Source organism: Pelophylax lessonae, assembly GCF_965119305.1.
Source record: "Pelophylax lessonae genome assembly, chromosome: 11".
Classification (NCBI taxonomy): Eukaryota; Metazoa; Chordata; class Amphibia; order Anura; family Ranidae; genus Pelophylax; species Pelophylax lessonae.
This window is the reverse complement of record NC_138778.1, coordinates 159,242,082-159,501,782: the sequence shown is the minus strand read 5'-3', so window position 1 is coordinate 159,501,782 and position 259,701 is coordinate 159,242,082. Positions and strand designations below refer to the sequence as shown.

The following is a 259,701-nucleotide window of genomic DNA, read 5'->3' as shown; positions in this document are numbered from 1 at the left end:
TGCTCTCTCTAGCAGCTGACTTGATGCAACTACTTTATCTTCAGGGCACTCTCTAGCATACCCCTGACTGACAACCGTCCACTGACTCTTCAACTCGAATGGATGGACCTCACAGGACAGACCCCATGACACAGATCTGTACTCACAGCAGTGGCGGCTGGTGCTCAAATTTTTTTTTTGGGGGGGCGCAAACAGAAAAATGTAATAGGCATTGCTTTGCGGCAAAAAACGCTGTAAAAAATTGCGTGACTTTGAGGTTGCAAAAGTGTGAAAGGGGCCTTCAGTAATTAAGGTATAGTGTGCCCCCTTTCAATGCAGAGAGACCAGCGTTCCCCCTTTCAATGCAGAGAGACCAGCGTGCCCCCTTTCAATGCAGAGTGACCAGCATGCCCCCTTTCAATGCACAGTGAACAGCGTGCCCCCCTATTAATGCACAGTGACCAGCGTGCCCCCTTTCAATGCACAGTGACCAGCGTGCCCCCTTTCAATGCACAGTGACCAGCGTGCCCCCTTTCAATGCAGTGACCAGCGTACATGCCCCCTTCAATGCAGTGACCAGTGTACATGCCCCCTTCAATGCAGAGATCAGCGTACATGCCCCCTTCAATGCAGTGACCAGCATACCATTCCCCCAATGCAGAGATCAGCGTACATGCCCCCAATGCAGTGACCAGCATACATGCCCCCAATGCAGTGACCAGCATACATGCCCCCAATGTAGTGACCAGCATACATGCCCCCAATGCGGCTTCTTCTTAGTCCCGGTGACCGGCGGCCGGCGCATCTCCACGAGTCCTTCCAGCAGCAGCAGCGGCGGGCGGCTTCTTCTGAGTCCCGGTGACCGGCGGCGCGTCTCCGCGAGTCCTTCCGCTCCCGCCTCCTCCTCGGCCAATGGCAAGGGGTTTGCCTTGCGGCCAATCAGGAAGCGCGTATCGGACGTGCTTCCTGATTGGCCAGGAGGAGGATCGGTGTGACAATAGCGAAATAAAGTTTAAAAAAAGCAAACCATGTGTAGCACTGCCCCCTAGGGAGCTGCTAAGTGCGGATTCCCCTGGGTTACCCATAGCAACAGTCCATAAAACCTATCACTTTAAGACTTGGCTCAGACAATGAACAGTCCAGGGGATTTGGTTTTTGTGTTTTATTTTGGAACTTGGATGGGAGAAGGGCTGAGTGGGATACTCCAACTTGAACTATGCACAAATGCTGAGGACAATAACTCTAGAGTGCCGCAAGGCCTGCTTCACCTTGATACTGCAGTGAAGATAGTAAATGTGATCCTGTTGTGTTGAACCTTCAGGGTCCTACCTTGGCACCCCCTTTCTCTACTTGTGGTGTGTGCTAGCCCCTGTCCACTGACTCTCCACTGGAGTGGTTCCCTTCCTGGGCAGACCCCTGGCAAGCTTCCCGGGACTCACGGACACTGTTTTTCCCTGGGTCACTCTGCCTTCAGCTCCACTGTCAGTATCCTGGACCCCCTGGCTCAGCACCACACTCCTGTTCACTAGGCCGACTGCCTGTGACCTCCTTCCTTTCTGACTGGAAGAGAGACAATGTCACCCGCCTCCTGGGACCTGGCTTCCTGCCCAAAGACACCCTGTCACATGTGCCTGTGACAGAAGTGTAGGTGGGACAGAACGCACACGGAGAGCAGGAGTGCCAACAAAGCCTTTTATTGAACGGTAGCGGGTAGGCTCACAAAGTAAGGGGCCAAACAAAGGTACCCAGGGTCAGACCCAACGTGGGTAGGACAGAGTTCCAGATAACAGGGGTAGTCTGTAACAGGGGCTCCCGATAGAACGGGTAAAGTGGTCCGGTGAGGGATTGGGCCAAACACGGATCAGGGCAAACAACGAGGTGACGAAGTCCAGGCAGAGTTCTAGTAGGCCCAGGGTTACTCCACTCACCAGCAGGCAGGTCCAGGGTTAATCCACACTCCAGATTGTAGGAAAGGACAATGTAATTCCAAACTCTAGGTTGGCTGTAGGATTGAAGAGGCCCACAGGAACCAATAGGGGATTCTGTGTTCTCTGGCCGCAGCTCAGGGACACACAGTCTTCCAAACAGCAAAGATGAACAACACAGGAGGGACTCTCGCTCTGCTAAATATCTTAGGACTTGTGTCCCAGCAGGTGGCCAGGCAACTCCCAGCCTGGCGTCCAGTTGCCCCAGCAACCAGCCCCGCCCCCCTCTACTCGAGCCCACACAAGGAATGTGTTCATTGTCCACAGTGAGCATGAAGGCCGAGAAGCAGACTTCCAGGCACCTGGCTGGGGAGGGGAGAAGGACAGCACGGGGGGGGCAGGCAATGGAGTGAGTGGTCAGGGGGGAGGAAAATCCCATGCTGGGGAAATGGCAAAGTCCTGGGGGTGCAGGGAAGACAAAAGAAAGAGTAGGGTCTGTGACAACCCCTCCCCCTTTTATTTTACAAGTGCCGACAAGGGGACCTCAGCAGGTCTCCTTGGAGGCACTTGTGGCAAGGAGTTCACCTATTGAGAGTCCTGCTGCCGGGATAGCCCATCAGCGTTCTGGTGTTGGCTCCCACGCTGATATTGGATGGTAAAGTTGTATGGTTGGAGCTCTAGGCTCCACCTCAGGAGGCGCCCGTTGTCTCCAGATACTCTATTTAGCCATGTGAGGGGGTTGTGATCTGTGAGGATGGTGAATTCTCGGCCATACAGATAAGGTCAAAGCTTTTTCAAGGCCCAGACAATGGCCAGACACTCTTTTTCAATGGTGGAGTAGGCTGCCTCCCTGTCCAGAAGTTTTCGGCTGATGAAGGCAATGGGGTGTTCCTCTCCTGCCTCATTCACTTGACTCAGGACAGCCCCCACGCCATAGGTAGAAGCATCGGTTTGCACTATAAAACGTCTGTTGTAGTCCGGAGCAGTCAGAACAGGGTTGTTTGCCAGGGCGGATTTGAGCTGATTGAAGGCAGAGTCGCAGGCCGGGGTCCAGTGTACCATCCTAGGGCTGTTCTTCCGGGTGAGGTCAGTCAGAGGTTTTGCCACAGTGCTGAAATTGGGGACAAATTTGCGATTGTAACTTGCAGTTCCAAGAAAATACATTGTTTGTTTTTTTGTCTGAGGGGTAGGCCAGTCATGGATAGCTTGAACTTTTGCATGTTCCGGTTTCACTTTCCCTCCCCCTACTCGGTGACCCAGGTATTGCACCTCAGCCATTCCCAGTTGACATTTGTCTGATCTTATGGTCAGTCCTGTCTCCACATGCAGCAGGTGCTCCTCCCATGTGTTGCTAAAGATGGCTATGTCATCTAAGTAGGCACATGCAAATCCTTGGCATCCCTCCAACAAATGGTCTACAACTCGCTGGAAGGTGGCAGGTGCATTTTTCATCCCAAAGGGCATGACCAGGAATTCAAACAGCCCGAAAGGTGTGATGAAAGCGGATCGTTCTATGCCATCCTTGGTAAGGGCAATTTGCCAGTAGCCCTTACTGAGGTCCAGGGTTGTAACGTATTGGGCCCCAGCCAGCCCATCTAACAGCTCGTCTATGCGTGGCATGGGGTACGCATCGCTAACTGTGTAGTCATTAAGTCGTCTGTAGTCTACACAAAACCGAGTGCTCCCATCCTTCTTTGGCACTAATACCACTGGGGAAGCCCAGGGACTGTGAGAGGGACGGATAATGCCCATCTGGAGCATCTCGGTGAGTTCTGTTCGTATAGCTGCTTTTACTGACTCGGGGACTCGGTAGGGGGCCTGTTGGATGGGTTTTTGTCCCTGTGTTACTACATGGTGAAAGGCCAAATCGGTACATCCCGGGACAGCTGAAAAGGCAATGACCCTGCTCCCTATCAAGTCCCGCATTTGACCCTTTTGCTGGCAACTTAGCTGGGCCCCAGTGGGGATTTGATCCAGGGAGTGGGTGGCCTTGGTGGCTTGTAGGAGGTCAGGTAGGGACCCTTCGTCAGCTTCGTCTGTGGGGGTAAGGCATATGGCCAGGATGGGCAAGGTCCGGTCATGGTACTCTTTGAGCATGTTTATGTGGACTTTGCGCTGTCGTCTGTCATGATCGTCTAGGCTGAGTACATAACTAGTCTCCTCAAGTTTGCGGAGGATTTTATAGGGCCCTTCCCAGACGTGCTGGAGCTTGTTCTGGGGGTGTGGGACGATTAGGAGGACTTGCTGGCCCTCAGTGAACTCCCTCCCACGGGCCCTTCGGTCATACCATGTCTTCTGCCGCGTTTGAGACGCTTGGAGGTGGCTGTGGGCCATGCCAGCCAGCTGGGATAGCCGATCCCGCAGTTCCAGCACGTATGGTACAACCGGAATTCCTGTATCTTCCACCTCCCCTTCCCAATTTTCCCGTAATAAAGTTAAAGGGCCTCGGACCTTCCGTCCGTATAGGAGCTCAAAGGGTGAAAAACCAGTGGATTCTTGCGGCATTTCTCGGTATGCAAACAGAAGATGGGGAAGGAGATTTTCCCAGTCTGCCTCACTGTCCACAAAGGCTTTCAGCATGCCTTTAAGAGTCCCGTTAAAGCGTTCACAGAGGCCGTTGGTCTGGGGGTGGTAGGGGGTGGTCCGGATGGCCCGTACCCCGCAAGCGCCACAGAGATTGAATTACATCTGACATGAACTGGGTGCCCTGATCAGTCAAAATCTCACTGGGGAACCCCACACGGGAAAAGACGGTGACAAGCGCTTCCGCTACCTTGAGGGCTGAAATGCTGGACAGGGTTACCGCCTCCGGGTAGCGGGTGGCATAGTCCACTATGGTCAGAATATATCTTTTTCCTGACTTACTGGGCCGGGCCAGAGGGCCAATGATGTCCACCGTCACCCTCTGAAAGGGTTCCTCGATGATGGGCATAGGGCGGAGTGGGGCCCTGGGATGGTCCCCAGGCCGCCTCTGCCTTTGACAGATGTCACAGGTCAGACAGAAGTTAGCAACAGACTGAGAGATGCCAGGCCAGTAGAATGCTTGGGTTAGTCTTTGTTCTGTTTTTCTCTTCCCCAGGTGTCCAGCTAAGGGAATGTCATGGGCGATTTGGAGCAGCAGGAACCTAAATGGCTGGGGGACAATCAGCTGTTTGGTTGCAGTCCAGGGCTGGTCTTGGCGGATAGCGTCTGTAACGCGGTATAGTAGTCCTCGTTCCCAGAGGGTTCGTTCCCCACCCTCCCCGAATGGTCCAGCATCCGCTTGGGCCCGGAATTTGCTCAATGTGGGGTCAGAGTCTAGTTCCTGTTTAAATTTCTCACGGTCCCAGGTCAGGGTGGTATCCTGGTCAGGGTTGGTAACACTCACCGGATCCAGGGCAGAAGGGGAGTCCCGTTGGGCTTTCTCGGTGGGCAGGCCGTGGCTGGCTTGGCTTCTGGTCACAGCTCCGACGTATTGGCACTGTAGCTCTCCTAAATCATTTCCAAGCAGAATGTCCGCAGGTAGTCCAGCCATGATTCCAATTTGGCAGCGCTTTTCCCCAAACCCATAGTCAAGGCGAACCGAAACCTTGGAAATGTGTTTCGTGGCACCACCTGCCAGTTCAATAAAGAACCCGGGGCCCGGCTTGATGGCTTTGGGTTTTACCACGCGGGGATCAGCAATGGTGAGGAAGGCCCCAGTGTCCCGAAATCCTATAGTTCTCTCCCCATCAATCAGGACCTCCTGCAGGTGGCGCTGCCTCTGCTCTGGGTAGGATGGGACAAGGGGATGAACACCGTAGACTCCCCGAGGAGGATTGGCCACAGTGGGGGTCAGCCAGTCACTGGGAGGTGGGGGTAGTGGTTCTTCCTCTGGGGTCAACTCTAGGTAGTTGACTGGGTGACTGTGGCTGGCGGACGTGGTGCGACGGTTCTAAGGGCAGCTGGCCTGAAGATGCCCGGGCTGGTTGCACCCATAGTACCGGCGGTCCAGAAACGGCCCAGAAGTACGAGGTCGGTAGGAAGGGACTGTGGATGGTGTTGGGGCGACAGGGCGCCGGAGGAGTGGCAGGGGGTTGCTGGGAAGTGGTCTGTCTGTGTTCTGGGCTTTGGGCGGCTCGACTACCAGTCTCTTCCAATGGGGTTTAATGGCAAGGGCCTCGTCTGCCAGTGCAGCAGCCCGCTCAAGGGTGCCAGGGTTCCTCTCCTTCACCCACTCCCGCACCTCTGCTGGGCATTTGGCAAAGAATTGTTCCTTCAGAAAGGCCTGGACAACTTGTTCAATAGTAAAGGCCTTCTCCCCCTCCAGCCAGCGTCTGCAGGCCCGCGAGATTTTGTGCGCATACATCTTGAAGGAAGGCTCAGAATGAAAGGAGAGGTCCCGGAATTGGATCCGGTGGGTTTCTGGAGTTACTGCGCAGTGTTCTAGTACAGTCTGTTTGATCCTACTGTAATCTCGATTCCACTGTGCATCCATTGTCCGGTAAGCAGCAGCCGCACCCCCTTCCAGCAGGCCCACTAGGTGGCGTACCCAGTCTCTACAGGGCACCTCCAGCAGCTGATAAGTTTTCGAAATCCTGGAAGAACCCTTCCACATCCCCTGTAGCTTCACAAAATGGCTTGAAATCTTTACAAGTCACTCTTAGTAGATCAGGCCCACTTACTCGTGGGCTGGGAAGAGGGTCTGATCCTCTGAGGCCTCCCATTGTTTCTCGATCATGGGCCCTTCGGATAGCCTCCCTCTTGTCATCCAAGGTGTCCCCGGGCCCCAGGATAGCCATCTCCTCTTCGTACCATGTGATCCAAGGGCTCTTGGGACTTGATACAGCGGACGCAAGCTGTTCATTTTCTGGTGTCGAGGCATTCAAACTTTCAGTTCTCTGAAGGCTGGCTTCCTCAATAGCGGTGACCAGCTCTTCTTTGGACAGGCCCCTGTAGGTAAGGCTTAACTCCTGAGCCTTTTCTTGCAAACTTGCCACAGTCCAATTCCTGTACTCCCCAACCGGCATTAGGTCCAGTTAGAGGGGGCTGCTCTCCATCCTCTTCAGCGTTCTGATCCCGCCGCTGCCAACCAGTTTGTGACAGAAGTGTAGGTGGGACAGAACGCACACGGAGAGCAGGAGTGCCAACAAAGCCTTTTATGGAACAGTAGCGGGTAGGCTCACAAAGTAAGGGGCCAAACGAAGGTACCCAGGGTCAGACCCAATGTGGGTAGGACAGAGTTCCAGATAACAGGGGTAGTCTGTAACAGGGGCTCCCGATAGAATGGGCAAAGTGGTCCGGTGAGGGATTGGGCCAAACACGGATCAAGGCAAACAACGAGGTGACGAAGTCAAGGCAGAGTTCTGGTAGGCCCAGGGTTACTCCACTCACCAGCAGGCAGGTCCAGGGTTAATCCACACTCCAGATTGTAGGAAAGGACAATGTAATTCCAAACTCCAGGTTGGCTGTAGGATTGAAGAGGCCCACAGGAACCAATAGAGGTTTCTGTGTTCTCTGGCCACAGCTCAGGGACACACAGTCTTCCAAACAGCAAAGATGAACAACACAGGAGGGACTCTCGCTCTGCTAAATATCTTAGGACTTGTGTCCCAGCAGGTGGCCAGGCAACTCACAGCCTGGCGTCCAGTTGCCCCAGCAACCAGCCCCACCCCCCTCTACTCGAACCCACACAAGGAATGTGTTCATTGTCCACAGTGAGCAGAAGCAGACTTCCAGGCACCTGGCTGGGGAGGGGAGAAGGACAGCACAAGGAAGGGGGGGGGGGGGCAGGCAATGGAGTGAGTGGTCAGGGGGGAGGAAAATCCCATGCTGGGGAAATGGCAAAGTCCTGGGGGTGCAGGGAAGACAAAAGAAAAAGTAGGGTCCGTGACAGTGCCCTTGGCTTTAATGGTCAATGCCAGGATGCACCACTGTTGTGCCCTCCCACTGGGACTGCCACAAAAGCCTGTGTGTCACTGGCTGGATTTCCCCCACTGTCCAACAGGCTCCCCTATTGGATACAATGGGGACACTCCCTCAGACCTAGTGAATCACACATGGACACATGTAACAGACAAAACTACTGATCAGGTTCCCCTGATAAGCAGATGGAGCAAAACAATGCCTTTTCTTAGCACCTACCTAGGAGGGTGCTACATCTGCACTTTGCTGAAACATCACACTGACCTCTCAAGACTAACAGCTGCCCATACACTAACATCGATCATTTAGCATGCGGGAATTGTGAACGAACCCTCGCCCTCATCAGCACTTTCCTTAAAGTATAATTAAACACAAAACTTTTTTTTTAGTTTTGGATAGAGTGGAGAGGGATTAGAACAACTGTCAGTTTTAATTGCTATCCGTGCCCCGTTCGGGAGATATATCCTCTTTATTTGCCCTGTTTACCATTATCATTTAAAGTGAAAGTAAAAGAAAATGCAAAATTTTGGGCTGTCCCCAGAAAAGTAAAGAGGGGAAATCTTCCAATGTGGATACTAGTTCTGGTGACAATGGGGTCCCCATGGAATTCCCTAATTTGAAGGGATTTCCCCTCATTTCCTGTTTGGCTATAGTACAGGAAGCGAAGGGAAATCTCTGCAATGGGACACAGATGCAGTAATAAAAAATGTGGCAGGGGTCCTTTACTCTAATTTTAATCTAAAATGAAACAAAACATGGATTTTTTACTACAGATAACCTGTAAAATCAATTTCTTGGAGTACAACACGGGACATAGAGCCATATTCATTACCATATTCATTACCATATAGGTTGTATGCCACCTTCAGGTGAATGGACACTGGCAATAAGACAGAAAGTCCCCCTATAAAACCCCCCCCCCTACACAGGAAGTACTTCAGTTTTGTAGAAAGCAATAAAAAGGGCCCATACAAGAGGGGAGGGACCTCTGTGTCTCATGATGTACTCCAAGAAATAGATTTTACAGATAATCTGTAGTAAAAAATCCATATTTCTTTTTAGTACATCACAGGACACATAGTCATATGGTAGGTCCCATGGTAGGTCCCATAGCAATGCATCTGAGGGGAGGGGGCTTTGCAAATCTGAGCCATAGAAGCTTGATGCGACCTGCCCAAGAGGCACCTACTCTTCTGGTAGAGTGTGCTGTTACAGGAAAAGGTGGAACCTTCCCTTTCAAACCATACGCCTGGATAACGTGGCAAATTGAATGAGAAATCGTAGACTTAGATGCAGCCTGCCCTTTCCTGGGACCTTCTGGCACCATGAAGAAGAAAAAAAAAATCGGTCTTAGGAATCTGAGACAATCTTCCCAAGTAAATCTTAAGTGTATGTACTACATCAAGAGAATGTAATAACTTTTCCTCCTCTGTTTGAGGATCTGGAAAAAAGGAAGGCTGTATAATGTCCTTATTCAAAAGAAAGGCGGATACCACCTTGGGCAGAAAACCTGGGTAAAATCACCCTATCTTGATGTAAAATCAAGAATGGCTCTTTACAAGAAAGAGCTGCTAGTTCCGATACTCTTCTGGCTGAAAAAAGACCAGTTTTCTGGTAAAAAGTACCAGGGGAATATGCCCCAAAGGCTCAAAAAGCTGTTTTTGTAAAACTGCCAGCACAAAATTTAGATCCCAAGGACACAATGGTGGCTACACTGGTGGAAGCATACGTAACATCTCGTGGACGTAGGTTTGAACCAAGCAATACCAAGCAATCGGTTTCTGGAAATAACCGACAAGGCTGAAATTTTGACCCTTAATAGTGCTCAGGACTAATTTCATATTCACCCCTACTTGCAGGAATGCTAGAATTCTCCCAATAATATATATGCAGGGATGCCATTTCCTGTCCTCACACCAGGCAATGTAAGATTTCCAGACTATAATAAATGCCTCTAGAGACTGGATTTCTAGCATTTATCAGGGTAAAAACTGCAGGGCCAGATATACCCTGCTCTTTCAAAATTAAGGCTTCAATAGCCAAGCCGTCAAATTTAGACACTGTAAAGCAGGGTGGAATATCGGACCTTGAGAGAGCAGGCCGGAACACAGTGGAAGATCCCAAGGCCTTGCCAATTTAAAAATTTGTGCATATCAAAACCTCCTCGGCTACGCTGGAACTACCAGGATTACTGGTTTCCCCTCTAGCTGGATTCTGCATAATAGATGTGGTAGCAGCTGAACCAGAGGAAAAGCATAGATCAGGGAAAACTCCTCTCAAGGAGTCACCAAAGCATCCACTCAAACTGCGAGTGGATCCCTGGTCCTGGGCACAAATCTCTTCAGCTTGTTGTTGTGTTGTTGAACCTTTATGCCAAACAGATCTAAATCTAGGACCCCCCATTGTGTGCCGATCCATGCAAAGATCTTGTGGTGTAAGGACCATACCCCCGGAAACATCTGTTAACGACTCAGAAAGTCTGCCTGCCAGTTTTTTATTCCTGGAATAAAAACTGCTGATAGGCATGGCAAAAAAAAATTTCTGCCCAGGATATCATGATATTCACCTCTTTCTGGGCTAACTGACTTTTAGTGCCTCCTTGATGGTTTATATAAGCCACAGCTTTGGTGTTGTGGGATGGTACCCTGACAGGGTAACCCCGAAGTCTAAGGCGTCCAGAATTTTAAAGCCCGACAAACTGCTCAGATTTCCAAGACATTGATGGGGAGACTTTTCTCTACCCAAGACCACTTCCCTTGGACAGTGGCTTTCTCCAGAACCGCTCCCCGACCAGAGAGATTGGCATCTGTAGTCACTACATTCCAGACTACTGGAAGAAAGGATTTTCCTTTTTTCAAATTTCTGGTTAACAACCATCAACTTAGACTCTGACGTACTCTTGGGACAAGAGACATGCACCAGTCTAGGGACTGGACCTTTCTGGTCAATGCTGACAAAATATTGTTCTAAAAGGGGCTTGACATGGAATTGAGCATAGGGAATTACTCAGAATATGGACTCTTCCCTAATAGCTTCATGCAAAGACATACAGAAGGATACTTTTGCCTTCTTACGGATCGAACCAGATCCTTTAGGTCTGTGACCTTTCTTGATGGCAATATTATCTTTGCCTGTATTGTGTCCACAAGGAAACCCAGATATTCCAGACGCTGGACCGGCTAAAATGCTGACTTTGCCAAGGTCAGAATCCAACCCAGACGTTCTAAGAACTGTACTGTTTGCAGAACATTTCGGCTTAGAGCGGAAGCCAATTGATCCTATTAGTAATAGATCATCTAGATATCCTATCACTGATATCCCTTGAGACCTTAGAGCAGCCAATACTGGAGTTAGGATCTTTGTGAACACTCTTGGAGCTGTGGCTAATCTGAAGGGCAGGGCCACAAACTGAAAATGACTGTTTTCTACTGCAAAGAGTAAAAACCTTTGATGGACCTGAATATAGGCACGTGAGGATATGCATCCTTGATGTTTATGGATGCTGGAAATCCCTGTAGGGAGGCCATGACTGAACGAATTGACTCCATACGGAGTACAAATGTTCAGAAACTGGTTCCGATCTTTGAGATCCAGAATAGGTATCACATCTCCGTTTGGCTTGGGGACTATGAAAAGGTTTTAGTAAAAACCCCTGAACCTTTCATCCTCCGGAAACCTCTGTAATCACACTATGGGACCTTAACTGGTCCAGAGCCAAAAAGAGAGATCTTTTTAGAGGATCCGCAGATATGTTCGACTTTACAAACCGAGGATGCAGGAACACACGAAGTTCCAGTTTGAATCCCTGTGAGATGGTGAAAATAGTTGTCTTGGATTATATTTACCCAGACATTTGAGAACCATAGCAGCCTTGCCCCCATCCGAATGAGTGGGGGTGCCCCTTCACAAGGTAGGTTTGGAGGTACACCTGGTAGGTCTCTGGGACCAGGGTTTCTTCTGCCCTTGCCCTAAAGGCTTGGTTCTAAATCCAGACAGCTGGGGCTGTCGCAACTGCCTGGGATTAGAAGCACTGGGAGTCTGAGTGCTGGGAATCTTAAAAGAAGGACGTTTGCTTTTCCTCTTAACAGATAGCAATGCACTCTTCCCCCCAAAAATCTTTTGGATATACTTATCCAGATCATAACCAAATAGGCTTTTTACATTAAGGGAAAGCCAGCCAGCAACTTTTTTACAAGGTAATTCCGCAGACCAGCTTTTTAGCCATAGGATTCTGCACATATGCACTGTCAAAAGCGCAAACCGTAACATTTACTGTATGGAGTCTTTAAAAGCATCCACTGCAAAACATAAAGTGCGAGGTAGATCTGTCAAATCTTCCACAGACTCTCCCTGAGAAGGAACCATCCTGGAAACTTGCTTAATACAGTCTTTTAAAGACTGACAAATTCCTATAGCTGCTACTGCTGGTTGTATTGCAGACCCTGCAACAGCAAAAGAGGCTTTTAGTAAAGATTCCAACTTTTTATCAGCTGGAACTTTAAAAACCTGGGCATTAGCCACAGGTCAAGTTAAACTTTAGTTCACAGAAGAAATGGCAGCATCCACATTAGGTATTGTGACAGGAAGTCAGGTAAATCTGTGGATGTTGTCACAGACAGGAGATACATGTCTGCTTGGTTTAGACAATTCACCAATTACTATAGGATGTCGGCTGCAGAGGTAGCCAGCAGGAAGTTGAAAACCATTCAGCTATTCAGAATGAGGAAATTAAGGCCTCTATAATTTGTCCAGAGGAAGTCTATTGATTGCTGCCTCCTGACGCTGTGTGACTAGAGGAGGACAGTCAGATGTGTGCCTCCCGACGCTGTGTGAGCATGGGAGAAGGAATGCCCCCTGAAGCTGTGTGAGCATGGGAGGGGAAGACCTCCTGAAGCGATGTGCGCTGAGGAGGGTAAAAAGTGTGAAGACTACTCAAGGTGAGGTCTGGGATTGTTTCTATGTGGAAAGAAATAAATGAACTGTTTGCTATGTGAAGAGACAAGCAAAGGAATGTTTGCTATGTGAAAAGAAACCAATGGACATTTCCTGGGTGAAGAGAAAAGGGACATGTTCAATGGACACTTGTTGTGTGAAGAGAAAAAACATGGACTATTGAGTGCCTGCTGTAGGATCAGCAAAGTCTGCCCAACAGTAGGTTGGGGACAGACTCCTTAGGTAGGTTCCTGTATGTGAGAAGGTAGCCGCCCACCGTGGCAAGGATTTATTTTATCTATGTTTATTTTGAATTATGCTGTTTTTTACGCTTGCACTTGTGTGAAGAAAATTGCATGAATAAACCAAACTGTTGTTTGCAACCACTTCTCGGCTATCTCCCTGTGTAACGAACCCCCCCCAAAGGGGTCATCCATACCCGCCACCGAGCTAAATCCCCACAGTATACTCCATTTTCTTTTTGTGAACTTTTCCTCCATAGGATACAATAGTGAAAATCTTTTAGGAGGAACAAAAATCCTATCAGGATGATCCCATTTAACATATATTACCTGCTCCAAGAGCGGATGTAAGAGAAAAGCCTGAAGACTATGAGGAGGGCGCAATGAGCCTAGAGAGGAAAAGAGACTTCAGACATCTCTGGAGGAGGTAATTTGTATCCAAATCAGACCATTTCAATGAGAGACTGAATCAACAATCTCTGGGATTGACTCCTCAGATCCTGAGTCCCCAGAAGTGGAAACCTCAGCTTGACCTTCTATAAGGTCATTTACAGCTACTTCTTCCACATCCTATGCCAAATCCTGAACTGACTCAGGGGGTGGCTCAGGTGAGGGGGAACTATCATGTTTCCTCCTTGCGATGCTGCAAATATGCCAGCAATCTTACCCTCAAGGCTGGCTAATGCTGATGCCAAATCATCCTTAGTGACGTAGGTTGCGACAGAAGCACTAGGAGTAGCTACTATGCCTGACAACCGTAATGGCTCAATCGCCTCTGGCTCTTCAGGGGAAGTAGACACAGAGGAAACACAGCTAGGACCTTCAAGGCCTGAGGGTGGCACCACAGTGCCCCTTTCAGCTGTACTCCCACCAGCCCTTTTTCGGGCAGACATTGCTCTTAAGCAAAATAAACTTGAGGTACTAACTTTAGTATACTCAAGGCTTGTGCAAAGCTATACAGCTTATCACACACAACACTGATTATCCCAAAGATACCTGTCAGTGCCAGTAAACATACACCCACAGTGACTCACGCAACCCAGCTGCTGCTTCTGCTCTGTGTTCCCTCCAGCCTCTGATAGAGGCTTGCGCGTTGAAAACACTTGTTTAAGAATCACGCTGTTTGAGGTTGTACTGCGCATGCGCAGCATGCTACGTGGCATCCACGTGAACGCCAATCGCACCCAGACACGCCCCTCTTGCTCCAAGCATACACTTGTGTTTAAATGGTGAAGATTCACGCACGTGCGCGGATAATATTTCATCACAGACACGCCACTGAAGGCGCTGCTTGACCAGAACTTTGCAAGGAGACGGATGCGTGGGTGCTTTCGCGCCAAGGCGAAAACTACATGCCAACAACATGGGTTGAGAGCAGCTTAAGCAAACAGGTGCTTTGCCACAGCTGATACCTTTCAGGTAATCAGCACAGAGTGAAAACAGTGTGTTTAAACAAGCAATCTGACTGTTAAAATAACTGCTGTGTTGCACAGGCAAAGAGAAATGTTTAAACAAACACGGTGTGCTTTAACATAGCTGATGGACCTACTGTTTTGCACATGGAGAGCAAAAAACATTTAAACAAACGGTGTGCTCTGACACAGCTGATACACTTACTGCTTTGCACACGGAGAGCAAAAATGTTTCAACAAACGGTGTACTCTGACACAGCTGATACACTTACTGCTTTGCACACGGAGAGCAAAAATGTTTCAACAAACAAGGTGTGTTTTAACATAGCTAAAACACCTATTGTCAGGGGCGTAACTACAGGGGTTGCAGGGGTTGCAACCGGGCCCCATGCTCCAGGGGGCCTGCGGGGCTCCCCTGTACACCTGGATAGGAAGAGTGGCAGGGGAAGCACGTAGAGAAATCACTGTCCTCCTTTTTCCTCCTGCAGCTGCAGGTGGAAAATGGAGGAGATTAGTTCCTCTGTATGCTGCCCCCACCACTCCTCCTATCCAGTTCACTTGTGTTCTGCTGTCTCTGGGCCCCTGTGTGTACTCCCGGTCCCCTCTCCACTATGCTGCCCAGCAGCCCCCCCACTGTGCTCCCTTCCCTTTCCTGCCGGCTGCTGCAGGGGATGTGTCACAATAGAGAACCAGGAAGGGGTCGGTAAATATGTAATTTACCGGCTCCATCTTTTTCTGAATGGACAGAGTCATAGTCAGTGACATTGTAAAAAAATAAAATAAAATGATAAAAAATAATGCAATTAAAGTACCAAAAAATAAAAACTACTGACACTAGTGGGTGAACTTCCAGGATCGCAAAGGTCACACTTGCAACCCGGCCCTGGCATTCCACCACTGTGGGGAGGCCCCAAGATGGCAGGAAGGGGGCCCACTGCAGAACTTGTGAAAGTTCCCACTGCAGGACCGTAATAAAGGGCCACGCAACGAGAGTAAAGGGCCCCAGGATCAGTGGGAAAAGCCCCAGGCTTGATGAGAAGGGCCCCGGTCAGTGGTCCGGGGGGGGCCTTCATGGTTTCTTGCACCGGGCCCTGAAGGTTCTAGTCACGCCTCTGCCAATTGTCTCTTGTAGAGACCAACATGGCACACAGTATCTGTTATCTTTAAAGGGAACAGTGTATAAAAATATTTTTACAAATATTTTTAAAGTGGACTTGCCAGTCCTGCTGCAGGATTCTGTGTTGTAACAAGAATCCAATCTTCACCCATCATGGTGAGTTTTGTCACTTGCTGACCTTCAAGGACTGGGTCCCCTTGTTTTTGAGGAGCCACTCCCTTGTAGACCTGTACTGACCTGTAGAGCACCCTACCTGAGTGCCTTTGAGATTGGTTTTACCAAGGGTCCGGATCCCAGGGCCCCGTGCCTAAAAAGGACAACATTATAGGCAAAATCTTGTATCTACTTTTCCCTAGGCTCAGGTACCATCTTTTTAGTCTGACTTTTTTGGATGGATCTAATTGCTAACCCCTTAGATTCAGAGATCTTTGATCAAGGTATGTAGCATAATCTTCTTACTTCTTCTTTGAGAAAACATAAAAAAGTGTGGAGAGTCTCTCCATCGTTACCATCACCTTTTTGACACTGGCGAAAAAAAGGAGGTAATTCCTGTGTAGGAGGGGTTATATAGGGGAACTTTCTGTCTGATTGGTTGCCAATGTCCATTCACCTGAAGGTGGTGTATAACCCATATGGTAATGAATATGGCTGTGTCCCGTGATGTAGGAAAAAGAAAAAAGTTTTGCCTATAGTTCTACTTTAACTTTCTATAATACAGTCAGATATTTATTTCATAGAATTAAGCCCCGTACACACGTGCAGATTGTCGGCCGAAAAGATTCGGCCGACGACCGATCGGCCGATTTTCGGCTTGTTAGTATGATGCTTCCGACAGCCGACAGCGCACTTTTGGCCGAACAGAATCTGTCGTGCAAGCATTAAAATTTTTGTATGCCGACACCAGAACGGCCGATTGTTCGCCAGTCAGTACAGATTTCGGCCGACAGACAGCAGATTTGCAAGACTGGGCATGCTCAGAAAAGAAAAAAGACAAGGAAAGTTAACCATCACATGACATCACTTCTGCAGTCGGCTGTTGTTGGCCGACAAAATTTGTGTGCAGTCTTTTGCAGTTTTCAACAGACACGACAGCCCTGGACAAAAGACGGCCGATCGTTCGGCCGACGATCGGTATGTGTGTACGGGGCTTTACTTTATGTTTTCTTTTGGGAGACCTGGCTTTGCACTTTTGGCTTTCTCACCTAGGCAAGAATAACGTCAGGAAGCTGCCCCCAAGCTGCAGCTTGTGCGCCATTAGGAGGCTGGTTTCAAGATCCAGGAAAAGACAGCCCATCCCCTGATGACATTAGAGAAAAGGATTAGAGAAAAGGATGATGACACGGGACTAGGTGACTAGCAGTAAAACATGAGGGGGGGGGGGGGGACTGCAGAGTAAAGCTGGATACACACTATACAACTTCTGTTGTTAGATTTACCTTCAACTATGTAGTGCAATGACCTGCCTAATTGCATACAAGTTGAAAGTGTTTAGATTTGACCTCATATTATATGGTTTTGGTAAATCTAAAGGAAAAAATCTAAAGACAATTGTAAAGTGTGTATCCAGCTTGATACTGGATTCGCTGGGCTGGTCAGTATGCTAATAAAGGAAAATGGGGTTTGGAAAAAACTAGAAAAGAAAGTAAAGTTCCCTAAGGGCTCTTTCAGACAGGTGGTATTTTTTACCACCATATGAAAAGCGATCTATGATGGATCGCTTTTCAGAGGGCAATATAGCAATGGCTGGGAGGTGCTACTGCTGCCTCCCAATGCCTGTTTTTGTTGTTCTTTTCTATCCTTTTTCCTAATTGCTCAACAGCAATTTTAGATTGTGGGACTGTGACACAACTACAAGCCAAGTGTTTGGTTAGCAGTTGCGATGTGGCCCTATTGATCTCAATGGGCGAGTTTGAGGCTTGTGTACAGCTCTGTCAGGCTGAAATGTTAGAATTCTGGGAGGCTGTAAAAATGCATCTCAGCCGCCTGTTTTTACTGCCCCTGAAAGAACCAGTGCGACCTTAGAGCAGCCTGAGGAGGAATGTTAGGACCCAAGTTGTAAACATGTAATCAGTCTGTCGCCCAATCTCTCTCACTTTGCCCATTTAGCATTGCCTGCTGTGCGACCGAATTGCTAAACTCTTGCTTTATGCTGAATTCACACTGAAATGCCACAGTGCTTTACCCTCTGGCAGCTGTCCATTCCAACTGTGGTAGGGAGCATTCTGGTGCGTAATTCAGTCCCTTTACTTTTTTTGTTTGTTGAAACTTTATTTGAAGTGCATAAAAGTGACACATAATTCTCGTCTCTGTACAGCAGCACGGTGAGCTTTGATAAAATGCAGCAGGTCTGGGTTTACGGCGGGTTCATGCTAGCTCTGGCCATGGCTCGCAGCAGGGGTCTGGTGCATCCCTGTTCCCTGTTTCAGGTCCAAATTTTTGCCTGAATTCGGACCTGAAACTGAGCCAAAGACGCACAGGACCCTTTTCCAGTGCGAACCATGGCCGCCCCCGAGCTGTGTGAACTGGCTCCATTGACAGCCAGTTACAGTCTCCTGTCCTGCGAATTGGATACGGAAAAAGCCACATCCGATTCGCATTAAGTGTGAACCCAGCCTTAGCATTGCAGTGTAAATAGGACACACACACACACAAAATTTGTTTTCTGTGTGTCCTGGCGTTGACTGGCGTTTGACAGTGCAGTAAAAAGCTGGTGACCACACATAGTGTGAATTAGCCCCTAGCGTTATATTGTGTCCCTCTCAGAAACTTGTGAGGTGTGCAGTGAACAAGTGAAGTTCTGTATGAACAGTTTTTTCTTTACCACAGACTAGTGTCCTGTGAGGTTCGGTTCACATTGGGGCAGCTTCAAAGTCGCCCCGACAATTTCAGCGCAGCTTGCAAGCAACTTCTTTAATAGAAGTTAATGCAAGCTGCTCTGAAGTCGCCCCCAATTAGAGCAGGAACCTTTTTCTAAGTCTCTCTGATTGGAATGGTTCCATAAGTCGACTGACAAGTCGCTCCAGTGTAAACCGAGCCTTTAGACTGGCCAAACGTTATACAATTTTCTTGAAATTTACCTTCAACTATGTAGTACAAAGGCCTGCCTAATTGGACACACGTGAAAGTGTTGTTTAGCTTTGACCTCATATTAAGTGGTTTATGGTAAATCTAACAGAAAGTTGTACAAGAAAATTGAACATGTATGGCCAGCCTTAGGCCTCACACACACAGGCCTGTTCTTTTCCCAGGCCCCTGAATAAAACTTGCACTTCATTATCTACTCATTAACCAGCAGCTGTGGCATTGCTATGGCAGAAGTAAGCAGCTGATTGGTTGATATGTTACCTGACTGTTGCTGTGGCCAGCACTGTACATTGTCCTAGGAGGGACAAAAAAACTCTTCACCTGTTTCTGAGGTAAATGTCCATGGTGTAGCACAGGTGAGAGCTTGCTATTCTTCCTTCTATGTGGCTTCTGTGTGTATTATCTTTTTTTAAAATAAGTAATATACAGTATATGTTTAAATGACAAAGTTTCAATACTAATAGAGTAACATAAACATAAACAGTCTTTCTTGTTTCATACAGCACACCACATGCACTGTGCTGCATTAGGATACATGCACATGAATAGTTTGGCCTGTTAGGCTAGGTTCACATTAGTGTGTTGCAGGAATGCATACAAAATTGCGTCATGTTCCTGCAAAACACAAAAATGCACAGCTGTTTTTTCAGATGCGTGGTCCTAACAGCACCCCACCACACACTTTGCTAACACATGTGGTAACAAACAAAGGCGTAGTTTGAAGTTTGTGTGCCTCCGATGCAAAAGTTGACCTGGGGCGAGCCCACTACCTCCCGCCGTTTCCACCACACGCCAATATACTCCCACCATGCGCCAAGAGCCTAAAGAGTTATTTCAGATCCTAATTTGCATATTTAGAGGGTAATTCAAAAGATTTTGGAGAAACTGTCCACATTCTGACACACCTCTCCTATTCTTTTGAACACCCTGGAGAATGAGTAGGCAACCTTTGAGAGGTGGAGATTCACCTGAACAACATTGAAGAGATCATAGATTACCAGGATGCGGCACCCCTTTTTTAACCACTTCCTGCCTACGCTTTAGCTGGAAGACGGCTACAGCGTGGGCTTAGTTTGCCATATGGGCATTCATGGACGTCCTCCCGTTATCGCACTGCTCGCGTGCTCCCTTGCGGCGTGCTCTGTGATCACACACCGTCCTTCACATCGGTCCATTACCACGTGATTAGCTGTGTCCAATGACCGCTGAAGTAAACAAAAGCCAGTTATCAGTTTTTCTTTCTTAACACTGGCAGCGGCTTTTGGTAAAGGGACATCAGCACTGATTATAAGTGCAGTCCCAACACTGCCCACCAGTGCTGCCAATTGGGGCCCACCAGTGCTGCCAATCAGTTTACAGCAGCGCCTCCTCAAAAGTGCCACCTATCAGTCCCCTTCAGTGATGCCCATGAGTGCCACCTATCAGTGCCCTTTAGTGGTGCCCATCAGGGCCACCTATCAGTGCCGCCTCATCAATGCACATCAGTGAAGGAGAAAAATCACCTGTTTGCAAAATGATATTACAAACTATGAAAACTATTTTTTTTGTTTGTTTAGCAAAAAATACAAAACCCAGCAGGGATTAAATACCAGCAAGGGAAAGCTCTATTTGTGTGAAAAAAAATAATAAAAATGTAATTTGGGCACAGTGTTGCATGACCATGATATTGTCATTCAAAGTGTGACAGCGCTGAAAGTTGGAAATTGGTCTGTTGACGGAAGGGAGAAAAAGTGCCCAGTAAGCATCAAGCGGTTAAATAAATTTAGGCATAACTAAATAGTAAGGAAAACTTAGAAAATTATAATAAAACAAAATAAAATATAATAAAACAAATGTCTCTGTAAAAATATAAATTTAGCCTACCTTAAAAGTGGACAGTGTAAGTCAGTAGGGCAGTGGATGGTGTCAGTAGGGGGAGGCATATAGAGGAACCAATGCCCTCCAATATGACAGGGGAGCCGCACGGGCCCCCTTGAGCTAGGGGCAGGGTCGCAAATGCGACCCCTGATGCTACTCCCAAGGTAACAAAGTACTGTGTGTCTTGAATAGGTATAGGTGTGAACAGAGCCTTAGGTCTCCTTTACTCCAGGCAGTTACATGCGCACTTCATGTGGGCCCATGGTTTTTTTTTCCAACAGCTTTATTGGATTAAGTAGAGAAATTGTACATCCAAAAATAACGATACAGCCAGATAATACGAGCTTGGGTGGGCCCATGTTTTTTCGGCACCGGGATGCACAGGTGTTGCGTGCATCTCCATGCTGGCAGTCCCATTGTTGTTTCTTCCGACTGTCGGTCACCAGCTCTCTGCTGTGCCCCTCTAGTGGTCACTGGAGCGCTAGGCTGTGCAGAGGGAAAAACGGCTGGCTCAGGCCGCCCACTGAGAGCCGGAGGCAACTGCCGCTCAGGCATCTGGATGGATCCCGACATTCAAGTCCAGAACTAAGAGCCAGATTATACCATGCTCAAGCAGAAATCGCACAGGCTTTCACTGTACATTTCAGTGCGATTCACACCGCATTCAAATTGCAGTCCATTTGCAATCTGCAGCGTGTGTCCAGTAATAAGTTAACGACACCCCAAATGTGGGACACAAACACAATGCGTTTGCCTGCACCGAATCACATGGTACAAAAATACCATGTGATCCAGGTGCAGTGCATTTTTAAATGTAGTGCATGCACTACTTTTCATGCTGTGCAATTTTAGCACATTCAAAATGAATAGGCTAAAATCCCACCGCACAGAACTGCATGTGAATCGCACAGGAACCCACAGTGCATTGATGTGCGATTCCTGCATGGTGTGAACTAGCCCTAAGTGTTCTCCTGTGATCCCCAGAAGGAGTATGGCCAAAAAAACTTTCTCTTTTAACCACTTAAGGACCAAGCCTATTTCTGACGCTTGTTGCTTATAAGATAAAATCAGTATTTTTTGCTAGAAAATTTCTTGGAACCCAAAACATTTTATAAATATATATTTTTTAGCAAAGACTCAGAAGAATAAAATGCTAGTCGTTGCAATATTTTATGTCACATGGTATTTGCGCAGCAATTTTTTGGGGGGAAAAAATACACTTAAACAGTAAAGTTAGCCCAATGTTTTGTATATTGTGAAAGATGATGTCGCGCTGAGGAAATAGATAACTAACATGTTACTGTTCAAAATTGCGCACACGCGTGGTATAGCGACAAACTGCGGTACTTAAAAATCTCCATAGGCGACGCTTTTAAAAATTATTAACGGTCACCAGTTTAGAGTTACAGAGGAGGTCTTTTGCTAGAATTATTGCTCTCACTCTGATAATCGCGGCGATACCTCGTGTGATTTGAACACCATTTACATTTGCGGGCGTGACTTACGTATGCGGTTTCTTTAGTGTGTGATCACGCCGGGACGGGGGAGCTTTAAAACATTTTTTTTTCCTATTTATTTATTTATTTTTTACTTTCCCTTTTAAATCGGATCACTTTTATTGCTGTTATTGCGGATTGATGTAAACATCCCTTGCGACAGTATTAAGCAGTGACAAGTACTCTTTATGGAGGGATCTGGAGTCTAAAAGACCCCTAACCCCCTCCTTTGCACTAAAAAGTATTCAAAACGCCAAAATCTGCATTTTTGAATACTGTAATTTTAAAAATCTGCGCTATTGGAAGTAACGTTGTGACATTGCTTCCGGGTTACTACATCGGAGACCCGATCGAAGCCGAATCCGGCTTTGTTAGGGACTCAAGTCCCACCGGGAGACCCGGGCGGAGCGGCGGGAGGGGGGTCCCCCCCCTGTTCCCTGTGAGAATGGCTGAGTGGCTGCTGATCCACATCAGTTATTATCACTAGAAACCCCAGCACCGGCTCTAAAATCGGTACCGGGGTGATGCTGCAGGCATCACCTCGGTGCAACCCCTTCCTCAAGCCGACGTACAGGTACATCGGTTTGCAAGAAGTGGTTAAATTGTTACTAAACCTAGGACCCTGCATTCACTATATCTGGTCTCCCACAGCACACAAAACATGGAAATGCAATTATTTTAGTAAATATAAACTGATAAATACCTTTCCCCATCAGCGGTTATTTAGCAGCTTCAGTTCCTAGTAAAGCTTGTAGGAGTTTCTATTCTCCCCTGACCCTCTGTCTAGACAGTGCTGATTGGCCCTGTGCTGATCACATGCACTCTCCCAAGTGCAGCCTGTCCCTTGGCTCTGTAAATACCAGGTTCTTTTTTGGAGACAGTGGAAGAAGGAGGGGATCATAGAGACGTGATCAAACAGCCTTTATAGACAATGCAAAGGATTAACCCCTTAGGTTCCACAGTAAGTATAACAAGCATGCTTTACTGCATACAGTTGTGCTCATAAGTTTACATGCCCTGGCAGAATTTATGATTTCTTGGCCATTTTTTAAAGAATATTAATGATAACACAAAAACTTTTCTTTCACTCATGGTTAATGTTGGCTGAAGCCATTTTTTTAACAAATCAACTGTGTTTACTCTTTTTAAATCATAATGACAACAGAAACTACCCAAATGACCCTGATCAAAAGTTTACATACCCTGGTGATTTTTGCCTGATAACATGCACACAAGTTGACACAACTTGTCTATTAAAGGTAACCATTCTCATCTGTGATCTGTTTGCTTGTAATTAGTGTGTGTGTGTGTGTGTGTGTGTGTGTGTGTGTGTGTGTGTGTATATAAAAAGGTCAGTGAGTTTCTGGACTCCTTACAGACCCTTGCATCTTTCATCCAGTGCTGCACTGAAATTTCTGGATTCTGAGTCATGGGAAAAGCAAAAGAATTGTCAAAGGGTCTGCAGAAAAAGATAGTTGAACTGTATAAAACAGGAAAGGGATAAAAAAGATATCCAAGGAATTGGGAATGCCAATCAGCAGTGTTCAAACTCTAATCAAGAAGTGGAACATGAGGGGTTCTGTTGAAACCAAACCAGGGTCAGGTAGACCAACTAAAATTTCAGCCACAACTGCCAGGAAAATTGTTCGGGATGCAAAGAAAGTGTAAATACAGGACTGAAAATGTGGTGTGGCTGTTTCAAGATGCACAATAAGTGGGCACTTGAAGAAAGATGGGCTGCATGGTCGAGTCGCCAGAGGAAAGTCATTACTATGCAAATTAGGGATAGATCGATATGGTTTTTCCAGGGCCGATACCGATATTTTGGTCACAAAATATCGGTATTGGCCGATGTGGGCTGATATTCACATTCATTCACACATCCAATGCAGAGTGACCAGTGCCCCCATCCAATGCAGAGTGACCAGTGCCCCCCATCCAATGCAGAGTGACCAGTGCCCCCCATCCAATGCAGAGTGACCAGTGCCCCCCATCCAATGCAGAGTGACCAGTGCCCCCCATCCAATGCAGAGTGACCAGTGCCCCCCATCCAATGCAGAGTGACCAGTACCCCCCATCCAATGCAGAGTGACCAGTGCCCCCCATCCAATGCAGAGTGACCAGTGCCCCCATCCAATGCAGAGTGACCAGTGCCCCCCATCCAATGCAGAGTGACCAGTGCCCCCCATCCAATACCGGGTGACCAGTGCCCCCCATCAATGCAGAGTGACCAGTGCCCCCCATCAATGCAGAGTGACCAGTGCCCCCATCAATGCGGAATGACCAGTGCCCCCCATCAATGTGGAATGACCAGTGCCCCCCATCAATGCAGAGTGACCAGTGCCCCCCATCAATGCAGGGTGTCCAGTGCCCCCCAACAATGCAGAGTGACCAGTGCCCCCATCCAATGCAGAGTTACCAGTGCATGGGGATTAGAGCGCCGTCTGATTACACAGAGCAGGGTTCTTCTGTTACCGGGGGCTGCTATGATAGACGTCACCAGTGTGCTGTCTATCATAGGTAGGAGCCGGTCCAGGAGGCGGGATTTGGTATGAGAGCGATCGCGCTGGGTAAGCAGAAGAACCCTGCTCTCTGTGTAATTAGGCGGTGCTCTAATCCCCATCCCCCTTCCCCTCCAGAGGCAGCCCTACCCTAAGTAAATATTGGTCATATCGGCCAAGTTTGTGGCCGATACCGATACTTTCAAAAAAGTGAATATCGACCGCTGATTATCAGGCAAAAATAATAATCGGTCGATCCCTAACGCAAATGTCACAAAGTATCCCGCTTACAATACGCCAGACAGCACAGAGACAAGCCTCAAACCTTCTGGCACAAAGTCATTTGGAGTGATGAGACCAAAATTTAACTTTTTGGCAACAACCATAAACGCTACATTTGGAGAGGAGTCAACAAGGCCTATGATGAAAGGTACAACATTCCTACCATGAAACACGGAGGTGGATCGTTGATGTTTTGGGGATGTGTGAGCTACAAAGGCACAGGAAATCTGGTCAGAATTGATGGCGAGATGAATGCAGTAAAATACTGGAGGAAAATTTGCATTCATCAGCTTGGAAGCTGCGCATGGAACGTACTTGGACATTCCAACATGACAATGATCCTAAACACAAGGCCAAGTCGCCCTGTCATTGGCTACAGCAGAATAAGTTGAAGGTTCTGGAGTGGCCATCTCAGTCTCCTGACCTCAATATCATTGAGTCACTCTGGGGAGATCTCAAACGTGCAGTTCATGCAAGACAGCCCAAGAATTTACAGGAACTGGAGGCTTTTTGCCAGGAAGAATGGGCAGCTTTACCGTCTGAGTAGATAAAGAGCCTCATCCACAAATACCACAAAAGACTTCAAGCTGTCATTGATGTTAAAGGGGGGAATACACGGTATTAAGAACTGGGGTATGAAAACTTTTGATCAGGGTCATTTGGGCAGTTTCTGTTGTCATTATGATTTAAAAAGAGTAAACAGTTGATTGATAATAAATGGCTTCAGCCAAACACTAACCATGAGTGAAAGAAAAGTTTTTGTGTTGTCATTCATATCCTCTGAAAAATGGCCAAGAAATCATAAATTCTGCCAGGGTATGTAAACTTATGAGCACAACTGTATACAGACTGATTTTACTGTTGTGGGTTTAGTAACACTTTAAGGCTTACAGGGTATGTTCTATTTTGTGTTCTAAATTATTTATAGAAAGTCTTTATTTTACAAATAAACATTTAATGTTTGGTGCTTCAATGACAATCTGTTATGTAATTCAGTGTATTCAAGAATTAGAATGACTTGATGTACAATGGCTTCGCTATCATTATCTAATTAGTTATCTGTAAAATCACTTGTTTTATGCTGACACCACCTTCTGGCCATGAGGAGTATTGAACTGTCTACTGCATATCAGTTCCTCTTTTATTGGCAATGGCAAGTACTTTAAAAATCTATTTCTTTCAAAAATGTGTGAGTTTTTGATAGAGAGGGAAAGAGTGATAAATGATGTCATGTTTTTGTTGGTACAAAACAAAAGAACAAGTGAAGAACACTGGTTGGTGCAGGTAAAACTATTTGACAGTCAATTCCTGTTCACACTGGTGCCGTGCGCGAAACCCTGCGATTCAGTCCTGGTTTCCCACATCGCATCAGAATTGTGCAGTGGTTCACACTGATATCTGCGATATCTCACTAGTGACTCAAGTGGAGGGTATGTGGTTTTGTCTTTGGGGGTGCACACAGCAGAGAGTGAAGAGGGTGCAGATAGAGAGGATGAGGAGGTTGCAGAAGAGGAAGGCTGAGTGAGCCACTCAACCAAGTCTGGTGTGTCCTTTGACGTAATCGAACGCACCTTCTGAAACTTCACACTTTGGCTCCGGCCTACTGCTCCTGCCCTACCCCTACCACCCCTGCGTAAGTGTCTGCCTCTTCCTCTGCCTGTCTTGTTTTTAAATTACCCTGTGACAAAAGACTCTAGAGAATCGCAGTATATCTGGAAAAAGGTATATAACACCCCGCTTCAATCTGTGGTATTGGGGGGCCACAGGTTTATCACACCAGTTCTACAAATAATTGGCCAGTAACTGTTGTCGCCGTGTGTAGCACAGTTAACACAGCCAAAGAGCCCACATTTTTGCAGGACTAAAATACAATCTTCGAAAAGTATACTGTTAAATAACACCCCACTTCAATATGTGGTATTGGGGGCCACAGTTTTATCACACCAGTTCTACAAATAATTGGCCAGTAACTGTTGTCACTGTGTGTAGCGCAGTTATCACAGCAAAAGAGACCAAATTTTGCAGGACTAAAACACATTCATAGAAAAGTATACTGTTAAATAACACCCCACTTCAATATGTGGTATTGGGGGCCACTGGTTTATCACACCAGTTGTTCAAAAAATTGGGCAGTGAGTTTGGCACTGTGTGTATCAGAGTTAACGCAGCAAAAGAGGCAATATTGTTGCAGGACACAAATACACTTAGGAAAGTATACTCAGATAACACCCCACTTCAATATGTGGTATTGGGGGGCCACTGGTCTATCACACCAGTTGTTCCAAAAATTGGCCAGGGAGTTTGGCACTGTGTGTAGCACAGTTAACACAGCAAAAGAGGCCAAATTTTTGCAGGACTAAAATACACTCTTAGAAAAGTGTACTGTTAAATAACACCCCACTTCAATATGTGGTATTGGGGGCAACTGGTCTATCACACCAGTTCAAAAAAATTGGCCAGTGAGTTTGGCACTGTGTGTAGCAGAGTTAACACAGCAAAAGAGGCAATATTGTTGCAGGACACAAATACACTTGTAAAAGTATATATAGATAACACCCCACTTCAATATGTGGTATTGGGGGGCCACTGGTCTATCCCACCAGTTGTTCAAAAAATTAAATTGGCCAGTGAGTTTGGCACTGTGTGTATCAGAATTAACGCAGCAAAAGAGGCAATATTGTTGCAGGACACAAATACACTTAGGAAAGTATACTCAGATAACACCCCACTTCAATCTGTGGTATTGGGGGGCCACAGGTTTATTACACCAGTTCTACAAATAATTGGCCAGTAACTGTTGTCACTGTGTGTAGCACAGTTAACACAGCAAAAGAGGCCAAATTTTTGCAGGACTAAAATACACTCTTAGAAAAGTGTACTACTAAATAACACCCCACTTCAATATGTGGTATTGGGGGGGCACTGGTCTATCACACCAGTTGTTCAAAAAAATTGGCCAGTGAGTTTGGCACTATGTGTAGCAGAGTTTACACAGCAAAAGAGGCAATATTGTTGCATGACACAAATACACTTGTAAAAGTATACTCAGATAACACCCCACTTCAATATGTGGTATTGGGGGGTCACTGGTCTATCACACCAGTTATAATACATTAAAAGTGCTTTTGTCACTGTTTGTAGTATTGCTGCAGCAACGCTCAGTCACCACACCTGTCACAATGCTGCACGGTGCACAATACAAATCCACTATAATATGCTTTCTATATTACAAAGTATATTATACCGTGGATCACACCCCTATATAGTGCACTGCACACCTATACCAAATAAATTGCAGCCCTTTAAATGACTTTTGTGGACATTAACAGAGCGATTTGTGTCACTGCTGATCTTTCCCTAGAGCACACTGGATACTCACTGCTGATCTTTCCCTAGAGCACACTGGATACCTGTCCCTAAACTGAACATAAACTGCACACCTATACAAAATAAATTGCAGCCCTTTAAATGACTTTTGTGGACATTAACAGAGTGATTTCTGTCATTGCCGATCTCTATCTGTCCCTGGAGCACAGACTAGATACCTGTCCCTAAACTGAAAAGAGACTGTAGTAGACCTATACCGAAATACCAGCCCTGAAAAGGACTTTTGTGGATCTTAACAGAGCTATTTGTGTCTGGCAATCTCTCCCTGATGAACACAGCAGACCTTTTCCTACGCTGACAAAAAGCAGAATGTGAAATGGCCGCCTGCTCTGGTCTATTTATAAGGTAAGGGGCATGTCCATGTGCTGAAATGTTTCAATTGGCTGTCCCATTCCACCTGACGGCTGTGTCATGGGTCAAAGTTCTCCCCAATGTAAACTAATATGGCCGCCGCGAACAACGCCATGTGTTTGCAAAATTGGCGGGTAGCGAACAAGCAAAATTCGCCGCAAACCGACTGCCGGGTGAACCGCAAGGCCATCCCTACTGATCAGCGTCATTACTAGTAAAAAAAATTCCATAAATATATCCTATAGTTTGTAGACGCTTATAGCTTTTGATATATATAGGCTTATTGGGATTTGTTTTTTACCAAAAATATGTAGCAGTATACATATTAGCCTAAATTGATGAAGAAATTTGATTTTTTTACATTTTTGTTTTTTATTATTGGATATGTTTTTATAGCAGAAAATTTTAAATATTGTTTTGTTTTTTTTTCAAAATTGACGGTCTGTTTTTGTTTATAGCGCAAAAAATAAAAACTGCAGAGCTGATCAAATACCACCAAAAGAAAACTGTATTTGTGGGGGAAAAGGACATCAATTTTATTTGGGGACAGCATCTCACGCAATTGTCAGTTAAAATAACGCAGTGCTGTATCGCAAAAAATGGCCTGGTTTGGAAGGGGGTAAACCTTCCGGAGGTGAAGTGGTTAAAGTGTATTTTTTCCAAAAATATTGCCTTTGAAAAACTGCTGTGCAAATATCGTGTAAAAACAATTGCCGCCATTTTAGTCTCTAGGGCTTCAATTGAAAAAAAAAAAAATCTATATATAAATGTTTTGGGGGTTCCAAGTAATTTTCTAACAAAAAAATACAGATTTTTTTTATTGTAAAGAAAAAGTGTCAGAATAGGTCTGCTTCAGTTAATTTACAAAGAACACACACATTCCTTATTTATCACTGTATTAGCAATGTACAAAATAGCAATGAGAGGAAGTCTGCACTGGACAGTAAGTTAAAAATATACAATGTATCAGTATGAAAATGTTCTACCCTGAGCTCAGGAATGAAAATAAATTGTTACCCTAAGGTAGATGTTTTCTGTGAATGAAAACACACTAGAATGTTTTTACAGTTTCATAATATCTCTGTGTAAATTTATTTACAGAACTATCTTCCTTTGACGCACTGTTAGCATGTTAAAAAAAAAAACACACCAAAAATGGCGCTAAATATTGCAAAACATAAATATTTAACACATTCCGTAAATAACGGATGTTTTTATAGTGAATTGACTACTTTTGAGATAAATATGGAATGAGTTATTTTAACTCACAAATGTGCGGTATAAGTGATTTGACCTCATTGTCTTTTTTTTTCTTCATTTTGGATTGACTTGTGTAGAGCATGAAGGAAGTACCAACCAAACATAGCTACCTCCTCTCTACCCTGCTGAACCCAAAGTCTGAGATAAAATCAGACATGATTCTGTAAGAAACTGAGCATTGTTGTGTTCAAAAATAGATCTTTATTGTGTATGACCCTAAAGTCTGAAGTTTCCTGGTTTTCATTGCTTACCACGCTGGAGGTGACCACGTCTGTCTCATTAGGGTTGATGCCATCACATGGTGGGTGGTGGGGGGATGTGGCTATATATGTTTGCATAGTCTGTATAGTTGTTGCATTTACAAAGATGGGCTGAGCCCCTTCAAAACTTCAGACACCATAAATAATTCTTTTTAAAAACATTCTTTTTTGTTTTGAGACCTGCAAGTGCCTCAAACTTTCACTTGTTGACCTATTGATGCTCTTGACTGCTGTGCACCCATGTAGACTTCATTGAATGTGTGCAGGAACTATAACTGGAAAATATGGAAGGCTTTTTACCTCACTTGACACATCACCTTGCTGTATGTTATGTTGCATTTAGTGAATATTTGTTTTTCCTCATACTGCTTTCTATTAATAATGTTAATGGATATAAGCGGGCAACTCTGTGCACTAAAACATTGAAAATCTTTATTGGCTACACAAGTAAATCCAGAAAACAATGCTAACGAGTTCCGCTGCTGTGTCTTTATTCATAGAATAGAATATAGATTATATTGAGTCAGTGACGGAAGAATTTGCTACTACCAACAGATTCACCAACCTCATCAAAGAAGTTTCCTTTTTTGATTTACAGAAAGCTTTTTGGTCAGGTCTAGCTCAATCCTCTAGGGCAGGGGTCTCCAAACTTTCTAAGCAAAGGGCCAGTTTACTGTCCTTCAGGCTTTAGGGGGGCCAGACTGTGGCCAGTAGGAGGAGATAATGCCATGGCATCAGTGGGCATGAACCATGCCCCGACATTGGTTTTAATGGGAAGAAAAGTGCACCATTGTTGTTATCATTGGGAAGAATAGTGCCATTAATTGTGTCAGTGGGAGGAATGGTATCCCATAATTGATGTCAGCTGGTCATTGTGGAGTAGTGCCCCAAGGGCCAGATAAAGACAAGCAAAGGGCCACATCTGGCCCCTGGGCTATAGTTTGAAGACCACTGCTCTAGAACACAGGTGTCAAACTGACAGCCCTCCAGCTGCTGTGGAACTACAAGTCCCATGAGGCGATGCAAGGCTGACCATTACAAGCATGACTCCCATAGGCAGAGGCATAATGGGACTTGTAGTTCTGCAACAGCTGGAGGGCTGCCAGTTTGACACCCCCTGCTCTAGGGCTTTCAGACCTGAAGAATATGGTCAAGCATACTTTCCTTATTTCTGATGAAACTCACTCTAAATTTTTTTTTGGCAAAGTTATTGTGCAACAAGTCCAGTCTTGCAACACATCAAAGGTCTAACTTCCATTGTTTTTTTGGTTTTCTCATTTTGTTCATCATGAAGTTACTTTTTCCAGTGTTTTTGTGGATCAAATTGGAGAAGGTTTGTGTAGCAGAAAACAAAGCAGGTTAAATGTCCACCCCCAATAACAGAACAGTAGACACTGGCTCTTTAGCTACAATCTGACCTCTACCTGGCTTCTTGCCTGGATCTCTGACCTGTACTTTGCAACCTGCTTGTATCCATTTCTGATCCTCCCATACAAAGCTGATTTCACAAGGGAGCATTGATGTTAAATTGCCTCCATTTACACTCCACTTCCACCATCCAGTCACAGTCCCAACCACTGCCCAAAAGATCATCTACAAGCACAAATATAAAATCAAACCTTCCAGCCAGATTCCCATCTTTTCCTAGATAGACTTTTGCTTCGAATGTATCATTCATTGTTTCTTTGTCTCGGGGAGCAGTGACTTGATACCTGTTAGGACATGTTCTTTGGTGGAACCTCACATTCGTTTTACACTACATCTGTGGAATATGTGCTGCACCCCCGCCCCCCCCCCCTCCCCCTGCCTTTTATGTGGTGTACTTTTGGCTATTGGCCTAGAATTTACAAAACTGCCTGTGTAAGAACTTGATCCCACCAAAAAGTGTGGGTGTAAGCTTGGATATCTGGTCCTTTTAAAAGACTATTGCATTTTTCAGTTAAATAGCTGCCTGTGGATGGTATGGGACTTGGCACAGACAGTAAACTCCAGAATCTTTGGCCCGCTGTTGTACTGTTGCTCTGGTAAAATGTGAGCAGTTATCACTTTGGAACAGTCTAGAAGAGTTGTAAGCAGCAGTGGACTTCTGGAGCATTTTGAACATCATAGCTTGATCCGTATGTTTTCAGGGATAAAAAAAGTCTTGAATAAGAGTCCACTGCATTACAACAATTCCTCAGTCCATTGTTTTCCTAGGGCAGGGCCCAGAAACTGATGAAGTAGATCTGCCATATTTCTGCAGGCCCCTCGCTGCCCTTGATTGCACTTCCCCATACACTGCACAGTTTCCGCTTACAGTTCTTATCATGACCATGATTATCATGGGCAATCCCCTTAGATGTGCTCATTCATACGTTGCTTTCCTCTTCAAATGTCCTGATTGCTTGTGAGCCCAATTGGCCAAGTTAACCTGGAAAGGATTAACTGGCACAACTGCAGCCACGAAAGTGTAGGAAAAGTTGAGAACCGCACTTCATCTTAAATTCTTCATATTGTTTTATTCAATGAAATCCAAAGTTAATGCATACATTCTGTCTCCACCTGAAATACCACACTTCCAGACACGCTTCACCCCTAAGGGCATGCTCACAGGGATTAGAATAGGTACCTACTGGAAGATTTGGGTATGTGAAAACTACAGCGATCTTTGTGATCTCATCTGTCACTCTTTTGTACTATATAATGTGCTATCTATCCTCTGCTTCTAAATAAAGAAAATGATTGTGCAGGTAGAAAATTAAAAATGAAATAAAACAATGACTATAATGTTGCTGGCAACAACACAACAGGACAGTTGGTGACCAAAACAAATATAACATAAGTTGCCCTGCTAAACATTTAAAATATTAAAAATAGTAAAAACCGTGTACATATACAGTATAAAAACTTCTCATATTAGTCTCCAAACACAAAAAATAATGTAAGTGAACACAGTCTCTTTTAAGTGAATATCTAATGTAAGTGAGTAAATAATTTGTAGAATTTTCACCCAGGTGCACCTCCACCTTGAATCATGTGAAATGTTTGCTTACCAGAAATCTAGACTCCAAATTATATGTATCTAGACAAGCAAGAGTGATACACAGAAGATCTACCCATTTGGATTCTAGATCTCTGGTAAGCAATTTTACACAATTCAAGGTGGTGAAAATTCCACAAATTATTTGTTCATTCACATTGGATATTCAATTCAAGAGACTGTGTTCACTTACATTGTTTTTTTGTGTTTGGAGACTAATAGGAGATGTTTGTATATATGGACACCATTTTCACGATTTTTATTATTTTGATTGTTTAGTGCGGCAATTTATGTTCTATTTATCCTCTCCTTTTGACTAGTGCAATTCTGATCCGAGCAGTCTAATTCGATGTTCTAGGAGTCAGGTTTTTACCTTTATTGTTTAGTTGTATTTTTACTCTCCATTTACTGTTTTAGGTTACAAAAAAAATAAATCAAGGGGCTCAGTACAAGTTCACTAAGAGTATATTAGCTGTCCCAGCACTATCTGCATCCATTGGTCATATCATATGTAAATCACCCAGTACACCAATTCCTGCATAAGAATACATTTTTTAAATGAAAGGATGAAAGTGCAAAAGGTGATATCCAATGCGTTTTAGGGGTTACACACCAATTCTACAATAGAGCTACAATAAGAGTAGTTTTAATTCCACAAATGTATCAACTTTGCATTCTGTAAATGTTATCAAAATACATTGAGGACAAGGACATGATTCCAACCAGCTCAATTCACAGAAGAACATCAAGCATAAAATTGTAAATTAATTCTAAAGATTGTTTTAAATTACATGTATAGATATTGGTTTTTTTTTAAGGTTTAGATATAGTAGGAAAAAGTTAAATCCCTACTCAGATTATTTTTTGAGGGTTTTCTGCCGTTGGAGAAATATCCCTTTTACTTTTTGTCTCTGAAACACAACAGAAAGTAAGTGGAAATCTTTCAATGTAAGTGGGAATCCTCCATTTACCCCAAATTGTGAATTTTCCCATACTTTCTCTTTTTCGGTGACAATGATCACCAGTACTAACACAGTAGTGAATCTCTCCAAATGAGGGGCACAAACCACACTAAAAAACTTTACATTGGGTCTAGCCCTTCCCCAATATATATCAAAACTAAAAAAAAAGTAATTTAGATTCATAGAATTACATGTTTAACTGCTTCCCACCCAGCCTATAGTCAAATGATGGCCGAGTGGGAGCTTTCCTATCCTGAGTGGACGTCATATGATGTCCTCTCAGTCATGCGCCTCACGTGCACCCTAGAGACTGTGCTGCAGAACGATCTGTCACCTGCTGTGTCCACTGGACACAGTGGATGACTGATCACTGTACCCAGCCGGCACCAGTACCATGTGATCATTGTGACCAATCAGAGCAATCACATGACAATTGTACACAAAATAATGGCTTTTATTCATAGTCATTCATTGTGTACTTTTGTGTTGACTTCTGTGATTAGTCACAGCGATCACATGTCACAGACCGAGTCAATTGCAGTGCATCTGTACCATGTGATAGCTGTGTGCCAGAATGGATGCCATTCAAAACAATGATTGCTTATAATAGTGATCATCACTATAATAAGCAATCATAGTATAAAAATAAAAAAAAGTCCTGATCACTTCAGTGACAAAAAAATTACTACTTCAAAAAACTCGACATGCCTCTTACTAAATATATGTTTATAGGTGAAGGCGCCTGATTCTTTTATCTTGCACTCTAAATAATACCTGCTGCCACTTTAATTGTGTAAAACACAAGTAACTTAGGTAGGGAAGGTGAAGTTGGCGCTGGTACGTATAAGTGGATATTGGGTGTAAAATATTCCTTAAAGGAATGGTGCTATGGGGTCAGTGTGTGTTTTTAACACAATATATGTGAGTGATTACCTAGTGAGAAAATAGGTTTCAAATATGAATAATAAAGTTAGGTCCAAGTCCTCAAAAGAGGATGTGGGACAAAAAAATGTAATAAATATATTATTCAGTGGATATAATACATAGAGGGTGCATATATCTTATTTCCACAATTTCTGTGCCCCAATTTAAACATATATAGATAATACTAGAAATATTAAGGTACGGTATATACAATAATAATAATATACAATTGTAAAAAGTGATTAAAGTTCGTGCAGTGATATGACAAAACAATATTCTCCGTTCGGGTGCTCCAACTTGTGGCTAATGGTAATCAATGCTGCTTACCAGATTCAACCAGGTCACACAGACCTCAAACGCCTTTGATCCTATTTAAATAGGGTGGATCAATCCTCCATCAAACTCCTCCACATCTCATCTCTTTAGTATTTACAATGGAATGGGAAACAATACAGGAAAAACTCCTCCTTCTCCTCACTCCTCCTTATATTCAAACACTTGCGGGTCTCAAGCAGATATAGAGAAGACAATATCAGTGGCGTAGCGTGGGGGGGTGCAGGGGCGGGCGGCCGCACCGGGCGCAACATCTGGGGGGGAGGGGGGCGCATCCGCAGTGTCACTCTGTCTGACTCTGACATACACAGTTCACACACTGTCTGTGGCTGCCTCCATCTTTAGGCTGGGATATGTCCAGCGCGGCTGCCCTATGGCAGAAAATGGGGCTAGACGGTCTCACCTGCCCATTGGTCAGTGGCGGCTGCTGCGTTGGGGGCGCAGGGGCAGTGCCCCCCCATCTATGCCCCCGGCCCCCTAATCTACATGCGGCGCGCCGGACGCATGGAGTTCAATGGGTTTTTTTTTTTAATCACCTGATTAGAGCAAGAGGCCACCCATTATGAGACCTGCTTCCTGATTGGCCGAAAGGAGAAGGCGCCGCTGCAGGTAAGTCTCTCTACATTGAAGGGGGCAAGCTGGTCAATCTGCATTGAAAGGAGGCACGATGATCTCTCTGCATTGAAGGGGGGCACGGCACGCTGGTCACTCTGCATTGAATGGGGGCACGCTGGTCTCTCCATTGAAAGCAGGCACGCTGGTCTCTCTGCATTGAAGGGGGCACGCTGGTCTCTATGCATTGAAAGGGGGCACGCTGGTCTCTCTGCATTGAAGGGGGCACGCTGGTCATTCTGCATTGAAAGGGGGCACGCTGGTCATTCTGCATTGAAAGGGGGCACGCTGGTCATTCTGCATTGAAAGGGGCACGCTGGTCATTCTGCATTAAAAGGGGGCATGCTGGTCTCTCTGCATTGAAGGGGGCACGCTGGTCTCTCTGCATTGAAAGGGGCACGCTGGTCTCTCTGCATTGAAAGGGGGCACGCTGGTCTCTCTGCATTGAAAGGGGGCACGCTGGTCTCTCTGCATTGAAGGGGGCACGCTGGTCATTCTGCATTGAAAGGGGGCACGCTGGTCATTCTGCATTGAAAGGGGCACGCTGGTCATTCTGCATTAAAAGGGGGCATGCTGGTCTCTCTGCATTGAAGGGGGCACGCTGGTCTCTCTGCATTGAAAGGGGCACGCTGGTCTCTCTGCATTGAAAGGGGGCACGCTGGTCTCTCTGCATTGAAAGGGGGCACGCTGGTCTCTCTGCATTGAATGGAGGCACGCTGGTCTCTTTGCATTGAAAGGGGGCACGCTGGTCTCTCTGCATTAAAGGGGGCACACTGGTCATCCTGCATTGAAAGGGGGCACGCTGGTCATTCTGCATTGAAAGGGGCACGCTGGTCATTCTGCATTAAAAGGGGGCACGCTGGTCATTCTGCATTAAAAGGGGGCACGCTGGTCATTCTGCATTGAAGGGGGCACGCTGGTCATTCTGCATTAGAAGGGGGCACGCTGGTCTCTCTGCATTAAAAGGGGGCATGCTTGTCACTCTGCATTGAAAGAGGGCACGCTGGTCACTCTGCATTGAAAGTGGGCACGCTGGTCACTCTGCATTGAAAGTGGGCACGCTGGTCACTCTGCATTGAAAGGGGGCACGCTGGTCACTCTGCATTGAAAGGGGGCACGTTCGCACTCAATAAAGTGTTTGAAAATAAACTTGCATTTAGATGAATTTTACTTTAATTAGATCAGTATTTTCATAACAAACAATACATGTGCTTAGGGGGTAAGGGTTTCTTTAACTAATCTAGTGGAAGAGACTCGAGTGCTAAAATCCCGCGGGCTAGGGGGCGCAAATTACTTGCCTTGCCCCGGGTGCCTCTGGACAATATGAAGCCAGAAATAGTGTAATACTGTTTATTTTAAATGAATAAAAAAAACAGAAAAATTGTCTGCTTGCATTTGGTAGTGCCCACCTGGCACAGGGCAGAGATCGCTAGTTGCTATAACAAGGGGAAATATGGGTACAGTTGTATCCTCCTCTGCACAATGAAAGATCCTCTGTGCAGCCCTTGTAGCGTGGCAGCGGTCGGCATGCGTTCCAGTGCCCTAGGCGGAAGTGACGTCGCTGGCTCTTGAAGCTTCCGGGATTAGTGAGGAGCACAATGCATTTCGCTAAACAGCGTCATCAGGCAACAACAGCAGTCGTCCTCTTACTAGATACCTCAAACTCTTTACTTTCCAGAGCAGGGTCATTTGGGGGGTTATTGTGCTATCCTGGCATTTTAGGGCCTCAAGAAATGAGATGGGCTGTTGGTACATCAGGATTACTAGAAAAATCAAAGGGAGGTGTGACCACAATTGATGGACTATCCCGCTACCCAAAGACAAGGAGCGTACACTTTCATTGTTTAAAAAATTATGAAAGCAGATTTTATTACAAACAGCCCATTAAAAACAGAAACAAAAGCAAGAGAATATATTACAATGACAACTAAAGGCTCAGAGCTGTCCGCACCATTTTCCTAAGAATGGAAATAATATATAACATCCAAAGATAGTATATCGGTTCTAGATGATAATGATGGAAAAAACTATTAGAGCCCATTCACCTTGAGGCGACACGACTTCGGGGGGCGACCTGTGAAGTCGCGTGCACCTCTGTGCACCGCGACTTCGGCGCGACTTGCAGAGAGTTCACATAATGGAAATCTATGCAAGTCGCTCAGAGTTCGCCCCAATGTAGTACAGGACCCTTTTTCTAAGTCGGAGCGACTTGTGTCGCTCCTATTAGAACGGGTCCTGTACTACTCAATGGACCGCGACATACCGCGACTTGTCAGGCTGACAAGTCGCCTGACAAGTCGCGCTAATGTGAATGGGCTCTTAAGGATACTTTTTTACATGTTATGCATGTATCTTCCTCGGGTAGAGTTTGAGCCAATAATTATCTAAAAGAGAAAATAAATAGATACTGATACTGTCAATACATTTCACAATATTTAAATTATAGCCACAGGAAGGCGGCAGAAAAAGCTTTTTCAGGGGCACTGAAGGAAGTCATCACCCCCTCCAGGGGTGAGCAAGGGATCCACAAAGGGTGGGGGGTAGTAACAAAGACCAATAAAGACAAAGAATAAGGGAAAAAGAAAAAGGAGACGGGAAGAAATTCCCTATACCTGGGTGATCACTAAGAGAAGGATCAATTTATCAATTTACATGGGTAATCACAGAAGGAGGGGTCCATTTATATGGAAGGTCATTGAGAGAAGGGTCCTCTTACATCAGTGGTGAGTGGGAAAAGGGTCCCTTTCATAGTTGTGCGCACAGGGTGTTGCCAGGTGTGCCTAGGCACACCCTAATTCTCTGTCCCAAATGTGAGACATCTGGGGTCTGTGGGGCTCCTAAAAATTGTAAAAAATAAAATCATAATACATTATTTTAAAAAAATTGTAAAAATGTAAAAAATAATAAAAATAAACTACTAACACCAATCTCTGCCCTACTGACACCATCCACTGCTCTACTGACACTGTCCAATATATATATATATATATATATATGTATAGTGCACACCCTAATGCAATAGGCTGCGCACACCTATGGTCCCTTTGTATTGTTGGTGAATGGAATAAGGGTGGGGGAAGGGCCCCCTTGCATTGTTGGTGGGTGGTTCTAAAGTTCTTTAACATTGGCGGTCATTGGGAGAAGAGCTCTCCTTTCCTGTTTGGTAACTTGAAGAAAGGGTCTCCTACTTAAAGTGGAGTTCCACCCTAATTTTATACTTACCTCCATCTTCTCGCTCCAGGTCACCTGAAAAAGAAATGGATAATCGCATTTTTTTTTTTTTACTTACCTCGTAGCGAAGAAAATATACTTACCTTACTTCCTTCTTCCTCCTTCCTCGGCCGTGGCCGTCGTCACTTCCTGGCTCTGAAATGATTCCTGGGAGCTGAACGTCATCGCTCCCAGGAATCATTGCGCCTGCACCGGCCCCGACGTCAGTTCCGGGGCGCGCGCGTCATCCCCTTCTAAACAGCTTCTGAGCATGCCCAGAAGCTGTGGAGGGATGACGCGCGCGACCCGGAAGTGACGGCGGGGCCGGCGCAGGGCATCGTGGGACCGAAGAAGGCGGAAGAGGACGCCGAAGAGGATCTCGCTGGCTTCAAGCTGCCCACATCTGAGATGGCAGCGCTGGACAATACATTTTCAAGGTAAGTATTTCTCCTAACAGGTAAGTGCAACCCGGGACAGATCAGAGGCTAGCCATTGTGGAATGCACTAGCCCTGACTGTCCCGGGGGTATTTAAAAAAAAATAAAAAATTCCAGGGTGGAACTCCGCTTTAACTAGTCACCTGGAGATGGGTCCTCTATTCTGGATGTAAACTAAAAGAAAGATCCCCTTACATGGATGACCAATGGGAAAAGGTTACAGTTACATAAGTGGTCACTGGGAAATGGGCCCTATTACATGAGAGGTTAATGGGAGAAGGTTCACAATACATGTGCGCTGAGATGGAATAATTTGTCTAGCCATTTTTTCAAGGTAATAGCAATAGTTTTAATTTTGTAGGTCCTATGTGAGCCCTCCGTAGCAGCTGCACTAATGTTATCCTTGTTTCTGCATTGGTTACAAGAAGAATACATTTAATACTACCATCTCTTGTTTGTACATCGATCTCATAAGATGTTGTAATTCATAAAATGTGCAAATGGTGCCACCTGGTGGTCAGAAATGTTGCTTTTCTGCATTGGATATAAAAATTATATAGTGCAGTGTTTACCTTAAAAAAGAGGTCATCGAGTATAAAAGATGTGGACCGCTACTTACCTGTGCCCAACGTAGCATGCATTCATAGTACATGCATCGCCCTTTCATGTGCTCCTTGCTGCGAAGGCCAGTTATAGGCGGGGCAGTGGCCAGTTGTTTCCACTGATTTAATATTGGTAAGGGGATGCACTCGACACCTTTGCTGCCATTGTGCTATGTGCTGGGTGTCCAATGCGCCCTTGTGCCTTTTGAGGGGTGGGCTCCTTCCACCTGCCCTCTGCCTATCCATTAGAATGCATCTGCTTCTACTATGGAGGCCTTCATAAATTTTGCAGAGTTAGGACTGCAGATAATAATGAGGTGCCGTGGAGTGGCTCTGAAGCTTACGCATGTACTTGTAAATGTGTGCTAACCAAACCCCTGTTTTAATACAAATTGTTAGACAGGAGAATTTGGTTGCAGGGTGGCTACTGGGTTGAGCTGGGAATTTTCTTTGTTTTTTTTTTTTTTGACATGCATTGTCCATCTATGTGCTCCTTGCTGCGAAATCCAGTTATAGGTTGGGGCAGTGGCCAGTTGTTTCAAGGCCTACCGGTGGGTAAAAACCTGCCAAACTGAATGGATAGGCTTAGTCTGTACCCTTCCAAAACAGAAATTGTTGCTTGTCCGTCTTCAAGAAATTGTCTGGTCTCTGCCTTGGGGGCTCAGAAAAAACTACAGGGGGCCACCCTCATGGTGGAGCCCCTTAAAGCGGAGTTCCAGCCATTTACTCACCTGTCCAACGGTCCAGCGATGCGGCCGCCCGAAGCCTCGATCCTCTCCCTCGGCGCCGGCATCACTGCTGTGGGCACCCGGCCGTTACAGTTTGCGGCTTCACAGCCGGGTACCCACTGCGCATGCGCGAGTCGCGCTGCACGCCGTGATTGGCCGGCAATCTTCTGGGACCTCTGACGTGTCCCAGAAGATTGCAGGGAGGGAGGGGGAGAGGAGAACTTCCGTTCAGGGCTCAGCGGCGCTCCGAGCGGAAGTGGGAGCGGGTACCTCTCAAAACTCGGTACCCGCTCCCCCCCAAAAAAAATGACATGCCAAATGTGGCATGTCAGGGGGTCAGGACTCCCTAAAGCGGAAGTTCCACTTTTGGGTGGAACTCCGCTTTAAGGACATTGAAGTTTAAGGGGAATGGTTATGACCTACACGTTCTTAAGGTCCATAAAAGTAGGGTGCTGGTTTAGTTGATCAACATGGGAACCACCCCCATACAACTTCAAACCGTATGATCCTCACAGACCTCTGTGGTACCAAAGCACTGTATCATGGGAACCCAGCCAACAACTGAAGCTACCTGTGCCCTGCTGCAGGCCACCATGGCTTCCCTAGGCGTTGAGCAGTATCAGCAGTTGCTGGACCAGTTGGCCATCCCATTCGAGGAATGTTCCCTTTCCCAATCGTGTCTCCTCCAGAAGCTGTTGGAAAAGCACCTGATATCCTTTTCAGCTAGTGCTGAAGATTACGGCTGCACCAAGGCCATAGACCATCCTATTCACACAGGAATTACACTATTCAGAAAATATATCGGCACATCCCACCTGCCCTCTGTCAGAAGGTCAAAGACCTGATTCACAACATGCTGCAAAGTGGAATAATCAAGGACAGCCATTGTCCGTGGGCCACCCGCATTGTCCTGGTGTGGAAAAAGGACTGCAGTGGGCACTTCTGTGTAGACTACTACAAGCTCAATAAAATAGAAGTATAAAAGGGTGCGCAAACCTTAAAATGAGATAGAGACAGAGTAGAAACGTGACTAGAGGTCATGAGTAGAAAATGTGAATAAGGAAAAAATAGTGCGCTTCTAAAAACTACTTGCATATACAAACATATGGTAAATCAAATACAAATAAACTAGAATTATAAATGCAAAAAAACAAATAATTGGTGCGATAAATAAAGTCTCTCAAATAACTGAAGACTCTGACTTCTTCAACTTCAAAGAGTTCATAATAAAAGGAACCAGTGATAAAATGGTGACATGATGGGAATCACAAATTCAAACAAGGTGTGCTTCAGGAAAAAATCATGTGCATATGAGTGGCCCCTTACCGCTATGGAATAAGGTGATAGCTTTTCTGACAGTGGCAGTGAAGTGAACCAGTGACACCCAGTAGTAACAATGAATTCTTACCAGATAGTAGGGAGGTTAGAGCTTTACACTGGTAAGCAGATACTTGACAGAAGAAATCTGTCAAAAAATCCCCAAAAAATGCCAGCAAAAACACACCTGGGCATTTTTTTTTGACGCTAGCGTTTTTTTTGGCATTTTTTGGGGTTCTTTTGAGGCAGGCAAAACATCTGAACTTGTGTATAGTGGTGTATATACACACATCCATATATTTATATACACACCTAGACATATATAGGTGTGATAGTAGCAGAAATATATGCTTGCGCTAATGAAATCATTTACAGTAATATATTTCTGCTACTATCACACCTATATATGTCTAGGTGTGTATATAAATATATGTATGTGTGTATATATACCACTATACACAAGTTCAGATGTTTTGCCTGCCTCAAAAGAACCCCAAAAAATGCCAAAAAAAACGCTAGCGTCAAAAAAAAAAATGCCCAGGTGTGTTTTTGCTGGCATTTCTGGGGGGTCTAAAAGGTGTACATGTGAAGTTTCAGCTCTGTAGCATGTCCAGAACCAGAAAAAAAAAAGGATTGTATGTATTAGAAAACTTTCAGCTCAGGGGGTTAGCTTCTCTCCACACCTTGCCGGTTTCAAAGCAGGCATTTTTTTGGGTTCTTTGCAGTCAGGAAAAACATCTGAACTTGTGTATAGTGGTACTGTGCACAAGTTCAGATGTTTTACCTGCCTCCAAAACCCCCCAAAAAATGCCAGCAAAAACACACCTGGGCATTTTTTTTTTGACGCCAGCGTTTTTTTGGCATTTTTTTGGGTTCTTTTGAGGCAGGCAAAACATCGGAACTTGTGTATAGTGATATATATACACACATACATATATTTATATACACACCTAGACATATATAGGTGTGATAGTAGCAGAAATATATTACTGTAAATGATTTCATTAGCGCAAGCATATATTTCTGCTACTATCACACCTATATATGTCTAGGTGTGTATATAAATATATGGATGTGTGTATATACACCACTATACACAAGTTCAGATGTTTTGCCTGCCTCCAAAACCCCCCAAAAAATGCCAGCAAAAACACACCTGGGCATTTTTTTTTTGACGCTAGCGTTTTTTTGGCATTTTTTTGGGTTCTTTTGAGTCAGGCAAAACATCTGAACATGTGTATAGGGGGTATATATACACATATATGTCTGAATATATACCCCTAGACATATATAGGTGTGATAGTAGCAGAAATATATTACTGTAAATGATTTCATTAGCGCAAGCATTTATTTCTGCTACTATCACACCTATATATGTCTAGGGGTATATATTCAGACATATATGTCTATATATACCCCCTATACACATGTTCAGATGTCATGTCTGACATCAAACATGTCCTCAAAAAAGCACTGGCAGTGGCAGCCCCTGCAGCATAAAAAATGCTTGGCTGGTGAGAAGCCATATGGGTGTGCCGAAGCAATTCAGAGAAATGATCATTTCTCTATAGCGGTCACCCTGCTATGGAAGGGTTTTGTCACCCTGCCATAGCAGTCACTGTCAGTTAACCCTACACTACACTACGGTTCCCTGACACTTAACACTTTCCCTACAGAAACTAAATTTTTGAAGCTAACTTAAGTGTAAAGGAGCACTCTAACTACACTAGATATCCCTTTCCTCACACTAAAAATAGCTAAATGACACTTTTAAAGTAAAATTAACAGAGCTGCTTCCACTCTCTTCCATGTCCAGTATAACAATGCTAGGAATATGGCGGGGGTGATCTTATATACTGGGGGGCATATTCACTAATGATTGGTCTAGGGACCCCCTAGTCACTCCAATCACATTCCTAGCATTCTCCTGCCCCCTCAATTGGCTTTTGCTAATGGTTCTGGTCCAATCACGGGCTTTTAAAGCCCATTTCCTGAAGCATTGCATTTTGGGCGGTTCTGGTTGCCGAATTCCGAACTTTTTGGGCAAAAAGTTCTAAATTCGGCCGAACCTCGAACACCCAATGTTCGGGCCGAACCGATGGTCGACCCAAACTGTTCGATCATCCCTAGTAGGGATATGTCGGCAGACTTTGCGTGTTATTGGGGTGATGCGTCTAGCTAGACGCATCACCCCGGTCCCGTTGCTTAGAGCCGGCGGTCAGCTTTCCGGCAGTAATGGCCGATGCGGCTCAGGATCCGCTCGGTCGTTACCCCAGCGAGCGGGAGGGGACATCCCCCCCTCCCGCCGCCTTCCGCGGCTTTGCCTGGGTCTCCCGTCCCCCGGGAGACCCAAGCGGGTCTCCGATTATGTAACCCTGAGGCGGCGTCCATGACGTCACGGCAAAAGGCGGCAAATTCAAAAAACAAGTGTATTCAAAAATGCCGTTTGCGGCGTTATGAATACATGGAAGTGCAGTGGAGGGGGTCCATAAAGAGTACCTGTCACTGCATATTGCTGTCACAAGGGATGTTTACATTGCTTGTGACAGCAATAGAAGTGATCAAATTTTAATTTTTTTTTTCAAAACCTGTGATAAAGTAAGAAAAAAAAATAGGGAAAAAAAAAAATGTTAGCCGTCCCCGTCGCCGTTAGCTCGCACACATAAGAAAACACATATGGAAGTCGAGCCGCGAATGAAATCACTATTCAAACTACACATGTGAGATATGGCCGCGATTGCCAGAGCGTGAGCAATAATTAAAAAAAAGAGCTACACTCTAACTCTAAACTGGTAACCGTTAAAATTTTTTAAAGCGTCGCCTAGTGAGATTTCTATTGACCGTAGTTTGTCGTCATCCCACGGGTGTGCGCAATTTTAAACCGTAACATGTTGGGTATCTATTTACTCAGCGTGACATCATCTTTCACAATATACAAAAAAATGGGCTAACTTTACTGGTTAGTTTTTTTAAATGCAGTGAAATGTTATTTTTTGTAATTTTTCCAAAAAATGGCGTTTTTAAAGACCACTGCGCAAATACCGCGTGACAAAAAATATTGCAATGACCGCCATTTTTCAACTGAGACCACATGATCAAGGTGTTAGCATTTGCTCACATTACCAATACCAGAGGGAGCCAGTAGCTGCAAGTGTCATGTTTTAAAGTACTTATATTACTACCTATTTCTTTAGGACAGCAGGACAGGGTGAATAGACTGGTTCCCAACTTGTGGTCCAAGGGCCACATGTGACTCTTTGGGAATTTTTTGTGTAGACCTCAGACCACAGCAGTCAGTAATAGAATTATTAATTTATAAAGGGGCACTCTCATAGTTCATTGATTCTTCCTGCCATTCAGTATTTACCTACCCATGTTGGAGTGTAATGAGAGTCTTCACAATCCAGGAATTGCACCCGTGATCTGCTGATTGCGGGTACAATGCTTAGTTTACAGGATGCAATGTAACAAAATTATAAATGCACATTTTTTTTTTTTTACCTGCAAAAAAGATGTGCATTTATTTATTTATTTTTACAAAAGGTGCCTTGAATTAACAGATTAGAACAACGAGGCGTCATTCATAAATATGATATATACTTTCACTGTAAATGTTTGGGGCTGGTAAGAGCAAGAAACAGGGCTGAAGTGGTGTAGCAATATTGTGGTACTTTGTGAGGTGACCAGATATAACTTATTTCCATATACAGTGCTCATTATTCACAAGGCTGTCTCTATCCTTGCATTCCCAGTTTCTGTCTGTTGCAGAAAAAATATGTACTGAGGAAAGGGCCAAAGCTATGAGTAAAAAGTTGTCCACATGTACCTGACAGGCAGACAGGGCTGGCCCAAGACATTTTGCTGCCTGGGTCCAAGAATGAAATGTTGCCCCCCCACCCCCTATAAAAAAAAAAAAAAAAAATCACGCCCACCACAAGGCCCTACATCCATCATTTTATATCATAATTACATTTATCAGGAAGTCAGATTTACATGCAACAGCACCTTGTCTGTATACAAACTTTGTAAGGCGCTGCTTTGTGGGGTTAAGGAACAATAAACAAAACAAAAAAAAAAAATAGTGATAACTTTATTAACCACTTAAGTCCCGGAAGATTTTACCCCCTTCCTGACCAGGGCCTATTTTGCGATTCGGCACTGCGTGACTTAAATGGACAATTGCGCGGTTGTGCGACGCTGTACCTAAACGAATTTGACGACCTTTATTTCCCACAAACAGAGCTTTCTTTTGGTGGTATTTGATCACCTGTGCGATTTTTTGATCATGCGCTATAAACAAAAAAGGAGCGTCAATTTTGCAAAAATAACAATATTTTTCACATTTTTTATATGAAATTCCCCCCCCCCCCAAAAATGTAAAAATCTAAATTTTTTAACATTTTCGGCCAATTTGTTTTATGCTACATATGTTTGGTAAAAAAAATCGCAAAAAGCGTATTTTGATTGGTTTGCGCAAAAGTTATCGCGTTTACTAACAAAGGGAAAGATTTTTGTCAATTTTTTTGTTTTTTTTAACGCGTAATGGTGGCGATCTGCGATTTTTTTTTTTGCGGTACTGCAATATTGCGGTGGACAGATCGGACCCTTGACTGACATTTTTGACACTTTTGGGGTTACCAGTGACATTTCTACAGTAATCAGTGCTATACATATGCACGGTTACTGTAAAATTACACTGGCAGTGAAGGGGTTAACTTTTTTGAGAGGGAGGGGTTATGTGTGTCCCTAGGGGTGTGATTCTAACTGTGATTGGCTGTGGCTTGAGGTGTAGGAACAGTGATCAACGGTCCTACATAGTAGAACCTTATAATCACTATTCCTACACAGGGGAGAATGACAGGCGGCTTGTTTACATCAGCCGCCTGCCTTTCTCCCTCTGCACCGACGATCGCCGAGTGACCGGCGGACATCGGGTCCACCAGTCACACACGCGGGGGGGGGGGGGGGGGGATGGGACCGTGACCACGCGGGAGCGTGCCTCCGGGGGCGCGCGCTCGCTCCCTAGACCCTCACAGGCTAGCGACGTAGTTTTTTTGCACGATCAATCAAATCACATCTTTTCGGTGACATGCTTCATGTGATGCGGCTTGCTGCAATTTATTGCGCGACAATCGCTGGAGGACCGCACCGCGATTTTAGGTGTCATAATGAATGGCATCTCAAATGTGCGTTCTGCAAACTTGTCATTTACACCTAGGTGTTTTGAAATCGCAGGCAGAATCGCGGCAAATTTGTCAAAACGCGGAGGTGTCAATGCAGTCTTAAAGTGCTTAGTCTTCATATTTCAAGGATAACTTAAAGAGAACCCGAGAAAAGTCAAAATACCAGTGGGAGAAACCTTCAGAGCCGGTCCACACTAGCGCGACTTGTCAGGCGACTTGTCAGCTTGACAAGTCGCGCTCCCTCGCGGTCCATTGACCGCTACAGGACCCGTTCTAATAGGAGCGACACAAGTCGCTCCGACTTAGAAAAAGGGTCCTGTACTACTTCGGGGCGACCTCGGAGCGACTTGCATAGGCTTCCATTATGTGAAGTCCCTGCAAGTCGCTCCGAAGTCGTGGTGCAAGGCAATGCACAAGTCGCCCCCGAAGTAGTACAGAGTCGTGTCGCCTCAGTGTGAACCGACTCTTAGTTTTAAGCTGTGAATTATATAATTTAAAGAAAGTAAGCAAGGCCAGTTATGCCGCTTTTAAACCTTTTATTATGACAGCTGTATATTTTTGGTTGATTAGAACTTCTTTTTTTTTTTTTTTTTTACATGAAAGATGAAGTGGGAATTTTTCTCTTATCTTCCCCTAAATCTTAGTGCTCAGAGACAGAACCCATTTACATTGAGAGAGACAACTGTCATGCCTTTGTAGTTATGAACTCTTGAAATTACTGAACTTCCCATAATAGGGTACACTACAGTTTAGCTTACTCTTTCTTCCATATGGCAATTTTAGTGCATCAGGTCCTCCGCATGTGTTTTTGTTTTGTAGTTTTGTATTACAGGAATTAACCTCCCTGGCGGTCTGATTATGTCAGAATTTTTGTGCTAAAAGCGGTACATTGTTTTGCATGGAAATATGTTGTTTTATATTTTAGGCCTGTAATTCTTAGGAATAACTCACTTAAATCTGTATGATAAAGTTTGAAACACAAAATCATAAATTATAATAACCTCCCTAGCTTGTATTACCGAGTGTTGCTCGGGGTTAATATAGAGTCCCAAAAGCAGTAACCCCGAGCCACTCTCGGGATTACCCCACAATAATGCTCACCTTCCCCTGCGATCCCCATACCTTCCTCCCCTGCTGTCCTCCAGCCATCCTCCCACTGTGTGCTCGGCTGATGCCAGCACCTGTGTTCCGGTTCCCTTCCCTGCGCGCGATGCGACGGGGGGGGGGGGGGTGGAGCCGGCGGCAATTTAAAAAATTTAAATACACCAAATGACATGATACAAAGCTGTGATCCTAACAGATCACACTGTATCATGCCATTTCACCACAGGATTGCACCTGGTGACCTTTCCAGTGCCCTGCCTGCGCTTTTCCAGTTCTTTGTGCCTGAAAAATTGAGAACGACCATGGCGTCCAAAAAGCGTACTTTTTGGCAAAAGCGCTTTTAGGCAAACTGGAAAACAGCGACAGCGAAACGGAGTTACTTGAAGAACTAAGCAAAAGCGATTAGTGGGAAAATTTGTCATCAGGTATGGAAAGTGACGACAGCGACGATTCTGATGTCTTTCTGGCACATCGCTCCGTTGGAAATTCTGAAGAATCATTTGATATACTTCCCAAATTTTTTTTAGCTTTTTTTTTTTTTAGTTTGGTGCAGAATGAGTAATTTCATCAAATTCTTCATTGTTTTCAAACTATGTCAAATTATGTAATTTGGTGTATTTACATTATTGAATTTGCCGCTGGTTCCAACCCCTGCGTCGCAATACTAGCAGTGAAGGGAATCGGAAGACAGGTGCCGGCATCCGCTGAGCACACAGCAGGAGGACAGCGGGAGGATGGCTGGGGATCGCAGGGGAAGGTGAGTTTTATTGTGGGGTAATCCCGAGTATGGCTCAGGGTTACTGCTTTTGGTACTCTATTTTAACCCTGAGCCACACTCGGGAATACCGCTAGGGAGTTTAAAAGTTTGTTCCTTCTAAAATTGTGCCCTTTACCACATTCATGATAAAATTAAGCTTCTTGAATCCACGTTTATTTTGAATGACAAATAACGGAAAATTGTATACTCCTTTTGTAATTTTCCTTTCCTGGTGTGTTAACATACAATTGTTATATACACTCATGGGCCACTTTATTAGGTGCACCTGTTCCATTGCTTGGTAACACAAATTGCTATTCAGCCAATCACATGGCAGCAACTCAATGCATTTAGGCATCTAGACTGGCTGAAGTTCAAACCGAGCATCAGAATGGAGAAGAAAAGGAAATTTTATGTGACTTTGAATGTGGCATGGTTGTTAGTGCCAGACGGGCAGGTCTGAGTATTTCAAAAACTGTTGATCTGCTGGGATTTTCGCACACAACCATCTCTAAGGTTTACAGAGAATGGTCCGAAAAAGAAAATATCCAGGAAGAGGCAGTTGTGTTGATGAAAATAGACAGATGTAATCTCCTGCGCTCGAGTGCTGTGTTAAAGGGACGGCTGTTATGTTGGCTTCCAGGATTTTGCTACCCTCTCAGGACGATGGGTATCCATATCAACTGAAAGCATAGAAAACAAGAGAAGGGCGCACAGACCTAGTGCAATATCAACCAACCTAGTCCAATATCACAAGGCATTTTATTGAAAAATTAAAAACATTATACTCACAAACATATGCTAAAGTTAAGCATAGGAAAGGTTTCTTTTTGCAATCCTGAGACCTCCAAAAAATAAGTGTTGTGACGAGACCAACCTCGCCACATTGCATTGGAGGAGCCTTGTTGCCCGCCTGCTGCCTTTGGATTATGGACCAGCAGCTAAAAGGTTCATTTTACGGTGCAGAAGGATTTATTTCTCCCTTTCTGCACAGCCGTTCGGTAGATTCTATCTACCGAACAAACAGCCCCTGGTTCTAATTCGTATGGATTTGGTGAATGCAGGGTGACCAGGAGGGTGTTGAACACTGAAAATATGGTTTAGACTACTACAAATGAGACAGTCATATTCAGGAAAAATGTCTCCCTTGTAATATGAAGATTTTTGTTCCCATTTGCCATGAGGTCTCTGAACAGGAAGTCAACTCCTAATATGGTCATTACAGGAAGTTCTGAGGAGACGGGCTGTCTGAGGTGGCTCTCCATTCACCTATTGTCAGGTGTGCTAATGACCTCACCTGTTGTCTGCTAAGGGATGTATTGACACTCAGAGTAATGTGTATTGAGGGCTCGTTAGGGAACCATTGTTCTGTGTCTGACTATTGTGTACATTGATTGCCCCCTGGGGCTTCTGTCTCCTTGCATTGGTCAAAGCTATCTGACCAATCCCCGTTGACTCATTTTCAATTCCTCATTTGCATGGCTAAAAGAGGACCTGAATGGGAACTGAAGGTACTTTGCAATTGACCAATGGGAGGGCGGTTGTTGGGAGCAGGATGTTCCAAATTTTGTATAAAAGTGTGCTGTGTTCTTCCAATAAATGTTGTTGTTGTTGTTGTTCCTGTTTTACCCTCAACTCGGAGCTTTGTCTCGTTCTTGGGGGGATTCACTGTATGCTGTTGGAGACTGATTGCTAGGAGTGTATGCTGATGTATGCTTTTCCTGTTCGTCTGCTAGCAGCTATTCGTGAGGTTCCAGGTTGGAGTGCTATTTTGTATCCAGTTCGGGAGTTTGGTGTTCTGCAGTAGCTGTGCCTGTCTCTCAGAAAGGGGCATATCGCCTAAACGGATTTTAACCCCTTGTCTGCTGAAACGGTCCGTTACAAGTGTTATTCAGTACAGCAGGAGAACTGGAAGGCGTCCGTAGTGATAGGGCTAGGGCTGACAAGTTTCAAGGGAGAACCACCAGGTGCCACTCCTGTCAACTAAGAACAGGAAACTGACACTATCATTTGCACAGGCTCACCAAAATTGGACAATAGAAGAATGGAAAAACATTTTCTTGTTCGATGAGTCTCGATTTCAGCTGCGACATTTAGACGGTAGGGTCAGATTTTGAACGTAAACAACATGAAAGCATGGTTCCATCCTGCCTTGTATCAATGATTCAGGTTGGTGGTAGCAGTGTAATGGTGTGGGGGTGACCCTTAGTACCAATTGAACATAGTTTAAATGTCACAGCCTACCTGAGTATTGTTGCTGACCATGTCCATCCCTTTATGACTACAGTGTACCTGCTTTGCGGCGCGCTCCCAGTACAAAGGGAGATACGCATACAGTATCTCACAAAAGTGAGTACACCCCTCACATTTTTGTAAATATTTTATACCTTTTCATGCGACAACACTGAAGAAATTACACTTTGCTACAATGTAAAGTAGTGAGTGTACAGCTTGTATAACTGTGTAAATTAGCTGTCCCCTCAAAATAACTCAACACACAGCCATTAATGTCTTAACCTGCTGGCAAAAAAAGTGAGTACACCCTTAAGTGAAAATGTCCAAATCAGGCCCAATTAGCCATTTTCCCCACCCCAATGTCATGTGACTCGTTTGTGTTACAAGGTCTCAGGTGTGAATGGGGAGCACATGTGTTCAATTTGGTGTTATTTCTCTCACTCTCTCTCATACTGGTTACTGGAAGTTCAACATGGCACCTCATGGCAAAGAACTCCCTGAGGATCTGAAAAAAGAATTGTTGCTCTACATAAAGATGGTCTAGGCTATAAGAAGATTGCCAGGACGCTGAAACTGAGCTGCAGCACGGTGGGCTAGACCATACAGCGGTTTAACAGGACAGGTTCCACTCAGAACAGGTCTCGCCATGGTCGACTAAAGAAGTCGAGTGCACGTGCTGTGTCATATCCAGAGGTTGTCTTTGGGAAATAGACATAGGAGAGCTGCCAGCATTGCTGTCGAGGTTGAAGGGGTGGGGGGTTAGCCTGTCAGAGCTCAGACCATACACCGCACACTGCATCAAATTGGTCTGAATGGCTGTCGTCCCAAAAGGAACCCTCTTCTAAAGATGATGCACAAGAAAGCCCGCAAATGGTTTGCTGAAGACAAGCAGACTAAGGATATGGATTACTGGAACCATGTCCAGTGGTCTGATGAGACCAAGATACATTTATTTGGTTCAGATGGCAAGTGTGTGTGGCGGGAACCAGATGACAAGTACAAAGACCAGTGTGCCTTGGCTACAGTCAAGCATGGTGGTGGAAGTGTCATGGCCTGGGGCTGCATGAGTGCTCCCGGCACTGGGGAGCTACAGTTTATTGAGGGAACCATGAATGCCAACATGTACTGTGATGTACTGAAGCAGAGCATGATCCCCTCCCTTTGGAGACTGGGCTGCAGGGCAGTATTCCAATATAATGACCCAAATACACCACTAAGACGACCACTGCCTTGCTAAATAAGCTGAGGGTAAAGGTGATGGACTTGCCAAGCATGTCTCCAGACCTAAACCCTATTGAACATATGTGGGGCATCCTCAAATGGAAGGTGGAGGAATGCAAGGTCTCTAACATCCACCAGCTTCGTGATGTCGTCATGGAGAAGTGGAAGAGGTATCCAGTGGCAACCTGTGAAGCTCTGGTGAACTTAATGCCCAAGAGCGTTAAGGCAGTGCTGGAAAATAATGGTGGCCACACAAAATATTGACACTTTGGTCCCAATTTGGATGTTTTAACTAAGGGATGTAGTCACTTTTGTTGCCAGCGGTTTAGACATTAATGGCTGTGTGTTGAGTTATTTTGAGGGGACAGCAAATTTACACGGTTATACAAGATGTACACTCACTACTTTACATTGTAGCAAAGTGTCATTTCTTCAGTGTTTTCACATGAAAAAATATAATAAAATATTTACAAAAATGTGAGGGGTGTACTCACTTTTGTGAGCTACTGTATGTCTGCTGCCTCTGCACCTGTCAGGAAGTTGATTGGATGAATAGACTGAAATGACCAGGGTCAATATCTTTGGTGGATTCCTAGACTGTTTGCCTTTAATAGAATGCCCTTCCCTGGCTTTTGCTACCTTGTTTTGAGGCTTTTTTTAAAGAATTTATGGCAAAATTGAATTTTTGTAAGAACTTACGGTAAAATTATTTTCTCTGAGTCCTCTGACAGATGCAGCTGTGGGAGTTTCTTCACTAATGGGTTATGTGTGCCCTCTTCAGGAGTAGCTAGGCAGTGAAAGATTTCACTAGGCACGCCTTTAGGGGCTGTCCTATCTAGGGATGCACTGATCCGATATTCGGATCGGCAATCGGCCCCGATACTGGCAAAAGAGCTGGATCGGTAAAATTTAGCAGGCCCACGGGCCGATCCGGGGCGTCGCTACTCTCCAGGCTTTTGACCCTCCCTCAACCATTTCAATAGGAGAAAAAAAAGCTTTTACTCATCTAATTCTACAGTTGCAGGTATTCTTCTTCTGTTTTATAGGGGGGGGGGTCGTCTTTCTTTCGGTATCCACATCACTGGCTGTGTGATGTGGACATTTCCTAGGTATCTGCCGATCCCGGTCCGGAAGTATTATTTTGTTACAAGTTCACAAAACAGTACTTCTGGACCGGAAACGGGATCGGCGATTTCACAAAGCAAAAGATCAGGATCAAAAAAGTCGGATCGGTGCATCCCTAGTCCTATCCACATGACCCCAGACACACCTGCTCATAGAATCAGTTTCGTAGCAAAGCAGTGAAGGAGAACACAAACAACCCCAACATAGAGGGGCGGGCGCTGCGTCTGTCAGAGGACTCAGAGAAAATAATTTTATGGTAAGTTCTTACAAAAATTTAATTTTCTCTTACGTCCTCAGACAGAAGCAGCTCTGGAAGTTTCTTCACTAATTGGACGTCCCATAGCAGTGTAGGCATGAGGGGTGGGAAGAACGCAACCAACAACTGTTAACGTTTCAACAAGGCCAAAATACATAGCCAACAGGGCAACAGAAGCTCAACCATTCCATCAGGAGCTTACCCCAAAACAAAAATTCACCCCTGAAAGAGAACGCTTAGTCTCTTCGTCAAACAGCAGCCTGCAAAATCTTGCGGCCAAAGGAGTCAGACGTCTGAAAGTATTCAGTGGCCGACAGGTAAACCCTGATTGCCCGAACCACATCCAGCGAATGCAGGGCACATTTTCTAGGATGCTTGGGCTTCACACAGAGCGAAGGCAACACAATATCCTCATTCAGGAGGAAAGCCGACACCACCTTGGGGAGAAAAGATTGGTTAGGTCTTAGAACAACCTTATCCCTATGAACGACCAGATAAGGCGAACGGAAGGACAGAGTCGCCAATTCAGACACCAGAGGTGATAGCTACCAGAAAGGCAACTTTCTGAGACAACAAAGGCAGAGAAATTTCTCTAATATTTTCAAAGGGAGGTCGTTGTAGAACAGACAAAACCAAGTTCAGTACCCACGGAGGTAAAGGGGACCTCCTTGGTGGAGCTAGATGACGCACCCCTTGAATAAAGGTGCGAATCAAGGAGTTAGTCGCCAAGGGACATTTGAAATAAATGGCTTAGGCCGACACCTGACCTTTAATCGTGCCTAGAGCCAAACGTTGCTCCACTCCTTTCTGCAACAAAGCCAAGACCCTCACCACCGAAAAGGAACGAGGATGCAACCCTTGCGACTCACACCAGGCAAAATACATCTTCCAAGTACGATGATACATTTTCCCGGAAGAAGCCTTCCTAGCTCTCAACAAGGTAGGAATCACAGCATCAGAGAGACCTCTGTTTCTTAACAAAATGGTAAAGACTGGCGCACAGCGGGGGAAGAAATGTCAAAAAATCTCACAAGCTCCACTTATATGAACACGGGAACATACACTGATACAGTAAAACATCATCACAATGGTAACTGTACTCCAAGTCCATAAAGAGAGTCCATAAATTCTAAATCTCAAACCTCCACACTCCGTAGGCTGTTATTATGGCAAGTAGAAGGGGCTTGTAGCGAACCGAAAGGAGAACACAGGCGCCACTCTAAGTGCAGTATATTGAGATTTATTAACCACTTAAGCCCCGGAAGATTTTACCCCCTTCCTGACCAGGGCCTATTTTGCGATTCGGCACTGTGTAAATTTAATGGACAATTGCGCGGTCGTGCGACGCTGTACCTAAACAAATTTGACGTCCTTTTTTTCCCACAAACAGAGCTTTCTTTTGGTGGTATTTGATCACCTGTGCGATTTTTTGATCATGCGCTATAAACAAAAAAAGAGCGTCAATTTTGCAAAAATAACAATATTTTTCACATTTTTTTATATGAAATTCCCCAAAAAAATGTAAAAATCAAAATTTTTTAACATTTTAGGCCAATTTGTTTTATGCTACATATGTTTGGTGAATAAAATTGCAAAAAGCGTATTTTGATTGGTTTGCGCAAAAGTTATTGCGTTTACTAACTAAGGGAAAGATTTTTTTCATTTTTGTTGTTTTTTTTTATTAACGAGTAATGGCGACGATCTGCAATTTTTTTTTTTTTTTTTTTGCGGGACTGATGTTGATTGATGTGTAAGAACAGAGATCAACGGTCCTACATAGCAGAACCGTATGATCTCCATTCTTACACAGAGAAGAATGACAGACGGCTTTGTTTACATTAGCCGCCTGCCTTTCTTCCGGTGTAACGGGCGATCGCGAGTGGGGGTCCGTGACCGATCAGGAGCGCGCCTCCGGCAGCGAGCGCTCGCTCCTTAGAGCCTCACAGGCTAGCGACGTAGCCCTACGTCGCTTTGCCTGTGAGGGGCTGACCGCTGCAGTAAATAGTCGTGCGGCGGTCGGCAAGTGGTTAAACACTGGGTAATCTTCCATGGGTACCACAGTTGATTTATTCAACTGCGAAACAGTGTGATCCACCTTCGGTGACACTGTCCAGCGAGTGGAAACCGTGTCTGCAAAAGGATAACGGTGCAGAAAACGCTTGGGCACCTTACTACTAGCCAACCTGGATAAGTAAACCGCTCTGTCAGTCTGTCAGCAGCAAGTAAAACTCTGATACAAAAGAATAGGAAAATATATCCAAAATGGCCACCGCCCATACAGCGCGGCTGCCCACACTTAAGATGGCGCCCGAAAACGGCGCCAAACACTCAGGAAAACAAGGAAAATGTCTGCTGCCCTTACATAGATGCAGCTTGATGCCCACACTTAAAATGGCGGCTGAAAACGGTGCCAGTAGTCAGGAGCCCAAGCAATAAGGCCTTCAGAGGGACCCACTACAGGGGACCCCTCCCAGGACAAGTGATCATTGTCACACCCCTTTAACCAAGGGTTAGTCTCCACTATAGCGCCTCCAGCGGGAGCAGAGAGGACAGGACCTGTCCTGACAGACCAGGGGGATATTTTAGAAAACCCAGCCCTTTTATCCCCAGGAGTGGGCCCACCGCTCCCCCACAGGCATCTGTCCCAGGGACATGGGGGGCTTGTAGCACTCACCATACAATGAACCGTGAGGCTCCGCTACTATACAGCTCGCCTCCCACCCTGAGTGGGGGTGCTGCCAGCCAAGAGGGGTACGCTGAAACTCAGGCGTCCCAACGAAAGCATATGTTCGCAGGCTCGTCCCCATTCGTCTGGCTCTGTCGTGGCGAGGCCTGGGCGGACCACAACCTGCTCACGCTCGTTGGCCAGGCTGGGAGACCGTTAGGATCTAGATTATCTAGTGTGAAACCTCAGCCCGACTGTCACTTGTAGTTCACCAGGAGGATCCCCCTGAAACTAGCTAGCGATAGTGAGTAAAGAAAAATAAACATGTCTTAAAAGAAATAAAAACTGAGACCGAAGTCCCAGCAGGGAACCTAAGTCCTACTCCTAAGCTAAGCAGCAAGAAACTGATTCTAGGAGCAGGTGTGTCTGGGGTCATGTGGATAGGACGGCCCCTAAAGGTGTTCCTAGTGAAATCTTTCACTACCCAGCTACTCCTGAAGAGGGCGCACATAACCCATTAGTGATGAAACTTCCAGAGCTGCGTCTGTCAGAGGGCGTAAGAGAAACTAGCTTTTCTAGTAATGTCGAGTGTCCACACTTAATACTGATTTTTTTTTTTTTTTTTTTTTTATAATAGCTTTTCTCATGCAAATGGTGATGATGACAGTGAGTGGTGCTGACTTCAGTAATGTGACTTCTCTCTAGGGTGAGATCTTCAGTGATGTTCCTCTCTTGGCAGGCTGCCAAAGGAGTGCAGCATTTTATGCCTGAATGCACTCAGGTAAGACTTTTTAGTTACTATTCATTTACAAAACCCTCACCTCATATAAACAGGATGGTTTGTTTGGGCCAGTGTTAATTTTGGCAGCAAATTTCAATTTAGTTTTAGTCTTAGTCTTAGGACTAAAATGGCATTTTAGTTTTAGTCCCATTTTAGTCTTCTGCAAGTGTTTTAGTTTTAGTCGTATTTAGTCGACTAAAACTCCAGTATATTTTAGTCGACTAAAACGCCCTACATTTTAGTCGACTAAAACTCATTTTAGTCATCTATAATCAAATGGGTGTAGTTCAATTGTAATTTGTAATGCATTATTTAAGCATTTCTCTACAATTTCCAAACTCATTATATACTAGTGCTGGTCCTGGAGTGAAAAATCTAATATGTTATTATTTATGCTTTGAGCATGCACCAGTGTTAATTTTTGGCAGCAAATTTCGATTTAGTTTTAGTTATAGTCTTTTGACTAAAATGCCATTTTAGTTTTAGTCGTATTTTAGTCTTAAGACTAAAATGCCATTTTAGTTTTAGTCGTATTTTAGTCATCTGAATTGTGTTAGTCGACGAAAACGTTTTAGTCGGTTTTAGTCGATGAAATTAACACTGGTTTGGGCAACATGATCCAACAGGCAACGGAGTTAAAAGGAGGAGGACTTTTGGCTACTGACCAGGAGAGCACAGAGCAGCAGTAAAGATAAATACCCAATAAGGTGCCATATAGGGCTAGCATGCTCCCATGACTGTCACATCTATCATTTTTTTTTTTGGTAACCAGTGATGCACATTTAACAAAAAATAAATCAAGTTAGTACAGTATGGGCGAGCAGAAAAGCCACCATAAGATCTTGCCTTCTGTCATAATTCTGTTGGACATGTTTTCAGACTGAAACTATACTATATAGTTGGCTGATCATCATAAACCACAGGCACACTCCAAACTGCTGTCAAAATTCTGGCATTTCTTAGCTGCTGTGTTGTATCAGCAACAGCCACATTGAACTTCATAAAGGTGATGGCACGTCTATTTAGAAGTGAGGTAGTGCTGCCCTGGCAAATTCCTGACAGCAATAATAAACCTGGGCCAGTCTGACATAGAATGCAGTGAAATAAAGTGACTAACAGAAGGAGGTACAATATAGCCACACAAAATCTAACATGTTATTATAGTGCTACCTATGGGCAGTGACATTGCATAGCTGTGAGTTTTGGTTACATTGTTCTGTTGTCTTTTGTAAATCATATTTTAGTTATTTAACCTGCTGAAGAGGCATATGAAAATAAATGCATCTGTGTATATTTATATAATGTCCTTGCCATAGGTATGGCCCTATGAGACTTTTTAGCTTAAAGTCCTACTGTTCATAAAGCAAAAGGCCATAGTAGTACATATGCAGCACTTTGCTCTTTGTGTATTGCCTTACTGAATGAGCCCAAGTCTCCAATGCATTATGAACATTATAAATAACGTGTAAATCAAGGCACACCAACTGCACATACCCTGTAAAACAGGTGAAAAATTAATAGTAGCCAGATAATTGAATAAATCAGTGAAAATTTCAAAATGATCAAATCAATAAATGTGCATAAACTATGACAATAATCAATATGACTATATCACATACAAAGTGCACATATATAAATCAAGTCCACAATTCATAACAGCGCTGTAAATGTATACAATTCTGCCTCCAATATGCACTGCTTGGTCAGCTTCTCCTCCACATGTAAGAGAGAAAAACAGTCCCACAAAGGCAATAAAGTTTTTAAACCTTTTATTGGGTGCTAAAAAGTACAGATCTCATCAAGATTGCACTCATATATATATATATATATATATATATTTCACAAAAAACAGACGCTTAAAATCACATATTGCGAGGGTTCGGCGTGCTCACCCAGTCTTCACAGCCTCCATGGCGGTATGTCAGACAAGCGAGCCCCGCCACCGCTCACCCGATCTTCTGTTCCAATCTGCCGTGTAGCCACGCCCTTACCCGTTTCGTCACTTCCGACTTTGTCAAAGGGGGGGTTGACCCTTTACACAGCACGGAAGTGACAAAACACGTCAGGGCGTGACTACACGGTAGATCGGAACAGGAGATCAGGTGAGCGGCGGAGGGGCTCACTTGTCTGACATACCGCTGTGGAGGCGGTTAAGACTGGGTGAGCACCCCGAACCCTCGCAATATGTCATTTTAAGCGTTTGTTTTTTGTAAAATATGTGAGTGCAATCATGATGGGATCTGTGCTTTTTAGCATCCAATAAAAAGTTTAAAAACTTTATTGCGCTAGTGGGGCTGTTTTTCTCTCTTACATGCGGAGGAGAAGCTGACCAAGCAGTGCACATTGGAGGCAGAATTGTATACATTTACAGCGCTGTTTGCCTTAACCACGTCTATGGTGGGCCATATTGTGGGGTGAGTGTTCTGGCTGAAGGGGAGTGAATCACAGCAGTGGTGGAACCCTGGGTAACCCTTTACACAGCACGTGATTTATTAACACCGGATCACTGATTTATGTTTCCAAGCACATGTTATGAATTGTGGACTTGATTTATATACATGCACTTTTTATGTGATATAGTCATATTGATTATTATCATAGTTTATGCACATTTATTGTTTTGATAATTTAGTAATTTTTACTGATTTATTCAAGTATCTGGCTACTATTAATTTTCCACCTGTTATACAGGGTATGTGCAGTTGGTGTGCCTTGATTTACACTTTATTTATATAGATTTATTTATACAACTGCAGCAATATTTGAGTGGGATATATATTTTTTCACTTAAAACTCTCTTTTTATTTAGAATTTTCACATGTAGTAAGCGCGAGAGCTTCTTCTTAACATTGGCTCTGTATACAGCAATATGTGTGATCTGCAAAGCCCTAGAATAAATTGAGTATTTAACTTTTTACCTAATGTAGTGTTCTACTACCCAGGAAACATTGTGCACTTTGGGATCCAATGCTGAACAGCAGTTATCATGGTGTAGCTGGTGCATTTGTTTAAATTATTCTTTATGGTATCATCACGGATGTCATCCTTCTGGGTGATGATTTCTTGCCACTGGTTTATCGTTCTATTGGATAAAGCCAACCTCACGTAACAGTACAACACTACTATTTTATGCTTCAGATGACCTCACTGACAGGTCAACCAAAGTCTCCAGAAATAAAGCAACACTGTGTGGAGGCCTGTAACCAATTCATATCACAGAGGACTGCTCAGCTGAACTATGCTGAGATTCTTCCAAAGCTTTGCATCTTAGTACATTTTAGTCAAGCTAGGGGTTAATTTGACTACCAAAGCTTGTCAGGAGTAAATGTTGAAAGCTTCTTCTGTCATAATACCCCAGTTGTTATAAGAAAGGTTGCTGCAGAATCATGGCTTGAGTCTTCAATAGGTCTGCTATGAACAGACTTGATGGCCCTGTAGGTGTTGGGCCCCTTGCACTAGCACACAAAGTATATGCCCCTCTGGTGAAGACCTGATGTATCTGCTTGTGTCAGGGGTCTGTTTGTATTAGGCTCCATTCACATCTAGCTATTTTTGGGTGATTTTTCTGCTCTAAGCCTCAGCTCTAAAAATGCTCAACAAGACAAATCCCATTAATTTCAATGGCCCCTGTTCACATCTGAGAGTTCTGTCACCTTAAGCAAAACGCCCGTCACTCAAAAAAGCATGAGCTTTTTTTTTGGCAGATTACAGGCGTTTTACTGCTTTTCATTGGTCACTTAAAACACCTGTACAAAAACACTGCAAAAACGCCAGATAAAACGCCTGTAAAAATAGCAATGCCTAGATGTGAACAGAGCCTAATGCCTCGTACACACGCATCGATAGTTGGCCGTGAATTTTCGGCCAACGTCTGATCGGCCGATTTTCGGCTTGTTAGTATGATGCTATCAACAACCGACTCCGAATTTTCGGCCAAACAAAATCTGGTGTGCAGGCTATAAAATTTTTGTTGGCCGTCAACACAACAGACGATTTTCCGTCAGTCAGTACAGATTTCGGGAGACAAAAATCTGATGAGCAAGACTGGGCATTCTCAAAGAAGAAAAAACACACAGAAAGTAAACCAGCACATGACATCACTTCTGAAGTTGGTTTTTGTTGGCTGAGAAAATTTGTGTGCAGTCTAGAGCACATTTCAACCAACACAACAACACTGGACAAAAGAAGGCCGATCGGTCGGCCAACTATCGATGCGTGTGTACTAGGCATAAGTATCTCCTTGGGTGTTTAGGAGGATTCATTCAAGCCATATAACATAAAATAGATGGAAAAGGACTAGCATGCATCTCAACATGGAACTCCTATGCATTAGTGTTGGGTAACAAGTAATGTGAAACTCCAGCCATTTTCTATTTATTTTGGATAAAGTAGGAAATCGATTAGGAAAGGGTTGGAACCAAATTGAACTACTGCATTAAAGCTGAACTCTGGGAAAACTAAAAGGCCTCCCTTGCAGCAGGGCTGCACCCACACTGCAAGCATTAATTGCTTGCTTATGTCCATTGGACTTGGTACAGGAAATTTACTTACCTGATCCTCTGCTCCCAAAGGCTACCATCGCTCTGTAAAGCTTCATACACACTGCTAGTCATTTTTCTTTTTCAGCGAGCTGAACAAAAAAAACTGACAGCTCAGGTCGGAGCCACTGAACTAACAATCTGATGTTAGTACAGTGATCTGCCCTCCTGTGCTATTGTGTTCTGTCATGGGGACGGCCCCCCTGCCAGAACGCTGTGGTCAGGGCTGTCAACCATTGGCTAAGAGTGTTGATTGGGAACCATTCAGCAGACCTTTTTCGGTCATGCCCCATCCACAGAAGCCGGCTGAGCGGTTGCAGTACACTTGGGCCACCTGACATTCTGCCCATATGTACAGGGCTCTAGACTGGCCCCTGCAGCCTTTCCTCTGAAGCCATCAAGACTGATTCAGGGTCCAAAGCTCTGGATAGAAAAGGACGCAGAGAGACGGTCCCACTGGCGGAGTGTATGGTGTGCTGTCTTCCAGGGGAGCAGAAGATCAGTAAGTAAAATTGTCCCTAGACAGAAATAAGCAGTTAACACTTATTGAGTGGGTGCAACTTCACTGCAAGGGAGGTCTAAGACCATTCTCATTTTCTGTTGTGTCACAAGATACAGTGGATGGTGTAAAAAAATCTGCTCAACAGCAATAAACACCTTAGAGAATTTCTAACCCTTCCCCAGTATAAAGCAAAACATGACTGCGAGACCCTCCATCCAGAAACAGAATAATAATATTATTGCAATGTCTGAATCTCCTGATAAATGAACTGCAGAGGTCTGTGAGGCTAAGACCTCTCTGGTAACCTCCTATATCACACTGTATGCAAGAACAGCCTAGGTCTGATTTATTAAAAAAAAAACGAACAAAATAGTTACTGCTTAGCAGCCAATGAGACAACTGCTTAACTTTCTTCCAGTGCAGGTTTGAAAAAGCTTATTGGCAACACAGGCAGTTCCTCTTTTAAGTACGGGCTTGGCTTATGGGATGTAGAGTTTAAATTCAGCGGGGAAATGATTCCAGTTTACAATGAATCTTGAAGCCCAGCTCCAGCTAAATTTTTTTTTTTCTGGATAAATTGTAAGAGTTAGAGCCTCCGTCAGGTTTTATTGCTGTTTAGGTCTGTGTTGGAAAGCTTTCTCATCATGTCCTGGATATTTCTCCAAGAGGGATATATGTACAAAAACACATTTCAGTGGAATGTGGAAAGTTTTATTGCTGTCCTAGTGAAAACATTCCTAGGTTTTTTTTTTTTTTTTTTTATCTCTTCCACACTTTTAGACTTTAAAGGCATAATTCACCTTTACCGAAATACTGTCTATGCAGGTAAGAGGTGGGTGTCTGTAAAAAAACAAACTGTGCAGCTATGACCAAAGTTGAAAAATGCCCTTGCTATAGGTCTAAGCCAATTACGTACCTCCTGAAGCCTGACTGAAAAACTCCCAGGTGACATTATCCCATCTTCATCCCAGCTTTTACCTTTCACCTATGCTATCACAGGAGCAAGATCTTTCTCCGATTCAAACCCCCTTAAGCCCCTGTTCACCTGAAATTGCATGCTTTCAAAGCTGCATCTAAGTGCGACTTTAGGTGGGACTTTGAAGACATCTGTGTGGCTTCACTTTATTGCTACCGCAAAGTCGGAGCTGCATCAATTTGAACACTGCTATTGCCGGCAATAGGATGTAAATCGACTTGCGATTTGACCTGTCAAATCACATGACAAATCCCTCCAAAGTGAACAGGGGCTAAAAGTGCTTTCTCTCGCCACAGCTCTGAGCTCAGCATTTGGGAGCTTGCTCCTGCGATGGTGGAGGCGAACAGTAACAGCTGGCAGTATCTTAGTAACATCCTAGCAACAAGACAGGACAGAATGATGCCATCTTTAGGAGTTTTTCAGGGAAGTATGTAAATGACCTACAGCAAGGGTATTATTCAACTTTGGCCAAAGCTGAAGTTTGTTTCTATCTACAGTAGCCCCTCTATCTGCAAAGGCAGCTTTTTGGTAAAAGTGAACTAACCCTTTATCGAGATCCCCTGGCTGAGGCAGAATATTGAAAACACACCGTCCATGACCATTTCCAAGCCCAACCCTCCCACCTTGCCCCACAGAAAAGAAAGACAAGACTCAGAATGCATTGCAACACGTAATTACAAAGCTTACAATTTATTGGTGGAAAGGACATTCGGGCCTCGAAAAACGGGACCATAAAAAATAAAACAAAGCATGTGGGGGGGAGGAATATCTAGAAAACCGGGAACAACATGGTTTTAGGGAGAGGGAGATTTCAGAGGGTAACTGACAGAGAGGGTAAAGAGGTGGGTGGTTAGATTATTCATTCCCCCCAACTCCATTCTCACGTTACCACCCTCCTGCCATTGATCTGAGGTAAGTTGTGTGTGTATATGATGTTTAATATTAATAACTTAGCCTATTTTACTGAAGGTAAAAGCTTATAAAAACAAAAACATAGAAGAGGGAGGGCGGGGGAATCAGCCTTGTTCCCAAAGAAAGAGTTAACATACCAAAAAGCCCTGAGCTTGCACTCCCCCCATGTAACCATTCCACTGCCTTCATTTTAAGCCAGGCAGTGGGACAGCCTTGCAGGTGCTAACTCTGTCTGATAATTGGCGGTACAGACTGACTCCCCCCCCCCACCTCAGCGTTCAAAGAGCAGTTCAATTCAAGAAATTTCAGGAGCACAACACTATAGAGAAGGAAAAGGGAGAAAGACATTAAAAAATCCTAAATGTTAGCATGGCATTTTCATTTTTTTTTCTTTTTTTAATACAGCATTTATAGGCTCTCTGCATATAAAGATTACAGTAAAAAAATAGACAGGCAATATTTCTTTGTAGGATAGGGGGAAAAAACGGAGAGAAATCAGAAAAGAGAAGGGGTTTGGGGGAGTCCCTGAAAAGATACATAGACACAAACATTACTAGACAACAGTTAACCCCCTTTGTTTTTTTTTCCTTTTTTTTTGTTTCATAGAACATCAAAGCATAGATAAGATTGCAGAAGGGGCCGAAGTCCCCTTCCTAATGGCATGAAGAGGGAAAATACCTCCCATTTGGGGTAAACAATTCCTCGGGTTTATATATGTTTCCCAATTAAAAAAAATAAAAAAGGCAAAATTATTAAAGGGAAAATATACTCTATTTGGTATCAACCCTAAACTTAATATAAATTCATGTATAGCATTTTAGAGATTGGCACCATTGCTTGGCTTTCATTTTTAATACGTTGTTTAAACCATTAGTGCCATGCTGCTGTAGAGCTAGTTTCTTATGTACATGCATGTCTAAAAGGTGCAAAAGGTTGCTTTGGGCTAGCTCATATGTAATAACTGGAGTAAGGATACAGCGTAGATATTCTGCATAGCAACCATATCCGATGATTTATTTTCTGACCTGAAGAAGGAAAAGGACAGCTGGAATTTTATTTGTTGCTATGAGCCATACCTTCACTTTATCTTCCCTCCAGTTTTTGAATCCGCCCCCTCTATAAACATCTTTCATATCTTGTATCTATAAGGCATTCTGACAAGTAAAGCCCAGGCAATGCTGCTATGCTCTGCAGTACGATGTATTGCAAAAATTAAGTTTAGAAAAGTATATTTCCACCTCCAAACTGAATCATAAGGCAGTGCTGACCAACTATGTTCTGTGGTGCTTTGCAAATCAAAAACAATAAAAAACCGAAAGAGGCCTACTAAAAGAAATGGACAAGCTAAAAATATATTGGGCTAAGAAGACACGAACGATTACACAGGTTACACTAGACCTCAAGGAGGTGTGTCGGATAACCTTGGCCTAATATTGAGCTATGGGACTGCCTGACACTGTCCTATATTTCAATATGAACCCAGTATTGCCTTACCCTTTATACATAAAAATCTTAAAACTCTATGGGGCAACAAGTTTAAAGAGAGTTAAGAAGAATATCTACAGGCCACTCTACATTAATATGAAACACTAGCTAAGCTTGGTCTTATATGGCCAAGACTGGAGGTCACCCTATACTAGATAGGAGCCCAGCACTAAATCTATCCTGATGGCCAATGCTCAAGTAATCCCTTTTACTATACATATGGCGGAGGCTGGGCCTATGGCATGTGAACCCTCCAGGCTTGCCCATAGTAGGAGCCAGGCTTGCTCATTCCTAGTCTATATATCATTCTGAATATAAAGTTCTTTAGTGTAAGCAAACCGTGCCTGAGTCTAGGGAGAGGACAGGGGTAAGTTAGGAAGGGGCTGAGGACAGATAAGGCAATATAAATGGGTTGTGCATGTCAGTGGTTGGGGTATCAACCTGGTTATTTGGGATAAGTAAAAAGTGCCATATAAAGGGGATTTTTGTTAACCCACCAGCACCCCCACAGCCAGTCACCATCCATTCAACACATCTGCACTGGTAAACCTACACTAAAATCTCAAATCCCTATACAACCTAGGTAAATGGTTATAAGTCCAATGTCATCTTTCCTCTCCTGAAACCACACTTCCTGTACAACCAGAGGTTCCTTTGAGGCATACACATGGAATAAAGAATAGGAGTTACAACAACAATTGGGCTATTAACTAAGTACACAAATGTCCCTTTGATGAAAAGGGCAGTGAGCTGACGTAGGAAAAAAAACCCCAAAACAAAACACATAAAAAAGAAAACAGTAACTATTAAACCACTGGGAATCCTAATATAGGACCTAGAGGATGAACCCTTACAGAGGCCAGAAACAAACATTGCAAAATGATCCGTTACCCTATGTTGTCTGTGGAATTCTGTAAGCTCACTAAAGTACACAGAGGTAGGTGGAGGAAAAGTAAAACTGCTGATTTATACAGAAAGTTTGTTGAAAAAGAACCCCAAGTGCGAGTATAAATGACCTCCACACGTAGTTGTGGTAGAACAAGACATTATTATCACCTACGAAGATACCTAACTGATGGGATCAAAGGCAATATGAGAACTCACAACCCCCAAAAAACATGACATAAGCTCCCCCAAGTGGTGGGGGTGTGTTATAACGGCACAGAGATGAATGTGGCACTGCAACGTCACGGGTGACTAATAAACCTGCAGACCAATCAGCAAATGGTGCATGCATTACAAGCAAGGCTGCGAGATTATCTATACCACCTAATGCATTCTGCATAAACTCGGTAGGATCTGAGGTGTAGGTAGATGCTGGTGTGTGATAGGTGTGACACGGTAGGTACCACAGCAGGTTAAAAAAGTAAAGAGACTGGGCAATCTGTACACAGGGAAGAACCAGAATTAGAACATGGGCAAATTCTCTGCTCTTTAAACCACCACCCCAACCCCACTTTTTTTTTTTTTTTACTGTAAATGGCTGGTAATGGGAAGCAAACACTGAAAAATGTGCCCCATTTTGGACTGAGGTGGGTGCTGTCCACTACATGCCTTACCATAATTTACCCAGGAACGTTAAGATTAATACTTTTAGATACATTTAAAAGGCCATATTAAATAAGGCAAGGAGCTATAAGTAAAGTGCTGTAAACCACAACAACCTATCAAACTCTTTTGCAAACCGATCTGACTTCAGTAAACAGAAATGGAGCTGCTAGGAGTTACAGCACACGTAAAAATCATCTTCCTTGAGAGCTCAATCAAGACAAGTGATGAGTGGCATCTAGTATACACATATGCCGACGATAATGTCTGGCTGTGCTAATTAATGTGGGTGCTCAAAGCTGTCATTCAAACATTTGGTAGTGATAGTAAAAAGACAATATACACACTGATACATTCCCATGCATTGTCCATTACTCTGCTTTCATCCAGAGAAATTAGTACTCTTTGTTTCTGTGGGAATGGATGTCACAGTGCAGGGTGAACTGTGCATGAGCCTGCCTTCACTTGGATTCGCCAAACCATACTTCCAGACAGACAACTGAAATGGTTGCACGATGACCACATACATACCGCAATTACATTAACAATACCAGCTGATACATTTCTGTCCTGAAAGTCACCAGTGGCCCAGTTATAGAATAATAATGGTGCCAAGAATGGTGCCTTTTCTGCACTTTAAACAATTTAATTAGGACTCCAGCCCTGATTTGTTAAAAGGCCATTTCATCCAAAATGGATATTTCCGTTTACTGGAGATGCTGGAGAATGACAATATATCTCTTAGGCACTCCAGGATTGACATCCAGGAGTTCCTTCGCCCAAACGCAAACTGTACAATTTTCCTTTTTTCTGTGCAGACTCGTTGATGCACAGCACAGGCAGTTTATGTCCTGCTACAGTAGGCAGCACATGGCATTCAAATTTAAGTGTCAACAATAAAACTACATTTTATATAATGGGATTGATTTACTGAAGGCAAATAGGATATTCACTTTTGAAACTTTTTCACTTTTTAATGAAATTTTCACTTGCTTAATGAATGTGGTGGAAATTCACTTTGCAAAAAAACAAAACAAATACCCAATCACATGCAAGGAAAATTCACCCTGTTAACTCAACTAAGGAAAAATTCACTTGCAAACTGAAAAGCTCATCTACCTTTAGTAAATCAACTTCCATATGTTTCAACTATAGAGAATGCAAGATACGGTCAAGATTTAGTTTTATTATTGTTGACTATTGTAATGCAAAGTGCTGCTTGTTTGTGAATTGCAGCCATTATGAAGAGGGTCTTCCGCCCCCTTTCTGGATTTCTATCTATTTTATATTACAGAGAATGCAACAGAAGGAAGGAAATGCTTCAAGATAGGCAAAAACAGAGCCTGGAACTAGGGCAAAAAGATCCTGTGACTGACTACTAAAAACATGCAACAAGTCAGCAGTCAATGTCTGAAATATCACTTTTGGGTGGAATGCATCTGAAGGAAAGAACTTCCTTAAGTTACAGTAAGACCGTTGAATCTGTGCTGGCAGGGGTGGCCGCTGGCAAGAATCATATTCTTTGTTTGTTAATGCTGCTTGCATACTACCAGTGGCCCTGTACAAATTAATGGCAGGCACCACTGTTGTTTGCATTCAACCACTCATCAGAGCGAATACATTCGAATACCGACCCAGCCAGTGTGCATCCAGAGTCGATTTTTGTAGTTACATTTTGGCCACAGGTAAATAGCCAGTTTGTATGCGGCCCTAGCACAGATCGTTGCTGCATCCAGAGGCACCATTTAGCCACATCTGAATGCAGGAAACTAGCCAAACATTTTTCACCTATCTGAATGCAGCCTTGGTTTGTGTTCCTTGTGGCATCCATTCCAACTCTCATTAATAATCCCAGTATGAAGAAAATGAGTGAAAAGATATTTTTTTGCTGTGGGTCAGGCAAACTTTAAGAAACAATTCTTTCCCCAGCATTTTAATAAACACATCCCACTATCTATTAAAGAGTATGGGACACAACCTGATAACAGTCTTTTGCATATGCATAAATATGGACATTTGGGGAATTCTAGAACTCTACATGCATAGCTATACACAGTGTTTACTATCCTACTAAACTCACAATTTCACTGTTCTATAAAAATATAGAATAGTGCACCAACATTAGTACTCTGTCACTTGTATTATAATTTTTGTATAATATTGACTAAATGGCAGCATACAAATCTATTATGGTGAATAAAAGTATTTATTACACCAAAATACTGACCTGAACAAATAGCTTTTCCTGCACTGACAAGTTAAATATAACCTGAATTCTATGGATTTATGCAAACTTGCTTCCTATCTGGAAACAGGGGAGGTTGTTACTGTTTTTGCTAAATCGCAGCTTCCAGGAAACCAATAAGACTGTATTTCTTATATGCTTATTTAATCATAGGATGGCTGATTCCACTGTGTTTTGGAAAGCAGAGGGCTAAAAGCTTAATCTTTGTAGTATTCTGAAGTCAAAATCTTCTATGCAACATTTAAAACTTAAGGCTCGATTTTATAAATGTATTTACACAAAATGCATACAACTTTCAGCCAGGATCCACAATTTTTTTCTATAGGAATACAATTTAAAAAATGTGTGAATCCTAAGTGAGCCTTGTGTGAACACGTTTATAGATGGACCTTCTAATTAATGTTCAAATAGCAGTCTAGCCAGACTTTTTTTTGTTTTGGGATAGAGTGGAAAATTATTAAAACTCCTGTAAATTGTCTGTCTGTAATCCCTTCAATGGACATCTCTATCCTCTAGCTAACAGAAGTAAGTAGGATTTTTAATAGTTAGATTCTATCTTTAGCGCTAATTGCTGCTAAAATGTAAGGATTCTGTATGGTTAGAACAGTCCTGCTGTTCGGGCGCTGTGCTACAGTTGGGAAAATAATTATTTGATCCCCTGCAGTATTTGTAAGTTTGCCCACTTACAAAGAAATGAAGGGTCAATTTATAGCATAGGTGTATTTTAAATGATAGAGACAGAATGTCAACCAAAAATCCAGAAAAAACACACAATTTAAATGTTAAAAAATGATTTGTGGTTCTGTGAGTAAAATAAGTATTTGATCGCCAAGCAAAACATGACTGAGTACTTGGTGGAGAAACCCTTGTTGGCAAGCACAGAGGTAAGACGTTTTTTGTAGTTGGTTACCAGGTTTGCATACATCTCAGCAGGGATTTTGGTCCACACTTCTTTACAGATCTTCTCTAAACCCTTAAGGTTTCTTGGCTGTCGCTTGGCAACTCTAAATTTCAGCTTCCTCCATACATTTTCTATAGGATTAAAGTCTGAAGACTGGCTAGGCTACTCCATGACCCTAATGTAATTCTCATTGAGCCACTCCTTTGTTGCCTTGACGGTATGTTTTGAGTCACTGTCATTCTGGAAGACCCATTCATGACCCATCTTCAGTCTTCTGGAGGGAAGAAGGTTCTTATACAACATTTTACAACACATGGCCCCGTTCATTGACCCCTTAATGCGACAAAGCCTGTATCTTTAGCAGAGAAACAGCCAAAGTCGAGTTGATGCCAAAGAGCTTGATTTTGGTCTCATCTGACCACAGCACTTTCTCCTAATCCTTCTCTAAATCATTCAGATGTTCTTGGGCAAACTTCAGATGGGCCTGTACATGTGCCTACTTGAGAAGGGGGGGGGGATTTGCGAGCACTGCAGGATTTCAATCGATGGCGGCGTATCGTGTTTCCAATGGTTTGTTTGGTGACTGTGGTCCCAACTGCCTTGAGATCACTCACAAGCTTCTCCCGTGTAGATCTGGGCTGATCCCTCACTTTTCTCATGAGGTAAAATCTTGCATGGAGCTCCAGACTGAGGGTGATTGATGGTTATTTTGTAGTTATTCCATTTGCAAATAATCACTCTAACAGTTATCTCAATTCTCACTAAGCTTCTCGCTGATGGTCTTGTAGCCCATCCCAGCCTACAGGTGTAGGTCTACAATCTTGTCCCTGACATCCTTTGACAGCTTTTTAGCCTTGCTCATGATGGCAAGGTTCGAATGGAAGAAAAAGATGCTGTGGTCAGTTGACTTTTATACACAGAACGAGTTGTTAGGAGCACCTTCTTAAATTGACAGGACTAATCTGTGTACCACATGAACACATACTGTAGCCAGTCTCTGGGAGCCAGAATTATTGTTGGTTGGCAGGGGACCAAATACTTATTTTACTCACTGACCTGCAACTCAATTTATAACATTTATATCATGTGTTTTTTTCTGGATTAATGGTTGATATTCTGTCTATAGTTTAAAATACACCTATGGTATCAATTATAGACCCTTCATTTCTTTGCAAGTGGGAAAAGTTACAAAATCTGCAGGAGATCAAATAATTATTTTCCCCATTGTAGGTGGGGATGGGATAGGTCAAAGAGAGACATTTCAATATTTCTGGAAATGCCATTTAAATATCTGCTTGCTAAAGTAATCTGATGATATTGATTTGTCTAATAAAGTAGACCTGTTAATTACATTTAGAAATACTTATTTTAAAGAAAAACTACACTTTTTTTTTTTAATGTATGTGGGAGTTGCGTTCAGATATGAATGATCCTATCAATAGGATTTAATAGTTATAGGAAATTGGGGGGGGGGGGGGGGGCAGTCATGCTTGCATATTACATATGAAGGCTATAGGTTGAGTGAAAACAAGAGACTCTAAACCTGATGTAAGAATTTTTATACGGAACATTGACCGGAACCTTTAATGTAGCTTCACTTCAGGAAACAGCACAGCCCTAACAGAAAATGTGTATTTACTGAAAAAAAAACCATTATAGTTTTCCTCCTAAGACAGCTAAAAAACAAAATCCTGCTCTGAGCCAAACTGTTCACAGTTCACAACATTTGGAATATAGGACAAAACTGTGAGGGCACTAATAGATGCCTTTTGTAGATGTGACCTTCAGCTCTCGTATAAAAGTTTGTATGCTGTGCTGGAAATTTCTGGCATATTCAGTATGACTGTATGTAATATTATGAGATGCCCTAAAGGTCTTTATAATTAAAATCGGGAGGCAGAACAGTTTGTTTCCCTCAGCAACCAAACTTTGTTTCATTCCCCCATAATGCACCCAAACCACGAAAGGAAGAAAATGGTGCCTGATCTTCCTTCATGAGGCTAAATGTGATGCTTCCCTGACATGAAAGGATAGGGCTAATTTTATAACAACTGGAGAAAAATAAGACTGTCAGTGCCCATAGCAATCAAACAGGCATTCAATTTCACCTTCCAGGTTGCACTAGAAAATGCTTGGTAGCTATGGGCAATACACACTCCTCTCCAGTATATTCCCTGTGAGCAGATCGCCCTATGAACGGAATGTAAATACAGCACTTTTTTAAACCACCGTAGTTAAACACCACTTGCATAGCTCTTCTACTGATTCCTGCCTGGTAACCCTTCAAGTGCTGGAAAGGAAAGTGGGTTGGGGCAGTAACACATATTTTATAATATGGGGGTATAACAGACGTGACAGTGTCCAGCAAAAGGCATACTTTTGTTTAAGTGTACCAAGCACCCATATACAATCAAGGCAGCCACTTTGTCCAAACGGGCCTGCTGACAAGCTATGAACAAATTACATAACTCTTTGAGTGTCGTTACTGGTACATAGTAATCAGACAGGCTAATAAATGGTTTGACTCATAAAAAATGGCTAAACCTTTCTGCATATGAGCAACAGGAGAGGTCCACTTACAATCCTTCTTATGGTCATCCAAAGGCCTACCTGCAAGTGCAAGCTTACAAGATTTTATCACATAAGCACTGATGGTTTTGACAACCTAAAAGACTATAATAAGGTTGCCACTCCGCATGATAAAATAGTATTTGAATATATATATATATATATCTACATACACACACAATACAGAGGCAACAAAGGTTGCAAGCTAGCTGTTAACGTGCAGGCATAATATTGCAGATACATTCTGCACCATTAAGAAGCAAATATTGTAATAAGATGGCATTTAAAACCAAGTAGCGTCCTTGTTGCCTATGTGAGGAAATCCTGCAAACCTTGCTGTTGTCTTTGGATTTGATTTGGTAACAGGATTATAGGCCTCCCTCATGACTTTAATGTTTTCCAACCATCCCTGATGCTGAACTCTTGTCTAACCTGAGTGAGGGGGTACTTGTGGAAAAAACATTCAGGCTGTCACCTGTGATTAGGGCTGTCAGCAGGCAGGCTGGTATCATCTGGCTTTCAGGCCCTTAGTAATATAATACACCTGCAATAGAATACAACCTATAATGCACCTGTAATGTACAGTGCAGACACACGTAAGTGCATCTATCACCTGTACACAGTGATGGTCACCCATTCTGTGGCATTTAAAATATTCAGTCTGTTGACTCACAAGGAGTCAGCATCACTGAAACATGACAGACAAAATTGCGATATTGTCTTAGAAATTTCTCTGGATTTTTTTTTTTTTTTTTGTGAAAGCTTTATTCTGACCATTGTCTCTTCAAACAAAATGGACACACCACAGTGTGCAGGTGGCAAGTCCACTTCTGCATGTCTCCATGTCTCACCAGAAGTATAAAAATCTTATCACATAAATCTCTGTCTAAAGAATAAACTGTACCGCCTTCATGGCCTAACGCAGCAATTAATGGGTTATCTTGAAGAACAGAATGAGAAAGATCTGCTTGGAAACCCGTAAAATGAAAAAACATTTTTTGTGTTTTTTTTTTTTTTTGATAGTTTTGTGTTTCGTATATAGACCTAAATATACAGACCCTCCCACATGAAGTTAAAATACAAGAAAACGTTTAGATTGAGCTTTGTTTTAACCCTGTGTTGTGACGCAGCTAGTGTGTGCACCTTAACCCTGCCAGAGAGAAGCATGGAAGGGTTTTCATGTCTACATTCCAGACGAGGAACAAAACGGTAGGAAAGGGGTATTATGGTGACACGATGACCCCAGGCCAGAATGTGCATGTATGCATACATACGTATATATATGAATATCTACGTATATATTTTAGAGGAATCTTTCTTCACTTGTGAGAAAAACAAATTGTGCACAAATTCAGGCAGAGTAAGTTCAAGCAAAGACTTCCATTTTGTGGTTCTTATGTACACTGACGAAGAGTCATGTGACTCTTCAATTCTTTATAAATATACAGATAAGCTGGAGGGGTATCTTATGGACAGAAAAGGGAAAGGGGTGTTTGTCTGTACTCACAACTCCTATATGTTTCAGTTCACTGGTGAGCCCAGAAGCTCGGCCTTAGGTTGCATATTAATTAAGGTCCAGAGGCATGGAACATATAGAACCCGAGAGTGTTCAGAGACAGAAAGCAGATTCTGACCCACAGAAGAAGAAAAAAAGAGAAAGAAAGCAATAGCAGTGTCCGTTAACCCCTTCAGTGCCCCAGTAGTATTTTCCAGCAGTGAAGAAGTTAATCTCACATTATTGTTTGTCTTACCAAAAAGAGAAAAAAAATCTATATATAGCTATATTTCAATAATATTTGAATAAACCAACATATCTGCAGGTCAGAGCTTTGAGGATGTATAAAGCACTGTAGGAGATAGGTTTGCCCCCCCAACTCCTGCCCTGTATTGCCAGCTGGGGCAATACCATGCAGTTTGTTTCTAAATGTCAAATTATCTCTAATGTGGAAAACAAGGGGATTGAAGGGAGGAATGTTTAACCACTGAACTGACAGAATATTCCTGAAAGCAAAGAGGTTAAAGAAATCCAGATTAGCCTCTTCCCACAATTCCCAAAAACAATTTTGAATAAAACACTCTAACGGTGATAATACATAAAATTGGAGGGACTTTAAAAGCATCTGTGTTGGCCATAGCAACTAAGAAGATGTTTCCATGAATTTTCTGACTTGCACAGTAGAAATGGCAGTTGGAATCCAGTTGCTCTTGGCAGCACATCAGCTCCCCATCTCTTCAATTTTAAAGTACCCACCTCTAAGACTTTAAAGAGGTGATGGTTAATGATGCTTCTACAAGACTCAAACCTTCACCTCTGTCCTAGTAAAGAAAAAAAAAAAAAAAAGAAAATTTATTAAAAAATCCACTTTCCTGTAAAAGTGTTTGTTTGGTAAATGATGGCTAAGATTTGTTTCACCCAACATGTTTACCCCACAAATTTGGGGTCAATAAGGAAAATAAACAAAAAATCCCATCAAATTACTTTGAAAGGTAATAAGGTAATCTAACTTAATAAAAAAAGTTTTTGTTATTAAATCCTTGTTTTTCTTGCATGGGGCTGGAGGAGGCACACTGTTGAGGTCTGTATGATCAATCATCTGTGGCTGAGACAGTCTTTTTGTGTTTATTTTTTTTAATTTTTCTTTTTTATGCTGTAGATAGAAATATGAAGGGAGAGTTTTGGTATCCCCGTTTTTTTATATATTTTTTCTTTTTTAATTAAGTTCAGTGAATGTCCCATCTGTCCACTCCTGTGCATGGATATTTTCTGTAGAGACCCCGTTTTAGCTGTTTCAGCTGGTGAGAAGTGATAGTCCACAGAGTTCCAAATACAAAGTTCTCACCCTGAGCCACGACAGTGAGGTCGGCAGGAGAGAGACAGAGAAAGGTTGCGGTGGTTGAGGTATGAGTGTATGAGAAAAAAAGTAACAAATAAATATCTTCCTGGTTTAATCTCGGTGTGAGTAAAGTGTATGTGTGCGAGGTGGGAGCATGAGCTTGGTGTTTTAGCTCACCTCCTCGTTCCTGGCGTGTAAATCACGCCACCTCCATTTACTGTCAGTTTAATAGTTTCCTCTGCTAAACATAATGAATGTATGGGAAAAAAGAAATATCTCCGAGAGCGTTACATATGTAGTGTTGAGAAGTTGGCGTTAGGGGAGGTCCACAATCCTGGCAAAAAGTTCAGTGGCATTCAGCCTTGAGATTCTGTATGCAGCTAGTCATTAGGAAGCTGGCCAACCTTCAGAGTCGTTGGGTTCTCAAGAGATGTGATGGCCTCAGATCTTCACTGATGTGCCCTCCGTGAATCTCGCTTTCAATATACTTAGATGTGTGATCAGAGATCAGGGCTGGACAGGAAGAAGAAAATGGGCTGCAGGTTATGGTCGATGTCACCTCCCCAAGAGCAAAAAAAAGTGTCAGTCCAAGCTGTACTGTTTGGAGAACACCCTAGTGAAGTATTGGAGATATGTCCCCATAAGAAGCTGGTGGGTTTGTTAATTCAAGGATTAAATATCATTCTCATAGCCCTACTGGTTGTAAAAATGTCATTCCTAACAGCTAAATAATTGTTCTCAGCTGATGGCTCCCAATTTCAGTCGTGAACCCATCCACAAAATCATTCTGTAGTAAGCGCGTGAGAAAAAACAGGCACAGAGACTCCTCTGTGAAGTCGGGAGCAAACAGTTAATTCTAGACCCCTCTGTTAGGATATGTTCCTGTACCCCAATATGCAGATGAACAAAAGGGTAAGGTACAAGGCTACTGAGGTACTCAGTATTGCTACCTGTTGCAAGAACCAACCAACTCCTTGTTGATCTTTTTTGTATTTTAACCTCCCCTCCAGCCGTATTCTGAAAGAAAAAAAACAAGCCTGCATTCCCTCAAGTGCCTTTGAGAGTTTTTCGGCAGCAAAGGGACTTTAAAAGTAAATTAAACAAAGTTACAAGAATGAAAGGAAAAAACAACAAACAAGATGTAGCCACCTTACAGGTGAACACACAGCAGCACATATATACAAATATATACACATTTTTTTTTCTTATTTAGGGTGTGCTAAGCACACAGGTTTGCAAAGACAAAACAGAGACAGACAAGAGGGCAGAGGTGAAAAGGATTCTGGGTTAATTAGCCAGGTCTCTAAGGCCTGGAAGTTTTAATGTCCACTGAGTGGACCGGACCTTTTTATCTTTTTAACGTCCAGTCCGCAGACGTTAAGCTAAGAGAGATAGCTGTGTGCTCGGGGCCACATTGGCAGTCGGCAGTGCAAAAGGCTGACCGTCAACACAGCCCAGAACTAAGAAACACTATTTCAAAAAACAAAACATTTTTCCTTTCCTTAACAGCTGAGGTAAGACAGATGCAGAGTTTTTTGTTTTGTTTTAATTTAGCTGCGAGAAAACTTAGCACCACCCAAAACCAGAGAGAAAAAAAGCACCTTTTTAAAAGGCGAAATATAAAAGTTATATATGCATCCTTGGAAATAGCTTGATATAGATTAAAAACGTTTTTTTGTACCAAAATGACTGAAGTCAGCATCTAATAGGTGTAATATGCCAAATGTGCCTAAAGCTTATATTAGAAAGGAAAACAGATTTATTTTGGGTTTGTTTTTCTTTATGGTTCTCAGCTTAGAATTCTCTCTGGTAGTGGAATGATCTAACAACGGGTTTCCCATATTGGAAAAGCAGACATCAACTAATCCCAGGTTACTGGACAAATGGTGATGACATTTTTTGTTTGTCATCCTATACAGCAGATTTTCATAATTTGATTCTTGTGATTTTACCATCATTTACAATTACAATGTCAATGAGACAATCAAGAAGAGTGTGCGAGCCATCAGGCCATGTTGGAATCTCCAGGCTGATGACCTATGTTTCGCTTCTGCTAAACTTGGGCTGTTTAACAATCACCCAAGTGGGCACTTTTTAGGTACATGAATACATATTTCTTCACGTCTGTTTAAAAAAATGTTTTTAGCACACTTTTTGATAATGTTTTTACCCCTGCCTGCCTGCTTTGCTCCTCTGAGCTTCTACAACTATTATTTCAGGGAAAAAAAAGAACATCTGGGCTTAGTTGATGTCTCTGTGACAGCACAGTATCAAATGTAACATTGGTATCCCCAGCTAATGGCACAGAATTCCCTTTTGCAGAGCCAACCTCGCTTCCAAATAATATGAATACAAATTTGTAACAAAGAAAAATCTGCATATTTGGGCTTTATAAAAGGAAATGTATATACATGCATATGTATAATTAAGTGCTTTGTTAATTCGGCTTTTGGGGGTAAAGGGATGAGGATGGGGATCTGCCTGCGGAAAATGTTGAACCCTAAAACTAAGAAAAAAAAAAGAATAACAGGGAAAGGGGTTTAAATTGTGGAAAATACTACATATTAAGTGCTTTAATTTTTTTAGCCAAAATATTTCTATTTTGACAGCAGCTAAAATCTCCCAAGGGTACAACAAAAAGGTTTCAAAAAACTATACAAGGGGGTATATATCAATGGCTGTAATCTGTCAGACCACAGACTTGAGGAACTTGACTGTTCTCCTGGCTCATAGCACACATAACTTCCAAATGCTCCAGGCTTGATGGGGGACAAGCTTTAGAGCAGTTCAGGGAAGAGGAGGTTGTGTGTGAACATGCATGCTGCAGCAAAGAATAAAGAATAAGTTCGCCTTCTGGAACATGTTACAGGTTCCACCTGTAACTTGTTCCAGCTCCTGCTGCCTCTCCCCCTAATCCCTCCCTCAGTGTGTCATTGGGTGGGATTCTTCTCCCCACATCTGCTTTCACAATTAAAAAACAGTGCACACATGGCCGCGTCATTCATTCAGTTTCCTGTGAACAAATGAACTGCAAGTACTGCGGCAGAGGACTTATAGTTCTTATAAATGAACTGTAGGGCACTAATGAGCGCGCTCGCAGTTCAGTTACATGCCCTGTAACTTTTTAAACTGACAGCTCGTATGGAGGTACAGGCTGAAAGCTGTAGGGCTTGTCTGCAGTAGCGTGACACTGCATCCCTGATCCACTGATCACAGGTGCAATGCTTTCCAGGCTCCTGCAGGAAAAAATAATAAATGCACATTTTTTTCCTGCAAAAATGTGCATTTATAATTTTTCTAAAAAGGTGAACTTATCCTTTAAAGTTAGGAGTCTGTTTTACATTTTTTTTTCTAGTTATGGGCCTCTGTAAGTGTAGGTAAAACCCAGCTATGAATCTGTATTTATAGTGCAGATAATACAGCACAATAAAGAGACTTTTGGTCGGATTTGACCAAACATGTCATTCGATTGGTTTCTATGGGATATGAAAGTTTTGCTTTCTTGATGCGCCTTTACCTACATTAGTAATTCAGACACTCTAACAAAACTATTTTTAAAGTTTTTTTTCGTCAATGAAAAATACATTTTTGGTAAGTGCTAACTATAAGAACACAGCCTTTTTAAAGTTTAGTGCTGAGTTCTCTAAAAACGTCCACAATAAGCATATTCAAGATGCACCACAGAGTTAGCTACAGCCATGTAGCATTTCTAAAATAAATATGGGATGCAAAAGAAAAAATAAGTGCTTTTTTGTTTTAAAGTTGAGCTTATTTGAGAACTAAAACATTCAAACATAAATTGGAGATCATCATTGGTAAGAAGTGCTTTTTTGCAAAGTGCAAGAAGAAAGGATTGGGCATAGTTAGTCTACATTACAATGGGGATCTACCCCCTACTATTTGCAAAGCAACCCAAAAAGTGGGCTAGGCCAAGGATGTCACTTGCTATACAATAAGGCCTGGAACTTCATAAAGCCACAAAGTATCGCATTACTAAAGATCCAGAGAATGGTGCAAGAGAGCAGCAAAAGAAGGGTTAAAATATGCAATAATGGCGCTTTAAAAAGTGCTTCTTAGAAAATTTTTGGTTTGCTTAGCTGGTGAGGGTCTCTGTTTTTCCGCATGACAGTGTAAAGGAAAGGGAGGTGACAAAAGGGCGGCTTTGGTGCAATTTGTCGACCCAAGTGGGTGTGGTTTTCACATAACCGAGGGTGCCATAGAGGGAATTCTGTGCGTGGGCATGCTTTCATCACACATAGAAAACTCAACATTCCAAAAATTGCCTCCTCTATTCAGAGGAAGTACAAACTGACCCAACGCAATCTGCATAGGTGTTTCAGAACTTGGGGGATATTATCTGATTTTGCAACATATATATACATATAACTACCATTTTGTCTCTGCATGATATTCTCCTATAAACTATCCTTGTAATAGCTTAAACGCTAAAGATAACCCACAAGGCAAATCCCATTCTGCTAGATGTCCCTAAAGATACCTACAGATGAAGGCCTTGAGCAACAATGAAATGAGGAAGATCTGGGCACCAGGGCAAAAGCAAAATGACTAACAGCCAAATTGAGTATTCTTGGGCACAGTTTCCCTGTGTTTGTGTCAATGACCATAGAGATATGGAGTAACTGCATACTTTAAGGATATCAGCACATGTATGTGAACAACCAGTTTCTAATCCTAAAGGCCTCCATCACAGGTCCATGGGAACCTTAATGGGTCAGTAAATATAAAATGCCAAGTTGATTTACATAAAAGAGCTTTTAGTTGCGCCCCCTGGATGACTTCGACATAGAAGATAGTGAAAATGAAAAATGCAGTTAATTGGGGGGATCATTTCCTACACAGAGCTATCTTCCTGTAGCGTATTTCCACAATTAAACATTATTAACTGCCCACAGTAAATTACACATGTAAATCAAATGTAACTTCAACTATGTGAATTTCTCTCCAGGTGTGAATACTTTTGTATACATGTACAGCTTTTTTTTAGCTCTTTTAGATATAACAACTTATTTTATGTTTACTGCTTGTGCACAAGGCAGCAGATGCAGCTCTTGATCTATACTGAATTAACTTTACAGTCATCACCACTGGTAGATCTATATAGATATATAGCATAATCAGATATTTCTAGGTACACCACACCAAATGGGGCAGTGTGTTAATGCTTTCTGTTCTGTAACAAATCCTCGGCTCACAGAACCGGGACAAGTAGACAGTTCTTGTATTACAGAAAGGCGAGGGGAAACCTCGCGTCGCAGCTTGACACTGCATAAGACAGGACAGCTTTGGCCAAGGAAGAAGCTGACATGACAACTGTTGATGGTCCTGAGTCTGCAAAACATCTCAGATTAACAAGGCCAAGCTTATTGAAGCTCTCATCTTCTTTTTCTCAGCCATACATACCATATGTGTGTATACACAAATATATCTCTCTATATATTATATACACACATACATACACACAGACTTTTTTTTAATGGGGGGAGCAAGAGAACCTTCAGTCTCACTCATGTTGTACCTATCCCATATCTGAAATGACCATGTCACTCATGGTGAACTTAGATGGTTGTAGAGGAAACTTCCATTCGATAGGATCTTAGTGTACCAGATTGGTTTCAGAAGAAATGATGCAAAAAAGGTGATTGCTTCCAGAATAAAACTGTTGGGTGCACAACAATGACAGCAAAGGAGACTCTAATACTCTTTCCTTCGGGTTGAGCCAAGAGCTTGGCTGAAGAACGGTTGATCTGATGTACAATTATGTCAAGATTGGGAGCTTCCATTCTGGCTTGTGCCGGCTTTCATTGGCAGTTTTCGATTTCAGAAGGGCTAGTCCAGCCACTCCCTTTTATCCTTTGCAGGACATGAGAGCCTTGTATGGGAAGGCAGGTTGAAAAAGAGCCAAGCAATTCCCTTTTCTCTCTACCATTCTCCACTGCCCTTTAGACTTCCTGGTCCTCAAACACCTCAAGGAACAGCGGTGGGAAGAGCTCTGTTGGGCACTCAACCTTCATGTGCAGGAAGCGACTGGCATGACAGGCTCCAATCATACGCAAGTCAGTCACTTTCATCAGGAGCTTGGGCCAGAAGTGGGGAATGTTGTGTTTGCGATGATTTATGTAGTGTTCAAAGGCGAGGAGGTAAGTCTCCTGACATTTCTCTATCTTATCTGTGCAGATCAAACCCGTTCGGTCTAAGGAATAAAGAGATGGCAATTAGAATAAACAATGCAAAATGCAATTTACTATAGTCTTTTGCAAAACATTACATGAGAGAGACCTAAACTAAAATAGGCTCTGAAATGAAAAATGTATTTCTTTGGTTTGGGTAAATTGTGGCAGGGTGATTCCACTATACTGATCCACACCAAGTATATGCATATCAGGTGACTTCACTGTCTACTTGTTTGTTATGGGTCAGTAACTCAGGAATTCGGGAAACAAGGATGACCATTTCTTTTTAGCTGATTCTCCTCATGTATTCATATGCAGAATTTACAAGAGGGCAGATGATACAGTGGCCTTGTTTACAATCTTGAATATATATTTTACTCAGCCCAGTCATTACAGACCCTGCAGGAATTCAAACTCTGCCTGTCTCCATACAACACTGAGAAACCTGTTAAAATAAAAAAGCCTGCAAAAAAATAGAATTTTTGTAAGAACTTACCGTAAAATTATTTTCTCTAAGTCCTCTGACAGACGCAGCCACGACATAGTTTAATCACAAATGGGTAATGCGCCACCTACAGGAGTAGACTAGGCAGTGAAACTTTTTAGAAAAAACTTTTCACTAGACACACCCTTAGGGGCTGTTCCCTCAGACATTACCCCAGACACATCCAGCTTACTAATCAGTTTTGTAGCAAGCAGTGAAGGAAAAAGACAACCAACCCCAAAATAGAGGGGCGGGGGCTGCATCTGTCAGAGAACTCAAAGAAAAAAATTCTACAGTAAGTTCTTACAAAAATTCTATTTTCTCTTACGTCCTCTGACAGACGCAGCCACTACATAGTTTCCTCACAAATGGGATGTCCCAAAGCAGTGTAGGCATCAGGGGTGGGAAGAAACGCAACCAACTAAAGGGTAACGATCCATCAAGGCCAGAAAATAACGTAGCCAACAGGGCAACATAAGCTCAACCAATAGGAGCTAACCCCAAAAACGAAAATTCACCCCAGGAAGAGAAAACCAAGTCTCTTCAGCAAACAGCAGCTTGCAAAACCTTGCGGCCAAAGGAAGCATCTGAGGATGTCATTAAGTCAATCTTGTAGAATTTCGTAAAAGGGTGTTCGGAATACCAGGTCGCCGCCTAACACACCTGAGCCACAGAAGCCTGATGGCGAAAAGCCCAAGAGGCACTCATGTCTCTAGTAGAATGTGCCCTCACAGGGAAAGGAGGAACCTGACCCTTTAGGGAATAGGCCTGAACAACTGTTTGATCCATTTGAAAATGGTTGCAGCGGACGCAGCCGAACCTTTACGAGGTCCCTCAGGAAGGACAAGCAGGTAATCAGACGTCCGAAAAGATTCCGTGGCTGACAGGTAAACCCTGATCGCCCGGACCACATCCAGTGAATGCAGAGCAAATTCCTTGGGATGCTTGGGCTTCGCACAACGCGAAGGCAACACAATACCTTCATTGAGGTGGAAAGCAGACACCACCTTATGGAGAAAAGATTGGTTGGGTCGCAGAACATCCTTATCCCTATGAACGACCAGATAATGCGAACGGCAAGACAGCGCCGCCAACTCAGACACCCTGCGGGCAGAGATGATAGCCACCAGAAAGGCAACCTTCTGGGACAACACAGGCAGAGAGACTTCTCAGATATTCTCAAAGGGAGGTTGTTGCAAAGCAGAGAAAACCAAATTCAGATCCCACGGAGGCAAGTGGGACCTCTTTGGAGGAGCCAGATGACGCACCCCTTGAACAAAGGTGCGAATCAAGGAATTGGTCACCAAGGGATGCTAAAAGTAAATGGCCAAGGTCGAAACCTGACCTTTAAGTGTGCCCAAAGCCAACCGTTGCTCCACACCTTTCTGCAAGAAAGCCAAGGCACTTGCCACCGAAAAGGAACGAGGATGCAACCCTTGCGACTAACACCAGGCAATATACGCCTTCCAGGTACAATGATAAATCTTCCTGGAGGTAGCCTTTCGAGCCCTCAACAAGGTAGGAATCTCGGCATCAGAGAGACCTCTGTCTCTCAACACCTGGCCCTCAACAGTCACGCCGTTAAAGCCAGAGACTGTAAAGCAGGATGGAAGATCGGTCCTTGAGATAGCAGATCTTACCTCAGAGGCAGCTGCCAGGAAGGCTCGACGACCATCCTTATGAGGTCCGCGTACCAAGACCGGCGAGGCCAGTCTGGGGCCACCAGAATCACTAGCACCTATTCCAACGCCAATCTGTGGAGGAACTTGGATAACAGTTGAATCAGAGGGAAGGCATAAATCGAGACGAGAACAGATCCACGTCCGGCGTCCCCCACCGGGCACATAGGAGATGAAACACCTCCGGATGCAGGGACCATTTCCCCTGATCCAAGGACTGACGACTCAGACAGTCCGCCTGCCAGTTCTCCACTCCATGAATGTGAACAGCGGAGAGAGCTGGAACGTGCGCCTTGGCCCAAGTAAGAATCTCGGCCACTTCCCTGGCCGCCTGGGCACTCCTGGTGCCCCCTTGATGATTGATTTCCCAACGTATCTGAATACTCATTCTGTGTCCCGTAATGTACTCCAAGAAAAGGATTTTGCAGTAAGTCAAAAGTCCTATTTTCTTAATCATACATTATGCTACAGTATTTAGGTACATTGGAACGTCCAAAATCAATTCAACTAAGTAATGGGAAACACAACGAAATAAAAATCTAACAGGCTGACTAAAACACACAGGTTAACAGAGCCTAAAGAGCCACCTGAATAACCTCACAATTAGAGCTGTCATCAGCTGAGGCCTGAAAATCCACCTAGTAAAACTTAACGTACATGTCTGAGAAAAGGATGCCTGGTGCTGAAAAGCCCATAAAGCACTAAATGATCTAGTAGAGGGCGCTTTGACTGGGAAAGTGAATACCTCGCATTTGAGGTCAAAACCTTGGATGATGAACGGTAAAATCCTCCTAGCGATAGTGGAACAAGAAACAAGCTGTGCCTTACAGGAACCTTCAAGACTGACGGAGCCGACTGTTGAAAGGCGGCTGCAAATTAGAGAAATTCACAAACCAAACCAACCATCCCAAACAATGAAGGGAAACCACCTTAAGATGAAAAGTAGGACAGAGGGATGGTAGAAAAATCTTCTGGTTAGGGTGAAAAGAAGAAACCACTCTGGAAAGAAGAAAGGCATCAAAACAACCCTGTGTTTGTGAAGCACAAGAGAGGGTTCTTTACTGGTTAAGGAGACCAACTCTGAAACTCAAAGGTGATGGCAATGAGGAAGGTAACCTTGCAAGTGAGGACATACAGGGGAATATTCCTAATAGGCTTTTGTACTGACGGAAACCAGGCTAAGATCACTGTGGAAATGAACAGGAGCTACGGAGTAACTGGGGAATGAAAAGGAGAAAATGTGAATGACCTCCTGTAGAAAGGACTTCACCAAGGAGTGGGAAGCAAGTGGTCCCTGAAAAAAAAAAACTGCTAATGTCAATAATTGACCCTTGATGGTACCAGGAGATCAATATCTGTTTTTCCTCACCTGCAACCGAGGTCTGGAAGTCTTGAAACTTGTCAGGGTGAAGGGGATTATTGACAGAGACCAGACTTTAAATGAGGAAGTCTGCCTTCCAATTTTGTACACTTTTAATGTGTACGGTGGACAGGGCTGAAACATGAAGTTATAAAAATCAAAAAACGTGCTGCGCCAGAAGTGCACAAAAATAATTAGTGATTACATGAATCAACAAGTGTTATCAACAAAATATGGTGTCCATCATATGTGCTCTGATGAAACATAAATGTTCATATAAAGTGCTCCAAACATGAAGTTATACCCAGGCTACCATCAGATCTGCTTCTCATTGAATTATGAAAGAGATCCAGCATTAAAGGGATAACTAACTTGCCCTGAGTTTCAGAATACAGATGGAGAGCCCGGCTTCCTCCAAAGACCAAATCCCCAGTGTCGAGAGGGTACCAAGGACTGCCCCCCAGCCTGAAGGGCTGGCATCAGTCATTAGCACCTTCCAAACCATTGGGAGGATTTCCCCAATTCTATGTTGAACCTGTGACCCACCTTACCAAGGCAAGCTTGGTCTTGCACTCAAAGCATACAGGACGACCCAGCGACTGCACACTTTTCCCATGTGGCCAGAATGTTGAGTTGCAATGGTCTGGATTTAAATTTGGCATAAGGAACTGCCTTGAAGGAGAAAACCCAAAACCTTCATGCAAAAATAGTGGATTAGTTGGCTCCTGGACTGCAAAGTCCAAAAGTGGAAGCAAAGAGATTGGAGTTTGTCTAGGAGAGGAAAACCTTGGGCAGAGTTGTGACCAAGATAAGGTTCAGATAATCCAGCCAATGATTTCTGAAGATTCAGGATTCACTGGAATCTCTGTTGGGTTTGAACAAACAACTGGACATTGGCTGACAGATCCTGAGCAACCTGTTTCTGCAGAAGAAGGTTGTTCAGCTATCCCACTATGGGGATGACCGTAAAGCGAAGCACAGCAAGACCAGGGGGCCAATACCTTGATGAAGACTCAAGATGCAGTGGACGAGGGCTGGGCAACAAATTGGTGATGTTACAAGCCCACAGAAAGATGCATGTATTACCAATGAGCTAGGAAGACAGGGGACAGTAAGCATCTTTGATGTCCAGAAGGTCTACCGGATGGAGGGAAGCAATGACTGACTGGGCAGGTCTGCCAATCTGTGCAGGGTAGTGGATAAGTTTGACAACAAGGATGCAGGCTGGAGAAGGAGACCAAAATTCCAGTTTGTAGCTCCTAGAGACAGCATTCTGAATGTTTGAAGTGTCCTGGGATCAGATAGTCCCAAATGCCAAAAGACATTCCCTCCACTCCCCATGAGGGACACCTCATGGATAACATAACTTTCTTTCAGACATATAGAGCTTGGAGGTCTAGAACTTACGAATAAATTAAGTACAAGGTTTTGGCTTGGCCCTGGAAACCTGAGAAAAACAAAAAAAAACTTTTATTTATCTCTGAAGTAGAGGGTCTCACAGATGAAGACTGACTTTTTTTTGGGGCAAGAGAGTACTCTTCTCCTTGGTCACCTACTTAATGAAGTTGTTCAGGGATTTTTCAGAGGCGCTCTCTATTATAGGGCGTTTCTTGCATGGGTGCTCCGCGGACCAACCTTTGAGCCAAAGGGTCCTTTGCATGTGTATTAAAGGAGGTACTTCTGGATACTTCAGTATAATATACACTAGCCTGTCCACACAAGAGTATGGTAAAAGGCTTATGCTCCAGTTGCCAGAGAACAGAAAGACCCATCAGCATAAATCAAGGATCCTGGCATATAGTCTTGGACCAGATAGCTAAGGTCTGGCAGATGGACATGTATGCAATGGCAGGCTGCAGGGCAGAGTGTGGATAAAAATGGGTTTTCAGTCTTTTATTTACTGGTTCTTTAAACACAGGGATGTCCTCAACAGGGACCACTTCTTCAAGAACCCCTGGACAAAATGCTTAGGAGGAGCAAAGACCTCTTGCAGGTTGGGCCAATCACCATATAGGACTGGATGAAGTACTAGAAAAGTCTTAACCCGTGAAGGGCTCTGTAGATATACCAGGTTAATTACTTTAGGAGTATATATGTACCAAGACCACAGATAAGGAAATTAATTCTCCTCAACCCTGAATGACTGTGCAGAAACAAACTGCAGTGTCAAGAAATTCAGAGACTAACTCTGGAGGAGAGGGCATGGAAGTACGGTAGTGTCCACTATTATGGCTGCAATTTTGCCCACAATCTCAGACACAGTAGCTGGAGAATTCTGTTTTAGATCAATTCTGAGGAAGGTTTAACCCCTGAATAGGTACCCTGACCATGGCTGTAAGTGGAGGGGTGCTGGTATGGGCTGCGTCCCTCTCAAATTACAGTTGTGCCCCCCCTTCACCCCAAAAACACCCACCACCCCTGATGCTGTGCCGGCCATCTACCATTCCTGCACAGTACATAGCATGAGCAAGCACAGGCACTAAGATCTCCTCCTCCCCGCACACACTGTAGTTAGAAAAGACCTCCTTTACACAGACGATCTGCACAATGTGTGCCTGGTTACTGTGTTGAAGGTCTGACCTGTGAAATGCCATGGTCGGGAAATGGCAGCTCAGCTGCAGTAACCAGCTACACATTGTGCAGACCGTAGCTGTGTGTAAGGGAATCGAAATGCAGCTACAGTGTGTGCTATGGGGAGAAGGAGATCTTGGTGCCTGTGCTCAGGCTGTGTACTGTGCAGGGATGGAGAAGAGAGCTCTGCTCAGTGCCTTGTCAGCAGTGACCCCTGTCCTCTATCTAACCAACGGTGACCCCTGTCCTCTGCCCTGCTGACCCTTGTTTTTGCCTCAGTTGACCGCTATTCTCGGCTCTGCTGACCCCTCTACACTACCCTGCTGACCCCTGTCCTCCACCCTGCTGACCCCAGTACACTCCCCTGCTGACCTACCATTCTCTGCCCTGCTGAACCCTGTCCTCAGCTCTGCTAACACCATCTACACTGTCATACAAACTAAGAGCCCCTGTAAATTGGCCTAAAAACAACTGACCCTATCCTCTGCCCTGATCTGGCCCTGATCCTAGCCCTTGCAAGGAGCCATCTAAAGCTCTGGCAGAGATGCAGAGGAAGTACATGCATAGCAACTTGTGCCCCAGCACTTGTGGAGGGTGAGGTCACAACCTATAGAAGGCATTCACAACAAATTTAAAAAGTGTTGTGGTGCAAAAAAAGGCGTGTCGCAACCCTTAGTATTCGCATATAACAAAGTGTCTGCAACACAATTTAAAGTCTCATAGCTCACAGTGTAACCTCAGATTGGGGGTGAGGAAACACGCGCTTGGTGTGCTGGCTTCTACAAAGGCAGGGGCAAGCCCTTTTACGCTGGCCATAGATGGATCAAAATGTGGCTGGGTCAGGGGAAATCAGCCACATTTCAATCCATGTGTAGCAGTTTCTGTTCAACAGAAGTCGATCATTAGACTTCTGGCTGAACAAAAAAAAATAAAAAGAAGAATCTATGGCCAGCTTTACTCACCAAACGTGGTCTGGAAGGGCGACAGTAGCCCATGCAGGGCATCAAGCATATACCTGACGGAATTCGTCCTACCGGCAGGCATTCCCTGCAAAAGGGTCTTCAGGGGCAGGCTTCCCCCAGTGGATGCAGCACAGCCCGCCACCCGTAAAGCACTCTGTAGCTGACTTAGCACGATGTACCATAGGTACCTAGAGGAGCACCTAATGCAGAGTACACTTCTCAAGGGCAGGCTGGCCCTGTCTTTGTCAAGTCTTCCACAAAATGGGGTCCTGGTACAGCCTCCAGGGCTATTGGCCGATCCTGAGGCTGAAAAATATGAGCCCTGGTGGCTCTGCAGCAACTATAGAATCTTCATAGTAAAAAAAAAACAAAAAACTTAAGCACTTCTCTAGAACAATTCTTTAATTTTGTACATGGTAAAATACATATTTTTAAATAAAAATAATTTAAAACACCCAGAATATTGTTGTTCGTTTTTAAAAGCAGAGGCTCTGTAAAATAAAAATATGGCCGTGTTTGTGTACACATGTGTGGAGCAGATTTAAGTAATTGCAAAGCCTCCTTTTTTAATAAAAAAACCCCCAAAAAAACAAACATGTAATACTTACTTGCTCTGTTGCAGTAGATTTGCACAGGGCTGCCTGGATCCTCGTCTTCCTGGGTCCCTTTTTCCTGCTCTTGGCCCATCCCTCCTCTTGAGTGCCCCCACAGCAAGCAGCTTGCTACGGGGGCACCTGAGCCGAGCTGCAGCTCCGTGTGTCTATTCAGACACGGAGCTACGGTTTGGCCCTGCCCCCTCTCTCTTCTGATTGACTTTGACAGCAGCGGAAGCCAATGGCGCCACTGCTGTGTTTCAGCCAATCAGGAGGGAGAGTCCCGGACATCGCTGGATAGAGATGGGCTCAGGTAAGTATTAGGGGGACTGCTGCACACAGAAGGTTTTTTATCTTAATGCATATAATGTGCATTAGGATAAAACAAAAAAAACTTCTGCCTTTACAGCCCCTTTTAATTAAATAAATAAATTATACTATTATATTTAACTTTTTTGCTATCACATGCTAACATGCATGAGTCTTGTAAAAGTGATTGGGTGGCTCTACTGCAGCCCAGATCTCTTTTTACATTTAGGAGGGGGTATGTTGTGAAGGAAGGACTGATAACACAGATATAAAGGGGGGGACTGTGCTGTAAAGGGATGCTGTAATGTGAAAGGGGTCTGTGATAAACAGTATGTGAAAATGTGACTGCGGACACTGATAAAAGAAAAAAAGGGGGGCTGTGATGTTAAGTGGGGGAGTGTTAACAGTAATGTGAAGGGAGACTGAGAACACTAATGTAACAAGGGCACTGTTGGGTAGGGGTTGTGATTTGAAGGATCTAAATCCTAGCACAAATATGAGATTTGGATCCCTGTTGGAAGGAAATGTTATTGACCTGGCCTCCATGAATTTTAATTCAATAACCTTGGTGTAGGGCAGGGATTCTCAAACTACGGCCCTCCAGCTGTTGCAGAACTACACATCCCATGAGGCATTATAAAACTCTGACATGACTAGGCATGATGGGAATTGTAGTTCCTGAACAACTGGAGGGCCATAGTTTGAAGACCCCTGGTGTAGGGGATAGTTTAAAAGTTAGGGATCTTTGCCATTTTCACTTTTCCTTGATGTTAAAGATGCTAGGGTCTGAGCAATGAAAGCAAAAGCACACCATTTTAGGGAGCCATTTGTGCATATGTTCAGAAAAACTTTTTATAACAATTGCATATAGATATAAGGCCACAGTTCTGCTTCAATTCAGTTTAAAGTGGAACTTTACCCATAACAACGTCATAAAAATAATGTTCTTTAGAAAGAAACATACATTCCACATTATTAATTATGTTACCAACATCAGTGTGTGCTGTAAATTGGCTCCGGCATTGTTCCTGTTTCTTCTTGCTGGGGACTGCAATTTTGCTAAAGCCTAGAGCCCCTGAATAGCAGTAAATCTTAAGGCTGTTTGCAGATTAGCCTCTACAAATTTGGCACAGTGCCTAAAAATAGAGCTCAACTGAGCATGTGCAGAAAAGGGCAAGACAGTGTATTACTGGATTTTAAACAGTATGGGCACTTATTTTTAATGTTTTACATAGCTATACCTGCAAAAGGGGGCCAACCTAAAGTGATCTAGCAGGACTTAATTCTCTGACTAAAGTTCCACTTTAAGCAGTCTTAGAACAACAAGGCAAACACCATGATTACCATGTTGCTAGTCCAAGCCTATGCCTAGACAGTGAAATAAAACATTGTGCTGGATGTTGCACACACCTGAGGACATGAGCAGGACAGCCTGCAGCAGAGCCACTTCCGTGTCATCCAGATTGAATGCAGACAAGGATCTTCCTAAGTCAAATATAGCATCTGAGACCACCCCAAGTCCACCATTCTTCAGCTGTTCTCGCTTCACTGCCATCTCACCGCTCAATGTCAAAGTCTCACTGTCTGGATCATAACGCACAGCAGCCCGGAGAGACATGATCTCCATACAGCATCCTTTCAACAGGATGATCTGATCTTCACAGGGTAGCTGAAATGAAAAGCATAGGTAACATTACTAGCTGGGAATAACCTAAAAGTAACTATGAAGGAGTCGGCCCGATGAAACAAAAAAAAAAAAAAAAACAGGCTCACGTCAATAAAGTCTTTCATATAGTTCTTCCAAAAATGATTTGAAATTTCATTTTAAAGTCTAACTGGAGTAAAAGAAATGTTCTGTCAGACAGACCAACAACGTACATTTTCATTGTCTCACTTATAACAGTTGAGCGGTATGTCCAATAACACCGGAACTTAACTAAGCTATCCAGTGCACTCTGTGTTCTAACGGAAATGTCCCCTCTTTTCCTCAGCAATTCAAGTCTGTCAGGATACATTTGACATCAAGGGTGTGTTTGATTTTTATGCCAGCATTATTAGAGAAGAGCAGGGGCCCTTTTCACTAAACAAAAAGATGATTCCAAGTTTGAAAATCATATTGAATGGCTGTACAGGACTGTAAATAGGAACTTTAACTGATCTCTAATGCAAAACTCCACAATTAAACATATACCACAAAAGAGCAGAACCCCCTATTAGTTAAAATCTAGGGACCACCATATATGCTGAGACTTCTAATTTTCCATTTTTTTTTTCCCCCCAGACTGGTGGAATGGTCCCGATCTGTGTTATACTGTAAATGTGATGTGAATCCTGGCTATCCTAGTAGAAGGCTGAGGAACATGTGATTTTACAGGCTTTATATTTAAATGTCATTTATCAAGGATCTCTAGACAAAATATACAAAATATACAGTGACCTTTGAAACTATAAGGATGCATTCACACCTGCAAATGCAACCTACACTAACTACATGCAAAAACCCAAGTGGGGATTCCCGGCGATAAGCTGCAGGAGGCAGCTCCATTGAAAGCAATGGGAGGCTGGTGACTCCCACAGCTAACCGTGGCCACTCGCATGTAACCACAAATGCAGTGATCACATGCTAGTGAATGTCCCTGTCTGCAGGCAGTCTACTTCCAGGGTCAATCACTTGCATGTGATTGTGTGACCATGATTGGCTGTAGGTGCTGGCAGCCTCCCATTGCCTTTAACAGAGCCTCCCAAAGCTAATCTCCAGGAACCTCCACTTACAAAATATAGGTGTCGAGTGCATTTGCAGGCATGAATACACCCTAATCAAGCTCTCATTGTATCACTTCCTCAGCTAAAGGCAGCTACTACTAAAATCCAACAAGGTTGGGTGGGGGAATAGCCATTGAGCAGTGACAGGAAGCTGCACACATCCTGTGTTGTCTTTTGCACATCTCCATGTACATACAGCATATTCGTTTTATCTTTAGCACTCACCTCTGAGAACATAGGCAACTTCTTAGCAAAGTCCACCACTCGCGTGATTGCAGGGGTGATTATTTTGGTGAACTCACTGAATGCTTCCAAGTCAACTTTATCACTATCTGGCATGGATGCCATCGGATTCTGTCCTATGTCTTCAGGCTATGGTTAGCAGACAAGAGGGGAAAAAAAAGACCATGCAATAAAATCAAAATTATACAATGCAAGCAAGAAAGAATTACATATTGGCAATATTTTCTGAGTACTGATCCACACCAAGTAAGGAGATCAGGACTTATGAATTCTCTTTTCATTTGCCATACACATTCTGCATCACTAGGACAAAGCCAGACTACACAGAGGGTATTAGGAACAAAAAATAAGTCTGCATTTATTCAGAATATTAAGGGGTTTGTGTATGTCACACTGTCTTCAAAGTTTTTGCTTAATGCAAGATTTATGTTTATTTTTTATGTTATCATTTGATAGGATACTGCCAAGCTCAGTTGGTGGTGGTTGAGGAGCAAAATTTAGATCATAGCTGTTCAAAAATGAGCTGGCCAGCAGCGGCTGTCAGAATACAATAGCTGCAGCAGGACATTTTGGGCCACCTGGGCTGTAAATGGATGGAGGAATTTGTTAGATCCAAATTGTGTATGGCCAGCAATAGCCTTCTACCTTCTTCCCAAATGCTTCAAAAGCTGATAAGTAAAACAAAATAAAATCTATAATCCTATTGGTTGATGTAACATTTTTTTCCTTTTTTTTTTTTTACAGCTTTAGAGCATCTTCTGCTACTTTGATGAAAGAGCTGAACACGAAAACTAAAGATCAGGCTACAACTAAAGGTAACATCCATCTCATCTGCAGCCACTAGTAACTGGATGATGAACAAGAAAGGCATCTGCTCCACATATCTCCCTATTACGAGTCATAAGTGATTATTTTCCTGCTGGAGTGCACTCAGATAGAATGCAGCCCCCTGCAATGTGCTGGCTAAATATTACCCATTGCAAATGGCCAATGGTGGAATGCAGATGCCTTCCAGGATTCTGTTCTGGAAACAGGTGCTTTCTACAATAAAGCTAGACTTGTGCTGAAGGCAGCCTGCCTATTATAATCTGTGATCTCTATTGACAGTGGTGTAGTATAGAAATCACTCAAGCAGGTGGGCGGAGCAGAGACCTTTCTTTAGTTATCGTATCGACTGCAAACAAGTTACAATATTGCTCGTTCTTACTGTATGTAATAAAATGGCTAAAGTGCCTCAAAATTACAGTTGCTCTTTGAGCCCAAATAAATGCTTTCTTAGCCCAAATATGAAAGTTGCTTTTTTATTTTTATGTGAAAGGTGGAGCTGGATTTCAAAGTTGAACTCCAGGCAAAAAACTTTATTCATAACTGAAACCTGAAGTTGTCTTTCCTGTCCTAAAAATATGTAATTCTCTAAGTCATGTGTTCCAGGCACCCCTGCCAAACAGCTAGCTATGCCATGGACCGTTAATGCAGTAGTGGCACAGCTTGGCCCACACCACACCCTAGCCTGAAGAATAGATAGTAAGGGCTTGCCAAGCTATGTTTTTCTGCATACCACAGCACATGTATGGTGTGAAGAAGGTATACAGAAAACAGCTGATGTCTACGTGTCCCATTCACATCATACATGTGCAGTGGTGTACAGAAAACCTTATCTCAACAGACATGGTGTACACAAGCTTCAAAGCAGCAGCACGATATGTCATTGTCACTCTACGCTCTCCTCCTGTCAGCGTGTTCAAAGTTTACAGAGTGGCTTCTTGTGGTGCCCCTCCCTATTCTTGTCTGAAGGTCAGCTCTGGTCAGGCTGAAAGCAAAACAAAATTCAGGAACATACCCTAACTGTATTTACGCTACATATAACTATTTTTTATAGAATACATTTGTTTCATTTTTTTAGTGATTTTATATCTGCTGAGAATTCAACATTTATAATTTATACTATATGCTAATTTTGGCACATCCAGGTTTCCAAAAAGCATGGTATACATTTAGTCCTTCAAAATGCAACACATTTTTCTTTATTAATGTATCTCTGGGGAATGTGATATCCTTAGACTGTACAGCAAAATGATCTGTTTTGTAATGCGCATCTTCTTCCTTTATGTCTGTACAAGCTCTTAAAAAGTCCATTATGCCAAATAGAATATATTTCACAATTTATTTGTTGCCATGGAACTTAACACATAGGGGTTGATTTACTGGAACTGGAGAGTGCAAAATCCAGTGCAGCTGTGCATGATAGCCAATCAGCTTCTAAGTTCAGTTTGTTCAATTAAGCTTTGACAATAAAATCTGGAAGCTGATTGGTTTCTATGCAGAGCTGCACCCGATTTTGCACTTTTCAGTTTGGGTAAACCAATGCCATATAGTATTCTTTAACACACAGTGGATGAAACCTACCAGCAACAAATAAACTATGAATAATATCCACTGGTGGCAATTAATATTTCAATCTCCTGAATGTAGCAACCTTTAACCCATGGTCTATGAATATCCAGCCAGTGTCCTGTACTATACAATTAAGATAATGATCATTACCTATTAACTTCTATTGTTTTGAAAAATGGGTTATTTTACTGCCCTGCTTTACAGCAGCAAATCTGGAGTTTGGCTTTAAGTATAAATAAAAGTACTCATTCACAGTATGAAAAAGAAAACCTTAGTGGTCCCTCTGCTGATCCGCTAAATATCCAGCAGGGGGTGCTGCTCAACCAGGATGGAGAGCAGCAAGGAAAAGTAAGCGTGTACTGTCCACGTGATAGGGAAAGGAGGGAGAGAGGAGACAGCATGGGAAGAAGGGAGGGAGGGAAGGAGCTGCTGCTGCTCCCAGCTGCTTCTATCCTTCTCTGACCAAATTTACATGCGTGCGTCATGCAGAGGCCTGCTAGAAGTCCACTGATCTTGAATGCGCAGGAATCCATGATCAAATCAATACTGCCTGGGCATCAAGTATTGTATTACAAGTTACTTGGACCAACAGCTGTCCTTGTACCCATAATATAATAAAGATGCATTGCTGCAAGGAAGAATGGCTTTATGCTTAGACAGTTATACTGGCTTCTATCACTGAGAGACAGGGTAACACAAAAAACATATGGAACACTGACACTCATCAGAATTTGTATAGTGTGGGAGAGAGCAGTGTGCAAATCATCTCTGACAACTAATTAACAGTTATCTTGATATTGCTTTAAACTTAGGTTAGCAATACCCTTATATATTTCTACATCCATACTAAACAGCATGGACAAGAGCATCTTCTCTCCTGACTATTGTATTCAGCAGCCGGGAGGATCTGTGGTTACTGAATATCCATACAAGGACCACAGCTGATAGGATGAAGCCACTGTTCGACTGACAATTTTCTACCCATCTCCTTCATCGACTTTTATGGCCATCAACAGGTTGAATTTTGGTCAATGCACAGGGATTGGCTGTAAATCCAGCTGTGTATGGCCAGCTTGAGGAAAAGGAATAAAAGGCTAACCTGTTCTCCCTCCTCAGAATGAGGCACGAACAATGTGTGCAGTGCAATTACCCGCTGCAAATAATCACATCATCTTTTTTCCCTTCTGTCTGAACTTGATTGCTGAAGTCTCATAGGTTGCTATACAATGGAATGAACTTCTATTGGTCCAAAAACTGTCAATCTGTCACAAAGCTAAAAAAAATTGTGTAAAAAGCTAAGACGGATGACGATTCCCAGGCAACAAACTAGTGCTGGAGCAGTGAAGCTGATCTTATTTCTTATTTATCAGCATGATAGGAATGCTAAATGACATATGTAGTGTTTTACCCTCCAAAGGATTTAGAATTCATAGAACCAATCTTGAGATTTACACATATTTTTCACAGTGCAAAGCCAGGCAGGTGACACACACAGTACTATATTAAAGCTAAACTCCAGGCAGATATAAAAGTCACAAATGAATTCAGCTCAGTATTCATTAATACATATTGAAATGTATTTTATAAATATAAGCAGTGTAAGTATTTACATTTTGACCTGGTACCTTGCAGTCTCTGTACAGCAGAGCTCAGACTGGGGGAGAGGGAATCAACACAAGGAGCCACTCAGTTGTCTTGTAATGTAAGCATTCTGATAGGAGAGAGTAGAGTGACAGAGCTGATAAGCTCATCAGTGTACTTTTTCACCTTTCAGTGTCTATTCACAGGTTGTGGGGGGGGGGGGGGGGATCTGTGAAAGTTACTAGACTGCATTAGAGAAGAAATATGGATTTTGAGCCTAAAAGAGCACTTTTAAAATGTCCTAGAATGTACCTATTGGCAGAGATATAGGAAAGCGTCTGGAAAAGCACAGTACAGTGATGTACTATAATGTAGTGCACTAAACGATGGGACAGCAGACATACCGGTAAACTTTGCTATCCAAAAAGTACCACGCGCATTCTGATAAGCTCTGTTCTATATAAAGTTATCACAACAAGCTTGCAAAAATGTATCTCAGCCACATTTTACACAAAGGCTGCGGACATGTGCTTTTAAATATTCTGCTAGAGATGTGTGACTTGTTGATCCAGGTTACCACCAAGACAAAAATATGTTTCCTTTTTAGTTGCTGTCCCTTCCCTGATAAAGGCATCAACTGATTTCTTTTTTATTGCAACAAATGCATGAAGTGTTGTCCTGTGCATGGTAATGCCTGCGTTTTCCTCAATATGCACATGATGCTGCATTTTATAACATTATTGCCACTAGATGTGGTAACCCTGGTACTAAATGCAGCACTGGTACTAAATACAGCACTGGTATCTTAAATCCTACACCTGCAAGTAATATTGTCTTGTGATCTATGGCATGAGATCAAGAAGTTCATCCACAGCTGCTGTGTGCTGTTCACATTATACAATAAAGCAGTGCTGTTTATTATTGACATTCCCTTTTCTACTCTATTTTCGGCAATCTGAGTGTTTAAAAGGCATTGAAGTAATAAAAAAGATTATGATGAGATATAAGGGGTCCCAGCTTATCTTTTGCACCACCAGTATCCTGAGTCTTTACCATACACTACTGCCATCGGCTGTGTTTGTACTGATCTATATAACTTGCATGTTTGCCCATAAGACCACCTTATATGTTTTCAAGCAGTACAACCTTCTGATTCCTGTATGTGAGCACTACTGTATTCTTATAACTGTGACTGAATGTAATATTTCTTTTTTGGTATTTGTGTGTCTGCAAGCAGCACTGGCATCTGACATTGATGTCTCAGCCCACAGTAAGCATTGCCTTCTGTTACTCATCTGTCTGCAAACACAACTACCTTCTGACATATGTTTGCATGCAACAGCGGTGTTTGTGTCCATATTACTTGCAAACAATACCGTACTTTCATTCCAGCACAGATACTAGTCTATAAATGCAATCTATTATTTGATTGCACAATTCTGTCTCTCATGAACAAACAAAATACTTTTTAAATTAGTGGAGCCCACAGACTACATTATGGACTAGAATTGCATGTACAATGCACAGCTTGGGGCTTTAATGGTACAACTGGCCTTACTGACCGGTAGGGCTGGGGCCTACAATACAGAAACTGTAAACCAGTATGGAGGATAGATAAGGATTGTGAAGCTGACCGTACCAGTAGACAGGTAATATGCACTGACAACCCTGAACATAAGTAAACCTGCCACCATACTACCAAAGCCTGTCCATTACAACCACCGTAATTCTTCATTTCATTTTCTAACCACATAGAGCAGAAAGTGAGAAGCGGATTGGCTGCTACAGGCGGAGAAGCATTAATGCATTAGGCCCAAAAGGGTCTTCCATTGAAGTTATTGAACTACAGTTCCCATGATGCAAAGTGTAAGGGGACCAAGGTGTCAGCCATAGGCTGACTTGTAACATCCTTGTCACTTCACACACACTCCAGCAGACTATATGCATTCACCAGAGGGTGAAAGAGTGAAGGGGGGGGGGCGTTAACAGATGCCGTTTGCTCTCCCGAAGAGGTCGCAGCCTCTCCATCTGCACAGGATGTTTGCTTAAGGAAATCAGAGATTCCCGTCTGTATCCTGCCATGCACACAGATCAAAATCTGCAACACCAAGTCATAGTGTTTACTTCAAGCCTGTTCCTTTGGAAAGGAGAGGGTTAAACGCAGGTGTCTGTAGAAGGAACAAACACATCAGCACAACATGTATACATTTACGAATTGCGATGCATCCCCCTATTTACTGCACCCAATGACTATGAACAAGTCAGAGTATTTTTGATTATAAAATTATTCTGTGAGGACACAAATATGGGAACTGCTACTACTGATTTCGGTCCCAAGCCTGTCATCCCCTGACCTGAGTCAGTTTACCACATGGACCAATGACCTTTTACATTGATGCAGCCAAATTGACATGTGAACAGTCTGAACTCTCACCCTGAATTTATTTTCAAAGTTAGTAACGCCAAAATTAGGGTCACAGTCTTGGAGCCTGCACCCTAATAACTTCAACAGTAGAGTTGTTCATGTTTCTGTCTTTAAAGGTTTCCTTTAAAATGAGACTGAACTTAAAGGTAAAGCTTTGCTATGTTACAGGAGCAAATGTAAAAACGTGGATTGTGCTTACAGCAGTACCCTAAAAAATGTACCTTCTGTCTGGAATTTGCCTGAAAGTCAATGGATCACTTCCTTGTATGTGAGAATGCCTAGGTACACCTGTACTGTATAACTGAAGTGTGAGATCAATGGCACTGCCACATCTGACTGCTAGTCTCAGGAGATCTGAAGTGATATTTGGTGCTGTTGATACTATGCTGCTCAGTGCTGCTCTTCCTAGAGGTTCTGACATGGGGAAACAAAAGCTACCTTACCAAAATTTCCCATAGACACAGCGCAGAACAAAGCACTGTAAGACAACCCATACACTCATCATTTTTTTCCCGTTCAACCAGTGCATTGAATGAAAAAAAAAATGATCCTCCTGCTGTGCTTTTGTGTTCCGACGATGGGGAAGCCTTCCCCTCCCTCAGAATACAATGATCAGCGCTACCAGCTAAAGCAGGTGGCATTGATCAATCTGGAAAAACCCAACAAGCTGGATGTACAGAAGTCCATTGGTAGACTGACTTCTGTACAACCAGGGCATCTTTACATTGATCGAAATTCGGCCGGTCCCTGATTAATTTTGATCCATTAATTGCTGGTTTAAGTCAATCATGTAGAAAGATCAGTTACAAGGGGACCACAGGCAATGCTTGATACAAGTCCTCTGCCTGATTTTTATGGGCACAGCTTCCGGTGTTTAGTTCCTCTTTAAAGCGGAGTTCCACCCGAAATTTATACTTACCTCCATCTTCTCGCTCCCGGTCACCTGAAAAACAAATGGATAATCGCAATTTTTTTTTTTTTTACTTACCTTTTAGAGAAAATATACTCACCTTACTTCCTTCTTCCTCCCCTCGGCGGCCACGGCGATTCGTCACTTCCTGGCTTTTGCAATGATTCCTGGGAGCTGAACGTCATCGCTCCCAGGAATCATTGCGCCTGCACCGGCCCCGACGTCAGTTCCCGGGGCGCGCGCGTCATTCCCTTCTAAACAGCTTCTGTGCATGATTCCTGGGACCGAAGAAGAAGGAAGAGGACCGAAGAGGACGCGAAAGAGGATCGCGCTGGCTTCAAGCTGCCCACACCTGAGATGGCAGCGCTGGACAATACATTTTTAAGGTAAGTATTTCTCCTGAAAGGTAAGTGCAACCTGGGACAGATCAGAGGCTAGCCATTGTGGAATGTGCTAGCCCTGACTGTCCCGGGGGTATTTTTATAAAAAAAATGTATAACCAGGGTGGAGCTCCGCTTTAAGACCTGGTAGAAAGCAGTCAGCAATATCAACACAAACTTAACAGAGGGATACTTGTATTTTTGGATTTTGAAAATGCTCACACTCTCTCTTTAACAACCTTTGTGACAAAAGATGATGAAGATCCAAACTTTCAGGATTTCCAGAATGCGTGGTGTACCTGATGAGGAAAAAATACTTCACAATTCTAAGCATTATGTCTCACCAAGAACTTCCTTCGCTGCTTCCAGTGGCTGCCCTGTGCATTGGTGCTTCGGTGAGCTTCTGTCACTATGCGGATCAGCTCCCACTCCTCGCTGCTTGGCTCAGGACGCTGCTGCAGAGTCTTGATCATCTCCTCCTTCCGACGCCGTTCCCGATTTTCCTCAATCAGCTTCCGCTTGGCTACCCGCTTGGAATCATCCAGGACAACTGCGGGGGAAGGAGAGAGAAGAGTGAGAGTAGTGAAAGAGAGGGAAACAAGAACATTGACAGTCTCCATTCCAGCATACAAACTGTTGCGCAATCTGGATGATTCCAAAAGTAACTGCGACAATATGGAATTGCATGGAGACACGAGTACTGACTACTGAAAGAATGACTGCGCAGGGAAAAGATGATAGAAGCTTTATCCCTCATTTCCCTTGCTTGCTAGTTCTTCAATGTACATTGTCCAGTAAACTTTAATTTTGGATGAAAAGGTGATCTTCCAAGCGTTTGGTCAATCATAAATTAAAACTGGTAGCTGTCTTGTTTGGGTAACCTTAGAATATTTGTCATACGTCTTATGGAATATTGTTAGGCTTGGAACCTCTAGTCTGTATGGTATCATTTTTTAGGCTAAGATGTACGACTGCAGAATTCAGGTGCTTTCAGGATGATCAGTGTGTACTTGCAGTATCCAGCTGGATGTAGGAGAGCAATGTACTGGCAGAGACTTGTGCTCTACTAGACAAAGGTGGTTGACGATGTGATGGGTTTCATTTACTAAGAAATGCATTCGACTTAAGGAGTCTTTCTCCTTAGGCTTCATGCACACTGGGTGTTTAGCCCCGATGCATGAGGCTACAGCATTTAGCTGCAGCTGAAGGGCACAAGTGCTCCATTCAGCCATGCTGACTGCTTCTTGTCAAACTCTGAGAGTCTGACAGCTGTTGCAGATGGCTGGGGCTGGGCAGTCCTATCAGCAATACTTCCAGTCAGGGCAGCATCAAAGAAGAATGCAGAAACAGGCATTTGCCCATGGAAGCATACTGCCCCAAATGTACATACTGCACCACCCAGCACCGTCCAGCTGCAGCAGCTTCCAGTCTCTCAAAGTCTGACAAGCTGGTGACAGCGGGGCTGAACAGTACACTTGTGCCCTCCAGCCACAGCTAAACGCCAGGAACCTCATGCACTGGGGCTAAATGCCCAGTGTGCATGACACCTAATAAGAAAGACTCAGTTTTGGCATATGTGTGTATTTATATATTCTATTTGCCAAGTTTTCATGCTAAAAAAAGTGTCTATCAACACAAAAGGACTAAACCACCCAGTTAAAAGAGCGTCTCTTTGGCAATTAGCACTCTCTTCCAAAAGCGACATTGTTTGTACACAAGAAACGCATTTTCATTCTCAACACCAACCCAAATGCTCCCACAGATCCTTCCCACAAATCTTTACTGCAAGTGCCCCAGCAAAAAGAAAGGGAGTTCTCTTGGCGATTAAGGACACAATCTCCTTTCGACAAAAATGCATTGAAGACACTAAGGGCCATTATATCATTCTAGTATGCCTTCTAAACAACTCTCCTTACACAATTGTCAATGTGTACGCTCCCAACACCCACCAAATCTGCTTCTTGAAGAAACTGCAAGAAAGTCAGCCAAATTCAACATGGTTCAACCATCTGGTGTGGAGACTTTAATATTACTCCGGAACCCCAACTCGACTCCTCTAACCCTTCTAAAAGAAACAGACGATCCTTAAAGGCTTTTCTCCCTGATTCCCAACTCCACAATGTTTGGCGATGACTACACACCTCAGAGCGCGATTATACATTCTTGTCCTTCTGCCACAATGTCTATTCCCATATTGACCTCTTCCTAGCAGACAAATGGACTTTGCAGAAAATATCAGCAACAGATATTCTTCCCAGCACATAGTCTGACCACTCACCAATATCTATAACTATCAAGGACTCCCCCAAGTTCTAACCAGGCATTCGACTGGAGAATGAACACTCATCTCCTGCAATCACCCTCTTACTCAAAAGATCTCTGCCGCCACATCGAATAATTTTTCGAAATTAACTCGACCCCAACAACAGACCAGACTATTATATGGACCACTCAAAAAGCATACATACAAGGAATCTTTACCCAATTAGGTGCAAAAATGAAAAGGGAGAGGGCACAGCGCATTGAAAAATTATTGAGACAGTTAATCCACAGACACCCAAAACAAACACCACCCTCACCCGCAATTAAAATCTAATTGCAGTCATCTTAGACTAGAGCTTAGAACAATTCTGCTAGAAAAATTTGAAAAACAACAGAAACGCGTAAAAGTATCTTTCTATGCATCTGGTAATAAAGTTGGCAAACTCTTATCTTTACAATTAAAAGGCCACCGCCAAAAATCCCACATTCCCTTCCTATTTCACCCAACCAAAAAAAAAGCGCCTAACTAATCCACAAGACATTGCTGATGCATTCAGTACCTATTATAGTTCTTTCTATAATTTAAAAGAAGATCCTTCCTCCCCAGTTCCAAATTCTGATTACATTCAATCCTTTATCGACACCATTATGCTTCCAACCTTCACCCAATTGACAAACCTAAACCTACCCTTTCATATTTTATTGATCAAAAAGGCGATAGTAGCCTTACCAAATAACAAATCCCCAGGCCCAGATGGCTTTGTAGGGGAATACTTCAAACAGTACATAGGTATTCTTTTAAACCCTTTGTTCTAGTTATTCAATGCTGCTGTCTCCTCGTCTTTTTTCCCACAGGAAATACTGAATGCCTTGATTGTTACTTTGCCAAAGCCAGGGAAGGAGCCCTGTCCCCAAAATTTTAGACCCATCTCCCTCCTCAACCAAGAACTTAAACTGTACGCCAAGCTCAAAGCCAATCGCTTAATTGATATTCTACCTACCTTAGTCCACCCAGATCAATCAGGTTTTACCAAAGGCCGACAAACAACAGACGCCACCCGGCGTATGATTAATATCATCCACTATGCCCAAAAATCTCAAATGCCCTCCCTACTACTATCCTTCGATGCGGAAAATGCATTTGATAGAGTTCACTGGCCCTACCTATCCAGTACCTTATAAAAATTTGGTTTCCAAAGTCACATCTTATCCGCAAATAATGGCTCTATACTCCCACCCATCAGCCCAAGTCTATAATTCGGGTATGCTTTCTATATCTTTCAAAATTTCAAAAGGATGCCCTCTTTCCCCCCTACTCTTCAATCTTTTATTGGAACCCCTAGCTGAAACCATCAGATCTCACGAAAACATATCAGGGTTAATCATCGTCTCCTCCGAACATAAGATACATTTATTTGCGGATAATATTATCCTAATGAACTCGGCTCCTTCCCTGGCTCCACTTCAAAACTGTTATCCAATTTTAGTGATATATTTTTTTACAAAGTGAACGCCTCTAAGTCCTCTTTATTGGACCTAGGAATCCCCATATCCCTAAAATCCACTTTACAAACACAATATATATACTTGTGGGCCACAAACTCAATCCCCTATCTGGGCATACAATTAACCAAACAGACATCGTCTTTATATCAAGCGAACTACGCTCCTCTTCTACACTCCCTCCCCAAAGAGTTAGATGCCTTAGCCAAAATATCCCTTTTCTGGGCAGGAAGATTAGCCACGTTCAAAATGCTAAAACTCCCCCTACAATATACAATAACTACAATATATTTTTAGAGCTCCCTCCATCCCCGTTCCACAGTCCTTTTTCCAGCACCATCCAAACTATCCTGAACCGCTTTATCTGGAAAGGAAAATCTCGATGCTCCCGCTCTTCACTAATCAAACTAAGGAGAGTGAGGGGTACGGGCTTAGTAGATATTAAAGATTACCATCTTGCAGCTGTCCTAGGTCAACTCAGAGCTTGGTTCCTGCCTGACCACCTTAGTCCCTGGGAGGTCATAGACTCTTTCCAAGGGGTAGATTTCAAACTTATTTCTTGGCTACACATCCACTCCTCCTCCTCCAAAGGATGTGCATCCAATGTGTCACCTACCATCCTAGCTTCAACAGCGGCATATTATCACTTGCGGTACAATGTATTTCTAGGGTCTAACCCCTACAAACCCACTCTTCCTCTCACTGTACTCTACCAACTAATCCCAAACCTCTCCCTTCAACCATGGCTTCGTAAAGGTATCACTTATCTGATAGACCTATATATGCTCGACTTGCTTAAACCTTTCCCCAGGCTACAAGAGGAATATGCCTTACCTAAATCAGAATACTATAGATACTTGTGAATAACCCATACAGTGCAAATCTACTCAAACCACTTCCTAGAAAAGCATGGCATTATCTAACCAACCATAGATCATGAGGAAAAGGCATCAAAATTTTTATGACCTACAGAAAATAAATCAAGCTTCCAAAAACTACCTCCTCTGAACAAATGGGAAGAAGACCTAGGTCAAACCTTTACAGGATTCCAATGGCTAACTGCCATAAACGCCACTTTTGAAGCTACCCACTGCACCAACTTATGGAAACTTTCTCATAAAATCACCCTACATTGGTACCTAACCCCTTCCCGAATTCATGCTTGGGACCCCTCAACCCCATCTAAATGCTGGAGGGACTGCGGGGAACTAGGGAACCTAATTCACATTTTTTGGGGATGCCCTAAACTATCTAGCTTTTGGTCTGAAGTCTCCCAATTACTCCAAGAAATTCTACATATGCCCTGCAACCTAACCCCCCCCCCATTTAGCACTTTTAGATTTGGATATAGATAACCTACCACATCACTTACACAAACCAGTCATCCATATCTTATTGGCCGTCAGATTGGCCTTAGCCAGACAATGGAAATCCCCTGATCTGCCCTCTCTCACAACAGTCATCGTACTAACCCACACCCATGTCAGCTATGAACGCATGCCCTCCTATGCAGAATGGAACGCACTGAAATCTGAGAACGATTGGTCCTCTTGCTCCATATGGTACAAATACTACACCCAATCCTTACTATAAAACTATGCTCTCTCTTCCAATTTCATTACCCTTACACTTTAACCCGGGCAACCTAAGACAAACACCTCTTGTTATGGAGTTTACTGCACCAAACTTATATTATCCGTTTCAAATGATTTTTGGTTTTCTCTAGTTAACTCTGTTCTGTGTTCATTTATACATTGTCTTTTCTACTTGTAAAATTGAAAATGTCTGTCACGCACCTGTTGTTCACCTTTCTTTTAAAATTCAATAAAAACTATTGAAACACAAACAAGGATGCTGTGGAGGCAACAGACATCCTCCTTATTAACGGATGACCTCATTGCTTGTTATGATGCCAGTGTCGTAATGGTGCATAATCAAAACCCTTGACTTTGTGTAACTAAAAGGCAGGCTGGATCCACCTGCCGGCTTGTATACAATTTTTGATACATTTTTTCGGCATTTTGCCAAGGCACCCCTGAAAGGACGCATCTACAGGAAGCGGATCACCGGATGTCCTCATTGCAACCACTCAGCACAGCGGATAGAAAGACTCCAGACAGATCTTTGCTATGCCCATGTCACATTTACCAAATGTGAGTGCTTTTATACTTTTAACCTAATAAATACTCAGAGTCTACTGCACCTAGAGGCGCCTTGTCTTTTTATCTTTACTCCTGAAGAAGCCTCAGGGCACCTTGGTTGAAAAAGGCTGCTCTAAACGCCCCTGCTTGTTAGCCTATGTGTCTATGCACACATAGGACTTTAGAGGCAGGGGTGTTTAGAGGCGGAAAAAAAACATCCAGAAGCAGAGTTTTGTCAGAAAAAAGCTTAACGCTCCTAAACTAGTTTAAATGTGTGTAAACTCGCCTAAGCGCTAGGTGCATTCAGAGCTTGAGAGTTAATTAATTTCATTGGCCATAACCAATAATTATTCTGGCCATTGAAATGAATTAACGCCCAAGCGCTTGATGTGCCTAAACGTGTTACACGAGTTTACAAATGTCAAGCATTTTTTCTGCTGCCAGGAGGAAAGGAGTCTAGGAGAGTTAGCAAATTGTGCAGTGTGTATGAGCCCTTAGATGTTTCAGATGATAATAAGTGAAAAAAAGCCTACAAAAAATAAAACGATGCTAAACGAACGCAGCCACCACATCTGAGGATTGGTAAGCTGCAATATATCATATTTTTATTTTTGCGATTATTACAGCTTGAAAGGATCCTATTACTGCTTGCCATATGCAAATATTATTAAAAAAGATTTCAAACTTACCTGTCTATATAAACACTACAATTATGGCTTCCACATGGCCAGTGGTTTAGCACTGGTCACTATTTGGAGGACTAGCATTCCAGGCAAAGCAGGCCAATCAGCAGCTCTTTTTTAAACCATAATCCTCCCCTTTAGCAGAGACAATATTGTTGGCCACCAGAGGGAGCCCCAATTCTGGTCTATTAGCAGCAGGTAGAACAGATTCAGTAAGAGAATACAGAAAGCACTTTGAAATCTAAAATAATAGAGTTTTGCTTAGAGTTTCGAATGGTCTCTGATTATACCAAGGTGGAAGTGGTTTTGTGACTTTAGATATGCTTTAAGGCCAGTTGCTCAGGTCTTTTAGAGAATAGGGCATAATAAAAACTAATCTTACAGAATTATCAGGAAAGCTGCCATATGCTATTTCATAGGAGAGTGGATAAATGACTGGGGTAAGGGAGTCAGTTATAAACTATACATGCACCAGTTACCTGGAGACATTCTCCCCCTAATCTTGGTGAATGGTGTAAATATACTTACGGTCCATTGCCATGCCCACAGCGATACATTTCTTAAAGCGGCAAAGCTGACACTGATTCCTGGTGATCTTGTCGATGATACAACAACCATCGTACTTGCAGGAGTAGGAAGGGTGCAGGTTCTTCTGGATAGTTCGTCGAAAGAAGCCCTGAACAGAAGGGGAGACAGGCGAGTTACTCCAACATGGTACATACGCATGAAAAAAACTTCAGTGCATATGCTGGAACTCGTTGTTTGCTTGGTATCGCCTCCCTCTACCTACCCTATAACAAACCAGAGTAGTCCCCCCCACCGTGTCCTTCAGTTTCTACATTTCCTATGGACAGAAATATTTAATTTAAAATGTTTCCTGCATCCACCTGCTTTAGAATGCTGCCATTGTGACACAGCTAAAAATTACAATAGATCTATTTGGTAACCACTGTATTTCATTGGCTGGTCTCCAACCTGCTACGTAATACAGTAACAGTGGGCCGATTATCAACTCATTTCAAAAGGGCCTGTAGGGACTTCTCTTTGGTACTACATGAAGGGCCTTGGTCACAGTCAACTATTCTGTTGTACAGAACAAAAAAGGCCACATATCACATTATTATTTTCCCAGACACTGTTACTATTTTAGTTGTTTACATTTCTTCTAAATCTCTTCCCTCCCATTCCTGCTGGCATTTCCTGCCCAATACTAATGTTATGTGCATGTGTATGAAAAGAAAGAATTAAATTCATCAGCAGAAAGTTGCTCCCTTTCAGTTGTGTAAGAAGCAGGTTGCCCTCTAAAGCTGTAGCTGCCAAGATGGGATAGCTCAATGGTTCCCCTGGTTTAATGACTGGCCTAATGAATACCCGCTTCAGCTCTGAAAAACTGATACCTTTTAAAAGCCACAAGGAAAGTTTATCTAACTTCAGCAACTCCTGATAAGCTGCCCCTAGAAACTGGTGCAGTTTGTCCTTTAATATCCATCTCCAAGATGTTGTCAGGGTTCCACATTGGTGACTGGCTGACCCCGCTGTGTAACAGCAGAGATAACAGTTTATAAAAGATTTTAGAAATAAGGATCTGTGAAAAATTTAACTACAAATTGTTGGGGTACGTCCTAAAACAGTTTCCAGCAGTCCACAGCTGGCTGACATTAAAATATACTAAACCAGGGTGGATTTGATTTAAATCAACTCGATTTAAATAATAAGAGATAATACAAAAGCATATAAAATAGAATATGAAAACTGCAGAGGTCACTTTCCCTTATCTGCATATGCAAATTGATAAGAGCTGTACTTCTATCCAACAAATATATCTGTCATAGTGTCTGCTTAGCGTCTGATCTCAGTTCTACACTTCCCTCTGGGACAATACTTCACTTCAGCTGACACAAAGCAATAGAAATAAGAGTGCACCACTGTTTTCCAGATTGAAACATATTGGTCACTCTGCAGTGGACTAAACAGGAGGCAGCAAAAAAAATAAGAATACTTTGCTCTGAATGTACCTAATATGTACAGCGGCAAGAAACTATGTGAACTCCTTGGAATTAACTGGTTTTCTCTAGTAATTTGCCATTTGTGATCTGATCCTCATCTAAGTCACAATAAGACACACACAATTAAGCTGATAATACACAAGCAATTCTAATTTCTAGTGTCTTTATTGAACACATCTATTAAACATTCATAGTGTTGGAGGAAAAACTATATGAAACCTTTGAGTTAATAACTGGTCCAACCTCCTTTGGCATCAATGACTTTAAACAAGCGCTTTCCGTTGCTCTGGATCAGACTGCCACAAAGTTCAGGAGGAATTTTTGACCATTCCCCTTTACAAAACTGCTTCAGTTCAGACCCATTTGTAGATGTCTTTTGTGAACGGCACTGTTGATGTCATGCCACAGCATCTCTATGGGGTTAACGGTCTGTGGTTGATTAGTTCAATCTTTAGAGTCATGGTCCTGCTGCATTACCCAACTTCTTCTAAGCTTCAGCTGGCAGACAGCCACCCTGACATTATCTGGTAGAATATTTTGGTAAACTTGGGAATTCATTTTCCCCTTGATGATGGCAAGTGGTCTAGGCCCTGGGACAGCGAAGCAAGCCCAAATCATGATGTTCCCTCCACCATACTTCACCATTGGCATGATGTTTTGATGCTGGTAAACTGTGTATTTTTGTGCCATGCATAGAGCTAAATACTCTTACCGAACAATTCAACTTTTGTTTCATCAGTCCACAAAGCATTTTCCCAGTAGTGTTGTGGTTTGTCAAGGTGCTCTTTTGCAAACTTCAAGCAATGTTTTTTTGGAGAGCAGTGGTTGTTCTTTGCAATGTTTTTTTATTAAAAGACATTTTTACCAGAAAATATATAACGGAAATCAGAGTCATAAACTGGCAGTAACAATGAATTTGGCCATCCACATGGCAGTAAGATAGGTCTTGCACAAGCATAAAAAAAGAAAATTGGTCTAAAGGCAGTGTCCAATAAAAGCTACACTCTGCTAGGTACAGTAACTTCAGATTCAAATGCACAGTCAGTGGAGGTGCACTTTAGTTTACCAGAGGTTTCGAACCTAAAACGAAACAACCGGAGTTGACCAGATGGAAATACACAAAGCTGAAAACAAGGCCAGAGCTTGGTGGACTCTCCAAGAACCAGCTCATATGACATATAAGGTTAGACTTGCACAAAAATAGAGCTCTGTTGTCCAAAAATAGGAACAGGAAAAAAAATGTAAAAATAGATAAGGTAGTGTGGTGGTCTGGTCAACAGTGGTAGATTGTGCCAGAGTGAACACTAGAGCAAAAAAGAGAGAGGAAGTAACTAAGAACTGAAAAAGAGAGAAGGGGAAAGGGAGAAGGGGGGAGAGGGGAAAGAGGAGGGTCAGTGAAGCGAGAGCAAGATCCCAGACCCCGGGGGGGCCTACAAGCAGCATTATGAGCAAGGCCGGGCAATACTCAAAATTATCGATGGAAACTGTTCTATCCAGGATTGCCAGATCCACAAAAATGTATTGTGCGTACAATGGATATAAAAAGTCTACACACCCCTGTTAAAATCAGCTTTCTGTGATGTAAAAAAAGAGACAAAGATAAATCATTTCAGAACCTTTTCCACCTTTAATGTGACCTATAAAGGAGAAGGGTACAAAAGAATTTCCAAGGCATTAGATATACCATAGGACACAGTTAAGACAGTCATCATCAAGTAGCGAAATTATGGTGACATTACCAAGAACTGTACGTCCCTCCAAAATTGATGAAAAGACGAGAAGAAAACTGGTCACGGAGGCTGCCAAAAGGCCTACAGCAACATTAAAGGAGCTGCAGGAATATCTGCCAAGTACTGGCTGTGTGGTACATGTGACAACATTCTCCAGTATTCTTCATATGTCTGGGCTACGGGGTAGAGTGGCAAGACGGAGACCTCATCTTATAGAGAAAAACATCCAAGCCTGGCAAAATTTTGCAAAATCTGAAGTCTCCCAAAAGCATGTGGGATTTTTGACCTACTGTAAAATCCATTTCTCTGGTTTTCATTGACAGACACAGCTCCTGATCTTCATAACCATTGGGTTATACTGTCCTAGGACACTAGGCAGAAAAAAAGTCTGGCTACGCTTTAGGGCAATCCCAGCTCCCTGCAATAGGTACTCAGTTTTGTTACAAGCAGTGTCAGAAGAATTACAACTCCAGAGGGTGGGTGCTGTGTCCGTCAATGAACACAAGAGAAATGGATTTTACTTTATGTCAAAAATACAATTTTTCTCTTTTGTTCATTGACGGACACAGCTCCTGATCATCATAACCATTGGGACATCCCAAAGCAGTGTTAAACATGAGGGGTGGGAACAGAAACAAAATTCCCAAGGCTAAACAGTAGCCAACCAGGCAACAGTGGCTCAACCAAAACAACTGGAGCTCACCTGAAAAAATTACACCCTGAAGAGGTTTAGGTCCTCTAAACAGCAGCCTGCAAAAGCTTGCGGCCAAAAGAAACATCCACAGTTGCCAACACATTCACTTTATAGAACTTTGTGAAAGTGTGCACTGATGACCAGGTAGCCGCCTTGCAAACCTGTGTCACTGACACCTGATGACGGAAGGCCCAGGAGGCACCAAGTGCCCAAGTAGAGTGCGCCTTGACAGGGAAATGAGGGACCTGACCCCTGATGGAATAGGCCTGAATAACCGTCTGTCTGATCCATCTTGAAATGGTCGCAGAGGAAGTGGACATCCCTTTCCGAGACCCATTTTTGAGCTCAAATAGTGAGTCTGACTTCCTAAAAGACTCCGTAGCTGCCAGGTACACCATAATTGCCTGGACCACATCCAAGGCATGCAAGGTAATTTCCTTCGGATGTTTTGGCCTGGGACACAGGGAAGGCAACACAATGTCTTCATTCAAATGAAAATCAGAGACAACCTTTGGGAGGAACGACAGACAGGGACGAAGAACTACCTTATCTCTGTGAATCACCAGTAAGGTGAATGACCGCATAACGCCACCAGTTCCAACACCCTGCTCGCAGAGGTGATAGCCACGAAAAAAGCCACTTTCTGAGACAGCGTAAACAAGGGAATCTCCCATAGATTCTCAAAGGGAGGCTTCTGGAGGACTGAAAGCCCCAAAATGAGGTCTCAAGGCGGCAACAGAGACCACACTGGAGGAAGCAAATGTTGGACACCCTGAAGAAAGGTATGCACCAGGGAGTGTGTGGCCAACGGTCGTTGGAAGAAGGTACTCAAGGCCGATTTTATATTCAACCCCCTGTTGAAGGAAGGTCAAAATTCGAGCCACCAAGAAGGAGCGAGGATGAACCTCAGGAGACTCACGCCACGCAATGTACGTCTTCCATGTACGATGGTAGATCTTCCTAGAGGTAGATTGTCTAGCTTTTAACAGCGTTGGAATCAGCAACTCAGATAAACCTCTATCCATTAGCACCTGGCGTTCAACAGCCAAGCAGTCAAAGTCAGCAACTATAAAGCAGGATGGAAGATTGATCCTGGGGACAGCAGATCCTCCCTGAGAGGAAGCTTCCAAGGAACGTCGGCAACAAGCCACACCAGATTGGTGTACCAAGCCCAACAAGGCCAGTCTGGAGCCACTAAGATGACCGGAATCCCTTCTGCCTCTATCCTGCCTAGAAGTCTTGGCAGAAGCTTGAGAGGAGGGAAGGTGTAAACCAGACGATACTGACCCCACAGGGCCACCAGCGCGTCTGTGGCATCCGCCAGAGGATCCCGCGACCGAGCCATAAACCTGTGCATCTTTCTGTTGAGCTGAGACACCAACAGATCCACCTCAGGGATGCCACACCGGAGACACAACTGATAAAACACCTCCGGATAAAGGGACCACTCTCCTTGGTCCAACGCCTGCCGACTGAGGTAATCAGCCTGCCAATTTTCCACCCTGGAAATGTGTACGGAGAGCTGGAACAAACCGTTCTGCCCACCTTAGAATGCCAGGTACCCCCAGAGCCGTCAGGACACTTCTTGTGCCCCCCTGGTGATTGACATAAGCCAAGGCCGTGGCACTGTCCAATTGAATGCTCACTGGACATACCTGAAGACGATCCATCCAATGGTCCTGGCACAGTCTAATTGCTCGGAGTTCCAAGATATGGATTAGTAGTCTGAACTCTCCAGTCGGACAGGCTGGCCTCCGTGGTGACCAATGTCCAATACAAGGAAAGGAAGGATTTGCCCAGCCGAAGCACCGGAGAATGAAGCCACCATATAAGAGGGGCCACCTACAGAACTGTGCAAACGGAACCACCTCGAAGGTAGACACCATCAGCCCCAGCACCCACATGCATGTCCAGAGGGATGACCATCTGCTGGACAGCAGGAGACAAATTGCAGACTGCAATTTCTGGAGTCCAGAGTCAGACGCAGACAGTCCAGCATTGTGGAGGGAACCAGAGCAGTTTTCTGAAAATTCAGAATCCAGCCAAACTCCCGCAGAAGGAGGTCATCCAAGTAGCCCAGTACCACAATCCCCTGTTGGCATAACAATGCTAGCAGCGGGGCTAACATTTTTTGAAGACCCGAGGAGCACAGGCAAGAATAAAGGGTATCGCCACAAACCGTAGACCAGCATTTGAGCCAAAAGACATGCCGGAGGACCACTGCCGAAACAGAGAGCCGCATCCAAAGAGGCATCACAGATAAACTGCAGCCCCTGGACCAGCTGGTCCACCAGCTCAGCAAAGGCAGGGGGGAGCCGTTATCCCTCAGGTCACGGCGTAAAAACTTAGCCCACTCAGTTAGAATTTGCGACACCAGGGCAATGGTAAATACCGGCCTCAGTGCTGAAAAAGCCAGTGTACATATTGCAGGCCACAGCCTCCACCTTCCTGTCAGCCAAACTCTTCAACCGGAATCATGGTTGTCTTGTTCAATCTGGAAACCAGAGGGTCCACCACCGGTGGAACAGTCCACTTCCTTATAAGGGACTCCTCACAGGGGTACAGCCTATGAATCACTTTGGTCGCCCCCACTCTTAGCGACAATTCAAAATAGGCAGGGAAAGGAAAAACCTTTGCTGCTCTGGATGGCTTGAGTGCCAAAGGGAACCTGCGCCTCCATCTCAGCTGCGTCCTCCACCTTCAAGGTCTCACGCACAGATACAATCAGTGCTTCTACCAGTGCCTTTTCGTGTGCAGCTGCAGATGTGGAGGAATCAGCCTCACTATCTGAGGATTCCGGTGCGTGGTCGCAGACCCACGTCCGCGTCGGCCGAATCAGATTCAGGATCTGATGAGGCAGGGGAAGGCGGGGAGTGCTCTTTGCAAACCCGTCGCTCGAAAGCCACCTCCACCCACCCAGGAAACAAAGGACTCCAGGACCGCCGTCAGTGCATAGATGGATGTTTGGGACCCCGGAGGGCCCCCCCAGTCTCAGGGAGGGGATCAGGTGGGGAGATTTGCTCCAAAGACTCCTTGAGTCACCAGGGGAACCCCACAAAAAGTTTAAAACACTGCAAAAGGGCAACCCCCACTGCACTGGCAGCACCACCCGGCCTGGCACAAAGCACTAATAAATCCTCAGCAGAGAGGGAGAAGACCCCACCAGACTCACCACCCAGATAAAACTGGCACCTGCAGCTACCAGGATAACCTGCACTTCATGAGCGGTGATCAGGAAGTGAAAAGATCAAGGAGTCAGCACCAGGGGATAAGGAAAAGTTCCCACTGCCAAAATCGCTGCCCACAGGGCTCCACTGTCATGGCTGTCACTATTTTCAATGGCAAACCACCACAAAATGGCCACGGAACTATACAAACATGGCCACCATGCATAGAACAAATAGGCTACAACAAAATGGCGGCACCACGAGGCCCTCAATGAACGAAAGAGAAATGTGTTATGGTATGATGAAACAAAGGTTGAACTTTTTGGCCATAATGCCAAAAGATATGTTTGGCACAAAAACAGCACTGCACATCCCCAAAAGAAAAACATACCCACAGTGAAGCATGGTGGTGGCAGCATCATGCTTTTGGCCTTTGTCAAGGTAGAGGGAATTATGAACAGTTCCAAATACCAGTCAATGTTGGCACAAAAACCTTCATGTTTCTGCTAGAAAGTGGAACATGAAGAGGAACTTCATCTTTCAGCATGACACCGACCCAAAGCATACATCCAAATCAACAAAGGAATGACTTCACCAGAAGAAAATTAAAGTTCTAGAATGACCCAGTCAGGGCCCAGACCTGAATCTGATTGAAAATCTGTGGGGTGATTTGAAGAGGGCTGTGCACAGAAGATGCGCTCGCAATCTGACAGATTTGGAGTGTTTTTGCAAAGAAGAATGGGCAAAAATTGCCAAGTCAAGATGTGCCATGCTGAATGCTGATACACTCATACCCAAAAAGACAGTGCTGTAATAAAATCAAAAGGTGCTTCAACAAAAATCTTAGTTCAAGGGTGTACATACTTATGCAACCATATTAGCTTGTTGTTCAACTGAGCTGTATAGTTTATAGGTCACATAAAAGGTGGAAAAAAGCTCTGAAATTATTATCTTTGTCTCATTTTTTTTACATCACAGAAACCTGACATTTTAACAGGGGTATGTAGACTTTTTATATCCACTGTAACTGTAAGAGTTGCCATTAGTTTCTCATTAGCAAGCATCCCATGTACCTGCCACTTCACTTCATCAAACAAGAGAAGGGGTGTTTTCCAGGCTAGAGCAATCGTCTGCTTGGTGGCCTTGAAGATGTGGGTTGCCATTGACAATTTGTCTGTTCAAAGATTTACGTAATGTAAACTCATTAAAAGGGATGTTTGCCAGTCCCAGTGATGTTTTCAAGCTGATGCTTTTACTAGTGGGTTCTTCTTTACCTCATTGAGGATTCTACGTTGTGCCTTGCGAGTCATCTTGGCTGGGGGCCCACTTCTAAGAAGAGTAGCCACAGTACTAAACTGTATGCATTTAAAGACAATTTTTGTAACTGTCGACTGATGGATGCCTAAACACTTTGAGATTGCTTTGCATCCCTTTCTTTAGAGAGCTCCTTTTTGCAAGGCATGGTTCACATCAACTAATGCTTCTTATAAACGGCAATTTTAAAAAGTTTGAGTATCTTTTATCTACGTAGCTGTAAACCACACATGAAAATAATTTATTAACTGGACTCTAGGTGTGCAAACTACTGACTTCAATTAGCTTTCGTTGAAGTAAATATTCTCTGGGTTCATTTACTTTTTCCTCCAGCACTGTAAATGTGTAATGGGTGTGTTCAATAAAGAAATGAGAAATTAGGGAAAGTAATAAATAGAAGATGAAGAAAAAAATATTAGACTGGGCTAAAGAAAAAGTTAGCAGTTATCTGGGGATACAGCAGGCCAGTGGTGATACAGATATATGGAACTTTGAAACTGCAGATAGGCATAAACCAACAACTATAAAAACATTTAATAAATATTGTGTAACCACCTGTGGCAGTACACAGTATGCTTGGGAAAGATAATTGCTTCACAATGAAAAGTGTGTGACATGCTAGTGTGGGCTCCACAGACACAACCGGTTTGTGTTCCCCAATTCAAGGCTAAGCAGAAAAGTATATATAAATATTTATTACACATGTATGCAATGATCAGCCATAACTTTATGATCACTGACAGTTAAAGTGAATAACATTCATTATCACATTACAATGGCATCTGCAAGTCAGTGGGATATATGAGGCAGCAAGTAAACATGTTGTCCCTGAAGTTGTGTTGAAAGCAGAAAAAATTGCCATTATTTTGTTGTGTATGGGGCTGCAAAGGTGCAGACTGGATATGGTGCCCATGCTGACCCGTGTCCACAGCTAAAAGTGCCTACAATGGGAATGTGAGCATCAGAACTGAGCCACGAAGCAATGGAAGAAGGTGGTATGGTCTGATGTATAATCATTTTCTTTTACATCATGTGAATGGCTAGTTGCATGTGCTTAACTTACCTGGGGAAGAGATGGTACCAGGATGCAGTATGGGAAGAAGGCAAGCCGGCTGAGACAGTGTGATGCTTTAGGCTAGCCCCTGCTGGGAAACCTTGGTCCTGCCAGTCATGTGGCTAATACTTGATACATACCACCTACCTAAATGGAAAGTGTATATACCCTGACAGCAGTGGTCTCTTTCAGCAGGATAATGCACCCACTGCAAAAATTGTTCAAACATAGTAAGGGTCCTTTCACACGGGTGATCTGATCCGATCCGCCTGTCAGTTTTTCAGGGGGACCAGGTTGGATGCTCCATGCATCCCTATGGGGCAGCGGATGTCAGCGGAGACACCCGCTGCTATCCGATTCCAATCTTGTCCGTAAAATCCGGACAGATGGAAACTCTATTTTCCATTTGTCCAGCGGATCGGGTTGGGTCAGATGGGATCAGATGAGAATGGACAAGTGGTCCGTTCTCATGCAATCTCCCCATAGAGGACAGTGGGGAATCTGACAGCTCCATCACCAAACACAGAGCAGAGATGGAGCTGTCATCCGCCTGCTCAGCGGGGATCGGCGGACCGATCCCCCACTGAGCAGAGAATGGACCGCACCATGTGAAAGGACCCTTAGAGGAACAAAACGATGCATTTGAGGTGTTGACTTTGTTTCCAAATTCTAAAGATCTCAATCCGATCCACGGAACGAAAGCCCCACCTCGCAACTTAAAGGACCTGCTACTGATGGCTTGATGCCAGATACCACAACATACCTTCAGAGGTCTCGTGGTGTCCATGCCGCGACAGGTCAGGGCGTTTTGGGGCAGCAAAAGGGGGACCTTTTTAACATTAAAGGGATTGTAAAAGCAGAATGTTTTTTTACCTAATGCATTCAATGCATTAAGATAAAAAAAAAACCTTCTGTATGCAGCAGCCCCCCCTCTGACCCTTTAATACTTACCTGAGCCTATCTTTATCCAGTGATGTTACAGGAGTGTCTCAGCTGCCTGGGACTCCCCTCCCCATTGGCTAAGACAGCGGTGTGGCGAAATTAGCTCCCGCTGCTGTCAATCAAAGTCAGTCAGCCAATGAGGAGAGAGAGGGGGCAGGCCGGGTCCCAGCTCCATGTCTGAATGGACACAGGGAGCTGTGACTTGGCTTGGATGCCCCCATAGCAAGCTGCTTGTTGTGGAGGCACTCAACAGGAGTGAGGGGCCAGTAGCACAGAAGAGGGACCCGAGAAGTAGAGGATCCGGGCCACTCTGTGCAAAACCCACTGCACAGAGCAGGTAAGTATAACATTTTTGTTCTTTAAAAAAAAAAAAAAAGAGACTTTACAATCACTTCAAGTGGGCCATCATATTGTTGTGATTGATCGTTATGTAATAAATATATATATATATATATATATATATATATATTTTTTTTTTATGTGTGTTTTTTTGGTTAAATATTTGAGCACTTTATATCTGGATGGTTTCATGTGAGCGTCACTGTTTCTAGATAGGTGTCTGCGGGGTGGGGTAGGATAAAAAAAAAGAAGAAGAAAGAAAGGAGATGCTTTCTGGTGTTCTATGATAACAGGCATCCCAACTGCCCTATAATATTTGTGCATACCCCCTGCCCATCCCTTTCAACCAATCATTTCCCAGTTTGTTTCACAGGCTTGCTTAGTAATTATTTTCTGGCTTAACCAATCAGGAGTTACCCATGGAGCTATGCACCAATACAGGGTTATCAGGTATGCCTTTCTATGGTATCACAGTATGTGGAGAGCTCTGGTGGTACACAACTTTTAAAAGGCAGTAGAATAAATAAAACTAGCAGGAAATTCATGGTCAGTACAAGATAAAGTGGAAACGTAAGAGGTTTGGTCTGAGAACTTGCTTGCATAGAATAAGGGAGATATGATGTTTCAAAACTGCACTTGTTCTTTAATAAAAGAATAACATGTCTGCTAAACAGGTTATAATAAAATGTGTCCCTGCTTTAGCATCAGACTTACCTTGCAGCCCTCACAGGTAATACATCGGTAGTGGTATCCTGTGGCCTTATCACTGCACACCACGCATGGCTCATCTTTGTCCAGGTAGCTAGGGATGTACCCTGCAGAGAGCAGAGACACCGAACTGTCACCTATGTCATCGGGTGAAAAGAGGGGACATAATCTTAATCATGCCATTTATAAAGAAACAGTCTGTGGGGACAGGGACAAGGTCCCACAGCGCATATCAAATTTCACAGAGCACCAGATAAAGACAGTTATGATTTTCTAGTTGCCTGGGCACTGAAAAAGTGTTTTTTAATAGCCAATTTTTCAGAATAAACATTTTTCTTTCATATTTTACCCATTGTTGACTTGCTGTGAAATGTCTGTTACCTATAGATCGGTGTTTCTCAACCATTTTGTGGTCAAGGCACCCCTTTCTGAAATGTAACAACTAAGCTAATAGTTTTACATACATGGGCCACCCAGCAGTATAAGTGATTTTGTTCCCCTCATCTTTGCAAACTGGTACTGACTAGTATTCTAGTGTTTCCATCTCTCTGCTAATGTGACTCCAGTTTTGAAAGAGAGGGGCAGGGAACAAACAAGGATGCTGTGCAGACACCCGTTGTCCTCCGTTTCTATCTGACCCCCCCATAGAGAAAATAGTGTCCAGTATGCATCAGTGGGGGATCAGCGGACAGATTCCCTGCTGAACAGGCAGAGTAGAGTCCACCCGCCTGAAAGAGACCTGAATTGCTGGTCTATAAGGCTCCATTCACACCTAGGTGATTTGAAACGCGGGAGGAATCTCTGCGATTCTTCCCATAATTCCAGAATTGCGGCAAAACGCGGGATGCGTTTGCGATGCCATTATTTCCTAATGGCACCTCAAAAACGGTGCGATTTTGCCACAATTGTCGAGTGACAAAACATGTTACAATTGGGGAAAAATCGCAAGGCCAAATGCTCCTGGCTCTGTGCCAAGATTTGATACATGAGCTTACTTGGAAAACTCCACAAAAAAAAACCCACAAAAAAGCTAAAAAAAAAAAAAAAAAAAAAAAAACACACTGCACTACGCTCAGGTGTGAATAGAGTTAGTCCCCGCTCACACTAAGGCCGTAGGTCGCCTCCCATAGGGAAGCTGCGGACCCGTTCTAATAGGAGTGACACAAGTCGCTCCGACTTAGAAAAAGGGTCCGGTGCTTCTTTGGGGCGACCAGGAGGCAACCGCCATAGACTTCAATTTTATGAAGTCCGTGGCGGCCGCTCCGAGGTCGCGGCGCGCTGCTCGCACCGCGACCTCGGAGGTCGCGGTGCGAAGTAGCGTCGCTTGTATGTGAACGGGGCCTAAGTGTTCACACAGAACTATCATAAACATTTTGCTTATGTAATAAATATTTATGCTTGTAAAGCACATACGCATATTGTCAAAAGTATTAGGACGCCTGCCTTTACACACACGTCCCAGTCTTAGTCTGTAGGGTTCAAAATGAAGACTGGGATGCCATTTAAGTTCATGTGTGTGTAAAGGCAGGCGTCCCAATACCTTTGACAATATAGCGTATATGCAGGTAATATAATGCATGCACACTGCATGTATTCCTGCATCCGCGGGGAAAAGCAGTGCTTTATAGCTGATGTACGGGGATGCTATTAATTATTAATGGCACCCCAATGCATCTGAAAACGGAGAGTGTTTTCTGGTCCGAAAATTGCATGGGGCAAAAGCACCATGTGATTTCCCTGCATCCCCATCCCTTTTAAAATGAGGTCCTGAGATCTTTTACCATTGTTTCCCACATGTACAAGCAGCCCATTTAAAATAAGTGGGCTGCTGTGCCAGCTCAAACGCAGCACGCAGAAACCACGCATATATGAACCTAGCTTTAGTAGCTGTCCAAAACCTCTAGGCAGCACAGGTCTCTGTAAAGTCATGATTCAGGCCAACTCGCCAACAAATATTTGAGCACATTCTTATAGCTGGAGATAGATAGGTGGAGAGGAGAGGGGCTCATTTCTGATCAGTGATAACATTAAACCTGCATGCATTAGCACTATTAACTTTGGAACATAAAGAGGTTAACGAGAGAATAGGTTAGATTATTTAGTTGGAACTTTGTGAATCACAAATAATTGGTACAAAGATTTGATAACATGGTGGAAGACATCTACAGCCAATGCAGCAGTTTTCTATTGCATCCGGATTGCCTCTGCTCAGGGACCATACATGGAGCAATGCATGTTCTCAAACATACATTATTAATACCATTCAAAAATCAAGAGGACAAAAACAGATAGGGAAACATTCTGCAACATGACTCCCTGATGATTTTATTGCCCTTTATATATACATAATGTAGATGAAATGTCTGTGATCTCCTGATATTAACCCTATCTCCTCTACGGAGGACTTCTAGGTTTAGGTAAAGTGGGGAAGAAATAGATCTCCTGTTAGGCTTTTATTACTTTCTGTTATACTTTCTGTTATGTTAAACTAATGACACTCTAAAATATATTGCAAAGCGTGCAATTGAAAGAATCGGATCGCATGGTGTGAACACACGTGCGATCTTAATCCGGTGTGGCAAAAAAAAAGATGCCTGCACCTTTTTTGTGTGGTGCAGCACAGATTAGGTCTTAACAAAATGAATGGGCTCAAATTGCACTGCAAAGAATTGCATGTGATTTGAATAGGAATTCGGTGCAATTCCCATTCAAATAATATGCAGTGTCCCGCACTGCATACATGTGAACCCAGCCCAACCATCCCTTCCTGTCCTACTGAAAACACTTTCACTAGACAGGAAGTTGAAGACAATTTGCAACAGGGGCACAGATATCTAACAGGAATTCAAGCTTCTACCTACAGTACCTTGAAAAAGTATTCATACCCCATGAAATGTTCCACATTTTGTCATGTTACAACCAAAAACGTAAATTTATTTTATTGGATTTTATGGGATAGACCAACACAAAGTGGCAAATAATTGTGAAGTGAAAGGAAAATGATAAATGATTTTCACATTTTTTTACAAATATCTGAAAAGTGTGGCGTGCATTTGTATTAAGCCCCCCATGAGTCAATACTTTGTAGAATCACCTTTTATTGCAATTACAGCTGCGAGTCTTTTTAAGTATGTCTCTACCAGCTTTGGCCATCTAGAGAGTGACATTTTTGCCCATTCTTCTTTGCAAATTAGCTCAAGCTCTGTCAGATTGGATGGAGAGCGTCTGTGATCAGCAATTTTTTAAATTCTTGCCACAGATTCGCAATTGGATTTAGGTCTGGACTTTGACTGGGCTAATCTAACACATGAATATGCTTTAATCTAAACCATTCCATTGAATGTCTGACTGTATGTTTAGGGTCGTTGTCCTGCTGGAAGGTGAACCTCCACCCCAGTCGCAAGTCTTTTGCAGACTCTAACAGGTTTTCTTCTAAGATTGCCCTGTATTTGCCTCCATCGCACTCCCCATCAACTCTGACCAGCTTCCCTGTCCCTGCTGAAGAAAAGCATCTCCACAGCATGATGCTGCCACCACCATGTTTTATGGTGATAGTGTGTTCGGAGTGATGTGCAGTGTTAGATTTCCGCCACACACAGCATTTTCCTTCAGACCAAAAAGTTCAATTTTGCCCTCATCTGGCCACAGCATCTTCTTCCACTTTTTCTTTCTCCCCCACATGGCTTCTCACAAACTGCAAACTGGACTTCTTATGACTTTTTTCAACAATGGCTTCCATAAAGGCCATATTTGTGGAGTGCATGACTAATAGTTGTCCTGTGGACAGATTCTCCCACCTGAGCTGTGGATCTCTGCAGCTCCTCCAGAGTTACCATGGGCCTCTTCTCTGATTAATGCTTTCCTTGCCCGGCCTGTCAGTCTAGGTGGGCGGCCATGTCTTGGTAGGTTTGCAGTTGTGCCATACTCTTTCCATTTTCGGATGATGGATTGAACAGTGCTCCGTAAGATGTTCAAAGCTTGGGATATTTTTTTTATAACCTAACCCTGCTTTTAACTTCTCCACAACTTTATCCCTGACCTGTCTGGTGTGGTCCTTGGCCTTCATTATGCTGTTTGTTCACCAAGGTTCTCTAACAAATCTCTAAGGGCTTCACAGAACAGCTGTATTTATACTGAGATTTAATTACACACAGGTGGAATCTATTTACTAATTAGCTGACTTCTGAAATTTTTAGTTACGGATATCAAAATAGATTTTAGTTACGGGTATCAAAATAAAGGGGGCTGAATACAAATGTACATCACACTTTTCAGATATATATTTGTAAAAAAACATTTATCGCTTTTCTTCTACTTCACAATTATGTGGCACTTTGTGTTGGCCTATCACATTAAATCCCAATAAAATACATTTACATTTTTGGTTGTATCATGACAAAATGTGGAAAAGGGTATGAATACTTTTTCAAGGCACTGTACTTTACTAAGAATCTATTCACACAAAGTCGCCTGAAAAGGCACAGCCCATGTATTTCATTTGAAGCCAATTAAACATATGCAACTTAAAAAAAGGTTCTTGCATTACTTTAATGCGACTTTCATGCAACTTGAGTGTCATAGACTGCAATGTAAACTCTCAAAAGTCACATCTTAATGTTATCAATGGGACAACAATGTTGCAATGTGCAACAGTCAAAATCAAAGTCAACAGTCAATGTTGCATCCAAGTCACACCCATTCAAAGTTGCATCAAAGCTGCAATGTAAAGTCGCAATCGAGTTGGAGTTACACAAGTGTGAATTGAGAGTAAAGAAAACAATTTTATTCATGTCTGTACTGTTGCTGGAGAGTTCTCTTTACTTCCTGTCTGGTAAAACATTGTCAGCAGGACTCTAAGCCTCCGTTCACATTAGGTTCCTCTGACTTAGGGGGCGACCTGTGAAGTCGCGTGCAGGGCGACCAGTGATGTCGCGTGCAGCGCGACTTGCACGGACTTCACATAATGGAAGTCAATGCAAGTCGCCTCCAGGTCGCCCCGAAGTAGTACAGACTTGTGTCGCTCCTATTAGAACGGCTCCTGTACTACACAATGGGAGCGTGAGGACCGCGACTTGTCAGGCTGACAAGTCGCAGTCCAAGTCGTACCAGTGTGAATGCGGTCTTATGGAGTCCTGAACCAAATTAACACAGGTGTTGTAATAAACCTTCACCACCCTTTCCTAAAGGAAGAACCCTTTAACCATGATCTTGCTCATTACACTGACAGACACACTTTTGCTAATATTAAATCTAGACCAAACTCAAGTCACAACTTCATTTTTTTTTCTTTTTATGGTCCAAGTGTAGAAGTGTTATAATAACATCTGTTAAGTGTATTGATGTCTGTGTCCCTGTGGGAGGGATTTCACATCACTTCCTTTTCTGGAACGAGACAGGAAATAAGATTTCCCCACTGGGCACACCGCAATAAAAACCAAATCTTTCCCAATCAAATTAAAAAAAATGTTTTATTAATGCATGAACTTGCCTAGTAGAGATGTTATACACTTTCTGACCATAGACTGGAAGAGGGGGGGGGACCCATCCCAAAAGTTACAGAAATAAAAAGCTCACAATGGTTCTACGCCTTCCCCACTCCTTCCAAAGAAAAATAGTTGTGTCCTACAAATTTAAATCACAAACAGGGATAACAAACTATCTGTTATAAGTCCTTTTAGCTGTTTTTTTTTTTTTTAACTGACTTGACCTGTTGCTTTTCAAGTTGTATTGGCCAAAAAAAAGAGGCAGTCCATGGTTGGATAACCATAGAAACACACTAATATACAAACATGCAAAGTGTTAAAAACTGTAATAAATAAATAAAAGACAACAAACATAAAAAGATTAAATCAGAGCCTCACTCAGCCCAGACTAGATGCACAGGGTAAAACCGAATACACACAGCCGGCTCGATAAACACCAGAAAAACGCATGCAAACAAGGAGCACAAAAAGCCTGTTCATTGTGTTGTAAGTAATTATGGAGAGTCTCTCCCTTCTGAGTATCTCTCTCTCGCCATTTCCGAAGTAATTATGTTTTATAACTCTGAGATCCTGTCTGGACAGAGCAGAGATGGCAGAAACGAGGGTGGGGTGGAAGGGGTCTGCGGCATGGGGTGAGACGGCCAGTTATTTCTATAGAGGGTAAGAGTGTGGGAGGGAAGCCTGGCCTTGGGGTTACAATGTATATTATAGTATAATAAAGGAGGAAGCAAAGAACACTCCAGCTACAGTATGCACGATCAACATAAGTCATTGCAAAAGGACCCATAAAGTGACACCTTATTGATGTGATATGAATGGAAGCATATAAACGCAGAGATGCCAGATCAATACACAGACTAGAGTCTTATATTTTTATGGCGACTTGTGCCTAGAATATTACATTACAGAATCACTGTGCCCATGGGGTTTATTAAAGACTAAGTTTACTAAAAAAACAAACAAAATCAGCACAAGGCACATTACGTTTGATTGATGTCATATGTCCCTTGTGCTGCTGTCTCTTCCTTTATTATAAATTCTCCTCCTCTCATTTCCCCCCACCTCCACAGTAATGTTCCAGTGCAGCAGGAGTTAAAGAAGCTGTGAAAGGCACTCATCAAGAGTGCCCGAATATGCCCACGCTTTACGCCCAGCTCCTCCATTCATAGGAGCAGTAACTGTGGCTGCTATGAATAAAACACAATCTATGAATGGAGTGAACGGACCTTTTAATAATCTGCCAGGGCTCTAACGCCTTCCCCATCTAAACAAAACCAATTAAAACATTGAGGGTGGAGTTTAGCCTTACAGCTATAAGATTTTAATACTAAATTCCAGGCATAAAAACGTTAATTTAAATATAATCCTCATAAACCATAAGGATACATATCCACTTTGTGTGCATCAAATGCTTTTGCAACCCCATGTATTATGTTGTACATTGCAAACACAGCAGTGACATCACTGTGCTGTACATAGCTTGTGCAAGGAGCGGAGCTGTGGGAGGGGCCCAGTAGGCCTGCCCACTACAAGCTATCTGCAAGGAAACTACAGGAGGGGCTGATACAAGACCAGTCACCCTGCACTAGAAGAGAAAGCAGCACTGACAGGTCTACATAGGCAAAGTGCATAAATTGTTTCAGGCTGTATTACTGTACAGATCTGGAAGAAATAAACAACTGACACCAACATTCAAGTTAGAACACACATAGCATTTGTTTTTAGACAATACCTGTGTAGCTCAGCGTTCAGCTTTAAAAACATGAATAGCTGGTTTGTTTGAGGTAACATACCAGTTGCAATGAAAATGATGTCTGTGATTTTAGTTCAAAATCTTTGCACCATGAAGAAGAAACACAGAAAACAGAAAGTGTGCTGTTCTAGGGGGATAGCATGGAAACCTGGACCCTGCAGGCATTAGCATCTCTAGTTTGTGTTCAGGGGTCCAAAAGGGATTGGATAAAGTTGGAAACCTGAGAATAGGAGGTATAGTTTTTCTGTTGTATACAGTATTTTTCTTGTTAGAGTAGGAGACGGTAGTATGGCATTTGATTGGCAGAATGAAAGGAATTATAGGATGTATTAATTAGCAGTAGGAAGATTTTTTGGACTATACTTCCACCACAGGACTGAATATAGATCTGGAGGAGTTAATTCAGTTTTAGGAGTTAGGAGGTTTGGTCTTTGGATCAGATTTATGGTTAAAGCTGAATTCCAGGTATAGTCTTTATTCCACAATAAAAGTGGCCCTACATGGATTGAAATTGGACCGGTTCAGCAGGGGGTGGCTGAATTTGGATTAATGCGTGGCCGCTGTGGTTGAACAGAAGTCAATCTACTGTTTAAACTCTGTTCAACTGCCCTTTTGGTATTTTTTCGCTAGATCAGTGCCACAGGTAAATGGCTGCAGCGCTGATCTGTGTATTCTGATGGCAGGGAAGTTACATAGTTACATAGTTAGTGAGGTTGAAAAAAGACATCCGTCCATTCAGTTCAACCTATGATGTGTGTGTGTTTGCTGTTAACCGTACATTGTATACCCCTGTATGTTGCGGTCTTTAAGGTGCCCATCTAATAGTTTTTTGAAACTATCAATGCTCCCTGCTGATACGACTGCTTGTGGAAGAGAATTCCACATCCTTACCGCTCTTACAGTGAAGAACCCCTTACGCACTTTAAGGTTAAACCGCTTTTCCTCTAGTTTTAGTGAGTGGCCACGTGTCTTATTGTATCTCCTTTCTCTGAATAGTTTGTTCCTTATGCTAGGGTCGCCAGTACAGTATTTGTACATTGATATCATATCCCCCCTCAATTGTCTCTTCTCCAGAGAGAATAAGTTCGGTGCTTGTAGTCTTTCCTCATAGCTGATGTCCTCCATACCCCTAATTATTTTTGTTGCCCTTCTCTGGACTCTTTCCAGTTCCAGCACATCCTTCCTGAGGACCGGTGCCCAGAACTGGACAACATACTCCAGATGTGGCCGGACCAGAGTCTTGTAGAGTGGAAGAATAATCTCTTTATTTCTGGAGTGAATCCCCTTTTTTATGCATCCCAGTATTCTGTTGGCTTTGCTTGCAGCGGCTTGGCATTGCATGCCACTGCCAAGCCTGTTGTCTACCAGTACCCCCAGGTCCTTTTCCATCCTAGACTCACCCAGAGGTTTCCCCCCCCTAGTGAGTAGCTTGCTTCCTTGTTTCTGGCCCCCAAGTGCATTACTTTACATTTTTCAACATTAAACCTCATCTGCCATGTAGTTGCCCACCCCGTTATTTTGTTCAGGTCCGCTTGTAAGGTTTCCACATCCTGCATAGAAGATATTGGCATGCTTAGTTTAGGATCATCCGCAAATACTGAGATTGTACTAGATATCCCCTCCTCTAGATCATTTATGAATAAATTAAACAGGATTGGTCCCAGGACAGAACCCTGGGGGACCCCACTTTCCACACCCGCCCAAGTCCTCCCCACTGTTAGAATACAATGACACAGCGGGGAAGATCCCCCCTAATATCCACCTCAAATGTGTGCATGGGGAAATCAAGTCAGTTTTTCTTTGTTCAACCCTCTGAATGCAAAACACAAACCCATGTATGGCCAGCTTTGCATTGGTCCTGCTAGGATGTATAGCTTATACCTGATGGGCTGCTGGAGAAGCTGATAATCACTGTAGTAGTAAGCACTACTGCAGTGATAGTCGCAATCTTTTGAGGTCTTGTGCCAGCTGAGCAGCTTCTCTGCTGCACACTGACCACAGGGGGGTTTGCTCCCTCAGCACTGCCACCATTTACAGAACAATCTCCTTTAGATCTACCATCAATTATACTAGCTGAATGAATGAATTTTACTAATTTAATGAATTGTTTAGGAGTGTCCTCTAGTTTTGGTAAATCTGAAATTGTACAATTGTATTATAGAGTGTAAAGCCAGCTTAACAAGGTGTATTAAATAGTCTATTAAATAGTGTACTGTTGGTAGGAGGGAGGAGTTAGGTGTCATTTTAAATGGCAGCAGGGAGGAGGAGTTACAGGAAGTATACAAATCCAAGTAGCAGAACCTGACGTAGAGGTTAGTTAGTAAGGGTTACATTAGGTTACATGATGTGAATAGAGAGGCAGCATACCATGCTACTCTGAACATACCTGACATACCGCTTTTTCCCATACATTGGCTATTCTTTCTTTTTCGCTTCCCATCCGGCCACCTGTTGAAACAAAGAGAGAACATGAATCAATCAGGATTTACCAAGAAATGAGAAGACATAGAAATATTAAAAAAAAAAAAAGTTAGCCCGCCCTGTGCTTTGTACCCACGCACACAGAATCTGAGACAGCTGCCTTGTAATCCTGTATGTCACATTAATATGCATGCATTAAGCACCTCACCAAACTGGACACCACCTCACACACCCACGCTTGGAAGCACTCAGTGCCTTGTACTGAAATGCACTTTTCTGTGTCGCTCACTGGTTAAAATGTCTCTTTCAGGTTAAAGCAAAGAGGAAAGTGCACAGCACGGTAACCAGAGGAACCAATCAGCAATGATCGCTCATCACATCTTCTAACAGCAGATAAAAGCTGACTGATTGGTTCCTATAAATTACTGTACTTTATAGTCGTCATCATCATCATCTCTTCTACAACACTTAACACAATGTCCACCACAAATAATGCTTCTGCTCTGCATTCAAGCTGGAAGGCTGAATCACCCACTGGCTACTTGTATATTTACCTGGTAGAGAGCGGGTGTGCATTAGTTCCCAGCTCTGCCTATCCGCTGCCAATAGAGAGGATGTCACATTCGTTGATGGATTTTCATAACATACTATATAAAATCCACAGAATGTGAACTCAAATACGTAGATATTACCAATTCAGCACCTGGGAAATTTAAGCCAGTGAGTGGATTACCCAACAAATATTCACTCAGTTTAATATGAACCATTGAATCCATCTGTGTTAGACCTGCAAAAAGGTGTGTTAAAGTAGAATTTTGGGATAAGCCTAGCAAGTTGTAGTCAACCCTTAGCAGTAACTAACAAAAACAAAGTAAGCAAGACACACTCAACTAGAAATATATCCAAGCCAGCTGTTGGCTTCTTTATATCCTGGATATTCCTACTGCTACAATTATAAACTCTCTCTGTGCCCACTTGGGAGCGGAGGGTGTTCCAGCTAATTCTGCTATATATCCTCATTATATTTTTTTTTTTTAATAAATAAAATAATCCAATCGGGAGAGCAGGGACACCATTTAATGTCCCCAAAGCAGGTGTGCAGACCCAGGAACTCCCCAACAGAATCCCTGAGATGTATATTATAATCTGTTATTATTTCCTATATTTTTTTGGCACCAACATATTATGTGTTGCAATTAGTACCATTCATATCAGACTTTATCTAGGAAAAAAATATAGACTGGCTTACAAAAAAAAAATTTAATTTTTGTAAGAACTTCCTGTAAAATCCAGAGTCCTCTGACAGACGCAGCTCTGGAAGTTTCTTCACTAATGGGTTATGTGCGCCCTCTTCAGGAGTAGCTAGGCAGTGAAAGCTTTCACTAGGCATGCCTTTAGGGGCCATCCTATCCACATGACCCCAGACACACCTGCTCATAGAATCAGTTTCATAGAAAAGCAGTGAAGGAGAACACAACCAACCCCAACATAGAGGGGCAGGAGCTGTGTCTCTAAGAGGAGTCAGAGAAAATAATTTTACGGTAAGTTCTTACAAAAACTCAATTTTCTCTTACGTCCTCTGACAGACGCAGCTCTGGAAGTTTCTTCACTAATGGGACGTCCCATAGCAGTGTAGGCATGAGGGGTGGGACGAACGCAACCAACAACTGTTAACGTTTCAACAAGGCTAAAAAACGTAGCCAACAGGGCAACAGAAGCTCAACCAACATCAACAGTAGCTTACCCCAAAACAAAAAATTCACCCCTGAAAGAGAAGACTTGCTTGCTTATTATTATCCTCCTATACAGCCCGTGCTATTGTGTCACCAATATCTACGCTGCTTGTAACCCTTTCCTGCATCTAAAAGGCCAGCAAAGATATGCATTAACAGCTGCATTTTGTGGGTACAGGTCCCCAGCGTGACGCATGTTTCTTGGTGCCCTTTATATGTTTTATGAGCAATGCCTTCTTTTTGTGTTTGTCCAGAAACAAGAACAAATAATGCAGGTTCTGTGCACTCCTCCAGTTTCTTTTATATGGGGGGGGGGGACAGATAATATGCACTATACATTCCTTCTGTGTCATCCTGCTGTAGGAGTAACAGGTTACGTGTTCTAAGGAGATTCTTTTTACCGTCTGAGATCTGGGAGGGGGTGCCTTTTCTATACATCTATTCAACTAGACTTGCTATTCTTCCAGGAGCAAAGTTACATTTTTATCAAATATTCTATCCGTTGAAAGGAACATAAAAGAAAAGATTTATTATGATTTATAGTATTTCCATGTACAGTATCTCACAAAAGTGAGTATATCCCTCACATTCTTTTAAATATTTTATTATATCTTTAGCTGTGACAACACTGAAGAAATGACACTTTGCTACAATGTAAAAGTAGTGAGTGTACAGCTTGTATAACAGTGTAAATTTGCTGTCCCTTCAAAATAACTCGACACACAGCCATTAATGTCTACACCGCTGCCAGCAAAAGTGAGTACACCCCTAAGGTAAAACATCCAAATTGGCCCCAAGAAAACAATTTATCACTCATTCAGAAAGGCACCAGCAAGTGAAATGGAATGGTCAATCTCAGTATCTATCGTATAGAAAAAGAAGCGGATATGTATCTGCAAAAAACTTTCTGGAATCCTTCCAATTTACCTTTAACCTCCTTAGCGGTAATCCCGAGCGTGACTCGGGGTTGGTTTTTCATATCAGGAGCGGTAACCCCGAGTCACGCTCGGGGTGGATTGCAGAGAGCGCAGTGGTGTTCTCTTACCTTATCCTGGCAATCCAGCGATGATCTCTCATTGCTGAGATCGCCAGCCGAGAGTCCCGCCGCTCCTCCGTCCCTCCGTTGGTGTGATCACTTCCTAGTTCCGTTCCCTGCAGCAGCAATGCTGCATGGGAGCAGAACTAGGGAGGGAAATTAAAAAAAAAAAAAAAAACGTTGCACAAAACACAAAACACATTTTATATTTTATATATATATATATATATATATATATATATATATATATACATATATATATGCATATATATATATATATGCATATATATATATATATATATATATATATATATATATATATATATATACACCGGTATATATATATGCATATATATATATATATATATGTATATATATATATATATATATATATATATATATATATATATATATATATATATGCACACACACATATATCTATATATAATATATAATGCATGAATTATAATCTAATCAATAATATAATTTTATTATATATATTATATATTAAATAATAAAATATTATTGATTCGATTATAATTCACATGTTTGTGTTTCAAATTTAGCACATCTGGGATGTCTACTAGACTCTTGTTTTGGTCAGGTTTAAGTCAGTAATTACTAAGAATTGTAGGCCTATAATACATAACGCCAAATTTCCATGAAAAGAATTGTACCGCTTTTGGTATGTAATTCCTGACATAATCATACCGCCAGGGAGGTTAAGGCTTATCCATACCAGATGTGCGATCATGCATTTTGCTGCATTTTCCAACATGGGTGAAATGTATGGACTTGAGGAAACTTATTATTTTCAATACAATCTGTTAACACCAATGCTGCAGTGCCTTGGAAAGATTCCTAAATGCTGCATTTTGGTTTCATTGATAATTTGCCTTTCTTGTTCACACAGATAGTCTTTCACAAATATAGTGCAACTAAAATGAATGTCAAGGCAACATGCTTGAACACACCAAGTGTAAGGTTTCCATGTACATCAGAATATTGGCAGATTTACAAAGATATATAAAACACATTCAGGGGAATTCAATAAGGCGGTAATGACACTTTTCTGGTGGTATGGCCCCTTTACAATGTTCTTCGCCTAATAATGAAAGCTTTGTGCCAGTTTCAGTCCAGTTACGGACACCTGCACCAGATTCAGGTAGTTCTCGCTACCTCCACTTTTAGAATCTATCACTATGGCTGTGACAGATTCTAAAAGAATTACCAAGCAGATTGCAGTTAAGCAATAGTAGTGGCAATGGCAGTAGGTAAGACCAACTTACAGTTTACGTACAGGAAGGGGTGTTGTGTGTTCATTGCTTTATTAATATGTTTCAATGTGTTTTACATTTACATCATTGGTTGATCGGACGAAGGCTGCTCAGTCCAATAACAGCTTTGGAATCCGCCTACTGCCATCTGCTATAAATCGCAGGAAGGGCCGACATGATGGAGAACTAGTCTCTGATTCAAATTCATGGCCACTCTGCTTGTTGGATGGGTGGAGCCTGGTGGGGAATTCTGAGTCTGGTTCCCTACCAGGCTCAACCCACCCTTAGTACAAAATCCCTCAGCCATTAGCCTGTCAGTGGCTAAGGAGGTGGCCAGTATAGACTCTCCGACCTCAGTGCCGGCATGGACAGATTCATGTACCTTTCTCTGACTGCAAGCATCGTCATCTTTGGTGCTCCAACCCAATGGAATTCTAAAGGGTCTTTACCCCCAGAATATGTCCACACAGGTTTATGCACATATCTGTCTTCAAAAAGATCCTTCAGTAGTAGAGAGAACCAGCCATCTGACCAATATCCTTTGTTTATGGTCGATTTTAGCAAGAACCTTGTTTCCTTCCGTGACAACTATTATCAACACATTTGAATGCTGTACACATAACGGAAAACATGCTCTGGATTTGAGCAGATTTCTGCCCCAGTCTCTCAATAGGGTTATGTAGTGGTTAAACAACTATGGTCTGTTTGGTTCTGCTTTGTGCAGTTTTCAAAGGCAGGAATGTTATTTTTGGAAGTCTGCACAGGGTACTGATTGCTGAGGATCCATGCCAGGTTTGCCATAAACAACTTTTATTCCCACCAGATGCGGAGAAAATCAAACCAGAGATAAACTTGTACAGATGAGAGGAAGGGGAAAGGGGGTGTCTGCAGCCCACCCTCCCTCTACCCTGCCTAAAACTAAAACAGAAGGATGTGCAGAGCACAGAAGGAACAAAGACAAGAGAGGTAGAGGACAACAAGAAATACCACAGGGAGGTGGCTTAAAGAGAACCTGTTGCAAGGTAAAGAGGGAGGCTGCTATTACTGACCTCTCCTGAAGATGTTAGCTGCCTGGTTGCCATGAGTCACTGACCAGGAACAAGTGTGGAGGTGAGGACTTCTCACTTTCTAGACCTGCATGAAGGAATTGAAGCCAGAGAGTCCGCATGACAGCTGGGCAATAAATACTTTTAGAAGGAGGGCAGTTATGACAGCACACATATTTCTGTCAGGAAAGGTTCACTTTAAAGCGAACCTGTCTGCATAAGTGTGTGACATCTGCCACTGCTGAAGTGTTTATAAAAGGTACAAGTTCTGAGGCCATCGTCCTGATCTTTGGGTCACTAATTACTGGATCACTGGTCTGAGAAAGCATGCAGCAAGTGAAGTATTGGGAAGTCTATTACCGGTTCTTACTAAGTAAACAAAGGACGAGGATGACTGCCTCAGAGCCAACACCTTAAAAACAAGTCCGCAATGCATCTCTGGTATCTCTATCCCGATGGATTCCTTCTAAGACTCCATTAAGGGGCTGATTTAATAAAAGAATAGAGGCTGTACATTTTGGAAAAGGAGTGTGCACAAAGCTCAAAAAAAAAAAAAAAAAAAAGGGGAAGCTGAGATAACTTTGGATACCCAAACAATTAGAAGGGTAATTCAATGAAAAAAGGATTATCCTAAGCTGCCAGAAACTGGCCTAGATTCAAACCATCTATGGCCAGGCGGATTGTACCTAAGTCAAATAATTGATTGACTTGGGAAAAATGTAGCGTACCAGGTTTTTACATGTGACTATTGCCATATGGCCTTGTTCTCCAAGCAGGTATAGCTCCCCGCAAAGCGCAGCCCCCACGCCCATAGGGAGAACACAATAGCTCAACCAGAGGGATTCCCCCATCAACACTGGCTGTGTTGATGGTGGAATCAAGCGATTTTCCTCTTATCTGTGGCTGCCTTAAATAAGATAGCAAGGTGGAAGTGAACACAGCTTCTGGAGTTTATAATCTCTTTTCCTGTAGTAACTTAACTACCACATTTTAGCACAGGGTAAATAGGTGTGCTGAGATAAATTAATAATTTTCAGCCATCTGTATGCCATGACTCACTTGATGCTCTGCTTGCATGGTTGGCCAAAACAGCATCTGGGTTGCAACACATTCAATGCCTATTACAAGGAGTCAAGACTTCGAAAGCCTATGATGTAACTAATGACCCCTGGAGGCCAGAACATGCATCCTGGAAACTACTAAGGCTGGCCATACGCGAGTCATTTTCTTTAGTTCACTACAGTTGGTTAAACAAAAGAAAATGAGTTGATCCACATTTGATGTGAATGGGGGAATCCCTCCTGTTGATCCTTTGTATCTTGACAGTTGTAAGATTTCCCCGTAGTCAGAACACATTCATAATCACTGCCGTAGCTGGTGGTACTGGTCGAGAGAAAATGTTCTAACAGGCTGGTTGTACACAAGTTGATGGATAGATTGACTTGTGTACAACCAGCCTGCCCATACAAGGATTGAAATTTGGCCAGTGCCTGCTGAACTGGTCGAATTTCAACCCATGGATTGTCGGCTTAAAAGGTTGAATTTTTCAGATGATTTTAGAACTTGCCTTCTCTTAAATCTCTTTCTAGTAAAAATGATCTAAGCAGAATTTTTACAGCGCTCCCCCATCCCACTGGAGAGCTTGGGAGTCGGACCGATGTGACTGGTCTGATCGCATATTGGTCTGAATGCATACACTAAGAAGAGTGAAGGTCCCCCCCCCCCCCCCCCTTCTATGACAGAAACTGGAAGTAACGAGGATAACATCACTTCAGGTTTTGGCTTGAGCATTTACAAGCCGCTACCGGCTTCTAAAATAGCTGATCAAACCAATCTTGGTTTGATTGGTTGTTTTGGAGGCCAAAAGAGAGATATGAGGTCTAAAAGAGGACCTGTCACAGCCCATGCTATCACAAGGGATGTGACCTCCTGTGTAACTCTAAACGTGTAACCTGTAACGGCTTTTAAAAAATGTCCTATGTATAAGTTAACGTTCCACTGTCACTATTCCACAGGCATGCGCAATTATAAAGCATGACATGTTTCGTATCTTTTTACTTGGTGTAACATCATCTTTTACATTTTTTGCAAAATTGGGTATTATATTGTGTTTATTGAGTATCATTAAAGTGTATTTTTCCCCATAAAATTTGCATTTGAAAAACTGCTGTGCAAATATCGTGTAACTTAAAATTTTGCAACACCCAGCATTTTATTCTCTAGGGCCTCTGCTTAAGTAAATATATAATGTTTGGGGGTTCTAAGTAATTTTCTAGCAGATTTTTACATGTATGATAGGAATGTCAAAAAGTGATTAAAGATGCGTTTAACATTCACATTTACATTATAACTCCATTATTGATGTTTATTTTATCTCAGGTACAAGGCATCTTAGCAGACATTATAGCATGATGAAATTAGAATGGTCAATTCGACCACGGTGTGGTGTGCTGCGTTTTGTGCTTTAACGCATGTTGTTTTAGATGGTAGCCCATTCTTTATAAGTGTCCTGTCATCACACCAACGCTTTAAAAAAAAAAATAGCTATTGCTGAATGGTTTAAAATGTGTCTGTGAATTGCGATGGGCTACAATGCATGGGGTCCAACTGACAACGCATGACAACACTCATACAGCGCATTGCCCTGCAATACCTAACATACTAACAAATCCGAGTCAGGGAGATCTCAGTGGGCCTCAGCAATACAAAAATTCAAGTCACCCCTCATTGTATGCACAGAAATGTTTCCTATCTTCCATGCACACATTAATTCACAGCTCCACCACCAGATGACAGCAGAAATGCTCAGCTCGGTCACATAAAAAAAAGGACAATTCGACAGAATGTGGCTGTTTGTGAGAAAATGAATAGGTGAAGGGCGAGGAAGGGAGTACAGTAAACCTCCTGTGTGTTATAGGAGAGGAGGAGAGATAAGAAAAGAGCATGAGAGGTAAAGAGACCTGACATACAGGAAAACAGAGATAAGCAGTCCAGATAAAGGTATACTATACAGCTACAGACTGGTGAAAGGGAGCAAAGACACGGCTGATTAGAAAGGTAATAATACAGCCACAGAGCACACAGCATTCCTTCCCAGTCTATAGAGCTGAACCAACTCCAACCCGGCCCCAGCACCTCCGCTACACCACGTGCTCTGCTCTGTGCCAGAGAAGGTGTGACTGGGGCACATGCCAATGACATGTCACCTCTCAACTGCTGGAAAGCCAAATGCTGCCTGTGACGCTGCCAGAGCCAGAAGCTCCTCCACACGTGGTACTTGCTGCCGTAAGCAGCATCTGTTACCGACGGCAACAGTAGCCTAGCAATGCCCAGAATGATGCAGCAACCATTACTCATCAAGTCTGATGCTGCAGACAGCTCCATCTCCTCTCTCTTCAAGAACATAGCTCAGAGTCACAGTATTTACTAATTTAATACAGATCAGTCGTTCTGTAAAATATGCCATTTACTGGAGAAAAATGAGTTCAACTGTTGTATTCTAAATTGCATATAATAGTATAATAATAATCAATAAAGGTTAAACATGACTCAGCAAAGGGAAATAACATAACATTCATGGATACTCAGGATACCCTTAGATTCTCAAACTTCTGAAAATGGCTTACCTCCACTGTGATTATTTTATTCTATATAGTAGGGGTATATATTGTGCATGTGTGCTTGAATATATGACATATATGACATTAGTTTGTAACCTCTGCTAAGGAGATTTTTTATAGAATATATTTCAAACTTACACACACAGTATATATCATTGCACAGGATTTAAATAGCGCCAACAGTTTGAGCAGCATTTACAATATAAAAGGAGACATTACAGCAACGATACAATTCAATACAAGAGGGATAGCAGGGCCCTGCTCCTGTGAGCTTACAATCGAAAAGGGAGGGGCTAGTGGAATAAAAGTTAAAAACTGTTAGGGATGAATTAACAGGAGAAATAAAAGGTTCCATTGTTAGTAAAGGTATGTGTATGTATATATATATATATATATATATACACACAGTATCTCTCACAAAAGTGAGTACACCCCTCACATTTCTGTAAATATTTTATTATATCTTTTCATGTGACAACACTGAAGAAATGAGTGTGCAGCTTGTATAACAGTGTAAGTTTGTTGTCCCCTCAAAATAACTCAACACACAACCATTAATGTCCAAACTGCTGGAAACAAAAGTGAGTACACCCCTAAGTGAACATATCCTAATTGGGCCCAAAGTGTCAATATTTTGTGTGGCCACCATTATTTTCCAGCACTGCCTTAAACCTCTTGGGCATGGAGTTTACCAGAGCTTCACAGGTTACCACTGGAGTCCTTCTTCACTTCTCCATGACAACATCACAGAGCTGGTGGATGTTAGAGACCTTGTGCTCCATTACCATCCGTTTGAAGATGCCCGACAGATGCTCAATAGGGTTTAGGTCTGGAGACATGCTTGGGCAGTCCATCCCCTTTACTTTCAGCTTCTTTAGCAAGGCATCTTGGAGGTTTGATGAAGGAGGTGGTCCTCCGAAACGACGTTGCGGCCCGCCCTCCACGTTTTGTTTGGCGTACTGATCCCTGTCGGTCTCCGTGGAAGAGCCCGACAGGTCACCCTTGTGCCACCAGTGGATGTTAGCGAGGCTGCCCATCCAGGGAGCCTTTGCTATTTGCAGATTACTGCTCAGTGCTTGGATCGTGAGCTCATTTCAACATAGAACCGCCATCTGGACCTTACAGCCTGCAACTTACCACCTGACTTCACTGTGGAGATCCCCCTTGGACATCACATAGGCTGATCTTGTTTTATCCACATGTAAGTTGATATAATAAAATTGCTTTGTTATACATTCACCCCTGTGACTTGGCGCCCTTGTTTTCCTTTTGTATTACATCTTGGAGGTTTGTTTGGGGTCATTATCATGTTGAAATACTGCCCTGCTGCCCTGTCTCCTAAGTGAGGGGATCATGCTCTGCTTCAGTATGTCACAGTACATGTTGGCATTTATGGTTCCCTCAATGAACTGTAGCTCCCCAGTGCTGGCAGCACTCATGCAGCCCCAGACCATGACACTCCCACCACCATGCTTGACTGTAGGCAAGACACACTTGTCTTTGTACTCCTCATCTGGTTAACGCCACACACGCTTGACACCATCTGAACCCAATAAGTTTATCTTGGTCTCATCAGACCACGTGACATGGTTCCAGTAATCCATGGCTTTAGTCTGATTGTCTTCAGCAAACTGTTTGCGGGCTTTCTTGTGCATCATCTTTAGAAGAGTCTTCCTTCTTGGACGACAGCCATGCAGACCAATTTTAATGCAGTGTGCGGCGTATGGTCTGAGCACTGACGCTGACCTCCCACCCGATAAACCTCTGCAACAATGCTGGGAGCACTCATTTGTCTATTTCCAAAAGAAAACCTCTGGATATGACGCTGAGCACGTGCACTCAACTTCTTTGGTCAACCATGGCGAGGCCTGTTCTGAGTGGAACCTGTCCTGTTAAACCGCTGTCTTGGCCACCGTGCTGCAGCCCAGTTTCAGGGTCTTGGCAATCTTATTATAAACTAGGCCATCTTTATGTAGAGCAACACTTCTTTTTTTCAAATCCTCAGAAAGTTCTTTGCCATGAGGTGCCATGTTGAACTTCCAGTGACCAGTATGAGAGAGTGAGAACGATAACACCAAATTTAACACACCTGCGCCCCATTCACACCTGATACCTTATAACACTAACGTGTCACATGACACCAGGGAGGTAAAATCCCTAATTGGGCCCAATTTGGACATTTTCACTTAGGGGTGTACTCACTTTTGTTGCCAGCGGTTTAGACATTCATGGCTGTGTGTTGAGTTATTTTGAGGGGACAGAAAATTTACACTGTTATACAAGCTGTACACTCACTACTTTACATTGTAGCAAAGTGTAATTTCTTCAGTGCTGTCACATGAAAAGGTTTACTAAAAGATTTACAAAAAAGTGTTAGGGGTGTACTCACTTTTGTGAGATACTGTGAATGTGTATATGTATATATATATATATATATATATATATATATACACATACATACACATACAGGGTTCTTCAAAAAGTTTCTGCACTTTTTCCGCAACCATCTTCACCACAGCCACTGTACTAACAATCTGACATTAGTACAGTGATCTCCCCAGCTCTGCTGTTGTGTTCTGACAGGTGGATCCCCCCCGCCAGAACACTCCGGTCAGAGCTCTCAGCCATTGGCTGCTGGTTTTCCTGCATGCTTTTCTGACAGAAGCCGGCCAAATTTTGGCCAGCTTCTATCAGACTGGCTGTCGGTTCGGCTTCTGTCAGACCGGCCCATACACACAGGCTGAATGTCGACCGTTTTTTATTGAAATAGCCGATGTCTCCCGACATTCAGCCCGTGTGTACGGGGCATTGTACTAAACTGCAAAGTCAGCTGGCTTGCCAGACAGACAAGCCACATGACACTCTCAGACAGGACCAATTACTACTCCTCCTGCCCTCACTGTTTCCAATGAAAATATAAAAGTGCGGAAACTTTTTGAAGACCCCCGGTGTGTGTGTATATATATATATATATATATATATATATATGGGTCTTTGGTTTGAATGCTAGCCAGGACATTATATGCATGGAGTTCGCATGTCCTCCCTGTGCCTGCATAGGTTTCCTCCCACACTCCAAAGACATGCTGGTAGGTTAATTGGCTCCTGTCTAAATTGTTCCCAGTACTATGTATGTATGTATGTATGTATGCATATGAGTTAGGGTGCTGCAAAAGTTGTCAGCGCTAAAAAAATGTCTCAGATTAGAAAAAAAAAAAAGATATATATTTTGGTAATACATTCATTCAGAGAGCATTAATTTGCACTAGTATCTTATGCAAGCAGATCAATTAAAGATTCCTTTTCATTCACTGCTGGCAAAAGGTTAGCGTGCCAATGCTCTTGCTGCCATTATTACTTAAGGTCAGGGATACTAAGAAGGGCACACCAACATTATTATACATTAATATGCTGTTGTGCTTACTATAAGCTTGCATTGTGTATGGTCGAATCTACTGCAGTATTATACCCACATATGAACTTTCAGACTATATCCAGCTCCATCTATCAATAGGCAGTCAGACGCACACCCACACAGGTGCAGTACAGAGGCCGTTGCTCGTGTAAACACTGGCTCTGTATGTCTTTGTGATTTACATTGACACTGGTATAGGTACAGATAGGGTACACAGCCTTGCAGCTATGAGGAAGTAAGTGCACCTAGCATACTATATGGCAGGGAGTGGCTCTGCTGGAATGGCCTCTGTGTGAGGATAAACATTATATACATTAGCACGAATATCAAAGGTTGTATGGGGTAAAACAAACTCTTTTATTATTCTCATAAAGATAAAGCCTGTAGGATCATATGTACCTCCTGTCTGTGTCACTAGGGCAGGTTTTATGGACGATAACTCACCCAGCCAAAGCAAGGACAAGTCATGGAACACCCTTGTGTCTGTGTAGACTTGTGTGTGGCAGGAGGGAGTTCATGGCAGTTTGCAGAGGCTGCGTCACCCCAACAGTGGAAAATCCTGCACTTGTATTGCTCATGTCTGTCACCTTGACTCAGGAGGGACATTATCCCATACTTGATAACATTCCAGTGTGTCATTTTTTAGGAGGGTGGAGGATGCGAATTACACAATTCACTCTGCTGTTTACCTGTCACCTTTTAGTATTAAATAATACTGGTATTTGTAGTAATAAAGTTAATTTAGTACTTTGGCTAAAGGAACTACGAGCCCTAAAATGTTACTGTACTTAAATCATTAAAAGATAAATCCTGAGTGGTTGTCACAAGGCTTAGTTCATTGTGCCCAAAGACACTACACCTTGTACTACCATATTAACATATATCTAAAGCCAGAGGTTTTTCATTTAAGATTAGGGTTAAAACCAATGTCTTTACTTCGGTCAGGGAAGAGAGAGGATATCTTTTCAATGTAGGTTGAAGGAAATCAACTATTAGACAGGTCAAAGGAATTGTTGTCCCCATTGGAAGATTTCCCCTCAATTTCTCTTCTGGTAACAACTCAATACATTTCTAAATTAACCTTTATTTGAATTCCGAGTGACAATGGTAAAAGAGACACAGATACAGTGAGGGAAAAAAGTATTTGATCCCCTGCTGATTTTGTACATTTGCCCACTGACAAAGAATTGATCAGGCTATCATTTTTTTTTTGAAAGGTGTTTATAAATTTCCAAAAAACAATACAGAACAAAAACTCAAAGCAATGTCAATGAAACATATCAGGCCATATACAACGAAGCAGTGGAAAACATTGCAGCGTAAATAAGTCAACAACAGGCCAACGGGGCCTAGGGGGGAAGGAAGGGACGGGGGGGACCTCAAAGACTGGGTTGCATAGGAGCCGTAACGGCAACAGTGGGACAAGCCTAGCAGGGCATCATAAGTGGTCCCAACCCTAGGGTAGACGGGGGAGACACCCAGCCAGGTATGGCTGACACAGACAAAGACACACTCACACTCACAATCCCACACACACATGCACACACCTTCCCCTACCCTCAACAGTCCATCCCCTGAGGGGGAACAGTCAGTACATTACATTCGGGTCATATAAGCCCTAACTCTCATGGGACCGCCACGGTCTTATTCAGCAGACAAGCTGGAAGGCAGAGGGGTATCTGCCCAGAACGAATCCTCCACATCAAGCCAAGGCTGCCAAACTTTAGAGAACTTGCCAGGACACCCTCTACTCTTATAGATCAGTTTATATAGCGGAACATCTTAACGCACAATAACATAGAACTGCTGTACTGTAGGCGGTTCAACACTTTTCCAAGGTAACAATATACGTTTCCTAGCATAAAACAGTAGTATGCGGGTCAGGGCCTGGGCAGGTACATGATCAGTCTATCATTTTAATGCTTGGTTTATTTTAACAGTGAGAGACAGAATAAAAAAAATCCAGAATAAAGCATTTCAAAAAAGTTATAAATGGATTTGCATTTTAATGGGTGAAATAAGTATTTGATCCCCTATCAATTACCAAGAATAATAGACTGATCAATTCTTTGTCAGTGGGCAAATGTACAAAATCAGCAGGGGATCAAATACTTTTTTCCCTCATTGTAGGAGCACAAACCTTGACAGCGGTTCTAACCTCCCATCACCCTATCCAAGTCCAATAAAAACTTTTGGCTTTGGGTAAACTTTAAAAAAACTTCAATGTGGTGACATGCAGCAGAATATAGTAGTCCATCTGATTCCTGATTTTGGATTGCCACAGGCACAAAAACTATCAGCGGACTTTCAGTTTCACAAAAGGAAATGGATACAGCAGTGGTACATCGCAGTACAATAAAGAGGGCATATATAATACCTGAGAGTGTGCTCTTTAACACAGCATACAACATATAAAAAGGAAAGAGACAGCAATTAAAGAACTCTAGGTGGTTCTAAAAAATATAGCGTACAGTATGCTTGGTATCTCAAAATACCCATCAAACAAGTAGAGGAGGAAGGAGTTGTAGTAGGTAAAAACATAACTGGGAAACATTATATTACCCGTAAATATGTCCGCTTTAGAGGAGGGTTGAGTGGACGAAATGTTTATAGAAGCACAGTATTGAGTAAGTAAAAGCAACTGAATAGGAAAGGGAAAGAACTTTAAAGAAATAGTAAGAGGGGAGAGAGCACCTGTCCAGAGGTCCACTTCCATCTATTCCATAACTCTGCCTTTATCCAGATGATAGTTGTAGATACGAAAGCCAGGGGTACCATACCTTTTCAAATATCAATTGTTTGTTTTGTAGTACAATAACTATTTTTTCATTAAGCATAATCTATGTTATTTTGTGCTTCAATAAAGACAGATCAACCATAGCTCTCTTTTAGGCCATGGAAATTAGTATCTTAGCTGATAAGAATATAAAATAGATTAATGTTTGAGTGTGCTTTAGGGATATTTTCAACTGGTTTGTTTAAAAGGGCAACTAAAGCGTTCTTGATGATATTTACCAAAGTTGCTGAATTTATCAGGGAATTAGGGCAGTTCCACCAAATATGCAGGGTCATTTCCACCTGGCTACATCCACAGACGTGTTGGAGGAAGAGTTGTGGACCTGGTGGGAAAGTTGGATTAATATGAACACCGGTGTGTGAAGGGATTGGAAAAACGATTCTCTACAGGAATAATTCCTCAGATTTGAAAAATGAGATAACATTAGGCTTAGGACCACCTTGTGAAATTTTGGGGAGACCAAGGAAAACCCAATCTGGTCTGTAGTGAGTGGAGCAAAGTTGAGTAGTTGAGTCAATCAGGTCACAATGTAATACTTCCTGAAGTCCAGGACTTCCAAGCTGTCTAATTATTTGGGGGTACATAGTGTGCTACGAGCCAATCTACAACATTTGGAACCCCAAATAAATTTAAAAATCTTTATTTGAAATTTATTGAGTGCATTCACAGGTACTGGTATGGGTAAGATACTAAAATAGTATAAAACTTTATTTAGAACTGTCATTTTGACCGATGCTATCCTACCCATCCAGGGCAAAGAAGCAGCTGACTATGTCTCCAGCTTCTCCATTAATCTGTCAAATAATGCCAGGTAAATGGCTTTATAAAGAGATGTCATGCAGGTAGTTAGCACGATCCCTAAGTGGGGTGACAAAGTTGGTTGCCATGAAAAAGAATATTGGGATTTAAGGCTCTGCAGGACAGTGTGCTCTGAATATTCATTGCCTCTAACTTGTCCCAAATCACTAACAGCCCAGAGATATGCCCAAATTGTTTCAAGAGAGAAAGCAGATTTTGGGAAATGGTCTGTGGGGAGGTAATAAATATCAATAGATTGTCAGCAAATAATGCATATTTATTAACTCTATTCCCATTTTGTATGTCTAGAATATTAGGGTCACCACAAACAGACAAGCCAAGGTCTCAATGGCAATAACAAATAGGAAGGGGGAAAGTGGACATCTCAATAATATTGTTACAGTTGGAAATCTACATAAGGATTGCAGAGAAGAAACGAAGTTCAGACCAAAGTTGCATCTAGTCAGAATTCTGAAGTAGGACCAAGATATAATATCAAACACTTTGCGTATGTCCAATAATAACAACATTCCCTTCCAAGGTCCTTCCCCATCCCAGAGGAATGTAAAAGTGAAATTATGTCAATTGATCGTTGCACTTGATCAGCGCCTGTCTACGTGGGACAAAGCCTTCATGATCTACATGAATGGAATGTGCTATAGTCGTTTCGTCTAGTAGCTTAATGTTTTGTTAACAGCTTTAGGTTGCTGTTAATTAAGGAGATGGGTCTGTAATTAGTGATATCACTAGGGTCTTTGTGGGGTTTCGCACATGCGCCTGCAGGTTCATTTTTAAACGTGTCAAGTATGATTGGAGTAACTCACTGAATGAGTGATTAGTCCCCGTAATGTAAAAAGCTCTTTCCACACACCTCTTTTACCCATACTGCCCACCATCATACCCTCCAGACACTCTAAACCTGTAACTGTCATACCCTCCAGACATTCCTCTCCCACACATGCTGCCCACCGTCATACCCTCCAGACACCCCTCTTCTGTACATGCTGCTCAACCTCATACTCTCTACACACTCAGGCACATATTGGCCATCGTCACACCTTTGCACTCCTCTCCTGCACATATGGCCCATTTCCATACTCTCCAAATATTGGCCATTGCCATCCCTCCTATTCTTCCCACCATCATGCCCCCAAATGCCTCTACTGCCTGCTGTCAAGCCCCCCACGCTCCTGTCTTGCACATACTGGCCATCGTCATACCTTCCACCCTCCTCTCCTAGGCATACTGCCCTCATTTCCTCGATATTCCTGTACTGCACATATGGACATCATAATCTCCTCCACATAATATCCACAAGTACTCTGGTTTCCTCCCACACTTCAAAGACATGCAGGTAGGTTAACTGGATCCTGTCTAAATTGGCCTTACAATGTGTATGTAAGAATTTGAGTTAGGGACCTTAGATTGTAATCTCCTTGAGGGCAGAGACTGATGTGAATGTACAATGTATATGTAAAGTGCTGCGTAAATCGACAGCACTATATAAGTACCTGAAATAAATAATAAATAATAAATAAAACCGTTCCTGAGCATTGTTGGGCATATCCAAAACCTTGATGGAATGGATACACTTTTGCTAGTCTTATTCAACAGTAGAGGAAAATGTCTGTGTTGCCAAGGAGAGCCAATAAATTTACTGCTGTCATTTTCTAATGTACCTTAGAAAGTGAAAGCAAGTTTCTGGTTGGTTGGACAACACCCTCCACTTTCCTTTCAACCAGGTTTGAACATTGAAGCTCACTACTTCCAACATCCCAACTACTGTCTGATGCATGTGATCACAGCAGCCATTCACCTACAAGCACAGTTTCTTGTAAGTCAGTGTAAGAAAATATGTAGGAACTACTTCTGCGATGCAGGGGTTAGGTTTACAGTGGACACCTCAGTGAAGATGAATATCTGCAGAATTCCCCCCTTTAGTCCGCCTCTCCCTCTCCTAGCCCCCCCACCCACTGGTAAAGTACATGCTGTACCAGACAGGGGACTGGGCAATTTGCCAGCTCCTGAGGTCTTCCCAGTTCATGGCTCTGAGCCAAGGCCTGCATCCCGACACCTGAAATATCCCCCTGGTGACAGGGAGGGGATGAACACGAGAGAGGAGAGGCGGTCACGGGACAGGGAGCCTGGGGATAAACATCCGTCTCCTGCTTGACCTCAAGGGCCAAACAGTTACCTTAACTCTCCCTTGTCTCGGGCAATTTTTTCTGCTTTTAGATTGTCAGCTCTTTGGCCCCAGGGCTCAAAGCAAGGACAAGGTCTTGAACGAAAAGTGGAAAGAAAGAGGAACATAAACAAGCTTAGAGAGAACATGACGCTGATGTGCTCTTGAGACTAAAGTCTTTGCATTCTAGTGAGTTTCAGCTATACAAATATTCTGTAGGCTGTACTGCTATGCGCTCACCCCCTCCCCTTACATTCTCTATGTACTTCCAGAACAGTGAGCTGATAATACAGCTGATACATGGAAATCCTTCTCCATGGATATCCTGGATGAGACTATAAGGGTCACATAGTGTCTGTGTAGTGTCATCCATCATCCTGCAACTTACATGACCTGCAGAGCTAAAACTGGAAGCTGCTCCTCCAAACTCTCCAAGTTATAAGACCTCCCATTCTACCATGTCACTGCAGACACACACTTTTAGTATTGCATAAAAAGCATAAGGAGGAAAGGTGAAGGTGTAAATATATCATCCAATAACATTCCAATTCTTTATATAATGGAGAAAGAAAGCCACTGATAGGGTGTTACAGTGCCTTGCTAAAGTATTCGGCCCCCTTGAACTTTGCGACCTTTTGCCACATTTCAGGCTTCAAACATAAAGATATAAAACTGTAATCTTTTGTGAAGAATTAACAAGTGGGACACAATCATGAAGTGGAACGAAATTTATTGGATATTTCAAACTTTTTTTAACAAATAGACTCCATCAGGTTTTCTTCCAGAATGGTCCTGTATTTGGCTCCATCCATCTTCCCATCAATTTTAACCATCTTCCCTGTCCCTGCTGAAGAAAAGCAGGCCCAAACCATGATGCTGCCACCACCATGTTTGACAGTGGGGATGGTGTGTTCAGGGTGATGAGCTGTGTTGCTTTTACGCCAAACATAACATTTTGCATTGTTGCCAAAAAGTTTGAATTTGGTTTCACCTGACCAGAGCACCTTCTTCCGCATGTTTGGTGTGTCTCCCAGGTGGCTTGTGGTAAACTTTAAACAACACTTTTTATGGATATCTTTAAGAAATGTCTTTCTTCTTGTCACTCTTCCATAAAGGCCAGATTTGTGCAGTATACGACTGATTGTTGTCCTATGGACAGAGTCTCCCACCTCAGCTGTAGATCTCTGCAGTTCATCCAGAGTGATCATGGGCCTCTTGGCTGCATCTCTGATCAGTCTTCTCCTTGTATGAGCTGAAAGTTTAGAGGGACGGCCAGGTCTTCAAAGATTTGCAGTGGTCTGATACTTCTTCCATTTCAATATTATCGCTTGCACAGTGCTCCTTGGGATGATTAAAGCTTGGGAAATCTTTTTGTATCCAAATCCGGCTTTAAACTTCTCCACAACAGTATCTCGGACCTGCCTGGTATGTTCCTTGTTCTTCATGATGCTCTCTGCGCTTTAAACGGACCTCTGAGACTATCACAGTGCAGGTGCATTTATACGGAGACTTGATTACACACAGGTCAATTTTTTAGTTTTTTATTTGTTAACAAAGTTTGAAATATCCAATAAATTTCGTTCCACTTCATGATTGTGTCCCACTTGTTGTTGATTCTTCACACAAAAATTACAGTTTTATATCTTTATGTTTGAAGCCTGAAATGTGGCAAAAGTTCGCAAAGTTCAAGGGGGCCGAATACTTTCGCAAGGCACTGCATATGTTACCTTGATCACAATGGACACGGCTTGTTGTAGGAATGACCATAAGATCTGTGGTATACTTGACGCACACAAAATTATAGTAAGAGCTTAGGTAGATGGGGTTGTCAAACACATGCATTTCAAGCAAAAGGCCTGTAACTTAATCGTATCTCAGTAGGACCTGCTGCACCCGAAGAAACACAAAGCAGATCATATACTAGATATTATAAATAGACCATACTAGTCCACTAAATAAAATGTGCACCTGCTGACCTCTGACACACATATAAATTGCACATCAAACAATGTTATTGTTTTGGTAATCCCTTGGACAGACTGAAAGACATAGATAGACAGACAGGTGCCATTCATATTTATTGAAGTAATAATAAATTGATATTTTGTGATGTTTACGTCTTACACTTGATGCAAACTTAGGTATCCCAAGGTGCTTCTACATGCTTATTGATTCAAAAGCTACTGCTGCTTTGGTAAGAATCCTGCTGATTACAGGTTTGGGGCACACATGCATCCCTGCCTGCAAGCAATGCAACGCTCAATACCAGAGCCTGGCCAGAGATCTGACTTTCAGTGAAATGCATTTTTGCACACACAGGAAGTGATTGGACCATGGTGCACAGTAGCTGGAATGGTGACCAGAAGCATAGCACTTTTCCCGCAGACACCGCATTGCTAATAAGCCTTGGTGGGGAAACCAAGAATCCTGGAGCAGCCAGTGACAGGAATCCAATAAAGTGAAATCTATTGCATTTACCCCAGGTGCCAAACTTCACTGGCCCTTTCATTTTACTGAAACAAGCCCAGACAGGCCATATACCAGAGTGTAGCAATTGTAGGTAGCCATCCCATATTTGCCACGGTCACTTATGCTTAAAGTAGACATGAAGGACTTTTACTAGGGCTTATTCACACTATCTGCATTTCAATAAATTGCAGTGTGCGTTTCGGCAATGCGGTACGGCCTTTCCTGAGAGATATAGACAGAAGTCTGCTTCATCCTGAGTTGGTGTTTGAACATGTTTCCATGCCTGTTTTATAATTTATGATCTTTAGTATATTTCTACTCAAATATGCAAGGTTTCCTTGGCAGTCAGCCTACTGTATGTACACTGAACTTCTGTGGCTTCATGACACAGCTTACTGTATGCGTCCATAAACAATAAAGTGGAAGAGTTTTAAATCTGCTCATGTACACAAATATACAACCTCATATATGAAAAAAGCATTGTGCAGTAAGCCATAAAAAACTGATTTAAGCTGGTCACAGAAGGTTCAATCATTACAAGTAATGTCCCCAATTTTAACCATCTCTTGCAACAACTGGGTTGCTCCTGCTGCCCTGAGAGTGAGTTAGAGGCACTATCTGCCAAGATGATCCAACTATGAAACAGAGGAGACAACTAACTGCCTGTGCACAGCTTTCAGCATTGGGTATTTCAATTCCTCTCACTGATGGCAATGGTTAGGAGCCTCGAGAGAATTTTGTTTTTACTCTTCCCGATTGTGTCCTATCAAGGTGATCCCACTTCACTTCCTCTCCCAGAGACACAGCAGGACATAAAGTGTGGGGATGTTGTCACCAGCACAGGTGTCCCCACTGGACCTCCTGCTCTGCCACGGCCGATCCAAAAGTTGTGGGTGGAGACAGAAGCGAAGGTGGCTACGCTCGTACATGCAGTGGAACTATGGAGAGCGAATGTAGCCACCCTATAACAGGAAGTGAGATCACAGCAGCAGAAAAAGAGATTTGGAGGAGGTGGAAAGCAATAGAAAGTAACTGTTTGAGATAGAAAAATACATACTTGAAAAGAATATAGAGTTGGTGTTATTTTAAGTTCATTCATGTTGTGTTCACTAATTTAAAATGTTCCAACATTCATAAACACAGTAAAGAACAATACATAACCCTGTTGCACCCTATACATAGCAATCAGCAACACACATCAGTCACACTTCCTCCATACCCGGGTACAAGCTATAAGGCGATTATTGTCCCCGCACAGCCTGGTACAATTTATGTATGTTTATTCAATGATAAGGAAAGGCTTGGTGTGTATATCTAGATCACGTGGAAATCCTATCTATACAATATATGACTTCTCTATCTGCATCCATTTGCTGAATGAAAGTGACCGTGAGCCTCATGTTTGAAGTGACAGTAACAGCGCTGGTCCCAGAAACTCAATAAATATTATTTTTTTATTTTCTAAATATCAGCAAAACGTAAAGGAAGTTATGGTTCTGCTAAAGATTTCTGGACAAATCTTAAAGTGCATGTTACCCCAAAATAAAAGTTTTCATGTTTGTGTCTGTTTTCCTGTGAATATGTTTGTAAATGTATCAGATTCCGGTTATATTTCTTTGTTTATTTGGTGATTCCACCAGCCCCCCTTCTGTCCTGAAATTCAAATAAGTCAAGCATGAAGCAGATCCATGCTTGCGTGGTCAGTTTATGTAGCCAGGCTTTCTTCATGAAGATACTGACAAACTGTTCCTGTATCTCCTGTAGTAAGTATAGACAGCCATGCTACCTGCAAAGCTACGGTGTGCTCATTTACATGCAAGGTCATGGAGGTGGGCTTTAATACCAGGCTGCAAGTATATATGTGCCCATTGATCTGCGCTAGTAATGTGTCCATTCTACCGACACAGTGACCAACCTGTCATTAATAGCACCCAGTCACTGTTTACAATGGGGAGCCAGGAATGAGCTCCTAATTGTGTAATTGCTGTGATAGCCAGTCACATTAATCACATGATCAGGAGGCCTGTCCACAGCTAAGTGAAACACAGTGTAAACCTAGCCTAAGAGGATATCACTAAAGCCTCGTACACACGCAACTAATTTCCGCCGACCGGTCGTCCGTCTTTTGTCCAGAGTGGTGTCTGTTGGTTGGAATGTGCTCTAGACTGCACACAAATTTTCCCACCCGACAAAATTCTACTTCAGAAGTGATGTCATGTGTTGGATTGCTTTGTATGTGTTCTTTCATCTCTGAGCATGCCTAGTCTTGCTCATAAGATTTTTCCCCATCGAAATCTGTACTAATGAGACGAAAATCGGACGTGTTTTGATGGTCGACAAAAATTATATAGCCTGCACACCAGGATTTTTTTGGCCGAAAAGTCGGAGTCGGTTGTCGGGAGCACCATACTAATGAGCCGAAAATCGGCAGATCAGTCGTCGGACGAAAATTCCCGGCCGAATTTCGACTCGTGTGTACGGGCCTTAAGGCTCCTTTCACACAGGCTTTCCGATCCGCAGTTTTTCAGGTGGACTGGATCGGATGCTCCATGCAGCCCTATGGAGCAGCAGATGTCAGCGGTGACACCCGCTGCTATCCGATCTGATCCTGTCCGTTAAATCCAGACGGATGGAAACACTATTTTCCATCTGCCTGGAGGATCGGATCGGATGAGAACGGGCAGGTGGTCCGTTCTCATCCGATCTCCCCATAGAGGAGAGCGGGGATCTGACAGCTCTGTCGCTGACAAAGAGCAGAGACGGAGCTGTCACCCGTCTGCTCAGCGGGGATCGCAGGGAACGGACTCCATCGGGCACACCGCCCGTGTGAAAGGAGCCTAAGTGAAACTTATCAGCTGACTAGGCAACAAAATGGCAAACATACTCCCATTGCGCATACTACTAAGGCCTCATGCACACTGGACGTTTTTACAGCTGTTGTTTTTGGCCAGATGAGCAAGACTGGGCATGCTCAGAGAGGAAAAAACACACGGAAAGTAGACCAGAACATGACATCACTTCTGCAGTTGGTTGTTGTTGGCCGACAAAATTCGTGTGCAGTCTAGAGCACATTTCAACCAACACAACAACACTGGACAAAAGACGGCCGATCAGTCGGCCAACAATCGGTGCGTGTGTACGAGGCTTAAGAGTTACCTGGCCTTCAGACATTACGGAACTGTCTGGGAAATGTTGGAATGTTTTAGACTCCTCCACAACTCCAGCTGGACAAGTTGATTGCTGGGATGTGGACTTCTGTGTCCTCCAAAACCGCTGTACAGTATTGGGAAAGAGGAGAGCCCCACAAAAGTTGAATAAGTGCAGTAGAGGATTTTATTGAAAAAGATTGCAATCCAATGAGTTTCAGAGGCTCAAAACTCCTCCAAGAAGCACATTGCTCAGGTGCAAATGTGACAGACGGAGGGAGCTTCTTACAGAAATGTTTAGATTTTGGATCACTAAATCTTGTACACTCTGGAGTTCAGTGTTCCTACAATACACCTACTATTCCTCAAAGACAGCTGGCACCCACATTACTCCTCTGTCCCCCGCACCACAAGGATATTGCCTAATGAGAACTTCCACGTGTAGAAAAATCTTGCTCTAGAAAGACTGTTCAGCAATGGGGTTGTGCATGATCGGCTGGTACCTATAACCTAGCAAGTATGACCAGCTTTCACCTATCTACGACACACAGTACATATTGAATAGCACAGAACACGAAAAGGTCATTGAGTTTATGACTGTCTCTTATTACACATTAGTCGAGTCTGCCACATGCTAACAAGTCTGCTGATCTGAACAGATCTTCTCTCTGGTCTGTAAACAACGTTTTTTTGGGGGATTTTAAGGGCAACAATGTCCAAAACACATAACACAAAGCTAGGGCCTGATCTCCACCCTTTTATCTCTCACCATACGAGCCATAGTTCCCCTCTTCAAAACTGACAAGCGTGTTCTGATGAGATAACACACCGATATCCCCTCCACTCACGCAAAACAAGACAATGATAAGCATATTCATACTATATGGTGTTGTACTGAACAAGATAAAAGAAAAATCAGTGGGGTGTGATAAGGATTCTGACAGGCATTTTACATAACATTCACAAATAACAATAATATATAAAAGAAGGAAGCAAAAAAAATGAATGTGGGATAAAAATTGAATGAAATTGCTACAGACAAACCTGAAGACTGTCATACTAATTAAATGGCTTCATCCCTTTCTGAAAGATGCAATGGAAGCCACCTCAGCTCCGGAAGGTTTTACCCCCATGACCAGGCCATTTTTTGCTATTTAGCACTGTGCTTCTTTAACTGGTAATTGCACGGTAATGCAACTCTGTACCAAAATTCAATTTGTATAATTTTTTCACACAAATAGAGCTTTCTTTTGGTGGTATTTAATTACCGCTGGGTTTTTTTTATTTTTCCATTACATAAATTAAAAAGGTTGAAAATGTGGAAAATGTTGAAAAAAAAAAAAAAAACAATATTTTTTACTTTCTGCTTTAACCACTTAAGCCCCGGAAGATTTTACCCCCTTCCTGACCAGGGGGTATTTTGCGATTCGGCACTGCGTGACTTTAACGGACAATTGCGCGGTCGTGCGACGCTGTATCTAAACAAATTTGGCGTCCTTTTTTTCCCACAAACAGAGCTTTCTTTTGGCGGCATTTGATCACCTGTGCGATTTTTTGATAATGCGCTGTAAACAAAAAAAGAGCGTAAATTTTGCAAAAATAGCAATATTTTTCAAATTTTTTTATATGAAATTCCCCCCCAAAAAAATGTAAAAATCAATATTTTTTAACATTTTCGGCCAATTTGTTTTATGCTACCTATGTTTGGTAAAAAAAATCGCAAAAAGCGTATTTTGTTTGGTTTGCGCAAAAGTTATCGCATTTACTAACAAAGGGAAAGATTTTTGTCATTTTTGTTGTTTTTTTTTTTAACGCGTAATGGCAGCGATCGGCGATTTTTTTTGCGGTACTGCGACATTGCCGCGGACAGATCGGACCCTTGACTGACATTTTTGGGGTTACCAGTGACATTTCTACAGTAATCAGTGCTATACATATGCACTGTTACTGTAAAAATACACTGGCAGTGAAGGGGTTAACTTTTTTTGAAAGGGAGAGGCTATGTGTATCCCTAGGGGCGTGCTTTCTACTGTGATTGGCTGTGGCTTCAGATGTATGAAGAGTGATCAACGGTTCTACATAGTAGAACCGTATGATCATCCTTCATACACAGGGAGAACTGACAGGCAGCTTGTTTACACAAGCCGCCTGACTTTCTCCCTCTCCCCCGACGATCGCAGAGTGACCGGCGGACATCGGGTCCGCCGGTCACACGCGCGGGGGGGTCCGTGACCACGCGGCAGCGGGAGCGGGAGCGCGCCTTCGGCGGCGCGCGCTCGCTCCCTAGACCCTCACAGGCTAGCGATGTAGACCTACATCGCTTTGCCTGTGAGGGGCTGACCGCCGACGTAGATAGTCGTGCGGCGGTCGGCAAGTGGTTAAAACATATCCAATAAAAACATTTAATACCATCTAATTTCTTTTTGGCCAAAATGTATTCTGCTACATGTCTTTGGTAAAAAAATCCCAATAAGTGGATATTGATTGGTTTGCGGGAATGCTATAGTATCTACAAACTATGGTATACTGGAAATGTATTTATTTATTTTTTTACACTACCAATGGTGGTAATCAGCAACTTATAATGGGACTGCGGTAGTGCAGTGGGCAATCTGAAACTAACTGACCCCGGGGAAGGGGGGGAACGACTAACACCGGGGGAGGGGGGGGCGACTGACTGCCACTGATATCACTGGTGACACTAATACAGTGATCAGTGCTAATATATACTGTCACTGTACCAATGGCACTAGCTGGGAAGTTAACATCTAGGGCGATCCAAGAATTAGGTGTGTGCCTAACAATGTGTAGTGTGTGCTGCTTTAACTAACATATCTCTTTGTTTCTTACAAAGAAACAGAGAGATCATTCCCACTGTACAGTGCCCTGTGTTGATCATCAACACAAGGCTCTGGGCTGTGATTGGACACAGCCGATCAGCAGGTCCCAACCATGAATCATTGGCCAGGACTTGCTGACAGACTGTGTACAATAAAAGCGGGTGTCAGCTGGGGGGGAGTGCATACGCACGGCCTAAACTCGGAAGTGGGCAGCGACTTACCAGTTCGTCGCTTTGAATGCACGGTCCATCGGTCTGCAGTAAATTGCAGGTGGCTGGTCAAGTGGTTAAAGTAGTACGGAATTCAAAACTTTTTTTTTATTTTGGATAGGGTAGGGGAGAGTTCTAATCCCCTCCGTTTTTAGTTGATTTTTTTTTTTGCCATCTGTGTCCCATTGGGGAGATTTCCCTTTATTTCTTGTCTTGCAGCCACAACAGGAAGTGAGAGGAAATTCCTCCAACGTTAAGGAATTCCCTGGTAGTCCCCAAGGTCACCAGAACTAATGCCCCATTAGAAGATTTCCCTCAATTAATGTTCTGATGACCACTCAAAAATGTTGTTATTCATTCACTTTTGGTGATAACAATCAATTGAATGAGTGAATCCCCCTAATGGTGACACAGACTGCAATAAGAAACCTGACCGGTTCTCTAAACCCCCTCCAGTCTATCTAAAACTAAAAAAATGACTTCAGTTATAATTTAAATGCTGAATATTGGCCTTTATAAATTGGGATGGTCAATTAAGGCCCAAGTCAAAATCCTGAAATTGAAAATAGAAGCATCATTTGTGATGATTAGGCAGTAAAGAGGTTGACTACAAAGCAGTAACAAACATTTGTGCACATTAAAAGTGCTCAATATTGCTTGCAAACATTTCCTGACGTGCTGGAGAAAATGCCCACTGGTTATGCAAAGAGGAAGAGTGTGGAGGCTGCAGACGCAGATCACTGTCTGATGGAGTTCAGGTAACCCCTACCCCTAATTGATTTAATGATGGCAATAACTTTTTCGGCACCATTATTTTTAGGGCGCACTTAACCCGCTTTACTGCAGTGTGATTTTAGCTGGCACATCTAGTAGTAAACCCCGTGTCTATTACTCCTCGTCCTTCTCTAGACATCGCTGACAAACAAAGCAACACACAGCATTTTCAGACTGTCTGATTCACACAGACTATTGCCTTTGACGTTGTGGGCGGTGACTGCTTAGGCTGTGTGTGATTGCGGCACGATACCCCCGCCTCCCTCGCTGACGTTTCTGCCAGTGCCGGCTAAACAGGCTGAGGATCCATGCTGGCAGAGGATCCCTATTTATACGTGAGCGAGGGATTTCCCCTTCGCACAGACACAAAGCAGTGCCAAGCCCGACGTTTTTAAAGATTACAGGGCACGGGCTGTGCCAACCTTCTCACACACTCAACGCTCTTTTATTACATCGACACACAAAGCATGAACAGAGGTTGTTGCTGCTCTGCTCAGCCTGTCACATGACCAGCAGGCACAGCACAGGTACAGAACAGGCAGCGACCCGACTTAATTAGATATTAAAGTTCCGCAAAAACTGCTGCATATTTAATTAGCCCCTTCCGTTCCTGCTGACCCTGCAGTTCATTTCCTGCAGCCTGTTTAAATTCAATAAAGGGCTGAAATCAATCTTCAATTTATTTCTCTATAAAATAATGCTCTTGCACGCTGTGCTGGTATAGATCCCTTTCTTTAAAAGCAATGGTAAACCTAAACTATCTGGGTTACTTAAGAGGAAAGAACATCCACCAATGTCCTGTATATGTAAAAATACCCAACCAAAGACGTAACTAAAACCACAGAGTCCTGGTGCCAAACTTAATCTGGGGGCCCCATGTAGCTCACACAAATTCCTTGATTCTCTTGTGCCTTCCCTATGCTTCTGATTTTTAAGTGGAACTCCATCTAAAGCTTTTCATTTCGAGTTTTAGAGAGAGGAAGCATTAGTTACAATTTCATTGCTGAGTGAGTTCCAGTAGGGGAAATTTTATTTTATCAGACTCCCTGCCTTGAAGATTTCACAGACCCTGCCGGCAGTTCATAGTGCTGTTAAGGTTTGACAGTCATTATTAAGTCCTCTGCTCTGATTCATCCCAAAGATGTTCTATCAGGTAGAGGTCAGGACACGGTGCAGGTCAGTCAAGTTCCTCCACTCCAAACTCGCTCATCCATGTCTTTATGGACCTTGCTGTGTGCACTGGTGTGCAGTCATGTTGGAACTGGAAGGGACCATCCCCAAACTATTCCCACAAAGTTGGGAGCATGAAATTGTCAAAAATGTCTTGGTATGCTGACGCCTTAAGAGTTCTCTTCACTGGAACCAAGGGGCCAAGCACAACCCCTGAAAAACAACCACACACCATAATCCCCCGTCCGCCAAATGATTTGGACCAGTGCACAAAGCAAGATCCGTAAAGACATGGATGAGCGAGTTTGAAGTGGAGGAAGCTGACTGGCACGCACAGTTCTGACCTCAACCTGGTTGAACACCTTTGGAATAAATTACAGCGGAGACTGCGAGCCAGGCCTTCTCGTCCAACATCAGTGCCTGACCTCACAAATGCGCTTCACGAAGAATGGTCAAACATTCCCATAGACACACTCCTAAACCTTGTGGACAGTTGAAGCTGTTATAGCTGCAAAGGCCAACTCAATATTGAACCCTGTGGACTAAGACTGGGATGCCATTTAAAGTTCATGTGGGTGTAAGGCAGGTGTCCCAATACTTTTGGTTATATAGTGTAGGCCTTCTATTGCATCTCATCGTTATTGTAAATACCAACCACTGTTCAAACCTTGAGGAAAGGGAAGGTCTTTCCCCTGCAATGCATTGGAAGTGTTTGATGCTCTTAACAAATAAAGATTTCAAAAAGACCTCTGAGTGATATGAGCTTTTTTACTCAATACGCACCCTTGGAGGGAGAAGACGTTACCACCAAAGATTTTGACTATTGATCAAAGAACAGGTATCTCTACAGGGAGAAGTCCTCTCCACTCCTGTTCTGGTGACAATTTTAAATTAGGGCTTTCTCCTCACTAGGACACAAGGCGCCATGGAGTCATTTCCACAAAAATAGAAAAAAAGCTGGTGGAGTTCTGATTAAAAAAAAATGCAAGGTCCACTTATTTTTGCACGTTAGTTATTGGGAGTTGCAGTGCACTGCCAAATATGCTACGAGCACCTTTTTTTATTATTTAACCACTTAAGCCCCGGAGGATTTTCCTGCTCAAAGACCAGGGCCTATCTTGCGATTCAGCACTGCGTGACTTTAACGGACAATTGCGCGGTCTTGCGACGCTGTACCCAAATAAAATTGATGTCCTTTTTTTCCTACAAACAGAGCTTTCTTTTGGTGGTATTTGATCACCTGTGCGATTTTTATTTTTTGTGCTATAAACAAAAAAAGAGCGTCAATTTTGAAAAAATAACGGGACTGTGACATTGCAGCGGACAGATCGGACCCCTGACTAACATTTTTGACACTTTTGGGGGTACCAGTGACATTACTAGAGTAATCAGTGCGCTGTTACTGTAAAAATGACACTGGCAGGGAAGGGGGTTAACTTGATTAGTGATCAAGGGGTTAAGTGTGTCCATAGGGGCGTGATTCTAACTGCAAAGGGGCGTGGCTTGTGATGTAACCACAGAGACATACGATTCTACATAGCAGGATCGTATGATCTCTGTTCTTACATCAGGGAGAATGACAGGCGGCTTTGTTTACATCAGCCGCCTGCCTTTCTCCCTCTCCAGCGGGAGATCGCGAGTGACTGGCGGACATCGGAGCCGCCAGTCACTCACGCGGGCTCACCACCTTCAGGCTCCTGGGCGTGCAACGTAGTACTACGTCGCTTTGCCCAGGAGGGGCTGACTGCCGCAGTAAATATACTGTGGGCGGTCGGCAAGCGGTTAAATGGGCTACCTTTCTGCAATGTGTGCTATATCTTAGGTGCTAATACACTGCAATGGTGCTGATGGGCCCTTAAACTCTTAAATTCAGTGTTAATTGTAAAAAAATTCCTCCAAGATCATAGAGGTGATCAGAGACGCTTTAGTCTCTTTTCACCTCTATGGCCAGCCGCGCAGAACGGTAAGGACGGTAAGCCTGAAAAACACCAGCGAGTAGCAGGAGGGGGATGGCCTCTCCTGCTGCTTCTAAAAGCAATCCAGTGGCTAACCAGCTGCTCGGATAGCTTTTATGAAAAACCGAATCGCTGGCTGAAAAAAAAAAAAAATGGGGTTATGGGTGATAGCTTTGGCCATAAAGCCGGGTTCACACCTATGTATTTTTTAGTGCGTTTTCAGTTTTTTTCAGAAACACACTACAGTCCATTTAAAATGGTTTCCTATTGGTCATGTTTGCATTTATGGAAAAGGCCAGGGACTTTTTTTCTGGTTTTTGGTTCCATAGACTTCAATGGATCAAAAATGTGTATTGATAAATGCAAAATGCACCTGGAATATGCAAACTTATAATAATTTTGGCTACAAAAAACACACTAGGGCTTATTTTCAGAGGATGTCTTATTTATTTACCCCTCTCTATGTTCTAAAAAAAACCTGGAATAAAACAATAAAATGTTTTTTAAAAAGTTCCTGTGTCCCCTGTCTTTTCTCCCTCTCTCCCCCTATCAGCTCAGGAGTGAGCATTATGACATTCTGTAATCCCAAAAAAACCTTGGTTAATGTATCGTAACATTATGTAATCGGCTTTGTAAAAAAGATTACATAATGTGCAGTGTGTCTCCTTTTGTAACTTTCTAGTGAAAAAGACCTTGTTTACGTGACCCGCCAGAGCTCTTCTTCCTCGCTCCGAGCACTGAAGAGGGAGAGGCAGCTGACCTCAGCCAGGAGGAGAGGAGAAGATCTCCGGCGGGTCACGTGAGCGACCAGCGGCACGGTAAATAAGGTATTCGCCACAATAAAGTTACAGAGGGAGACACACTGCACATTATATAATATATTTACAAAATACATTACATGTTTTTACAACAACTTTAACTAGGGCTTATTTTTAAGGTAGGGCTTATATTGCAGCCATTCCCGAAAATAACGCTAGGTCTTGTTTTTGGGGTAGGGCTTACTTTCAGGGAAACAGGGTAGGTGTGAATCAGGCCTTACTCCTGTTAACTACTTGAAAGCTGCAACATATGTATATGTTTATAAGATATTTCACATCTTTGTGGAAGAAAATTGCACCATCTACTATCTGATTGTTGGCCTTTTTTTTTTTTTTTTTGGTGCGGTCCAAATTTTGCAAATGCCAATTGCTTAGCAAACTACACTTTGATGCAGACTGCATTAAATTTCTTCCTAGCAACAAAAATGTTAGGTAGAGCAATTTTGAAATGAACACACAAAACTCCCAACTTTTTAAAATGGCAAAAAAGGGACACCATTTTAGCAAATGAGTTTGTTATAGGAGACAGCTTTGTCAATTCTCCAATCATACAAACCATCATAAGTACCAAAAAATTATTTTGTCACCGGTCACTTTTTTTGGAGACCTGTACCTCTGTCAGGGAGAGTCGCCCTCTATATTTGTCCTGTTCACTGTTATTACCAAAAGTTAAAGAAAATCCCACATTTAGGCCTGCTTCACACCTATGCAGGTTGCAGTTTGTATATTCCAGGTGCAGTTTGTGTTTTTCAATACACAATTTTGTTCCATTGAAGTCTATGGAACCAAAAATCAGAAAAAAGTCCCTGGCCCATAAAATGCACAGAGGTGAACGTGAACCATGGGAAACCATGTTAAATGGACTGTATAGGTGTGAACCAGGCCTCAGGGTTATTACCAGATCAGGATTAGAGGGAAATTTTTCCAAGGACAACGTTTGTTCTAGAGACAACTAGGGATTCCTTCACCTTTGAGGGATTTCATCTCACTTCCTGTTTTGGCTATGGGACAGGATGTGAAGGGGAAACCTCCCAAATGGGGCACAGATGTTAAAAAAAATAAATGGGCAGGGATTATAAGCCTCCCTTACTCTGCCTTTAGTTTTACTTTCATCAAGTTTTATTTAAACTAGTCCTTACAATAACACATTTGCTGAAGGTTGGGATGAACTGTTAGTTCAGTAGCACAGGTCTATATAAACTAAACAGGGGATATTTGAAGAGGAAGTGGAAACAGTCCCACCAAATGACGGATAGCAGATTGTTGGTAGCTATGGACATACATGTGAGGTGACAGTCACCTCCACTGTTTTTTGGCTTGGTCCAAAGATGATTTCATCAATATATTATCAGAGGATGTCTGCAAAGCAACAATTCTCATGGAGAACAACAGGTCAGCCAGGTTGGAAAACTTTGTGCAGTTTCTACGACAAGACAATGGTGATGAACTTACTAGATATACTATAGGGGGCCTTATGTTCACCCCTGACTTCAGCAGAGGGTCACACATAATATTTATTGAATATGAAGCTGCAGAAAGCCGTCAGGACCTGCAAACATGCAATAGGAAATTATCATAGACTACAGGCATGCTAGAAAAGATGGTTAGAGACTTCAAACTAGGGATATTCTTCAGGAGGCAGACAATGGGGCTGATTTACTAAAACTGAAGAGTGCAAAATCTGGTTCAGCTCTGCATAGAAATCAACTTCCAGGATTTTTTTATTTTAAAGCTTAAAGCGGAGTTCCACCCAGTGAACTTTTTTTTAATAAAAATACCCCCGGGACAGTCAGGGCTAGTACATTCCACAATGGCTAGCCTCTGATCTGTCCCGGGTTGCACTTACCTGCAAGGCGAAATACTTACCTTGAAAATGTATTCTCCAGCGCTGCCATCTCAGGTGTGGGCAGCTTGAAGCCAGCGCGATCCTCTTCTGTGTCCTCTTCCATCTTCTTTGGTCCCACGATGCACTGCACCGGCCCCGCCGTCACTTCCGGTGCCGCAGCGTCACCCCTGCACTGCTTCTGGGCATGCCCAGAAGCTGTTTTGCAAGGTATGACGGCGCCTGCACCGGAACTGATGTCGGGGCCGGTGCAGGCGCATTGATTCCTGGGAGCGATGACGTTCAGCTCCCAGGAATCATTGCATGCCAGGAAGTGACGAATTGCCGTGGCCGCCGAGGGGAGGAAGAAGGAAGTAAGGTGAGTATATTATCTTCTAAACGAGGTAAGTAAAAAAAAAATAAAAATTGCGATTATCCATTTGTTTTTCAGGTGACCCAGAGCGAGAAGATGGAGGTAAGTATCATTTTAGGGTGGAACTCCACTTTAAAGTGGTTGTAAAGTTAAAAGTTTTTTTTATCTTAATGCTTTCTACGCATTAGGATGAAAACCCTTCTGTGTGCAGTAGCCCCCCTCCGCCCCACTAATACTTACCTGAGCCCAGCTCTATCCAGCGATGTTGCAGGAGTGTCTCGGCTGCCCGAGACTCGCTCTCCTGACTGGGTGAGATGGCAGCGCGGGACCATTGGCTCCCGCTGCTGTCAAATTTAGTGAGCCCCTCACGGGAGAGATGGGGTGGGGCCAGGCTGCAGCTCCATGTCTGAATGGACACACAGAGCTGCAGCTCAGCTCGGGTGCCCCCATAGCTGCTTGCTGTGGGGGCACTCAACAGGAGGAAGGGACCAGGAACAAGGAAGAGGGACCCAAGAAAAGGAGAATCAAGGACACTGAAAAGAATGAGCATTTACAATCACTTTAATTGAACAACCTGAAGTTAGAAGCTGATTAGCTACTATGCCCAACTGCACCTGATTTTGCACTCTGCAGATTTAGTAAATCAACCCAAATGTAAACACATTATATTAGACTGATAGAGATCACTGCTAATTGCAGCCCCTTTACAAATCATCATTTCCACATTTGTGCTTCCTAATGGACAGCACACAGAAAAGGTAAGATAGCGTGAAAAAAAGAAACAATCTAGACAAATTAACTACAGAAGGCCAGTTTAAGAAACTTTTCCTTCACTGGCCTAGGTAAAGAAAACACAAAGCAATGTGTGCAGAGGCCCCGAGGCCCACACAATAAGTACCAAAGGGCAGACTGGGCACCAGGGCCATAATATAAGCAGCACAGAAGGTGCCTGGATTCTCCTTTGTTCACAGGCACCCAGCTAACAACCTGACCCCAAAAAATCAACAACCATTATGACAAAAAAAAAATAATAAATTGCCCGGTGAAGTCCAACAGCACAAGAAGTATCCAAATCGAAGCTTCTACCTTTATCCAAAGCCCTTGAAATTCACACATTTGTCTGTAGCTCTCATTAAAGGGTCTTCCAGCCCTTTCACTCCTCTAATTACCTAAGTGGACAATAAGGGCAGAAGCAAAACCTATAGAAAAGTGTAAGAATAGATGAATGCCTCTTTATCGCTTCCTGCTGAGTTCCATATCTCTGGTTATAAAAGGATTAATCCTCTGCAGAAAGAAATAGTTAATTGTGTAACAGAAACCATTTGCTGCTCATATGTTGGGGGTGTGGCTGCGATTTGAAGGATCCACGGGTATCTCAGTGTACTGAGCTGTGTGTGTCTGCGGCCCGCCGGGACAGGTGGGGGAAGATGGAAAAGCAATTCTCATTAACCCCTTTTTGTAGTGGAGTATGAGGATCTTTCTCTAAATTCATATGAGCATGGTTTACCCATATCGGCGATGGGAAACTCTGTATTATTTCAGACTAATTTATTAAGACTAACAGCATCGTACAAAGTAAAGTGTAAAGAAACAGAGAAAACAGATGAAATACTATAAATACTTGAACCTGATGAAAGGTGACACAGGATTGCTTGCTATAGCATGTATGTGACAAGTACAGTGTCTAACCATGGACCCCCATACTGAGATGTTACAGCATTTGTTAGCTCAGCATGGACTTTGCACAAACCTTTTCAGTTAAAAAGAAAAACTGCTGTACAAAGCTCATCTGACGTTGTGCTAAATGATCACAAGAGCCAGTAAGGACAAAACGCTTGGTTAGCTCATTATTACAGTAACATTAAAGGGAAGCTCTAAAGCCTTCAGATAATGTGAAGTAACACTTAAAGGGAACCTGTTAGGACATAGATTTGGCCATTGTAGGCTTGGTTTTGAAAGTGCAAGCTTCTAGGAGGTCAATGATCTGTAGCAAGATACACATACTATACACATGCTTGTTCCAGGTCAGTGACTCAACAAGTATTAGATGAAGGAGAAGGATGGTTACAACTTTAAAGTGGAGTTCCAGTCATTATTTTGTTTATTAATTATTACAAAAAGTGTAGCTGCTGACTTTTAATAAACAGCCACGCAGCTGTCCCACGATCCAGCGGTGTACTAACCCCAGCCGTGTTCACCCTGTGTCCTCCCTCTGGTGGCGCTGGCATCTCTGCTATGGGCACCTGGTTTTGACAGGTTGCAGCTTTACAGCTGGGTGCCCACTGCGCATGAGCAGGTGGCGCTGCGTTCTTTGACTGGTCCCAAAGTCTTCTAGGACCAGTCATGTGTCCCAGAAGACTTTGGGAAGGAGAACTTCCGTTTCCGATCACCTAAGGCGACCGGAACAAATGTGGGGGCAGGTATCTGTCATAATCGGGTACCTACTCCCCCCTCCTCCCCAAAAGATTTGTTTCACAAACAGGGGCCAGGGAGGAGGCCCTAAAGCGGAAGTTCCACTTTTGGGTGGAACTCTTCTTTAACCACTTTACGACCGCTCACTGTGCCTCTACTGCGGTACAGTGGCTCGTTATCGTCCAGCGACGTAGACCTACGTCGCTGGACTCCTCCCCCTGTAGGCGGCGATCGCGCGCCACTGGAGGCGCGCTCCCGCTGTTTTCATTCACAGCGGGAGTCGGGCCAGGGGAGGAGCGTCGGCGATCGTCGCCGCTCTTCCCCGATCGTCGGGGAATCTAGATTGGAGATCCGCCCGCCTGTGTAAACAGAGCGGGCGGATCTCCTAAGTGACAGGGAGTGACAGATCGGAGTGTTCAGCATAGCTGGACATCCGATCTGTCCCTGACTCACTCAGTCAACTCCCCCCCCCCACACGTCAGTAAGCACCAGGCATACATTAACCCCTCCCTCTCCAATAAAATTAACCCCTTCCCTGCCAGTGTCATTTTTACAGTAACAGTGCATATATATAGCACTGATTACTGCAGTAATGTCACTGGTAACCCCAAAAGTGTCAAAAATGTCAGTCAAGGGTCCGATCTGTCCGTCGCAATGTCGCAGTCCCGCAAAAAAAATCGCAGATCGCCGCCATTACTCGTTAAAAAAAAAAACACCAAAAATGACAGAAATCTTTCCCTTAGTTAGTAAACGCAATAACTTTTGCGCAAACCAATCAAAATACGCTTATTGTGATTTTTTTTACCAAACATAGGTAGCCGAAAACAAATTGGCCAAAAATTTTAAAAAATTTGATTTTTACATATTTTTTGGGAGGAATTTCATATAAAAAAATGTTAAAAATATTGTTAATTTTTCAAAATAAACGCTCTTTTTTTGTTTATAGCGCAAAAAGTAAAAACCGCACAGGTGATCAAATACCACCAAAAGAAAGCTCTGTTTGTGGGAAAAAAAGGACGTAAATTTCGTTTGGGTACGGCGTCGCACGACCGTGCAATTGTCAGTTAAAGTCGCACAGCGCCGAATCGCAAAAAGTGGCCTGGACGTAAGACAGCAAAATCCTCCGGTGGTAAAGTGGTTAAAAACAAGTTAGCAAAAGCAGCTTAAATTGTTCTATCTTGACAGGTTTCCAAGTTGAATGGCAAACAGCTTAACCAATGCTTTGCCCTCTATAAGCAGGCTAGAAATATGCTCACTTTATTCTACCCTCACCAGTACCACACACACACATTTCCTTTGTAATCCCAGTGCTCTATTCAGCTGCCTTGAGAATGAGAAGCTATCCTATGTAAGATACGACTTGCTGAAGTGGTAATTTACTAACGGCTAAAGACTGACAACACGTATGTACATTCACCTCCATACAAAGAAGTATCAGGTAGTTTCTGTGCTCGCAGTAGCTGAATAGAGCAGGGAGGAGCATAGAAAAGGTGAATTTGTGTTGCTGGAGAGGAGGAGGGTTAACCTTAAAGCAATCCTTTTGATTTGTCCTGCATGGGCAAATCAAAGGTTTGTGTAAAGGGTTACTAAACCCACAACAGTAAAATCAGTCTGTATATACAGCAAAGCATGCTTGTTATACTTACTGTGGAACCTAAGGGGTTAATCCTCACATTGTGTAAAAAGACTGTTTGATCCTGTCTTCTCTGATCCTCCCCTTTTTCCACAGTCCCCAAACCATCTCCCGATACAGCCTTGGGGGTGCTCTGCACATGCTCAGTTTGATGTGTCTTACTAAAGAGTTTTTTTTTTTGGGAGGGTGCATGTGATCAGCACAGGGCCAATCAGCACTGTCCAGACAGAAAGTCAGGTCATGCAGCCTCATAGAAAAGTCAGAGGAGAATGAAAACTCCTCCTACAAGCTTTAACCAGTGCTCGACCAGACACTGATAGAAGTCATAGGACTACTATATACTGCTGATGAGAAAAGGTATTTAGCAGTTTGTATTTACTAAAATAACTGCATTTCCGTGTTCTGTGTAGTGTGGGAGAGCAGATATAGTGAATGCAGGGTCCTGGGTTTAGTAACTCTTTAAGGATGCTATATCTTCACTGTGCTGTACTGCCTACCTAGCACACTTATGGAGGACCTAGAAAAACCCAAAACTCCTCCCAACAATGCAATGCTTTTATCATAAGCAACTGAGTGTCTGTCCTGAGTGCTGCCACATGGGGGGAGGGCTCACTTTTATGTAATTACCTCCAACAAAGTCTAAATTTTCTTCAGGGAGATCCAGCAGTTCACTGAGGTTGTGGGTTAGCACTGTTATGACATGGTCACCTATAGTGCCTGATATTTAATTTAAGCATTAACATGCATTGTCTGAGGACACTACACAACTTTAATGAGTAATTTCACTTTGTCGAGGAAAAAAAGCATTCCCCCCTGGGTGATCTATGTACATTGCAGAGATTTTTAACAAACTTTGTTACAGATTCCTTCCTGTTTACCTGGCTTGAATCTTCACAGGAGCAGAAAATGAAATTTCTGGGGGTTTTGTACACCAATTGTGTACAGAACGTCTCCAGGATCCAAAACTGCATTGATTTTTTACAGAAAATGACTGTAGTTTGAAAAGGAAAGATCCTTTTTTAATAACACTAAACTACAACATGGCTTGTGTAGCAGTTGTATATGCTATTATTTTGCCCCAGGAAAGTGTAGTTACCCTTTAAAGAGAGATTCCAGCCTGCAGAATGTTCTTTTCTAATGTTATAAAAGTGTTTTAACTACAACATTGTGACATATGAACGTATATATTAGGGAGTGATTTGCATTATTATCTGCAGCCTTTGAACAGTCCCTGCCCAGATCTTCCTCACATGACTACTTCTGTATAGGAACATGAGATGTTCTAAAGCTATAGAAACCATAAAACAGTCATTGATTAATGACAGGTTTAAAAAAATAAAAAAATAAACTTTTTTTTTTTTGCTGGTTATCACGTAGCTCCCAACTGTCCCTGATTTTAAGAGACCGTCCCATATTCGGAAAAAAGTCCCTCTTTCCTATTCATTTGTCCCTCATTTTGGTCTAATCTATAAAGTTGTATATACAATGCACTATTTATCTATTAATAGGGGTTTCCCAGTGCTAATCATTTCATCCAATTCCCTTATTGCTGCATTTTCAAATTCCAAAAGTCAATATAAAGGAATAGTAGTGGTAAAAAGCACATACTTTTGTTAATAGGTGTCCCTCATTTCCATCTCAGCAAGTTGGGAGGTATGTTATCAGTTATTAAAGAGTAATTCCACTTTGTTGAGAAAAAAAAAAAAAAAAAAACATTCGCCTCTGGGTGATCAATGTATATTGCAGAGATTTTTCACACGATTAGCAAATTACATTTCTGGGGGTGTTTTGTACGCCAATTGTGTACAAAATGTTTCCAGGATCCCAAACTGCATTAAAATTTACAGAAAATGACTGCGCTGCAGTTTGAAAAGGAACAGTAATTTTTTATTAAGCTTAAATTACAATATGGCTTGTGTAGTAATTGTATATGTTGTATAGTTTTTTTTATTTGCTATATTTTTTTCCCATGAAAGTGTCCCTTTAAGGACTTCCATTGTGTATAATCTGAGACGCTAGCTCCTTATCCAATGATCACTGTGCAGGTAAACACAAACCAAAGGTGGGACCTTCTTTAGCTGAAGTACATAAAAACCTGAAAATGTATAACCCACTTGGCTAACTTCCTGGCTGTGTACTGTATAGTGTCAATACCCCTAAGCAGGGCTGTAAAGCCCGTCTTCTAAGGCAAAGACCTGAAACAAGCATGCAACAAATTAAAGGGGTTGTAAACATTTGTTTGTTTTTTTTTTAAATAACAAACATGCCTATACTTACCTGCTCTGTGCAATGGTTTTGCACAAAGCAGCCCCAATCCTCTTCCTCTGGTGTTCCCCGCAGGTGATCCAGGCCCCTCCTCTACATCAGGTGCTCCCATGGGAAGCCGCTTTCCAAGGGGGCACCTGTGCGGGCTTGTTTCCGAGTCCGCTGCTGCACCCATTGACAAAGACAGTGGGACTCGGCCCCGCCCCCACTCTTATGTTACAGCTTTTGATTAACAGCAGCAGGAGCCAATGGCTGCTGCTGCTATCAATCTTTCCAACGAGGAGAGTGACAGCGGCAGGAGCTGTTGCTCTCGTGCACATCGCTTGATCAGATCGGGTTCAGGTAAGAAAAAGAGGGGGGGGGGGTAACTGCAGCACAGACGGTTTTTCACCTTAATGCATGTAATGCATAAAGGTGAGAAACATTAAGGCTTTACAACCACTTTAAAGTCAGGCAAAAATCTGGATTTCTAATATACTTTGAACTAAGTCAGCAAATCCAAACTCACTGAAACATGACAGCATGACAGCTAGTATTTTCATTAGAAGAGGTCCACAATGGCTGCCTAAAAATTGTGCAAATACCAGGTCTCCTTTAAAACCTAGAACTGAATCTGGGTGGATACTGCAACTACTGACATTAATAATAGTTTCAAAGATGAAAGAAAAATTTTCAACCCCCCAACCAGCCCCAATCTGATTTGATTTGATGCAGATCTAATGACCGAGTGGATGCAGTCTGCACATTTTTACACACCGGTGGGCCTGTTCTATATGGACAGTGCAGTGTATATGTACCTCTCTTTTATGTATAGGAACGCTAATGGTCTCATATATTGAGCACGTATGTATTGCGGTGGGTGCTGCCAAACGGTTCAGAACAAAAATGAGTGGACGTTAATAATAAAATGTCAGTTCACTCAGCTCCATCCAAGACCTTATTCTGCAGCTCTATAATGCCATAGTGGATATATACACAGCAGTCATACCGATAGCTTCAAGGAAAGATGGTGTGAGCAGTGGTGGAACTTACAATCTAGCAGAAAGTCTGGAATGGTTTGTGAGCACAGGACATTGACAAATATGGTGTAACAGTTGGCAGTCTCCCAGGATTTTGCATAATCTCCTCAACCGCCTATTCTTTAGTTTCTATCAACCACTGCATGCATTCGTGTTGGGTCATGTATATTAAGACTTTATGTTTATTAATGATCAAATCCATAAAGTTTAAAGATTCCTTTTTTCCAAGAATCGCTGACTGATTTCCTTTTAATAAAAGTCGCCTTTTCATAACAAATGCAGGCCTGTTTAAAGGGAAAGCTCTCCCACAACTAAGGACTACTACTACAGAGATTTTGGCACTGGAGTTCATGAAAGTTAGAATACAGTAATTAATTAGGGGAAATAACCTCCATCATAAACTGAAATACCTTAGTATAAAATGTCTCTTAAGTATATCATACCTTTACATTATACTGATGGTTTACCTTGTGCTGCCATCTATTGTATCAGCCCTTATAGAAAGGAAAGAGGGTATTCTGCATAGTCATAAAATTGTGACTCACAATCTATATGCCCTATCATTCTCAATGTGTTCAACGGCTGCCTCTAGGTGGCGACACAAAGTCAGATGTTCATTAATTTCTCTTTGTGATGCAAGAAGTGATGAGCCAAGACAGGCATTGCAAATGATATTCCCTATTGCCCCATCTGCCACCTTGGCACACAGACACACAGATTGCTCTGGACTAAACCGGCCAAGAGGAAAGGGAATGGCAGAAGAAGTCCTGGCTAGGTGTGACCAGTTTGGTACAGCACAGAACATTCATTTTAAAACAAGAAATCTTAATGGTACATTTATGGTTGGTTCACCACTAAACAGGGCTACTAGTGATGGATTCAATTGGAAATGTAATTTTAGCTGTCAGTGTTGGGATAACAAATTGATTCTGCATGCAGCCATCTTGAATAATTACCCAGGATGTTTAGCTCAGAACTCCCAAACTTTTTCAGCTCCCTGCTACCCACTTGGATATAAAAAGAGAACAATTTATGGCTTGGCTTATTCAATAATCAAAATAATCAATCCTAATTATTATACTATACAAGCTACTATAAAGGATTTTGATAACGATTCATATTTGTCCCCTCATTTAGCTTTTCTCACAGTGACTGTAACTATCTTCTCCAAACAATGAACAGCTAATGGCACCCAGCAAACACTGCAGTTAACACACTTTACCTTACTCTTATTTGGCTATAATCCACTGCAGGGATATCTCCGAGGTGACCTCACATTGTCACTGAGCATCTACTTCTGAAGGCTGTGCTGTGTTACTTGCTTCCTAACTCAACAATCACATCCAAACATTCAAGGCAAATTTTTATCTGGTTGCGGGTCTTGACAGATTTCTTAGCACTGACTCTTTGTCTAGAGTACAAGTGACATTAAAGGTAGCAGACACGACTTACTGAAAAGCTGAGAGTGTTGAGCAGCAGAAGCAAAGTGGATGGTAGAGCCAGGCTGTATCCTGACAAGGAGGTCTTTAAAGAAAGTCTACACATGGGGCAGAGATGGTCATTAAGGGTAGCGGTAAACTGTTTATTTTTTTGGGCACCTGGGCCCCTTGACTTTTAAGTTCCCTACTGATTTCTCGTACTCTGTAAATAATACATAACAATATATACAGCACATAGCCAGTGGTGTATTTAGGTTTGATGCTGCCCTAGGCCTGACTAAACTTGTGCAGCCCCTAATTTAAATATGACCCACCTCTTCCTGTAAAGGCCACACCCCTTCCTGTTTATGACCCGCCCTGACACCTGTAAACCACAGACCACAACCAGTCTATCAGTGCCCATCAGTCCAGCCTCATCAGTTGCCATAAGTTCAGACTCATCAGTGCAGCATATCAGTGCAGCCTCATCAGTGGCCACAAGTGCAGCCTGATCAGTGGGCAATAGTGCAGCCTATCAGTGCATCATATCAGTGCAGCTTATCAGTGCCCATCAGTGCAGCCTCATCAGTGGCCATCAGTGAAGCCTATTAGTGCTCATCAGTACTGGCAGGTAGCAGTGTGACCGCTTCATGGGGGTGCCAGACTGATTTGCCCCATAGGACTGGCACTATACTAAAAGTGTAGCGCAAGCCGGTGGGGACCCTTTTCGTGTGAGAGCCAGGAGGAGGCTGTTTTTTTTCCATGTGGGGTGCAGCTTTTTTGCTACCCCCCTGCAAAGTGCTGCCCTAGGCCTGGGCCTTGTTGGCCTAGGCCAAGATACAGCACCGCACATAGCACAGACATAAGATATACTATGTTTGATGGGTCATGTGGATACCCAAACTTAATCAGTATCTGAGAAAAGTATTTCTTTGCGCATTTCAGTAGAAGAAAGTGTTTTTTCTATTTCAGAATCGCCTCATCTGGTTAACAATACAATTCGTCTGAAAGCAATTATTTCCCTCTTGCAGCAGGGTGACCTGATTGACAAGCAACGGCTTGTTACCCTACCAAGGGACCAATCGGACAGTGATGGAAAAGCTGCACCTTAGTGAGATTCTAAATGACAATTCTGAATAAAAAGGTGTGATGTAACTGAACAAAGCCAATGATGAACATAAGGTAAACATACAGTATATTCTGATGTCCATAACCAATGTGGGCCAAAAATGAACAAAATCAACCTGACAAAGTCCTGAAGATCACTTTAGACACTGTAGGAGCAAACTGAGGATAACTAGAATTATGCAGCAAGTCTAGGCTATAGCATCAGTTTTGAGATAGCGAGCAAGAAGTACATTTTCCATCATTTAAAATTGTTAACGCATTTTTTAAAATTATATTTAAACCCCCCCCACCCCCATGTTAAAAAGCTGTCATTGACATCGTCATGACATTGTCAAGTGTCATTGAATGACACTTGTGTTATTCTACCCATTTCACAGGAGCCCAGTCTATGATTTACGCTCCCTAGGCAGTGCATAATCGCACGGGCTGAGCTCCCAGTACTCCAGGACACATCATTACATGAGCCCCATTCAGCTGCCCCTCCTGAGGTTTAGTTAGTGTGTTAGTGTGTACCAGGTTTAAAGTGGTTGTAAAGGCACAAGATTTTTCTATGCATGAAGGTAAAAAACCTTCTGTGTTCAGCAGCCCCCCCCCCCCAAATACTTACCTGAGCCCCCTTTCGATCTAGCAATGTTCACAAGAGCCTTCCCTCTCCAGGGACTCTCATTCCTGATTGGCTTTTAACAGCAGTGAGAGCCATTGGCTCCTGCTGCTGTCAATCACAGCCAGTGAGCCAACTAGGAGATGGAGGGGACAGGGCTGAGCCACAGCTTTGTGTGTGAATGGACACACAGAGCCGCAGCTTTGGGGTGAGCCTGCTTGGGTGCCCCCAGAGCAAGCTGCTTGCTCTGGGGGCACCCAGCAAGAGGGAGAAGCCAGGAGTGCCAGCGTGGGATCTAGGAAGAGAAGGATCCGGGCTGCACTATGCAAAACCGTTGCACAGAGCAGGTAAGTATAACAGTTTGTTATTAAAAAAAACAAGGCTTTCATGTCACTTTAACCACTTAAGGACCGCCCGCCGCAGATTTACTGAGGCAGGCAGCCCCTCCTGCAGCTAGGGGGTCAGAGTGCACTGCCAGCGGTGTGCTCCCGCCCCCACTTGGCAGCGGGGACTCTGATGCACGGGCCCGGCGGCTCCAATTGCCGCCGGGCACCTGCGATCGTTCTCCACTGAGAGAGAAGGGCGGTCAGCTATTGTAAACACAGCTGACCGTTCTTCTCTCTGGAATGATCACAGGGCACCTGTGATCCTTCTATATAGGATCACGGGTCTCTGTGATCATTCCGAAAGCCCAACCCCCATACAGTTAGAAATACTCCCCTAGGCTTACATTTAACCCCTTGATCACCCACTGGGTTAACCCCTTACAGTAACAGTGCATATTTTTAGCACTGATTACTGTAATGTCACTGTTCCCCCAAAAGTATCAAAAATGTCAGGGGTCCGATCTGTCTGCTGCAATGTAGCAGTCCTGTTAAAAATCGCAGATCGCCGCCATTTATAGTTAAAAAAAAAACAATAAAAATTACATAAATCTTTCCTGTAGTTAGTAGACACGATAACTTTTGCGCAAACCAATCAAAATACGCTTATTGCTATTTTTTTTTTTTTTATCAAAAATATGTAGCAGAAAACAAATTGGCCTAAAATGTTAAAACATTCTGATTTTTACATTTTTTTGGGGGAATGTTTTATAGCAGAATGTGGAAAATATTGTTTTTTTTCACAATTTTTGCTCTTTTTTTGTTTATAGCGCAAAAAAATAAAAATCGCAGAGGTGATCAAATACCACCAAAAGAAAGCTCTATTTGTGGGAAAAAAAGGACATCAATTGTATTTAGGTACAGCTTCGCATGACCGCGCACTTGTCCGTTAAAGTAATGCAGTGCTGAGTCGCAAAAAATGGGCTGGTCATTAAGGGCTAACCCAGAACTGGTTAAGAAGAAGAATCTGCAGCCAATAAGGAGATGGAGGAGGCAGGCCTGAGCCACAGTTTTGGAGTGCGGCTGCTTGGGTGCCCCCACAGCAAGCTGCTTGCTGTGGGGGCACCCAGAAAGATGGAGGAGTCAGGAGCGCCAGAGTGGGACCAGAGAAGAAGACGATCCGGGCTGCACTGTGCAAAACCGTTTCACAGAGCAGGTAAGTATAACATGTTTGTTATTCAAAAAAATGACAAGTCTTAAATATCACTTTGAGAAGAAGAAGCTGCAGCAATATCATTGCGCCGACTAGAAACTGTAACAAAAAGCTATGTATAGGTGTTATTTTTTTAATAAAAAATACTGGGGGTGAAGTTTTGGTTTAAACCCCAGTAAATTATAACAAAACGTATGTTATTTTGATCCAGATGTAAGTATGCAATGTGCCGTATGTGTAGGATCCCAGTGGAAGTTGGAAATCGCTGTAATAGGCACTGCTACTACAGTGATATCTGCTGTGTTCCAGGTCCAATGCCAATTGGCTGCCCTGTGAAAACAGGTCTCTTGCTCCGAATGGATGCCACTCACAGAACACTGCAATTTCTCAATGAATGCAAAGTGTTCTCTGATTAGACGAGGTGAAGACTGTGAAGCCTTTCCACCCCATCAAGTCAGAGAATTCTTTAAAACCAATGAAAAAAATGTAATGTTCTATGAATGGCGCCCGTGCTTAGGAAGTGACCCCTTGTGCTCAATAGGCAGCCAGAAGCTAGCAGTGATCACTATGGAAGTGGTGCCTACTACCATGATTTCCAGCTTCCACAGGGATCCAACCGGTATGGAACATGCATAGTTACTAACCATTCACTGATAGGACTTCAGTCAAATGCAGACTGATTCTTTGCTATAGGTTCTGCACTATGTAGTCAAGAAAGTCTGTTGGGAACAATATTGAGTAGCTCAGTTCTAGGGCATTATTTAAGAAAGGTTCTAGGCCCCTCTTGGATGTCCCAAGGTCTTAAGCTGGCCATAGATGGGTAGAATTTCAAATGACAATTCTTTGGAAAAGTCTTTGAAAAATTTGTATGATAATTCTTCGAACATTAGTTTGAAGATTTCATTTGCTTTTACCATCTGATTTTGGCATGAATGGACTTTACCGAACGAAAACCACATACACTGTTAGAAATTTGTTTGTTTGAGAAAACTTTTCCAACCCGCTCCTTCGAACTTTCTCGTCATTGTGGTTGAAAACGAATGCCTATTGGACCCCAAGAAACGATTAAAAAAACAAACTCTTAGAACTTTCTTTTCCTAGGAATTTTCCTTTGAAATTGTACTTCTCTATGGCCAGCTTTGCCTGATTAGTCTACCTCAGGGGAGCAGTTGGCCCCCACCTGTTAGGAAAGTGGACATTTATTTTAATGTTGTCTCCAGACATGCAGGTATTTATAATATCTGCAAAAAATCTAGCTCAGGAGTGGCTAAATCAATAAACAATATTAAACCACCTCCATGGAGTGTTCTAGTGGAAAAATGGTTAATATGTAATGTATAAGGCCTTCCAGAGCGAATCTAACTAACTGGAAGCAGTTTTTTCTATTTGTGGAGCAGGACGTCACTGCTATGTGTGTGAGCTTGGACTGGGGAGTCATGAAGAGGCAGGGGTTCATAGGGATCTGTAAAATCCATCTTCTGGAGTACAAGGAATGAGTGTGTGGGAGATAGCACTGTGCATTGCAGTAGCAGACAAAATAGGACTGTATCAGCAGGATATAGCCATGTGCCCCCTAATTAGTGAAGAAGTAACTTTTTATCTGAATACATAGGGAGAATTAACTAAGGATTCTTTGTAATGCCAGATTAGGGGTACTATAAATCAACAGAAGTGGGGAATAACTGTGCATTGTCACAATGGGAGTAATATATATCTTCCACCATGAGTAAGAGGGGATAACTGTATCCTTGTAGTACACTGCCAGAACAGTGGGGTATACAATAAATTTGTCTTGCAGAGGAAGAAGGGAGGAAATTAAACTTCATCCCAAAAGTACTCTTTACCCTAAAACAAGGAGTGGTAGTAAAATGTCATCATCCTCATAAAAATAAGGCCTTCAGAGTCCAGAGCATTTCTCTCATCTCTCTGCACAACAAACATTACATTGAAAATGTGTTCTCTGAGATCTAAATAGAAGGACTACGGGCCACATTACTAGATGTGCAGTCGCAATGGGATCTGTAGAACAAAAGACCATCAGTGCCGGTTCACACTTATGCAATGCGGGAAGGCTGCAAATTTGCAGCCTGTTCCCGCATCGCAAACGCACCCCTGGCAGTTCACACTGCCATATGCGATACGCTTGGGGTGTTAATGAAATGTTAACGACACCCCCAGTTTGATCGCATATCGCAGTGCGATCTTTACAGTTCACACAGGATAGGATCGCACAAGTGTGAACCACTGTGCGATCCGATCCTGATGCGGCTGAAAAAAAGGGTCCTGTGCGACTTTGGTGCGGGTGCAGTGCGAATTAACCCATACAAAGTGTATGGCTGAATTTGCACCGCACAGCCGATCACATGTAATGAAGGAGCAGTGCGCTCCGATATTACATGCGATCGCCGCAGTCGTAAGAATGTGAACCGGCACTTAAAAATGTACAGGACTCTTTTTAAAAAGAACTGTGGCCGGCCCGGATACATGTAAACCGGCTCTCAAGGTTGCTGTAAAGGCATTTAGCATTTTTTTTTTCAACTTATAAAAGTACCTCTATGTAAGTCTATAGGGGAGATTTACTAAAACTGGCGCACACAGAATCTGGGGCAGCTGCACATTTGTAGGTTTTAGTCCCCGTTCGCGTTTGACAGGTCAAATCACACGTCAAATCAGAGCCTATTGCCAGCAAGAGGAGCGTCCCAATCGGACAACTTTGCGGCGGCACACCGATTTCCAAATGTAGTTCCTGTACTACTTTTGGTGACCTTGTGGGCGATTTCAATAGAGATCTGTGCATGAACTCACACAGATGACTTTCATGTCGGACTGAAATGCAGCTTTGTAATCGTGCGAGTTCAGATGAACTTGCATGATTTCAAAACCGTGCTCAGTGTGAATGAGGGCTAATTGTCAAAACTTATTTGAGCAAGCTAAAGTTAGAAGCCGATTGGTTACTATGCACCAGATTCTGTGTGCACTAGTTTTAGTAACTCTCCCCCTATGTGTCCATGCACACATAGGCATTTACAAGCATATTATTAGAGGAGCCTTTACAGGTAGCAAAAAAACCCACCAAAGGTGCATTCAGGAAAGTAGCTGAAGCGCAGAAAAAACACGTATATGTGCCTAAACATTAGATGCGTCTACCACGTAAGCATTAATGCATTCCACTGGCCAGAGTAAATTATTATTCTGGCCAGTGTAATGCATTAACACAGTTGACACACCTAAACGTGCTTAAATTTGCCCAAACGCGTGTGCAATAACTGGCTTTTACCATGTTTTTTTAAGTAGCTATTCTCCTGCCAGAAATTCTGGCATTTAGAAGAACTAAACAGAACCCCGCTGTGCCTGAGGCCCAAAGCTGACTCTATAGACTACAGTGAAGTGTCCCTTAACTCTCCCAAAGCACAATGTACGGGCAGCACAGTGGTTAGCACTTCCGCCTAGCAGCACTAGGGTTATTGGTTTCATTTGTTAGTAAATAATAATAGAATTCTCCTGATTTATTTATTTTTTATTATCAAAGGAAAACGCCCAAAATAGTAAAAAACTAAATATCCTTTAGGCTCCTTTCACACGGCCGCTCCGTGTGAAAGGTCCGCTGCGGGACTTTTTTTTTTTTTTTTCCACGGAGCGGATGACATTTCTGTCATCCGCTCCGTGTGCCCGCATATCATCCCATCCGTTTGCGGATGATATGCGGACATAATGTATGTCTATGCCACTGCGGATGTCAGCGGATGACACCGCTGACATCCGATTTTCCTTCCTTTCCGTTTTTTACACGGAAGGAAAAATAGGGTTCTGTTCCGTTCATAAAAACGGAACAGAACTGACAGGAGGAAAATCGGGTGTCAGCGGATGGTATTCCGCTGACACCCGCAGTGCCATTCACTTACATTGATGTCCGCAAATCATCCGCAAAAAAATAGGATGATTTGCGGACACACGGAAAGCAGCTGAGCGGCCGTGTGAAAGGACCCTTATGTATATTTCTTGCTAATACCATACCCTTCCACCAAAGAACAACCCAAAATACATTTTCCTGCTCCTGACAATCTCAGAGATACCACATATGTGTATGTTAGTTTTGATTGTGCCCGTAGTACAGCTCAGAAACAATAGTGCGCATTTTGTTTTGTTTTTCATCCAACCTAAAACACACTGACACTGAGAGCCGGTTCACATACAGGCGACCCGACTTGCCGGGGCGACCTGTGAAGTCGCGGTGCACAGCGCGCACCGCGACCTCAGAGAGACATGCACGGACTTCATATCATTGAAGTCAATGCAGGTACCTCGAGGTCGCCCAAAAGTAGTACAGGACCCTTTTTCTAAGTCGGAGCGACTTGTGTCACTCCTATTAGAACGGGTCCTGTGCTAATCTATGGCAGGCGACCCACGGCGACTTGTCAGGCGACCAGGTCGCCTGACAAGTCCCCCCAGTGTGAACCGGCTCTTATACTAATTGAGGGGAAAAAAAATCCTGTCCAAAAAAATTATCGACCTTGACCCTTGAGCCAAACACTAACCCTGGCACTTACGTAGATCAAACCTTGATCTAGGTATTTTTTAAATTGTATTTTTTTTTTTTCATCACACTTTTTTTTTTTCCTTTCAGCAAGTACAGAGAAAGGAAAAAATGTTTCTGTCTCATCCATTCACAGAGACAGAAAAAACAGGTTTTCATAGGCTATCATAGCAATCAGATGACCCGGAATCGGACTTTCCGGGTCCCGATCGTTAGTCCCAGGGCTCTCAGTGGGACCCCGGTCTCTATGCTGGGAGATGCGCAAATATGCGGCCTCATGGGGAAGTGGGGCCGCATATTTGTGTGATGTCCGTGCCAACGGGTTAAAGGTCATATTCTGGACCCTTAATCAGCGTTTGGTCAGGTGATGTCAGCCAGGGGGTTTTGGGAAGGAATGGCCAATCAGGAGCTCTGTCTGAACTGTAAACCTTGAGGCTGACGTTAACACAGACAAAGAAGAAAAAAGACCAGTAACTGTAACTTCAAAACCTCCTTTGGGAGAATAAAACCTTTAACAAGGAAGCAACATGAACTACAGCATCCAACCTGTATTCTTCTTTCAGGCTGCATTCACACCTGAGCGTAGTGTCTTTGGGCATTTTTATGAGTGATTTTGACGCATTTTTATGATCGATTTTTGCACATTTTCATGCGAGTTTATGTGCATTTTATGCTGCGTTTTTGCTATTGAGCATTTTTTTTATTAGCCAATAGATAAAAGACCATCTGTTTCATCATTTGTTGCTATGTTATCCATCCACTTGCTGAGTCAGAAAAACGTGCCAAGTCGCGTGACAAAACGTACAAAAGCACATAAAAATGTGTGAATCGAGTGTTTCTATGTACTTTTATGGGAATAAAAACTCACAAATCTGCCCGATTCGAGCTACAAATAGAGCTCCAAAACTTTTTTGAGCTTCAGCCGTTTGGCTTCAGGCGACTTGGAGTGGAGATGTGAACATTTAGAAGCATTGATTTTTTTTCTCCTCCAGCGTTTTGTAGCTTTGAGCTTTTAGCTACAAAACGCTCAGGTGTGAATGGGGCCTCAGTGTCTGACTTCTGTAAAATGATGAATGGTTGATACCGTTATTGTGTTACATTTTGAACACTGTCTTTATCATATGTATCGATTCATTGAGTGCGCTACAACTTGTTCTAGCAGCTTTGCACAGACAAATGCATGGGCTTGCACTTCTGCATTTATACAAAAGGGCATCTGTGATGTGTCTATTCTTGGGATTTTGTTACATGTGTGTACAAAAGAGCACATCTGAGGACCACATGAGAGGCAATGCAAAGCTTATAGAGTGAACAAAGGCATTCCAGCGGCTGCAAAAGAACTGTTCCAAAATATAAAAGACCTTCAGACTCTCACTGTAACAATATTCATATTTTTGCTTTTGAAATTTGGAAGGTTTAGAGTGTAATTTCAGTGTTTTTATCACTCTTCCCAAATTTCTTGCATTGCACCTATAGGAAATAAAACAAGTAGGCTGCATGCAGCTCTCTGTAAACACTCGGCTAACATTTGTGCTACTGCTGTGTGAACAGGTCCATAGCGGATAATGAGCATGTTAGTTTAATTGCTAGCTAGCTGTTCCTCACATGCAAGTGACTAGGTCATTTAAAGCCTCTGGCCAAATATCCGCTGAAATCAGCTGGTACAGTAGATATCGGCCAACATTTGACTCGTGTGTAGAGTTCCTTGTTTGACAGAAGCCGATCAGATGACTGGCTTCTGTTGAATGTGCATGCTGAAAAACTAGCAGCCGAACACAATATCACAGAGGGGAGATCACTGTACTAACATCGAATAGTTAGTACAGAGACCTCCTCATGAGCTGCTCATTTTTTTTTTCATTCAGCCCATTAGGCTTAATGCCTCATACACACGCAACGATTATCGGCCGATCGACTTTTGTCCAGAGTGGTGTTTTGTTGGTTGGAATGTGCCTAGACTGCACACGAATTTTCTCGGCCAACAAAAAATCTACTTCAGAAGTGATGTCATGTGTTGGTTTACTTTCCGTGTGTTTTTTCTTCTCTAAGCATGCCCAGTCTTGCTCATCAGATTTTTGTCTGCCGAAATCTGTACTGACTGACGGAAAATCGGGCGTTGTGTTGACGGCCAACAAAAATTTTATAGCCTGCACACCAGATTTTTTTCGGCCAAAAATTCGGAGTCGGTTGTCGGAAGCATCATACTAACAAGCCGAAAATCGGGCGATCGAACGTTGGCCTAAAATTCACGGCCAACTATCGACGCGTGTGTACGAGGCTTTAAGACTTCATGCACGCATCCATACAACATGCAGTGCCTGCCTAGACACTCTCCCAGCACCCGCAGATGATACGTACAACCGTCCATTGAGATGAATTGGAAGATTCAGCTGTACATAGTTATGCACTGAGGGTTGCATTAGGCACCCGCACAGACGTATGTTCTGAATGTAGACAGTGTGCATATGGAGCAAATGTTTTTGCGCCTGCCTTATGCAACCCCCCAACACAAATTTGCATACAGCTGCAAATACCTAATTTGTCTTTTTGGGCTGCTGTGAGCAAAAGCTACAGGTCCCGTGAGACTGATTACACAGATTCTGCACGCTGTATAGCTGTGTGCTGAGCCACAATGGCAGCAATGTAGCTCTGCCCTTTCCCATTGCCTGTGTCTTCCCAGTCAGGGCACGCCTGACATTTGATGGCCAATACACAGACTAGGGGAAGGGCGAGACCATGCATGCTCTGTTACACTTTAACCCAATATTCCACACCACAGGTTTGCTTTAAGCAAGTAAGCAGTATTTGGTTCTTCTAGTTTACTACAAATTTGAATTCACAATTACAATTAGGCCTCACGCACACTGGACGTTATCAAGCTTCAGTAGAAAGTTGTAGTTGTAGAAGGCGTTCTTCAGCTTTTTTGCAGTAGCGTTTTTCAGCGTTTTTTAGCTTTTTCAGCTGTAGCATATTTTAGATTTTTTTAAGCAAAACTATACTTCCACAAAAGCTTATGGCTCAAAAATGTTGATAAACACTGATTAGGTGCGTTTTTTTGTGTTTTTTGGCGTTTTTCAGTAGAGTGTTTTTACAGCTGAAAAATGCCTCTTAAAACTCACTAGTTCTGGGGGTTTTTTTTCAAGCAGAAAACGCCCCTGCCGAACAGCTGATAACCTGTGTGCATGGACACATAGGATAACATGATAGGGGGGTTTACTGGCTGCAGAAATAAAAGTCTGACGCCAAAATCAGCAGCTGTATAGACCTGAGGCCTTAAAGGACAACTGAACGCTGGAAACTGTGCCCAAAAAAAGGGGTAGGCAGAGGACAATAAACTAGTAAGCAGCCATGCCTATGGTCTCTCAGAAGCCAATCTTTTCCCTATTACGGACTTATGCTGCACAGTGTCTCAGTACCTTTCCCATCTTGGTAGAGGTAGGGCTTTGCTTCCTCATATCAGAACCTCCAGCAAGGAGAACAAGCAGCACTCTGAATCTCAGTCCAAACCTCCTGAGACTGAGAGATCAATCAGGGGAAGCAGTGCCTTAGTTCTCACACTGCAGATATACAGCTATGAAACTATAGATATGGGAGTGCCAGGGCACACTTTCATGCTAGGAAGTGCTTTGCTATATTCCAGGAGGAATTCCAAACAAAAGGTACATTTTTGGGATTCTGCTAAGGCACAATTAACAGTTCTAGATTTTCCATTGCAAGTCTTTTTTCAGTTTAGGTCTACTTTAACATAAATTGTGGCATGTGCGATGGGCAACCTGCCATTTAGTACACAGTTAAAAAACACAATTTGAATATTCTTGTTTTATTCCATGCATGCACCTTTTAATAGATATTCAGCAACTGGTAATCAAAGCCTAACTCAAGGCAAATAGCTGAATACATGATTGAGATACATAAATGTGAAGTGTCCTACATTCCAAAGAAAGTAAAAAAAAACTGTCTGTTACTGATCCATACACCATTTAGTTCAGTAAAGCCCTATGTATCAAACAACTGCCATTTTTGATTTGACTAAAATACTATTCACTTTTTTATCTGTTGTTCCTAGAGCCGCAGCATCTTTGCAGCAACTTCCTGTCTACAAGCATTTACTCCAGCAAGGATTGCATGACATTTCTCAGGGACGGTTTCCTGATGGTGACAACAGTAGGGCCATACCTGTATAATGTGTATTGGAAGTTTAGAAGTGATTTTAGTGATTGGGTTTACATATACTTTAAGGAATACAGTGCTACCACCTCCCTGCCTACTGTGTAGAAAGTAAAGAAAGGAGCAGCAATGCACAGTTAAGGCTAGGAGCACAACCTAAATTGCTAGAGAATAATCTGTAGTAACAGTGATCAATCACTACATATTTGGAACAGATGTCTCCCTATGGATTAAAGCATAAAATTAGCATGTAAGTAGCTTGTAGTAGCAATTAACAACACATTTGGTGCATTGTGCAGTCATTAGAGATTAATTGCTGCTACATGCTACGTATGTGCTTCACTCTATTAGCAGCCATTTTTTCCAATGTGTAGCAATCCATTGCTACTACTAGCAGTTTATTGCTAGAGATTTTAGTGGTGCGATTTCATCACTTAAAAATTGCCTACGTTGTGCTAGCCTTGGTAGTCATCGACTTTGCTCACTCTGCTCTCTACTGCCGTCAGCACATACACCAAATCCTGACTGGCTAGGAGTGCTGCTTCTTCCTCTTCCAGTGTCATTGCGGTGATACAAGGAATTACAGGAGGTGAATATCAAGAAAGAATAAAGTACTAATGATAGTTGCACATAAAAAATACATTTGCGTATTTACACAGGAACACAAAACTGTTTTTTTTTTTTTTTTTTTTAGAACTGCTATACGTTTAACAGATAATTTGTAAATCTTTAAAATCTGCAAATAAACATCATATTCTGCCGGTTCCCATTTTTAAAATCAAGAGAAAATGCCTCATATCAAGGACTGGGTTACCAAAATGAACCATGTGATGAGTGTGGAAATCCTAACAGCTTATCTCCATAATTACCAGCAGGGCTGGATTAACATAGGAGCTATTGGAGCTGCAGCTCCAGGCCCCTACCTTCATATAGGCCCAGCAGGGGCTGACTGACCATTTGGGCAATAATACTGATACAGTCCCCTGTTTCATTGCTCTCCGCTGACCCCCCCCCCCCCCCCCCCCAAAAAAAAGCACTGTGAAAAAAAAACAATAAAAAATGAAATTGCAAAAAAAATAAGGTAAAATAAAGTAATAAGAATAAAAAACGGCTGTTCCTGTCCACTGCTCTACTGCCACCATCCATGCCCCCCCCCCCCCAAAAAAAAAGCATTGTGGGAAAACATTAAAAAAAATGAAACAAAATTATAAAAATGTGAATAATAAAAAAAAAAAATATGTGGGTTCATTCCCACCGGTTCTCTTTCACATACAGTGTGAATGAGTGGTAAGTAATTTGTTTTGATACAATTTTTTTGCGTTTTTACTTCATGTACTTCATGTTGCGTGTACTTCATGTAAAAGGCCCTCCAAAATCCTCAGCACCAGGCCCATGATGCTCCTAATCCGGCCCTGATTACCAGGACCAATACAATGCTCTATGGATCCCCTCCATTCTCTTTATGGACACACAGGCATTCAAAACACTCAATACCGGATATTAAAGGCCACATACCTCTCTGCCTGGACCACCAGCTTACTGTTCTGATATACTGGCAAAGACATCAGTGAGGACTATGATGCAGATTGTGGCCTACTTCACCAAGCACATTCCCTCTCTCACACTGCCCCTTACCGTTTGCCCCTTCTGTCTTCATTCGTGCTTGGGCTCCCCTGCCACTCCACTGTTTCCGGTAGTACAGGGATTGGCGGTTACCACTTTAGTGATCCCCTTCATTGGAAGTGTTCTACCAGATAATAGAATAGCACTGTACAAGTTGACACTTATTGTGTTTTTTGTAACATCCTGATGTTTGAGACTGCCTTCTTTACTGTCACTGTTTCTTTAAAAAATAAAAAAAACTCCTATTCTTTGAAAAAAAAATGTTTTATGACTAGGTATGCCCAATTTTTTGTCATTCAGTGAGGGAACGCATGTTACCGCCATGGCAGAGATGAAAGTTCTGCACTAAAGGGCAGTGTCCCCATTCCCTCCCCAACACCTCTGACTCATCAGCTATAAAGAAAACTATTCAAGTGAAAATATGACTTTAAGGAGAGAAAAGGTGCCGTGTATCTAGTTTCACTCCTTTATGCTGTTGCTATTATGCTCTAAAAGGCACACGTTTGTTTGCTTGTGATAAGCACAATATGGCAGGTCACATCAGGGCAAGGCTTTATTTCTACATGCAAAAATGTTGTTAAGCCGAGCACACACTATAGGCAGTGACCTTACGTACAATTCTAGAAAAACAACATTTCACATTCGTGGCTGATCAAGGACTAAAGCTGTTCTGTTAGTATGTGTTAAAAGTCAACTCCAGACACATTTTATTTTTCCAGTTCTGGAGAGAGTGGGGAACCATTGGAACCTCAGGTCAGGCTCATACTGCTGTCTGTAGTCCTGCTTACCCTCACTTCAAAGGCCACACAGACAGCAATATAAAACTGACAGAAGAAGTTCTAAAGTTTCCCCACTCCAAAGGCCAACATCAGATAGACCATTCTGCCCTTAGAGACAAATTGCCAGTGGCAGGATCACTAAAGAGGCTTCCTGTGTGTCCTAATGAAGTCGCCCCCCCTGTAGCCACTCGCAGAGAACTGGCCTGAATGCTGTGGAATCTCAATTGCTAGTGACGGGTTGGGGGAAGGCTACTAGACTCTTCCACCTGACATCAGCTTAAGAAAAAGACTGTTGTATTGCCTGCAAGATCTTCTCCATCACACATTGCCCTTTAAAGTGGTATGAAAGTCTTGCGTTTTTTTTTGTTTAAAAATAACAAACATATCATACTTACCCGCTCTGTACAGTTGGTTTTGCACAGAGCAGCGCAGATCCTTCTCTTCTTGGGTCCCTTGCCGGCGCTTCTAGTCTCTCCCTCCTGTTAAGTGCCCCCACAACAAGCAGCTTGCTATGGGGGCACCCAAGCTGAGCCGCTGCTCTGTGTGTCTATTCAGACCGCCCCCTCTCTCTCCTTATTGGCTCACTGACTTTGACAGCAGCGGAAGCCAATCGTGCCCGCTGCTTTCTCCAATGAGGAGGGAGAGTCCCCAGACTTTGTAGCTCTCGTGCAACATTGCTGGATACAGATGGGGCTTGGTTAAGTATTAGGGGGACTGCTAGAAACAGAAGTTTTTTTATTATCTTAAAGTGATTGTAAAGTCTAGCTTTCTTTTTTTTTTAAATAACAAACATATTATACTTACCTGCCCTGTGAAGTGGTTTTGACAACAGAGCAGTCTGGATCCTCTTCTTGGGTCCCTCTTCGCTGCTCCTAGCCCCTCCCTACTGTTGAGTGCCTCCACAGCAAGCAGCTTGCTATGGGGCACCCAAGCTGAGCTGCAGCTCCGTGTGTCCATTTGAACATGGAGCTGCCGTACAGCCATACCCCCCTCTCTCCTGATTGGCTAACTGACTTTGATTGACAGCCGCATGAGCCAATGGTTCCGCTGCTGTGTCTCCGAGAGACTCGTGGACATCGCTGGACAGAGATGGAGCTCAGGTAAGTATTAGGGGGGCTGCTACACACACAGAAGGATTTTTACCCTAATGCATAGAATGTATTAAGATAAAAAAAAAAAAACCTTCTGCTTTTACAGCTCCTTTAATGCATAGAATGCATTGAGATAAAGAAAAACCTTCTGCCTTTAGAACCACTTTAAATCCTGATGAAGTGGGATTGTTAGCCCCTGAAACAGGTTTGCCACCTCTTTTGTTCCTATGGTTGTACTATGATCTGCAATATTATCATTATACAGGGTTAATATAGCACCAACAGTTTGCACAGCACTTTACAACATAAAGGGAGACAGTAGAGTTAAAATAAAATCTGAGAAAACCCCAATATATGTTTGTTACGTGTTCTAACGATTATTTTTTTTTATATTCCTTACTTTTGAAATGTTTCTAAGGGAGAAGGTGTCATGACTGATCTCATGAATTTCTGGAGATTCTCATAGTATCTTTGTCCTCACACTATCCCCTCATTGACATACAATGCAGGAGGGTTATGCCTCGTACTCAGGCAACGATTATCAGCCGACCGATCGTCCGTCTTTTGTCCAGTGTTGTTTTGTTGGTTGGATTGTTTTTTCGGCCAACAAAATTCAACTTCAGAAGTGATGTCATGTGCTGGTTTACTTTCCGTGTGTTCTTTCTTCTCTGAGCATGCCCAGTCTTTCTCATCAGATTTTTGTCTGCCGAAATCTGTACTGACTGACGGAAAATCGGCCGTTGTGTTTTGACGGAGGACAAAAATTTTATAGCCTGCACACCAGATTTTTTTCGACCAAAAAGTCGGAGTCGGTTGTCGAAAGCATCATACTAACAAGCTGAAAATCGGCCGATCGGACGTTGACCGAAAATTCACGGCCAACTATCGACGCGTGTGTACGAGGCATACGTTTCTAAAAGTTTAACCCTTTGTTAGGACAGATGGTGTTCAAATCTAATTTACAGCTAATAATGAGGAAATGTGAACACAGACAGGGTAATAATGGTAAACAGTGCTCCACAGCCATCTCTTATACATTACAAAGCGTGGGGAGCATGTAAGCAAGTAAAAAGCCCCTAAAAAAGGTAAGCAGTATTTAAAAAATATTTTGGGAACATATGACGTAGGAGTTCAGCCCAATTTGGCTGCAATAGTGGAAATAGATTTTAAGTGGTGGTTCACACATATGCGATGTCAGACATCGCATGTGATTCGCAGCGCACTGCTCTACGAATCACATGCAATGTCTGTGCATTGGGAATTCAGCCATACAGATTGTATGGATGAATATGCATCGCATTCGGACCAAAGTTGCACAGGACCCTTTTTTTGGTACGGACCAGAATCGGATCCAAAATAAGATCCAATTAGTGTCTGAATTAACAGTTTGCACTGCGATATGCAAACTGATCTGGGGGCAATGTTAACTCTGTATTGACACCCGCAGTGATTCGCATATGGCATTGTGAACTGCCTGTGAGTTGAGTGCGATGCGGGACCCCGCAGTGGATTCGCAGGGTTCCCGCATCACATATGTGTGAACCGGCACTAAAATAGCATTTGCCGCTGCTGATTATATAAACGTTTTAAGATTTCCTCATTTGATTTTTTTTCTATTACAGGTACTTGTATAGAGTCATCAATTTTCGCAGCGCTTTACATATATATTGTACATTCACATCAGTCCCTAAACCTCAAGGAGCTTACAATCTTTAGTTATTGAAAATGAAATTGATATAGGGAGTATAAGCTGACCTCCTCTACAGTACTCCTACAGATGGATGTGTCTAGGTCAGTGTTTCTCAACCTTTTTTCAGTCAAGGCACCCTTTAAATTATAAACCGTTTTAAGGCACCTTGTACTAAAGTGTAAAAACAATTCTAATGGCGCTTTTCCACTGCATGGAACCAGACGGTTCGGCTCGCTTTTGTGCTTTTCCACTGCTGGTACCGCATGGTATGGTGTAGGAAAGGTTCGGTAAGGTACGGTACGGCGGCGCTTTTCCACTGCATGGAACCGAACGGTACGGCTCTCAAAAACAGTACCTACTCGATTGTGGTTCCAACAGGTACCATACCCGGTACCATATCCCACAATCCTTTGCATGCAGTCACTACTAGCCACTGATTGGTCAGAGAATCCCACCCACCCCGTTGTTATCCCACCCACTTAACTTTAGTACTACTTTAGTGGAAAAGCAAACCATACCGTACCGTACCGAACCGTTCCAACACCGTACCATGCGGTACCAGCAGTGGAAAAGCAAACCGGGCCAAGCAGGGACGAGTAGAGCCGAGCCGGTACTTGCAGTGGAAAAGTGCCACAATAGTTTTACATAATGCAGCAGCATCGACACATGTAGGACCCCCAACATTAGAGGCAATTTATTCTTCCAAAGCAAATACACTTTTGCACACTGGTACCGACTAGTATTCCAGTGTTTCTCCTCTCCCTCAGTTTCTCTCCATCACTCAGCTAACGTGACCTCAGTGCTGAGGGAGAGGGGCAGAGGAGGGTCAAACAAGGATGCTGTGCAGACGATCATTCCCTTCTTATCAACACTGATGACATCACTGGTTTTTAGGATACCAGAGGCGGGAAGGTTGAAATGGTCCACAATGAAAACCTGTGGTTTTGTGTAACTAAAAGGCAGGCATCACCCACCTGCTGGCTTGTATACATTTTTGGGCAATTTTTAAGAATTTTGCCAAGGCACCCCTGAAAAACCCTCAAGGCACCCTGGTTGAAATAGGTTGCTCTAGGCATTTAAGCACACAATCCGTAAAGTTGAAATGCACCTGTCTTTATAAAATATAGTACAGTAAAACCTTGGATTGCGAGCATAATTCGTTCCGGAAGCATGCTTGTAATCCAAAGCACTCTTATATCAAAGCAAATTTCCCCATAAGAAATAATGGAAACTCAGATGATTCGTTCCACAACCATTTATTCATAAGTCCTTCAGTTTATAGTCCATATAAAAAGATTATAGCATTGCTATAGGTTATATAACCATAAAAAGTCCATCCACAAATAGCCACTTCCACAAGGGGATAAGAAGCAAAATCCAGTAGGAGCTACAGAGTATCAAAGAGAAGAAAGGCGCCTCTAAGTGTAGCAATATGGTTCCATTTAATGAAGGTACAACATTTAGCAACTCACATGGTTGATGAATAAAACAGGCACATCTAAGTATGCAGGCATCCGGGGTAAAGCTGTCCACATGGACTATCTTCTGCACCGCCGGCTGCCAGTCTGTAATCCTGACCGGGAAGACCACCCTGCAGTAAAGGGATCTAAAAGCGAGGGGCAGCATGGAAGGGATGACGTAGATGGCGGTGCAGAGGATGGTCTATGTGGACAGCTTTAGCCTGGATGCCTGCATACTTAGATGTGCCTGTTCCAATCATCAACCATGTGAGTTGCTAAATGTTGTACCTTCATTAAATGTAACCATATTGCTACACTTAGAGGCGCCTCTCTTCTCTTTTATACTCAGCTGTGACTTGAAGCTACTTGTATATCAAGACATCGCTTGTAAACCAAGTCAAAATTTATTTGAAAATTTTGCTTGTCTTGCAAAGCGCTCTTAAACCAAGTTACTCTCAAACCAAGGTTTTACTGTATTTATTAAACCAACAATATTGTAGAAAAAAAACACAAGTAAAAGGGCTATGCATAGCCTCCAATTTTTCCAAGAGACCCCAAAATGCCAAACCTGCGGAGCACATGGTATGAAAATAACATTTTCAAAGTTGCCCCCCCTCTCAATACACAGTGTCAGATTCATCCACTCACATTCTCAGATCTGAATGCAAGCAGCTATTTTCCTTTTATTATGTTATTATTTTGTATGACTCCCAGATTAAATGAGAGGTATAAACAAATAAATGAGTTAGCTGGCTTCCTACACAGCAGGGAATACTAGGACAGGCTGTTTGATGAGTAAGTATAGTTCACACACATAGGTGACAGCTGCGGGAAATAGAGCCTGTCCCTTAAATGGCAGAGTGACACAGAGCGAGAAACTATGACTGCTTTCATTTGTCTGGCACAATCCCACAAGTTACATAACTGTGTCTGTGGTGATGACACAACAGAAGTATGCATTTCAGGCTTCTCAAAGCCAGTTTAAAAAAAGACTGCAGGCTTTATTTAATCATGTGCTGCAAAGAACTACGGTAGGTAGTAACCCGCAGTAACCTGAGTTTTCACAAAATAACAGCATCCTGATGCTAGCATTATCTGCTGAACAGAACAGGGGTTGGTCTTCAAGAAGAGGATCCCAGCGCAAGAAAATGGTTAAAGCCTAAATCTACGTGAAATCTAAACACAAAAAAAAAATCCCTGTTTGTGGCGGGCATCATGGACCCACCCCTTGGGGGTGGACTTCATCATGGCGCCCCGGAACACACAGTACAATGCACAGATGTCACCGACGTTCTCTGCATCTTTGAGGACTGCCCATCACTGGAGAAGAAATAGAGTACCATGTGCCCAACCTGAATAAAGATTTAGTATACAAAGAAAATAAAAAACATGTAGGGGTGTTTCTAGGATGATGGGGGTTGGGGGGGGGTGTGGAGGAAAGGTGGAATTGGCCCAAATGCAACCTAAACATTTTGTTTTTCTGTCCCTATGACATCAGAGCAGGAAGTCATATAGGCAGCAATAAGAGCAAACAACTCACCAACGAAATGACAAAATAAAACAGAACTCTCCCTACTCAATCCAAAGCCAAAATATTTTGGATAGCATTGGTTATTAAGTTTAAAATTACCGTAAGAAAATCTAATGCTGGTCATACATGGCTTGAATAGTGTAAGGAGGCCTAATGCTGGTCATACATCCCGCAAATCTTGTAAGGGGGCCTAATACTGGTCATTCATTGCTCGAATAGTGTAGGGGAGCCTAGTGCTGGTCATACATCCCGCAAATCTTGTAAGGAGGCCTAATGCTGGTCATACATCCCGCAAATCTTGTAAGGGGGCCTAATGCTGGTCATACATCCCGCAAATCTTGTAAGGGGGCCTAATGCTGGTCTTACATCCCGCGAATAGTGTAAGGGGGCCTAATATTGGTCATTCATTGCTCGAATAGTGTAGGGGGGCCTAATGCTAGTCATACATGGCTTTAATAGTGTAAGGGGGCCTTATTGCTGGTCATACATTGTTCAAATAGTGTAAGGGGGCCTAATGCTGGTCATACATCCCGCAAATCTTGTAAGGGGGCCAAATGCTGGTCATACATCCCACGAATAGTGTAAGGGGACCTAATACTGGTCATTCATGGCTCGAATAGTGTAAAGGGGCCCAATGCTGGTCATACATGGCTTGAATAATGTAAGGGGCCCTAAGGCTGATCATACATGGTTCAAATAGTGTAAGGGGGCCTTAATTCTGGTCATACATGGTTCACATTGTGTAAGGGGGCCTAATACTGGTCATACATTCCGTGAATCTGGTAAAGGGGCCTAATACTGGTCATTAATGGCTCGAATAGTGTAAGGGGGCCTAATGCTGGTCATACATTCCATGAATCTGGTAAAGGGGCCTAATACTGGTCATTCATGGCTCGAATAGTGTAAGGGGGCCTAATGCTGGTCATACATTCCATGAATCTGGTAAAGGGGCCTAATACTGGTCATTCATGCCTTGAATAGTGTAAGGGGGCCTAATGCTGGTCATATATGGCTTGAATAGTGTAAGGGGGCCTAATGCTGGTCATATATGGCTTGAATAGTGTAAGGGGGCCCAATGCTGGTCATATATGGCTTGAATAGTGTAAGGGGGTCTAATGCTGGTCAAAAATAGTGTAAGGGGGCCTAAAGATGGTCATTCATGGCTCGAATAGTGTAGGGGGGACTTATGCTGGTCATACATGGCTTGAATAGTGTAAGGGGACCAAATGCTGGTCATACATGGCTTGAAAAGTGTAAGAGGGCCTTAATGCTGGTCATACATGGGCTGAATTTTGGCAAATTCCTGCTGAATTGTCTGCAATGTGGGACAAGGGTGGCCCTGTCACACCACCTAGCTCGACAAACTTCGATCTGAAAATTGAAGGAGCCGGAAGAAAAATTTTCAGCCGTGGCTGCAGCCAATCAATAGCCAAATGTTTAGCATGGACTGAGGAATCTATTGATTTCTCTATCTTAATGTGTATGACTAGCATAACTGTAGAGCATAACTCTCACTGCAGGGAGCTCTGTGCGGTATTATGTACAGCTCCTAGCAGTCTAGTTCTGTTACACTAATTAAAACTTTTTCCAGACCAGTTGCCTCCCATTAACCATATACTGGCTAGTTGAGGTGAGCAAGCTAAAAAAAATGCATATTTCACATTTATACAACTGATTTATTTGTTTAACTCATATACAGTGCAGTAATATTCAGCAGTATTTTATAGAGAATACTAAATGGTTTACTTCTGTCCCCAGAGGAGTTTGCAATCCAATGACCATACCAGTCAAAGGTAATTTGCCTACCAGAATATTTTTGCATTCTGAGAAACTGATCATGGGATAGCTATATTTATATTCATTGCTCCAAAAAATTAAAAACACATTTTAATCAGAGTATAGCATCAAGTCAATTAAACTCCTGGGATATTGATCTGGTCAGTTAAGTAGCAAAGGGGGTTGTAAATTAGTTTTAGCTGCTTTGGTGTTAATGAAATTAACCTCAGGTGCACTAGATAGGCAGCGAGACAACCTACAAAACAGGAATGGTTTTACAGATGGAGGCCACTGACATGCTTTTTCCCTACTCATCTTTTCTCACAGTTTTTTTACTAGTTTTGCATTTGGCTAGAGCCAGTGTCACTACTGGTAGCATGGGGCAATATTAGGACCCTACAAAGGTTGCACAAGCAGTCCAAGTCCTCCAGGATGGCACATCAATACGTGCCATTGCCAGAAGGTTTGCTGTGTCTCCCAACACAGTTCCAAGAGCATGGAGGAGATTCTAGGAGACAGGCAGTTACTCTAGGAGAGCTGGACAGGGCCGTAGAAGGTCCTTAACCCATCAGCAGAACTGATATCTGCTCATTTGTGCAAGGAGGAACAGGATGAGCACTGCCAGAGCCCTACAAAATGACCTCCAGCAGGCCGCTGGATTGAATGTCTCTGACCAAACAATTTAGAAACAGACTTCATGAGGGTGGCCTGAGGGCCCGATGTCCTCTAGTGGGCCCTATGCTCACTGCCTGACATTGTGGCATTTGATTGGCATTTGCCATTGAACACCAGAATTGGCAGGTCTGCCATTGGCGCCCTGTGCTTTTCACAGATGAGAGCAGGTTTACCCTGTGACAGACAAGAAAGGGTCTGGAGAAGCTGTGGAGAATGTTATGCTGCCTGTAATATCATTCAGCATGACCGGTTTGGTGGCGGGCCAGTGATGATCTGGGGAGGCATATCCATGGAGGGATGCACAGACCTCTATGAGCTAGACAATGGCACCCTGACTGCTATTAGGCATCAGGATAAAATCCTTGAACACATTGTCAGACCCTACGCTAGTGCAGTGGGTCCTGGGTTCCTCCTGGTGCACGATAATGCCCGGCCTTATGTGGCGAGAGCATGCAGCCAGTTCCTGGAGGATGAAGGAATTGATACCATTGAATGGCCCCTACGCTCGCCTGACCTAAATCTAATAGAACACCCCTGGGACATTATGTTTCAGTCCATCCAACGCCGCCAGGGTGCACTTCAGTTTTTTTAGGAACTCAATGATGCCCTGTTCCAGATCTAGGAGGAAATACCCCAGGACACCATCCGTCGTCTCATTAGGAGCATTCCCCGACGTTGTACAAGCAGGTGGGAGCCAAACAAACTACTGAGTACCATTTTGAGTTGCTGCAATGAAGTTTCAGCAAAATGGACTAACCTGCTGCTTCATTTTTTCACTTTGATTTTCAGGGTGTCTTTGAATTCAGCCCTCTATAGGTTGATCGTTTTCATTTCCATCAAACGATATGGCATCCTTTCATTCCTAACACATTACCCAGTCTATATCAGTATAGATATCCAGCATGATAGTTTTCCCCTATTGAGATCTGATGTGTTTTCAAAGTGTTCCTTTAATTTTTTTGAGCAGTGTATATTTTCTCCAAAGATGCTTTAAAGCAAATCTTAACCCTGAAACACAATGTGGATGTACCTGGAGCCCGACCCCTCCCTCTACCACATTTGAGTACTCTGCCATTTCTATGGTTTTGCGAGGCAGGACATCCTCCTCTCTTGTGTAGGTGAGAATGACATTGGGCTTCAGGACCCGGCAGAGACATTTGCCAGATCTGCATCCACGCAGGTTGCCATGTGCAACCACAGAGAAGTGAAGGGTGTTTAGGCAGAGCCCTTCAGGGCACATACACATTAACCAGACTATCAAAAATGGCAGCACTGGTGGAGGAGGGCAGAATCACAATTAAGGGGAATTAAGTTTCTCTTAAGGGTGCTCATGCGTCCTTGATAAATTAGACGCTGTTTCAGGATGTATAATTATATGTGCACACCCATTTCAACTATGCGGTTTGAAAGAAAATTATGTTGATTGCATGATACCCTCATAAAGTTATTTATTTTGGGTTATAGTGTGACCTTGGTAAATTACCATAAAATAAATATACTATATATTTTTTTTTTTTTGGCCCGGTATACCACCCCTTCTTTATATGCATAAAATATAAAAAAAATATATATATACTGCATGCTAGGTCTACTTTACATCTTTTTTTTTTCCAACACTAGCCTGGCATTTATTTACTGGCCAAATGATAACATTACAGCAGAATGACAGCAGCGTCCATACCCTTGAGCCTGTTCTTGTTCACCTGCGTTTGAACGTTTAAAGTTCACTTTCTGGTGTACTGCTCCTGTGCAGAGTCCAGGGAGAAATTATTAACCATTTCCTGACAGCACTGCTCTGTTTGATCAACCTCTGCATACTGCAGAGCCATGACTCAGGAAAGCCTAAGCTCTACATTCTTTACCACTTATCTGCCATTTTTTGGAGGATGCCTATATAAAACATATCATGTTCCACACATAATATAAAGAGACAGCACCAGTTCCATGTCATTTGCATGCTTTATACGGCATAAAACAAGGCAAATCAAATACTTTTGTAACTCAGGGACCACATATTTGCAGCAAGTGTAGGAAATGTGTATGAAAATATAATCGTAGGTAATGATTCCATATACAGGAATCAGCAATTGTTCTATATGTGTTATGATAGTCTTCAGTATTAGTCTGTGATTGCACACTTTCTTGGCTCTTAATGCAGACACTCCTACGCTTAGTTTGACTTTTTCTTTACAAGGAATTACAACAGATTGAAACCAAGTCAACTTCAGGCACTTTAAGAAACAGCATTAACATGAAAATTGTATCTGACGCAAGCTCCACTTTAAATTAGTTTTAAACAATGGACAAGCAAAGGCAATTCTTCTGAGTACCACTGGACCTAAAGTGCACAATGTCAAACTTGGAGCTTTATCTTTAGCTTTAGTTAGTCATCCTCTACAGCAGGGATCTCCAAACTACGGTCCTCCAGCGGAACTACACCGCGAGGCATTGTAAAACTCTGGCATTCATTCACAGGCATGATGAGAATAGTAGTTCCTGAACTACTTTGGGGTAAGTGACTTTGGGGTAAGTGACTTTGGGGTTCTCTGGAAAGCACCGTGTAATATATTAGCCAGTATAGATGAGTGACTTTGGGGTTCTCTGGAAAGCACTGGGTAATATGTTATCTCTATATAAATAAGAACTATAAATTGACTAGTGACAGGTTGTTTCATACTTCTAGCCTGTTGGACTTCAGAGCGTGCTGAGATGTGAACATGACGCGGTGCCCTGGCATGAAATTAATGATTCTCAAGCCACCTACATTTTCAAAGCTTGTATTGAACTGTCGTACAGCAAGCGGCAGGTTGCCTTAAGGGCCTAAAGTGAAGATAAGCACACTACAATAACACAAGAAGAGTTGCAATGTGATTCGACCTTTGTTTTCAGCAGCAGAGGGTTTTACTGGCAAGCATGTAAAGCCATGATACTGTAAAGGAATACTACTGTATATCCGTATGTAAAGCCTATAAACCTGCAAGTGTTAGCTATTGCTACGCATGCAGTAATCCCGTACCAGTAAACTAGAAATAGAGTGCCTTCAAGACGGCTGATAGCTCAGAACGATGCCTCCCATCACTGTGATTTGCAGAAATAAGCCAACGTGTAATTACAACAGTTCCTTCCTGTTAGTAAAAGACAGTCATTCAGACAATCCATATGTTGCCTAACCCAAGTTCAGTTTTCAGAAGAAAAAGTGTCTGGTAGACTTTAACCTCCACATATAAAACTTACTCTAGTAATGTACGGTAAATGGTTTTCTACTGGGCCATCCAGACTGCCAAACATTTATATAACTCCAGAGCCCCAAGTTCTATTTGTATCTAAACCAACCCTATATCGTACCTCTGTCCCAGAAGAGAATAACACTTTTGTCAAAAACCCACATTTATAAGTTCCTCCACCTATAACAACTACAAACATGTGGGAGAATGTTAAAAAGTTCAAACCGTTGCATTCAGATTCTTCCTCATCCACATATGATATCAAGGCACATGTCAATCATAAACAAAAACAGCTCTGCCTCTATGATCCTAGAGTAGCTTTCATTACTATGTGTACATCATAACCATGGAATGGTGGGAGTTGGCACAAGCACAGTATGACTCCAATCATTTCCAAGCAGGGCGCCACAGACCAAACAATTACTCCGAGCTCCAGCTTACATTTCTTTTCCAAGCTACCACTTTCTGTAGACCCATGCCTACAGTAAGCATAGTAACCCACAGCAGCCAATCAACAATTATTTTCATTGACCAAATGAGTCTAATCTGAAAGGTGACAAGAGAGGAAAAAACAACAATGGTTGCTATGAGTACATTTACATAAGTTTCATTTCACACACCTTTTTTTGCTTTAAATACTGTCTTATAAAAGAGCGACATACATTAAAAAAGTTACCTTACTTTAAAATAATAACAACAGTCACAGGTATATACGTCTACATCTGTAAATCTGCAAAAAGAAACTACCGTAGATTTCCTAGCACAAACATGACCGCAAACTCTTGGGTGTCAGCAAGAATAAATAATGATAGGACCACTTCCCACTTCCATTCATACTGGATATACATTTTTCATTACTTACCTACACAATGGCCCCACAAGATTTCCCTCTGTTTGATGACCAGTTCCCTGAGTCACTTTCCTTAACTAGTTGTTGGACTGACACTCCGCTAACATCGCATACAATGCAGGACCCGGGATCCTGTACTGTAAATGATGACATTGAGAGTCTATCCACATTCCAAGCCAGGCGAGGAAGAGGGCGATGCGTCAGCTGCTACAGGATGAGGTGTAAGGTAAGTATTTATCTTTATTACAACCCCCTAGACTAAATAAGCATTATAGTGTGTGTGTGTGTGTGTGTGTTTCGGGGAGGATGAATTGTTCATTTTTTAAAGTTTCTTTTTTTTATATGAAGTGAGAACTGCAGAACTTCCTAAAAAAAATATGCTAGCTGCCTGGCTTTCACTTTGGCCCTCTGACTTACTAAACCAGAACAATTATTCAGAACAGAACTTCTAAATTTCCTGATCTAAAAACTAGTTCTGGGTCAGTGACACAGAAAATACTGAAACCAAAGAGTCTACATAATAGCCAGGCAACTAGCATATTTTTAAAGAGATCAATAATTGTAGCCTCCATGCTCTTCTTTGGAACTGAATACTTGAAGAAGTAGCAGGTTTAAAAATGTCAGCAGAATTCCTTGCTTGGACTACTGCATAAGCAATGAGCTGTGTGCTGAAGAATACTGCTAACTTATAGAGAAGATCCTGAAATATTTGCATAATCATCCAAGAATTATATTAAAATATTTTATATATGTGAAATGTATAGAAAAGTGCGCTGATCCAAATTAGGGTATGCTGCTACCTTAGAGTGAAAATTAGTGCGATGAAAAGGTATAAATCAGGTGCGCTAACCCAAAAAATATATAAATAACACAGCATAAAAAATTATGATACGTGGTATGATAAGAACACAAAGTATATCAAGGAGGGAATAACACAATGGCAAAACAAGTGCAAATCAATAAAATGAGTCCGGTGAATCACCAATGTGTATCAAACAATAGTATCCAAAAGAATATGTGATAAACAGTCCAATTCAAAGGTGAATCCAAAAATTCGTGCTGTAAACACAATATAACTGAAGAAGGTGCAAGCCACGTGATAGAAAGGTTCAGCGTCCCACCACCAGCTTAGCTCCTTACCAGAAAGTAGAAATAAAAGGGAATATAAGGATATCCCTGCTCCAGAGATCACATGGCTTGCACCTTCTTCAGTTATATTGTGTTTACAGCACGAATTTTTGGATTCACCTTTGAATTAGACTGTTTACCACATATTCTTTTGGATACTATTGTTTGATACACATTGGTGATTCACCGGACTCATTTTATTGATTTGCACTTGTTTTGCCATTGTGTTATTCCTACCTTGATATACAGTAAAACCTTGGATTGCGAGCATAATTCGTTCCGGAAGCATGCTTGTAATCCAAAGCACTCTTATATCAAAGCGAATTTCCCCATAAGAAAAAATGGAAACTCAGATGATTCGTTCCACAACCATTTATTCATAAGTCCTTCAGTTTATAGTCCATATAAAAAGATTATAGCATTGCGATAGGTTATATAACCATAAAATGTCCATCCACAAATAGCCGCTTCCACAAGGGGATTAGAAGCAATATCCAGCAGGAGCTACAGAGTATCAAAGAGAAGAGAGGCGCCTCTAAGTGTAGCAATATGGTTCCATTTAATGAAGGTACAACATTTAGCAACTCACATGGTTGATGAATAAAACAGGCACATCTAAGTATGAAGGCATCCGGGGTAAAGCTGTCCACATAGACTATCTTCTGCACCGCCTGCTGCCAGTCTGTAATCCTGACCAGGGAAGACCACCCTGCAGTAAAGCGATCTGAAAGCGAGGGGCAGCATGGAAGGGATGACGTAGATGGCGGTGCGGAGGATGGTCTATGTGGACAGCTTTAGCCTGGATGCCTGCATCCTTAGATGTGCCTGTTCCAATCATCAACCATGTAAGTTGCTAAATGTTGTACCTTCATTAAATGTAACCATATTGCTACACTTAGAGGCGCCTCTCTTCTCTTTTATACTCAGCTGTGACTTGAGGCTACTTGTATATCAAGACATCGCTTGTATATCAAGTCAAAATTTATTTGAAAATTTTGCTTGTCTTGCAAAGCGCTCTTAAACCAAGTTACTCTCAAACCAAGGTTTTACTGTACTTTGTGTTCTTATCATACCACGTATCATAATTTTTTATGCTGTGTTATTTATATATTTTTTGGGTTAGCGCACCTGATTTATACCTTTTCATTTTATATATGTTGTCTTGCACTTGATGCCTCTATGTACTGACAGAAATACGGAGACTGCTATTGCCGACGTTTTTCTGAAAACGCAAACTGCTTGGCTGCCTCTGTATTTAATACTTTCTCACTCACTAAATTGTAATGAACTTACACAGCCTGCAAAGTTGGGGAGATGGCAGAAATCCCGACCTGCATACTTGTCAGTGTATTAGAAGAATTTGTTTAGCACAATGGCCAGACAACTAGTCTTTTCAGAAGGAGAGGTAAACACTGGCACTGGCAGTTCATTTATTATCTTTGTAGAATTTTTTAATCTCAATCCATTGTAAAATACATATTAAGACATCCATTGCTAGTCTTCTTGTGAAAAATACTAACTACCTGGCTGTTATGGTACTCACTGGCTTCAGTACTTCCAAGGGTAATGATCTCTGAGGTCCCCTTCAGCTCTCACTGGCTTCTCCTGATGACCTCCATGTCACTACTGTCAATGCAAAGAACCAGCGAGAACTGTGAGAGACTCAGGAGATGGACACTTCTAAAGTTGTTGGTCTCCCAGTGAACTTCGGGAGACCATATCTCTTCATGGGAGCGAAGGAAAAGTAAGTATCTCTCTTCTTTACTGGTACATGCTTGCTTGATAAAGGTTGCTTTAAATAAGGGTCTACATCAGACATCCACTAGGTGGCGTGTGTTGTATTTAAACTTTGCTTTTGGCTATTGCACTTTACAGCACAGCAAGCCAGCTTCTCAGATGTACATTTATAAAATGCAGATGAAATATCTGTAGGGCTAGGAACACTCCTTGATGATGGGGAATTGTCTTGGGTGCACAGACACTCCAGCTTGCAAATAGAAAACATGAAATAACTGATCTAGTGTGATCGCCTGCATTCCAAACTAGACACATGCATTCCATTAGCAGCCCTAGAGAAGCAATCTCAGATGACTAACAATTTAAGGAGCATATTACCTTTTTTCATCTGGCTCTGACAAGCAGTCCAGCCCGCTAAGATTCTGGTCCATTCAACGTAATTCCATCCAGAACCAATCAGAAGAGACCAAGGCGGGCTCCGCCCCCAGCTGCCCGATGTTCATGGGACACCGTCGTGTTCACATGGAGGCAGGTTCTACGATGTCCATGGACAGACCATTCCCTCCTCAGTCAGAGGGGGGCCTCGTTTCTTAAGGGGCCCCCTGAAAAGAAAAAACAGAAAAAAAATAATACAATTACTATTTGCATGCATCAGCCTGAGATATGAAAAAGAATTATGAATACATACAGAACAAAGTAGTTTATAATGTATAGATTATGTTTATAATCACTTAATTTTCTATGCTGCAATATGGCTTAATTTGGGTGCTGGGCCTTACTATAGCCATCATATCACAAATGTGTTGGTTTTGTACAAACATACTCCAGGTGACCCCAATGAAGGTCTCACATCAGAGATCTACGAAAGTCAAAAAGTAAGTCCTATGTTTCTGACCTGAACTGTCTGAGCCAATCATGATGCAGATGTGATATAAAAAGAAGCTCTAAAATCCATTCCAAAGTAACACAATGACTTATAGAAGAACAGCGTTGTCTTCAGTCACTGATGATTCCGGTTACAGGTAAAGAGATTTCAGGGAACACTTCCTGAATAAAAATTATTCTCTACAAATGGATATTGGGTACTGCCATTTTTATACGCCAGGCTTGTAAAATGTAAGAGGCCTGGCTAAATTCTTCCTACCTGTAATTTATACTCCTCTCAATTCACTCCTTTGGTCTTAACATATTGACCAGACAACCAGTCCTGCACTGGCAAGCAGATACTGTTCACCGGTGGGTGTACTGGTGCCACAAAGGTTTTTGTTATTGCTTTGAACATGCGGGGACGGGAATTCACTTACAGGCCTGTCATGTAAAAATGACATTACTTCATAAGTTCCTTCTACTTTAATCTCCCCTGAGAAGAAGTAATTAAGGGGAAATATGATAACCTTGAATAAATGCATAAATGGTTCACTAAGTAAACTTGGTTTACGTGAAAGTATAACTAAAAGCTAAACTTTTTTCTTTCTTTCATTTTAGAGGGGAGAGGGATTAGAACACCTGTCAAATTTTTATTGCTGTCTGTGCCCCAGTTAGAGAAATTCATTCTCTCTGTTTAACCTATTTATCATTATCATCAAGCGTGAAAGAAAATGCTAGATTGTGGGTTGCCACCAGAACAGGAATAGAGGAGAAATATTCCAATGGGGGCACTAGTTCTGCTGACCCAGGTGGCAACCAGGGATTCCCTCACTTTGGCCAAAAATGGTTAAAAAAAATTGTCAGAGGTTACAACCCTCCATTACTCTATAACATAATAAAAAAAAAGAGTGATATATTATATAAGCCTATGCCACACCTAAATAAACATCAGAGAAAGCTGGTGGGGTTTGGGTTTCTGGCAGACGCTAGCGAAAGCCTGAAGCTGTCCCATTAATATATTTTGCAGACGTCAAACAGATGCTTATGGGGAACATAAAACCTGAAAAGTTAAAGAGGTAGTAAACCCCCCCCAAATTTTTTTTTCTTTTTGCAACCCACAAGAGAAACACATAATGAGCTAGTATGCATCGCATACTAGCTCATTATGAAATACTTACCTTAGAACGAGCCCCCGCCGTGCAGTCCACTTACCTGCATGACGGGCGACATGTCCAGTCGCCCATCTTCCGGGATCGCGGCATCCGGCCATCTGATTGGCCGGAGCCGCGGTGACGTCACTCCCGCGCAGGAGCCGACGGTCACGGCACGGAGCTCTGAAGGAACGGCACGAGCGGCCGTTCCTTCAGAGCGCATGCGCCAGTGACGTCACTGGCTGTATGTAAGGTAAATAACTCCTAAACGGTACATGTTTAGGAGATATTTACAGTACCTATAGGTAAGCCTTATCATAGGCTTACCTATAGGTAAAAGTGTCAGAGGAGGATTTACTTCCTCTTTAACCTTCATAATCACTGATACCCAAGCAAAATATTTGAAGGTTTGGGACCCATGGCTGGACTACATTGAGCACTTACGCCTAGACTGCTCCCTCCTCTTGCTGTGATTGATCACTCGGAGCAAGATGGACACCATTGCCAGCTGTGTCTGGGACATTACATACCTAACCCTCTCCCCTTCTCCCCTCAGTACTGCCCTGAGTTCCTCTTTCTACTGTCCGCCCCTTTCTCTCTTTGTCTTTTACTCTTCTTCCTATTTCTCTCCTTTACCGCCATGTCATTATTGCTCCAATTAACTACCTGTTCACAAATGCCCTCGAACCATTCACAAGGTGACATTTATTGGTCTTGCAGAAGAGGAATTCCTTGAGGGACTGAGCACCCTACACTCAAGCTTTCTATATGTACCTTTAAAAATCCTCCAAACAAGCCTTGCATTTTTATATGGTTAATGGTAGCTTTACTCCATGCTTTCTTTTTTTATGTTTTAATCTTTGTACATCAGTGCTTTGTATGTTAGTTCACTGTGTCTTGCTTGCAAAACTCAATAAAACTAATTAATCCTATGCTAGCTCATATAATAAAAAATCTAAGCTCCATTTTCTTATGGTTACTGGAGGATTCTGCCCCCACTCCTGAATTTAGCTGAACAGTGTGCTCTACCAGTGAGATCCAACCTTCAGCACACAGATAGGCCTTTCCCTAGAAAGATCCAACCTCCAGCACACAGATTGGTCTTTTACCAGTGAGATCCCATCTCTAACACACAGATTGTTCTTTTACCAGTGAGATCCCACCTCCAGCACACATATAGGCATTTCCCCAGTGAGATCCAACCTCAGGACACAGACTGGTCATTTACCAGTGAGATCCCACCTCCAGCACACATACAGGGCTTTCCCCAGTGAGATCCAACCTCCAGCACATATACAGTATCTCACAAAAGTGAGTACACCCCTTACATTTTTGTAAATATTTTATTATATCTTTTCATGTGACAACACTGAAGAAATGACACTTCTACAATGTAAAGTAGTGAGTGTACAGCTTGTATAACAGTGTACATTTCCTGTCCCCTCAATATAACTCAACACACAGCCATTAATGTCTAAACCGCTGGCAACAAAAGTGAGTACACCCTTAAGTGAAAATGTCCAAATTGGGCCCAATTAGCCATACCCCCCCCCCCGGTGTCATGTCACTTCTTAGTGTTACAGGGTCTCTGTAACAAGGTGTGTTAAATTTGGTGTTATCGCTCTCACTTTCTTATACTGGTCACCTCATGGCAAACAACTCTCTGAGGATCTGTAAAAAAAAGAATTGTTGCTCTACATAAAGATGGCCTAGGCAATAAGAAGATTGCCCAGACCCTGAAACTGAGCTGCAGCATGGTGGCCAAGACCATATAGCGGTTTAACAGGACAGGTTCCACTCAGAACAGGCCTCGCCATGGTCGACCAAAGAAGTTGAATGCACGTGTTCAGCGTAATATCCAGAGGTTGTCTTTGGGAAATAGACATATGAGTGCAGCCAGCATTGCTGCAGAGGTTGAAGAGGTGGGTGGTCAGCCTGTCAGTGCTCAGACTATATGCTGCACACTGCATCAAACTGGTCTGCATGGCTGTCGTCCCAGAAGGAAGCCTCTTCTAAAGATGATGCTCAAGAAAGCCTGCACACAGTTTGTTGAAGACAAGCAGAACCATGTCCTGTGGTCTGATGAGACCAAGAAAAATAAATTTTGGTTCAGATGGTGTCAAGCGTGTTTGGCGGCAACCAGGTGAGGAGTACAAAGACAAGTGTGTCTTGCCATTAGTCAAGCAGGGTGGTGGGTCTGTCATGGTCTGGGGCTGCATGAGTGCTGCTGGCACTGGGGAGCTACAGTTCATTGAGGGAACCATGAATTCCAACGTGTACTGTGACATACTGAAGCAGAGCATGAACCCCTCCCTTCAGGGACTGGGCCACAGGGCAGTATTCCAACATGATAACGACCCCAAACACACCTACAAGATGACCACTGCCTTGCTAAAGAAGCTGAGGGTAAAGGTTAATAACTGGCCAAGCATGTCTCCAGACCTTAACCCTAATGAGCATCTGTATGGCATCCTCAAACAGAAGGTGAAGGAGCGCAAGGTCTCTAACATCCACTAGCTCCGTGATGTCGTCATAGAGGAGTGGAAGAGGACTCCAGTGGCAACCTGTGAAGCTCTGGTGAACTCCATACCCAAGAGGGTTAGTTCAGTGCTTGAAAATAATGGTGGCCACACAAAATATTGACACTTTTGGCCAATTTGGACATTTCCACTTAGGGGTGTACTCACTTTTGTTGCCAGCAGTTTAGACATTAATGGCTGTGTGTTGAGTTATTTTGAGGGGACAACAAATTGACACTGTTATACAGCTGTACACTCACTACTAGTGATTGATCGATATCGGTTTTTCGTTGCCGATACCGATATTTTGGCCAATGCATATCGGTATCGGCCGATATTGGCCGATAATGGCCTTTATTTTCGTACATTTAAAAAAAATTTTTTTCCATTTTTATCACTTGACAGGTACTCTTGTAGAGGGATCTGAGGGTCTAAAAGACCCCAAACCCCTCCTCTGCAATTAAAGCATTCAAAACGCGAAGTTTGGCTGTTTTGAATGCTTTCATTTTTTTTAATCTGGCACCAGTTCATTGATTTTATCTTTAATTTGTACATATGTGAGTGGCCTATTCAATAGCATTTGTAAATGGAATTATGCTATGTGACATAATTTTACCCTCAAATGAGCAATATTTGGAATATCGGCCAGTTCCAGGGCCGATACAGATATATCGGCAAAAGTCAATATCGGCCCTCGATATATCGGCCATGCCGATAATCGGTCGTTCCCTATTCACTACTTTACATTGTAGCAACAAAGTGTCATTTCTTCAGTGTTGTCACATGAAAAGATATAATAAAATATTTACAAAAATGTGAGGGGTGTACTCACTTTTGTGAGATACTGTATAGGTCTTTCCCCAGTGAGATCCAACCTCCAGCACACAGGCAGGTCTTTTCCCAGTAAGATCCCACCTCCACCACACATAGGTCTTTCCCCAGTGAAATCCAACCTCCAGCACACAGGTCTTTCCCCAGTGAGATCCTACCTCCACCACACATAAGTCTTTCCCCAGTGAGACCCAACCTTTAGCACACAAACATGTCTTCCCCCAGTGAGACCCCAAACCTCCCACACACATATAGGTCTTTTCCCAGTGAGATCTCACCTTCAGCACAAATATAGGTCTTTCCCCAGTACTCTAGGAAAAATTCCCTTGCAAAGTGCATTCCCTTGCAAAGTGCAACTTCTCTTGTAAAGTGAAAAGTCTATGGGGTTGATTTAATAAAGACAAAAAGGCTGTTCACTTTGCAATAAAAATTATCTAGTGACTGTGATGAAAATTTGCTTTGCAAAGAATACCCAACATATGTAAGAAAAACTAAGGCTGCATTTTTTTTATAGAACATTAAAGCTTGCACATGATCCGATGATGAACGCCAGCAGAGCTCATTCACTAAGCACTGGGAAAATTCTTTTGCAAAGTTCAACTTCCCTTGTAAAGTCGATTTTCCTTTAGTAAATCAACCGCACAGTCTGGAGGTTTAGCACTCACTGTGAAGCTCAGTTCAGCAGCAGTTTTTGGTTTTCTCCCTCCTCTCCCCTGCGGAAGTAAAAATGTCATATTGCTTTTCAGTAACATGTCTTTGTTAGCACACACTGGTCTTTCCCTTGCACCCACCACACACCTCCTATACCAGTATCCATGCCAGCAGTGATATGGTCACTACAGTACACAGGGTTCTCCAGCCAGTTTAAATACCAGCAGAGCATGTGCAAAATATAGGTTGCAATCTGTCCAGTATTTTACCATCCAGACCAGTAAAATTTGAGTTTTTTTACCAAAAATATTAAAACGTGATCATAAGGCCAGTATTTGACAATCTAAACAGTAAACCTTCAGAAGTCTGCCTTCAGTGCATGTACAATACCCACCCAGTAATCAGCCCCCAACATAATAAATCTTAACTCTTCAGGCTTCCTCTGGATCAGTTGTCGGTTTAGGGTTCTGAGGATGCAAGGATTTTCATTTATTTGAGGAATTTGGGTAAACTCCGTGGACTTATTTTTTCAGTCTAACTTCTGGCATTCCTAGCAGACAGTGACACCTGAACACCTCTGAGGGACAAGAACCCGCCAGTCATTACTAGTTGTCATATCAGCTGGTTTTCTTTCCTGTTTAGATTTGGTTGAACTCGATGACTTGTACTTGTTCAACCTGAATAATTATTTAACTATGAAAAGTGGAAAACCCTTTTAACTTGAATAGTGGTCATGGACAACATCTCCACATTATTCTTCCTCTAGTTTTAAACACCGGTCCTCGCTGTCTTTAACTGTGACTGAAGGGTTAGATTGCCTTTATAAAGAATTGCATATGCAGGTAAAGGGCGCCTGTAGATAAAAACTGTACAGCTTTGGCCAAAGTTGAATAATGCCCTTGTTATAGGTGTAGGCCATTTATCCACCTCCTGAAGCCTGCCCTGGCCAACAAAAATTCCCAGAGATGGCATCATCCCATTCTGCCTGGCTGCTAGGATGTTATTAAGACACTCCCAGCTAATTCGAACCCCCTCACATGTGGTCTCTCTCCCTATAGCTCAGAGGAGATAGTGGACCACATATGTGCAGGGGGTCGCGCCTATGATGGTGGGGGTCAGTAGTAATAGCTAGGAGTGTCTGAAGAACTTTCTAGCAACGAGGCAGGACACAATGATGCCATCTCTGATCAGGCTTCGGGAGGTACATAAATGGCCTACACCTATAGCAAGGGAATTATCAAAATTTAGTCAGAGCTGCACAGTTTGTTATTTATCTACAGAAGCCCCTTATCTGCATAGGCAGTTTTTGGTAAAGGTGAACTAACCCTTTAAATCTCTGCATCATTATACAGTGCCATCTGCATGCCAGTCATTTTATTGGTGTAGAATGTAAGGTTAAATAAACTTTAGTGGGACATGGAGACTTTATATTGCCTATAGTAACCAAAATCCAGCGGGCATTCCGGTGCATGTCAGAAAATGCAAGCCCACACCTAACTGGTCGTTAAGGGCAACACTGGTGTTATTTAATTGATCCCCTAATAAGCCTTATTATGAGAGTATACAGGACCACTGCCTCCTAATCACCTCCTTATTAAAGCTGTTTAATGGCAAGGCAAAACAGAAGACTCGGTCTAATTAAGCTCTGTATGGGGTGCAATGCTACAGAGTCTTTAGAGAGATATTTTATGTACCAAGAAACTGATTTATTTTAGAAAGGAATAAATGTGGACGGAAATCTCTTGCAAAAGGAATTTTTTTACTCCACCTTCAGAAATGCCTTTCTAAATCTGCTGCAAATCAATTGCAGGTATGGTAGCGGTTTTGAAGAAACTAGTAAGCCAGAAAATTGCAAAAACAACAAAAATGTGTAATAATCAGGTACAGACAGGATTAACCAGTATCGGGATTTCAGGAGAAAACCAAGGGTAGAGCTAGGAAAGACAAAGATCATATACACACACAAGACTATGGGGGTTGATTTACTAAATCTGGAGTGCAAAATCTGGTGCAGCTGTGCATGGTAACCAATCAGCTTCTAACTTCAGCTTGTTCGGTTTAAGGCCCCTTTCACACTGTACGTCTGTCAGACGGACGCCGTTTATCTCAGCGGGGCATCGATCCGCCGATCCCCCGCTGAGCAGAAGGATGACAGCTGTGTCTCTGCGCTGTGTGCGGAGACACAGCTGTCAGTTCCCCATGCATCTCTAATGGACCGACGGTCCGTTCCCATCCGATCCGATGGACGGATGGAAAATAGGGTTTCCATCCGTCCAGATTTGACAGGTTGGATCGGATCAGATGTCAGCGGACATGTCTCCGCTGACATCCGATGCCCCATAGGGATGCATGGGGGGACCGTTCAGATCCGCCAAAAAAAGGGACAGGCGTATCTGAACCGCCTGTCCGCTCTCATCCGATCCCATCCGATCTGATCTCCTGGACGGATGAAAAATAGAGTTTCCATCCGTCCACAAGCAAAGAGTATTTTTTTCACATTACAAATACAGGCTAAAATTACAGACAACTACTGTAACTAGAAAACACTTGTTTTAGGATTTCTGGCCATCATCAGCACAGTGTATAGTGCAGTGCCGGGACAAGGTCATCCAACGCCCAGGGCAAGGATGCCAAACTGCGCCCCCCTTCCCTTGGGGTTAGGGTCAAGGCGCCCTCCCATCCTTGCAATAAACTATTGTGCCCAGGGCAACCGTCCTTCCTGCCCACCCCTTGTCCCGACCCTGGTATAGTGTATAATGTATAGAACACTGTAGTTAAAGCAAAAGGTGGTTCAACAAAATACTGACACAAGGGGGTGATCCTTTTTCCAACTCAGGGATTCTGTTTTTGATTTTTTTTTTCTGATTCTGACATGTTGGTGTTACATCCTTCACTTGGATATTATAAGTTGCACTTAGTAAATACAGCTGGATAAGGCCCCTTTTACATGGGTTTTCACAGACTCCGCTAGCTCAGGGGGGATCGCTCCGTTGATTCCTGTTGAGCAGGTGGATGACAGATCCATTTCTACTCACTGTGCAGAGACAGACCTGTCAGAGTCTCGCTCTCCTCTATGGGGAGATCAGATGAAAAAGGACAGAATGTCAGTTTTCATTCTATCCGATCTCGCCATCCGTCTGTTTTCAGCGGATCTTGTCGGATCAGATGCCATACGGGTGCCAGATGGTCGGCTGACATCCACCTTTCCATAGAGAAGAATGGCTGACCTGATCAGGTCCACCTGAAAAACGGACAGGCGGACCTGATTGGTCCGATAGTGTGAAAGGGGCCTAAAACAAAAACTGTGTCTGTCTTCATTTCAGCCTGCAAAGCAACAAAATGTGATTATTTTAAAGGTGGATAATCCTTTTCTATACCCACTGTAGTTGTATGCAGCATCAAAACCGTCTAGCTTTAACAATAAAGCTAACTGCGGATCACTCTGTCAGTTGGTGCTCAGGGAATACACCAGCTCACACTTGACATTTTCACTAAGCAACATCGGCATTCAATAACGAAACATAGATCTGATTAAAATTCCTTGGCAAAAGAATAAAAGATAAAACTTATCTCTCTAAATATATATATAATCAGGCTGCGATATAGCCACAGGCTTTTTTGGGCAGGTATCCAATGTATGCACATCAGTGACTGACATTTGTCAAGCAGCATTTATTAAGATCACACAAGAGTCAAATCAGCCCTAGTTAATAAAGAAAAGTTCCAAATTCACTTTATAGCAGTGGAGGAATCTCAAGCTCAGTGACTTGTCTCTTGCTGGCTTGAGAATCTCGGCCGGTTCAGCAGGGACTGGCCGAGATTCAAAATATTTATGGGCAGTCTGATTGTACCCAAGTTGATCGATGGATTGACTTGGGTACAGACAGCATGCTGGATTCTCCTGGGGGGGGGGGGGAGTGAGTGAGGAAGACAGGGGGAGCCAAAGGGATCACAATAGCTCCGCAATTTTCTTTCCTGCAACCATCACATCATGTATGGCCAACCTTACATAATAATGTAGAATACAGAGTGGTGTTCACATAGGGGCATTTTTCTGGTGCATTTGTTTTAAATTACAGGAAATGATTAACAAATGTTTGGTGAATGTTCACAGCTTTTTTCATGTGTTGTTACACTTCATTTTTTTGAAAAAGCACAATGTCATTCAGAATTTTTTTTCTTCTTGTTATAAATGTGTTGTAATTACAGGGCAGATACAATATGCCTGACATATGTCTGACGGACTTCTATCACACCTTAGAAAATAAAGTCATCAAATGCAAACAAATCCCAAACACATTGTAAATGCACGTGTGGCACATGGCAAATGAGATCCATTTTCCCCATATGCTGCACTCATGTAGGTGCAGTTTGCTTGCTACTCTAGCTTGTGTATACAATCCTCTTTAGGGCCCCATCTAGAATTGTGCATTGCGGTAATGCGCAACACTCCAATGCATAATAACTGTAGTGGGCGATTGGCAAACTGTTCATAATAAATGAGCTGCCTTAACAAAACGCACATGACGGTTGGAATCCAGCTTTACAATCACTTTGGGCATCTACTAGCAAGAGGGTAACAGGTTACACAAAGTCCTTCTGCCACTTAGTTTCCCACTACCAGGGTAAACGCCAAGTAAGAAACTGCTACTGCGGGGGAAGGATGAGAAAGCTGGTCTGAGGAGCAAATGTTTCAAGAGGACAAGTTCCTCATCTTTGGTGTCAATGGGAGGAATAGTGCCCCATTGTTGGTGTCAGTGGGAGGAATAGTGGCCCCATCGTTGGTGTCAATGGGAGGAATAGTGCCCCATTGTTGGTGTCAGTGGGAGGAATTGTTCCCCATCGCTGGTGTCAGTGGGAGGAATTGTTCCCCAACGTTGGTGTCACTGGGAGGAATTGTTCCCCATCGTTGGTGTCAGTGGGAGGAATAGTGCCCCATTGTTGGAGTCAATGGGAGGAATAGTGCCTCATCATTCGTGTCAGTGGGAGGAATAGTGCCCCATCAATGGTGTCAGTGGGAGGAATAGTGCCCCATCATTGGTTTCTGTGGGAGGAATAGTGCCCCATCATTGGTGTCAGTGGGAGGAATAGTGCCCATCATTGGTGTCAGTGGGAGGAATAGTGCCCCATCAATGGTGTCTGTGGGAGGAATAGTGCCCCATCAATGGCGTCTGTGGGAGGAATAGAGCCCCATCATTGGTGTCAATGGGAGTAGTAGTGCCCCATCATTGGTGTCAGTGGAATAAATAGTGGCCCATCGTTGGTGTCAGTGGGAGGAATAGTGCCCCATCAATGGTGTCAGTGGAAGAAATAGTGCCCCATCAATGATGTCAGTGGGGGAATAGTGCCCCATCAATGGTGTCAGTGGGGGAATAGTGCCCCATCAATGGTGTCAGTGGGGGAATAGTGCCCCATCAATGGTGTCAGTAGGGAGAATAGTACCCCATCATTGGTGTCAGTGGGAGGAATAGTGCCCCATCATTGGTGTCAGTGGGAGGAATAGTGCCCCATCATTGGTGTCAGTGGGAGGAATTATGCCCCATTGTTGGTGGCAGTGAATGGAATAGTGCCCTAAGGGCTGGATAAAGGCAAGTAAAAGGGCCACATCTGGCCCCCAGGCCACAGTTTAGCGACCCCTGCTGTAGCCTGACGGTACAATATATTCAATCCTGCATATAAATATAACAAGAGCACTGGCTGTAGCTTTAGGCTGTTAAGCTGCAGCAGACTTTGCAATTTCAGATGCTTGGCAAAAGTCTGCTAAAACCTTGTTTAAAGCTACAGTCAGTGCAAATATTTAGGAATTCCAGTGCTGAAAAGAGCTTGAAGAGCTTCATGAAAGCAGCCTGGAGCACATTAAATGCTTTGTAAATATTTGGTGCACATGATGGCCTTCGGATTAACATTTACAAGCAGAGACTGACAAATACCTGTGTGTTTAGATCCTAAAATACATCTTTATTTTCCATCTAAAAATGCTGGTTGCAGTGATAAATTCTGCATGCATCCCACAAACTGGGAGTTAGACATCACTGACTATCAAAGAGCCCCATGTACAAAAGGTATTTCAAAAGAAAGTGTTCTTTTTTTTTTCTACCCTACACCAAGAAAATGACAAAACGGGAAAAGGGCAGAAACTCTAGAAGATTTTCCTTACATCGGGGCCAATGTATCTCTGGGTTGGAATGAATGAATTGATAAAACCCTCACGTATTTTCCTCATGCTCGGAATGCCAATATCTCACTATCATTCTTTCTACCAAAAGCAATTATCACTTATTAAAACAGATGTGATGGGTGATGGGGATTTTTCTAATTAAACAGAAAGAAACAGAGTATGAATAACAAATACAGCAGCTCACGGAAGATTATAATAAAGAAAATATGCATAGAAAATAATAAGTCCTTAGAACGCAAAATACTTAAATACTGAGGAAAATAAAACTCATTATAATTGTACAAAATATAATTAAACATTTTAACTAATAATCTTAATTTTCGAAATAAAAAAAAAAAAAAAGTTTACCTCCTTATGAAAGATATATTAGTACATTAATGTATGTGTAAATGCCCCGAATGTATTGCTGATAAGAAAAGTTACTTTTCCAAGCAGCCTTTTTTTTTATGTGCTCTAATTTTAGGCTATTTTTTCAGAAAATAAGTTTTGAAAAGATTTTTAGCTTTTTCCCACTTATTCCCTTTCAGAACAGTTCCTGAAATATTATATCTTTTAATGATTGTTCTATATTTTGTGAAAATTATACAGATAAAAGGATAAGGTACTTAGTGGGACTTTTTATATATGAAAAGATACATTTATTGAAGACTATGTTTGACTAGACTTTTTTGAATGTAAAACTTTTTTTTTTTTTTTTTTTTTTTTTATTACAGCCGGTCCTGTAATGGTTTTTGTACTTTGAGTGAACTTGTCTGCCATCATAGGTTCACCAGTGACTTTAATGATGCTTATTTTCCAGTAGGATGTAAATCTCCCCCTAATGTCTTTTAGATATTTCTACGACAGGACCCTTCCACCAGGGTCTGATGGGCGTATCCCCCAATCCCCCCTCCTTAGGAGTACTTAGGGGCCTGTGTCTGGGACTAACCGCAGCGTCTGCTTTCAACATAGAATCTCTGCTGTAACCAGAGAAATATGCGCTGCCCTCCTCGTTGCAGGCGGCAAGTAAGGAATGGTCACAATATATGCCAGAGCAAGGCCTCCCTTTATGTAATGTCCTTGTCTTAAAGGACCAGCAAACTTATAATGGCAAGCTGCTAGGGTAGTAGAGTCACACACTTTATTCAGAAACATGCAAGACAGAATCTGTGACCTATAGATCTAGGTTAGAATCTGTAGTTGGCCTATGATGGCCATTCTGTTGGATATCTAGTCAGAACACCTGTTGTGAAAGAAATGGCCTGTCCACACTTTATCATCTCAATTAGAGTCGGTTCACACTGAGGCGACACGACTCCTTACTACTTCGGGGGCGACTTGTGCATTACATTGCACCACGACTTCGGAGCGACTTGCATGGACTTCACATAATGGAAGTCTATGCAAGTCGCTCCGAGGTCGCCCCGAAATAGTACAGGACAATTTTTCTAAGTCGGAGCGACTTGTGTCGCTCCTATTAGAACGGGTCGTGTAGCGGTGAATGGACCGCGAGGAAGCACGACTTGTCAGGCTGACAAGTCGCACTAGTGTGAACCGGCTCTTAAAGGATCAAATAAACTAAAATAATCAAAACACTGTTATAAGAGAAACATGGCTGATATTCCTGACCACTCCATCTTTACTTGTCTTCAAAGTTAGCTGCCTAGCTGTCATGCTGATCCTTTTGCTTCAATCACTGACCCACAGCAAGTTTGCAGATAAGGACATCTGACAGTTCTCAGATTTTCCTCATCTGAATACTTATTTCAGGTCAGTAACTCACAAAGCCAATGAGTCAGCATACCAGCAGCTCCATTTTCAGGAAGAAGACAGCAAAGGCAGCCCTGTATTTGTATCATAATGGGCTTACCTTAAGCTACATGAAGTCATTAACAATATGGCTGAAAGAATACACACAGTTTGGCAGCCAAACAATCTTTTTAAGGGGAAAGACCATGGTTCCTCCATGCTGGAGAAAACAGAGGAGGAAAACCAAAAATGTCCATTAGGGCTCATTTACAGTTGCTTTGATTTCAACACACATTAAAGCACCTACCGCTTCAACATGTTTTTTTTATGTGGTTTTGATGCTTCTGCGATGCTTCGTTGGTGCTTTTTTGAAGCTTTAATGAAGCTTGGCAGATGCCTTGTGTGTGTGTTGATACCCATACCTGCAGTATCTCCAAAACAAAGCGATGCTAAAGCTGAATAAAAGCCTCTCAAAAGCTTCAGGTGCTTCAAGCAAGCTTTGTCATAGACTTCTATGGAGTCTTTGAAGACGCTTTAAAGAGGAAGTAAACCCTCCTCAGGAAGTTGTACCTATAGGTAAGCCTATGATAAAGCTTACCTATAGGTACTGTAAATATCTCCTAAACATGTACGGTTTAGGAGATATTTACCTTTAATGCAGCCAGTGACGTCACTGGCGCATGCGCTCTGAAGGAACGGCTGATCGTGCCGTTCCTTCTGAGCCCAGTGCCGTGACCGTCGGCTCCCGCGCGCGTGCGCGGGAGTGACGTCACCGCGGCTCCGGCCAATCAGATGGCCGGATGCCGTGATCCCGGAAGACGGGCGACTGAACATGTCGCTCGTCATACAGGTAAGAGAGCGGCACGGCGGGGGCTCGTTCTAAGGTAAGTATTTCATAATGAGCTAGTATGCGATGCATACTAGCTCATTATGTCTTTCTCTTGCAGGTTGTAAAAAAAAATAAATAAATTTTTGAACGAGTTTACAACCTCTTTAAAGCACCACTAAAGTGACATGGGGTATAATTTTTAAAGTGAAGTAAAGCAAAGCAAACACAAGGTGTAAACAGGTGCTTTGACTGGTGTTTAGAGAGCCATGTGTCCAAAGACATGTTTTTAAGCAAGTGTGAACGAGCCCTAAAACACAAATATCCCTGATACATTGTACAACAGCTGTTGTGTCAGCCATATTTTTCTTTTAATGGACATTTTTTAAACTTTGTATCAATAAAGATCTATATGATTTTTTTTTTTTTATTGTACTGCTATACATATCTGCCTAAAAAGTCCTATAGGAGTGGTAGTAATCCTGTATTCTCCGAGCTTTGAGCTTATGGCAGCTGACATGTTTTAGGTGTTTACCAACCAAAGCATTGGTGTGAACTGGCACCACTGAAAAACAATGGTATTTTGCCTGACCTTTCAGCCATGCAGCCCAGCGCTGGTGATGTGAACAAGCACTTAAAATGACACTTTTAAAAGTCCTCTTTTATAAAAGCCCTTTTCTGGAGGATACAGAAGTACAGTCAATTGTCACTTTTCTCTCTTTTCCTAGAGAGTAGCAGACATTCAGAGAAATGCTGTGTTATGCCCTGTACACACTATCAGATTATCTGAAGACTTTTGTCTTCAGATTTACCTTTTCTATGTAGTGCAAGGGCCTGCCGGATTGCATACAAATTGAAAGTGTTTAGGTTTGACCTCATATTATATGGTTTTGGTAAGTCTGCAGACAAAAGTCTTCAGATAATCTGATAGTGTGTACAGGGCATTATGCCCCATACACACGTGCAGATTATCTGCAGACTTTTGTCTGCAGACTTACCAAAACCATATAATATGAGGTCAAACCTAAACACTTTCAATTTGTATGCAATCCAGCAGGCCCTTGCACTACATAGAAAAGGTAAGTCTGCAGACAAAAGTCTGCAGATAATCTGCACGTGTGTATGGGGCATTAGTGATTACCTCTCCACATACCAACTCACAGCACAGCTTCAGCTATGCCTGGACAGAAGATAGAACCTTTCATAGGGCCAGTGAGCACTATTACACACAAACTTTCCATAACCAGTAAGCATCTTATTTATCAGCCTGAATATTAATTCACAAAATATACTCTGTATGCAATGATGTCAAATAATATTGAAATAATGCTTGCAGATAGAGAAATGAGCATGCGTAATGAGATTAGACTTCATTCAACTGAGGATGGAATAGCGGACACGTAAACCACTTGTTCATTAATTGGGAAACAGATAAAGAAACCCTAGTGGTGCAGATCAATTGTTCTGGTGATGTTAATCTAAAAAAAGTTATATAAAAATGTCCTAAAATAATAATTTGCTTGTCTAGTGTCTATTAGCAAGCAAAATCCAATTGATTTGTGGGGGCAGGGCTTTTTCCAAATTCAGAATTTATCAGCTATGACATGATAGGAAAGAGGTATGGTTACATGCATCTAATTTTTTTTTTAATTCTTTCTCGCATACCAGACTTCTATCAGTTTGAGAACTTTTTAAACAGTACATCGTTTTCATTTTCCACAGAAAAGGCTTTTAGTGTTTCTCAAGAATTTTATCAGGGCCATTTTATCGTACGCTATTGTATTATTGTACGTTATTGTAGGGCCAGATTATATGCAAACATGTTGCAATTAAAGATCCTGGACTTATATAGACATATGGGAGCCTTCAAACCATGAAAACTATCAAGGATAGATTATCTGTAGAGTTCCTAGATTTAATGTAAAGGTACTAATAAACATGAGATGCCAACTGCCAAAAACAGGACTGGCGGAATGCTGACTGGATACTGTAGATTACAGGGGGGTCCTGATTGCTATGGTCAACAATGGCAGTTACTTCTAGCCACCTCCTGAACCCCAACACCACTGACAAAAAAGTGCATGCTTAGCCAAGCGAAAGCTGGCTTTACACTGAGGGAATTTCATCCAGTTCCTGATGTACCAGCTGAAATCCAAGCCATAGGTGTCCCTGTTGACCCTTTTTCACAATATAAGAAATTAAAGGAGCTGAGCAGAAAATGTTGACCAAACAGTGGCGGCATCCAACCATATATACCATATACTGTGCCGGCTGTCAGAATACCATAGACAGCAGAATAGATCCATCTGTCCATGCAGTTTAGCGTGGATGGGGGGAATTGATAGAACTCTCTCATTCAACCTGCAAGGCTGAATACATTTAGTCTTAAAGGATAAGCTCACCTTCAGGAACATTATACACGTTTAAACTGTTTTTAGGGTGGAACATGTAACATGTTCCAGCTCCTGCAGCCACTCGGGGATCTGAGCCCTCTGTGAGACAGTAGTACAGGGAGAAGATCCCCGCACCAGCTGTCACTTTTTCAAAAGAGCGTGACCCTGCAGGACTCTGCCCACATGGCCGTGTCATTTCTTTACAGAGTTCTGTGAATGAATGAACTATAACATCCACATACCAACATTGTGGCTGTTGGCTTGTAGTTCCCAATGAACTACCACAGCACTGTTGAGTGCTCTGGTAGTTCAACGATTCTTCCTGTCAGTGGGAAACTGCCTACCCATAAGATGTATGGACAGACAGCTTAAACTGACAGTCTGCAGGAGTCCTGCATGGCACTAGCGATCTGCAAATCGCTGGTGCAATGCTTTCCAGGCTCCTAAAACACAAAAAAATGAAATGCACTTTTTTAACCTGCAAAAAAATGTGCATTTATTTTTTTTTTAAAGGTGACTTTATCCTTTAAGATCACCGCACACAATCTGACTGTACAATCTCCTTTAGATCTATAGAGATCTCCTTTAGAACTATGTAGTGTAAGAGCCTGCCTAATTGGCTAGATCAGGCAGGTCCACATCTTACATAAATTTGGTAAATCTAAAGCTTATTATACGGACTGTAACCAGTACAGTTGTATGGCCAGATTTGTGGAGTGCTCTGTGAAGTAACCGTATTAGATCCGACCTCCCTTGGAGCCAGAAACACACATTCAGTAAACTCACAAGGTGGGGTCTGCTTACCTTGCAAATTTATGTGAATTGGGAATGGGAAAAAATGCTGCCAGCACCACTTTTCTCAAAGGGAACAATGACAATCAGGACAAGTTTTTTAACCTACCCATTCTGCTGTATCTCACAGGGTGGCTGCACCTGGCAGGACTCCATGAGTCTGTTGCCCAATCCATTAGGCGCTCGGTGATTCCAACAACAATGCAGGCAGCATTTCTTAAACCCCTTTTAGCCTACAACTGCAGATAAAATACTTTCACAGTCTGCATAACGTACAATCAAAACATAGTTTGAAGAGATAATAAAATTTAGTAGTGGACATGGTTCAATAACCTAACAAACCACAAGGTCGAAAGCATGAAAAAAAAAAAAAAAGGTTTAATTAAATTGGCTCCCACAATTACAGAAGAAAAAAAAAAAATAAAGAATGACACAACCGGTCAGATGAAATCCTTTCACCACATCTTGGATCTATTTCTACACATAATAGAAAAAGGAGCTGAAAGAGGAGAAGGGAGGGAGCGGAGGGATACAGTGCTAAGATTTACATTCCTATACAGAAATGAGGCTTTGTCAGATCACTCTTCACTGCCTTCACCTCCTCAATCATGAACTCTGGTCCTCTGCCCATGTCACACAGCTGCTAGGGCCTAGTCCTGTTGCCTGGCAACCAGGCAGCCTGGACGCCACCAGAGGGATCTGTCTCTGTGAACCCTTCTATCCCTTTGGCACTTTGCCCTCTATGCCCTGTGCCAACCGCAAGCATAATGAGAGATGTTAACTCAAATACTGCTGGTGAGAAAAGAAACATATTGATGTGCCAAAATCATCACAATGATGCGATGTGAACGACTCAATTTTCACAGACAAATAATACAAGGGGAAAAAATAAATAAATAAACTGCATTTCTCATTGTAACACAGGATACAAGCCTACAAAAATACAAGCGATGAACACTGCTTGTGACACCTGGACTATGCAGCTATATGGAAACGGATCCCACAAAAGGAAATCCAGACATTTTAGAGACTTCGGATGGCCGATTGTTCCATCTTCAAAAAGATAAGAAAAGGGGGGAGGGGGAATCATGTTTTTTGCACTGAAGCTACTTACTAACTAAAGTGAGCAAAAAACAAAAACAAAAAAACACACAAGGTATGTGCCTATATATATATATAATATATACACTTAAAAATCAGGGAAAGCTGTTGATCTCACATTCTTGGGAAACACAGATTGGCAAATCTTACCAATTACAAAACCTTCCTAGGCCCTAAAGTCCAACGTTGGGCTAATTTATATATTTTTTAAAGGTTTTCAAAGTGTTTAAAAAACACAGCTGAGGCCGCATTGTTAAAGCGGAGTTCCACCCAAAACTTCCACTTTAGGGAGTCCTGACCCCCCGACATGCCACATTTGGCATGTCATTTTTTTGGGGGGGGGGAGCGGGTACCTAGTTTTGACAGGTACCCGCTCCCACTTCCGCTCGGAGCGCCGCGGCGCCCTGAGCGGAAGTTCTCCTCTCCCCTTCCCTCCCTGCAATCTTCTGGGACACGTCAGAGGTCCCAGAAGATTGCCGGCCAATCACGGCGCGCAGCGCGACTCGCGCATGCGCAGTGGGTACCCGGCTGTGAAGCCGCAAACTGTAACAGCCGGGTGCCCACAGCAGTGATGCCGGCGCCGAGGGAGAGGATCGAGGCTTCGGGCGGCCGCATCGCTGGACCGTTGGACAGGTGAGTAAATGGCTGGAACTCCGCTTTAACCTTTAATCCAAAGCTGTCCCTACAGTACCTCTTTTTAGTCTCAAGACTTCCTCAGTCTTCCAGGATGACTCTCACCCACCATCACTCAAACCTTTAAGACTAAAGCTGGCCATACATTATACAATTTTCTTGGTTAGTTTCCTTAGATTTACCTTTAACCGCTTTACGACCACCTGCCGCGCAGCTGCTCCTGGGCAAACCAGGAGGATAGGGGTCGAGCAGCGGGGAAGCCGATGCAGCGGGCAGGCTGCTCCGATTGCTCCCCGCTGAGAGAGAAGAACGGTCAGCTGTTGTAAACACAGCTGACCGTTCTTCTCCCTGGAATGATCATAGAGCAGCCCATGTGATCTTTCTATATAGGATTACATGTCTCTATGGTCATTTCAGAAGCCAACCCCCCCACAGTTAGAATAACTCCCCTAGGTTTACATTTAACCCCTTGATCACCCACAGGGTTAACCCCTTCCCTGCCAATGGCATTATTACAGTAACAGTGCATATTTTTAACACTGATTACTGTAGTAATGTCACTGGTTCCCCCAAAAGTGTCAAAAATGTCAGTCGGGGTCCGATCTGTCTGCCGCAATGTCGCAGTCCCACAAAAAATCGCAGATCGCTGCCATTACTAGTAAAAAAAAAACACAATAAAAATGACAGAAATCTTTCCCGTAGTTAGTAGACGCAATAACGTTTGCGCAAACCCATCAAAATACGCGTATTGCGATTTTTTTTTACCAAAGATATGTAGCAGAAAACAAATTGGCCTAAAATGTTAAAAAAATTTTGATTTTTACATTTTTTTTTTTTGGGGAATGTTATAAAGCAGAATGTGAAAAATATTGTTTTTTTTTTTTCAAAATTGTTGCTCTTTTTTTGTTTATAGCGCAAAAAATAAAAATCGCACAGGTGATCGAATACCACCAAAAGAAAGCTCTATTTGTGGGAAAAAAAGGACATCAATTTTATTTAGGTACAGCGTCGCACGACCGCGTAATTGTCAGTTAATATCAAGCAGTGCCAAGTTGAAAAAAGTGGCCTGTTCATTAAGGGGACAAATCCTTCCGGTCTTAAATTGGTTAAAGCAGAGTTCCACTTGTTTTTTCTTTTTTCCACTTCACAGCGGGGTGCACACTACGCATGCGCGAGTCGCGCTGCGTGTCGTGAATGGCCAGGTAATCTTCTGGAACCTCTGACGTGTGGGAGGGAGGGGGGAATGAAGAACTTCTGCTCAAGCCGCCTAGGGGGCCCGAGCGGAAGTGGGAGCGGGTACCTGTCAAATCTAGGTACCCCCCCAAAAAAAAAAAATGACATGCCAAATGTGGCATGTCAGGAGTATTTAAAGCGGAAGTTCCACTTTTGGGTGGAACTCCGCTTTAACTATGTAGTTCAAGGGCCTGCCTGACTGCATACAAATTGAAAGTGTTATGTGGTTATATGGTTTTGCTAAATCTAAAGGAATATTGTAGAAGAAAATTGTATAATGTATGGTCAGCCTTAGAAAAGACTGAGTGCAGGGTGTCATTCCCCCACCCAAGTAAAGTGGACTGTACTCAAAGAGGGGGATTTTTTAAAACTAGAGCAGCCAGAGTCTGCAGCAGTTGTGCATGGCAACCATTAAAGCTTAACTAAACAGGCTGAAGATAGAAGCAGATCTGTTGCCAGGCACAGATGCTCCAGTTTTGATAAATTCCCCCACATTATATTGGGGCAGTGCTAATGTCATCAAGTCAACATTGGTCTATGAATCCTCCTGGACCTCCCATAGATCCCGATGTGTCATGTGACAGCATACAAAAGTAAGAAAAAAAAAAATAGGGGTGCACCGAGTTGGCATTAAACTTGGACTTCTAAAAGTAAACATTCTACCCAATGGCAGACACCATACAATACCTTTTTATTACCGTTATTACTCAGAAGGCTTACAGTGCACTTTTTGCAAGAAATGCAATAGGCAGACTGCGGGAGCAAACGGCTCCATGACGGAAAAGTGTCTGCTGCAATCATGCGACGAGACAATTTGACAGTTTATGGAATGAGAACAATTTTACATCAGATCGTGCTGATGCTTAGGACTTTGATGGAGCATGATATAACATTTCAAAAGCCATCCCTTTTAGTCTCTGCAGATGTTGCAGAGATTAGCCGGCGCCATATATTAAAGCATGTGGATCTTACATGACATTCTCTGCCTAAACTCTTTGCATATCAGGTGGAAAAGCAAACTTTAGAGACAAACTTTTCATGTGAGGCCACCTTAGGAACTCCGCTAAGTACAATTTATAGCTAAACTGGTAATACGATACAACCCTATGAAACTTCAGAAAAAAATCAACTTATTGTGGGCGGAAAAGAAATAAAATGACATGCCCCCCTCTCCATGCCTTTAACAGTCAGGAACATGAGTAAGTATTTAAAAGAAAAGTGTGTGTGGCCACTGCTTCTTCTGGGCATGTCAAGGGTGTTGTTGGTGGGCAAACGAGTTGCAAAGCTCCTACTGACCTTACAGTGTTACTAAACCCACAACAGTAAAATCAGTCTGTATATGCTGTAAAGCATGCTTGTTGTTTTCACTGTGGAACCTAAGGGGTTAATCCTGCGCATTGTGTAAAAAGGCTGTTTGATCCTGTCTTCTCTGATCCTCCCCTTCTTCCAGTCCCCAATCCACCTGCTGATAGTACAGAGCCTTGGAGGCACTCTGCACATGCTCAGTTTGGTGTGTATCGCTAGAGATTTTTTAATTTCTTGGAAGGGTGCATGTGATTGGCACAGGGCCTATCAGCACTCCCCAGGCAGAGGGTCAGGGGTCCTGCAGCCTCATAGGACAATCTGGGGAGAATGAAAACTCCTCCTACAAGCTTTAACCAGTGCTTGGCTGAACACTGATAGAAGTCACAAGACTGCTATATGCTGCTAATGAGAAAAGGTATTTAGTAGTTTATATTTACTAAAATAATTGCATTGCCATGTTCTGTGTACTGTGGGAGACCAGATATAGTGAATGCAGGTCCTGGGTTTAGTAACACTTTAAATTTAACGTGTGCAAAATACAGGTTTACTTTAATCCCCTTATACCAAGCAGTCCATATTCCATTTTTTAAGCCTTTCCGGCTGCTCTGTTCTGCTGTCGCCCTGAGTAACCCACAAGCCTTTGCTTACAGAATTCTATGGTCTCTCCCCATGTGACTATTCTGGTGCCTGGAGATTGGCCCAGCATTGTCACATGGAGTGGGTCACATGTTCCTTGATTCATGGAAGTACTTGGTCTTTCTCTTATCTCAGAGAATGAACAGAGCGGTGGGGGTGTGAAGAAAACATGAGTGTTGCCCAGCATTAGGGGTTAAGGGGGGAAAGTTGAGCTTTTAGTAACAGTGCATTTTTCTGGTCTATAAGGGCAGTAGCAGTCCCCTTTTGGTTCCCATTTTAGTCCTCCTTATTCAAAGCTTATAATGGTTGACAGGTTCACTTTAACCAAAGCAAGGCGTTATGGCTGTCTGATCTGATAATTTGCTTAGTGAATGTGCAATTACATGCACAATGCCACAGTGTATGGGGTCCATCTCAGACATCTTCTAGGAACCTGGATAATTTATACTTTTAAGTCTAAAAACAGAATTCAGAAGTAGAATCTCTTTAATAGGCATCTGAACTCCCCATTCCAGACACAAAACAACTGTTGCAGCATTTAGCAGTTCTCGGATTGAAAATGGCAAAGTATATGGCCATTCCTAAAAGCTGGGCAAAGGCATCTACAACCTTTTTTTTGCCATGTCGTTCTGAACTCTATACTGACTTGGCTGATACTCTCAGAAAGAAGTCGTGTGAAATTAAAAAGACGGGCAGGAGGAGGCTCAGACAGAGAAGGAGCCAAGTGGCTTGTCTGTGCCAGACCCACTGGGCTACTGAACAATCTGGGCTCTTTGTGGAGACACTTGGAGGGGGGCAGGAATCCCTCATGCGGGATAGGGGATTTGCAGAATTATAGAGGAGAGGAGTGAAGGACACAGAACCCCACATAGAGACTTCTGTCTGCAAGGACTTGAAGCCAGAACTTTGTATGGGACAGTGTGAGCAGGGAAAGCAAATACATTTGATAGCAACTTCTTTCTGCCCTAACTTAGCTATTAGCTGACCAAAATCTATACCAAATACTAACAAAACAGTTTTGATCAGGAAACTACCCACAGGATGGTGCAGATAATATTTGTATCACCACAACATCATCAAGTTCATAAAGAATTATAAATGTATCTGTATTTTTCTTCAGAATACCAGTAATGAAGCCATTAACAATATACAGAGGCTGTGGAGATACAAACTGGTGATCTGCTTTTCACATCGAGGAGTGATGGGCAACTAACAAATACTCCTTTTTGACCTCACCAAAACTACACCTTACCACGCATGGCTTTTAGAATAACGTGACACTAAACTTACATTTTTTATAAGATACATGCAATATGTTTGCTTATGTGACAAAAAAAGCAGCCAGGGGGGCTGGTCATTTGGTGACGGGATATTCACAGAGTCGGTCCTCCACAATGTAAAGTAAAGGAGCACTGTGATATAAAGGGGGCTGCACTGAAAGGGGCAATGTCATGATTACAGTGCCCCTTTACTGTTCTCCATACCTGTGTGAACATAGCCACCCTTCCCTACCTGCCCCCCGAGAAGGACTACATATCTACCTGCAGACAGAGTGGGGTTGAGTTACTAAAAGCAAATAGACTGTGCACTTTGCAAAGCGCAGTTGCACTCTTAGTAAATTAGGTAAATCTTCACTCTGTTAAGAGTACCCAATCATGTGCAAAGAAAATAAAAAAAAAATGGGATTTTTGACTCACCGTAAAATCAATTTCTTTGATGTTCATTGACGGAAACAACTCCCGATCTTCTTAACCATTGGGTTATGCTGCCCCCTCCAGGAGTAGGACACTAGGCAGAAAAAAAAGTCTGGCTATGCCTATGGGCAGTCCCAGGGGGTATACTCCCTCCCTCTGCTATAGGTACTCAGTTTTGTTACAAGCAGTGTCAGAAGAATTACAACTCCACAGAGGGGTGGGTACTGTGTCCGTCAATGAACATCAAACAATGGATTTTACGGTAAGTCAGAAATCACATTTTCTCTTTCATTCACTGACAGACACAGCTCCTGATCTTCTTAACCACTGGGATGTCCCAAAGCAGTATTCAACTTGGGGGGGTGGGAACAACAAAAAGAAATTCGTAAGGATAACTATAGCCAACCAAGTAAACAGGAGCTCAACCAAAACAACTGGAGCTCACCTGAAAAAAACAATACACCCTCAAAGAGGACAAAGTCCTCTAAACAGCAGCCTGCAAAACCTTGAGGCCAAAAGAAGCATCCGCAGATGCCAACACATCCACTTTGTGATAGTGTGCACCAACGACCAGGTGGCCGCCTTGCAAACCTGCATCACTGAAACCTAATGACGGATGGCCCAGGAGGCACTGAGCACCCGAGTAGAACCTGACCCCTGATGGAATAGGCCTGGATCACCATCTGTCTGATCCATTTACAAATGCTGAAAAAAGAATTAAATAGTGTTCCCAAAATGGCCCTACCAGAGTTCCGAAAAAGGAATGAAACAATCCATGAATGATATAGTGTGCCTCCCCCGGTGACCGTCTACAAATGGTTGCAGAGGAAGCGGACAACCTTTTCCAAGGCCCATCCGTGAGCACAATTAATGAGTCTGACTTCCTAAGCTGCCAGGTACACCCTAATTGCCCGCACCACATCCAAGGCATGCAAGGCAATTTCCTTCTGATGTTTCGGCCTGGGACACAGGGATGGCAACACAATGTCTTCATTCAAATGAAAATCAGAGACAACCTTTGGAAGAAACGACGGACCGGGACGAAGAACCACCTTATTTCTGTGAACCACCAAGTAAGGTGAATGACAGGATAACGCTGCCAATTCCAACACCCTGCGCGCAGAGGTGATGGCAACCAAGAAGGCCACCTTCTGGGACAGTATAAGCAGGGGAATCTCAAGATTCTCAAAAGGAGACTTCTGAAGGACTGAGAGCACCAAATTGAGGTCGCAAGGCGGCAACAGAGACTGCGCTGGAGGGGTCAAGTGCCTAACTCCCTGAAAAAGAGTACGCACCAGGGAGTATGTGGCCAACGGCCCTTGAAAAAAGACCGCTAAGGCCGACACCTGACCCTTGATAGTACTCAAGGCCAGTTTATACTCAACCTCCCATTGAAGGAAGGTCAAGATCTGAGCCACCGAGAAAGAGCGAGGATGAACCCCAAGAGACTTACACCACGCAATGTACGACTTCTATGTAGGATAGTAGATCTTTCTAGAAGTAGATTTCCTAGCTTTTAGCAGTGCTGGAATAACAGACGCAGACAAACCTCTATCCATCAGCACCTGGCGTTCAGCAGCCAAGCCATCAAAGCCAGCGACTGTAAAGCAGGATGGAGACTGGTCCTTGGAAGAGCAGATCCTCACTGAGCAGAAGCTTCCAAGGATAGGGGACAGATGAAAAGGGGTGCCTGAAGGGAGGGAGGGGAACCCAGGAGTCCGACTGTCCCAAGGAGGAGCCCACGTCCACCCCAAAACCCTCTAGGGGAGAGGGAGGACAACTACTCACCATACCCGGAACCAGGCACAGATCTAGAAAGAACCCCTCGCCATCGAAATGGGGGGCTGTCGGCCAGGAGGAACACTACAACTCGGGCCAAGACCCCGTAGTATGTGACCTTGCAAGCCATTTAACTTGCAGGCCAGCCCCTGTCCGGTGAGGCTATGTCACAGCTGACCTAGCGCGGAGCTGAGATCAGCGTGCGCTCGCTGGCCAGACTGGGGTGACCACTGGATCTAGATTATCCAGCCCGTTGCACAGACCGGCAGTTGTTTGCAGATCTCGCAGGAAAAAAACAGGAGAAAATGTTCAACAAAAAACAAAAAATTGCCAGGACCAGAGATCCCAGTAAGGAACTAGGTCCTGACTAGGCAGGAAAAAAACTGAGTACCTATAGCAGAGAGAGGGAGTATACCCCCTGGGACTGCTCACAGGCATAGTCAGACTTTTTCTCTGCCTAGCGTCCTACTCCTGTAGGGGGCAGTATAACCTAATGGTTAAGAAGATCAGGAGCTGTGTCCGTCAATGGACGAAAGAGAAAAATGCATTTTTTCTGCACATGATTGAATGATGGAAGTCAGCAGAGCTCCTGCTCATTAACTAAGCTCTGGAGCAGCTGCTCTTGCAGAGTGCAACTGCACTTTGCAAAGTGCACAGTGTATTGGAGGACAGGGAGCATGCACAGGACATAAGAGAAGCCTAAAGACAAAGATAGGAGACTTAAAAAAAAAACAGAGCCAAAGTAAACTTGATATGTTAGCACAATTGATGTAAAAAAAAAAATTTGATTTTAGTGTCACTTTAGGGAGCCAAGTCTTGTTAATACTTTTACCTACGTTTTTCATACTGGAAGAAAAAAATGAACATGCCGACCAAATTCCCTTTTAAACAATGTACTCAATACACAAAAGCTGATCGATCGCAAAGCTGCAACAGAATCAAAGGTAAAAAAGATTTTTCTACTGGTACAGATCTACTCATTAGAAGAAGCAGTACTCAAGTACAGGAGTAAAAAGCTGGGTGCAGGATAGAACTAGGAGCAGGATAGAAAATCTCTCTCGAATGAACAAATTTTGCTGTTTGGGAAACTACATTCATTCCAAAATCGAAAGTTAAAAGCAAAGAAAAGTTTGAAGTACTTTTTGAAGAATGACATTTGTCCAGTCATCAAATGTACAATTCAATTTTGCACGACTTTTGTTAAAAAATTTACCAGTATATAGTCATAACGTGATGCCTCAATGCCCCCCCATCCTGCTTAAGCTCTGACACCAGCCATAGGAGCTTAGACAGGCTGGGACACTACAGCCAGAAGCCATCGAGGGAGCAAGGCTTGGGCACGATTAGTTTTGAAGCCCTAGGTGCAAAGTGACAGGATTTGTTCAAAACTAGAAAAAAAATCACATGCACCAAAAAGTTGGAAGTAATGAAAACCATAATGGGCATAAGCATCTCTGCCCAAATCTGTAAAAGGTAATGTACATTCTTAGTAAAGAATTAAAATACTTGTAAATATAAGAAAGATCAGATTGATTTAAATCTTATCAATAGGTATTATGCTAGAGTTAATCTATACATTATGACACACTTACCCCTGGGCATACCCCCCGTCAGAACACATTGGTCAGTGCTCTCTGCCATTGGCTAAGAGCGCTGATTGGGAGTTGGTCTGCAGACCTTTTTCGGTCATGTCCCTTTGACAGAGGCCAGCCAGCTTCTGTAGGACTGGTTGCAGTACACATGGGCCAAATGCTAGCCAGTTTCTTTTGAATTGACCGATGCCGCCCAACATTCGGCCCATGTGTACTAGGCTTTAAGCAATAAGGCAGAGCTATTGAGTTAGCTTATCTGCCAAGCCTTTAGTGCGGGGGTCGGCAATACGTTAATCACAATTTACCCATTGGCCACAAGCAGGTGATTAATAGATTGAGTCCCTTTCTTGCCATCCCCTGGAACCTGGACAGGAGCAGGGGAAGCATTTACTGGATCCGAGCCCCTTGCCTGGATCCGATCCCTGAAAGCCTGCTTCTCCACCTCTCCACCCACGTGCATTAAGCTGCTGCCTGAGGAAAGGGGATCAGCTCAAGTAAATGTCACCCCACTGCCCCTCCTGTCCCCTTCCTTCTCCTGCCCAGCCCCCCGTGTGCTCCTCTGCACCCTCTTCAGGATGTAGAATAGGGGAAGGGGCTGGTAAATATGTCATTTAGCTACCCCATTATTTTTCAGTACCGATCACACACTGTGTTCATTCATAATTGAACCATAGTAAACTATGCTTTAGTTTGTAAATGAACAGGAAGCCATTCCTGTTCATTCATTATGTGGAGCGGAGGTTGTAGAGATAGAGATTGAGGACTGTGTCCTGAATCTCCATTCTCGGTCTCAAAAGTGAGACATCAGAGGTCTGTTTAGACCCCTGATATTTCACCAAAGCCCCCCAACAGAGCTGCTAAAATAAATTGTAAAAAATAAAATAAAAATAATACTGACACGGTCCACTGGCATACTGATACCCTTCACAGTTCTACTAAATGACACTGTCCACTGCTCAACTGACACTGTCCAAATACTATCCACTGCCAAGGTAGGCTAAGTTTATATTTTTACAATTACATTTGTTTTATTGTATATTTAAACTTTTCCTTACTATTTAGTTATGCCTTGCCAATTCAATTCTTATTAAAGAAAAAAAAAAGGGGGGGGGTGCCAAACCCCAGTGATCTTGGATCTCTTTCATGTTGTTCAGGTAAATCTTCACCTTAAAGGTTGCCTGCCCCTGCTCTAGTGGTTAATCTATAAATCTCTACATTTTTGCAATATTAAAAATGATTTAAAGGTAAACACTATAAGGAGTCAACTACCCAATGCAATCACTGAAAATATATGGCTGTATTGGCTCTCACTATCCAATAGGTAGCTTATAAAATGTGTGGGCAACTACATCCTGCTACATATAAATACATCACCTTTTTATGCTATTTTCAAATCACATAGGAATTAACTGAGAAGATGATGAAAAAGAATTTGTTATAGAAAACCTCATCTTCCCTCTGATGTTGGTTTCCCAAAAGATAAATTAAGCTGAGCCTTCAAAAGATCCACCATTAAGGGGCTGCAACAAACAAAATGTCCGCATTCTATTCTGGAACGTCTTTTTTTCTCCCCTCATTGATCTGGTGTCCAAAAGTATCAACAACAACACTCCAAATGAAGGCAAATTAATTTTTATTTTGGTGCCAGATTTACTTTCATTTGTGCCAAGGATGCCCATCTGGCTTGCCAGCGAGTTCTTAATGAAGGACAATTAGTCAGTTAATGAAAAGGTCTTTTCTGCTGCATCCCATAAAGTCTTAGCTTGAGAAAATAATCCCCCCTTAGCAGCCGGCATCAACAAAACAGACAGTTTTCCTGCGGTAATGTGCGACTATGAGTCCTGAGGCCTATTGAGACTTAAGTCACAAAGTTGATAAGGCTTTTTACATGATAGAAGCTACTTCAAGTACACTTTGCTCCATATTCTTTATAGATATTTGAAAACTCTTTATTAATTTCAATGATCAATGTATTTGAAATCATGTAACTGTACAGGGATCCTCAATACACAACTGAGGCAATAACTCAACATTCAGTGAGAACTCCATACATAAAATTAGAGGCTGGGGCGGATTATAAAAGTTGGTCTAAAAGTTGCACTTCCCTGTTTTGTACAGATGCACCCAAATTTCAGTCACTGAAACATACATATCGGCCTTATCACCATTTTGCCAATAAGAGAAAAGGGTGCCGATGATGGCGCCGAAAACGCACACAATTTGCTGCGAATTTGTGACGATTTTGAAATGTTTTTTTTTAGCAAATTTGACACAATTTTAACGCTGTTTTGCGCCCATTTTACCACGATTTTACTGTGCTTTGTTTTTCAAAGGTCATGTGACATCAAAACGTAACAACGGGTGCGTTAACGTTGCGTTCTTGCTGTGTTTTCAATGCATTTTAACAGGGAGGTGCGAAATGCAGCAAGCAGGACTTTTAGCACCACACTGGAAGCGCAAAAGACCAGTGTGAAGACATACATAGAATTTAGGGATACATTTTTCTTGTGCTTTTCTTGCGCTAAAGGTACCGATAATGGCTGGCCATAAAGTCATATTTAATTTAATTAATTATATCAACCACTTCGGGACCCCCTGCTGCAGTTATACGTTGCTACTTTGACGTTACATTTCGGAGTTATGGCAGCAGATAGCTGCCATTAACCCCTTTTTTTCTTTTACAGGGCAGGCGGTTCTTTTTCACATAAAAGTGGTGGATTCACTGAGGGATCACTTTTATGGGTGATCGACCCCCTCCCTGCCGCTTCCCGGTCCTTTTCCCCACTTACCAGAGCCATCGGTAGCGGGGAAAACAATTCGGTCCTTTCCCCTCCTAGGCAGGAAGTCAAGTGAGGGCAAGCTGGCCCCCACTCAACTATATGGCCTTGGAGGACCGGAGTGAAGTTATATGTCACTTCCTCTCGCTTCCTTAAAAGGCCAATTTTTTTTCATGATAAAAAAAAAAAAAGACTTTTTTTTGCTTTTTAGTGTAGATGTGAGATCTGAGGTCTTTTTGACCCCAAATCTCACGTTAAAGAGGACCTGTCCTGCCTATTTCTAGTACAAGGGATGTTTCAATTCCTTGTAACAGGAATAAAAGGCATCAACATTTTTTTTTTAAAGGGACAGTATAAAAATAAAAAGTAAAAGGCAAAATAAATAAGAAAAAAAAAATGTAAAGCGCCCTATCCCTCCAAGCTCGCGCGCAGAAGCGAACGCATACGCAAGTCGTGCCAACATATGTAAACGGTGTTCAAACCACACATGTGATGTATAACCGTGGTCGTTAGAGCGAGAGCAATAATTCTAGCCCTAGATCTCCTTTGTAACTCTAAACTGGTAACATGTAGACATTTTTAAATCGTCGCCTATTGAGATTTTTAAGTACCAATGTTTGTCGTCATTCCACGAGCGTGCGCAATTTTGGGCTAACTTTACTGTTTTGCCAATTTTTTATTCAAGAAAGTGTATTCTTTACAACAAAATTGTGTTTATAAGACCGCTGCGCAAATACAGTGTGACAAATATAGTATTGCAAAATAATATTGTATAGTATCTCCATTTTATTCTCTAGCTAACTCTCTGCTAAAAAATAAATATATAATGTTTGGGGGTTCTATGTAATTTTCTAGCAAAAAATACTGATTTTAACATGTTAACAACAAGTGTCAGAAATAGGCCTGGTCCTTAAGTGGTTAATCAAAAAGTCGAACATAATACATTTATATATAAAAATAGAAATGTTTTTAAAAAACTGTAATTTTCGGTACCAAAAGTTTTCGTTCTCCCTTGATTGTCCTATGAGGCTGCAGGACCCCTGATCCTCTGTCTGGACAGTGCTGATTGGCCCTGTGCTGATCACATGCCCTCTCCCAAGCAAAAAACACTCTAGCATTACACACCAAAGCATGTGCAGAGGGCCCCAAAGGCACTGTTCTATCAGGATATGGTTTGGGGACTGTGGAAGAAGGGGGGGGGGGTCAGAGAAGACAGGATTAAACAGCCTTTTACACAATGCAGTGGATTAACCCTTTAGGTTCCACAGGGAGTATAACAGGCATGCTTTACTGCATACACAGACTGATTTTACTGTTGTGGGTTGAGTAACACTTTCTGGTCTCGGTTTCCTTGTGTAGCAACGCAGATCTGATCATCTCTGCTGCTGAATCCTGACAGGTGTAGGATGCAAATTCACCTTTTCAATTTTTTGTGAAAAGGTAAACTTGCACTTTAAAGCATACCTGTGTTTTGCCTATGCCAGAAACCTTTCCTCTGCGTTTGGAAGCTTGGAGGGAAGACACATAGTCATCTGATTGAAGCTTGCACAAGGTTGCAGACACTCTCCCTGCCACCATGTGACATAATCAAGCATAGGAACCTTTCACATTTGAGGAAGGAAGTAAATAACATGCTCCTCTATAGTCAGGAGTATTTTCTTCTCTACTGCATAAGTGGAGTAAAGCAATGGTTTGTGCTGCTGGGGAGGTATGACACGAAACCCTCCAATACTCACCTTTTTTTTCAAACAAAGCAACGTTGATAAGCTTGATGGAGCCAACATCTCCAACAACCCAAACCCCCCCACTTTGGCTTCTTTGACCGGGGTGACATAACTGTCGCACATGCACAAGGAAGTTCATTACTCCAGGCACTGAGGTGTGCTGGGAATGCGCAGCTCAGTGTACATCCTAAAGCATCTTGGAAGGAGGAAGGTAAGGGGCCTTTATTGCAGAAGAGACACAGCAAACCAAGTTTGCTTTAATATCTAAAAAAAAAAAAAACATCTATGGCAATCAATGATATATCAAAACTTTTTAGCAGCTTAAGAGGTCCAACTGGTACCCAGATGTGACAAACACAAGGAAAACTTTAAGCACAGTGCCTGCTTTTTGATGTCTTGACAAAACCAAAAGCACAGATTGCACGCTTCTCAAAACTGGCCTGTTGAATCCTGATTGCATCTAAAGAAAGAAAAAAAGATTCTTTCTAGTTCAACTCCTACAAAGTTAAACCTTATAACCAAATAAATGTAATTATATATGCTATGTTTATAGCATGACTCCAGATAACTTATTTTGTTAGCTTTTAGTTTTGGATGGGGGGGAGAGTAAAAAATAAATTCTGTCAGGTACAATGGGAAGATTTTGCCTCACTTCCCTTTCTTGTAACACACTCACAAGAATTCAGGGGTGCCATCACCAGATCAGGAAAGCTCACCAATAAAAACATTGCCAGACGTTCTGACCCTTCTTTCCTCTACTAAAACTGTGTTTAACCATGTGTGATACAGAGATCTCCCAGTTCTTTTTTGTGAGGGGAAATCTCCCAACTGGGACACACTCAGAAAAAAAAATCTGAATGAAAAAAAAAAGGTTTTACCTAGAACCAAACCTAAAGTGGTTGTTACCACAAACATGTAAATCACTGCCAGCCCCTTTATTTAATGTATTCATAACACACAGGGTTAGTGTTTTATTAAAACAAAGCTTGTAAATACCTTTTTAGAGTGATCTTCAGGCCAGTCATGTGACTCCCGGCCGGTATCTTACTCCGATCGCCTGGCTACAGCAGGAGGGGCTGATCGGCCACGTGACCTCCCCGAGTGACGTCAGAGGGATATCTCAGCCCCTCCCGCTGTAGCCCGGGGATCTAAGTAGGAAACCGGCCAGAAGTCACAGTACCTGGCCTAATGATCGCTCTAAAAAGGTATTTACCAGCTTTGTTTTAATAAAACACTAACCCTGTGTGTTATGACTACATATAATAGAGGGGCTTGCAGTCACAATTTCCAATATTTTATTTCTACTAATTGTGGGGGGGCGGAGACAGTTATACAGACACAGGAGAGCAGGCGGATAGTCTGTCCATTTACATCTGACTGCCCTCTGGAAGGGGAGCGGATCCCCATCAGTCTATTTCTAGCAGATCGGATTGGCTGTAGGCACGTGTGAACAGACAGATGTCCATAAAGGAGAATGGTGGGTATGATCGGGTCCACCTGAAAAACTGAAAGGAGGACCCGATCATACCGCTAGTGTCAAAGGGGCCTAAGTAATCTAAATTATTGTCTACCAGCCTTTTTCAACCAGGGTGCTTTCAGGATTCTTCAGGGGTGCCTTTCCAAAATGCCTAAAAATGCCCTAAAATTGCATACAAGCCTGATTTTTAGTTACATTGTGTACAATTACAACCTTCTAGTCACTGACCTCTTAACAACCAATGATATCATCAATTGCTAAGGAGGACGTTGGGCGCCTGCACACCACACTTGTTTGTCTATCCCCTGCCCCTCTCGATCAGCACTGGGGGTCCCATTAGCAGAATGAGGGAGAGAAACTGAGGGACAAAATACTAGTCAGTACCAATGTGCAAAGGCTATTTACTATTTGGAAGAATAAATCACCTCTAATGTTGGGTGTCCTACATGTGTGGATGTTGTTGCAATATGTAAAACTATTAGTTTAATTTTTTTTACATTTTAGAACAGGATGCCTTGAGACTGTGCATCATTTTAAAGGGTGCCTTGACTGAAAACAATTTGAGAAACACTAGTCTATCCTTCCTTTTCACCTGAGAAGAGGGTATGTCCTTTCATGTGGTGAACACCAGCTTTGGATCACAGCAATCATTCTTTATTGTGATGTGAGACAACAGGTATCTATGGACCACCGGGCATATCTTTCACCTTGAAGTGACAGGTAAAGGACCCATTGATTATGAAACCTGCCCTTCACTAGATGTGGTAAGCAGGGAAAAAACTATTATACAAGGTAAAAGAATATAATTCATACTGCCCCGGAAGTCGTCTTTTGATGACGAAAAGCAGCAGGCAGAGCCTTGTGCTGATGTCATCGAGCCCCCGGGATCGTTGGTCCACGCCGGCTTGATTTTTTTTATCCATGCTAATTTGTTTTATGTGATTGTAAGTGCACTTTTATATTAAATAAACACGCTAGAGGTTTTTTTGCACTATGAAGAGGCATATCTCTGTTTTTTTCACATGAATATTTATCGCTGTAGTCCTGGTATGCTTGCCTGTTGGTGATATCTTAGAGTTTGAGAGAGTGGTCTTGGAATTGCATCGGTGGCTTTGAGTGATTACACATGCTTTATATGACTTCTCTTGCAACAAGAGGGTCATGGCAATTCGGTAAGCAGGCACTCCTACAATACTTTGGGTGATGGTGAATGTTGGTGACGCCTTTAGAGTGAAATTCCCTGAGGAATACTATATCATGATTCAACTGGATAGTTTTATATGGACTTTTTATGGACTTTTTTTTCACTCATTATGAATTATAAGTGCATCATATGATTTAATAATTCATTATTTTATAGTCATTTTTCACTTTGAATTTATGTACGCTTTATGCACTTATTGTGTCATTTATTATTGTCCTTTTATTTTTTTAGTGCAACATTTTATTATATTATTATATTACCTGGGAAGGAAATCATCTTTAAAGGAGTTGTAAAGTCAAAAAGGTTTTAATCCTAATGCATTATGATAAAAAGCCTTCTGTGTGTAGCATCCCCCCCCAGCACCCTTAATACTTACCTGTGCCCCCTCTCTGTCCAGCGATGTCCAGGAGTCATTTGGCTGCCCTGGGACTCTCCCTCCTGATTGGCTGAGATACAGCTGTGGCGCCATTGGCTTCAGCGGCTGTCATTCAAAGTCAGTGAGGCAATCAGGAGAGAGAGGGGCGGGCCAAACGGCAGCTACATGTCTGAATGGACAAACGGAGCTGCAGCTCGACTCAGGTGCCCCCATAGCAAGCTGCTTGCTGTGGGGGGCACTTTAAGTGTTTGCAGCTCTAAGGATCAATATTGAATTTTGGGGTGCACAAGTGCACATTTCTTTTTTATGTATAATTCCTACTGACCTGAGAAATGGGGAAAGAAATTACATATTGTGGAACCCTAACATCCCAGTAACAAAGGAACTGGCAAAGAAGCTGACTGGCTATGGAGCCTACACCCCAACATAAGCAAAAAAAAAATTCATATATTATGGAAACTGTCCTCTACAGAAAAAAAATGGCCAAAAAGTTGTAGATTAGAGACTTATGGAGTCTTCTCCTTAATATAAAAAGTGACGCGATACACTGTACAAACTCAGGATTTAGGATGTGGTCCTTCATTCTGATCCAAACAACTTGGTTTCTACCGTTGGATTAAAAAACTTGTAAAAATTGTAAAAAGATCATAAACGTCACAAGAAAAAAAAAATTGGTAATAATGTGTGGAACACAGAGTCAATTCTTCACTCCAAAGCTACAAGGACAATGAGCACCGATATGAAGCCTGTTCCTTATGTTACAATGAAGAGCAGCAAAGATGGCTTTGAGTAATGAAGTCTACTTTTCTCCTTGAGGAGGCCTTATGGAAAATGTACTTCATACTTTGTGCAGCATTATTCAGAGATATACTAGTGATTGAGACAGTCCTTCACCTTGAACTAAAACAATAAGTTATGTTTCTTTTTATACAAAGTTTTATACACACAGAAGGCGAGAGAGAAATGTAGAGACAGTGAATAAAACACTGGATGATGGCCAAACAGAATGTGAATGAGAAGGTTATGCAAACTAAGCCAATGATGGTAGTCTGTTTTCTCTTCATCTGTAAGATCAATACTGAGAAAGTGGACTATAATCAACTAGTTTTTAATAGGGGTATATGGGCCTGCCAATGGAAACAACTCTAGAGTGGTTTAGCAAAGGTGTTTAGTTCTTTGGATAACCCCCCCCCCCCCCCCCACTTCAATTTCTTCATTTTTTTTTCCATTTTTTTATACAATAGTGATCAAATTGAAGTAGACGTTTCCTTACAATAACCGATGTCTTCAATAAATTCACTGTTTTTTTAATGTGTGATGATCAATAAAGTCATGGTGAAGTTATACATCCTTACTTGCATACTTGTTCTTAGTGATTCAAAAGCATTGAGGTCAGAGGTTCCAAATGCCATTTTGCAAGTTCGTAAATGAAAAGAAAATGGAATTGGATAGAAACAGCTAATGGGGTTGGTTCTCAACTTCTCTCAAATAAGCCCTGCCTGCATGGCCCCACAAATAGCAATTAGATTGTAACCTGCACTGGAAAAAGACAGAAAAGGAACGAATGTCTGAATGTGGTCAGTGAGTAATGTGCAATATAGACAGTTATTTAAAACAGTATGTCATGATCAGGGGTCAGGGTCGAAGACCAGTTAGCAGTAGTGGAACTACCACCCACCAGCAGGATAGGATACACAGGCAGTTACCCTGATGAATGACGCAGGCTTACCCGAGGTGCGGAGTCTAAGTACTAACTGGTGTTCACCAGAGCTCCTGATGGTGGAGATGGATTTTGCTGCCTGTTAGTACAAGGTTGCGGTCCTCAGGTTCGCCCCACCAGGAGATGAGCAACCCTGGGTCCAGTAGCAGATAAGCAGGTAGGGATAAAATAGAAGCATAGTCAGTAAACAAGCCAAAGGTCGATAATGAGTAGTTGCAGGTTGGGATCAGGCAGAAGCGTAGTCATGGTACAAGCCAAGGGTTGATAACGCGTGGTAGTAAAATATGGACGGCAGCAGGGAGACAGGAGCAAGATAATGGCTGGAGAGGCTTAAATTAGGAAGTTCATGGGAGGAGCAGAGTTCAGGGTTCAAGACAAACAAGGTTCAAGCCAGGATCATTCAAGGAATTGTTCCAGGTAGCTCTGCAAAAAGAGACATTGCCTCACACAGCAGAGGTTCCAGGTTAAAATCCAGGCCCTGACACAGTATCTAAATTCCACTAAGGAAGACATTTTCCTGGTTACAACAACCAATCCAAAACACTTACAACTAAACTCCAGGAAAATAGAGAGAGAGAGGGGGGTTAAATACACAGATAAATGCATATTTTGGAGCTGTTTCTTTTTCTAAAGGATTTGCATTTCTGTCCAATGCATCCTGAGATTTACACAGCCCTGGCAGACAGCACAACCAGGTTGGTGAGCTGATTAATCTCTGTTTCCAGCCTGGTATTGTTTAAAGTGATTGTAAACCTCAGACATGAAATATGAACAGAGCATATACCTTTATAGTGTGTGCTAGCCTCATTCCAGAGCACTAGGTGTAATTTCTGTCCACTGTCTCATTCCTCTGCTATAAGCATGAGTCACTTCTGACAAATTTACCGGACACCAAGAGAAAAATGGTGCCAGTGGTGGTCACAGCCTGGGATTGATAGCCTCAGCTCTGTTCCTGTGTGTTGTGTGAAGGGGTGTGTCCCTTCCCTCAAATCAGCTCTCAGAGCTCTCCTCACCGATTCAACTTCAGCTCTCTTCCCGCTGCTATTCAGAGCTAAGAGATCCTATGTAAATTCGGCACTTTGAATGGAAATAGGAGAAAGACAGTTTAGATAAACAGGTACAACTTATACAGGAGGATTTGTTTAATCTCTGTGTATCATCTGAGGCCAGTCACTTCACTGGGTATATGTAAGAGTTTACAACCACTTTCATGAAGGAGCAGCAGAAGCTTTTTGTGCACATCCCATGTCCTCCACTCATCAAGTATCTTTTTAGCACAAAGGTATACAGCACACCTGATTGGCCTCTCTTGCTGCCCCCTACCTTTACCAGCTTATATGCAGCTGTACCAGGGATGACTGGAGGTTGAGATCAAATGCAATTCAAATACTTGCACTAACTGTATGGTCATTAATTTATAAAAAATTAATTAGTGTTTTTGTATCTGCCTGGACATTAGGTTGAAAATTAGAACACAATTTTTTTCACAATTGTCCTTCCAACACATGCTACCGACAGAGGTTCTATCCTAAAACAGAAAACAAAAGTTTTGCCTGGAGTTACACTTTAATAAGCACCCGGCACTACCTTTATTTACTTTTGCAAAAAATAAAAAAATAATAAGATGTATGTACTGTGTGAAAGAATGTGAGCACAGAATCCCGTTACTGCCAGCAAGGCAGAAGAACAGGTATGTTCAGGCAGTGTGCAGCTGAATAAAGTATACTCGAATCCTGACTATATCATTCCACACTCCCCCGCAGTGCTGTCCAGACTGTATCTATGGTGACTCCTTTGTTTTCCTATGAAGTGTGAGAAAATGGGTAAGTGATAAGAGGCAGAACAGATGAATGAGCACTGCAGAGGATTGAGAGACTATGACATATGTGCAGACAGGTGAGAGAGGAGCAAAGTGAGAAGGTGTCAGAAGAAATCAAGAGGGAAGCATCAACACACTACAAGCACTGCAAGAAAGAAGAACCAAACTGCACGGAACCAGAGAGAAACAGAGTCATGTAGATAAGGGAATAGATATACTTTGTATAACAATAAAACAGAGCAGGTAAGATATTACCTAGAAGGCTTTTGGCATGCAGACATCACATCCATATTAGAGTATTTTCTTCATCTAAAATTCTAACTAGGCCCAAACAATTTCTGGCTAAGCATAGGATACTGACCAGGTTCCTTTTGATCTCTGGACAAGTTTTTCCTTTGGTTAGAGTAGGTACAATCAGCCTACCCATCCATGGTTCAAATCTTGGCTGGATCCTGCTGAACAGGCCAAGATTCGAACTGTCTTTGGCCAGCTTAACCACTTTACCCCCGCTCACTGTGCCTCTACTGCGGCACAGTGGCTCGTTCCCATCCAGCGACGTAGACCTACGTCGCTGGACTCCTCCCCTTGTGGGCGGCGCTCGTGTGCCGTCGGAGGCTCGCTCCCACTGTATTCAGTCACAGCGGGAGTCGGGCCAGGGGAGGGGCAGCGGCGATCGCCGCTGCTCTTCCCCGATCGTCGGGGAATCGAGTTTGGAGAGCCGCCCGCTTGTGTAAACAAAGCGGGCAGATCTCCTAAGTGACAGACAGTGACAGATTGCAGTGATCAGCATAGCTGAACATGCGATCTGTCCCTGTGTCACTCAGTCCCCTCCCCCCACACACATTAGTAAGCACCAGGCATACATTAACCCCTCCCTCTCCAATAAAATTAACCCCTTCCCTGCCACTGTCATTTTTACAGTAACAGTGCATATTTATAGCACTGATTACTGCAGTAATGTCACTGGTACCCCCAAAAGTGTCAAAAATGTCAGTCAAGGGTCCGATCTGTCCGCCGCAATGTCGCAGTCCCGCAAAAAAAAACGCAGATCGCCGCCATTACGCATTAAAAAAAAACAACAAAAATGACAGAAATCTTTCCCTTAGTTAGTAAACGCAATAACTTTTGCGCAAACCAATCAAAATACGCTTATTGTGATTTTTTTTTTACCAAACATAGGTAGCAGAAAACAAATTGGCCAAAAATGTAAAAAAAATGTGATTTTTACATTTTTTTGGGGGGGAATTTCATATAAAAAATGTGAAAAATATTGTTATTTTTTCAAAATTTACGCTCTTTTTTTGTTTATAGGGCAAAAAGTAAAAATCGCACAGGTGATCAAATACCATCAAAAGAAAGCTCTGTTTGTGGGAAAAAAAAGGACGTAAATTTAGTTTGGGTACTGCGTCGCAGGACCGTGCAATTGTCAGTTAAAATCACGCAGTGCCGAATCGCAAAAAGTGGCCCAGACGTAAGACAGCAAAATCCTCCGGTGGTAAAGTGGTTAAGGCAGGGCAGGTCTCCAACAGGTCTTAATTTATAGGTATGTATCCAGGTGCTAATGCAACTTTCTGAAATAGACAAACATCTTTTTGCTCATGCTCTTAGTAGGCTATCTGCCCATCTACAGCTACCTTGATGCAAACCTGTGCTTTGCCCATTCAGGAGTGGGTGAAGCAGCAGGGAATGAAAAACATGGCTAGTATATGCTGGTAAGAAATCAACTTAACCAAACAAAACCTGTTGTGTTGTTTTGCAGGGGCAAATCATAGGTTGACTTTAGGGATCATCCCAAAATGTAAAACAATGATGGAGGGTCACATTTCCCTACTAGTGCATCTGTGTGGACCACCATTACCTTCCCATCTCAGAATGGGAGGCAGTCACCACAGATAATGGGCAACCATCCTTTCTTTACACTAAGGATTTGTTTTCTAAAATGGGAAGTAAACTGAAACAAAATGAATCTCTTACATGTCACAAAGAAGACAGCTGTGTTCATGTTTCAGATTAAGAGCCGGTTCACACTGAGGTGACACGACTCCTTACTACTTCGGGGGCGACTTGTGCAGTCCCGTGCACCACGACTTCGGAGCGACTTGCAGGGACTTCACATAATGGAAGTCTATGCAAGTCACACTGAGGTCGCCCCGAAGTAGTACAGGACCCTTTTTCTAAGTCGGAGCGACTTGTGTCGCTCTTAATAGAACGGGTCCTGTAGCGGTCAATGGACCGCGAGGGAGCGCCACTTGTCAGGCTGACAAGTCGCCTGACAAGTCGCGTTAGTGTGAACCGACTCTTAACTGAGGAACATTATTATTATTATTATCATTATTATTGTTATATAGGATTTATATAGCGCAGACAGTTTATGCAGCACTTTACAACTTGAGGGTAGACAGTACAACTACAATACACTTCAATACAGTAGGAACATACATTATTATCACACTGAGTAATGACGCTGATCTGCAGCAAACTCCAATTTTGATTATGATTTAGACCAGCATTTTTCAACCAGGGTGCCTTGAGGTTTCTTCAGTGGTGCCATACAAGCCAGCTGGTGGATCAAGCCTGCCTTTTAATTACACAAAGCCACAGGTTTTCATTATGCAACATTACAACTTTCTAGACACTGGCATCCTAACAACCAATGACGTCATCAGTTAATAAGGAGGTCAGTTGCCTTCACAGCATCCGTGTTTGACCCTCCTGTGCCCCTCTACCTCAGCACTGGGGTGACATTACCTGACTGATGGAGAGAAATTGCGGGAGAAGAGAAACATTGGAGTACTAGACAGTAGCAGCATGCAAAAGTGTATTTGCCTTGGAAGAATAAATCACCTCTAACTTTGGGTGTCCTACTGTATGTGTGGATGTTGCTGCGTTATGTAAAGCTATTAAAATAATTTATTACATTTTTCAATGGAGTGCCTTGAGAATGTCTATAATTTTAAAGGGTGCCTTGACTGAAAAAAGGTTGACAAACTCTGATTTTAGACCTAAAAAATGCAGAATGGCAAATTGAAACCAGTTTTATTTAGACAAGCATCTCAAAAGCTGTACATGTTAGTCAATTAAAATGAGGGCTCTGTCCCTTTTAGACCGCATTCACATTGATCCGACTTGTCAGGCCACTTGTCAGCCTGACAAGTCGCGGTCCGTCACGCTCCCATTGTGTAGTACAGGAGCCGTTCTAATAGGAGCGACACAAGTCGCTCCGACTTAGAAAAAGTGTCCTGTACTACTCTGGGGCGACCTGGAGGCAACTTGCATAGACATTCATTTTATGAAGTCCGTGCAAGTCACGCTGAAGTCGCGCTGCAAGCGACTTCACAGGTCGCCCCCTAAGTCGGAGCAACCTAGTGTGAACCGGCACTTAGGATCATATGCTGCCAGTACAATATATGATATATAAAAGAACAGCAATGTGGAGGGTGGGGGTTGCAAGGACGGGCTGTATACATGGCGGCAGTCATACACAAGTCATATCAAAGCTGCATGTTTTTTGGCTTCTTACATTTTGGAGCAGGCTTCTAGATTTGAGTAACTATGTCGAGACAAATATATTTATGTATTTGATTGATACATTTTCCAAGTAACCCAGAGTGAAGAAAAGTTAATGCCGGATGCAGCGAGAATGACGGCCTGCATATGCTGCACACATGAAGACAGCTGTGGTAGGAAAAATTACATTATTAAGCCAAAGTCATTTCTGAAATGATTCTACTTCCAAGTCCCAGGCGATTTAGTAACTATGTAGGAAAAAAAAAAAAAGAAATAATGCTCACGGATACAAGCATCAGCCTTAACACCTGTCACTGAAGCATTTTATAGAGACTGAAAATCTACCTTATATACTCCATACTGTGATGTTAACCATTTCCATGGTGCAGTAAGACTAACCAGAAAAAAAGGCACAGCAAAGGTCACTTATGATACATTAACCCGTAGCAACCAACCAAAATCATCTCCTGATGAATTATATTACACTATAGGCCCGTACATACGTACCGATTGTCGGCCGTACATATTCGGCCGACGACCGATCGGCCGATTGTAGGCTTGTTAGTATGATGCTTCCGACAGCCGACAGCGCATTTTCGGCCGAACAGAATCTGTCATGCAGGCATTAAAATTTTTGTTGGCCAACACCAGAACGGCCGATTGTTCGCCAGTCAGTACAGATTTCGGCCGACAGACAGCAGATTAGCAAAACTAGTCATGCTCAGAAAATAAAAAAAGACAAGGAAAGTTAACCATCACATGACATCACTTCTGCAGTCGGCTGTTGTTGGCCGAAAAAATTCTTGTGCAGTCTTTTGCAGTTTTCAACAGACACGACAGCCCTGGACAAAAGACAGCCGATCGTTCGGCCGACGATCAGTACGTGTGTACGGGGCTTAAGATGTAAAGATGTAAAATGTGAAATTTCAGTGTAATAAGGTTATTCTTCAGAAGGACATTTAGGCAGTTGCAGGGTTATCCTAAGTTAGTGGTCTCCAAACTGTGGCATGGGGGCTGGATATGGCCTTTTTCTTGACTCTATCAGGCCCTTGAGACACTATTCCTCCCACTGATACAAGACATAATTCCTGTCACTGACCCCAACAATAGGGTACTATTCCTACCACTGACCCAAAAAAGGGGCAACTATTCTTCCCACTGACACAGATGATTAATCCCACTGACACCAACTGCAGGGCCCTATGCTTTGGCTGATACCAACAAAGACAACAATGATGGGGCACTAATTATTCCCTTAATACCAACAATGGGGCAATATTCCTCCCAATGATACCAATGGTGGGGCATTCCTTACTCCCATTGACATCAGGGCATTTTCTACTCACACTGGCCACAGTCCAGCCACCTCAAAGTCTGAAGGACAGTAAAATGGCCCTTTGTGCAGCAAGTTTGGAGACTCCTCTCCTATGTGAAATGCCCAAACACGACCCTGCAAAGAGTCAAAATTTATATTTTCGTTACCCGATTCCAAAACTTATCATGGCCAAGGGAAGTGTTGCATATAGTTTCACCAGCCTATGGATCTATTGATCATTTTGATTTGAGACTTCTAAGGAAGACAGCCTCCGTTTATGCATTTTGAAGTTCGCAGTTCGAATTCACCAGACTTATGACAAGTTTACACATCTGTGGCATATTAAGAGCCATGTGCACAGCCTTCTCTTTTAAAAAGGAAAGAACCCATTGATTCAAGAGTCGTATAATAGCACCCAGCAAATGCAAACAGAATAGTAGAATCTGTTATATTTGTATGCAGTTATCTAAGTACATGGGCAATTTCCTAGCATCTTTTCCAAGTAAGCAAAAGATATTTGTTAATGACTAGTCGCTTGTGTTTGCAAGACCTTAGTGTGTGCGAAATAATACAGTTTTTTTCAACGGATCAGGACTGTAGTGAACAAATCAAATCTAGCCCAGTAGCAAATTCTCAATTTACATACATGATAATCATATATCACTTTGCCAAAATTACCTCGACATTTCTCCAAATTTGACTTTCCCATTTGGTTACCTAAACCATTCCAAAAAGTCAAACTACAATCAATCTTCCAGTTTGCAATAAGTAGGGCATATCCGCCCCTTTCTCGACCTTTGGAACTTTGCACTGTTTAGAGAAATTTGGGAAACTCTGTTGCTTTTACTTTTACTTGATTAAAATAGAATATTGCAGCAGTTCAAGTCTTGAAAAATCTCTGGAGAACTATTCTGAAGTGCACATAAGTGACCAACATTACATTGGCTTTACTGTATGCCATCAGGATTGGAGAAAAGACTCAGGACAGGAGAAGAGTTAAGTCCATATAAACTCCCCGCTCAGATGGAAGAGCTGAAGTGCATTAGAGACTATAACTCATGGCTCAGTCTTAACTGCAGGACATTAAGGGATCAATGAGAGTCCCACGAGGAAGGGAGGAAGAAAACCGACAGATAATAGGGGAGGAGGCCCCTGTAACTGAATTCAGCAATGAAACAACACAAGGGGAACAAAGAATAATTATGGCGCAAACTCGTTGATGAAGAAACAAAGCAGAAATTGATTTTGAGCCACAGGGTGTTAGGATACGTGTAAGCACAAGAAGTTCCCAAAATAACACCATATAGGAAATTCAGTGGTGTAGTATGGTCAATATTGGGGTTATTGCACCAGTGTTATCAACAGTCCCTTTTGGCACTACCCTTTTCCTTTACTAATAATGGTTTAATGTTTTGTTGGCAGGATGACGTTATTCCTGTTATACAATTATGGATCACCTTCTGTACTATTAGCTCCACCTTTTTTTTACGACAGCTCAAAGGAAGCTAGGCTAAAGCAAAGTTCAGTGTCAAGCATAGTAATTTTCTGGGACACTGAATGATGGCTTGTCACAAAGGTTTACTAGCTTTAACAGCTTATGAGTCTGAGATATAAGCACGTGTTGACAAATGCCCTATTTATAACCAATCAGGGTAATTTTCAGCTAGAGGTCAACTCGTATTGTCATTATTAGTTTTAAACATTAAATGTTTTTGGTTCCTAAAGCTATACATAGGCTAAAGAGGGTAGTTACATAAACACTCCAATCCCCCTTAGGGCATGTTCTCTGAAGATCCATGGAAGGAAGCTCTGTAAACTTGTATGGTTGTCTTTGATGACCTTACAAGTTTTATGTCAGGAGAAAACGGGAGCTAAAACCCAGAGGCAAGTGCTGGCTTCTTAGAGAAAAGTGGGTGTGGTCTGATAACTATCCTCCCAGGCATCAGCCAATGATGTGGGGAGCCTCAAATGGGAACAACTTTCAATACCTGCCAAACACCCCCAACTGCAGTGTCTGAAAGGGTACACTAAGCCAAATGGGTCAATACATGTTTCCACATTTATTGGGCGTTGTGCCCTACTATGCCAAACTAAACATTGCATGTCACATTTGGGCCGTACTATTCTATTTATTTCAACTGCTTACGTAGCAGGCCCCCCGCCAGAAGTGTGTTTTCAGTGAATGTAGCAAAATGGCTCTATGGCCTTATCTTCCAACGGTGACAGCCAATCAACAAAGAGACACACAGGACTAAAGTGGGCCATGACATAAACACTGTTTACTAAAACCTTCATTATTAAAATAATCAAAACTTTGTGCCTTAAAATTGGTATTAAAAAAAGACAAGAAATGGGATACCCCATTTCCCAACTCTTCTAAAGTTCACCTGTTGCCATCTTTCCAAATCTGGGATTTTCGCTAATTTATCTTCGGGTCTAAAAGTAAAATAAATTTTTTTTTTTTCAGGTTTGGGTGTTTATTATTATTTTTATTTATAATAGTTTATTTAATATTTTTAATTTTTAGGGGTTAATTATCATTTATTTATGTATTATTACATATTATTTTATTTATTTTTGATGATTTTTAGTTATTTGTGTATTTATTTTACATTTATTATTGCTATTTTATTTTTTACATTTTTTCATTTGAGCAGAAATTCGTGCAAAAACACGAGAATTGCGCGTTTCCATTAATTTCTTTGGGGGAAAAAACGTGCCAAAAACGCCCAAATCTTCCCGATTCGAGGTACAAAAAAAGCTCCAGAACTTTTTTGAGCTACAGGCGTTTGGCTTTAGGCGACTTGGAGTGGAGATGTGAACCATCTCCATAGAGAGTAATTGATTTTTTTCTCCTCCAGCGTTTTGAAGCTTCAAGCTAAAAAATGCTGCAGTGTGAATGGGGCCTAGCAGTCTTTGACATCTAAAGAGAATTACAAAAAAAATACATAAAAGACTTGAGATATGTCCCATTATGTACAGTTAAATTGATGAAAACAGCCACCATAGAGAATAATGCAATTTCGAATGCCATGCATGGCAGTGCAGTGGCAGATGCAGGAGAAATTGCACTACGGAGCCTAAAGGGTAAATATTATATCAAGGCAGAGAACCGCAGGAAAAGAGGAAAATGGGTAGAAAGTGCCTGGCTGATCGATGGTGTTAAATGTTAGCAATGTTCAAAAAGCATAATGCAACAGAGCTACAGTGTGATGAACAACAAAGACCTACAGTAATGCCCAGCAGACCAAGATGGGGTCAGCTGGATTTAGGCCTGCACCTGCTACCACTATCCACTTTCCTCCTCTAATTCCTCATTATCATGGAAAGCGCACCATGGCCATACCAAGAATCATTTCGGCAGGCTTTCCATCAATGCTCATACATGAATAAGAACATGCAATTCAGGAAATGTATAGCCAAGTTTCTACTGAGAAGGAAAAACATGCTAATCCCACAGGCATGACATTAATCACTAGATTACCGCTGCATGTATCTCACTATGGGACTGTGGGGGAGTCAATACCTGCACTAACTCTCCAAGATACAGGACAATGGAATAAGCTCAAGACCACTGGATCAGGCAAGGCAGGAGGGGGAGAAGATTGAAGACTGGCAAACTGTTCACATGGGAGAAACGTGAGTTAAAGAAGAGTCCCTGACAAACGTGAAAACTTTCATTTACACATAACCAATGAACAAAATGGTAGCATTTCATGTCATCCTGAACTTTTCCAGCCAGTTTACCAATCCCTCTTCATGTACTACTTCTATCTGGCAGTTCCTACACTATCAATTACACAGAGAATACAGTTAAAAAATGTAACTGTTATCTGCAAAGTTGTTTCCAGCCTGATCCCACCATACATTTCCTTATTAGTTTCCATTAAGTGCCTCAAATGCAGCCCTTAATTTTGCACTTGACCGTCTCATCTCTTTAGACTCTCACCTTCATGACTTCTTTCTCTTCCAGCAGCTGCCTGAAATATCCTATTTGCAGGGTCATGTATCTGTGCTGGGTGAGGCTGGTGATAAGAGCCAAGAGTCACAGCTGAAACTCCTGGAAAAATAATGGTAGTATAACATAATGGGAGTCTCAGGGGGTGTTGGATAAGGTAGGTAGGTGCCTGGAAAATACCTGTAAGGTCAGAAAGACTTTGGATATATGTCAGATGGCAGAGTTGAGACTCCTGAGACTCCTTTCATTGTAGGCCACATCAGCATTATGACTGCCTTCAAAGGGCTGGCTGTATCTGTAAAACTAGATGTCCAGAGCACCCCACTCCCTCTTACATCAGATTTTGGGATCCCCCCCAACCATCAGAAGCCAAGAGTCCCCCACCCTACCTTAAATCACAGTGCACCCCCTTACTCCCTGTGCTGTTGCCAGGAAGAAGCTGTGGGCGGAGCTAGGAAGAAGAAAATGCAGGGTCTGGAGGAGGAACAGAGGAGGGCTAAAATCAGCTGACTGTGGAGACGAGGGGGTGCTGTGGCTACAAAGAGAGACGGAGGATCTGTAGGAGTTCTGTCCTCCTCTCTGTTGCCTACTGCTGAGAAAAGGTGTGGGCGGAGATAAGGGGGTGCTGGAGCTGAAGGAGAGGTGTGATGGCCACATGAAATGGCCTGGCGGTCTCAATTCAGTCAGCAGGCCTTGTGTTTGACACATGTGCCCTAGAGCAACCTTTCCCAACTTTTTTTAACAGGGAGGAACCCTTAGTGTAATGGTCACTTAGAAGAATGTTCCATACATATGTGGCCATTATGAAGAATCCCCCACTTAGGCTCGGTTCACACTCGCCCGACTCCAAAGTCGCGCGACTTTCAGTGAAACTTTGTAGTCAGACTTTGATGTGACTTTTTACATTCTATGGCTTTGAAGTTGAATCAAAGTCGGACCAAAGTAGTGCAGGAACCTTTTCTAATGTCGGACAGACTTGTGTAGTATCAGTTAAGAGCTCTCATAGGGAAACATTAAATTTCACATGTCATCCGACTTGGGGTCTCACAAGTCGGATCCTGTGTCACATCAGTGTGAACCGAGCCTAATAGACAGCTAAAAAGAGAATTGGTTTTAATGGCTACTAATCTAATCAGAAGTTGTTCATTTCTCATGGAACACCTAGCAACTTCTGGAGGATCCTTGGGTTCCACAGAACCCTGGTTGAAGAAGGCTGTCCTAGAGAAATCCCAGCAGTGTCAACCCGCAGTTATAACAACCATGATATATAACTGTTCCTGGTAGAATCAAGGGGTGACTGCAGGTGGGAAAAAAATATTTTACTAGTACATACTGCTCATTATATCTGCTTAACAAATATCTGGAGTACCTTTGTAAGTCAGTCTATGCCTTGACTATACTTAATGCTGTATCATTAATGAGGAGGAAGCCTGCAGCATGTCTGTCTTCCACTCAGGATATACATAATGGTGTATTGCTGGCATACCCTCTGTCTAGGCTGCAAATACATATAATCCTATGTTACAGACTGAGAACGAGGCCGACATTCTCTCTGTCTGCGCTGTGAATGCATGTAATGGTGTGTCACTGTATGCAAGCTAGCCTCTCTCTGTCTCTGTGCTGTAAATACATACAATGGTGAATCAGCAAGTCACTGTGCTATGCAATGGTGCATCAGCATGAAGGGAAAATTCAAGTCATGCTCATGTTTTCACGGCTAATACATGTAATGTGGTAGCACTGGCAGCGGCTTTGTGTGGGCTGTGCATATGTTTATGTGTCAGTAGGTGTAGGGATGCAGAGATGACTAGGATGTGGATATACATGGCAATATATGTTGTTAGAAAATACAGTCTGGGCCTGCTTGTGACGCAAAGAACAGAAGGTGAGTTGAAGGTAGGCCTTGTCAGTCTATACATATGATATATATGCATTAAAGAGGTATAGCATTGGAGGTTTATGATTCTTTGAACATATACAGTTTGGATGGGTAGATGGCTCTTGTGCTGTTATGGAGTGCACTAGAATGTACAGTTAAGGCTGGACGTAGATGACCCAGGTTTTGCTTGCAATGCACTCAGTCTGAGCATTAGGCTGATTATTAGTGTTTGTCTTTTACAAAAGGTTCAGACCTCCAACAAATGTGCTAATTGGGTAAAGGAATTATAATTTGTATTGTACATAGAAAACAATGCCCATAGGCAGTTCCCTGTAAAACCTGTGCCAAATTTGATCCTCCATGAAAATGGACCAGGACTTAGCTTTAAATGACCAATCAAAGCCCAGCATTATTCAGGCAGCAAATTATACTGTGTAAGTTCTAGCAGATGTGAATAGGCTTTGCACTGGGACCTAAGAAGGCTCTTGCAGTCAGTTTGCAGGAACATTGGATTAGTAGACAATTTGGAGTACTGGAATAATGTTTGCGGAGATCCCCCAGCGTACAGCACATCAATACTAGTGAATGCAACACATAAAGGGGTTGATATACTAAAGGCAAAGTGCAGTTGCTCCAGATCTTAGTAAATGAGGTAAAGCTTCACTTTGTAAAGAATACCCAATCAAATGCAAGGGAAAAAAAAAACATAGTTTTTGCTTGCACATGATTGGATGATGGAAGTCAGCAGAGCTTCTGCTCGTTTACTAAGCTCTGGAGCAACTGCACTTGCACAACAATTTCCCAATTTTTTTCTTTGGGATCATTAAAGCATTCTGTATTCTGTAGGTACTTGCAAAGTGCACAGTATATTTGCCTTTAGTTAATCAACCCCAAAATGTCATGGCATTGCCAGGTAAAGTGGTCGTAAACCCTTACATATACCCAGTGAAGGGACAATCCTCAGGTATACGCAGAGATTAAACAAATCCTCCTACATAAATTGTATCTGTCTATCTGCAGTCTACATCCTTCAAAGTGCTGAATTCACAAGCTTGTCTGAGCTGTCAGAAAAAAGGGGGTGAAGAGCTGAAGTTACACTCTGCAGTGCTCAGTGAGGAGAGCTCTGAGAGCTGATTAGAGGGAAGGGACACACCCCCTCTTCACACAGCACATAGGAACAGAGCTAAAGCCGTCATCCCTCCCAAAATTACCATTTTTCTCTTGGTGTCAGGAAAACTTGTCAGAAGTGAATACTGATAGTAGAGGAAAGAAGCAGCAGACAGAAATTACACTTAGTGCTCCTAATTGAGACAAGTACACACTAGGGATATGCTATGTTCATATTTCATGTCTGAGGTTTACAACCACTTTAACTATAATGGTAAGAAATACGAAGAATGGTGCATCCATGTGACAGGACATAGGTCCACCTATCTTCTGCATAAGGTAATAGAGAAACCTGCCTTTACTTCTATCTTGCAACTCAAGATAATGAAAATCAGCGTACATATAGGTCAGGCTGGTATAAATAACCTTCATGGGTTGTGCAATCATGGAACTCTATATGTGTGTGACAAGAAGTCTAAATATGTGACTATGAATGTAACACTACCTCAGAAATAAAAGTGACTGCAACGTGGCTGTAAGAGAACTGTATGTGCTACACAGAAGAACCAGTCCGACTTTGTAAATATAACATATATGTAAGCCCAAATCACTAAAATCTCATATAAGCTTTAACATGGTAATGTCATTTGAAAAGTTGTCTTTTAAAATCTGCAGCTTTCCTGGAAAGCCTGTCATAAAGGTTCAAATTTGAGACCTTCTGTTTTAGGGTGACAACACTCCCTGTCTATTTGTGCTCTTGCATTGTCACCTTGTCACATGGGCTTCCCATGGAGGCTAAAGCCGGCCATACATGATTCGAATGACGGTTCCTGCTGAACCGGCTGAGATTCGAATCATGTATGATTTGATACAGTTCCCCACAAGCGCTTAATTTATAAAATAAGGTCTGCAGGTATCGACAGCAGGGTTTGCTCTTGGATACGGAACTGGCTAAAAGGGCGTGTCCAAAGGGTGGTAATAAACAGCGCATACTCAGACTGGTCTGAGGTGGTAAGCGGGGTCCCCCAAGTCTCAGTCCTGGGACCAACCATGTTCAATTTATTCATAAACAGCATTGAGGTTGGGATCAGGAGTTCGATATCAGTTTTTGCAGATGACACAAAATTGGGCAGGGCAATAACTGCACAGCATGAAGTAGATATCCTACAGAACGGAGTGGGCTACGACATGGCTAATGAGGTTTAATGTGGAGAAGTGTAAGGTGTTGCACTTGGGGACTAAAAACATAAAAACACAATACACGTTAGGAGGGGAACCCTTGGGGGAATCAAAAATGGAGAAAGATCTGGGAGTCTTGGTTGATGATAGATTAGGCAACAGCATGCAATGTCAAGCGGCAGCTGCCAAAGCCAGCAGAATATTAGCATGCATAAAGAAAGGGATGTATTCCAGAGATAAGATTATAATCCTTCCACTTTATAAAACTCTGGTCCGATCGCATCTGGAGTATTCTGTCCAGTTCTGGTCGCCAGTCCTCAGGAGGGATGTGTTGGAGCTGGCGAGAGTCCAGAGAAGGGCAACTAAACTGATTAGGGGATTAGAGGACCCTAATTATGAAGAGCGTCTGCAATCGCTTGATTTATTCTCCCTGGAGAAGAGACGCCTGAGGGGGGACATGATAGCAATTTATAAATATCTCAATGGGGATCTCAGCTTAGAAAAAAAGCTATTCAGTCGAAGGGATTGCATGAGGACTCGAGGGCATACAATGCGATTAAAGGAGAAGCGTTTTAACCTCAGGCAACGTGGGGGGTTCTTTACTGTTAGGGCTACAAGATTGTGGAATTCTCTACCACAAGAGGTGGTTTCTGCGGGTAGTATGGTGGCTTTCAAAATACTCCTAGACGCACATCTCAAGGATCAGAACATTCAGGGCTATGTGAGATGATTACAGCCGCACACACCTACACAGGTTGAACTGGATGGGCTATTGCCTTTATTCAACCTCACCTACTATGTAACTATGTAACTATGTATGGGCGAGCTGAATGTACCCAAGTTGATAGATCAATCAACTTGTGTACAACCAACCTGCCAGATTTTACATGCAATTATTACTAGCGGCTAGTAGAGCTGCAAGCAATAATCACTGTCTTTTCCAAGCGGAGACAACCCCACTGGCAGAAGACAATGGCTCTGCGGGAGGGATTTACCTTTCACCACTGTCAGCACTGTATGTGTTGATGGTGGAATCAAGCGAAATTCTTTCCTGCAACCCATTGTTGCTGGAAAGGAATATGCTCCAACTATGACCGGCCTAAAGGCATGTTCACAGCATGTCCATTGAGCTGCATCAACATGCATTGATTAATGCAGGCTCAATGCAAGGGTCCATAGAAAATTATTCTCCATGTACCCTGTTCACAACATACATGTGGGGTGCTTTGAGCTGTACATGTGGGGTGCTTTGAGCTGTGTAAAAATGCAAAATGTATGGCTTTTTATGCGCTGCAAACTGCGGTGCATAGAGTTGAATGAAACGTCATTTTTTGACACTTAATAAAGTCAAACGATAAAAAAGGTAAACAGTGTGTTGCCTTGTAATCGAACAAGAAAAACAAATCTTGTGCGATAAAAAAAAAAGTTAAAGTAGAACTATAGGCAAAGCCTTTTTAAAGGTCTCTCTCTTTGTCAAACCTCATGCATTGTAACAACGTATTGTACTGACCCTAAACACTGAACGTCAATGTATGAACTGGTTTTGAACCAACCCAAACTGGCTATTTCCACCACACATTATAAAGGCATGCTCCACTGTTATCACCATCATGAAACCTGTCCTATGAAATGTCATGCAGTCATTGATAGTAAGCAGGCATATAGGCATGAAGTGGCTGCAAAACAGGCCCCGAGCAATCAGCAGCATTAAGATGTAAGAAAAGATTTAAAAAAGTTGGAAGCTTTGGCAAACTATAGTAAATGTCATCCAATTAAGGTCTACATGCACTTTAAACTTCTTGGGCAGGTTAAAAAATAGAGTCTGCCTGTTACTATGAGCCATGTACAGTTCTCTACACAAGCTTCCAACTGGCTTGATGTGCCATTGTGCTCCAACGCAATGACATGATTTCCCACAGTCACCAATCACATTTAAACAGTCAGGGCAGTTTTAAATCTGATTTGATATTGAGAAGAATTTAATTAAAGTAAACCTGTGATAGGAGAAAAATGGATGCTGCCATTTGCCTGGCTGTCATTCCAACTGCACCCCCCCCCCCCAGTTTAAATGCTCTGAGTCACTGACCTTGAACAAATATGCTGATAAGGACCTCTGATATATCACTTAAGGCCTCTTTCACACGATCGGACTGATCGGGTCCGCCTGTCCATTTTTCAGGCGGACCCGGTCCAACCACCCATTGACCTCTATGGTGGATGTCCGCTGACATCCGATCTGACAAAATCCGCTGAAAACAGACGCACGGCGATACGTTAGCCCATCCGTCCAGCGGGTCGGATCGGATAGGATCTCCCCATAGAGCAGAGCAGGACTCTGAAAGGTCCGTCTCTGCACAGTTTAGCGGAAACAGACCGGTCATACGCTTGCTCAGCGGAGCGATCCCTGCTGAGCAAGCGTGGTCCATCAAAACAGATCCGCACTGTGTGAAAGGGGCCTAAGCCTAGTACACGCTATTTTTTTTTTCTATTCAACCGAGCGAAAGGATAAAAAAAAACAAAAAAACAAAACTGTCAGCTCTGGTACAACGATTCGACGATCTCCCCCACTGAACTGTTGTGTTCTGACAGGGGGACGGCCAGAACACTCCGATCAGCGCACTTAGCCATTGGCTGAGAGCGCTGATCAGGAAGCCAGTTGGCTGCTAGTTTTCTAGCATGCTCGTCCATTTGGCTGTCATCTGTCGGACCGAGTGCCTTACACACAGGCCGAATGTCAGCCAGTTTTTATTCAAACTGCCAATGTCGGCTGGCATTCGGCCCATATGTACAGGGCTTAACAGTCCTGATCTGCATTCTTGTTTAGGGTCACTGACTCAATAAGAAAGCACAGTACAGACAGGGCGCTGGATAAAGCTTTTCAATGGGTCACAAAATTTCACTGGGCCCATTGGTGCAAAACTGTGACATCCCTTAGAAATGGAGAACCTAGAGTTGGAAATCCACACACATACAATCCAATAAAATTTCCAAACAAACATCCAAGAGTGCAAAGTCTGTAATGATTAAATTGGTTCATAGCAGACAAAGCAACGCGTTTCGGGGGTTAAAACGATCCCCCCCCCCCCTCACCCTTTCATCAGGGTTCATGATTTTTAACTCTGCCTAAAAACAGTCAGGTAAGAAGATACTAAATAGTTTCAGAAGTGCAGATTAAGCCAGTGTTAATGAGCACAGCACAGACTTTACTCTACACATTATCCTGGAATAACCTGTCCCTGCTATGAACCACTTTTATCACTGAAAACACCGTTGGACACTTGTTTGGTGCCATCATTGGACTGTATGTGCGTCAATAAATAGAGAAGTCATTGAGTTAACAGCCAGGCAATGTGCATTTTCAGAAGTCAGCACAGGTAGCCCTTCTATTTCTTTTGTGACAAGTTTACTTTAATTTGGGTTCATAGTAAGAACATGTTGATACACCAGGCCTTTTTGTTCCCGTTTGAGGAGAAGCCTACCACTGTGCTATTATTAACACATACAACAGAGTATCAGTCGGGAGAGGCTGACTCTGTCTGCACTATGAATACATGGAAATGCGGATAAGTGTGTGAAGTGAAGGCTGGCAGTGCTTCTGTTTGGACTGGGAAGGTATAATACTGTGTAAGCATATACGTCACACTGGCTGGAGGGGGTTTGATGGAGGTGTGAATACATGTGCAGCTGTACAAGAAATTAGGCCTGCCTGTACTGCTATGTACCAAAATGCCAGGGGGAGTCTGGCACTGCCGCTGCCTGCTGTGAATAATAGAAATAGGTATTTCACTGTGTATGGCTTTCTGCTCTGTGGATACCATGTAATGTTACATCACCGCAGACAGATTCTTTGAATACATAAGGTTTTACTGAATAACAGAGGGCAAAGAACAACAATGTGCAGCAAGAATGGACAAACCCAAGAAGCCAAGTGACCAAAGAGCACAGAAAATTGCTCTTGCCTACAGAGGTTCATGTTCACTGGCTTTCTAAATTTGCCCGCTGACTCCTAGATTTAAGGCATGGAAGGATTGGGGCGTTGCACACAGATCTTTATCCTACAAGAATAAGTTACTGGGAATGCCTAATGGCTTTGGTATAGTAGCTCTCCATAAAGCAGGGGAACCCTCGAAAAATGGGGGCCACCCAACTTGAGAAATCCAAATGTAAAAGAGCAAAAAGCTTGCCAAACATTGTCTCAAGAGTCCAAAGTCCTTCAACATTATCACAAGGAATATAAAGGCATGCAATGCATTTCAGGGGGCCTAAAAATTCCCCTTCATTGGGGCTTAAAGTGTAAGTTCACCGTTAAAAAAAAAAGAAAAGGTGAACTAACACCGTAACACCCTCCCCACTGCATTTAACATCATGAATGATCAGCTGTCAGTGCCCATGAACCTGCTGCAAACATTCAGAGATTTAAAAGCCCCTCTCTTCGTCCCTTTCTTTCTGTAGGGCTTCTGGGAAGGATCAGAGCAATTCTGACCAATTGGAATCACTGTGAACCCACCTGGAAGCTCTACAGAATGAAGGGGAAGAAGAACAGGGGTTTCAAATCCCTAGACTGCTACCCTGTCTACATGGGCAGCAGGGATCGGGGTAGTGGGGAGGGTATGCAGTGTTCATTCATTGTTCTGGAATTGTTATAGATAGGCAACGCCTATATAAATATAATAATATAAGGATAATATAATCAATATAAGGATATTGATTAGTGGTTCCAAATGAATAATAACTACTGTAATAGGGAACAGACACAAAATGATACACTTAGCATCTTTCCAAAATAGCTGTTCTGTTTATTTGACGAAATTGAAGCTTTTTATATACATGATTACGTAGGTATCACATTAATATCACATTTGTACTTTTATGGTAACAAGGGGCGTAACATAGGCAGGCTAAATGCTAATCAGGACTTAAAAGAATGCAAACGTGTGTACAATGAGTGCAGTGTGCAATACATTGGCAAAGCAAAATAGAATACAATTTTATACAGAATTTACAAATTTTCTTTACATTCATCTTCATATTTTTTGTGAAATAAGGTAAAATCCCCTACAATTGTCCAATTAGTTACCCTTGCTACAATGTTTAAACCCTGATGAAGGAGCATTTTTGGCACTCGAAACACATTGGCTGCATTTTGTATTTCTGTTCCTCAAGAAATTAAAGGACTATGGACTCTGACACAATTGTTTGGTCGATTTACCTGAATGTTTTCTGAATTCTGCAATGGTCACCCCAGGTGTACAGTAATCTATAGCAACCAAACCTTGCCAAAAAAAACCTGATCTTTTCAATGTTCAAAAACAACCCCCGTGACGCTTTGTGATAATGGGCCTATTAAGTACACATGCGGCAACAGAAGTCCTAAACCTATACTAGCTAGTTTACTAGGTCACATGACATACCCCCCCCCCCCCAAAAAAAATCACAATTAAATGTCTGTTAATAAAAAACAGTGAATGTTGAATTTATATACCACCACCACCACTGACTAGCTTCATGCATTCAGGAAGTATACAATGGAACAGCTATTCAAGCGTGCTAAAAAGCATCAACAAGCAATGTCAAGTATATCTGGAAATCACATGAGGCAATTGGCTGGGAATCATAACTGAGCAGTGATGTGGATTATAGAAACAATCAGAAAACTAGCTTTCAATAATCTAACTGCCATGTAACTATGCAGTTCTGCTCCTAGCTCTATGTTACCAAATAAGTCCAGTCATGTTCTATCATTGTTATTACTGGTCAGGACAGCACTGGCCAAGGCTGAAAATAACTCGGTTGCTGTGATAGTGTACAATGGTGTGTCTGAGAAACTGGCTCTGCCTTTGTATGCCCTGTCCTTCGATTGGTAGCACTGTCAGTCTGTACACATACATGGTACAATCTTTTGCGCTGCAATATGAAAAGGCGATGGGCTTCAAACAGAGCAACAGGACATGTTGCATGGCAAAACTGGCATGCCACTGAACATATCAGATGGGCGGGCTGTGAGGTACAGTTGTACGAAGGCAGCCAGTGCATATCATAATGGATGAAGCGTCGTGTGTACCCTCCACACCAGCACTTTCATGCATGATGAAGGCTGACAATGGCTTCCTTAGAATACATAAAAGCTTTATCTAATAACTGCACTAAGTGCAAGGAGATGCTCCCCCCCCCCCCCCTACACCCATTTGACTTTTTGAAAACTCTGCTCCAGCTAACCCTTTTTTTTTTGCTTTTGATAAAAGTGAGTAAGGTTTAGAAAACGTGTCAAACACAAGGCCCGGGGGCCAAATCCGGCCCTCCAGGCCATTTCATGTGGCCCTTGTAGCTAGGGCTGTTGTTTCAGCTAGAATGTGGCGGAACTTCATTCTGCTACCTCCAGCTCTCCCCCACTGCTCCCTGCTCACCGCTATCACTTATAAACGCAGAAGTCTTCTGTGGTTACAAGGACAGCTTTCCTCTCTGTAGCTCATGGCTATCCCATATACTGTATCTGCCTGCCCTGCGTGTACTCATGGCAGGGACAGATGATGACCAATGATCTCCCTGCAAGTAAGAGAGAGAGGTGGATACACCTACAGTGCCGGAAGGTACTAGAGCCGTGCTGGGTGGGTGAGATGCGAGGAAGCTTTTTGGGGTGGGGAGAGAGATGAGGGCTATAGATGGAGATGTGTGCAAAGGTGGGGAATAGGGGAGTGAGGTCAAAACCAAGGAGCAGGGGTGGAAATGAGATGTGGAAAGCCTGTGAAAGAGAGTTGAACCCTGCATCCCTAAACCCTGCACTCTGTATGTAGCGCACTCCTCAACTCTGCACACTGTACAGAGAGCACTCTAAAGCTGGATACACACTATCCAACTTTTGTTGGTAGATTTCCTTCAGATTTACCTTTTCTATGTAGTGCAAGGGCCTGCCAGATTGCATACAAATTGAAAGTGTTTAGGTTTGACCTCATATTATATGGTTTTGGTAAGTCTAAAGAAAAAGTCTTCAGAAAATCTTATAG

At 42.9% G+C, this 259,701-nt stretch overlaps 1 protein-coding gene across 4 annotated transcripts; it reads right to left on the bottom strand.

Annotated features, from left to right (window-relative positions):
* Positions 1 to 80,493: 80,493 nt before the first annotated feature.
* On the bottom strand, positions 80,494 to 201,324 carry THRA (thyroid hormone receptor alpha). Of its 4 annotated transcripts, none has more exons than XM_082271409.1 (8): positions 201,128 to 201,324; positions 128,958 to 129,019; positions 119,342 to 119,472; positions 107,910 to 108,057; positions 101,137 to 101,342; positions 93,085 to 93,231; positions 91,507 to 91,765; positions 80,494 to 82,158 (listed from the first exon to the last, which is right to left on the bottom strand). In XM_082271409.1, the coding sequence occupies exons 1-8, from the start codon at positions 201,178 to 201,180 to the stop codon at positions 81,908 to 81,910; spliced, it is 1,257 nt and encodes a 418-aa protein (XP_082127535.1). In that variant the 5' UTR covers positions 201,181 to 201,324; the 3' UTR covers positions 80,494 to 81,907. The 4 variants fall into 4 exon arrangements, with proteins under 4 accessions (XP_082127535.1, XP_082127536.1, XP_082127537.1 ...); XM_082271410.1 differs by having other exon boundaries at positions 119,342 to 119,442; XM_082271411.1 differs by having other exon boundaries at positions 119,342 to 119,442; positions 128,967 to 129,019.
* Positions 201,325 to 259,701: the final 58,377 nt, after the last annotated feature.

Bases quoted from the DNA above. Each gene is read 5' to 3' on its own strand.
- THRA (XM_082271409.1), bottom strand. From the start codon at position 201,180: ATGGACCAGAATCTTAGCGGGCTGGACTGCTTGTCAGAGCCAGATGAA. The intron at 129,020-201,127 runs GTAATATGCTCC...TTGTTTCAACAG, and splicing joins TCAGAGCCAGATGAAAAAAG to GTGGCCGGATGGGAAGCGAA. The intron at 82,159-91,506 runs GTGTGTGCAACA...TTTATTCCTTAG, and splicing joins TGTCCTGCTCATGTCCTCAG to ACCGAACGGGTTTGATCTGC.